The 288,358-nt window shown below is 43.7% G+C and overlaps 1 protein-coding gene across 2 annotated transcripts; it reads left to right on the top strand.

Moving 5' to 3' along the window:
• Window positions 1–82,313: 82,313 nt before the first annotated feature.
• Window positions 82,314–234,549, top strand: F13A1 (coagulation factor XIII A chain). 2 transcript variants are annotated; one of them, XM_079934613.1, is made up of 16 exons: window positions 82,314–82,361; window positions 98,032–98,108; window positions 100,011–100,158; window positions 108,662–108,850; window positions 137,149–137,400; window positions 155,087–155,205; window positions 157,619–157,726; window positions 172,105–172,279; window positions 175,047–175,185; window positions 191,760–191,863; window positions 193,240–193,328; window positions 200,506–200,659; window positions 207,667–207,954; window positions 213,756–213,916; window positions 226,827–226,963; window positions 232,855–234,549. In XM_079934613.1, exons 3-16 carry the CDS (start codon window positions 100,029–100,031, stop codon window positions 233,006–233,008), a joined length of 2,199 nt encoding a protein of 732 aa, XP_079790739.1. In that variant the 5' UTR covers window positions 82,314–82,361; window positions 98,032–98,108; window positions 100,011–100,028; the 3' UTR covers window positions 233,009–234,549. The 2 variants fall into 2 exon arrangements, with proteins under 2 accessions (XP_079790739.1, XP_079790738.1); XM_079934612.1 differs by lacking the exons at window positions 82,314–82,361; window positions 98,032–98,108 and having other exon boundaries at window positions 99,891–100,158.
• The last annotated feature ends 53,809 nt before the right edge of the window (window positions 234,550–288,358 follow it).

Raw genomic sequence — 288,358 nt, 5'->3', positions numbered from 1 at the left:
ACACCTCAACCCACCCATTGCTCATCTTAGAAAGACTGGAGTCATTTTTAACACCTCCCTTTCCTTCACTCCCTACAGCAATCAGTCACCAAGTCCTCTTGATTCTCTATCCTAAATATATCTCAAATTCATTTTTTTCTTTTTGTCTGACACTGTCTTAGTCTAAATTCACCAACATCTTTAACCTAAATTATTGTAATGGTTTCCCACTCGGTCTCCTTATATCCCCAAATTTTCCCACTGAAATTCTTCATACAACAGCCAAAGTGAACTTTCAAAGCACAAGGCAATTATGTCATAAGCTTTTATGATCTTCCCTGTGCTTGTAGGAGAGACTAACACATCCTTAACAATACACTAATTAAGATTGTGTTTGACCATGAAGAACAGAAAGCGTAAAATAACGGTGGATTAACAGGATAGAAATTTCTTCCCTATCGTGTAAGAAAAATAAAAGGTAGGCAGATTAGGGCTGTTTTGATTTAACATAGCATCCAAGACACACCTTCTATCTTGTTCTGGCATTTGCAATACTCAGCTTTCACTCATGGTCAAGTTGGCCGCCTAATCTCCAGTCATGATATCTACCTTCCAGGTAACTGGAAGGAGGACGTGATGAAGAAAAATTCACTCTGTCCTGTCAGAGCCCATCAGCTTACCTTGTGTTGTCCACAGGTTTATCACACAGCCACATCTATCTGTAAAGGAGGTAGGATATAGTTTTTTATCCAAGTGGACAATATGCAGTTAACAAGTGGATATTAATAATTGAGTATTCACAATAAAGGTTTTGGAAATAAGTGTTGGGGAGCCACTACCAGTCTCTACCATGACACTCTTGAAGGTCCTGCAAGATTCTGCCCTGCCATGTCTCCTTGCTCATAAACTCCACCCACACTGGGTGTCCCCCTTCAGTGAGCAAGCGTCCTCCTATCTCTGGATCTTTGCACATGTTGCTGCCTTTCTGAAATACTTTCCTGCCTGTTTCCTTGGAAAGAGCTTCTTTGACCTAAGAAACAAGGCAATAATTACTCTTAACTCCTTAAATATTTCATTCACAGCATTTTTAATGCAGTTACATATTTACATAAGCATTTGATTAATATTGTTATACAGTATTCAAAAGAGCCCAACATGAATAGTGAGGCATGTGTGTGTAAACAGGTTAAACCTAAAACCTAAAACCTACCTTTTAGAGCTGGACAGTAATCTTATAAAGTGAGCAAGTTTGAACTAATCTGTATCAACAGTGTAGAGTTGCCTTACTACACAAGGAATGTAGAAGTAATGAAATTTGGCATATTCAGGATATATGATTGGTTGGCAAACCCATTACCCTTGTATGGGTAAGATTTAAAAAATCGGTGAACCCGTTAGTCTATTCCATTGGTACTTATGGTCCAGAGCCCAACCAAGATATGGCACAAAGTAGGCATTCATTTGTTGAGTAAATAAGCAAAGTAATTAACTTAGTATTCGCTGTCTGGTTAGCTAATATGTAGAATAAAACTAAAAACCTAATTCAGAGATAAAAATCAACACTTTATTTTTTGCTGTATGTTTGAAATACTTTGCTGTTAAGTAGAGTGAGGTGAGCATCTGTAGTTTGTTTCAGATTATTAATACCTTTATTAATATGTAACCCACTAACAAAATTATTCCATTTAAAGTATATAATTCAGCAGATTTTAGTATATTCACAAGAGTTGTGCAACCGTCACCACGATATAATTTAGAACGATTTAATCATCCCCAAATGAAACCCCAAACATGTTAGTGGTCACTTCCCATCCTCCTAGTAATTTACTTGTGCTCCTATAGATTTGCTCATTCTGTATACTTTATATAAATAACTGACTTCTTCCCCTAAGCATAATGTTTTGGAAGGTTGTTCACATTGTAGCTTGTATCAGTACTTTCTTCTGTTTTGTTGCAAATATCATTCCATTGTTTGGAAACACCACATTTTGTTTATCCAACTTATCCGTTGACGGACATTTGGGTTTTCACTTTTTGGTTGTTGTGAGTAATGCTGTGAGAACATTTCTGTATGAGCTCTTGTGTGGACATATGTTTTTATTTCTCTTGTATTAATTTCTGAATACAAATTATTTTTTTAATTTCTCTTGTATTAATTTCCTATAGCGACTGTAACAAATTATCACACACTAAGTGCCTAAAAACAACATGCATTTATTATCTTACAGGTCTGGCAGTCTTAATTCTAAATCAGTTTCACTGGCTAAAATGAAGGTGTTGGCAGGGCTGTTATCCTTCTGAAGGCTCTTGGGGAGCCTTTTCCAGCTTTCAGAGGTCACCTGCATTCCGTGGCTCCTGCCAGCCACGGCATCATTCCCATTTCTGTTTCCATCATCTTGTCTCCTTTTCTCTTCCTTCCATTGTCACATCTCTAACTCACTCTGCTTTCATTGTCACATAGCTTTCTCTGACTCTGACCATCCTGCCTTTGTCTTTTAAGGACCCTTGTGATTGTATTGGATACACAGATCATCTAGGACAGTCTCCCCGTCTCAAGACACTTAGTTTAATCACAGGTGCAAAGTTTCAGGTTTCAGGGACGAGGACATGGATATCTCTGGGAAGTGTGAGTCCTGCAACTTTTTCTTTTTCAAATTTTATTGGCTATTCTAGGTTCCTTGAACTCATAAAATTTTAGGACCATCTTGTCAATTTCTTCCCAAAAGCCAGCTGGAATCTGATAGAGATTGTGATGAATCTGTAGATTGATTTAGGGAACGTTGCCATTTTTACAATATTAAGTCTTTGGATCCATGAACCTGGGATGTCTTTCCATGTATTTAGATATTCTTTAATTTCCTTCAAAGATATTTTGTAGTTTTCAATATACAAATCTCACATTTCTTTTGTTAAATTTACACCTAAGTATTTTATTCTTTTTGATGCTATTGTAAATGGAATTTTTTCCTTAATTTTACTTTTGGATAGTTCTTTGCAAGTATATACGGATACAACTGATTTTTTATTAATCTTTTATCCTGTTACCTTTCTGAACTCATTTGCTGATTCTAAAATTTTTTTAGTGGATTCCTTAGGATTTTCTATATTAAATATAATGTCATCTGCAATTAGAAATTTTTTACTTCTTTTCCAATCTGTAGGCCTTTTATTTATTTTTCTTGCATAATTGCTATGGTTAGAATGTCTGGTACAATATTGAATAGATGTGGCAAGAGTGGATATTGTTGTTTCTGATCTTAGGGAGAAAACATTCTGTCTTTCACCATTAACTATGACAGCAGCTGTCGATTTTTTTTTTAATGGATCCTTTTTATCACGTTAAGGAAGTTTTCTTTTATCCCTAGTTTGTTGATTGTTTTTTTTTATCAAGAAGACGTGTTAGGTTTTGTCAAATGTCTTTTCTGTGTCTGTTGAGATAACCATGTAGTTTTTATTCTTTATTCTATTAATATAGTATATTACTTTGATTAGCTTTCAGTTGTTAAACCAACTTTAATTCTTTTAGGCATAATTTTCTTTGGTTCTTAGAATATATTTATAATAGTTGATTTAAAATAGTTCTTTAGGAAATTCAACATTTGGGCCCCCTTAGGAACTTCTTTCTACCGCTTTTATTCCTTTGTATGGTTTTTACCTTTCTGTTTCTCTGCGTATCTCTTTATTTTTTTATACCAAATTGGGCATTTTAGATAATATAATGTGGCAACTCTGAATATCAGATTTCACTCCACTCCCCAGTTTGTTACTCTTGTTCTTTTGTTGTTCCTGCTGTTTTTTTGTTTACCAACTTTTCTTAGCTAATTCTGTAAAGTCTGCATTCCCTGTATTGTTAAGTCACCGAAGTTTTTGTTTAGTTAGCGGTGGTCAGAGGTCATCTAATGATTGGTCAGAGGTTTCCTTACATGTCTTCAGCCAATGATTTTTTCCGCGCTTTGCCGAAGGGGGTCTGTGTGTGTTGGGAAGTGCTTTCAATGCTCAGGTAGCTTACAACTCTATGTTAGCTTTCACGTACTCTTGTACAGGACCTAAAAGTCAGTCGGAGATGGGAGACTGGGGTCCTTTCAGATGTTTTTGGGAAGGCACACAGCCCTGCACCTGTGCATGGCCTTCTTTATCCCTAAGAATATGTCCCAGCTTTTCAAAGCCCCTGGTGAGCATCTCATTCTGTAGATCTTCCTTTTAAGTTTTTGGCACGCTCTTACTTCGCCCAGTTGGTATGGCAGCCTCAGGCTACTATGATGCTAAACAGTTGCCATTGATTGTTTTCAACAAATGCCCTCGGAATAGGGCTTTTCTGGCAGAGCGATCTCCAAGTCAGGTCAAATAATGACTGTAAACATGGCTTTTCCAGGAAGCTGCGAGTCAGGTCAGATAGTGACATTGATCTGGAGATGGGAGTTTTGGGGAAGTTCAAAATCAAGTCTGTCCCCTCTAGTGGCTGCAAAGCTGCTGGTTTTCAAGGCTCTTATGGAACTTGGGAGAGGACAGTGGCAGTAGGACAAGTTAAGAGGTCACAAAACCCTGGTTCTTACTGAGGTTCAACAGTTTTTCTTAAATAAATGCCCCTCAGTCACTGCAAGACTTTCAGTAATTTTGAGTTCTTGAAAAACTGATTTTGATGATTTTCACCCTTGTTTTGTTGCTTTTATGGCAACACAGATTTACATCAGTCTCATGCTGATGTAAATGCTACCCCCTCCACAAAAATCTCACATCAGTCTCATGCTGATGTAAATGCTACCCCCTCCACAAAAATCTCACATCAGTCTCATGCTGATGTAAATGCTACCCCCTCCACAAAAATCTCACATCAGTCTCATGCTGATGTAAATGCTACCCCCTCCACAAAAATCTCACATCAGTCTCATGCTGATGTAAATGCTACCCCCTCCACAAAAATCTCACTGATTTATTAATATTTGCATATCTTCACTGATTAGAAATAGAAATTATGAAACTAAAATCAGAGAAACAAACGATTCAATTCTGGTTAAAATTAAAATAGACTGTAAGTCACAGTGGTGTATAATAAGCTTTAAGAAAGAATCAGATTGGTTCTCAAGTATTTTGAATTTTAAAGTATTCTTCCTGTAAAATAAGAATGTTTATAATACAGAACTCAGAGAGTAGCTCAAAGAAGAAAGAACATATAGACAAAAGGGGGAAAATATTAGTTTTATTTATACCAGTCCTGATAATTACCCAAGCTCTTCAATAGGACTAGAAAATTCATCTACTTCTTGGATCAATATTAAGCACAAAATTCTCATTTAATTTTCCTGATGCATAACCTCCAACTGAGAAGCATGTAAAACATTCTAGTCTTTATTTTGTCAATATATTATATTGGTTGTAAGATATGGACTTTGTTCATTAAGTTTGTAAGTGAATGTACCAGTATTGTGTTAATCACTACAAAATTTATATAAGCTCTTCTGGGAATAAGGAAAACCACAGATCTTGGGATCCAATGTTTTCCTCCCATACTGCATTAAATAAAATGTGAACTGAGAGATTTGAATTCAAACGCAAGAAGAAGCCTGGAGTTTTTGACAGAGAGTAGGTTGCTACTGAACATTATCTCCATCCAGTGTGTGTGATACACACAGTTGAGTGTATTGATACAGACATGGTTAAATTTATATAGGTTACTACCCGTTCTTCCAGCACTAGGGATAAAAGGGGACCGTTAATGTTTTAGACAATGCTATAGGGTACAGGAAAACAATTTATAAAATACTATAAGCTCTTTTTAATAACTGAGGGTACTTTTATGTTTTCACTTCTCATAGTAGATGTTTTGGATTGGTACTGATGACATCTTTTTAAAAAAACTTCCGTTGATTCATTATGGCAAAAGGAGCACCTGGTGATTTGACATTTTCTAAATTGTGCCTTTTCCTGCAAACACTTGTTTCTGTACAAAGCCTTTGGGAAGAACCCAGGAGTGAAGAAGATAAGTCCAGTTGCCACACTCTGGGCAGTTAAGTGGTGGGAGTTAAGTGCTATTCCGTTCTGACCCCAAGCACCCCCTTCTTGAACTGGGTCAAGTGGACTCAAAGGTGACCCATGACTGCTCTGGAGCAAGAAGCAGTTATTGATGAGTCAGCTGTAGAAACGTGTCTTTCTTGCAGAGAGCTGAGTCAGAGCAAACTTAAGGCAAATATTCTGACAGCTTTTGAAGAAGAATTTGCAAGTTGTTCCCTCCAGTGTGGCACAAGCCCAGATAACTGAACAGCATTTAAGAGTTTTTTTTTCAGTTGTGTCTGGTGTTTTTCTTTCTTTAAAAAAAATGACTCAGAAGTTTCCACTTGAGTTCCAATCAATGTGCTGTAGACGGGCCAAATCGTCCTGGCAGAGGGAAGAACGGAGATTGTATTCCTGAGGACGGTGCCAGGAGGTAGGGTTCTCCAAGGGAGGGAAGGGGTAAGTGCAGAAGCTCCAGAGACGTGGTGGCAGCAGAGCTAGATGGACGCGCACAGCCAGCCTTGAGGCTGTGGGCTGCTCACTGGTGAATATTGGCAGGCACTCGGCTGCTTCACCACTTTGTGACTTAAGCATTGACTACATCATCACCTCCTTTCTCCAGCCCCTGAAAGTGAGAGATGTTGTGGTGAAGGATGGTGTACCTTTTCTGAAAAAATATGTGCTTGTATAGCTGAATATCCTTTTAGTAAATTAAAACGTATTCTTTCACTGACATACTATTTTTGAGATTTGTTCTTCTCCTCCCTGATTGATATTTAGTTGGCAGTGATACTGACATACTAGCTTCAGATGTCTCTGTTCTCAGCTTCTTTGACAAGGAGTTAATGACTTTTAATGGAGAATTTAAGAAAAAGCTCTCCGCTTGGTGATCTTTGTATAGATCTCCAAATATTAAATATACAGTAGTAAATACTTCCTCAAGAACAGGACAGCTATCCCCACAGCCACGGTGGGGCTGACAGATGGGGACTGGTGGCCAGTTCATGCCTCGCACTCTCTTACCTAGGAATGGCAGCCTTCATCCAGAACTACCCTAGTTGTCGTAAGTTCCAGTCAGGTTCCAGAGTTCTGAAATAGTTGATTCCAAATGGTTTTTCCAGTTCAATGGCTGCTTTGTTAGAGGGAGAAACTCCTAGATCTTCCTACCATTTTGCTTCATGTCACTTGTATGAATGTATTTTGAAATTCATGTAAATGGTATCTATCTATTATCTATCTAAATTTTCATTTCTTACTTTTCATCAGTCATTTTCTTAAATTGTAGTGAAATACACACAACATGAAATTTACCATCTTAATCATTTTTAAGCGTACAATTCAATGGCATTAAGTATATTCAGCCTGTCGAACTAATATCATCACCGTCCATTCCCAGAACTCTCTTCATCTTGCAAAAACTGAAACTCTGTACCCACTAAGTAACAACTCCCCATCCACCCTCCCCCACAGACCCTGGCAACAACCATTCTACTTTTTTGTCTCTGTGAATTTGACTGCTCTAGGGACCTCATTAAGTGGACCTACTGTTTATCCCTTTGTGACTGACTCATTTCACTTAGCATAATAGCCTCCAGGTACATCCATGAGTCAGAATTTCCCTCTTTGAAGGCTGAATAATATTTCATTGTATGAATAGATCACATATTGTTTATCCATTCATCCACTGATGGACATTTGGGTTGCTTTTGGCTGTTGTGAATAATGCTGCTATGAACAGGGATGTAAAAATATCTGTTTAAAGTCCCTGCTTTCAATTCTTTTGAGTATATACCGGGAAGTAGAATTGCCAGATCATATGGTAATTGTGTTTAATTTTTGAGCAATCACCACACTGTTTTCCACAGCAGCTGTATCATTTTACATTGCTGCCAACTGTAAGGAATTCCAGTTTCTCCACATCCTCACTAATGCTTGCTATTTTCAGGTCTTTTTTTTTTTTTTTTAATAGTAGCCACTGTAATAGGTGTGACGTTTTCCAGAGCCATACATCTTTCTTCCAACGGCCACATTATACTCCACTAATGTGGCTACACATCATTTAATATTCTCTCCCAGGGTAGACACCCAGGTTGTGTGCATCTCCTCACTGTCTCAATAAAGCTGTAGTAACATATTTGCTCGTGTCCATTTGTGAATCTGTGTAAAACCAGTTTGGGCATATATGCCCAGGAATGGAATTGCTGGATCTCAATGCATTAGGATTTGTGTATTCTTTTTTTTTTTTTTTTTTTTTTTGCGGTGCGCGGGCCTCTCACTGTCGTGGCCCCTCCCGTTGCGGAGCACAGGCCCCGGACGCGCAGGCTCAGCGGCCATGGCTCACGGGCCCAGCCGCTCCGCGGCATGTGGGATCTTCCGGGACCGGGGCACGAACCCATGTCCCCTGTATCGGCAGGCGGACTCTCAACCACTGCGCCACCGGGGAAGCCCAGGATTTGTGTATTCTCAATTTGACTAAGGAGTCTAAGTAAAGCCAGACTGCTGTCTGTGATGGCTACACTCGTTTATCTTCCTACCAACAATGTATGAGGATTCTATAGCTCAACAATCTTTTACCCAAACTTAGCATTATACAAACTTCCTATCGTAGGCAGTCTTATACGCCTGAACTTAATTTGTATTTGTCTAACTTCTAATTCTTTTGAGCATTTCTTCCTATGATTATTAATTTTTTGAGCTTTCTATATTAAAACTTCCTTATTCATACCTTTGACTCATTTAAAATTTTGAGTTGCTGTACGTTTTTGTATTTGTTATTGTTTGTTTTTGTTATTGTTTTGTTTTTTTGACTGGAAGATTAGCTTTGGTATTCTGGAATTAGTCACTGTTTTTAGACATTGTTTATTCTTCTACTCTGTCATGTGTTTATTAATTTGTCCAAGGTGTGTTTCATTAAATAGAAATTCTTAATTTTTATATACTCGAATTCAACAATTTTTTAACCTATGCATTACATTATTTTATTCTAATTAGTCTTTCCCTGCCCTTAGTTCACAAAGATACTTCTACGTTTTATTCTATGAACTTCATTGTTTTACCTTTCCTATTTAAGTTTTCATCTACCTTTCTATGTAGTGTTATTAGGAAGAGATTGTTTGATTTTTCTCCATATAATGAGATTTTTTTTTCCATATATTTTCTTCACATAATTTTCCCTACACTATCTCGAATCAAGTTGTCTTTTCTCCATCAATTTGCAATGCCCTCCTCATCAAATATTTTGTTCCTGGATATACACAGGTCTGTTTCTGCACTTTCCATCCCATTTCAATGCTCTATTTACCTGTTTGTTTCTTCACCAAGGACACAGTATTTTTTAATCATAATGATTTTTGTACTTTAAATGATATAAAATTGCTAATATTTATCATTTTGATTTACAAAAAAGGTAATTTCATATGGTTGCACTTAACAGTATGTCTTAATATCTGATGGGGCAAGTTCTCCAAGTTCTCTCTCTTTGTTCTTTTTTTTTATATATATAAAGTTGATTTGTCTCTTTACACACATTTGTTCTGCTTTATAAATTCCAGATTAAATTTAATGAATTTCTTATAAATATCTGACTACTATTTTGATTGAGTTTCATTGAATTTTAGATCAATATAGGGACAATCAATACTTTTAAAATATCAAGCCAGCTCATTTAACAGCATGGCATATCTTCATTTATTCAAATAAACTTTTTTATGCTCTTTATTAAAGTTTTAAATTTTGCCCCACAGAATTCTCATGCATTCCTGATTTAGTTAATTCCTAGATCTTTTATAATATTTGTTATTTTGAAAAATATCATTTTTAATTTTATTCTGAGTCCATCTCTACTGGAATGGAGAAATACTATTGATTTTTTTTGATCTTCTATCCATATAACTTGCAGAATTCTCTTTTTAATTTTAATCATTTTCTATTAGAAGTTTGTTGATTTGATTTCTTTTTCTAGATAGATGGCAATATTATTTGTAAACAAGGGCAGTTTTATCTTTCTTTCCGATCTTTAAAACTATTTCCTCTCCTTTCCCAATAAAGTTAAGCAATACTATATGGAAACACTGGTGGTAATAGGGAATGCTTACTTGTTCTCAGTCTTAAAGAGAAATTTTAGTTTCTCCATGCTTGAAACTTTTAACATTTGGAATTCTCTTTGTACATCTTCCCCCTTGAAATGACCTCAGAACATTCAACCAGCTGCGTAGCTCGGATCTCTTGTCTTCAGGCTTTAAGGATCCCAGGTAGTTATTGTCTCAGCCATAAACAGGGAAGAGCGTGATTGGTTTTTGCACTGTGTATTTCCCTGGTCCCTGTGACAGTCAAAGTCGCAACTCTTTTTGTATTTATATGGAAAACTACTCAAATCCTTTTTTTCTCTAACCTTTGACACCCAAAATGTAAAACAAATATCAAAGGATCCATACTGGTATAAATAAATGATTGAATAAATCAATAAATGGAGGAGAATAGATCCATCTCCCATGCAGAGTAATTCCAAGTATTGTAATTTAAGCAGATATTCTGCCCTCTGGGAGGTGGAGCAGAACTTCCCACTCTTGAAGTGTGGGATGCAGAGAGAAATTTCCTCCCAAGGGGCACAGTGTGGATGGGGAAAGAGAGTCACTTTTCAGTGGACAAACCTGACAGACGTGACTTCAGCCAGGTGACCAGGGTCAACATCAATGTTGATGTCATATTGACAGAATTTGCCCCGGATAAGATGTGATGACAATAGCACTTTGTCTCTGTGGTCTTCCTCCCCAACCCTGCAATCCCAGTCTCATCATGAGATGAACAACCAGTGAGCCTCAGCTGAAGGACATTACACAAAATACCTGACGAGTACTCCTTGAAAATGTCAAGATCATCAAAAACAAGGAATGTCAGAGAAATAGTCACAACCAAGAGAAGCCTAAAAAGACATGATGACTAAATGTCATGTGATCTCCTAGATGGAATCCTGGGACAGAAAAAAGACATTAGGTGAAAACTGAGGGAACCACAGTAGAGTATGGATTTTAGTTAATAATAATCTATCAACATTGGTTTGTTAATTGTGACAAGTATATCATATTAATGGAAGATGTTGGTAATAGAGGGAAACTGGGCATGTAGGGGGTGGGTAGGGGAACACCGTACTATCTTTGCAATTTTTTGTAAATCTAAAACTATTCCAAAATAAAATGCTTTATTTAAAAATCCCCCTGGAGCCTTCACTGAGAGTTTTGAGTGAAGTGTAGCATCCTGGGTGGGTAGAGGTGGTGTCAGGAGTTCCCTGGGGCATCTCCAGGCAGTTAAGTGGTTGTAAAAGAAAGGGATAGATTGGGAGTTTGGGATTGACATACACACTGCTATATTTAAAATAGATAACCAACAAGGAGCTACTGTACAGCACAGGGAACTCAGCTCAATATTCTGTAATAAAGTAAATGGGAAAAGAACTTGAAAAAGAATAGATACATGTATGTGTATAACTGAATCACTTTGCTGTACACCTGAAACTAAGACAATATTGTTAATCAACTACACTCCAACATAAAATAAAAATTAAAAAAAAAACCTAAAAAAAAAAGAAAGGGGCTGAGAATGAAGGTTGCCTTTGCTTGGGACTTCCCTGGTGGTCCAGTGGTAAAGAATCTGCCTTGCAATGCAGAGGACGCCGGTTCAATCCCTGGTGGGGGAATTAAGATCCCACAGGCCGCGGGGCAACTAAGCCCGTGCGCCGCAAATACTGAGCTCGCGCGCCTCAACTAGAGAGCCTGCATGCCGCAAACTACAGAGCCCACGTGCTCTGGAGCCTGCAATTCACAACTAGAGGGAGAACCTGCACACCACAACTAGAGAGAAGCCTGTGCACTGCAACGAAGAGCCCGCGTGCCACAACTAAGACCCGACGCAGCCAAAAATAAAGAAAGAAAAAATAAATCTTTTTTTTTTTTTTAAAAAAAAGGTTGCCTTTACTCAACACTTTTAAGGATGTAAACATCCAGAGGGAGGCATGTGCTTCTCCCCGTGTGTACACAGGTGCACTGGGCTCTGTGTGGCTAGTAACGGCTGCTACGCAGCGGAATGGGCAGTTGAATTAAAGCCGGAGTATTTTCCTGCCTCACAAAGTAAAGGAGAATCTATGCAGTGCACACACGGGCACACAAACACACACTATCAGAAATGACTTGGGACAGATGTCCTGCTGCCCTGGAGTCAGAGTTTCTTGAAGATGAGTCCAGAAATCCTGGGATGAGGTTCCCAGAAGGACCAAGACACATCCCTGTGTCTCTAGAGCTTTTCTTTTCAACTGCCGCACCAGAGGGCTCTGCACCCCACGCACATTCACCATCACAGATGCGTGATCACACTAGTTTTGTTTTTTTCTCTACCAGAAAGCGACTTTCCCTCCACGCCCCCTCCAGTCTGCTTTGTTCTTATTTTCACGGCCTCCTGGCATTACCTTAAGATAAACTAAGATCTCTTCAAATTGGATTCCTGAATAATTCCAGAGGGGAGACTTTCTTTGTGAATTCTATTTGCTTGTGGACTCTGTACAGTGTTTGCAAATTCCACAGTGTTGGGAAGACTCCAGACCTATTTAAATCCCTTTTCCAATTACCCAGCACCATCAAAGATGTCACCGACTTGAAGGGAAAATCCAGAAAGATTCTTTGCTTCAGGGTGTGTGTGAGAAAGTCCAGAATTTTGAAGAAGCACGTTGCTTGCAGCATCCGTCAGCTGGACACCAGCATGCAGAGCTTCTGATAATTATCCTGTCCTGTTGGCTACCGAAGCTTGAGGCAGTTGGGCCCTGCCTCTGGCAAGTGGCCAAGCTTCCCAGCACGGGGAAGATTGGGAAAGAACATTTTAGAGCCGTGCCTCTCACATTCAGCTTGGGGGTCTCAGCTGAGCCATCGCTGCAAGGAGGTTGTAAGACTGGTCCCCTCCTCACTTTCCGAAAGATTCCTAAATGTAGGAGGTCTACAGTCTGATTATCCTGTGACCAGGCTTTTTTTCATTTTGGGGGAAGAGCAAGGTGACACATTGCTACATATTAGGTCTGGGAGTCTTTGTGAGCTGATTTCATAGCCCTGGGCCTTTGGGGGTTCTAACTTGGGAGTGAAAGGCATGCGCTATAGCTGCTCATAGCTCAAGGGCCTTTAGTTGCCAATTGGAGCTGTCACACTTGAAAGGGGATGAAGCCCTAGAACATCTCTCCCTAGGATATCTCACTGTCCCCGTTGGCAGAAATGATGATCCTATGGCCTAAAATGAAGTCTTATTAAGAAAGAAATCCAGGGCTTCCCTGGTGGCGCAGTGGTTGAGAGTCCGCCTGCTGATGCAGGGGACACGGGTTCGTGCCCCGGTCCGGGAAGATCCCACATGCCGCGGAGCGGCTGGGCCCGTGAGCCATGGCCGCTGAGCCTGCGCATCCGGAGCCTGTGCTCCGCAACGGGAGGGGCCACAACAGTGAGAGGCCCGCGTACCGCCAAAAAAAAGAAGTCCAGCCATAGCATGTGATCATGTGATCAGCAGGGTCCCCCAGGGTGAAAGGTGCTCATTAGGGACAGTCTTAGTCTGTTCAGACAGCTATAAAAATAACTTAGGTGAGGTGGCTGGTAAACAACGACACACGTCTCACAGTTCTGGAGGCTTGTCCAACGTCAAGGTACCAGCATGGCTGAGTGCTAGTGAGACGCTGCTTCCTGGCTCACTGATGGCCGTCTTCTCACCGTGTCCTCACGTGGCAGAAGCGGCGAGGAAGGTGTCTGGGGTCTCATTCAGAAGGGCCCCACCCTTATGACCTAATCATCCCCAAAGGCCCCCGTCACCCCGGAGATTACGATTTCAGCGTATGAATTTTGGGAGGTCACGCATTCAGTCCGTAGCAGGGACTGTCCATACCCTCCTGAGCCCTACTGTGTAGGCATTTCCCTTCTGAAGCAGTGGCATTGTCAGCTGGCTGGGAGCCCGGGGTGTAACACAGTAACAAGGTTCTCTGCTGAGTCGCCAATGGTGGTTTTTAGGTACCTCGGATCCAGGGACTTGGGCCCTCTTCCTGTTACTTTCTCATCCATTTCCTGATTGGGAATTGTCTGCAGAAAGTGTTCCATGATCATGAGCTGAAGCTGCAGAATCCTTCTGAAGCAGCTGGAGGAAGCGTCTAGTCCAGGGGCCTCGTTCTTTTGGAGGACACTTGCACAACTCAGGTGTCTCTCCGCCCTCTCACCCTTGCCCTGACACCACGCCGTATCGTTTGGCTTCTTGGGTGCCTTCTGTCCACCCACCAAGGATCAGTCCTCATTCCTTTGGGGCTTTACTCTGCCCTGGTCTTCTTTGGCTGGCGACTTACCTGGTTTGACAGAGACTACCTTGGTTTTAAGACTGAAAACCCCGTATCCCAGGAACCCCTTCAATCCCAGGTAAACCAAGACGGTTGGTGACTCTGTCTGTAGCTTACTGACCTCCACTCAGGTGGGTGGCCCAAAGCTGCACCCACCCCAGCCTCGGTAGCTGGCTCAATTTCCTAAATAAGATGTGTCAAGAGTCTGATCAACTGTGTTCCCCAGCGTCCAGGAGTTTCCAAAGCATCTATTTGGTTTCATGGCTGAATCCCTTTTGGTTGTGGGAGGAGGCAGATAAATTAACAGGGACCCTGACAACACTCACAGGTCCCAGTTCCCTGGGCCCTTTATCATTGAGGCTGCGTTTCCTTACGTGTCTTCGTGTGCTGAGACAATGGGCTGCACTCAGCTCTGCTAGGTGTAAGGCTTCAGAGGAGGCTGCCTTCAGCACCTGGATCAGCTCCCCAGCGACGGGGCCAAGAGTTTCCTAAAATGTAGCCGTATTTTATGATAATTTTATTTATTTATGTTTAAATTTTGTACTTTATATTGGACTATAGTTAATTTCCAATGTGTTAATTTCAGGTGTACAGCTTAAACTGAGTATACTCTATAATCATTTTGAATCACTCTGTTGTACAGCTGAAAGTAATGTAATATTGGAAATCAACTCAACCTCAATAAAAATAAATACAATAAAATAAAAATTCAAAACCCAACCAAAACAAAACAAAATGTAGTTAAGCCTACCTGGTCTTGCCACCTGGGCTCTAGGAAACAGAACAACATCACCAAGTGCTCACTGGAGCAGTGCGCTCACTAGTTGTGTCTTGCTGCCACCGTTCTGTTGAGTCTACGAGTCAGATGAGCACTGGGGTTTCTGAGAAGGCAGGGATCTAGTTTGCGAGACCCAGGAAGGCTTCTGGAGAGCAAGTCACTGCACTCTGTTTTGAAGGGTGAGATTTGAAGAAGAATGGGAAAGGGCTCCTGGGGTCACGTTCTAAAGGACAGAGCCACACCTTCAGTTCACGGTACAGGTGCACTCACACACCTGGCTGACTTGCGCTTATACTTGTAGCCATTTTGGCTTTGGGGACAGAAGAGCATCTCAAGTGGCCTTTGACCTTGACCCTTCTCCCAATGCTTATATCTCTCCCTAAACCACCCAAGTATTTAGTTGACTGTTAAGCCTTCCAAGAAGAGGAACATCATCAGGGACTTAGTAAACCTTTTAGTGATAAAACATCTTTCCAGCCAGTGTATTTTTTTCCCTTATTTTCCCTGATTCACTTTGTTATAAAGCAGAAACTAACACACCATTGTAAGCAATTATACTCCAATAAAGATGTTAAAAAAAAAAAAGCCTGTGCTCAAAATATTTATTCACACTAAGGTGTAAATAATAGGTGGCAGGTCAAATGAGAATCATTTTTAAATTCTTTTCTCTTTTAATTAGGTAATAGGAACATGGTAGCTAAATCGTGGAATATCAATTATAGGCTGATTGGTTGGGAAGGATTTTTAAGCCTTTGGGGATCCTGCAGAATACAAACTATGGCATATCTGAATCCACCTAAAGATTAGGCCAACCTTGATGGAGACAGATTTAATCAAAAGTGAAAAAAAAGTGAAAATTAAGGTAAACATTTATACTTCAATATAATAGCTCAGGAAACTGGAACACTGATGTTCCTGAATTAGATTAATATTCCCTCCGTTTTCTGTTTTCTGCTCAAGTACAATTCTTTAAAATTCAGAATCATTTCCTAAAACTTTAATGGATTTGGACTCAGCCAGCAGATTATCTATTATCTCTTTCCAATAAATCAATCCGGTAATGTTCCTTGACGGTCTATGCACAAAAAGCACCTCGCCACTTCCTTTGGAGGATACAAAATGAACACAGGAATACCTTCCTTAATTGTGTTCTGTTAGTTTCAGGACTGGAATTTTTGAAAGGACTTTAATGTCTTAGAGGATTCTTTCAATAATTAAAGGTAATCTATGTAAAGGGCTTAGAATTTAGTGCAAAACAAACACTCAACAGGTGGTTGCAATTGTGTTGCTTTATCGTTATTCTAGCTGGACCACTCTCTGCCTGCTTGACTTTGAACAAGTTAGTAAACGTCCCTGTGCTTCAGTTTCCCCTTCAGGAGAAGGAAGGTAACATGTGTAGCTCCTGTTTCACAAGTCTGTTATGAGTCTTATTAAGATAACATTTGTAGAGTTGCTTTGAAAACTATGAAACACTAAACAAACATAAGGAAGTCTCAGTCGCCTGTTAGATTAGTCCCAAATGAGTGGAAGAAATCACGTCCTCCTGTTACGTCTCCTATTACCTGGAACAGGCTTGGGAGAGGCCTTGAGCCATCTCTGCTGGACAGTCCACTGCCAGAGATAAAAATTTAGTTTTTTGTTTGATGGGGTATATGGAATATTAGAAGGCAAGGTTGAGATTGGTCCATATTCTCATCTCTGCTCATTCATTCATTCAACCTTAATTTCCTGGTAGATGAGAGAGACAGAGAGACAGAGAGAAAGACTATTCTCCTGAACTTCTGATTCTTCTGAGACTCAAACCAAGAGAACCTCCTCTTCAATTCCTATTGCAGAGCAACGTGGGAGAAACCATGTACCTAGGAGATGTCTGGGTTACATAAGCTCTGATCTCAGACCCTAGTTGCTGCCTTTGAGGGACTGTGGGGGCTAGGCTGCTGGAGACATCACAGGTAATGTGATGTTTGGAAGGGCTAACGGTTTGTTAGCCCTTCTCAAGGTTGGTTGGAAGGGCTAATGGTTTGTCGAGTTCCTGAATCTGAGAGTGGTTATGGAGTGCTGTATAGAAAGTGTTGCATAATGAACTTTTGGTTCACTCATAGGCACATGCTTTTATAATCTGTCTAAGGGAATTGAACTCCCTTATTAAAACAAAATGTACACTCTGCAGAATTCTAGTCCTCCTGTCCAAGTAAGACAAGGTATTTGGGCCAAGTGCATCTACCGCTATTTTTCTTAAATTTTATCTACCCCATAGGGTGTAGAGAATTACTCTCTTTAATTACTGTGGCCACCATTGCATTGGCTTCTTTTCTAAAACTCTGTCCCAGGAGTAAACAAAAATCACTTTTTTTAAGTTCATGCATTCTTTTAATAATATATATATATATATTTTTTAATTGGAGTATAATTGCTTTACCATGTTGTGTTAGTTTCAGGACTGGAATTTTTGAAAGGACTTTGCTTAATGTCTTAGAGGATAAAGAGCGAGTAGAGAAGGAAAATGTAAAATAGAGAGCACAGGCTTCTGACGGGCAAAGCTGTCATCAGCTCCTACCCGTTCTCCTCCAAGGGGAGCAGAGAGGAATATAGTCTTACTCTCAAGGATGGATCAACATTGTGCCCAAGCTCCCGGCTTCCCAGCCCCTCACGTTTCCTCCCATATTCCTATATTTTCCCGTTCCTGAAGGTCATGTCTGAGACACTTTGTACATTTTCAGTCCAAGCCAAAGTCAATAAAGAGACAGCCTTAGAAGACCCCATACTTAGTTCTTATTTCTGGTCCGAGGTGTGGACCCTTCCCCAGGTGACTGGCAGGTCCGTGATGATGTTCACAACGAATGAATCGTCTCATATTTCTCACACTTCTACATGCAGCGACCGTATCTCCCTCACAGCCCCTTCTATTAAAAAGAAGAAGCGGGCTTCCCTGGTGGTGCAGTCGTTGAGAATCTGCCTGCTAATGCAGGGGACACGGGTTCGAACCCTTGTCTGGGAGGATCCCACATGCTGTGGAGCAACTAGGCCCGTGAGCCACAACTACTGAGCCTGTGCGTCTGGAGCCTGTGCTCTGCAGCAAGAGAGGCTGCAATAGTGAGAGGCCCACGCACCGCGATGAAGAGTGGCCCCCGCTCGCTGCAACTAGAGAAAGCCCTCGCACAGAAATGAAGACCCAACACAGCAAAAATAAATAAATAAATTATTAATAATAATAATAAAAGAATAATGTCTTTGAATGCAGAGAATGTGCTTTAAAGAAAAAAGGAGCAGCAAATTCAGTGGCAGCCCATCCATGTGAGAATGGCAATGACCAGCGTGGTGGCCAGAAAAGTGCTCCAGTCAGATCAGCGGCGGGCGTGCCTGTGACCCACAGCCCAGCCACGGCCCTCTGGATCCGTCACGCTCACTTGAGGCCATGCTCCCTGTGGGCTGCTGTCTGCCTGACTGAACACTGTGAGGCTGCCATGCAGGTCCTCTCTGGTGAGACACAGCTTCCCAGGGTGAATGGACTAGAGGCCTCACCCTCAGCCTGGCTGACCCTGACCTGGGCCTGTACCACAGTCCAGCACTCTTCCTGCCCAAGTCTCCTCCCTCCCTTCTCTCCTCCCACGTTTGCCAGACCTGCAGCATGGTCTGAAGATGCTGCCTGACTCCTCTGGAGGCCTCGCTCAATAAATCTCTTGGACCTCAAATCCTATCCTGGCATTTGCTTCTCAGTGGACACAAGTTAACATAACCAGTAACCAAGGAGATGTTTGGTTACAGATCCAAGCTGTATTTACTGGTATAACCTGTGTGCATTTGGAGGTTCGTATGTTTCATTCCCCTGCACATCGGCTAGCCTCTGGGCTGCCCTGGAAGCTCAGAGCACCGGCTGAGCTGGTGAAGTCGAGCAGAGTGAGATTTGGTTTCTTCTCACTGGGTTTTCCCGCCTCTATGTTCTAGGGCAGCTGAAATCACAGAAGGAGACATTAGCACGTAGCTGCTTCTAGACTGGGAGTTCAGCCCTTCAGGAGTTCAGCGAAGGTGCCTGTCCAGGTTTTATTAGCCAAGCCAGTTGGTTACTGTTCGGTAACCTAAGCGGTCAGGAGCTTCTGAAAGTAGCAAAAAAATGAAAAACAACAACGGAAAAACCCACCTTGTTTGGGAAACCTTGAAAAATGTAAGACTGTGGTTATTGGTCCAGGAAAGAATATGCTGCTTGTTTGAGAAAGCAAAATAAAATTCCGTCTGTGTCCACAGCTGTGCTGGACACTCGGTACACAGACGCCGCACAAGCTTAGGGAACCGTCAGTGCAGGGGCAGCAAATAATTGCGAAGAGTTCCATTTCCATAAACCTATTCAGAATTTTGCACTCAAAGGTATTTTTTAAAGCCTTTCAATTTGGTGTATGTGTATTTATTTTTGTTTTATAATTTAGCACAGTCTTAATTTTGTAATTATTTATGAAAAGAAACTTTGTAACATTTTCCATACGCAGGATCCCTAAAGGTCTCCATCTAGTCCACGGGCGTGGCCCCCGGACAGCCAGTCTCCACCCACCCTCATGATCATTTACCCATCAGTGGTGTGTTGGTAAATGTTTCATAACTGGATCTCTGGGGAAAAGGGTAAAGCCCAGGTTACCTTGGAATTTCTGTAAATAATATGCTCTACTTGTAATATAAAACATTTACGGTCGTCAGAAGAAAAGTATTACAGTACCGACAGGGACTATAAAGGCAGGAGTAATGCCTGTCTCCTCCTCAGAATTCCAGCCTTGCTCCTCTGCCACGAGGAATCTGTCTCACTGTCGGCAGGTGGCAACGCCTAAAGCATTTTGGCCAATCCTGCTTAGAGACGAGCTCCGTGGTTAAGTCATTAGCCCAATAATAAGGTTCTTTTTAGAGCCATGACCAGCTTTAAGGATCGAATGGATGCTGTCGTCCTTGCTACAGAAATGTACCAGCTCTGAAAAGGATGCCCCCAGCTTCCTGGAGATCACGCATCCTCTCCTCTCCCATTCTAGTTCATTCATAAACCCTGAATTAAGAACATGTACTTTTGCGGGCCTCTCACTGCTGTGGCCCCTCCCGTTGCGGAGCACAGGCTCTGGACGCACTGGGCTCACGGGCCCAGCCGCTCTGCGGCATGTGGGATCCTCCCGGACCGGGGCACGAACCCGCGTCCCCTGCATCGGCAGGCGGACCCTCAACCACTGTGCCACCAGGGAAGCTCAAGAACATCTACTTTAAAGTGACTCTCCAGTAACTCTTTTCTCTATACCTAAAAGGTCCTAAATCTAAACCAGTGGATCCCAAGAGAATGTTGTATAAGAAATGCAGTTGCCCTGGATGTGAAAACATTCTTTACAAGATTTACTCAGACCAAGCATGTCAGATCTCAAAGAGTTTTTCTTTTTTCTAAAAAATCCTAACATTAGACTCTGAAGAGGCACTTGCATGCACAGAGGACTCCGACCTCCCTTGGGATTCTGTGGAAACGTCCAAGTAATTAACATGAACTGGGGTAACAGTATTTTGGAGCTGCTTCTTCCACAAGGGTTTCAGCTGATTAATGAGCTGAGGTACACAGAAGTGACAGGAGTGGGAAAAGACAGGGAGAGACATTTGTGTGGGGCTGGGAGATGAGGTCCTTCGGTGCGAAGGGCTAGAAAGTATAAAGTATAAAGTAGTCTCATTAAAAATGCATGTTGTTGAGCAGGAAACCGTTCCATGGCCTCATTTTGTGCTCCCTCCCTAGAGATTCCTAACCCAGGGGCCTCTGACGAGCCTATTAGGTCACTGTCCTTTTCTCTACTGAGCGCCCCTTCCAGGTCTTTTCAGTCCTGCTGAAATCATCCTCAACCCTGGGCCATGTGGGGCTACCTGCGCCATCCTTTTAATAGAAACAAACTTCCCAATCTATAACTTAGGCCTCAGAAGCAAGAGAATTAGTTTTAGAAGCTGCTTCAATTTCCCCCAGCTTTCTTTAGCACTGTGGGACAAATCCCATCACCTCTGGGGATTCGTGTTTTTCATTGGTCATGGCTGGTACTTGATTTTACAGAGATTTTAATTGTTTTGGATTCTTCAATTTGTGGCCAGAGGACTCTGATCTCTTCAATACTTATAAGACATTCCCAAAGTGCCTGACATTCCGGAAGACTGGTCCCTGTTGATTTCATCGAGATTTAGGGTCCTCTATACATGAGGCAGGAAGCTTGTTGCCAGGGATAGAGTACTGAGTGAAAACAAACATGGTTCCCGCCGTCAGGATTGTAGTGGAGACACCTATTAATAGGAGAATCACACAAATAAGTGTAGCATCACACCTGAGGTACCCAGAGCAAAGGAAAAGTGCTAGGAGCCCTGAGAACTTATAACGTAGGACCTGACCAAGTGAAAACGGACAAAGGATGCTTCCTAAAGAAAGTGATGATGTCGTTCAGACCTGAAAGGAATCAGGGGTACCTGGAGGAGGGGCAGCTAGGCAGAGAAGAGAGTTTGTGCTAAAGCAAACAGCACATTCCAAGTCCCTGGTGGTGGAGGGAGACCATAAAATGTTCAGGGATCCGAGAAAAGGCTAGCTGTGAAAGAATAGGAGTAACAAAATAATGGGAATCATAAACGTAAAATCTGGGATTGAGGTTATGGCTGGTGTGCCAGGAATGAGGGAGGGAGATGCAATGTAGGAGGAGGCCACTGGGGGCTTCAACTATAATACAATACTGCTTTTTGTTTAAAGGTGGGCAGTGAGTACATGAGTTCGTTATTAACACTATATATGTATTGTACATCTAAAATATTTAATATTAGTTTTTAAAAAAGAAAGACCAGCGAACCTGTGAGAAAAGAGAAAAGGAGAGAGGGTGGCAGAGAGAGGAAGCTGAGGGTTAGAAAAGATATCAGAGTATATGTCTTTCAGCTTAATTAAAACAGTATGATGGCTGTTGTCACAGTATACTTTGAAAGGCACGATCCTGAACTTCTAATTTTTGTAGTCACTACTTTAGGGCGACCGGAACTAATTCTTAGGTCATGGTACCAGCAAAGGGCTGTTAACATACAACGCTTCCACCGTGGATGAGGCGAGGCATTCGGCCACCCAAATATCAAGAACTCTCTCCCTACTGGTTATAAATATATAGGAAAATTATTTTAAATAGCGAAACTAATGTTTATTAAGTACACTGTGATTTAAAACATTAGAAACATCGAGAACTAAAGAATTTTATATTTTATAAAAACCTTATCATGAGTGGTGTGAACAGCGGTCGTCTTCTTCTTGTTGTCATATGACTTACTCCGTGGAGGCAGCATCCTCCCTAGGCCTTGCGAGATTGTCCTACTCCCTACTAAGTTTGGGTCAGCTTCCAGTATTTTATCCTTTGTCTTAAAAAATCTCTGAGAGTTCCTTTAATACGATTTTTTTTGCTGCTGCTGGCATTTCCTCTGGGACATCTTCACCATTTGCATCATAACCATTTTCCGAATTTGTGTGTGTGAGTTCACCTTCCTTAAGTTCCCCTGGCTGCATGGCTAGAGTCTCTCCACTGGAGGCAGTGTCCAGGTTTCCACAGTCAGCTATTTCTTCAGTAATTCCGTTTACTTTCATTGTGAATTTCACTGTCAGACTTTTTGTTTCTTTGCTACACTTTCATGTTTGGTGGCTTGTTGTCTCTTTTGATTCTCCGCTTTTGTAAAATGTCATGTAAATTATTTATCACTGGGAGACAAGGAGGCCCCACGGCCACACACTTTGCTGTCTGTGCACGAACTGATAACAGATGCAGCATGACCAGTCACACACAACTTCTAGAAGAAGTGACACGATTGGTTTCTATCAGGATGTACATCTGTTATTTACGTAGTGATCTTTGGACTGAAGAGTAAGTAGCAGAGTTTGTACTTGATGCAATTAATTACACTGAACACACCACAGTAACTGAAATTCATATACAGTGGAACTGTGCAAAGTGAGGACTTCTTGTATTTACACATGAATCAGAAAGAGTCTTTCATTTTGGAGGGAGTGGAGCAGAACAGAGCAAGGCTCTGAGGAAATGAAACACAGGACAATTTAGGTGGGAAGGAGGGAAAAAATTTGGAATTTGAGCTTCCCAATAATAAAATGCAACATTGGAAACAGTACCAGGAACCTGGTTAGAGAAGGTAGCAAGTGGGGACGGGCAGCGGCTGAAGGAAGAAAACTCCCAAGGGAATACCAGAGGATGACCAAGGCTAACTACTCGTAGGCTGGTCAAGTGACCATCGAAGGTTACATGGAGACTACCTGATTGATTATGTGTTTCTCTCCTTCTATGCTCTCTACATGATGAGTGTCTTTTCTTATTTTGCAAAAGAAAAAGTATTATAAGAGGATTAGTATCATTAAGCAAGCTTGCCTGAGTGCCCACTGCTAGCTGTTTGCACATATTTTCACGTGACTTTACATGTAAAACCTTCCCATTTTGCAATGCAAGTGTGCCCGACACAGTCCTATATTGCTGCCAAAGGCTTGGGATTTGCTGAAGGAGAGTGATGGAAAATACCCGAACGAGAGTCAGGGAACAGATTTGGAAGATGTTAAACAGAAATGAGACTACAATGAAATACTTTACTCTGCCAATGAAAAGAACTCTAAAATAATTATTCACTTGAAAATGATGGAGAACTTTGGTTTTGTCATCATTCTCTCTTTTTTTTTTGACATTGCAGATGAGTTAAGATCTCTTAGAAGCTCCTCTGGGTTTGGAAAGAGTTTTGCTTGGAGGTCTCTTGGTCTCTAACTGTTCACAACAAATGATGAAAGAACATTTGAGCAACAGAGTGAAAACAGTATCCTGAGAAATCAGAATGAATCCAAAACCACCAACCTGTATTAAAACAGGTGTTTTGATACAGGTGAAAGATGCTAGGTTTGGGACCATGCTATATATTTCTTGGAAATCACTTAGATAAAAAAATCACCATAATATTTTAGCATGGGGAAAGTCCCCATTGGTCTCAGGTTAACGTCCCCTGTGGGGTAGCTGATAAATTTGGAGAAGTTCCGTCTACTTTGGGGTCGGCCCAAAGCATGATTTGTCTTTTTGTTTATTTTGTCTCCCCCAATCTGCAGCCTTAGTGTGTAATAAACTCAAAAAAACTGGGCATTTTTTTTTAGTTGAAATTAAACAGATCCTTCCTAGACAGACTTTAGGGATAAACGGAACGATTTTCAGAGTTTTTAGAGCTGAGCTTATTTTCACGGACCTGCTAGCTTTGGGAGTAATTTAAAGATTTTAGGACATTTCTGCTGCTCTGGAATTCTGCTGGACTTGTTTTTATTTTTAAGGAAGTTAAAATTCAAAGTAAATGAAGTTTAGGCCACCTCATAACAGAATGAAAAATTACTCCTTTCGTGTAGCGAGTGTATATTTCCATTATCACCTGGAGGTCCTTTCATTCATTATGGTAGTAAAATTGAGCTCTTTTGTTAAGAAAACATTTTTCATGATTTGAGAAGTGTGAAACAGAACAAATCCTTAAGTAAACAGAAAAGGAGAACTTGCACATATTATTTGTGGTTTTTGTTGGAGGCTTCATAGTGCTTTCAACTGAGGGTCTGTTTCTGCAAAACAGCTTAAATGCTACTATGGTGAAAGAAATGACAATAACGTATCTTTTACAGAGAAATGTGTAGTTAATCTTTATTCTGCTTAATATTTAAAGAAAAGAGTAGGTTGATATTATTGTTGTGGTTGTTACCATTTTACTGATGAAATAAATACAGAAATTTGGGACCTGACACATTTTTCACTCGGGATCTCCTGCTTCCAGTAACGGTAAGACAACTTGAACAAACACTCCTGCTGAAAACAAGTAAAACAGATGAAATAGAGGGAAAAAATCTTTAAAACGTTTGCTGTGAGAGCATCCCTGCTACAGAGAAAGCAGGTGAAAAAACTAAACTGAGGTTTTAGCAGAATCCCAGGGCAAGGTGAACAAAAGGCAAAATCTGGAGCCCATCCAAAGTCTGATGCATCCCCACCTGTATTTAAAGGTAGGACCCCAAAGACCTTCAGCCTCAGGGTGAGAATGAACCAGATGTAAACCGGCATTCATGCTGACTCCCAGCCCATGTTCTCTTCCTCTGTCTAGTCTGGAGAACCTCAAGACTTGAACTTGAACTGAGGTGGGCTTGCACCCCTACTCGCCACCCTCTGCTGCACACACACACACACAAACAGCTGTAGGAAAGGATAAACGTTCTCTCTGCGGGTTTCCCATCCACGGATTCAACGAAATTTCTATCTGTGTTTGGTAGAATCCGCGATGGGAAACCCGCCAATACAGAGGGCCACCTCTATTCATTGTTCCACACCTATGTATATATAGGACTTGAGCATGCATGGTGTCTAGTCTGCAGACATCGAGGGATCATGGTTAATTGTAAGCAGAAACAACAGAAAACGTAAAGAGTCCACAGTGGCTTTAGATATTAGAATTATCAGACAGATCGTAGAATGACTATGCTTAATATGTTTGAAGAAGTAAAAGAGGAACTTAAAATATATAAGCATAAAAGGAAACTTTTAAAAATGGCATAGCTGATACAAACAATAGAAAAATTAGAAATTATAGACTTTGGGGTAATAAATTTAGACTCTAAAACAATGCACCCGAGAACTGAAGGATACAGACTCTTTTCAGCCATGCGTGGACCATTTACAAAATTTGTTCGTATATATTGGACCATAAAGCAAGGTCTCGACACACTTTACAACTACAGGGAGTCTATTCTAGCACTCAGGCTAGAAACCAGTTTTAAAGAAAGGACGGCTAGAAAATCTCTAAATGTTTTGAAATAAATACTTTTCTACATAACCAGCTTTTCTTTAACCAAATTAAAGAAGAAATCATAATGGAGATTTGAAAATATTTTAAACTAAATTATTATGAAAATACATGTTTACACTCATGGGTTGCAGTTAAGGCATGATTAGAGGAAAACTTATATCCTCAAGATGAATATATAAGGTAAAAGAAAGACATAAACAATGAGTTGGGCATCAGTCTAGGAAACTAGAAGAAGAACAATAATAAACTCAAACTAAATGCATCACCCCTGCTAAATCCCTGACCCAGGCCACCATCATTCCCGGATTACTGCAATAATTTACAATCAGCCTCCCATCGACGAATTTTCCACAAAGAAGTCATTATTTTACTCTAAAAGCGTAAAGCTTAATGCAATATCCTTACTTATAAAGGTTTTGGGGGGATGCTATTTAAAAATGTATTAACATGCTTTTTTTTTTCTTTTATTACTAAGGAAATGGCTTTGCCTCGATTTGCTCAGTGAGGAGATATTAGGATTTCTGTAGTAACAGAAGGAACCGCTGGGGCTGAAGTAGTGAGACAAAGAAGGGAAGGGACGCAGTATGGGGTACATGAGTCAGCATGAAGAGCTCGGCCCCGCTGGAGGGTCTCTGGGAAATTCTGTGTAATCTGCTTCAGAGTTGGCCTACCTGAGGGTGAGGGGGATTTGTTATTTATCCACTAACTCTCAACTGACATTAGTCGAGGTCTCCTTTTGAGGAAATTAACTTCCTGGCACTCCAGGCCAGTCCTGCACATAAATCAAACATGCTTCTGTGGTTAGGGACCGCCCCCAGGAAGAGGGTCACAGGAGCTCACAGCACAAGGCCGCCTCTGTATAAGGGAACAGTGAATGTCCAGAGGATTCCTTGGGTGAAGCGTCAACACTGGCACTGCTGTGATCAACTTCTATCCCATCTTAAGGGAAGATTAACGGGACAAGTCCCAGTCTCTGCCGCTGCAGTTTATCCTAAAGGCATAATAGATATGTCCTCTACGACCCACTCTGGATTCTCCTTTAACCTTGCTCAACACGTCTGCTAGCTTAGTTTGCTAGAATAATCCATAACCCAGACATTCACCCCTGAGAGTTCTGAGTCACTGGTTACCGCACTGTGGTTGCTGTGACTTCCCCATCCGTGGTTAGCACTGGACACAGAAGCACAAAAAGCCATGCCTGCGTGCTTGATACCCTCCTCCGACCCCCTTTATCTATAGCAGCAGTCAGAGATCCTGAGGATAATCAGGGTTGGTTTCGTCCACCAGTGTGACGATCCCTTTCTTTGCTTTTGCATGTGCATTGACACTAGGAGCCCCAGATGACCAGGGGCTCCTTTGTATTTAAAGGGTTTAATGGAGCACCTGCGGTTAAGTCTGGGTTCCCTTCCCTGGAAATCAGAACTTATAACCAAGAAGAATCTAAAATTATAGGGTTAGGAAACACAGATTTCCCCAAGTCAGTCACTGAAAGTGGTTATGGAAGAAGCCCCTCCTTCCTATAACCCTTGGTTCCTGGACTCGTTAGTCTAGTTCTCACAGATAATGTGTCCTATAATGGCCATGTAATGGTTCCAAGAATATGCTGTATCCCAAATGACATGCTCCCTGCTAATTCTGTGGAGTGTCTCTGCTGAGCCAAGCTCCTGCCTCTGCTGTGCCTTTAAGAGGCCATCCAACACTCTATCAGCCTGGTAGTTTCTGGGGGATGCGACATAGGGTAGAAACGTTGCATCCTACAGTGATGTGCCCATCATCACACCTGCTTTGCTGCTGGCATTGACCCAAAGACTCATACATATTGTGCCCATTCCCACAGGTCCTTCGAATATGTTCTCCTCCAGACCTCCTTGTCTCTGATATTTCTAACTCGTGCACCTAGACCGCTGACCTAGACAAGCCATTAACCGATGTCCAAGGAGCCAGGTATAGCCTTACCTAGGTACCGCTTCTCTTTCCATGCAAATGTGATGCCAGGGGTACTGCATGCGGCTGTGTCCACAGGGAGAATTTCTCCTCTTCACTCTGTATCAGGGAGAGGAGAACCATGGTGCCGTCACAGGGTTCTCCTCTCCCTGAGTAGGGCTGTGGTTGGTAAGTAATCTACTCTTCAGCTCACATAGCTGTGAACTGAGGGAAAGGCATTCGTGCAGTGGATGTATGTAGCAGTGGTGTCTGGATTTCCTGTTCGTGTGACCTCCCTGTGCTTTCCAGACCTGCTGGGGCCCAGTCCCACGTGTACAGTTTTCACTGAATGATGGATTGCTGCCGAGCCTGACCAGTCCTATAATTTACTGGCTGTGATAAATCCCTATTCCTGATGGCAGCTCTAGTCACATAACCCCTTGATGTTCCACAGTCAGACACTCAGTCTCCACGATGGCCCAGCAGCAGGCCAGGAGCTGCTTTTTGAATAGTCAATAGTTCTCTGATGCAGATTGCATTCCCTCGTTCCAGAACCCTTGGGCTCTTCACTGTGTCTCCAATACCGAGGTTTACCTGAGATTCCACACAATGTCCTTTTCTACTATAGGTATTTCTAGCACCATTAGATCTGCTGGATCTTATGACCCAAGTAGCAGAGTTGCTCATACTGCAGCTTGAACCTGCTGCAGAGCTATTTCTTGCTCTGGACCCACTTGCAGCTGTCTTATCCAATAATGGGTTAGAGCCGGATTTCCCAAGGTAATATATAATATTTCCAAATTTCAAAGATGCTACCAAACATGGTGTCTCTTTCTCAGTGGTAGGAAGGGCAAAGTGTAATAGGTCATCCTTTATCTTGAGGGGGAGTCCTGGAGTGCTCCAGATAGCACAGCTCCTAGAAACTTGACTAAATCTCTGCAGGGTTTTTTGCCTGCCTTTTGGTGTGCACATGTCTTACCAGAGGATAAGGAACACTTGCCATTTCCAGCTTCCCAAGTCGATTAATATGATCTTATCAATGTCGTGGACCAGCACGATTTGTCATGCAGTGTCCAGATGATCAAAGTCCTTCTAGACTAAATGGAACAATGATCAGAACAGGTGAAGATGGTATGTAGAGTTATCTGTCCCAGGTTATCGTGAACTGGCTTTGATCCTTTTCTTGATAGACAGAGAAAAGAATGCATTTGCCAAATCAGTATCCACATATAAAATGCAAGAGGCTGTGCTGACCTAGCTCTACGTCTAATAGAACTATCACATCCAGCGCAACTGTCATCGGGACTGTATCACCTGATTAAGTTTGTGATATCACCCATCCGCTACCATGAGCCATCTGGTTTTTGCAAGGGTCATGTAGTTGAATTAAATAGGGATATAGTGGGACCCACCACCTTGGCATGCTTTAAATCTTTGAGGGTGGCACTGATCTCAGACGTTCTCCTTGGGATGCAGTGTCACTTCTGCTTTATTACCTTAGTTGATGAAAGGGGAACATTTTCAGGGATTCCCACCTTGCCTTGCCTACTCATGGCTCTTACTCTGCAGGTTAGGAAACCGATATGAAGGTTCTGCCAGATGCTGTGTATATCCATCTTTATTATGCAACCAGGGGCCAAGGAAGTGACCTCAGCTGGGTCCATAGATCAGCTGGACTCACTGTAAGATGAACTTTGGCCAGGACCCCATTTATCTCTCGACGCCCACGAATCCCAACTTTAACAAGGCGCCCTGGTGGTGTCTGCGGTTTCATGGCACCTACGTCAGCTCAGACCCTCTCCAGCAGCTGTCAGAAGATCGGGGCATTCCTCTTTCTCCAACTTATATTTGTTCTGCTAAGCAGCCTTTGGGGAAGGATTAGAACAACAGTTACTGTGATTCTTGCTGTTACATTGCGAGGTCTTTCCTCAGGGAGACCCCCCTCCAGTCAGTGGGCCCTGGTCCAGCACCCTCCATATGTACTCCCGGGTTTACAGTCTTCTGGTTTCTGCTGTTACATATTTGCCAGAACCTAGAGTTCTTGTGGTGAATAATATCTTTCTTCCCAGAAAATGGTCAATACTTCCCACTTGTGCCTTACAGAAACGACCCTGGTTATTGGTCTAGAGGCAATGAGGGGAGGTGGGACCACATCTTGAGAAGGATAAATGTCATCTTGCAAGACTTTCACCTCAAGTGAGGCATTTGTATGGTCTCCAGATAATGAGACCGCTCTCTTCTAACAAAGGGGAAGTAGACCCATGCGATTATTCAAGTTAATCTGAGAGATTTAAGGTTCTCAAGTGTATCTACCCAAAGTTCCCCATCCCAATGTGCCACTCGTTCTGGAACAGAACCCTGACTTTTGTGTAGGTGGCTTCTATCTCCACCACAGTTACAATCAAATATTGTGCCTGATTATTCAACACAGTCTGTCTTCAGGCTACAGGAGATGAGCATCCCTCCAAACATTGCCATATAGACGTCTGGCTTTCATACCAGACCTCGGAGTTGATAGCTGTCGTTTTCTTCTTTCGGGGCTTCTGGGATCATTAGCAACAGGCAAGCGGTTCCGCAATCCTCATTACCATTGCCTACATAAATGTCAAGTGCTAGAGCTGTTGCAGAAGCCAGTGTATTTCTTTTCGCCTCTACCCCATCCCAGTGCAAGAAAGGTGAGGGTTTTAGTACTTGGGAAGCCGCATGCCAGGGGTTATCACCTCCACATTTACCACCAGAGGTGGGGTACTTGCAGACCTCTGGTTAGCAAGTGAGCCAATTCCAGAATCTCACCCTGAGATTCTTCCTAAGACCACTTCTGATACCAGCTGTTTTAGGCAGGTGGAACAGCTAGCTTCTGCTGCGTTATAAGTAACCCCAAAACTCAGTGGCCTAAAAAGCTAACATTTCTTTAGCGTATGATTATGTAGGATGGTGGTTTAGGCTGGGCATAGCTGGGTGGTTCTTATGCTTGAGGGCTGGGCTACTTTATGCGTCCGTGGTTAATTGCAGATTGCTTTGCTGATCTTGGCTAAGCTGTCTCACATATGGGAGCTTAAATGACTTGCTCTGGCTCACATGTGAACTCATTATTCCGCAGGCTAGCCTGGGCTTTTTAACATAGCAGCGGTGGGATCCCAAGAGAGCAAGCAGAAGCACGTAGTGGTCGATTAGGCCTATGCTTGGAACTGGCCCCCTGTCACTTCTGTTGCATGCCATTGGGTAAAACAGCTCACCAGGTCAGCCCACTTTCAGGGAGTGAGGAAATAGTCTTCATGTTTTGATGGGAGAAGCTGCAGAGTCACATTGTAAAGGAGATAGGATGAGGGGTAAATTGAAGCTATTTTTGCCACCAATCTACCAGAGTTGGATCCCCCCACCCCATCCCCAGAAGCAGATCTTGGGACAAGGAATGAACTGTAAGCAATTCATTTGAGAGGTGATTCTAAGGGGCACCAGGAAAGGATTAGGGGAGTGAGACAGGGAAGGCAGAAAAGCCTCTGCAGGGTATACTCACAAGAAGGTTCTCACTTTGGGAAATGGGGCTCGATCCCACTGGAGGCTTCTGGGAAGCTGTACAGACCTGGTCAGAGTCACCCCATTGGAGGCATCTGTACACTTGCCCCATCTGTCACTGGCTGATGGCTGCTCCTGGAAGCATTGACACCCCAAGGACTTCTAGCTTCCTCCAGGTGGCCAGGTGGTTACAGGAGAGAGCTCTGTGTGTAAGGGAATGGACAGTGCCGGGCACCAATGGGGAAGTGAGACTGGGGAAGTGACCATAGGATTGGGCCATCTGATGGTCAGCGGGGATCTTGACAAGAGCAGTTTCAGTGGATTTGAAGCAGGTCCAGTAGAGAAGGAGAGGAGATGGGGAGGTAACTCCCACAGGGAAGGACAGCAGAGCAATGAAATGGGGTAGAAGCTGGAGGGAGTGATAAGGCTGAGAAAGGGTTTTTTTTATTGGGAGGTATATTGCAGGCCAATGGTATGCAGACGGGAATGATTCAGTATAGATGGAAAATATGATGCTACATGAGCGAGAATGAACAACTGTGAGAGTGCTGTCACTGGGGACGGGGGCAGCTTTGGGTAGGGCACACAGAAGTTCTTCATGTCATTCAAGCATCACCTCCTTGAAGAGGCCTTCCCCGACATGCAGGGTCAGATAGCTCCCCTTCACATTACGCTGTCCTAGGTTGCGTTCATTTATTTGCGTTTTATTTATTGGCTCACTATAAGCCCCACAAGAGCGAGAATCAGGTCTGTCTTACTCAAATGCTTAAGCACATTCCCAGTGCTTAGAACTAGGCCAGACACCGAGGAGGGAATAAATATTTGTTGAATGAGTGAATGAATGAAAAGAGCTTCATAATGTCTTTTCCATGGGATAGGAAAGGTCTTCTGTAGCAGGTTCAATTCTATGAGGCTTGGTCCCTGCCTAAGTTAGGAGGGCCACCCTGGATGCCTGACTGATGGTGAATCAAATTTATATGCACCCTGCAGGGTCAACGGCTTCTTGTAAGCAGGAAATTTAACTTTTCAAGTTGGGATCTTGGCAAAAGCAATTTCAGTGGGGTGGTGGCGCCAGAAGCCTGTCTGAAGTGGGAGAAAGGAAATGACCAGAGGGGTTTTGCCACGTACTACAGCAGGTCACTCCATTAACCCCATCCAGTATTGCCTTCCATCTCTAATTGCACCTGTTTCTTGTTCCAATTCCTGACTCTCCGCACCGTGAGCTCAACAAACTGTTCAAACTCTGACATAATCGAAAATGAATTCAGTAATCTGGTCGATCGATCAATGGATTGCCTCTGGTTCTTTTTCCTGGTTACCATGTTTATTAGATTTCCTTAGCAGCAGTTGGAGTGCCTGTCTCTTGAGGGTAGTGGTACAAAAGGGAGAAGCAGCCTTTCCTCCAGCTAGCTTGCCTGTGAACTCTCTGTGGGCGTGTGATGTTACAAAAATAAACGGGGAAGAGCCGCACTCTCAGTTACTTGGGGCTGCAACAGAGTGAAACGTGAAGTTTGCTTTTGCAGCAGTTCTTTGCAAAAATGGCTCCCAGTGAATAATGAGAGTTTTTGCTTTCTACACTTTTGTTGTTTTCAATCCGTATTGGTTTCCAAATGACAAGGTCAGTTGTGTTGGCTTGGGTGAACTTGGCTGCCATGTTGGCCGGTCCTTAGCGTGAGAGCAGCAGCCCCGTCCTTCTTCTATCGAATGCCTGGTCAGTTAATTCTAGGGGCTAAAATGAAAAGAATGTTGGAATGGTTGACATTTAGTTCTAGACATCGTTATGATTTTCAGGTCCAGGATTTTCTAATTTAATTCATGTTTGAAATGGTTCACTGGTGGTTCCTTGGAATTTAGCTTCTGATTCTGGTGCAGTAACCAGTATTTGCTATCAGTTCAAGACTCAGCAAAGTGTTGCTTTTTAATCTGATTCAGGGTCCGTAGTTCAAATCTACATATTGGTATTGAAATTGGTTTGCTTATTTATGTGATAGCTAAAAAGCTTGGTATAGCAATAATTGCATCCTGGAGATTAATGCTGTTAATTCTTGACTGTCTAGATGTGTATTATAAATGTGATCTAATCTTCCCTTTTCAGATTCTGGGCATAAACTGTATTAGGAAAACAAGGTTCACATACTTTGAGTTCCTGAATATGCATAAAGTGTTCTGGCCCAGTATACATATTTTAGGACATTTATTATGGCTCACAAGTAGCTTCAACGCTGCTTGACCTCATCAAAGCATAAAGGCGGTAGCTTGGTATAGGCAGAGAGCACAACCTTGGATTCAAGTCCCAGATCCCACACTGACCAGCTGTGTGCTCCTGGACAAGTAATTGTCCACTCTGAGCAAGTTTCAGTTTGCTCATCATTACATGGGGGATAATCCAGTTATATACCCTTTATACTTTTCAGGATTATTATGAAGTGAGGGCAGGAACTGTTTCTATTCAACCTGTAGCCACATCATGTAGTTGTTTAATTGAGTATTAAATGAACAAGACGATAACTTGCAATTTGTAAAACAATATACACATAAATGGAATTGCATAAAATTTTTAAGGGTCTAAGTCCTTCTTTTTTTTTTTGTTTTGTTTTGTTCTTTTGTTTCTTTTTTTTGTGGTACGTGGGCCTCTCACTGTTGTGGCCTCTCCCGTTATGGAGCACAGGCTCCTGACGCGCAGGCTCAGCGGCCATGGCTCACGGGCCCAGCCGCTCCACGGCACGTGGGATCTTCCCGGACCGGGGCACGAACCCGTGTCCCCTGCATGGGCAGGCGGACTCTCAACCACTGCGCCACCAGGGAAGCCCGTTAAGTGTCTAAGTCCTTCTTTTTCCTCTTCCTCATCCTCCTTCTTCATGTTATAATAGAGAACAAAAGAGTGTTTTTCCAGAAAAGCCTGAGGGTTTCTTCCCTGACGTCTAGCACTAGTGCAACTCATGGTTAATACAATTCTCTCAGCTGGCTTTCTTAGTTGTTTATTCATGCACTCTTTCATTAACTCGCCGTTCGTTCCTGGGCACCTCCAGGGTATAGAGTTGGCTCTACGGCTGTGGTAATGCAGCTGCCGAATCTCAAGACAAAGGGAAATAGGCATTTCTTTCCCTGACCCACACATCCTGCAGTAGTAGGAAGTCAGGAAAAGGGGGTAAATTCTCCTGTTTCCATGGAAACCAACCTGATCAGAAAAGCAAGAGATATGCATAGCAACTACCTAGATGGTGGAATATGGTTCTCCTGCAGGGTACATGTTGCTATGGAGGTCAGGGGGCACCAGTCAGGTGGCTGCACACCAGGGAGAGGAAAAGAATAAACGTTTGGAATCCTTTTGTTCTTAAGACACTGAGATGTGATTGAATATTTGTAGAAACACTTGGTTTGATGAGGGGTGAAGAATTTTGATATTTTTTGCAACTCTCTCCATCTACAAACAGACACAAATCCATAACTCTGTCAGAGGAACTGAAATTCTTGTGGAGCATGCTGTCTTTGAGATCTTTAGACAGAGTGAAGTAAGTCAGAAAGAGAAAAACAAATACTGTATGCTAACGCATATATAGAGAATTTTAAAAAGCGGTACTGATGAACCTAGTAGCAGGGCAGTAGTAAAGACGCAGACATAGGGAACAGACTTGAGGGCATGGGGGGCGGGGAAGGGGAAGATGGGATGAAGTGAGAGAGTGGCATGGACATATATACACTACCAAATGTAAAATAGATAGCTAGTGGGAAGCAGCCGCATAGCACAGGGAGATCAGCTCGGTGCTTTGTATCCACCTAGAGGGGTGGGACAGGGAGGGTGGGAGGGAGACGCAAGAGGGAGGGGATATGGGGATATACATATGCATAGAGCTGATTCACTTTGTTGTGCAGCAGAAACTAACACACCATTGTAAAGCATTTATACTCCAATAAGAATGTGGGGAAAAAAAAAAAGATCTTTAGACCTGGGAGAGATGGGCGGGGAATGCCAACAAGAGGAAGAAGGGGTGACTTCCTAGTGATAAGTATAACAACAACAGCAACGCAAGGACTGGCAGACGGGGGCGTTGCCTAGGTGCCCAGGACTGTGCTAATCGCTGTATGTGCATTACCTCCTTTAACCCTCAGAACAAATATGTGAGGAGCAAAAGCTTATAAAGCTGAGGAAAATGAGGCCCAGGAAGTTTCAGAAAATCACTTACAATCACATCGTTAATGAGAAACAGGGCTGAGATTTTAGCCCAGGTCTATTGGACACCAAAGTCGAGGCATTTAATCATTACATTATATTACATCCGGTGAGGTCGTGACACTCCAGCCATTCCAGAATGGGCTCTTTAGGGTAACGTGACACCTATTTATTTGTGAGTTTTGTTTACGCAGTCCATTTGCCTGCATCTCTGAACACAGACTCCAAGCGTGTAATAAAGGCATTTCCTTTATTAGTAATGCAGCTGCCGAATCTCAAGACAAAGGGAAATAGGCATTATTGTAATAAGCAGTGTTGTAATGCAGGAATATTGCAGTAAAGGAGTACGTGAGGGAAACCACTGATGCCTGGGATTCCTTCTCTGCATCTTATTGTACCACACCATCATCAGGCCAACACCTAGCCTCAAAGTGCGCAATTCCATTGGGGGAACAGAACTATTACGGTCACATTGTGTTGACAGGTTGTTCAGAGAAAGCAGAAAATGTGCATGTTAGAGGTGAGTCCACAATTCCCTTTGTTCAAGAAATATTTACTGAGGACCTACTGTGTACTGAAGATCTAGAACTGAAAGATGTGGCCTCCACCATCAAGGGATTCGTAGAGGGGAAGGGACTGGAAAGTCAGGGTCACATGGGGGCTTTAACAGGGGCTGTGCTTTGGGTGCCATGAGGAGCACGGAATTCAGCCTCGAATCTTGGAAAAGGGGGAGGGAAATACCAGGCTGTGCTTCCAATAGGTTAGAGCTTCAGTGGAGTCTTAAGGAACAAACTGGAGTAAGCCAGAAAGATTCAAGGGGTATCTGTGGGACGTCCCGTTTGAGATGTTTAATAGGCAAGAGGGGTTTTCCAGTTTTGAAATCTCTCAGTCATTTGATGAACAGAATTGAAACAGGACCACTGCTCAGTTGTGGAGCTTCTGTCCACTCAGGTCCTCCTAAGGGCCACGGTGGGACCCTTACCTCTGGGTAAGATTATTCCTGCTTACAGAACGTTTTCACACAATCATCTCATTTTGTCCCTTTTGAGACAGACATTATTGTCCTCATTTTCTAGGTGAAGATGATGTATGAGTTGCCCGAGTTCCCCCAGCTCTGATAGGTGGGCCCATGATTCAACTCTCATCCCCCGACTCCAGGGCCCTTTCTCTGTACCACGCGGCCTCCCTCCAACTGGAGTGTGAGCTCGCCAAGAAGCTCCAGGCTTCTGAAACGCACCCAGAGGGAAAAAGATGCTAAACCGGGATTGCGTGCCTCCTGGGCGGAGGGAGCTGGGACAGATGGTGGAGGACAAGCCAGGAGGGCCTGGTGAGGAGGCCAGCAGTGGCCGGAGAAGGAAGGCAGGGATGGAGCCAGTGTCTGAGAGGTCGGAGGGGCAACCAAAAGGCGGTAGGGCAGGGTTGTGTAGCTTTAAATCCAATGCTCAAAGTGTGGGTTCATTGCTCCCGTTGGCTCACAGGTCAGCTGCCCGCTCCCCACCAGCTAGGCTGAGTCTCTTCTGGCCAATCAGAAGGAACCTCAGCTCTAAAGGACCAGGCTGGCTTTGATGGTGCTGAGGCACTGGCTGCCTTTTGCACACACCACCCCAACATGACACGCAACACGCGGGTTTATGATTGCCTGTTACTTGCCTTCACTCCTCAAGCTCTCCAATGCCAACGGTTGGCATGTTGTGGGCAAGTAAATATTAAATTAGTTACTAAAAGACACACAGGCCATGCTGAATTCTACCCCTGGCTAACATAGGAACAGGGAAGCCTGGGTTCATATATTGATTCTGCTTAATTTAGCAAACATGTATCAGCAGATCCTTGGTGTTGAGGACGCAGAGAAGTAGGCACATGGTCCCTGACTTCACAGAGCATCTGATTAGATCATCTATACCAATTGAACAGGTTTGCAAACAACTGGTCGTTGGGAGTTGCAATTTTCCTTAAGTGATTGGAAAATAAGGAAATACGATCTTTGATGGAAACAGAACACACCAGGAGTAGATAACTGTCCTCAACGTGCAGCCCAACACAAATGCAGTACTGCCAAGCTGAGCACCAGCTATAACTCGTAAGAAAGAGACACACTGGGCTTCCCTGGTGGCGCAGGGGTTGAGAGTCCGCCTGCCGATGCAGGGGACGCGGATTCGTGCCCCGGTCCGGGAAGATCCCACATGCCGCGGAGCGGCTGCGCCCGTGAGCCATGGCCGCTGAGCCTGCGCGTCCGGAACCTGTGCTCCGCAACGGGAGAGGCCACAGCAGTGAGAGGCCCGCGTACCGCAAAAAAAAAAAAAGAGAGACACACTAATAATGAAGGAGTTCACTGACTGATACTGGTGTACAGTCTGATCCCTTTAAGGGATATTTTCTTTAAAGATCCTTCAAAAAATTGAAGAAAATAAAATCTTTAGGAGCCGAAGAATGAAGCCATGGCCGTGTAATTCTAGGCTGTGTGTTTGACATTTTAGGTGGGGAATATCCTTTGAAGTCATTATCCTTTGAAGTCATTCTGCCAAAGAGGCTGCTCAGGTAATGCTGCCAGGGACCCCCTCCAAGGAAAACGTTACAACAACATGCTTATTTCCCCTCTTTGAAGCCATGGGTGCATCTCTTTTCTTTGACTAACAGCGCATTCTCTCTGCAGTGAAGTGGGAGTTGCCGTCCCAGGAGCCCCTCCTGGGGACTCCCTTGTGCAGGAGGTGGTATAGACGTGTCCCAAAGCAGGGTACAGCATCTGCCTCCCCTGGAGCCTCGTGAGCTGCCTCCCCCTCAGACTGGCTCCAACTAGATATTTTATGACTTTGCTGGGAAGGGAATGTTTTACAAAACTCTCAGAAGTGCCAAGGAGCTGAAAAAAGCTGGTAGAGAAACTAAGGGGAGATCCAAGGGCTGCCTGCAGGGATTTGGAGGTCTGTCGTGTAGAAGGGGGAACAGGGAAGGAATTGAGGATTCCTAGACTTTTAGATAAGGAGAGGGGCTAAGGAGCATCTCGTCCAACTGCCTCACTGGACCGATGAAGTTACTGGGGTGGAGGCCTTGCCTAAGAGTGATGGTTGAAAATGATAGGCAAACTAATTTAGGCTTAATATCCTTTTTCAATAGGCTGCTACCCTCCAATGAAATGTGTACCCCATGGGACAAAGAATTCCTCTTCATCACCGAAATGTGGACAGGGGCTAAAGGTCACCCACAGAAGGCGTGATGGTTCATTTTATGTCAAGTTGACTGGGCCGTGGTGCCCAGGTATTTGGTCAAACACTGTCCTGGGTGCGTCTGTGAGGGTGTCTCCGGATGAGATTAACATTTGATTCAGTGGACTGAGTAGAGCAGATTGCCCTCCCCAATGTGGGTGGGCCTCATCCAATCTGTTGAAGACCTGAATATAACAAAAAGATCGACCTTCCCTGAGTAAGAGCGAGTTCCTCCTGCCTGACTGCCTTCAAGCTGAGACCTTGATCTCTTCCTGCCCTGGAACTGGAGCTCATGCCATCTGCTCTCTTGGTCCTCAGGCATTTGGACTCAGACTGCAACTAACCATTGACTTTTCTAGGTTTCCAGTTCACTGGTTACAGATGCTGGGACTTCTCAGCCTCCATAATAACATAAGCCAATTCCTTATAATGAAAATACCTCTATATCTCTACCTATACCTATATCTACATCTATGTCTATGTCTGTGTCTATGTCTGTGTCTAGTCTATATCTATACGTACCCCAATTGGTTCTGTTTCTCTGGAGAACCCTGACTAATGCTGAAGGTCCGCAGCAGCATTGTCCAAGAGAAATATAGTGTGAGCTATGCATATAATTTTAAAATTTCTGGAAGCCACATTAAAAATAAAAGAAACAGGTGATATTTTTAACAATGTATGTGATTAATTCAATACACCCAAAATAGTATCATTTCAACATGTAATCTGTACTCAATATAAAAACCATTAATGAAATGTGTTGCGTTCTATGACTATAAAATCCAATGAGTCTTTTATACTTAGAGCACATCTCAGTTCAGACTAGCCGTATTTCAAGCACTTAATAGCCACAGCCCTATACCAGAAGAAAAGTGGGGCTAGATGACAATTAATGTTATTTCACTCTCCCTGAAAATAAATTTATTTCCGTTTATTCAACGTGTATTTATTAAGCATCTACTCCATTTAGGCGCCAGACTAAGGTCTTCAACAACAATGGCTAAGCTGGGATTGAAGGATGTCTTAAAAGGTTGGGGGCAGGGAGTAAAAACCCACATTGAATGGAGACAGCTGGCATTCCTTCATCTCGTTTCTTTGTTATTGATGAGACGGTGATAGTCATGAATTTAGTCATTACGTGGACATAGAAATCTGCATTTGACCCGAATTAGCTTCGCCCTCACCTGTGTGGCACATACACCAGGCCATGTTTTGAGTCTCTATAGCCTCCCTGACCAGCTGGGATTGCCTCCATTTGGGCTGATCACAATCTACACTGTACGTCTCACGTTCAGAACGCCAGGTGCCAGCTTATGCATTGTCATCGAGAAGACGGGCAACTGAAGGAATGGTGGTGGCAGCACTGAAACAGGGACATTGGATGGAAGGCTGATCTGGGGGGTAAGATGAGGGGCTTGGGCTTAGCAATTTTGCAATTGAAGAGACACTGAAATTTCCAGTTAGAAATCCCCAGCGTGGAATTGGGAATATGGACCTGGCATGAAGCGTCAGACCTGGAGGGACCTTCCCCGTAGAGAACTGAAGGCTGAAACCACACGAGCGAATGAGGTATCAGGAGGAGAGAACAGTGAGAGAGAAGCTTAAATGGACCAGGGCTTAACCACAGGAACACACACATTTATGGGGAGAAATAACCTTCAGTTCAACTCAACACACCGTTAAATGAGCGCTTACTATATGCCAGGTGCTGTTAGATGTGGGGTTCAGGGGTATAAAAGACAGTTACAGCCTCTGCTCTCATGGAACTTACGGTCTATACTCATCGGAAACATCACAGATCAGGAAATGGCAGGGGTAGAAGACAGTCCAAAGGCAGCTCATTTTCAACCTTGATCTGCCAGCTCAGGGGTAGCACAGCTCCAGCCTGACCCCTCCAGCAGTCCTTCTCATTCTGGGGACGCACTAAATCAGAAAGTGCTTTGAAAGCCTTGGAGATATGAGGACAGACAGCTCGCCCCGCTGAGTTACAGGCTATGGGTTTCCATATCCTCACTCTCTGGCTATTTCCCTCTGAGAGCTCCTCAAGTCAATGTCCATCGTAAAGTGCACATGCCCAGGAAGGGTTCACAAAGCTCTGGCCCTGGTCTGGCCAGGGAGGAAAGGGAAATGAGCGCCTGGCATCGAGTGTATGCGTCAGGCACGCACTCCCCTGGGTGCTTTACAGCCGCTAAGTCAATCATTATGTCAATCAACGAGAAAAGTTAGACTCTTTTGTTCTGTATCCCAAACTTCTCTTAGCATGCCCCCAGATTCACTTACATAATTTTCCTTATTAAACTTCCAACCGTCTTACATTTTACCCACTTCTCTTCTTCCCGTCCTCAATCTGAACGTTGTTTTGGAGGCATGGAAGATGAAGGTTTTGCAGCTGGTCCATTGTTCCCATCTGTTGATTTCTCATTGTGTTTATTGTGTAAGCCATCACTTTAGGTAGCTTTCTTAGCTCTACAGCATCCAAAAATGTGAATAGCATGCTATCAACATACTATATCTGAGATAATATTAAATTTTAATAAAAGAGCATCCCTGTGTAACCCAATCTAGAGAGTTTTAAAGGCCAGGAGCAGAAACAATGCTGTGAATGTCGAAGATAAGTTTTTTTTGTTTGTTTGTTTTTTTGCGGTACGCGGGCCTCTCACTGTTGTGGCCTCTCCCGTTGTGGAGCACAGGCTCTGGGCGCGCAGGCTCAGCGGCCATGGCTCACGGGCCCAGCCTCTCCGTGGCATGTGGGATCTTCCCGGACCGGGGCACGAACCCATGCCCCCTGCATCGGCAGGCGGACTCTCAACCACTGCACCACCAGGGAAGCCCCGAAGATAAATTTTTAAAGTTGGTTAGCAATGGCAAAGGAAGCAGAGAAGTCAAACTGTAATATTCCTGGGAAGGTTCAAAGAGTAATTTCATCAAGATGGGTGGAGCTAGAAGCCCCACTGCAGGGCGTAAAGCCCAGAACAGGTGGAGAAGTAGTGCAGGTCACCTGAATGCACTAGAGTTCCTTAAATCTGTCCACACATGAGGATAGGCTTTAGAAAGAAGCTAGTGCTTCAAGTGCTTGGAATTCTTTGAAAGAGTTTCTACTAAATCCAAAGCACTTCAGATAATAAAGGTGGTGTATTTTTCATCACCACTTTTATTCTTGTTAAAGGAAAGCCATTTTAAAAAGAAGGGAATGAGACAGAGAGGGAGCAAGGCAAACTCAATTCCTTTTATCCCGGATGGGTGCTCTGAAACAGGCTGTGTTCTTCTGTAGAAGATTAGCAAGCATTTTCAGAATCTAATTTCTTATTTGCTTGCTTTTGTCACTCTTCAGCTTCCTCATGGAAGAAAAGCAGTGAAACAAAGAACAGGAAATTTCACCACTTGGCAGAACTGTCAAAATGGTTGTCCAAGCAAGAAACTGCATATTCACACAACCCACAACCCTAGTCTTGCCTCTCCATTTCCTTTGTAGAACGATTGGCCAGAAAAGAAAAGACAACACTGAGAATAAAGGCATGCAGGATTCTTTCCTATTTGGGGGCCCTAAATACCACCCCTTAATAACGATAATGAAAGTAAATAGGTTGATTACTAAAATAACACTGATGACTACTTAGGGTATGATAACCTCTGTGTTAAGAACTGCACATGGTTTAGCTCATTTAATTTTCATAATCCCATGAGTTCCATATTATTATTATTATTTTACAAATGAGGAAATGAGAGATAGAGATGGAAAGTGACAGAGCCAGACAGAGGACACTGGAGCCCCAGATCTTCATCATCACGTTCTTTTGTCTGAAATTCACACATCACACTCTCTGAGCATGGAGAATACACCCTCTGTAAGTATCTGGTGAATGAATGAAGAATAAATGGATGAATGTCAAGAACAGGGAAGCAGCTGGAAATAGAATAAAGCTTAGAAATAAGTTCTATTAACCACACAAGCAAATTATATTGGTGAAATAATAAAGAAATCAGTCAAAAGCCCAGCAGGTACATTATTCTGCGAATCAACATGCTAACAGCAACTAAGACACTAATACAAATGAAACATACCCTGTAACCAGTGATTTTTCATTATTAGACCAATCCTATGTGTGTGGCAGGAGGGCCACGGGAAAAGAAGTAGTTACGTTTCACAATCAAAGGGCAGAAATGGAATAGTTGAAACAGTGATTATTTAAGAACTAATTTGGTAGAATTTTCTATGAAGTTGGAAACGTTCTGTGTGTGCTTGTTCAACGTGGTAACCACTAACCACATGTGGCTGAAATGTGGCTTGTGTGACTGAGGAACTGAATTTTCATTTTACCAATTTTAATTAATTTGAATTTAAATGATCACATGAGGCTAATTGCTATTGTATTGGGCTGTGCAGAGACTGAGAATGCAATTATCGTTTTCCAGAATTATGTTGTCCATTTAACAACAACAACAAATACAAACGTGGTGAATTAATTGAGCACCAGATCTGAGCCTTGATAGCCTTGGGATTTTCTCATTCTGGCTGGAAGAGGTAGGGCTGTCTGTCCATGACTGCTCAACTCAGACCTGAGTGGAAAGGGGGAAAGCAACAATTGCAAGCTATTCAAACATCATCTGAAATCTGAAAAGGGGGGAATTAATATCCTGAGCTGGCTTGTTAGGGAGCGGGTCCTGGGAGCCAAGTGGAGACAACCGCCTGGAATTCAGCGGGTGTTGGTATCATTTCACCGCAAAGGATCCGCAGCTTGAAAAGAAGTGAACTTGCAAATTCAGATCTTCCCCAGCAGGTCAGACTGTAGAATGAGAAAAGACGCTGTCACTCCCACTGGCTTTGGGGTGAAGACTGTCAGAAATGTAGTTTGCAAGAGGAAAACAGAGGGAGCCTTCATGCTACGACGTCTCCTCCTTAATAATCCTTGGTGGTTGAGTCTGGGTTGCCCTGTGCACCTGGGAAGTACGTACACACTGTCTTGTCCTCCTGGGGCTGAAGGCGGCTGGGGCTGGGAGGCCACTTACAATTACCTGTGAGGCCGTCTCCTCTAGCTCTGGTCTCACGTGTCTCCTCTTTGCTCTCTCTGTCTAAGGAATAGAAGTGCTTCTCTCTGGCCAGGCTCCGAGCCGTGTCCCGGACAAGGCGGATCTCAGGCAAGCTCATTTCTTGGGGGACCCAGCAGGGCAGTAGAGTTGACTGTGTCTTCCGTGTGTCAAAACCGCTGCACAAGGCAGGGCGCCGATAAAGAGAGAACTGAGGAGGCTGAAGGGCGCTGTCACTGCTTCAATGGCAGATCCAGGAGTTGGGAGGGCAGCCCTGGGGCTGGTCTGTGTGACACTTGCTACTCACAGGACATAGAGGCCCAGAGAAGGGCCTGGGAGAGAGAGAATCAGCATTGGGGTGGAAGGTATCCATTTCTTCAGCAGAGTACAGGACTTGGCAGGCCTGAAATGGAAGGGCATGTTTCTTCATGGTGGTTTAGGGCAACCGAAAATTTGACAGACATTGGCCCACAGCTGATCCTAACGAGAATCCTAGAGAATTCTTCAGTGGCAAACAGAAAGATAATTCAGACGTTAAACGATGCTGGAGGGATGGTAGCATCAATGATCTTCTCCAAGACTAAGGCCCATTTGGCGTCTACAACTTCAGGAAAGTGAACTTTCCAAGCATTGTACAAACCCATTTCGCAGATGCAGATCCAAGATGTGCGACTCTCGATTTTCAAATACAAATTTTAGGGCTTAAGGCATTTTGTCAGAAGCAGCCAAAAGTAGGTGGTCAAAGCATGATTTCTGTGCTCAGAGCCCTTTGAGACACCCGAGAGGGATTGTGTGATTTTGGGAGCGCTGAGCCTGCATCTTTAGTCAAAATCCTTCCTAGGGCTTCCCTGGTGGCGCAGTGGTTGAGAGTCCGCCTGCCGATTCAGGGGACACGGGTTCGTGCCCCGGTCCGGGAAGATCCCACATGCCGCGGAGCACCTGGGCCCGTGAGCCATGGCCGCTGAGCCTGCGTGTCCGGAGCCTGTGCTCTGCAGCAGGAGAGGCCACAACAGTGAGAGGCCCGCGTACCGCAAAAAAAAAAAAAAAAAAAAAAATTCCTTCCCAGGCAGGGGCTGCAATTCGTCTCTTCACCTTGATACTGCCTGAAACGCTACCAGGTGTGAAATCTTAGGACAGACTAGCATTCCCTTGGGAGATGACTAGCAATGTCTTCCTTCAACGTGACTCAGAACCCACAGAGCCAACTGAGTGTATGGGCGCCTGAGTCTGGGAGGAAGAGGAGAGGCAGTTTGGGAATATGTGGGCCCAGGACCTGGGGGTTAGAGAGATGACCTGGCAGGAGGTGGAAGGCCCCAGGGACAAACTTTCCTGTCCAAAAGTTTGCCCTTCGTCAGCCCTGCTGTTTAAATAGGACCTTTGCTGATGCCCAAGGTCTGGACTGATGTTTCAGCTGCTCTTTTTTTTTTTTTTTGCGGTACGCGGGCCTCTCACTGCTGTGGCCTCTCCCGCTGCAGAGCACAGGCTCCAGACACGCAGGCTCAGCGGCCACGGCTCACGGGACCAGCCGCTCCGCGGCATGTGGGATCTTCCCGGACCGGGGCACGAACCCGTGTCCCCTGAATCGGCAGGCGGACTCTCAACCACTGCGCCACCAGGGAAGCCCTCAGCTGCTCTTTTATCAACTCCATTCTGATGTCACACACGCATTTCAACATCACTGAATGTCCTGTAGTGGAACTGACTCGCCTCCACATCACCCCATCTGCTCCCCCTTCTCTATTCCCATCTCAGCAAATGCTCCCCCTACCCACTCCATCGTCCGGCCTCAGAAACCTCAGGATTGCCCTCAACTCCTCCCTCATCCTCACCCCTACATCACATCAGTCACCAAATCCTGGTTACTCTACCCCCATAGTGTCTCCTGAGTTTATCCCCTCCTCCATTTTCTCCTGTTTGCATAGCTATTGCTACTGTCCTAATGCAGATCGTCATCACTTCTTGCCTTCACTAAAGCAACATTCACCTTTGGGTTTCCCTGCTGCCGATTCACCCTACACAATGTCAACAGAGGGCTAGCTTGCTGAAAAATAATAACTCTGGGGGGCTTCCCTGGTAGCACAGTGGTTAAGAATCTGCCTGCCAATGCAGGGGACACGGGTTCGAGCCCTGGTCTGGGAAGATCCCACATGCCGCGGAGCAACGAAGCCCATGCCCCACAACTGCTGAGCCCTCGTGCCTAGAGTCCATGTTACACAAGGGAAGCCACCGCAATGACAAGCCCACGCACCGCAATGAAGAGTAGCCCCTGCTCGCCGCAACTAGAGAAAGCCCGCACGCAGCAACAAAGACCCAACGCAGCCAAAAATAAATTAAAAAAAAAAAAGCCTTTAAATTAAAAAAAAAAGAAATGGAAGGGAATTCTGTTATTGGCAGCAACATGGGTGAACCCGGAAAGTATTGTGCTAAATGAAATAAGCCAGAGAAAGACAAATACTGTCTGATAGCACTTATATGGGGAATCTAATACAAAGTTTAATATTAATAGAAAGTGACAGAGCAGGATGCTGGTGCCAGGAGGTAGGGGGTGGGACAATAAGGAGCGGTTGCTGAAAGGACACCAACTTTCCATTACAGGATGAGTAAGTTCTGAGGATCCAATGTATAAATGGAGACTATAGCTGATAATACTGTATTGTATAATTGAAATGTGCTAAGAGAGTGGAACTTAAGTGTTTTCAGACACACACAAAAAGTTATATATGTGAGGTGATTTATGTGTCAATTAACTCAATGGTGAGAATCCTTACATAGTGTATACATATATCACATCATCAAATTGTACACTTTAAATATATTACAATTTTATTTGTGCATTATAACTCAATAAAGCTGAAAAAAGGAATCGACATTGCACATCATAACAGCCAACTTAAATATAAAAAGAGTTAACAACCGGAATAAAAAGTGAATGAAGGAAGGAAGAAAGAGGAAAATAAATTTGTGGCTGTTCCTTTCTGAACTTGGTTTAAACCACAGAAAACATACTCCTTTTTCAAGGGGTGGCCCCTGCAGTGAAATAGCTGTGTGGATGGCGTTTACACCTGCAATTCCTGTTTTCTAAGGGAAATAAATTTGCCTGTTATGTGAGAAACAGTGGGAAATGAGCAGTTTTTACTGCATGCCAAGATCTCACCTCGAAGCCACGAAGGATAATGGCTAATAAGGCTCTGGAGTGGGAGAGACTAAATCAGCAGCCTGCCCTCTCCCGATGCACTGGGCTGGGAAATACCCGAGTGCCATGGAACGTCACGGTTCCTGTGACGGCTCACTAAGCATGAGGTCACGAGACATGGGTTAACTTCAATGATGAAACACAAGTGAACTTGTCTGGGTCCTATGGCTCATGTGAAGAGGACGTTACATATATAATGTGGCTCTTTTTGGCCATTTGGGGAAGGGGGAAGTGAGACCAACAACATTTACACATGCCTCCCTGCTTCTGCCTTGAAGAAAGCCATAATCTCAGATTTATGACTGCCCCAAAGCCATCAGATTGTTTCTTAAAAGTCAGATTTTTGGGCTTCCCTGGTGGCGCAGTGGTTGAGAGTCCACCTGCCGATGCAGGGGACGCGGGTTCGTGCCCCGGTCCGGGAGGATCCCATATGCCGCGGAGCGGCTGGGCCCGTGAGCCATGGCCGCTGAGCCTGCGCGTCCGGAGCCTGTGCTCCGCAACAGGAGGGGCCACAGCAGTGAGAGGCCCGCGTACCGAAAAAAAAAAAAAAAAAGTCAGATTTTTCAAAATCCGTTTTCCAAAATCCATTTGTTCACACCACTTATATTTGACTGAATGAAAGTAACCGAGTATAACAAAAATAAATACTGTGACATTTTTCTCTAAGAATCCTAAAACACATATTGCATACTGACTGAGTTTACATGTGGATTTTCAATATTTTAAGATTCAAACCCAAAATATCTCATTTTTAATGATTATAAGTGGAAATAGCCTTGTGTGTGAAAGTCTCATTTTTCTGATTTTACATGAGAAAATGTCTTAGAACTAAATTGGGAGAGTGAGAGGGTGATATTGCATATTTCTTAATTAAGTCATTTCTTCATTCATTCACACGGAAAAGTGTATTAGGAGCAGCACTATTTACAATAGTCAAGACATGGAAACAACCCAAGTGCCCGTCAGCAGAGGACCGGCTTAATAAGATGTGATGCGCGAACGCATGCGCGCACACACACACACTGGATTATTACGCAGCCATAAAAAGGAACGAAATATTGTCATTTGCAGCAACATGGACAAACCTAGAGAATATTATGCTTAGGGAAATAAGTTAGACAGAGAGAGACAACTACTACAGGATATCACTTATATGTGGAATCTAAAACATAATACAAATGAATGTATATACAAAATAGAAACAGACTCACAGATATAGAAAACAAACTTATGGTTACCAAAGGGAAGTGGGGGACAAATTAGAGTATAGGATTAACAGATACAAACTACTATACATAAAGTAGATAAGCAACAAAGATTTACTGTAGAGCACAGGGAATTATACCCAATATCTTATAATAACCTATAATGGAATGTAATTGCAAAAAAATCACTATGCTATACACCTGAAACTAACACAATATTGTAAATCAGTGATACTTAAAAAGAAAAAAAGCTGGTAGGTAGTATTGTGTTAGAGGAAAGGTGACCAACTGTTTCTGTTTCCCAAGGACTGAGGAATTTCCAGGGACCTGAGACCTCTCAGTGCTAAAACTGGGATGAGTTGATTGACCTGGCTAGAGCTGGTATGTCAGTGACAAATAAGTATGATCCAGTGGCCATGTGCCTTAGGGGAGTACTGTTTCTCTTTGTCTGTAGGAACACAAAAGAGGCTATTAACTGAACAATCCCAGGTGGTTTTTGACTTCCATTTCAAACACCCTTGAGTTCGGGGGTTTTCTTTAAAGTTGTATTCCAGAACCATTTGGATGGGACTGCACGTTGAAGTACTCATTTTTAAAACACAACGAATCTAACAGTTTAGGTATGGTTGGGAACCCCCCCCCCAAAAAAAAGAGCAAGAAAAAAAAAAAAACTGGTCTGCCAAGCTTTGGGGACAGAATTTATGGGACTCAGCCTAGAATTTCACTGGTCTTAGGAGAATATTAGCACCTTCACTTAAGCCTCTGAAATCCAGAGTGTAAAAACCAGTTTGCCACATCTTCAGTTACTTAAATTGCACAGGGGTCCGGGTCGTACCTGTTTTATCTCGCACGTAGCCCTGGGATCTAGATCAGCTCCTGGCACATCATGGGGATTCAGTAAATGTTAAATAAATAAGTAAATAAATGAGAAAGAAGCCCGCGATTGATGTGTATTGCATATTAGGAGCCTCAAACTTAACTTCTACAGAATTTAGGATTTCTTGAAATAGCTACTTCTTACTTGCCCACATGTAGCAAATTATTTGTATTTATACACGTGTTACAAGGTTTCATCTGGCTTTCTTAGAAATATATTGGTTTGTTACTTCATCTGAGAGTTTATTTGAAAGTGGATGCAGTCTTCAGAAAAATTACGCTTATAGTTTCGATATGCTTTATATATTTGGGGCTGCAAAGGAGAACTGGTTTGCTTTCTCAGAGAGATAAATCTAGTTCAGGTGCCTACTTGTGCATAGAAACCACGGCTGTATGCATTGCAGATCCAGAGCCTGCTGAGGTGGTGTAGTACGTGAAGGTGTCCCCATACACAGATTCGGTTTGGGAACTGAAGGGGGACAGTTGTACCGGTCTGTGGATCACAGTTGTGACACGTGTCTTGCACCCCTTCTGTCGACTCAATCTACCCCACTTCCACCTTTCTCAACAATTCTTGCTGCTCAGTGCTTTCTTGCTTCCTGGCCCCTTCCCCTAAGACAATGTCCTTAAGATGTGTTTGGGACGGAGTGGTGCAGGGGGAGAGTTGGAAGGGCTGCAGAAAGAGTTTTGAAGGTGTTTTTTAAAAAAGTAGATTCCAGAGCCCAACCCAGACTTATAGTGCTGGTTGTTCTGTTTGCCTCTCCCAGACCTATCCCCCGCCTTCTCTGCTTGCTCTGTGCCCTGCCAGGCTGACCCTTGCTAACTGTGTCCCTGGCTCCTAGTCTGCTATCTGGCTCCTAACTGGGTTCAGTGGATGGGAGGTCCCAGTGGGAGATGAGAAACAGGAGGGGGGCGGGATGGGTCTGCTCCCTCAATTCCCTTCCTGCCCCATCCTCGCATCTCTGCAGTACCAGCATCTTCCTGGGCTGTTCCTGGCAGACAGCCCTCGTCTTCAACTGGGCCTCATCCTGGCTCCAGCTCATACCAGGCTAGGGTAACACAGTCTCCGTCCTCTGCCTTTTCAGCCCTTGGAGCAGTCATATCCTTCTGTCACTTGCCTCTGGGTGCCTCAACACCTCTGTCCACAGCTAAGTAAGCAGTCCCTCATCTTAGTCCCTTCACCTGAGCCATCCGGGTTGAATTCTGTCTCCTGGTGAAACTGTAGCAGATATGCCTTTGAAATCAGACTTTCTGACAGCAGGAATCTGTTGTTTTGTTTCCTTTTTATTTTTAATTGTGGTAAAATACACCCAACATAAAATCGAACACTTTAATCATTTTTAAGTGCATAGCTTGGTGGCGTTAAGTATCTTCATATTGTTGTGCAGCCATTACCACCATCCATTTCTGGAACTTTTTCATCTTCCCCAAATGAAACTCTGTCCCCATTCAACACGAAATCCCCTTCCTCCCTCCTGTAGCCCCTGGCAACCACCCTTCTACTTTCTGTCTCTGTGAATTTGACTGCTCTAGGGACCTCATATAAATGGAATCATATGATATTTGTGTGTGTGTGTGTGTGTGTGTGTGTGTGTGTGTGACTAGCTTATTTCCGTAGCATAACGTCCTCAAGGTTCATTCATGTTGTAGCATGTGTCAGAATTTCCTTTTTAAGGCTGAATAAGTCTCCATTGTGTGTATGTAACACATTTGGTTTAGCAGTTCATCTGTCAATGGACACCTGGGTTGCTTCCACCTTTTGGCTCTGGTGAATAATGCTGCCGTATATGTGCGTATAAATATCTGAACCTGCTTTTTAAATGGGCTGCCCAGGTAATTCTTATGCTCTTGGATTTTTAGGAATCATTGCCGTTAGGAAATTAGAAAAGATCTGACATCACTGTTTGTATCCTTTGGCCCCAAATTTATAAACATTAACACATTACTTCCCCCGAGGTGCTTTATTTCTAATTATGGAATGAAACATTCATTCTCCCAGTTAATTGTAGGTGCTACAGAACACAGGGGGAGATATTTGGGGACTTCAGGGGACTCTCTCCTTGTCCTGAAGCTATGTCGTCATGAAGCTTTGTCTGAGGGCAAACTCGTTTTAACCTGTCACTGATATTCAGAAAGTGCTAAGTCAGAAAGGGATCGTCTCCCTTCCCGAGCTTTCTAACATCCTCCGTTACTCAGACTTCTACTCGCAACCCTTTCCCATCATCTCTCTGCCTCGATCGTGCGTGTTTAAATTTTAATTAGATGCCATTTTCTTTAGGGGGGTTTCTTGGAGCCCATTTCCCAAGATAGGATTAAACAGCCTGCCCTGTGGGTTCTGCACACTCATTACCATGTCTTATTCACTTGTTCACCTGCCTTTGGTCCTCACTATACTGGGAGTCCTGTTTCCCAGGAGTCCAGCCCTTCTGCTGCAGCTGCCCAGACCTCTCAGCATAGAAGTGTGGGTGGGTGGCTGTGGACGAAGCAGTAGGATGTGTGCATAGGGGGCGGCCCAGGAAACCTCAGCAGGTGGTGTGGAAGGGGGCAAGGGAAACTGGATATATATTATGCAAATTGTGTGTGAGCACCTGTGTGCCACGCCAGATTTGGTGAGCATTTGTAGACCGTATCTGAAAGTCATCAGCGCTAACGCTGACTATAGAATTAGCTAAATCAGAAGAAAAAAATTAGCTATTTATTTGACAATACAATTAAAGCCATAGATTTATGAGAACTGACCATTCTGAAATTCTATGCAGTATTGCAATAATCATATAGATCAGCAGATTTTGTTTTATGTTGTTGTAAAAGCAGGATACCCTATACACGTCCATAATTCTTATTTGCTCCTGGAGCATATTCGTCTATGTGCAACTCAGAAAAACTATGGTAAGGGCAATAGATGTGTCCCCATGATGCCATAGGGCCCTAGATTGAGGCCATCTAACTCCAACTGGGCGGGTAGAGGGTTGGAGAAGATTCCTGGAGATACCTACACTGCATTTTAGAGGAGAAGGGGGTAGAGCTTGATGAATAAAAGTGGGAAGGGAATTTCAAGCCCAAGGGACAGTATTTGAAATCTTTAGTTACCGCAGAGTAATGAGAGCTGGTTCTATGAGTCGTAAGTGAAAATCCATTGCATTACATTTGCATATTACTTCAAACATCTTTTTTTTTTTTTTTTGGCTGTACCATGCGGCATGAAGAACTTCCCCGACCAGGGATCTAACCCGTACCCTCTTGCAGTGGAAGCACAGAGCCTTAACCACTGGACCATCAGGGAAGTCCCGCAAACATCCTTCTTGCTCTCTGTCTCTGTCAGAACATTACCTGTTGATGCTTGGGCAAGGCCAAAAACTTGGTGGATGTAGTTAAAGAAGAAACTAATTTTCAGTTAAAGTGTTTAAGATCACTTCAGATTTGGAAGTCATGGATCTTCTCACATTAGGGCCACTTTAGGGTTTTTTGGTTGAAGGTGGGTGAGACTTTGGTGACTGGGAGGGGATAGGCTATTCTAAGGCTGGAGAAAGAAAGTTCCAGTGAGCTGAGGAAGGAAGCCGTAGTGGTGGAGACTGACTGACTTCATTCATCACCCTACAACCGTGTGTTTGGGTTGCCTAATGGGGTGATGTTAGAAAGCTGGAGTGTATCCAACTTTGTAGGACGCTCTATGACTATAGGTCCTGGGAATAATGCTATCTCTCCAGGCACAGAAGGGAACAGAAGGATGGGAGAGGGGAGCGAAATTGACCAAGGGTTGTTTTGCCTAAATCAGCATGACCTCAGAGGAACTTGGATTAGAGTTATAATAATGTAATGGCCTAAACTAATGCCTGTAGATCTGGAACGTGTCCTTCTAGGTTTAATGGACTCCCTTTAAAGGAAATTCATTTTTTCTTTCCTAATATGACCAAGTAGATAAGAATATAATTCTTTCACCACTCCCAAGAGCTAGATAAGGTAACCGGGGAGTAGTCACAATACCTGATCCTTAATACTAGCTGTGCCGCTTACCTCTGTGTTACCTGAAGCAAGTCACCAACTTTCTCTAGCATCAGTTTCTTCATCTATGAAAAGGATGATTGCATAAATGATCACTCAGCCCTCTAGACCTTATAACTCAAACATTCTGTAGTTCAGTTACTATCTGTCTTCTAAGGCAATGATTCTCAACTAGGGGTGACTTTACTCCCAGGGAACAGTTGACAAGGTCTGGAGATGTTTTTGGCCGTTAAAGGGTTGCTATGGAATCTAGTGGGTAGAGGTCAGGGATGCTAATAAAAGCCATCAGTGAGGAGGACAGCCCCCACTCCAAGTGTCAACAGGCCAAGGTGGAGAAACCCTGCTCAAGGGGGAGAAACTCAATAAAGGAAATGACACTAGCTTTTTCTCTGTACAAGTCTGGCGGGGGAAGTTATGTCAGGTCCCATGCCATGCTCTACGGAGAAGTAACATAGCATGTTAGGAATAGCATGCCGAGATGCTTCCCCCCCCCCCCCCCATGTAGAGTGTACACTATTAAAATGAACTATTTTTTCTCAATAGATTTCATTGAAGATGCTGAGATAAACTCTAATTGAATGTACCATCTGGAAACATGGAACCACAAAGAGAGAGCAGTGGGATCAATTTACATCCTCCTCTGCACACCCACTGGGCAAGTCTGAGTGTGAAATGCCTATTTACTCAATAGTTATCAGGCTGAGCATTTCAAAACACCTCTCTTTAAAGAAGCTCAGAGTGCTACATAGTGAAGTAACACCACTCCCCTGCTTAGCTTAGCGTTGTACGTTGCACTTTAAGGGAAACTGAAGTATAGATGGTATTGCTGAGGCCACATCTCAAGGGCAGTGGTAGACTTGGGATCATGAATTGGCTCCGCTGCTTCTTGGCTCCAGGTGTAACCCGTTAGCACATGTTGTCCATTGCCAGGGTTTCTACCATAGGTACGCGTTCCATATAAGCTGTGCCTCTTCAAGATAAGCTTCTGCAAATCCTACTTGTGAGGTTTCAATGAGATCATGTATCAGAAATCACCTCATGTATAAGTAGATGCTCAGGAAATGTTTGTGCTCTTTGGAGGGAGCATGCTGACGCTGAGTGGCAGCAGTGGGGAGATCTTGAAATTAAATGTCACCTCCACGCTTCTCCCTCTCCTCAGCCTGTTTCCTGAATTGAAGCAGGTGGTCATTGAAAGTTAAGGGAGCTTGTTCTGTCTCAATTTGGATGTGTTTCATGTTTGGGTAACATGGGGGAGTAAGACAAGTGGCACCAAAACAGCCTTGTTTCAAAGTTCCAGTGGCCATGAGGACTAATTGCTATGTTAGCAAGAATGAGAATTTATTCAGACTTGCTGGATCAATGGACACATTCAGTTTTCTGCATGCACAGCTCAGTTCTGTTTCTGCCTCCGGATGTGCATTCCAAAGAGGTAGCAGTATAGGGAATCTCAGTTTGGGGTGCCCTTCTGCAAGAAAGAGCCCAAAGGCTGGTTTCAGCCACTGCCATCTTTTTCTATTCACCTCTAGTCTCTCTTCTGAATCCTTCTACCTACAGAGTTCTGTTTTTTCAAATGCAAAATAAGTTTACTTATTTTGAGTAATAAGAGGCCTCCTGAGAGGCTGTGAAAATCCAGTTCTATCCTTGCCTGATGACTGAAGGAAACAAGATCTTGAAGGGAGGTTAGAAAAAAAGAGAAGAGAAAGCAACTAGCGTGGAATTTGAAAACATTTCATTTTCCTTTGTAGAGATGGACTTCAGTTTGGTCCAGGATGGATGGTCCAGCTATTCTGCTGACAGCACTTTTCCAGGCAAGGCTTTTGTTGTTGGATTGATTTCAAGAATTACTCCCACCCCCACCATGTTTCATAGAGTAAAGCTGTTTCTAAAAAAGTACCTGTGGCATTGCCTGTCCTGAAGATCGACCTTTATGGGTTGCTCAAATACCAATACCAACTCATTGTCAATATATACTCTTACGTATAAAATCCACTACATGATCCTAGTCACCAGTTAAAAGGCTAGTCTAAGCAAATGTTCTTAAAGGAGTTGACCTGAACAGCCTTCCTGTGTGGCAGGGAGATCAGACTGAGCTTAATCTACCTCTACCCTGCACAAAGACATGTCTGGGTGTGTCTAGGAGATTAGTGGATTGTGGTCCACAAGGATCTACTTAAATAATGGAGGCATTGATCTGGATTATTTGGGGATTGTAAATTTGAGAAATCTAACTTAAGTATTTTAAAGGGGGTGAAACGAGAATGTGATCATGCTTCCAGTTAATGTAAGCTTTAGGCTTGACTGGATCCAGGTGCTCCAACAATGTTACCATCAGGAATTTCCACCTCTTGATGGAGGTTCTCTGTTGGTTTTATTTCTTGACCCCAAGTTAATGGCAAAGTATTTACCACTCATATTTGCAATTCTATCAGCTTCAAGCCCAGTGGAAAGAGAGGGGAAAAGAGCTCATTTTTCATCCAGTATTTGAGCAAAAGTTTTGGCTTTGAATTTCACTGGTATAGTTCTCATCTCTATCAATCTACTCTCTTGAAACTGTTCTGCTCAGTCACCAGACTAGGATGAATGTGCACCTCTATCTGCCTGAGATGGCCCTTGTTTATATTTGTTGTCTGGGCATAAATATTAATAACGTCCTCTTGTAGCCATTCCCTAGGATGGCTCCCAATTATCCCAGTTGTTCACACTCTTCTGTGGTCCCCTTCCAGACTGAGTAGGGCTGACCTACTGAAATGTGTGACCATTTCAGCCTTGCTCTCTTGGATCACCTGCTCTGGAGGAAGTCAGATTCCCTGTTGTCAGGACACTCAAGCTGCCTGTGGGGAGGCCCATGTGATGAAGTACAGAGGCTTCGGCCAACGATGAGCACTAACTTGCCATGTGAGTGAGCCACCTTGGAAGCAGATCTTACAGCCCCAGCCAAGCCTTCAGATGACTGTAGCCCTGGCCGATATCTGAATCCCATCTCATGAGAGGTCCTGAGGCAGAACTGTCCAGCAAAGCCACTTCCGAATTCTAGACCCACATACACTGTACAAGATAATAAATGTTTGTTATTACCTTAAGCCATTAAGTTCTGGGGATAATTTGTTACACAGCTATAGATTACTAATACACATCCTCTTTCATTCTCAAAGGTGTCCCAGTTTGGGAAATAAATGTTCATCCTACTAATGACTTCCATGTTGACAATCTTAGTCTTCAAGTCTCAGTCAGTTCTCAGACTCATTTTACTCAATGTGTCAATAGTATTTGATACAGTTGGTCACTCCCTACCCTTTGATCTGCTTTCTTCAGTGAGTCTTCGGGGTACCGCTCTCACTGGCTGCTCCTGCTCAGGCTCTTCTGCCGCACCCTCATTCGTTCCATAGTTCTGGAAGTTTTGGGGCCTCCAGAATCCTTCAGAAGAGGTTCTCAGACACTTTCTCTTACTTATCAATGCTTAGTACCTATTTGATCTCACTCAGTCCCATTGATTTGTATGATGAAGATGCCCAATTTTAAATCATCAGTTCAAATCTCTTCCTATATTCTAATCTTGTATATTCAGCTGCCTAATCAAAATCTCTACTGGATGCTTAATAGGCATCTTGAAATCAACACATCCGTAATCAGAGTTTTGATCTTATCCCACCAGCCTGCTTCTCTGTCAGACCTTCCAATCCCAAAGACATCTAATTCTATTTTTCAAGTTACTCAGGCTAAAAACTTTAATTCTTTTCCCTTCCACCTAACATCCAATATGGCAGCAAATTCTGAGTCCAACCATGTCCTCCAACCCCACTGCTGCTACCCTGATCCAAGTTACCATCATCTTTCACCTGTATTATTTCAATAGCCCCCAAGTGGTCTCCATACTTCCCCTCTTGGTTTTTCTCAGTCTGTTTGCTGCACTCCAGCCAGAGTGTGATAATTCTAAGACCTAAGTCAAATCATGTCACTCATCTGCTTAACCTCCCACAATGGCTCCTAATCTAACTCAGAAGAAAATATAAAGTCTCTCCCAAGGCTTGCAAGACTCTATGTGTGATCTGCCTAGGAGAACCGCCTAATCTTTGACCTCATTTCCTCCTCATTCTCTCTCCTCCAGCTACACTGGCTTCCTTGGGGTTGCCTGAAGATGTCAGGTGCAGTCCAACCCAGGGTCTTTGCACTTGTTGGTCCCTCTGTTTGGGATGTTTTTCCCCCAGATGTTCATACGCCACCTCCTTCACTTCATTCTGTCTCCGTTCAAAGATCACCTTGTCATAGTGGTCCTTGCTGACGACTGTATATAAAGGACTATCCCTACCATTACTCTCTGTCTGTTTACTTTCCTTTGTTTTTCCTCTTAACAATGGTCACAGTCACCTGACGGAGTTGTAAGATGTTGGCGACATTGGTGGAGGGAACTTCTGCCACGTTGGGAAATGGCGCCAGTAGCTTCAGCATCCTCAGCCGATGGAAGCCTGGACGTGGTCCTTCACAACTTTGACAGGTGTACCACCAGCCTTGGAGCAGTTCTATGGGCACCATCAGAGCACCATCTTCTGGGCACTGACAGCAGAGCTGGTTGGGTATGGCTAATCGTAGCACTCATCTCCAAGCAAATGGGACAGGGAGAGGAGAACAGTGGATATCCCTGGGAGCCAACAGAACTAGCACTCAGGCAAGTGAGACAAGCCCTAGGAGAAGCCAGACTCTTGCACTAGGTTGTCAGCTCCTTAGGGCAGGGTTCATGACTATCCTGCTCACAGCTGTATCTCCACACCACAACTGGTACATATTATTGTCTCAATGATACTTGTTGAATTAATCAATAGCTTTTCATGAAGAGTTTGAGTGTAGCCAGAAGTCTATTTGAGAATGGAGGGGTGGAGACCCAGGAATATTGTTTACAATATTACAAAAGGTTGTTTACATCTTATTTGTTCAGGGACATACAGGGACACTAGGAAGATAATTATAAAAAGTCCTTTCTATTTAAAATCTCTCGCCTTGTTGGGCTTCCCTGGTGGCACAGTGGTTAAGAATCTGCCTGCCAATGCAGGAGACAGGGGTTCGAGCCCTAGTCCAGGGAGATGCCACATGCTGTGAAGCAACTAAACCCATGCGCCACAACTACTGAGCCTGTGCTCTGGAGCCCGCAAGCCACAACTACTGAAGCCTGAGCACCTAGAGCCCCTGCTCCGCAACAAGAGAAGCCACCGCAATGAGAAGCCTGCGCGCAACAACGAAGACCCAATGCAGCCAAAAATAAATAAATAAATTCGTAAAAAAAAATCTCTCTCCTTGTGGACCCATGAGCTGTAAAATTCCAGACCTGGGTTTGTCTTCACAACTCAGAGGCTAGGGGCTCTGGCTCATTACACTGGTTACTCTTAGCCTTGAAATTGTGTTCTATTCCTTTTTGTGCTGTGGCCATCCCTGGGTTTTGCTGGCGGTTGAAATAGGACTGCCCCACTACCTTTCTTTAAACACTGCGAAATTTCTGGTGTTCCCTGGGCAAGTAATTGACTCCCGCTGCAGGAAATCTGAGAATGGAGGATATGAGCAAATAGCTAAGTCCCAAATCTCTCAAATAAACTCCTTCCCCTCTTTCCCTTATTTCTTAACTATTTATTGTCAACAATGTCCCAAGCAGTATGATACATTGGGATGATAGTGATAAAAGATATCTAATTTGTTTAAAAAAATTTCTTTTGCTAAATAAAAACAAAATGCGGAATCATGCACAGTGCTTGGAAAAAAAAATACAAATTGTCAGTTTAGGCTCAGAAATTTTCCCCTGGTTTTGGCTTGTGTGTCTAAGGCTAGATCTTGTGACGTGAGAAAGAGAAATGCATATATAGGGAATAAGACCCTTGAAGAGGTTGCCATTTAGATGTTAGATCAAAGAGATTATGATTCATTCAACTGGACTTTTGAAGGCCTATCCAAGTCTTGGTGACTTTGAGGTTTCCACGTTACCATTGAAAACTTGGTAAGCCAAAAATAAAAATAAAAGAAAACTTAGTATGGCTTATTCCATGTAATTATGCAACAATTTGAAAGTGAACACCAGATTGAAAGATGTACTAAAAGTGGCCGAGCTCCATCTTTGTGAGTAGAGGTTACCAGAAAGACCACACTGAATGAACCGCAGCCCACAGGCCAGACTGTATGTATGACTGGGCTAAATTCTGCTACTATTTCCAGAGCTGGTTGTTTTCAAGGCGCTCCTTGGGTGCAACCAGGCTGCCATACTTTCCTGATTTATTTCCTACAGGTGCTTCATGTTTTGTTCTTTTCTCCCTACTGGCTGTTGTTTGAGGTGGCATTTCTGTGCATCCCCATTAAAGTATTTTGTGTGCCCACATTTTCTACTCAAAATTCCAATACTCATGATGATGATCAGGTATCCTGTTGACAGCTTTCCAGATCTGTGTAATTGTGAGCCAGTTTTTACCATTTCGTGTTAGAAGTGACTGGAGTTGTTACCAGTCCAAGCTCGCTCTGCCCGCCTCACGACAGGCCAATAAATTGGAGACGAGGTGTTGAGGCAGGGAATAGGACTTTGTTCGGAAAGCAAACCGAGATGATGGCAGACGAAAGTCTCAAAATAACCATCTTATCGGGGGTTTGGATGCCAGTTTCTCTTATAGCACAGAGAGGGGGCGGAGGTGTGGAAATAAAGTAAAAAGGCCATAGTTTTGCAAATATCCCCTGCAATGGCCAGCCTGGGGGAGGGGATGTGTTAATTTCTTCTTTCTTGCAGCCATCCCCAGGTGGAACAGGGTCCAGATGTTTCCCTGAACAAAGGCACTTTGGTTTAACATTCAGGCAGAGGAGCAGTGTTCCCCGAGGCAGGCCATTATGTATAGACAGTATCCTTTTAGTGAACAAAAGAAGCGGAAAGCAAAGATTAAAGTAAAAGAAACAGATCCAACATGGAGTCCGAGTCGGCTCTTCCCTGTTACACAGTCACTATTTTCTAAACCAAAATTGGACTGAGCATCAGTAAGATATGCGACATATGTAAAGCCCTAGACTTATGCAAGAAGATACAGGGGGTATTACTGCTCTATGAGTCAGAGGCAAGGATGCCCAAGCTTCATAGACGTGGAGAGGGTAGCCTCCACCCTGGCCCCCAGAGGCTTCCTTTTCCGCTGAAAGCCTGCGACCCACAGCAGGTCTGCTCCATACATGGCAGGTGAAAACCCACCTTTTGTCAACTAGTGCTTTTCCAGATAACGTTTTACCCCTTAGGCTGAGTGTAGTTTTTGCCTTCAGCTCTTTTTTCTTTTTTTTTTGCGGTATGTGGGCCTCTCACTGTTGTGGCCTCTCCCGTTGCGGGGCACAGGCTCCGGACGCACAGGCCCAGCGGCCATGGCTCACGGGCCCAGCCGCTCCGCGGCATGTGGGATCCTCCCGGACTGGGGCACGAACCCGCGTCCCCTGCATCGGCAGGCGGACTCCCAACCACTGCGCCACCAGGGAAGCCCGCATTCAGCTCTTTGCATTCAACTCTTTACCTTCATTGGTGTGATGTAACTAAAATATTTCTAGAGGATCAAATTATTTGAGGATGGCTGTGATAAGCCCCTCTTTAAATGAGCCTTGACTAAGCAGGGACAAAGCTTCAGGAGACATTTCAGACTAACATTTTTTTCAAATGGGTTAATTAGAGTTGAAGAGCAATTATTTAAAGTTGAATAGTATAGGAAGCTTTTATATAATATTTGTGTGTTTTTCTATTCTATAATATTCAGTATGTGATAAAGAAATCAGAGAAAATATTAAAGAAATTAGAAACCATTCAATGAATGCAATCTATGTGTTTAGAGAATCATTTTATGTAACTTCTCTGCTTTCCTGGAGTCACCACAGACAGTTAATACAAAATGACTTCAATCCAATGTGTTTTCAATGAATTTCTGAACTTTCTGCTTGTAACATCCTCACTCTGCTTACAAATATTTTCTTAAATCTCTGATCTGTTTGCGGATGAATACACAATCCTATCCAAAGAACTAAGAGCGTTGAGAAATGGAATGTTGCCTGCCGTATCAGTAAACGAAGGATGTCCCAGCCATCAGTGATTGCAGCCACCTCCAAAGGTGAGCTGGTGAGCCCTGAGGGAACTCAGGAAGGGAACAAAGAATACCTGCTATCTAGCAGCCATCAGACTGCAGCCAGTCCCTAAGGTGAGCCCTGAGGAAACTCAGAATGTGAAAACAGGATCCTGGCCTGAGATAGCTGAGGTGCATATCAAAGGAATGATTTCAGTGAGCCACATTCTTGCATTTTCCCATACTTGGAAAAGCACTAAATTCCTTAACTTGAGATTCCTAGTTTTCTTTAATTAACAATAATCTTTTGACGTTCAGACTACCTGCCCTTTGTTACAAAGCTCCTGTATATCCTGTCTCCCCCTTCCCCTCCTCAGGGTAGTATTCTCAGGGTTGCTCGAGATGCTGACTCCTCGGCTTGAAGTCCTAAACACTTCTGCCAAATAAAATAGAACTCTCAACTTTTAGATTGTGAGGGTTTTTTTTTCTTTTTTTCAGTTGACAGCATCCTGAGTTTGGGATTCTCTTTCTTACGAAGCCCCTTCACTGCTACATTCAAAAGAGGTGTGAAAATATCTAGGTTAAGCCATATATGTTGACGTAAATCGGATTAAAAAAATACAAACTCTTCAGCAACCTGATTGTTTTTCACTCCAAACATAATGTGGACGTACAGAACTCCACTTTATATTTTTTAATGATTGCATAGCTCTCCACTGTATGTGTGTGCTGTAATTGATTTCAACAAGCCCCTATTAATTGACATTTCAGTTGTTTCCTCTTTTTTGTAACTTGTAAACAATGACATTTAACATCCTGGGAAATATATCTTTGCATACTTAGACAAATATTTCTATAGGATAAATTCCTATAAGTGGAATTTTTGGCTCAAAGGAAACATACATTAAAGCTATAATAGGTATTGCTAAAAAGTCATTCCTTTCCACATTCTTGCCAACTCTGGGTATTTGCATATTAAATCTTTGCCAATTTGATGTGTCAAAACCATACTGTTGTTTAAATTTGCATTTATTTGATTAGTAAAGAGGCTGAATATCTTTTCATATATTTACTAGTAAAAATATATTTTTACTTCTCCATTTGAACACTGCCTACTCGTGAGCTTTGCTCATGATGCCATTGGATTGCTCTTTTTTCATTAACTTTTTGAGCTCTTTATGTATTATAAACTCTACTTTGTCACATCGCTGTAACTATTTTCATATTGATCAATTATTGGTTACCGTGAAGTATTTTTCTATTCCACTTTATTATCAAAGGCACCCTTACTTGGCTTTCTGGGAAAGTCCTGTAAATTTTTGTGAGAAATTATAATAAAGACATTTATTTTAACATTATTATCAAAAAGGGAGTAAGAACCATTGTCTAAATATAGATTAAGTGAAGAAGTATAAATTTTTTTTTTTTTTATCAAGCATGCAAAGGTTGTGACAATGTCTGCGAGAATAAAAACTTACATTCTTCTAGAAGATTCTTGAAGCCTGGAAATTCTCTTAGGCCAAAAGTCTTGCACCTCTAAGGGGAACATTTCCGCCAATTACACTCCCTTCTCAACTCCAGCAGGAGTGGGTCATATCACAGAAATAATGGGGGTCATTCACACATGCTGGCTCATCATTAATCAGTCTTGTCACCTGGTGTCCCAGAACCACTCCCTCATCTGTAAAATGCACATAATGGTACCTGACTTATAGGGCTACTGTGATTATTAAATTAAGTACAATGTGCAGAGGAGATGCTCAGTAATATTTGTGTTTCCACCCAGTCCCAGGAGTTTTGTTTAAAAAAAAAATCTACCTGTAACTACTAAGCTGTGACAGAAACATTTGAAGTGTAAGATCATGAACAAGTCAAATGTAAATGTTCCACTTTTTCTTAAAACACTCAAATGCCAAAACTCCTCACACACAAGTATGAAGCTGAATCCGGCCTCTTGGACCACGACACCAAATTAATTCTCAGAAACAGAGCTTTGGGTGAAGTAGAAAAGAATAGCTTTATTGCTTTGCCAGACAAAGGGGTTCACAGCAAGCATCAAAACTGTGTGTCCCAACCTGGAGCAGGTAGTGAGGAGTTTTATAGTAATGGTGCAAAGGGGGCGTGATCAGCTCATGGACATTCTTCTGATTGGTTGGTGGGGAGGTAAGTGGGAGTCAGCATCGTCAACCTTCTGGTTCCACCTGGTTTGGGGTCTACCTGCTTGTGGGCAGCATGCAGTTAACCTCTCCCACCTGGTGGGGGTTTCAGTATCTGCAAAACAGCTCAAAGATATTGTTGTGTGTATCCCTTGAGGGAGAACCAGGACTCTGCCCCAAGGCTGCACTATTGTCTTCTGACTGCTCCTCCCTTGTCTCTGCATCCCCTCCCTTCCCTAATTAGTATCTGTTTGAACCTGCTCCTTGGAACTCAGGGAAGGTCCTGGAGGCTGAATGAAGCCCATTTCCTGTAATCAAGAAATGGGGGATACAGAAAGCCTCTTGTGCCCAGGAGCCCCGCAGAGTCCTGCTAGGTATCAAGTATATGAAGATTTATTTGATTCTTTAGAAAGGGGTTGAAACTATATTCTCTATATGATAGTTAATGACCTCTGTGCATCTTAAATATTTAACATTTTGGGCTTCCCTGGTGGCGCAGTGGTTGAGAGTCCGCCTGCCGATGCAGGGGACACGGGTTCGTGCCCTGGTCCGGGAGGATCCCACATGCCACGAAGCGGCTGGGCCTGTGAGCTATGGCCGCTGAGCCTGTGTGTCCGGAGCCTGTGCTCTGCAACGGGAAAGGCCACAACAGAGAGAGGCCCGCGTACCGCAAAAAAAAAAAAAAAAAAAAAAATTAACATTTATAATGAAAATGATGTTTACTAGGGAAAGAGCACGCTTCAAGATAAATATTAGTATCATAAACCACTGAAGTGAAAGAAGAGGCCAGTCATGGTCCAGGAGGTGGATAGGGGAGCCTGTAGAAATGATAGATCCCTTGTAGATTTACTTTTGCCGGCAGAGTCTCAAGTATTTTTAGGCAATAGTCTACTGGGGAGGAAAACAGTGTCTACGTGACAAGTCGTGTTGATGGTATGCACTGTTGACATCATATAGTGAAAGTGACATGACCTCCGTAGTCTTCCTCCCCAAAACCCATAACCCCTGTCTAATCACGAGAAAGTCATCAGACAAACCCCAATTGTACCAAATACCTGACAGTATTCCTCAAACTGTCAAGGTCATCAAAAAGAAGCAAAGTCTGAGAAATTGTCACAGCCCCGAGGAGCCTAAGGAGGCATGAGGACTAAATGTAATGTGAATCCTGGCACAGAAAAAGGACCCGAGGCAAAAACTAAGGAAGTTCACATAAAGTATAGATTTTAATTAACAATAATGTATCAATATGGATTCATTCATTGTAACACGTGTACTATACTAATGTAAGATGTTAATAATAGACTAAACTAGATATGAGGTATATGGGAATTCTCTGTACTTTCACACTTTTTCTATAAATCTAAAGTTCTAAAATATTAAGTTTATTATTTTTTTAAAGGCTCCTTAGATTGCCATCCATTTCACTCCTCCTAGCTACCCTTAGAAGCAAAAATAAAACTTCCCCAATATGCCTGGAAGAACAGTATGCTTTCGAGAAGGTTAAAATCCCAGCCCCACACATCACCATTTGATTTTCTCCAATTGTGTCTCAGGTACTTGTCTTCTCTTTCTGTCTGGGTTGCTCGCTGTTTTTGGAGCCCATGTAGATGCTCGTGGGACACCAGCGGATGCTCAATAAATGCTTACTAACTGATGGAGTGATATGATCATTTAGTCTTCATTAAGTGAATTCTGGTCATACCAGAGTGCCTGTTATAGAATAACTATTTTCCAAGAAGCTGCCCTAGAGACCAAGTCATGGGGGCAACACCCAGGGTCAGCCTGCACACGTGCACGCAGCCAGCTCTGCTCACATTCACGTTCACACAGGGCAGCAGATCAGTTCTGGATACAGAAGTGGAAGATTCAACAATTCAACAAGCTTGTCTTTTAACAGAGGATACGGCAGCAAAATTTGGTTGAGTATGACATCATCTTAAATATACCCAGTTCAGGCAGAAATCACTCATTCATTTAAAAACCAGCAAACAAGTAGCGAAAGCGCATCATCTCTCAGCTGGATGGTATATGCTAGGAATTTGCCAGCATTTTATTTGAATGAATGAACCAAATCATTTATCTGACTAATTGACTAATATAAATTTGCACATTCAAATGAATGCATATTCCAAGCCAGTTTGGCGTGTTATCCATCTATACACCCCGGAGTACTGTACTGTTTGCAGAGCATGTGGAATATAGAGGAATATCAAGTTCATGTCTCATGCATGTGTGTGTAAGCATGCTAGTGGATCTGTGTATGTGTTGCTGTGATGTTGATTACTAATAGAGTTGTGCCAGAGGTAGAAATGGGAAGAAATACCTTATATTTAGTGGTCTTTCCAAATCAATTGTAAATGAAATTGTTTCCTAGTATTTTCTTGTACGTTGGTAATAAAAATGGTGAGGGTCATGACTGAGTGCTGACTTTCCAGGCCCTGAAGATGGTAACAGAAGGCACTCAGCAGGCCTGCCCACTCCTGTTGTTAATTAAAGTGTTTTCACGTTCTCCAGGGTATAATGCACTCTGGGCACGGAGCCCCAGAGAGTCTGGCGTTGTCTAATGATCACACATTCAAATGAACACGGTGGGGGGCACCAGGGAACAGATCACTTCCCCCACTTCGTTAATGACTGCAATGCTCTGCAAATGTCTGAGGTGCACTGGCTCCGTTTCTCATGAATTATAAATATTAGTCAGGCTCCCAATTGCTCAGTGGTTCAAGGTAAGGAAGACCCCTACCTGCTCAGCGGAGACCTCCACAGGGTAGGGAGTGACACTTGCAGCTCAGAGCTGTCTTGATCGCATCCACTAGATGATTCTTGCCAACGCAGATTTTCTCTGACTTATGACACCTCTTGGTCTGAACTGCACTGTAATTCTCATTTGTCGGCACTATTAACAAATTGGTCTGCATGTGAAAGATGGAGAGCTTCCCAAAGCTGATGTGGAATTGTCAGAGGGTGAATCTGCACACGCCAAAATCATCTTGAGGCTCTCACAGCCTCAGAAAAAAAAGACCCATTTTAAATAGTCAACATCCTTCCAAACTGCTAAACTAAATTGCGTAAAAGTCTCCCCAATACTTTGAATTTTAGCTGAAAGAAAGCAGGGGTAATTTTATTTCAGAGAGGTATACAGTCAAAAAAATCTCTTTAGGAACTAGATGACAAAAAAAATATGCCATGATTTTGACACTTTGGGTGTTTTTATTTCAGTTAGGATATCACAAATGCAACTTTATTTACATTGTATATTATATTCCCCAAAGTGCTATATATGTCTGTAAACCTCATTTAATCCTCACAACAGGTAGAAGGTTATTAGTTTATTGTATAAATAACAAAATTGAGGCTCAGAGAGGTTGAAAGATAGACACCTGTCCTATATGTAAAGGCTTAACTTTCTTTGACATATATTTGGTTAGTTGTGAAGTAGCCCAGCTGCTCTAAGTTGAAAAGTTTGTTAGCAAACCATCAAATTTTGCTGAGTCATTCACTTACCCACAGCTTGAATTGAATTAATAATAGTTGAGATCGTCATAGTGATATTACTTTCCTTAATATATGAAAGACACTTCAGATGCTGAATATCAAGGAGACAGAGACCAGAGGAAGAGCCCCCTGCTCCCCCTCCTCCCTTTCCCCTCCCCAATTTGTATAGTTAGTTGGTGAATGTGATCATGATATCTTGTATTTGTGTGATATTTTTATGTAGTTTTTGTGTGCAAAAAGGGCTTTTATGGTTGGTGATATTTAAGCCTCACAAATCCCATAATCAGTAGGTAGATATTATCCCAATTTAAGGATTAAGCTGAACCGTGGTTTGCACATGACAAAAATCTTAGTCCCTTCTTCCTTCCTTACATGTTACCTGACCTGTCCAAGAGCACACACAGTGTCAGGAGTGGCTTGGATTCTGAGTTCCAGTCTCACCATTTTGTACTAACACTCTCTTCTCATTCACAGCTGAGCAGAGACTTCCCAAAATATACTCATACCCCGATAGCATAAAAACATTCATTTATAATGCTATTACCAAACAGAACTTGGGTCAGCTCTCCCAACATGCAGCAAAGCCAATCTACTGACACTGGGTTGTGATGAAGGAAAGTGCAGCATTTATTGCAGGGCACAAATCAAGGAGAACGGGCAACTCATGCTCAGAAGACACAGACTCCCCAGTGGCTTTTAGGCAAAGTCTTTTAAAGACGGTGTTAGGGGAGAGAGTCATAGGATGCCTGATCAGCTTGTGGACCTTCTTCTGATTGGCTGGTGGTGAGGTAATCAGGAGGTAACATCATCAGCCTTCTGGTTCCAACCAGTCTGGAGTCTAGGTGCTTGTGGTCAGCATCACGGTTTCCTCTTTTAGAAAGTAAGACTCAGATTAAATCTGAGAATTTTTTTTTTTTTTTTCTGCAGTACGCGGGCCTCTCGCTGCTGTGGCCTCTCCTGTTGCGGAGCACAGGCTCTGGATGCGCAGGCCCAGTGGCCATGGCCCACGGGCCCAGCCGCTCTGTGGCATGTGGGATCCTCCCGGACCGGGGCACGAACCCATGTCCCCTGCACCGGCAGGCGGACTCTCAACCACTGCGCCACCAGGGAAGCCCGAGAATATTTTTAAAAGGTCTTTTACACGATCATGTACTAGGAAACCAGTTTTGTACTAAACTGATTAAATAATACATTTATGATCTATACTGCACTTATAGCTCTTTTGTAAATATAAACTATAATTTATTCTCTATTTTATACCTGTTTTGCTGTAACATTTAAGGAAAGACCAGACTGTTTTGTTTTTTTTTAAAAGAGTTTATTTAGAAAGTATCATAGTGTAAACAAATTGTACCACTTTGATTTTCTTTTAAAACAAGACTCATGATGCAAAGATGAAGCTACTCAGGAGGACTGTGCTTCTCTAGAAAGCTGAGGTTTTTTGTTTTTTTTGTTTGTTTGTTTTTGCGGTACGCGGGCCCCTCACTGTCGCGGCCTCTCTCGTTGCGGAGCACAGGCTCCGGACGCGCAGCCTCAGCGGCCATGGCTCACGGGCCCAGCCACTCCGCGGCATGTGGGATCCTCCCGGACCGGGGCACGAACCCGTGTCCCCTGCATCGGCAGGCGGACTCTCAACCACTGCACCACCAGGGAAGCCCGACCATACATGATTAATAAAGATTTAGAAACTCTTAGTTTCTAAAGAACAGCTCAAAGATATGTGTCATTGTTATGTATATTCCTTCAGAAGGAACCAGGAGTCCTGTGACTCTCTTTTTCTAAGCATTAGTTGCTTGAACCTGCTCTGTGGACCTCAGGGGAGGCCTTGGAAGGTACTTTTTCCTACAAACAAGACATGGGGGACATTGTGGGGCTTTTGTACCCAGAAAGGTCCCGCGGGGTCCTGCTTGGTTTCAATTTCTCCCTTTTCTTTGATGCTCCTCGATCCTGAGGGGGACAGGGGCAGGATAAGAAAGGGAATAAAGTTTTGGATAGAGAGATTAATCATAAACTCAGCGGGGGAACTCAGTTGTAGGGGGACTCGGTTTCAGTTCTCATCTGGGCAAAGCAGATGCAGAGACTATTGGACTTGTCTGTCAGCAGGGTCGAGTGGCTTCCATGCATCTGCTCCTTCACTGCCTCCCAGCAGGGTTACCAAACGGAATATAGATAAAGTATAAATATGCTCCGTGCTAAGCATATCATGTTCCATGATATACTTACCCTAAACAATTGTTTGCTTTTCTTTCCTAAACTGGGCGACTCTCTTCTGCGGGGGTCTGGGCCCTGCCTGCCCCTAGGCTACTTTGGATGTGTCTGTTCTCATCACAGCTCTCAGGGAAATGGGGAGCATCAGAGGACACGGTCTCTCCTGGCGTCTATCACAGGCCCTGTGTGGACGAGGGGAATTACAATCTTTGAAAGCTTTCTAAGCTCCGTGGGCCACCTGCTTCCCACATTGGCATCTTTGCTTCCTGAGACTCCCTCCTCGGGGAAGGAAGGTGATGAGGGCCCTGGATCTGAACTCCCATCTCCAGTTTCAAATCTTATTCTTATCTCAGAATGTCCTTCAGACACTCCACAGTCCACAGCAACAGCTATTGCTGTGAAAAAAGACCTTAACCCCTGAATATCTTTGGTTACACCCTACATTCACACGATGACTACATTCAAACAATGTTACATAAGAAGTAGTTTCAATGTATAACTTAACACCTGAGTAAAATTGCCTAAGAATGAGAATAAAATAAAAGCAGATAAAAATAGCAGAAAATGTCAGTGACAGTCAGTAATAGCCAGTAAACAAGAGGAAGGCCTAGAATTTTCCCATAGGTAATAAGAAGACATTTACACTTATATTTTTTTGTCTTTTGCACCCTTTGGTAGCATTAAAAAAAAATGATTTAGAACATTTCTATTTTTACCTGAGGTAAATAAATGAATAGCTTACATGAACTCTGGTGAAAGTAGATTCCCTCTGGCTTTTCACACTCTTTACTATGAATTGCATCACAATTAACATTTGTTTGCAGTGTTAACAAATTCATCTTCTATAACTCTCTTTACACAAAGCCTAAGGCTTTGCCAAGCTGAATGTGAATGGTTAGAAGGTATAGATGCAGGTACCCCCAAACCATCTTAGAGAGTTTGTAGGAAAAATACCCGTGTAACTATCCTAATACTACCGAACTAAATGTGGTTGAATTCTCCCTCCCAGGTCCCTACTCAGCAGAAAAGCAAGCAGGTTGTGGGAATATATCACAAATGCCAAGATTATGGAGTCTGAGGCTCTGTTTGGATCCAGGTTTCATCACATACTGCTTCTGCGACCTTGCGTGTGTTGCCTCACCTGCCCAAGCTTCAGTTTCCCCATCTGTAAAGTCGGACAAGAGAAGCAATTGTAGCATTGGGGTTGTTTTGAAGATTAAACAAATTATCTTTTGTGATGGACTTAAAAGAGTGTCTTACAAATAGTAGCTGGTATGTATGTGTACATAGGAACTGGTATTTAATTGTTTGTTAATTAAATAAAAGATATATACATAGATGTATGTATATATAGTGTGGGGCTTCCCTGGTGGCGCAGTGGTTGAGAGTCCGCCTGCCGATGCAGGGGACATGGGTTCGTGCCCCGGTCCGGGAAGATCCCACATGACACGGAGCGGCTGGGCCTGTGAGCCATGGCCGCTGAGGCTGCGCGTCCGGAGCCTGTGCTCCGCAACGGGAGAGGCCACAACAGTGAGAGGCCCGCGTACCGCAAAAAAAAACAAAAACAAAAACAAAATAATATATAGTGTGTATATATACTATGTATACATAGATGTATGTGTATATAATATATAGTATGTGTATATAGTGTGTATAGTATGTTTATATACATATAAATATATGTTTATAAGTTTATATATATACATATATACAGTACATATGTGTGTGTCTATATATATGTATATATATACAATTTTATATATATTTTTATATATATACACTTTTATATATACTTTTATATATATATATATGCAGGCTCAGCGGCCATGGGTCACGGGCCCAGCCGCTCCACGGCATGTGGGATCTTCCCAGACCGGGGCACGAACCCGTGTCCCCTGCATCGGCAGGCGGACTCTCAACCACTGCGCCACCAGGGAAGCCCATATATATACACTTTTTTATATATATATATATATATATATATATATATATATATATATATATACATACATAAACTTTATTTCTAAATGAAGCCCAGTGTAACAAGAGAGATTCCTGCATCCCCATGGCATTTTGGCTCGTTGATCATCTTACAAAGAAGCACCACCAGCCACCTGGTAGACATAGCCAGAGCTAAGAGAAAATAACCAGAAGGGCAAAGCGCCTGCCTAGACATGTAGCCTAAATGCTTCAGACTCTGGTAGAACGTATGCATTTCCCACAAGCAGGGCACTGCCATCCCCCCCACAGCTCGGCACGTGCCTGGTAAGTCTCAGCGTACACCTCAAAGTGAGCGTCGGACTGAAGCTCTTTCCAGACAGATGAACAGGTTCTGCAGCTTCTGAAAAGGGATCTGCTCCCAAACCCAGAGGTCACAGCAGCCCCTTCGGTGCTGAGAAGCCCTGTGACTCTGACACCTATGGGCCTGCAAGAGCTTTCACCAGCTGTGGCTCAGACACCTTTCCAGGCGTGTAATTCATGCCGTCTCTTACGTGTGAGAAGGAAGTACTCAAGAGTATCCTGCGGAATTGAAAAGTGTGTGTGCCGTGTGGGTGTCTGGAGTGTGTGTGTATGTGTGTGGTGTGTATATGTGTGTGGTGTGTGTGGATATATGTGAAGTGTTGTGTGGGATGTAATGTGGCTGTGGTCTGGGGTGTGTGGTGTGTGTGTGTGGTGGATGCGTGGTGTGTGTGTTTGTGTTTCCTTTGCACTTATTTCTGTGCTTTTCTCATCTGTGGACAGTTGGCCTTGCCTAGCTGAGGTTTTAGTTTTCAGAGGCATCTCCCCAGTTCCTCTGAAACATCTGCTGGAATCGGGGGCAGGGGAGCTCTTGCTGCACTTTGGGACACCTCAACTGCATGGGTATCAGGCTTTGAATTATTCATCAGCAAGTCTGCTGTCGTCCTAATACTGGCTCTGAACAACGGCCAGGGCCTTGGCTAAAGAAACACTAGGGGTGATCTCAAGCAAACATGCCTCATAGACACAGTTTTGCAGGAGGAATATAAGCGATCAGTGCTCTGACTCTTGCAAAATCGAGTCTTTTGCAAGAAAACTCTATAAAAACTCTTGCAAAAAACTCTTGCTCCAAAACCAAGTCCTGCTTACACACCCGGAAGAATCAGCAGCCCGAGTTTATCCTAAATGTTAGGTAGATGGCTTTCTTTGCAACTTGGAGAAAAACCTCTTATTGATGATGGCAGAACGAGGCTAAAAGGATTTCCTCTCAAATTCTTGACTGACTTCTTTAAAGGGGGCTTATAAGGACAGTTTTGAATCCGTCACTGAACTAGACTGAGCGCTTACAGCATTTAAATGTCAACACGGTCCAGGTCGGGAGCTGCTCTCAGCTGGTAGACCAGTTAACCAATACTGACCAGTCCTCACAGGTAACCAGATACAGGTAGATTCTCACATGGCCAACTCTTTGCCCACTTTATATAACCCTCTCCCTCCTTCTCTCTCTTGCATGTGTGGACTTTGTAGACCCTCCCTTCTCTCACAGGCAGGTAGCCACCACCCCAGTCGTACCCCCGAAACTTCACCTGTTCCCATGTAAGTGCAACTTCAGAGATTTGCTGTGTAAGGTTTTCACTTTCCTGTCAGGGACTTGATCGTGCTCCTTTACCAGTGGAAATGCATGCTGACAGCACTTGGAAAAATCCCCTGGGTTACAGCCACCTCTGCCCCCATTTTCTTAGGACAGATGGTATTTTGTGACAGCTGCCAGATTTACCAAGACCTTCTGAGTCTAGAAAAAAGATTCAAAGAAAGGCAGAAAGCTTGCTAGGGAGGGGGAACCTCACAGGTTTCAGTTCTCTTTTAATTTCCCTGGAAATTGCCTGGACTAGCAGCCTGTTGCCCCTCCTATGCCCCACCCACTTCTATACATATGCTCTTGGGGAAAGGGCTTTGCAGAAAGGACAGTAATGGCTTTTTATAGGGAGTAATTTTGTTTCATCATCTTTACTGCACACTTCCACTTTGGCTACTTGGTTTGCTGTTTCCAAGATGAATCCTAGCAGTTTTTTAACTTCCTGGAAATGAACGGGCCACTTCTCCATTTTGGCATTTTCTTCCAAGTGAAAAGTATTCTGAAGTATTGTCCAGTTTGCAGCCTGTCTGAAGTACTATATTAGAGACGATGGTCCTTGCTAATCGTATTTATTATTCCATGAGAATCTCAGGATGTAACCCTATTTGAGGGTCCGGGAGACCAGGTGATCACCTCTTCCCTCTCAAGCCACATATGAATAGGACAACTGTCCTCAAGCACTGCTGTGCATATCGTGGTCAACTTAAGTCCTTTCACAAAAGTGTGAGTGGTGTTACCGAGTCCAAGCTCACTCTGCTTGCCACACAACAGGACAATAAATTGGGAGACAAGTGTTGAGGCAAGGAATAGCGACATTATTAGGAGAGTTGGGCATCCGAGGAGATGGTGGACTGGTGTCCTAGAGTACCATCTTATCGGGTCTGGACGCTAGTTTCTTTTATAGAACAGAGCTGGGGAGGAGGTGAGGAAGTAAAGTCAAAGGTCATAAGTCTTGCAAAATATCTCCTGGTTTTGGCCAGCCTTGGGGAGGGAATGTGTTCATTGCTTCTTTTCTGCAGCCATTCACATGTGGGCAGGGTCAGGGTGTTCCCCTGTGAGCTGAACAAAGGCACTTTAGTTTAATATTCAGGCAGAGGGGCAGGGTTCCCAGAGGCAGACCATTATGTATGCCTATAGCTATAGACAGAACAAAAGCAATGGAAAGCAAAGGTCAAAGTGAAAGAAACAGATCCAACATAGAGTCAGATTATTTTCTTCCCTGTTACAGTGGGACCAGTCAGGTGTGAACTGAGATGTGCAAGGGCAGTGGAAGGTAAAAGCTGGATCTGCCATAGAATATGGTCTTGGGGATTGGGAATGCCATTTGGAATCATATGTGGGGCCAGTAGGTATGGGAAACATGACCTTGACAGTTTTGAAGAGAGGGCCAGATATTTTGTAGAATGTCCTTCAATTTGAGTTTGTTTGCTATTGCCTCACAATGAGATGCAGGTTGTGCATTTTTGGCAGTAAGACCTCAAAAGTGATGTGTTCTCAGTGCATCATATTAGGGGGCATAGGGTGTTGATTTGTTCCATTGCTGCACTTACTTTGATCCCTTGATGAAGGGGGTGCCCACCAGATTCTCCACTGGAAAGTTACTATTTCTCCACTTTTATCCTTTTAGAGCTGCTGCTACCGGGGGCTTGTCTGTGCAGCTGTTCCTTGTTAGAGGACCAACAGGTAATAAAGAAAGGATCATGCAAGGATAGTTTGCTCTGTGAGGCTCTGTTAGATCATTTCAGTTAGCTGGTTGAGCAACTATTTAAATCCTTAAATCATTTAAGTCCTTGACTGCTTTATAAAATAGTCCATTTTAATGCTGTGCTGGCAGTAACGAATCAAGCAAAGGGCCAAGAGACCCCTCACTAAGCAGCTCTTTACTTTTGCAAAAACTACTCTCAAAATAAAAAAAAATTCAAAAAAACCCCCCAAAAACTACTCTCGGCTAACTGTATATTTAGTGAATGCAGCATTTGAAGTTGAATCTGGCCTCTGTACCCTAACACCAAATTAGTTCTCAGAGACAGAGTTTTGGGTGAAGTAGAAAAGAATAGCTTTATTGCTTTGCCAGGCAAAGGGTGCCACAGCGGGCGAAAGCCCTCAGAACTGTGTGTCCCAACCTGGAGCAGGTAGTGAGGAGTTTTATAGTAATGGTGCAAAGGGGGCGTGATCAGCTCATGGACATTCTTCTGATTGGTTGGTGGGGAGGTAAGTGGGAGTCAGCATCATCAACCTTCTGGTTCCAACCGGTCTGGGGTCTCCATGCTTGTGGGCAGCGCACAGTTAACTTCTCCCACCTGGTGGGGATTTCAGTATCTGCAAAACAGCTCAAAGATATTGTGATGTGTATCCCTTGAGGCGGAACCAGGACCCTGCCCCAAGGCTGCACTACTTTTTCTTTTGACTGCTCCTCCCTTGTTTCCACATCCCCTCCCTTCCCTAATTAGTATCTGTTTGAACCTTCTCCTTGGAACTCAGGGAAGGTCCTGGAGGCTGAATGAAGCCCATTTCCTGTCATCAAGAAATGGGGGACACAGAAAGGCTTTTGTGCCTAGGAGCCTCACATGGTCCTATTCTGTATCACATACATATGCAGAAATAGAAGAGAAACAATTATGAGCAGATGCTCCAATAATTCAAAAGGTCAAATTGCTAATATGGATTGTACTCACTTCCTTAGCTTTTTAGCCATCTTTCAACCATCAAGGAGGTACCAGATGGGAGTTTGTCTGGAGGTACAAGTGGGTGTAGAGACACTTAAGGATTAATACCATGTCCAGTAATAAATTATGCTTTTTAAATTCTGCCCCTGTCATCTCTGATCCTTTAAAGATGCAAACCTTGTGAGAGTGAAAGAACCCATATTAATCCAGCTCTAGATTCCTAAAAAATGGGTAACTGTTGTGATTATGATTGGCAGAGCTCATACAGAAAGCAATGCCCAGAAGGTATTCTTGTTTTTACAGTCTTCTTGTAAGGGTAGACATAGAAGCAAGTGAGAAATATTATTACTCCATTTATAGTACTGTGGTAGAGCAGGAGGTGAAATGATGAAATGTATCTGGAAAGTCTATTTAGCAGACCTCCGCAGCATTGCACTGCACAGAACGTTTAGTAGTCTGCAGCAATTTTTAGCCAAGCCAGTCATTTGAAGATGAGAAGTTAAAAGTTCAGTAAATATGAAATTCACAAATTTCATAAACCTAACTGATGGAAATGCAAAGAATACATTGTCAGAAACATAGAATTGTGTATTCCAAGTACAGCAATAACCAGACAAGAGCAGTGATTGTTTAAGTACACTTTGTGTTAGAATGAGGTAAATTTTGAGCCATTTTGAGAATGTATTTATCTACCACCATCCAAAATGTATTTCCCTGGAATAATCTTGCAAAATCAATATAGATTTTGATCAGTAAATATGAAAAGATATGCTAAGTTGCCCATTGTGTAGTTCATCTCTTTACAGTCTTTTCAACATCAGAACCATTTAAAACTTATTATATTCATTTCTTATAATTACTGAACACAAAATGCAGCCTAAAGATTAACTAGACAGATCCTCTCATACGCTGCTGGTCAAAGTAAGATTTGCTACAAACGCCTTTAATGACAGGTTAGTAATATGAAACAATAGTCTCTATAATTTTCATATCTATTGATGCTGTTTCTGCTACTTGAACTCTAGTCTAATAAGAAAAGACTAGAATAAAATTAACAAATTTTCAACATTTATGGCTACTCTTCAACATTATTCTGGAGGTTCTGAAAAATGCAATAAAACAAGAAGTAATATGGGTTTTAAATTTTGGAGAACAGAGAACTTTGAGGGTTTTCTGCAGATGGTAAGGCAGTATGTTTTCAAAATATAAGAAAATCAACTGAAAAATGATTTGAACTACTGAAAGAATTAGCTAAGTGAGCACTTACAAGAACAACGTCCAAAAATCAGTACTTTGTTTATAAATAATAATCAACTGACCATATAAAGAGAAAGAATAATTTATGATGAGAATAAAAATTATAAAACCCAAATAAACTTAATAATAAATACTCAGATTAAAAAGTATAAATTTTAATGAAGTACATAAAAAGAAAATCTGAGTAAATCAAAGAAATTGATCCTATTTATTTAAGGGAAGGCTCAGTGTTTAAAGACAGCTATTGTTTTAAAATCAATGTATAAACAATGCAATTTCAATTAACATAATACTAGGATATTTCATGGAAAGTGGTGAGCTGATTTGAAAATCATCTGGGAGGGTAAATGGGCAAGAATAGTTACAATAATTTTAAAAGAAAAGAACAAGGAGAACTGTGTGTGTCAAGCTAGGCTCTTTGAAAAAGAGATAGTTATTCTTATTGCCAGATGATGTTTTATTTGTGTAGCAGAAAAAAAAAAGCAAGGTATGAGTAGGCTTTCAAAATATGTGATTTGGAGCAACAAATAAAATTTAAACCAGACGTTAGTAAACAATTAGAAAAACCTAAAACCCAAAGCAGTAACAACAATCACAAGAAACTAGTACTATTGAATCATAATGCTCTTTAGGCTACATCCCAACTTACTAGCTTAAATTTCAAATGGTCCTCAGAAAACCACACTATGAGGGAATGAGGTCAATGGAGACAGTCTGGTTCTATAATACCAAAGTAGATTCAGAACTCAAGAGAAGAAAGGGACTTCCAAAGGTCATTGCAGTCAAAAAGCCAATGAGGATGTTGACGCCAATGAGGACGTTGACACCAGTGAGGGTTTTGGAGCCAAATACTCCAATTCTACTTCCAAGTTACATAGCCTTGGGCAAGTTAGTTAATCTCCTCTTATTTGGAAAACGGGTTTTCAAGAGCACCGTAGGAGAAATTACGGCAACTACCACAGTATTTGGCCCAATAGTCTACAAAGTTAGCACCTATTCCTAGTGATTTGACAAGGGCCACATAGCCATTTGGGTGAGGGTCCACTCCCACCTGGTCTTGGACTCTACCATTCAGTGTTCTTCCTCTCCACATTCCCCACTCTTAAAAGCTTCCTTTATTTCTCTGGCCTTGGGGTCTGGAAAAATACTGTATCCAGAGAACTCAAATCAGACACCATTTCTATTTTTTAGAATGCAGAAGTGGCTTCTTGAAGAAATTACTACCCAACCGGAGACTACATTCTAATTACAATATTCATCTAATAATGTTATTCATCATATCTCATGTAATTATCTGAAAAGATGGTTCTAAGATCAACAGGAGAGATTACATAGAAGTTACATTGAGGTATGGTGAAAAGAGAACTAAAAAACTTCTAGTGTCACCCCTTACTCTCTGTGTTACCCAGTCAGAACCCTTTACTTTTCTTAGCCTAGATTTTCTCATCTGAAAAAATGTGGGTATGAATACCTGTCCTATCTATCTTACAGAATTCTTGTCAAAGAAAAATGAAATAATGCATGTAAAAGGGGTTCTGTAGATGAAAGAGTGCTAGTTAAATGTGATTTCATGTTATTCATTTGTGGAAGTTCTTTGAAAAGTTAACAGCAGAAATGAAATAGTGATCATTATTGGAACTAAATGTGTTTGCAATGTGCTTCTTTCATGTGGGCACTCTCAGCATCTTGGGTTTATTTAATGATAAATCATAAATGTGGCACCAGATGTTCCTTGGTCCTGAGTTCTGGGAAGCATGTCAGAAAATGTCAGGGGTGACCATGGAGAGACATTCAGTGACCTAGTAAAGCTCTTGGTAACTAAGACTCACAGTGAAGAAGGAAGATGGTTTTAACTGTTTCGTGCTTAACTTATATAACAATTGATGTTTAACCCCGTGTACTTATTTGCAAAAGTCTCTCTTAAGATACAAAACTTTACAGATGAATATAAAAATCCTTAACTGATAAATATCTGAACTTACCTCTACAAAAATAATATGTGTTTTTTAATTCAGTTAAGATTTGTTATATATTGTCCTCTTTCTCTCTTGAAAAGTATGGTTGAATGTAGAACAAGCTAATTTCCTTATTTGTTCACAAAGTAAAGATGAGGGTCTGTACTACTGTACTTTCACAAGTGACCTAGTTTCCAAAGGAGAAGCAAAATAAAGGTTGAAGGAAGAACAGAGATGACATGGTTTCCATCATCACTGAAAAATTAAAAGAGATTTCTTTCAGTTTGTAAAAAAAAAAAAAACTTTTCTTGTGCAGAACCCCAAAGTGACTTATAACAGAAGGAGCTAAATTCGCTAAATTCCAAATTGACATTTAGTATCTCCCAAGCTTTATTTTGTTTTAAGTCATATGCTCTCTTCCTTTAGCCATCTCCAAATGAAACTCAAATCTTCCATCTTCCTTTACCGACCCACATAAATTAAGACATACCTTTACTTTTTTCTCCCATTAGGGGTGAAAAGTTTGCTATAAAGTTCCTGAATCTCAGGCTCAGTCCTCCCTGTATTTGTGAGATGGCTGGAAAAGGCACAGGTGCAGTCTGAAGCCATGGCATAGAATTTCGTGGTTATGCTATACCAGTTTGTTTATTAACTTGTCTTATTTTCATAAAATGTCATTAAATATGTATGCCTTCATAAACCCATGGGTGGAAGGAGAACAATATACAAACCACATAGTTGACTGCTCTCTCTGCACTGGGCATATGCAGATCAGGACGTGTCATCAGCCCATTTGGAGTCACAGACTCTCCAGAAAATTGCACAAATATATAACATCTTTATTCCATTTATGGATCTACCAGATGGCAGTTGACCTCAGAGTAAGAAACCCTAAAGAATGAGGAAGGTGTGTATATGTCCATCCCCACCTCCCAGTTTATCTCCCACGCTACTATATATAAAATAGGTAACTAATAAGGACCTGCTGTGTAGCACAGGGAACTCTACTCAGTACTCTGTAATGACCTATATGGGAAAAGAATCTAAAAAAGTGTTGGTATATGTATATGTATAACTGATTCACTTTGCTGTACAGCAGGAAGCAATACAACATTGTAAATCAACTATACTCCAATAAAAAATTTTTTAAAAAAAGAATGAAGAAGGTGATATCTTCACTTAATTTTCTTAAAGGGCCATTTTACGTTCTCTTCAATTTTGCATTAGCGTCTGACAGATGGGTGCTCGTCCAAGACCGCTGGATCCCAAATGCCACGCAAGGGGGAATGTCATTTTCATATTCTTCAACATGTTGAGGAAAGATGAGCACCATCAGGTGTATGTGTGCTAGGGTAGGATTTTTATTCCCTCACATTCCTTTCTTTCCTTCTTTTTCCTTAGGGGAAAGAACAGTGCTTTATTAACAAGATGACATGGAGGTTATTCCATAAGTGGCCAATGTTAGAAAATAGGGATGGTTTTGATGTGTTTTCTCTGGTTACTTGTTCTACAGATGCTGCACTCTGAGGAATCTGAAGGACCTCAGGCCTTTTCCCTCAAAGCACAGCAAGGACCTGCCTTCATGTGTCCTAGCCAGAGTCAGGACCAACGCTCAGAACTTGGGGCCCTGGTGGGCTCACCTAGGATGGAGCTGGGACCCTGGGAGTGAGTGAACCGAGGAGGGGAAACACTGAGGGGCGTGTGGGGAGATGGGGAGAGGAGTGAAGAGGAAGTGATATCAGAGAGAAGAGGAAGTCTTTATGGGCTGAATAGTAACTTGAAAGGAATAGCAAGAAAAACGTTTTGCACCGTTACATGAACTCTCTCTATATGGCATTACCATATAGTGAGAGATTTTGCTTTCAGGTAATGAACTGAACCAGCACATCATTGCAAACATTGCATTGTTGGTGAAAAGCTGGCAACTTTCTTGAGGAAGACTCGCCTTTAAGGTGATAGAACGTATGCTTCCTTCTTTGGGAAAGTCTTGCTATGAAAAAAAAATGTCAACTGAAATGAATAGTGCAAACAGTTTGCGGACTTGTAGCCAGTCCCTGGACTACATTTTGAGTATCACTGAACTAGAAAACCTCTAAAATAGTTGCACTTTAAATATTTATTTATTTACTTATTTATTTATTTGGAACTTTAAAATAGAGAACTTGGGCTCTGAAATTGGGCAAGGCTCAATGGAAAACCTGTGAGTACTCCTGGAAAAGTTACCTAATTTCTCACTTTATCTGATCAGTGGGAATAATCATGTTGGTATCTGATCTCAGCGGGCTGTGAACTTCTGAAAGGAATAACACCTATAGTGTGCCTTGGCAAGTAGTAATCACTCAATAAATGTGAGACACCGATATTTTTTTCTTATTTATTTATTTATTTTGTTATTACTTTTTTTTTTTGGCAGTACGCTGGCCTCTCACTGTTGTGGCCTCTCCCGTTGCGGAGCACAGGCTCCGGACGCGTAGGCTCAGCGGCCATGGCTCACGGGCCCAGCCGCTCCGCGGCATGTGGGATCCTCCCGGACCGGGGCACGAACCCGCGTCCCCTGCGTCGGCAGGCGGACTCCCAACCGCTGCGCCACCAGGGAAGCCCTATTGTTTCTTATTTATTTACTACACATTTATAAAGCAGCTACCCTCTAGCAGACCCTGTGCCAAGTACTAGGGAACAAAGATGAATGAAATGCAGCTTCTCTACGTAACAACCTCATAGCTTAGGGTCTTCACACTTCTGAGATTCTAGACCAAGCAGACACACTGCGGATGGATCAGTCTTAGTGCTTTCTCTGCGCCGAGTGAGTGAAGAGGGAAGATTCGCATGAACGAATACTTCACACACAACAAAATGGAGATTTCAGCGTCTTCGTCCGCAAGAACCAGGAAGCACCAGCGCCACTGGCTGAAGCAACAGGAAATGTGTCGGCTCACGTAACTAGAAGTCCAGAGTGGGGTCAGTTTCAATGCTGACTTAATCCTGAGGGTCTGGATCCATTTTTCCTGGTAGTCCTTTGACTCAGACTTTCTCAAATCATTGGCTTCACCTGTAGAGTGGTGGAGAGATAGTGATAACTTTTCAGATTTCGTATTCTGCATCCAACCAGGTCCAGAGAAAGAGAGCAGAAGTTTTCCCAGAAAAACAAGAATGAACTTGCCCAGAACCCTTGATTTCAGTGCCCCTGACTTGAGTCACATGCCCATTTCTGAACTAATCACCAGCAAAGAAGACTTTACTCTCAAGCCTGGGGGTCGCATAGGAGGGACACTGAAGGAGAAAACGGTACATAGTGTTCCCAATGGGTGTTATGGGATAATGACAGCAAAACCTCCCAGGAACTCCTAAAGGAGAGAATAGCTGCATAGAACTTTCTAAACCTCCGGTCTTGAAAAGCTTTTAGAGATAATCTATTCAAACTCCCCAGTCTATAGTAAAGAAACTCAAGACAAAAATAAGTGAATTTTTTTAACATCTTTATTGGGGTATAATTGCTTTACAATGGTGTGTTAGTTTCTGCTTTATAACAAAGTGAATCAGTTATACATATACATATGTTCCCATATCTCTTCCTTCTTGCATCTCCCTCCCTCCCACCCTCCCTATCCCACCCCTCCAGGCGGTCACAAAGCACCTAGCCGATATCCCCGTGCCATGCGGCTGCTTCCCACTAGCTATCTACCTTACATATGTTAGTGTGGATATGTCCATGCCTCTCTCTCGCCCTGTCACAGCTCACCCTTCCCTCTCCCCATAATTGCTCAAGGTTGCACCACCAAAGGTGGCGCAGCTGCGACTTTAACTTAAGCATTATTATTTCAGACCTATTGTGCTTTCAACATTAGCCTATTTTTTTCATCTTAACTAATAAAAACAAAAACAAGGCACACGATTCTGATTGTTTTTCCTTTGCTTAGGGATTCCAACAGCTGGCGGGTAACTGAGCTCAAACTGAGGAGAAAGGTAAGTGCAGTTTATGTTATATAATTGTCTACAATACCCTTTAGTTTCTTTTGAAGATATAGATTACCTTTCAGTACTCTGGTCTTGTGTAGTTATTTTGTCCCTTATCAATAAAATTTTAAAATGGCATCCAATGTTCTGAAAAAGAACTGTAGTACTTGGGGAGAAAAACTATTAATTTTCAATGACTATTGTTTTTATCATAACCTTCTGTATCTTACTAAACCGAGTTTTATTGTGGCTTCATTCTTTGGGTTTCATTGTTTAGTTGTGCAGAATTTTAAAATTATTTAGAAAGAAGTTTCTTACTTGGATCTTATGCTTAATGTATTATTTTATTTGGAGTGGATCCCAGGATAACTCTCATTCTAGTGACCAGCTTCACATATTGAAGCCTTATAATTAATTTCTCTAAATATAGCCACGTACAGTTTAGTGAATTTTTTCCCCAGTCTCTGAAACGGTTTTTTGGGAGGAAGAGATTCGTGAGGAGATTCTCACTGGTATTCTGTTTCAGTCCAGCAACCAAACCTTGATGTAAATCTTAAATGTCAAATCCTTAATGTAAAAAAAAAATCAGTCACTGGTCCAGCAGACCGAGCATATTTATCTGGCCTGTGACCCCTCAGCCTCTTCCATTCTGTAATACGTTTAACTGGGATTTTAGTGTTACTACATAAAGATGTATGTAAAACTGGTAATACCTTTGGGATACACAGTCTCATCAACTGTGTCTCAAATCCCACTAAAAGGTTCTTGTTTTCAGAGAAAAATAATTCTGATGTTTTAATAAAGGGTCTGGCCTGTGCATATTTAAACCATAGACCCTAAATATTCCTTTCTTATCCTCTCAGTTTTTTCCAGTGGGTACTGTACCATCTCTAAATATTTGATGAAGGCTATAAAGTGGATTAGTCCTCCACACTTCAGTGACTTGTGGATTTACTCCCAGCTGGAAGCATTTCTGTCCTAGGAATATCAAAATCAGTGACCTTTTGGAAGTCAGCTTGTTTCTCCATCTGTCTCACAATGTAGATGTGAGACATCAGACTGATGCCACGGAGCCATGCTTTCCTCCTTTTAGGTGTCAATATGCTGATTCCTATATATTGAGCTTTTTTGGCGATTTTTCATACAGGCTCTATCCCTTCACCTGGGTGAAGATAGATCACAGGTGAAGAGTACGTGTAAGGATAGAGCCTAGAATTTGTGGTTCTTTCTTCTTTTTAGTATATGGTTTCTCATAGTGTCTTCTAATACTCTATCCCGTTACTATCCCAAATGAAACTGTTTTTTTTTTTTCTAGCTAGGTAATGTTAATTCAGGTACAATACTGTGACTGGGAAAAAGAATAATGTTATAGGAAAATGTGTTTTAATTTTCTGAATTGTTGTCAGTTTTGTCACGTAGGGAGCTGGGTCCGTATGGCCTGTCTTAACAACAGTCTCTGCTGTTGTATACTGGTCAAAAGTTAAATTAGAGGTTGAAGGGAACAGATGTATTACTAATAATTTCCAAGATCACATCACCGATTTAAATTAAAGGGGACTTGGACCAAGTAGGTCATCAACATGAGGTTTTGTTATAAATCCTGATTTTATGTAATTATTTTGAGCCTTGTATTTTTGAGGAGGTAGACGGGAGGAATGATGATCAGCCTGTCCGTTCATATTGTCTACCTATTATCCTTCCTGAACTTAACCCTGATTTGGGTATATAACACACAAGACATCAATTTCATCTTGTTTCATTGAAAAAAAATAAATTCTGTTTCTCATTCAGGTGACTTCTTAGCCTATGCTGCAAAGACTGACGGCTTCTCGTCTTGCACACCTTCAACTTATGCAGTCATATCTCAGTAAAGCTGGAAAGGGAAAAAAAAATCCCTGATGGCTTATTGTTTGGGTTTGAAACCTTAGTTACATAAATTAGGCATCTCTTGGTTCCAGCCTGACTGTGCATGTGTTTCTTCTGTTTGTCTAGTACTTGGGGTTTGGGTTTTTGCTCTGGCCACTCCCTCAGCCTCCATATCTAAGGCCAAGCTCCAAGGTAACCTTCCCAAATTATAACTCCAGATCCCAGTGAGGCGCTTCAGGCTCTAAAAATCTTCATACAGACGGAAATTGTATCCATCTCGCTTTCTTCCCCTCGATTACTAACTCCTCAAAGCCTGAGGTTCTCTCTTGCCCCGAGAATGGAATCTACCCTAACCCGATGCAAACGCTGGTCGAAATTGACCAGGGCACACACGTGGCTCAGGCGTAGGACCAGCTCACAGACGTGTTTTATGCGTCCAGAAGCATATTTTAGAGACACTTGAGTGTCTTCAGGCAGAGCACGATTCCCAGGCTTTGAGTATGAGTTCCTGCCACTGCAGCAGTCTTAAATCACACCACGTTTACATTGCCTGCGTGTCCCTGAAGGGATTTGAGACTGAGATCGTGAAGCCTGACTTTTACCATCCGAGTATTTGGTTAACCCTCTTCTGGTTTTGTTGCTGTTGTTGTTGCTTGATCGCTTGTCTGTTTTAAAGAGAACCCATCCTTCCATCATCTCTAACGGGAGGCTTTCCTGGTGCTATGAGAGCATCACTGCTTACATATTTAATATGACGTTACTTTATTCTTGGTGACAACACAAAGGCAAATGCCTGTATTGTCCTGTGGGTGTGAGCAGCTCTAACACTCTAAAGCCTGTGACGATGATGACTTGCTTTTTGCACGTCCAGTGAATACGTTTCTGCCTTGATTTAGAGTGACACAGGGGAGAGCAGTCCTACATAGCATACGTGCTCCTCCCATCCTTCGAAGAGTGATGCAAATTCGTTCCTGGCTCTTTGATTATTTTGGTGTGTGTATTAGCTAGGATTAGGTTTGGTTGCAAGGGATTAAAATAACAAAAACAACCGTGTTTTAAACCGGACACCTGTTTATTTTGCTCTCACCTTAAGTGTCTAATTAGGCAGTCCAGGTCTGGAATAGGAGCCACAGGAGCTCAGGCTCTTTCTAATTTGCTGCTTCTTTCACCATCTTTAAGGCTTCCACATTGTGATTCACGAGGCTGCTTTCACTCCAGCCATCACGTTCACATTCCATCCAGCAAGAAGGAAACTAGAGCAAGAAAGGGCACATTCCACCTTTAAGGACTCACACAAAAAATTTCACACACATCTCCATTTATTTCTCGTGGTCCAGGGTTCAGTCTCCTGGCTGTAACCAGCTACTAGATAAGTTGGGAAATAGGATTCTTCAGATAAAAATTGGAGGTTCAATCACTGCAGAAGAAAGGGAAAATGGGCATTGAGAGATAGATAGGAATCTCTATTTCAATATATATAACAGAATCATTATTTCTATACCTTCACTTTTCACCTCTTGTGCAACAAACACAAAAATATTTTTTCCCAGGAAAAAATACGTATGTCCAAACATACTGAACACATCTGCAGTGAAAGCTGAAAAGTCCTAGTTTCCAGATGTATTATTTATTTTGATAATATCTGTGTTTATAGTAAATAATAAATCTTTGCTATGCATTTTCTAAACGCTAAGGTATTTTATATTGAGTGCCTAGGGCCATTTTTCTTTTACTGGACTAATCTAATATCCGACGGATTTACCTGCTGAAATTTTCCATGAAAATGAGTTTAAGTGCTGCAAATAAGCCATTGAGAGGGAAAAAAAAAAGAAAGGTGCACCAGCACACGAGCTTCACTTACAGAATTTAGTTAGGAGCTCGCAGCCCACTGGACACAGCCCTGAGCCACGTCAAGGGGCGTTTCCGAAAGCAAAGGGAAATGGGACAAATAAAGACGGTGGAGCTGCCTGCGGAAGCAGGGAGGTGGCTACAATGTTATGTACCGTCGTCAAAGAGCTAGTCAAGAAACCTGAAGGAAGGACATTTCTGCTGCAAGATACAAACTGGCAGCCCAAAGCATCTACTGACAGATGGTGAGAGCAGAGGGGCATTCGTGCAGTGTGATGCCTGGGGAGCACTGCTGCGGGTGCTGGGAAAACAGGTGACCTCGCTCTTGCTTGGGACCCGCAGGACTGTCGGATGTTGGCTTGGGCAACAGAGGACCCCACCTGCAGGCTTCCCCTTTGCCCCCAGCAGAGGTATCGGGGCCTGTGGCTGCAACCATCCAACAGGAATCTGCACTACTCCTCTCTGTCTGGAGACGTGGGAGCTTCTGTGGAGAGCATTCGACTGTCCTTTCCCATGAGGCCAAGGGGAGAACCGTGACCCTTAGTCCTTGACGCCACCCGAGCAGCCCTGGCATCTCTGCAGTGAGACAAGCCATAGCTTTCGCCCTATGAGTAGCAATGCAGCCCAAGAATTGGGCTTTACTCAGGGGCAATCAAACTGAGGGAGTATAGAGTAAACAGAACATAGAAGGGGCTCCTGAGAACTCAGAGCAAAAGGAAAGGGGCACCGGAAACCCACCAGCCAAGTGGATTGAGGATATAGGCCCACATTCGCCAAATAGGAACAGAAAACAGAATGAAGGGAAGGATGACATCAGGACAAAACCCTATAGTCTCTAAAACAGAAATGAGAGGCGGAATATACAGACCATGGCCAGACCATGCATAAAAATAGAGCCCTGACCCACAGCCAGCAGCAAGCAATAAGGAAACCAACCCTTATCTACAGTAACCAGCCCAGGAAGCCAGTGGCTGGGAGTCAGACGCTCAGGGAGCCTGACTGCTATCTTGGGTAGCAATCCGGAAAGCCAAGCAAGGACTTCTGTGACGATCAGCTCCAAATGCTCAAGACTCTAAGGCGGCTTCTCTCATTTTTGCCCCTCTTCCAGCTTAGGGCTAAACAGAGAAAACAAGCACGCATTCCTAACAAATCACCTAGGATGCTGTGCCTCTGGCTGACTGTCCGCAGCCCCCCATGCCAGCAGCCCCCATCAGGGCGCACCGGGAGCCTCCCTTTATTCCGCTCTACAGCTGTCTCACTCCGCTGTCTGCCTTTGAGTCTCTGCTGGAACACAAGTGACGGTGGCTGACTCCTTCGCTATGGCAAGCTCAGAGTAAATGGCCTTCTCCTGTTCTCGTTTGGTCGGTCTTCATTTATTTCCACAGAAACTATGAACCCTGCAAAACTAACCTCATCCGCTCTCCAAGCAAACTCCCCATACATCGTCACCTTTCTTATCATTCATTAGCACCTTTAGCTTCCTCTCCTGGAAAGCCTTCCCGTCTCTTCTCCACCCATCCATAACATGCCCTTTTCTCAAAACCCTGCCACCTCCAAGACGCTACCCCAGACTAGAGGCGACTTTGGTCCCACGTTAGGCTCATCAGCTTCTGAAAGCCCTGGGCATTCCCCATCTCCGGAGTGCACCTGGGGACTTGGATTATTTGGTTCTATACTATTGGTTGTCTTACTCTCTGATTTGAATGTGTTTGAATGTCCTTCCTACACATTCATTACAGGGTCTTTTACAGCAACGCTGCTCAAAGTAGGTCCACAGATAGCAGCAGAAGCCACTTGGAACTTTTGAGAAATGCAAACTGATTGGACCCTGCCCCACACCTGTCTAATCAGAGGCTCTCTGGGCAACTCCTGCACACTGCAGTTTGAGAGGCACTGCCCTGCACCTTCTGGCGCTGTTCTTAGGTCATCGGAAGTGTTCAATGAATACTTGCAGAACTGAATTGATTGCTTCCTTCTGAATGAGCCAAAGCTTCAGCTAGAAGCACTGCCTTTTGTCTTCAAGGACGGAACAAATGCGGCTGAACAATACCCCCTTGCCCTGAGAACACGCCGTAAAACACACATTCAGAGGCGTCTCCTCCCCACACATCCTGCCTTCACACACTTGAGAGACTTCAAGAAGCAGAGGCTTTTATGGTCTGTGATGAGTGAGTTAAATGCTAGCAAATTCGGACTTAACAGTAGTGCCCAGGCTGCCCAGCAGATGGGAGGTGCTTGCAGAAGAAAGGAGGCTAATGACCGTGGAGGGGGCGGGTCCTCACCAGAGGCTGGGTCAAAAGCCAGACACTCAAGGGAATGAAGACTCATAACCTTCGAGCTGTCACCACCAGAGAGGGGGGTTATCTCCCAGACAAACCCAAGGTCCACTCTCCCCAGGATGCTGTCGGGAAACTGGCATTAGTGCCATAAAGGCAAAACTGCCCAAAATGAAGTCTTTCTTGCCAAACACAGCCGCTTACGCAAAATCCGGACTCTGTAAGCAGTTGAAACCAATTGGAGAAGTCAAGGCTGTGAAATTCTCTTTCAGGACAACCTTGCAGGAGGGCTGCAAAGAGTATGCAGCCACAGTCACCGTTAGAAGAAAATTAGCTGCACAGGCAGATCCTTGTTATGCCTCTATTGGCTTCACTTTAAGGAAAGAAGGCCAGATGACCAAGGGTTTTTTTTGGGTTTTTTTTTCTTATTTTTCAGAAAGCATATGAAGTTGGTAAGGAAAAGGACATCCGAAATTAGAGAAAGAGATCGTAGCACTGGTCTTGCGTGTAGACCCTTGGCACTCAGCGACTCCTCAAACCCTTTCTTTTTTACATCACGGTGTTTTCTGAATGGTCCATGGGGTGCTTTGGTAATGGGGGCAGCAAAGAGGGTCCAGGGACAGGCTGTGAGAGCCACTAGCTGCATGAAAGGACCCAGACACCATCTGATGCAAAATCAGAGCTGCGCTCATGGAAGAGGTCCCTTGGGTCCAACAGACTTCAGGTCACACCTGCCCACACAAGCTTGCTTCCTTCCCAGAGCAGACGTCATGTGAAACACGCCATGCCTCTGCTGCACAGCTTTCGTGCTCTTCTTAAGAATCACACTGAAGTCATTGAACAGAATCTGACGTTTGTTATTGGCAATGTTCTGTACGTTATGCCACCGATGTGAAAAACTGATCTAAACAAGGCGACTGTATTAATAGCCCAATAATTCCTTCAGCTCCCCTCTGAAGGAAAAACATTAAAATTCCGCACAAAGATGTAAGGCGGCCTGCAGACGAGAAGGCTGGTAAATACATCAGAGCTGCCCGAAATGCGAGTCTTATCCTGGAACCATCTCAGCAATTAGCCACGCCAGTGCAGAATAAAGAGCTAAAAGCCAGTGATGGGTCCCCTGGGCCCTGGAGAGATTTCATAAAAAATTAATGCCGGGTAAAACAGAAACCATCGAAACTGCAGCTGGCGAACACGTGCGGTGCGCTTGGATCGCCAAGGCCCCGCAGCAAAGAGCATTTTCCACTATCATTTGTTAGACCGGAACATTCTTCTGTCATACTTCCTGCCTGTGCTGAAAGGCATTTTCAGGTTAGACACGAAGAGATGGGAAGTGAGGTTGGAATGAGGATAGGAGGTTGGCCGGCACACTCAGAATAACCGGTTGCTCTAACTTGCTCTGGGTAACCAGGGGGGTGCAGGGGATGAGCAGGAATAGCAAAATTCCATGAGGCCGAGCCATGGGAAGGAGCTCTCGGGGGTGGGAGGATCAGGGCTGAAGGGTCCAGGACTCGGGATAAACGTTGCTCTTCCCCTTCACTGGTGAGCTTAGGGGCTGACTGTGAGCCCTTGAGGGAAAAGACAATCTCTCTCTTGCTCCCCAAGGAATCCCCTGCAGCACCTAGCAGAATCCCTCGCCCATATGGAGGTCCAATAAGAAAAACACCGGCGGGCTTCCCTAGTGGCGCAGTGGTTGAGAGTCCGCCTGCCGATGCAGGGGACGCGGGTTTGTGCCCCGGTCCGGGAAGATCCCACGTGCCGCAGAGCGGCGGGGCCCGTGAGCCATGGCCGCTGAGCCTGCACGTCCGGAGCCTGTGCGGATGGCCTCCACCAGGTACGGTTTGGCCACATCCCTCACCGTCTCCTACTCAGTACGCTTAAAAAGCCCTGAGCAGGTGCCTGTTTGCCTGTCACCACTCGGAGGATGGATGGAGGCAACTGGCATCTTCCAGGAGCCCCACTCTAGAGGGACCTTAGAACATGTAGGGTTGAAGGGAAATTTTGAGTCAGGGAGAGATGATGGCTTGGTGAGAGTGTATTTTAGCTGAGACATTGAATTTGATTTCTGCAACAAACTTCAGTTCAAGTCTACAAACAATAAATGCTGGAGAGGGTGTGGAGAAGAAGGAACCCTCTTGCACTCTTGGTGGGAGTGTAAATTGATGCGGCCACTGTGTGAACCTCAGTTCAAGTCCCAGATGTGTAACTGACTGGCTGTATGAACAAGTCCCTTTGTGTCTTCAGGCCTCAGTTTCCTTATTTGTGAACAGAGATGCTGCAGAGGGCTGTTTAGAGCATTAAATGGCCATCATGAAAGAGCTTCACATGGTATAAGTTACCAGGCAGCCACGAGGTATTCATAGGTCACGATAGATCACAACTGGGTTTTCTATAATCAATCCCAATCTAAGGAGTAATAGAGGATACAGCTGCGTTTTTCAATGAAAGTATTTTGAAGCCAAATATTAAAAATCAAAATAAAATGCTTCTGATTTCTGTATCTTTCTAGGCTGTTCAGCCCTATGACACCCATTATACACATACATAAATACATATATATGCGTTATGTATACATGGCGTATACATTTTATATATTTGTAAATATACATACATATATACCACAGAATTCCTGCATAATAAATAATTGTATCCGTATGAAAATTAAAATAAATGTAGTGCTAATAAATTATTTATATAATTTATTATGTATAGAGAGAGAGAGAAAGAGAGAGAGAGAGAACTTAGCACTATGGGAAATTAAATTGGTACTCTCATGGGACTAGAGACTAAAAGAAGCCATGCCATGTTAGTCTCAAGATGATGTAATTAACTTGGTTGTGTTCATCTATGACATACTTAAGTTTTCTTTTCCTGTAGCCCTATCTCCCTCTCAAAAGGAAATCTTGCCTGAAGTTTCCAAGTGTATATGGTTGAAATCAGTGAAAGTGCAGAGAGAAGAGGTTGGTAGCAGTGACTCAGGCGCTGAATAGATTCACCAACGTTCATGGACACCAAGTGTTTCTGGTGGATCACGCCCATGTGGTACAGCTAGTATTTCAGAGGCTACTTGAACAATTCCTAGTTACCTTTGTGCTAAGAAAAATGCACCAAAAAGAAACACATTCACGGGAAGGACTCTGGCACAGTCGTCTGCAAACCTCACTGCAGAAACTGCAGAGTGAGCATCAAAGAAACGAGAACTTGTTCCATTCCTCAGTTGTATCTTGGTGCCCACACGTGCGATTATGCAACGGTCTTTGGCTCGCTTTAGAAATTCATAGAGCTTATCCAGAAGTTCTGCTGCTGTGATGACCCTGCAGAACATCAGGTCCTCTCCATTTCCGGCCTGACCCCACTGGAAGCTCTTCCTCCTGTTTCCAAGTTTAGTTTGTCTCTGCTCTGCTCCGCTTTAGAAGAGTCCTGCCGGCCTGGCTCTAGCGCTTCGGCTGGCCAGCAAGAAGATGTTGTGTGACATCGTCGACATCTACAACAGGCAGCAGCAGGGCCCTTGGACAAGTGAGTGCCGTAAACTGGGGCACCGCGTTGGAGCTGGCATCCTCAGGCCTCATTAGAGGAGTTTGGTGAGATGCCCAGGCAGGTCTGCCCTTTGACCTGCTCGGATGCGGGCTTCCAAAGGCAGCGGGCAACCACACAAAAGCTGGTCCATTCGCTTGTCATACTTCATCTAAAATCCTTCTCTGACCCACTCCCCTGGCAGCTTCCTTGTGTTGCCAGGGTTTTCATTTGCTTCTTTAGAAAGACACCCGTACGTATTCTCACATACACAACTGCAACCGGCCAGTTATAAATGGAATCCCCCGTTGACAAGAGTGAATTGCAGACGTAACTCCTGAAGACCTACTGGACTGAATAGTAAAAGCACTGCCACTGATTCCCCCACACACCAAAGCATCCTAAATTATTAGCAAGTTAACTGTTCTCTTCCCTGATAATGAGGAAGTAAAGGTAATATCAACTTTTAGAAAAAGTTAAAATGCGTGAGGTTGTTCAGTTCACACCTGCTGTTACCGGCAATATTCAATGTTAGCGCTGTGCTGGGGTTGCACACGGTGTTTTGGATGTATTTTCTTCTTTGATCTTCAGAACCTGTGAGGTAGACACGCTCACGATTGCCGCTCTACAGGTGAGGGAACTGAGGTGCAGAGACATCAAGTAACTGGCCCAAGGTCACACAGGTAGCAGGTGAGGAAGCCTAGATTCTAACGTCAGTTGTCATATTACCCTTAGGACCTGCAGAGTTCCTATTGGACTGGAGCCCACACCTGCACACACATGTGTGCACACACGCACACACACACAGCTGGCATTCTGGCAATTCTAACGAAGCAAGCCTTGTTTGCAGTGCGCCCCCGTTATCTGGTGCTAGATGTGGTTTTCAACTGCTGCTGTCCTTTCAATGAACACCTTTGTTATAAATTTGTGGAATTACTGTTAAGTTTAACTTCTGTTGATCATTATGTTCGTGTGCATTGCTATGTTACCATTTTATTTGCTGTGTTTTCACAATGCTTTATTATCACGGAATGCTTTTTAGCCCAAAAGGCAAGATACATGGGAAAGGTAGATGTGGGATCTCTTATTTGCTTCTGTGGTCATGGAGTCTGTGCACCACCAGAGTAAGGAATGGAATTGAACAAACCGAGCAGGCTTTGCCCTGTGTCAGTGCTGGTGGAGCTGCTTATAGCTTCCGAAGCCCTCTCCACTCTTGATATCTTTAAGTCATCAACGTTTGACTAGAAGATCTCCTGCCTTCAAACCTGGAAGACTTCATCTGTAAGAGATCCAGTTCTAGTTGACTTTTCTCATATTTTATATAGTCTTTTAAATTTAAGAAGTCTTGGAGTGTCTTTAAACCAGTCCAGTCAGAACTCTGGAGGCGCTAGGAAGCCAGTGCAAGGCTGAAGCATCTTCTGGGTGGTTCTGCAGTCCTCCCGTTGCCCCTGGACACACACTCACATCACACACTCACACAGACAGGCACACACATACAGGCACATTTTCACAAATACCCTTACGCGCGCACACACACACACACACTCAGATCAGTTGTTCGCCGGGTGTAGAGTTTCAGTTTTGCAAGATGAAGAAATTCTGTAGATTGGTTGCACAACAATGTGATATACTGGCCAGCACTGAATTGTACGCTGAAAAATAATTAAGATGGTAAATTTTACGTTACGTGTATTTTGCCACAATTACAAATAACAATAGTAATAAAGACAGAAATGTTCACGCGAGTGATAAGCACACAAGTGCATTAGTTCACTCTCACGCCTAAGGAGGAGACAGCTTTCCTCTGTGTGTCCTCCTGCAGGGCGCAGCCACGGGGAGACAGCCCTGCAATCCACTGCTCCCCGGGATGGTAGATTAAGGGTGACGCAAAGCGCTGGCCGGAGGGAACCATGCCCAGGAAAGCAGAAGCAGTAGAAGCTTCTGCCCTCTAGAGCTGTCACTGGCGCACTGGCGCGGATTCCATCTCTCCTAAAAGAAGACGGAAAGGAGCTCTGTCAGAGGAAGGGTCCTTTCTCAGAAGCCAAGCTCTGTTGTGGCAGCGGCTGGGATGGTGCTTTATAAATTCCCTCTTGGGGCTTCAAATACCGTGGTCAGACGTTGTGAAGGCTCCCCTGAGGCTCTGAGAAAGGTGTGAAGGGAGACAGAGGGCCACTCCCTCTCCAACTGTTCACAGCTGTGATTGTAAACTTTTCGCTCAGCCTGAATCTCATCCTCCCCCCAGCCCCACCTCCTTCCGGAGTGGATAATTTTCCCCCAACTCCTAAGGCTCAAGGGCACTGGAGGAAAAAGTCTCCCCCAAGACAGGGAGAGGTTGAGAGGTTTGGCATCTTTGAAGACTCATTGTTATTTATATCCACTCACCTCCCTCTGCCACTGCATCTATAACCAACAAAATCCAGATCCTGTTGCAGCTGGAAAAAACCAGTAGGGTCCAGACGTGACTGAGATTTTTGTTTGTTTGTTTGGGATGTGAAGTTTTGCATGTAAATCAAATAGAGTCTGCTGGAAAAGTCATCCCCTGAGCAAATAGTCCGCGTCCCGGGTATTGCCAAGTAGGAGAAAGATGGTAGTTTATTCGGAGAGAAGAGTGTCCATATCATATAAGTGAAAACTCAGAATCAAAGAGTCAAATTAAGGGAACTTGGAATCCCTCCACCCCGCACCTCCTGTTTACCTACAGCTCCCAAAGGCTGCTACATGTTTCTGACAGGAGCCAGGATCCCTAGGTGATGTGTTCAGGCCTTCCTGCCCTGCCCCTGGAGGAGACAACGAGGTATAAATTGGAGCTTTCTTCAAGGTTTATCAACAGGATGTTGGGATCGTGACCCCTTTGGTTGCAGAGAAATGGGAAGAGGTGTCAGGGCTTATGCACCGAGAGGATGCACGTCTCCCCAGAGGTCCCATCTCGAGCCCGTGAGGCCAGGGGACGTGGCGGGAAGAGCTCCATTTTCCCCGTGACTTTCCCACTGGAGTTTCCTCTCTCCAGGCCATGGTTGTGGCCCTACAGCAATGCTGGGAAGGGAGCGAGAGGCACTGGACGTACCGTGATGAAAGGTCCACGGCTTGATGTGCCAATCCTGGAACTGTCTGCTCTGAGGCCACCTTGTCTCTGCTCCGATCTGCCTGGGTGGGCGTGGGGAGGCTGTGAAGAAAGGCGTCCCCCCCGGAGCCCTGCCCACTCTCCTTAGAGAGGCCTGCTCGCGAGGGGGCCTCCGATTGCAGGAGACGTCCCACCACTCCTTGACCTAGAGGCATGGCTCGAGGTGCCTACGTTGTACAGTCGGGGTGGTTTATGTCGAGCGCCTGCTTCCTCCTGGGAGCCTGCAGACTCGTCCGTGCCAGGCAGAGGGGGCCTCTGTGAGCAGCTCCAATAAAACTCGTGGGCTCTGGGTCTCTGATGGTCTCCCTGGTGACGCCATTTCACACGTGTCGTCACAGTGTGTAGCTGGGAGCCAAGCGTGGGCTGTGCGACTCCCGCGGGTGAGGACCGTTGTGACTTCGTACCCGGCTTCCTTTGGCCTCTGCCCCATGTGCTTTTTCCCTTTGCTGATTTTGCTTTGTACCTTCTTGCTGTCCTAAATCATAGCGGTGAGGATGACAGGCTGGCGGGTCCACCTTGTGATTCATTGAACCTCGGGTGGTCTTGGGGCCCTTCCCCCCATCACAGGCGTGGTGATGCCATCTCTGCAGGTTGTGTTTCCCTGACCCCTTCGTTGACTGACTGTAACTGACTGTAGCAAATGGGAGACTGTGGAGGGAGTGAGGACGGAGAAGAAAGAAACGAGCTAGAGGGGTCCTTCCTCCTACGGGAGCCCAGACAGTGTTTCTGGGAAAGGGTGGAGCTCTGGCGGTTCCAGTCTCGGCCACACAACCCCAGCCCGCATGCCGTGTTGATGCCACGTCCTCCCTGCTCTTGCTGCCTCATCTGCCCCTACTTGTCACCTTGTCTTTTCCATCACCTGTGTAACCAATCTTCTGCGTTAAATTCCCTCTTTTAAAAATACCTCAAGTCATTTTTGTTTTCCTAGCTGAACACCAGCTGCTACATTCCTTAAATACATACCCTGTGCCACCTCCATGCCAAGCAAATGATGTTCAGAGACAAGACACCTTAGATCTGAGTCTATGCACCCAGCTGCCCCTGCAGAGGTCACATTTTCTCGCCCAGCAAAGGCTCACCGTATGGTCAGAAAACTCTGTGCTGATTTCTAAGACCCAGGACTGTGGGCAAAGGGTCTGTGATGTGGGTGGGCTTCAACCACCCATGCTACGGCGTGGTGCCCTCGGACACTCTCTTACTGACACTATTTGTTGGGCAAGAGAAAGCCATCGTGTGCTTGACTCTCCTCGGCTGGTGGTTTGGTAGAGTTAGAAAGTTAACCAGCACGTATGCATGTTCACACAATAATCAGTGAGTCTCAGGCCAGAAGTGTCACTGTGGTAGTGGTTTTGAGGGTAGCAAGCCTGTCCCAAAGGCACAACACAGCCAGGAATCCCAGGGGGACCTGGCAACTGTGTAACCTGATCTGGAGGGTGTAGGGCTGACCACGTGGGCAAGGGTAGCTAGGAATCCAGGACACTCCTGGTCCAGGATTTTAGGGAAGATTATATATCTCATCTTAGACATGATGAGCTGCAAGTTATTGTTGGGACATGCCAAGTGAAGATGGCTGGTAGGCAGTTAGAGAGGGGACTCTGAAGCTCTGGAAAGATTATGACTAAAGACCTAGATGTGGGAGAAGTCAGGATGGAAACTGAAATCATGGCGGTTGCTGAAATCATCAAGGGAGCCTGTGTAGCACATGGAGGAACTCCAGAGAGTGCATCTCTCAGAGGCCCGGGGGAAAGACCTTCAAGGCGAGGGTGGGCAACAGAGTTCAGCGCCTCCAAAGGTTAAGTAGATGGGAACTGGATCCTGTCCTTTGGATCTAGCAACGGCCATGGATGACCCTGAACTACAGTTTCCGTAGAATGATGGGGGCAGAAGCTGGCAACGAAGAGGGGAGAGAAGGAACGATAGCTGGGGGATGTGGGTTGAGCAAGGGTTTCTTAAAATACTAAAGAGACTTGAAGTTGAATACATGCTGATGGGAGGGAACTGCTAGAGACAGGGAGCCTGAAGGTACAGGAGGGAGAGTGGAGAAGCCGCACAGCAAGGCCCTGAAGAAGGTGACAGGGAACACAGGCAAAGGGGGGACACAGCGCACTTGGCCACGGACAAGGTGGGAACCTTTCTACTGTAGTAATAAGAAGAAACAGGGAAAAGATGTGTAAGTTTGCAGGCGAGTGCATAGATTTGGTAGCAAAAAACTGAGAGAATTCTTAAACAGTGGCATCGTTTTTTTCCCTAGTAAATTAGATCAAGTGACAGGGTCAGAAATACGGAGACAGTAAAGAAGGTTAGAGATAGCCACGACTGGAAATAGGAGTCTATAGAGATATAAAGACTCAGAGGAAAAGAAAGTATGGAAAATTTTAGAAGGAAATTTTTCTTTTCTTTTTCTTCTATTATTTGAAAAGAAACCAAAATGGTTTTCAGAAAAAAAAAAGTTATTTTCTAATTTTTGTAACACTCTGAAAGGTATTTACTCATCTTCCCTCCAGCTGGGCATCCCCCAACCCCCACCCCGGGCAGGAAATCTTGTGGTTAGATGGTGGCGAGGCTCTGTGGATGGTTCAGGAATGTAGCCCATGCCCCTCAGCTTTATTTACCCAACAAGGACACGTTCCTTGCTGTGCGTGGTCACAGCTGTCCGTTACTTGTCTGTAGGAGGGCAGACCCTCCCTCCTGCCAAGCCGCACCAGCCGCCCTCGGAATCCTGGAGGGCGAAAACGTTCCCTTGTGCAGGAAGACCCCTCCTTCCCAGCCTTCTGACCAAAGTGGGAGAGGGGAAGGGGGCGGAGTCTGCCGGGCACTGCAGGGCACTCTGCCCGGGGCTCCCAGCCACCAGGTTGGAAACTGGGAGAAAGGGGGGCCGGGGGGGGGGTCATGCCGGAATAACAGCAGCATGGCTGGGTGACCAGCAAGTCCCAGAGACGCTGCTGCTTCGCCAGCCTTCGAGAAGGGGGAGGAGAAAACGCTGCGGGATGGGGGGAGGAAGCGGGGGGGGGGGTCCTTAGGAAGTTATTTAAGAGCTAAGTTTCCTGTCGTTTAGCCTGTGTCCTTTGGAGGGAGTACTCCAGAGACGCCCAAAGCCAGCCTGCGCTGGGACACTTCGGGAGGGGACCGCAGGTAAGCAGCCGCCCCTTCTGCCGGGGCATCCCGCAGCCCTGCGTCCACCTCCTGCCCCTGGGTTTCCGGGCCGATCCGTCAGTTGGTGCCCGGAGTGCGGGGCAGCGGGTATCGGGAGCAGCCCCAGCGTCCAGTTCCGTTTCGCCCCTTACTCCGCATCTACGCAGCCCCACTTCCGAGCAGGCCTTCTCTCAGGCATCCCACGAAGCTTCCCTAAAGGCGCTGCTGCCTGAAAAGGGGCACCTGGGGTGCTCCCCCAAAGGACAGCCCCACCCCTTTCTTCAGGGGAGCGGACTATGGAGAGAGAATGCAGAAGGTTGCAGAGGGGGCAGGCAGGGCCAGGTAAGAACACCTGCTTGGCTGGCACTGCGAGTGGTCCAGCTCCGCTCTCCATCGCTGGCACCCCATCCCCCCAGCCGCAGGCAGCCGAACTGGAGCACCTGCCCCAGCCCAGACCTGACAAGAAGGGGGCGCTTCTGCCCACCTGCGCTCACCCAGCCTGGCCTGCACCCGGGCAGCACCTGGGGCGCCCCAGTCTCTGCTTTAATGGTTCTCTCTCCCAGCGGGCCACCGCACTGCTCTGTCCAAACATTCCCCTCCGCTAGCAGCCCTGCAGCCCACCCCAGCCACTCCCCACCAGAGGAAGGCTTTTTCCTGCCTTCTCTCTATCCGTAACCCTTCTCTCTCCCCTCCCCCCACCCCTTAACCCGCCAGAGCCTGTAAATCTGGCCGCAGGTATTTCTGGATACCCACCCAGACTTTACACTTCCAAACGCTACTGTCTGCTTCCAAGCCCCAGTGCCTTAGGAAGGGGCTCCAGCTGTGCTCCATTTTCGCTCCACACATTTCTGGGACAGTCTACTCCCCTCGCCTCTGTAAGGGCTACTTCTCATCTTCTGAGGGTGCGGAAAACAGCCGAAGAAACAGAGTCGTGACTGGGTAATCCAGGTGATCAAGGGGAAAGCTTCATTGGAGCCAGAAACAAGATCTCCCTTCATCTGGTCTGTTGGTCAACAAGACCCCGACGGGGAGGTGTGGTGATTAAACGGGTTGTTTGTCCACACAAACTCCAAAGGAAGGGGAAGCAGGCGTGGAGCAAGGGCAGTGTTAGCTGACCCAGTAAGTTTAGCGAGCGGGCTATTTACAGCCCTATTTAATATTGCAGTGGCCTCTGCCTCACCTACCCCAAATCTCCCCTCCCTTGTCCCGCCTCCTGTGGTCCTGACCCCAAGGCAGCGACCACCTTCTCACACCCTACCGAGCGAGTTCACTTAAGAATCTTGGTGGGCTCATCCGTACCCCGCCTAGACTGGAAGCTTTCAATTCAAGCATCCTCCTGTTTTGTTCTCAGATGTACCCCAAGTGCCCAGAATGCATGGGGGGGCTCGATAAATATTGGCTGAATTAACTTGCAGACGTGAATGCTTGAGAGGATGCCATGATCCTCTCTGGATCTGGCTCTGCAGGTAACTCTGCCACTGATCTGGACATGGGTGTATGAGTTTATTCTTATAGTGACGTAAGCCTCATAAGTCTATATAAAATGGGCAGAGGTACCTGCATAGGATAGCAAACGTTTCTTTCAAGAGATTGCCTTTAGGGGGAATGAGAAAAAGACCCTGCTTTCCAAAATCTTTTACGTTTTTCATTTCTTCAAATAAGCCCTCTTTCTTCTGCTTTCCATATGTTTTGACAAACACGAAATCTCCCTGAGATCCTTGGGGAACCGTACTCCATCATTAGACTCATCCTTCCTGCCACGTCTCAGGGTTCATTTATGCGAAACTCAAAATGTGTTGTTCTAGAGTCGTCACAGACAGACGTGTCTCCCTGTTTCTGAGTCCTTATCACAAATGCAACTGGCTTCACCTTCCTTTCCGTGCCTCCTTTTCTCCCCTCAAGGAGCCTGTGAGGCTGAGAATGTCGGAGTCCTCGGGGGCCACCTTTGGAGGCAGGAGAGCCATCCCCCCCAACACCTCCAACGCATCAGAGAATGATCCCCCCACCATGGAGCTTCATGGGCTGGTGCCCCGGGGCTTCAACCTGCAAGGTACAGTCACCTCCTGGGCCGCCACGGCCGGCCTTCCCTGCGGGTGCTGGCTCAGCACCCTCTGTCTCCACCGAGCTCCCACAAACACTGGTCCACGACCAGTCTCTGGCTTTAAAGAAAGGGCCTCCCAAACCCTCTTTTGAGTGGTAAAAGGCCAGGATCCTTGTCCCAGTTCTGCCACTTAATGGCTTTGTAATCTCAAGGAAGTCACCTCTGCAAAACAAGGGCATTAGCGGAGTCCTCTTCCAGCCCTACTGTTTTATTTTTAAGAATGTTCTCTAGCTGGAAGTTTCCACTTCCAAAACACTGTGGCTTTTGTGATTGTCTAGCTCACACCTCCTTCCTGCCCCGTCCCCGCATCCATCGCTGTGAGTCTCAGAGCTGGTGAGAGATGCTGGACCCTGACGGTAATGGGGATGGAAGCCCTCTGCTTCTCTCCAGAGCAGGCTGGGGGGCAGGTGAGGCAAGTTGCTTCCCCTGCTCTTGTCTCCGCCCATCCGGAGGGACCTGCTCTGGGAGCAGCCGCCAGCCGCTGACCTCCACTCAGCCCTGTCAGCTGTGACAGGGCCCAGTTACCAGCAGTGGCTTGGTGGCACAGACACCGCTCCCTTGGGCCATGGCAGGGACATTCAGACTTACGTCCCTGAACGGCATCCAGCGGGGAGCACATTTTGTCAGTTGCACACATGCACCCAAACCCACTTTTGCTCCTGAGGGGCTCTGTGTGCTTTCACTGGGGGGTAAACACCCACTTGTAGGGGTAGGTGCCCACGATCACCCTGTGTGTGTGGTTAATCTGCCTTGTCCGAAAGAGACCAGAGGTTGAAAGCAAAGGGAAAGGACAATGTGGATTACGAACAAACCCAGAAAGTCAGAGAACAGCCTGGGTCTGGTGGGCAAGTTTGATTGTGTTAGTATCATGTCTGGACGGTGTGATATCCAATTGCAAAGACAGAGAGATATCCAGTACCACCCGTGGGGTACCATCCAAACTGGGAGCAGGGGGCTCACGGAACTGAAGGGCATCTTCGGTTGAGTCGAGGGACCAAGACAAGGTGTGAACTTGGAGTTCCGAGCTCTGTCCCTACTAGCTGCTGCACTCTCTAAAACGCCACCATTAGAACCACAGAAATGAGTTTTAAAGGACTTGCTAGTCAACTCATCTAAATCCCCATGTTATAGGCTGGGAAATGGAAACCAATGTAAGCACTTGGTGTTCACTCCTTCACTTCTCAGTCTAGGAGTCTTCCTCCCTCCCTCCCTCCCTCCCTCCCTCCCTCCCTCCCTTCCTTCCTTCCTTCCTTCCTTCCTTCCTTCCTTCTTTTTAAATGCAAATAAAATTGAAAAGTGTACAGATGTCAAATTACCAAGCAAGTTATCTTGGTGTATTCAGTTTTCTAGCAAAATTCCCCTCTAGCAGAGAAGACTCTGGGACCCAGGAGAGGGGGGCAAAGTGCTGGAAGAATTGCGGGGGGAGCAGAAAGAGAAAGGGGCACAGGAGAAATGGGAGGCAGCACTGAGGCAGTGAGGTGTAGCAAAGTGTCCCCTGGTCCAGGACTCAAGAGACCCGGGGTCCTGTCCCACATCTGTCATTTGCTCACCCTGGGACCCCCAGAAAGTCATGTAAGTGTTCTGAGCCTCAGTTTCCCCATCAGCAAAATGGGAGCAATACCTACTCCACAGTTGCCGTGAGGATCGAATGACCAGTGGCTGTGAGAATACCCAATCAATGCGTGCTCATTGATCCAGAATGTGCAGCTTATCATACCTCTGCAAGGTCAGGAACCCACCCAAGGGAACCTTGATTCTAAGGGGGATATGTGCGAGCCTGCAGCCCTCATAGAATTAAAATGAACCAAAATGTTGCCAGTAAGAAAACTGCCAAAGAACTTGAGCAGGTAGGACACTTTTTAAAAATCTGGGATACTGGTTTTTTGGTTACTTATTTTTTGGAGGCAGAGGTGGGGAGTTAGTTTGAACTGAATTATTTTGAAAGATCAGTCATTATTTGCTTGGCAGTCATATGTGTCCACAATCCAAGTGACATTCTGGGGTACGTAATACAGGCCCTGGCATAGGAATGTGTGTCCAGTGAAAAATCAATCCCTTGAGAAATTAATGACTCATCAGCCCTAGAGTCATTGTAACCTTATTATTATTAACAGGTTCCAGGTTTCTTAAACACGCATCCTTTTCGTAGTTCTCATACAGATGAGCTAAGTGCTACATGCTCTGAAGATAGGACCTCTGAACCCAGGAAGTATAGCAGTAAGGCCCCGATGACTAGAACAGAAGAAAAAGAACACTGTCTTGATCAAGGAGGTCCGTTTCCCAGTTATCCTTCACATTTCAAATCTCTGTTTAATTGTACTAAAAGTGGGTGTCCTGGGACTAAGTCTTTCAAGTTGTCCCCAAGTCCCTGCTAAGACCTAATCACGTGGGTTTAAGTGCCGTCTTCTTGCAGTTTCCTCAGTGGCCACTAGTGGAGGGCTTGTACCTCGTGATCTTGCCTGAGGATGACTCCCTCCAGGATAACAAAGCCCTAAGACAAACTCTCCACATTTGTTACATGGAAGCTTTCCAAAGTGTCCCGTTAGCATGCGACTCTTGTGAAATTGACTGAGAAGGGCAGAGAGGCAAGAGAGGGAAAATGCTAGATTTTTCGCTTTGAACAGTCTTGTGGCAATTGATGTATATAATATATATTGAGCGTGTGTAATACCTTTAATTCACAACTTCAGTGACTATTTGGTTAAGAATTATTTTTGCCTGTATTTCAAAATGTACAAACGTACATAAGGTCCCTCCCATGTGGCAACATGAGATTTAAGAAACATTGAGATATTTGAGGTGACGGTGGAACCCCGGAGATGGGACCAGCCAGTCCATGGAGGTGTTTGATGTCCTCCTGTGTTTTTAGGGATCCTTAATGCCCCCTTTGAACTCAATTGTAGCCGAGAAAAATATCTGAAAATCCCCTCAGATTGTTTGGATTTGCATCCATCTCTAATGTTTTGCATGCTCATTTGGTGTTTCTGAAAATCTCTCTAGAGCCTTCCAGGTCTGGAAGGTTATTTTAGCAGGAGATGTTCCGGAAGATAACCTTATATTCTTGGGCTGGTTTGACTCTGTGTTATTAACAGTAGGTGATCAATTTGCAGTAGTAATTATAATACTCACTTGGCAGGTCTAATGCAATTTGAATTCAAACTGGAAAGCAAGCTAGATCTATAAAAAAAATCAAATGCAAGTGGGATCTAGTATTTTTCAGGGTAATGGGGTCTGTGCCTTTCTGATCGTCTCCTCCCTCCCACGACTCTGCGTCAGAACAAAATCAACTAACTGACTAGTTAGTCATCCATCTCGCCTTTGTGCAGAGTAAACCTCTCTGGATTCGAGGTTATTGAAAGAATAAAACAGGCCTTCAATGTATGATTAAGAAACGATGTTGTATAGAACCAGTTCACACTTTCCACTTGATTTGTGGGAAAATGTTTAATGATTGTGTCGGGAACGATCCCAGTCTTTCTCTGGGGACACAAAAATGAACAAGTCAATACCTGGCCTCAAGCAACTGTCCACCTAGTAGATGAAACAAACAAAGAAAAGGAATGACCAGTGGTGTCGGTGGAGTGGGAAAGAAGACGAGGAGGGTTTCGTAAATACAGGACACCTGAGTTAGGTCTTAGACGATAGGTAGGCGTGCCCCAGGCAGACAAGTGCCTGGAAGGGCATTTCTAGCAGAGAGCACAGTGTGTGTCAAGTAGTGAGGACAAGAGAGGGGAGATGAGCCTGAGAAAAGTAAGCAGGGATCACATCCTAACAGGCCTTGAAGACCTTACCTTTCCTCCTGCAGATACGGGGGACTTGCAAAGGATTCTAAATGGCAAATGACAGAATCAGAATTATGTTTATAAAAATAATAGGAGAAAATGGAGAGAAGGAGACACATTTGGAGGCTGTTGAGATACTTCCGGCTAGAGGAGAAATAGACCAATAGAGAAATAGAAATATAGAGGGATTTTAGTCCCTGGAGAAGGTGTTAGACTCATTTCTCTCTTTCTAGCTTCCACTGAGCATTTCTTATACAGAGTACAGGATATTTTAATAGCAACGGTTGAAAACAATAAGCTGTTTAAGAAAATGTTTTTAAGGATTCAAATTAATGAAAGTTTAAAATTCTGGATGTCCAAAAGGAATATGAGAAAGGAAACTTCACCCTGTTGTTTTCACAATAAACAGACCTACCTCCTCATGGACAATATTTACACCTATAGTTCGGTAATAATGTTACCAAAGATTGCATGGAGATCTCCGTTCACTAGGGAATTCCTAGGATATGAACCTAAACATTTAACTTATTTAAAGGTTCCATCTGTGACAGGTATAATCATTCTCTGAAGAATATCTTTACCAGCTAAGGTGAAAATAATCCACTTTTAATCCACTTTTTTCATATTAGGGGAAGGGTAGGAAGACAGGGAGGCAGCTGGCTCATGAGGAGAGATTTTTTCTTTAGCAGTCCATTTTCTGATGTTTTGGAATTAAGCTAAATTGCGTTAGGTAGACTTTTGAAAGCTGTCACTTTGAAAGAGCAGGCTGCCAAGTTTCCATCTACAATATCTCTCTCAAAACCAAAAAAAAAAAAAAAAAAAAGTAGCTTAGCAATGAGCTGCTCTGTTCTGTTCTGTTCTGTGAGGAACTGGGCTTGGACAGGGAGAAGCAAATTCCTTTCCTGTTTGTGGCGAATGGAGCCTAGGTGATGAGAAGGCTCTTTCAACCTAAACTACGTCTTGTTAAGGCAGTGCGCCAGGACCAGGGCATTCACTCCCTACAGGCAGACTGGACGCTCCCCACCCCTCACCTGGAATTCCAGCACTGCCACCGCCCAATCCGTTTTCCCCTCTGTCACTGGAAGAAGCAGTTTACGTTTGCACAGGCACAAATCTAACCATGTCCGTTTGCTCTTTCAGATTCTTCACTGGATCCCTAATGCAATTAGAGTCCACGTTCCTTAACACGGTCTGCAAGGCCTGCAGGAGCAGCTCCTGCCTTCCCTTCCACTGTGGTCCCACTGCTACGCTCTGGCCAGCCAATCACCTTTCAGCTTTTAAAGTAAACCATGCCCTCTCTCTCCTCAGTCTTCACTCATCCTCCCCTCTTCCCCACCTCTCTTTTTACCTGGAAAACTTGCTCAGCTTCCTGACCCCTGCTTATACCTCCCTTCCTCCAGAAAGCTTCCTTAATCACCCCCCCAATCTGGGTTAGGGGCTCCTAGCCAGAAACCCTCCCCTACTCAGACTCCTATACTTCCTTTGTCAGGGTGTTCATGACACTATATCATAATTACCTGTTCACTCTTCAGTATCCACCACTGTGCATTTACTTAAGTTGCATTTATTTGGTGGTGTCCTAATCAACATCTATATCCATGTCTCGAATGGCAACATAAAATAGCACACTTACGAAATTCCTGGAGGACAGGAAATTAGGGAGGATGTTAATATAGTGAATATATACTTAGGGTCTAAAGTTATCTTAAGAATTCAGAGCAATTAACCAAATACAACAGGACGAAATTTAATGTGAATACATGTAAGACCTTAAAACTGAGCTAAAAAGAAAAAAACAGTTGCATTGATAGAAATGGCTGAATAACAACATGAGAAAATGACTTATAGGGGTCTGGACTGAGTTTTAATCCACTACTGGTAGAAGTGACATCAGAATGTATTTTTTTAAGCATTTTGCTTCATCAGATGCTTAATGTAAATCAACAATAAGAGTATCCAGGGCTTCCCTGGTGGCGCAGTGGTTGAGAGTCCGCCTGCCGATGCAGGGGACACGGGTTCGTGCCCCGGTCCGGGAAGATCCCACATGCCGCGGAGCGGCTGGGCCCGTGAGCCATGGCCGCTGAGTCTGCGCGTCCAGAGCCTGTGCTCCGCAATGGGAGGGGCCACAACAGTGAGAGGCCCACGTACCGCAAAAAAAAAAAAAAAGAGTATTCAAAACACTAATGGTATCTTGGATTGAAATCATAGAAATATACTATTTATTTTGAAAGATTCAGTGGTCTCATTGGTTTTCATTGGAAAAACCATAACCAGAGTAATGTACTTAATTCTAGGAAAAACGCTACAAGAGAGAAATACGTAAGATGGAATATGTATATTTCAGAACTCAGTAATGGGTAGAAGGTCTGGAAATAATTTCTTAAAGGACAGTTGAAGATGTGGAGAATGTTTTACTCAGAGAAACCCTAACAATAGTCTTCATATACCAGAAGAGTGCCAGATGAAATGAATAGAACTTATTCTGTATTTACGCAGAAGTTGGAACCAGGATCTATGGTTAGAAAAATTACAGGGAAAAAGATGTCAGTTCATCTTATAAGGATTTTTCAAATAATTGGGTGGTTTAAAAATGGCCTGTTTGCTTTATAAGATAGTGGGTTCCCAGTTCAGATGGAGGCTAAAAGCCTAAGTATTAGGATTTTCATGGAGAGGTTTCATGCAATACATAGCAGGTCTACCAGATGGCCCAGAAAGTCCCTTTGCCCTCTGAGAGCCTGTGACAGTGCAGTATCAGTATATTCCTGCCATTGGTGCTGATGAATGGAGAGCTGATTAAACCCTTTTCTGAGGAGTTAGGTTTTTAGACATTTTTAAAAAATAAAACATTATTAAAAGTCATGGTGCTAAGAAAGAGGGCCAGATGAGTTGATTACTAAGGCTCTTCTCAGTTGGGACGTTTATGATTCTCCAGCTCTTTCTGAAGCTGGTTTAGCGCTGGGGAGTGTGACCTTAATAAGACCAGAGAACTTAGGAGGAAGGCAGCTTGGAAGAGAGAGCTATAGAAATAAACCTCTTCACATCACAGCATAATGGAAGGAAACTGCCCTTCAGGGGACCATGTACTACAGGGTTCTGAGATGAAGCAAAAATAAAATTGCATCTTGCACTTTCTGTTGGCTACAATGTTGCCGTCAGGATAGTCCACTGAGCACCATGTAAGAAGTGGCACCATGGCAGTTCATAGTCAGCAAGCTCGAAGGAAGCCTCTGGTCCCACTGTGCACCAGGCATAGAGCCAGACCCATTGCGCTGTTAGGTCATTGAATCTTTGTAGAAATTCTCAAGATATTAGTATCTTCATTTTAAAGGTGAGAAAACTCAGCTTCTGAGAGGCAACATCCTTTACCTAAGTAATTATGAGACCTGAGATTCAAACTCAGGATTACCTGGACTTTGAATTCATCAAGGGTGTTGCAGGGACTCCTAGACTTTAGACCTATAGAGTACCTTAATGAACCCAATTTCTCCATTTTGCCTATGAGAAAAAATGAGGCCAGAGAGCACCAGGGGTCCTGCACAGGATTCCTGTGTAAAAGCAGAGGAAATCACTGAGCCCTTTCAGGGTGAAGCCCCAGCTCTCTGTGTACACTGAGTTCACGGCCATGAGGACAAACCATGCAACCGTCAAGGTCAGGAAAAGGGAGGGAAGGCAAGAGGCCAGTGCACACCCGCCACCTCGCCCAGCATTCTCTCTCCAGTGCCCCTTTAGAACTCCAAATGCATACACAGAAATCTGTCTTTAGACTAGATCTTCTAAACTGTAGACAGGTAGTTAGAGTTACCTTCACATTCAGTGATCATTTGCAGAGGGAATGGGAAAAAAGCAAGAGGAGATCTAACTTTTATCAGTGCTGTCGTGTCTCAGGTAAATATATAACTGACACTTACACTCCCGATTCCAAAAATCAGAGGAAAAGCCTGTAGATTTCGGCGTCACATCAGGGTTTGCTTCCAGATTGGCTGTTTAGTAGCCAGGGAAATTGAGTCTTGTTTCAGCCTGGGCAAAGTGGAAACAATCGTACCTACCTCATAGGAATGCTGGTATCCTTCCTCCATGCCTGTTCCCTCTGTTTCCTGCCTTTGAAGGACAAGATCTATTTTTAGAATTAAAGAAGGGGGCTGTGGGTTGACTTTCCCTGAAGGAGGAGGAGAATTTTGGACTGATGATCAACTTTGTCCTTAGAACATCCCTTGCAGGCTTTGTCAGATTTGATTCCTCCCTTTTTAAAGCTAAGAAAATTGAAGTGGCATCCCCTGCTTATCCCAACGTGTGGAGGCTGTAGTCATCGTGGGAAGCACCTGACATAACGTAAACCAACGTGAGACTCGGAAGTGAAGCCTTGAACTCGGGTGCCAGTTCCTCTGTAGCTAGACCTATTGATAGGCATTATCAACACAGCTTTATTATCCCAAAGTGAGTGCCGTGTGGTCTGAGATGAGATCAGAAGGGGAAAATGCTTTTAAAAAAATCTCCTTTGAAAACAAGGCTGTCACAAGAGACTGGCTCCCAAATCTACCAGCCCCCTGTATAGCGTTTTATCTAATAAACCTTACTACCTTGCGTCTTCAGGAAAATAGTCTTGTTTTTCGAGTTTGTGTTTAAACCAAAGTTACTCAATGGTTTCTCTTGATTGTTTTCTTTGTGTATAGACTACCTTAATGTTACGGGTGTTCACCTGTTCAAGGAGAGATGGGACAGCAACAAAGTGGATCACCACACCGACAAATACAGCAACAACAAGCTGATTGTACGTAGAGGACAGTCTTTCTACATCCAGATCGACTTCAATCGTCCCTATAACCCTAGAAGGGACCTCTTCAGGGTGGAATATGTCATTGGTGAGTGCCATGTGCAAGCCCTTTTCATGACAGTCATGATACCATGGGTCATAATGGAGGAAGGGTAAGGTATAGTTGTGTTATTTCCTGGAATCATGCTTTAAAAGTTGGCTGGAGCTGGGATTACATCCAACCCCTGGACCACTCTATACTCTAAGATGGGTCTGATATAATGCCAAACATCAACATACTATTTGCCTAATCAGGAAAAATCTGGTATAAATAAAAGTGAATACAATTGGCATAAAATGTTAATGTGTACGTAGAGAAAAGCATACAGGGCTGATATATGTGTAATTTAATAAGGTTTTTAGAAAGCAATTTGGTATATCTGTTATATTAGAAATACATATGAGCTTTGACCTAGCAATTCCAGTCTTAAAAATCTATACCAATGATATCTAAAATCTTAAAATCCACTTTTAAAAAGTGGGTATTATTTACTGCAGCGTTGTGTATGGTGACAAATAAAACCCTAAAAGTAAAGAACTCTCATTAGTGGAATGGTTGAAAATACTGTGATATGGTCACATAATGGGTTGTGAATTTGACCCATGCCAGATGACTTTAAGAGAGGTAGTGAGTGAGAAAACAAAATGTAGAAGGGTGTACATAAGATCTTCTGTACATGTGTGTGTAAATGTACATGTGCGTAGATCAATACTGTGAGTTCAGAAAAGAATATGAAGCACACACACTGGTGTTGATACGGGTTCCATGTTGGAAATACTGCCAAAATAAAGGCAAGAGAAGCAAAAGGAAAGGGAACCAAGCAAGAAAGGGAGGAAAAAAAGTGACCATGATATGATTATATGGAGGCATCTATGTAAAATCATTGACCTGTGGGAATAAATATAAAGAAATTAAATGTAATAAAATTAAAACTAAAAATACCTCCTTGGGAAAAAAAATCTATGGCCACCGATCACTTGAGGAACATGGTTTGTGCTTACTTGAATTTACAATGCAAATTTGTATATAAATGTGGGAAAATTAGTTGAAGACAGAATAGAAGGGGGAGAGGAGAAAAGAGATCCCTGAGAGTCAGAATAAACAACATCAGTTAAGTGCTTGGGTTCTACACAGAATTGTTTGTTATCCCAGTTGTGCGAAAAGAAAAGGGAAAACGAAATTACTGTTCCTGTGTGTTAGGCAAAGTGAAATAACTCCAATTTAATTTAGGGAACAGACTCTTATTGTTAATATTTTTTAATAATGGGTACTTCAGGTGAGAAGAATCCACAGATAATTTTTTAAACAATATTTTAAACTATGATGGAAATTTATTTTTATTTCTTTCCCTAAGTTCATTTCTCTTTCTTTTGTATATACGTGTGTGCGTGTACATGCTTGTTTGGACTAGATATGATTAAAATGTCCTTGACACATTTTTAGTAAAAGGATCACTCCATGTGTTTCAGTAAATACCCGTAGTTTTGTTCCAACTTAATGGGAATTTTTACCTTCACCTTTATAGCCAAATATTTAGGGCAGTGAGAAGAGGACGGGGAAGCTTTGTCCCTGAACTGGACTTGGCTGAGGTCTCAGATCTTCTCCCACACCCATTCATAAAATAACTAGAATAATGAAAGTCTTAGGAAGAATAAGATGAATGTCTTAGATTGGGTTTCCAGGAAGCAAACTCTGAGAAGGAGATTTGTGTGGAATGAGTTTACTGGGGAGCACTCTCAGGGTCAACATCAGTGTGGGAGTGAAGGGATCAGTGTTGGGCAGAGAGTGGGGTTGAACGCCAATGAACAAATGTTTCAGTGGATCCCATGGTGAGCTCTAGAGCTGGATTGTATCTTTAGAGTTGTCCAGTCTTGGGGCAAGGGCATGGGTCATTTATACTCTAGCATTGATGGTCATTGGCTACAAGCTACCCCCAGGGAGGGAAAAATTGGTGTAGTTGGGTCTCCATGGCTGAGGGTAAACCCATGAGACCAGTTCAATGAGAGCTGTGAGCCACCAGCGTTCCCAGCATCGGGGCAAGGATGCCTGTGTCCTAAACACAAAAGGTCTAGGTGGCAGACCACAGAATCCACTACAGTAAGCATTTAAAGTCTTCTCTTTTTATAAAAAGACATTTTTATAAAATGTCTTTTGTTCCTTCAGCAAAAAGGTGGGGGAGGGAAAGCATAGCAAATTTGCCTTTGAGATAAAAAAATCTATGTATTTTAAAAAACAGCATATCTCATAAAACTCAATGTCACCCCCCCCCACAATCCAATCAAAAATGGCAGAAGACTTGAATAGCCATTTTTCCAAAGAAGATATACAGACTGCCAACAGGTACATGAAAAGATGCTCAACACCCCTAGTTATTAGAGATATGCAGATCAAAACCAAAATGAGGCATTATCTCACACTTGTCAGAACGGCTAACAGCAAAAATCTACAAATAACAAATGTTGAAGAGGATGTGGAGAAAAGGGGACCCTCCTACACTGTTGGTGAGAGTGTAAATTGGTATAGCCACTATGGAAAATAGTACGGAGTTTCCTTAAAAAAAAAAAAAACCTAAAAATAGAACTACCATGTGATCCAGCAATTCCACTCCTGAGTATATATCTTTAAAGAACCCCAAAGCACTAATTAGAAAAGATAAACACACCCTAGTGCTCATAGCAGGACTGTTTACAATAGCTAAGACATGGAAGCAACCCAAATGCCCATCAACAGATGATTGGATTAAGAAGATGTGGTATATACAAACAATGGAATATTAGCCATAAAACAATGAAATACTACCATTTGCAGCTACATGGGTGGACCTAGAGAATATTATGCTAATGAAATAAATCAGACAGAGAAAGACAAATACTATATGATATCATTTTATATGTAGAATCTAAAAAATAATACAAATGAATGTATATACAAAACAGAAACAGACTCACGGACATAGAAAAAAACTTGTGGTTACCAAAGGGGAGAAAGAAGGGGGAAGAGACAAACCAGGGGTGTGGGATTAACAGATACAAATTACTATATATAAAATAGATGAGCAAACAAGGTTCTACTGTATAGCAGAGGGAATTATACCCATTATCGTGTAATAACATTTAATGGAGTATAAGCTGCAAAAATACTGAATCACTCTGCTGTACACCTGAAACTAACACAACATTGTAGATCGACTCTACTTCCATCTTTAAAAGTGTAATTGCTCTGATGAGAAGAGGTAACTGTCGAGTGTGAACTGGAAATGAAATTCAGTGCAAATGTTTGGATATGTGGGTGTACCTCAGTTTCAAGAAAGCTAGAATGTGAAAAAGTGATTTAAAAAACAGAAAAGAGAATACTTCGTAAAAAAATAAAGGACACATAAAAGTCTCTTCAAATATTTATTTTAGGGTGTTTATAAGACGGTTAGGTTTATCAACAAAGACCAATTTACGCACTACTTTTAAAGAATGTAACTATTGAATAGAGAGACCTATCGTCGTATTGAAAATATGGAGAAAATAACCACACTTATTTGCTTGCAGTCTGCATTTCTTTGTTATTGTTCTTTTGTCTTTCCCTGTGACTTTATATAAGATGAGCTGGGATGTCTCAATACCCTGGAGTTTTCTTCTGTGGCTGTCCTCAGAACTTAGAGTCATGGGACTTATTTATATGTGATTCTGCCTTCAAATCAAGCTTCTTTCTTTTTAAATATTCAAGTAAATAGTCTCTCGGGTGGTCCCAGATTTAACCATTGTACACTGGGTTCTCGGAGCAGAGAATGTGAACAGGGAGCTACTGGCTTTCCTCTGCCAGGGCCTCACTAGCTTGTGCTGCAGACGCTCTCAGCGCTTTGATAACTGCGTTCATTAGTTGCTGGCCGTGCACCGCTATCTCTGTGAGTTATGTGGGAGGTGTTAATGAACTTGAGGAGGTGGGTGTGACTAGAAAATATGCCTGGTCATCTGTGGGGCCTTTTCTCTCTTTCCACCCCTGAGCCTGCAGCCATGACAAATCATGGAAGGCATGGGGCAGAGCGTTAATTACAGGTTTCCTTAACCCGTAGCTGGGGCTGTGAAAACCTAGAACAGCTTGTGGTGTTAATTTGCTGTTACTTTAGCATGGGCTCCCTACTTGTGTGATACTTCTTTGAGGCAGTCATTCCAAGGAAAGAATTTGCAGCTATCTTCCTTACCAGCTGTCCCCCCATCAAAACAACAGACTTCCCCTACCCAGTGAGCCGTCCAGAGTGGCTGCAGGGTTCTTGGGCAAGTTCCTTTCTCCCTGGAGTCCCATTACGGGAGCACAGGGATGTCGAGGCCAGCACCTCAGACATTCTCTTGATCTTTTTCCTCAGTCCCTCAATGGCTCCCACGGTGCCAGGTTCATATTTCCGGGTACCTCAGAAAGAAGAGGGGAAGGATGGTATCAGCAAAGCCTGCCCCTCTCATCAGAAGAGCAAAGTTTTCCCAGAAGCCCCAGCAAACTATTGATGTCTCATTTGTTACCCTTACCTGTAAGAGGAGCTGTGAAAGTAGTTCGTTTTTCCAGTCTCCTCAGAGAGGGACAAGGGGAGCTAAGCATGGATGCTGGTAGACACCCAGTGGTGTGTGCTGGAAGTCCCTTCCAGCTGTGCAAACCTGGGAGTCCAAAAGTACAGGCTTTTCTGAGCACAATGATGGAGGTCATTCATGGGTACAGTCATCACATGCCCAAGCATTAATAGGACCACAGCAACTGCCTATATTCTGCATTATTAACCCCATTAAGACACTGAAACGGCCTCAAGACTTCAATATTTCTATTTCACCTATTTCTTGAGTAGTGTCTATCTAGAGCCAGCTGGGGTGTCAGACTGCTGTGTATTCAGGATGGGAGTGACATGAACGATTCTTATTTAGAGGGTTTGAGACCGGAGAGAAGGTGCTCAAAGGAGAGAGGGTGAGAGCCTGGATTCAGGCAGTGGTTGTAGAGATGGAGAGGAGAGGTGGGATTTGAGAAACGTTTAGGAGGGAAAAATCTACTGGACGTGTGACTGGTAGTCTTCATGGAGTTACTGGGAGGAGAGTCAGCCACAGCCCCAGGTTGCTGGCTTGTGCGCTGCCAGCACTCCCAGATGAGATAAGGGATGGAGGGAATTCAGGAGAGAAAGACTGAGTGTGGGAAGTGATAATGACGCTAGTGGCTCCCATTGACAGCTCACCTGCTGGCACAGGGCACTGAGCAGAGGTGCCACATGCTTTCCATTTAACTCTTCACGCACCCCTCTGGGCATTGGACTGTAGTTATCTCCATCTTCGCAGTGATTAAGGAACTTACCCAAGGTCACGTCTGGAAAGTGCTAGGGCTGTAATTCGAGCCCAGGCATTCTCTCCTAATCACACCGCATAGGACCTCTGCCAATGAAACAGTAGTGATATAAATGAGGTTCTATTTGATCCTCTGTGTTTGAAGTACTTGAGGGACTTCCAGGTAAATATGTCCAATCGATGGTCCCATATATCAATCTGAAGCTTAGGGAAGAGGTTTGGGTTGGATATATGGAAATTTGAGTATCATACATACATAGATGGGCAAGATCATTCAGAAAACATAAATCAAGTGAGAAGTGGACGGAGGCTTTGAATCTTGGGGAAAATCAACTTTTAGGGAGTCAGTCCAGGAGCTGACACCCCTGGAGGAGACAAAGACCACGTGATCAGATGAGTAGAGGGGCCATCAGGGAAGGGCAGTACCACTAAATCCAAGAGAATTAGGTGTTTAAAGAGGAAATTGTTTAATCTTTTTGGAAGAGAAGAAAATTTAGATGATATCTGGAGAAGAATGTGAGTAAGAAGAGGGGTATTTTGTCTTGGGTGTCTGTTTTAGGACTGGAGGTACTTGAACTTGTATGTAGGCAGAAGGGAAGAAGGCAGTGGAGGAAGAATCCTGAAGATTCAGGAGAATGCTGGAAAAAATAGAAGCATAGCGTCAAGTGGCTTGGATGAGGGGAAGACACAGAAGAAGACTTTATCTTCTGAGGGTGTTGGAAAAGAGGTAGGGTGCGTGTTAGTATATTTGGTGGAGAGATCGGAAACTGATTATCATGCCTGATGACCTCAACTTTATCAAAGACCTAGGAGGTGAGCAGGTGCTACAGGAGCTTAGGGAGGAAAAGGACCATCTCTCATATCTGAGAGCATCACCCAAATCCTTAAAAACTAAGCACCCCGGTGGACTTATGTTTCAGAATCACCATCCCTGGCTGTCACAGACACAGCACAGTGTCTCTGCTGACAAATGTCTTGCCCCAAGTCATACAGCTCGAAAGATGTAGAGAAATTCCCTAGCCTGTGCTCTTCCCACTATTTTATGCAGGATTTTGATGAAAATGGGCTACCTGTTTCATGATTCTGAAGCAACACTGATACAGGATGTCACTTCAGATTTTTGCTGCTGTGTGTTTGTGCAGTGACGATCAGCGTGTTCATTCTTAAGTGCTTCTATGAAGTGACTGATAATGGCATCTAAGAATCTAGGACAGTGTTACCCAGAGTGTGCTCTCTATGAACACCCGTCATGTGTGATGTTCCTTGAAAAAAAAAAGTTCTGTGGTCAAATGTATTTGGGTCATGCTGTGTTTCCTGCCTCTCCTTGGAGAGCTCCAACACACATTAGTATATTAAAGGCTCTGAGGGGGTACAAAGTCAAAAAAGAATCTTCTTTAGCCTAACTGTCCCAAAATGGTTTGACTGCAAACACTACTCCACCCTGTTTTATTGTTATGATACCCTTTAGGAAAAGGCAGAACTCACTCTAGGAAATGCCAAACTACAGTTGCAAGTTACCTTTATTCTGCAGAACACTGAGAAGAGTGGATGATGGAATTTGCATGCGTTTGTAGTCAATGCGCTATGGTAACTTAGCATAATATCTGTTTTTTTCTTTTTGACACTTTTTGTGCCAACATTAAAATAACTCTATCAATTTGGCATTTATATTCAGTAACTTTTCAAAAATGATTACTTTCCTTTTTTATATTTATATATTTATTTTCCAGATTTTTATTTGGCTTCTTGTGCAAAGCACTGCATTGGTATTAAAGTAGTAAGATATGTTTATCCTTTGCCCTCGAAGAGTCTGGAGAGGATAGTCTGAACACTGGAGGTTGAGTTCAATGCCAGCCTCTTGGACAAAACACCTGGAAAGCACCTTGGAGAGAGAGATTGACCATGCGGCTAGTTGGTAGAGACCCCCGGCAAATGCTATTTGAGCTGGGTATCAAAGGATGAGTAGAGGTTGACCCAGTGGAATGGGAAAAAAATGGGAAATGTCAGTGGAGAAAGAAAACTTGGAAGCATATTGACAATCTTGTACACCTAGATAAGGAGTTTAGATGTTCTTCTATAAGTAGCCAGGAGCCTCTATGGAAGAGTTTTAAGCAGAGATTTAAAAGATCTAAGTTTTTAATTTTTAGATTACTGTGGCAGGGTAAGGAAGATAAACTGGAGGTCTGAGATTATTGTTGGGGACATAAGTAAGAGACTTGAAATCTTACTGATAGATGACAAGGTAAACGTGTAAGCATCATTATGAATGATTTTTCCTCTAGTAAAATTGGTGGTGTTTTTCTTTGCATAGTCAAACAAGACTCACCTATAGTAAAGTAATGCACTGTGGTCTGAGGAAGCACAGTATGCTGTAGTGGCTGGCTCTTTGGAGTCATTTCAGGGATGACAGCTCATTTGATAAAAGGGCTGGGGGGTAGTGCAGTGGAGGGGGGATGATTTGGAGTCAGGAAGACCCCAGTCAGCATCCTAGTTCCACCACTTAGAACAATGGTGGTCTCACTTAACCCCCTCAGTGACTGTTTTCTCACCTGAACCAAAAAGGGATTATAATACTTCCAACAGCTATTCATGGATTATAGGAGATAACATACATGATAGCACATTTTCATTCTCACAACAAAACTGGGAAGTGGGAGGTTGGAATAAACCTCATTGAAAATCTGGAAAACAAAATTCACAGGGAGTGAATGATTCACCCAGGATGGTGCAGTGAAGGGGAGGTCGCCTGTCCTTGCCTCCCCACAGACCATCAGAATCTTAGCCCAGTGGCCTGTCCACCTTGGCCCTTTAAAAGAGAACAAATACATTGTCAAGTAAAAGCATAGAATGAATCCTAGTTACATTGTTTGGTGGATTAATTCATTTGTTCTGCTCTGATCTTCCTCACTGTTCCCCCCGTAAATGAAGACATTTGCTGAGGTCCCAGCCTAGCCAGACTCTTCGAGCAGCTTTCTGTGGGATCAAGCTCTCCATGACTAATATGCCCTCTGTAACGCCCCACTCCATCCTGGGGCTGAAGGGAGGGCAATGGAAGAAGACTGCCATCTCTCCCCTTTAGGGTTATAGCCCCTAAGGACCTTAGCACCAGCGGGCTTGGGGGAGGCTCTCCAGGGAAGGACTATTACTAAATAAGAAAAGGCTGTCCAAAAGGCCAAGAGGAGACCACTGCTCTCTTGTCTTTTCTCTCCTGGCAGCAAGAAAAGATAACAACCACTGAACCTCCAAACAAAACTCTCCCGTGTCTGCAGTATCCATGCTGACAGCTCAATTAGTCAAATAGGAACCCTGGCAAACCACAGACCAAGTTCTGCCCAGAATTATTTGCCCGCAGTTCTAGCTGAAGTGACAGAGGCTGTTTAGTCTCAAAGTAGGAGGGATTGCCAGGCACATTCTAGTGCCAGAGACCTACAGGGAGCCCCCTTTCCCTGCCTCGTGACCCAATCCCATCCTACAGAGCTTGAGTTTCTCAGCAAAGCTCAGTATCCTGAGGGTACCGGAATTGTCAGTGTGTCTCATCACACGTAGTGTGCTCTGGGGAGCACAGATAAAGGACAATGGATGTTGGAATGAGAAAGCTCACAGATTCCTGACTTCCGCCCTCCTTTCTCCCTCTCTTTCTTATTCCCCGAGTTTGCCTTCACCCTAGCTCCTCTCTCTGTTCTATCTCCATACTTGTGTCTCACATTAACCTCTTTCACTTATTAGAATTCATAACCTTGGCTAACTAGCATCGCATAACTGAAACTGTACTCTCCCAGCACTCGTGATCTGAACTCAGGGATTATAGCGTGTGGGCATCCTCTGGCTTTTCCACATAAATTCTAAGTTCTTGCAGTTTGTGAAGTTGGGGGTGACAGAGGTGGGTGAAAAAAACATTTAATGAAAATGAATGTGTCCACTGTTATCCCTTGGTCTTAAGTCTCCAGTCCGTGAAAAGAGAGAGCAACTGATTGAAATTAAAACCCACTGAAGAAAGGATGAAAGTGGACAAATTATTCATAATCTGTGCCCTCTCGTTACTCCGCGAGCACGTTGTAAGAACCGACGAGGGAACAACTGGAAAGCTCTTGGAACTCCTTAGTGATAGCTGCTTGCTAATAAGATCACCCAGTTACCAGGCTTATTTGGAATATTGCAACTGTATAGGAAAGCTAAATGTTTATAGTGTTCCTTAAGGAAGTATAACTTTCATAAAACATTACTATAACAGCAGCTGGAACCAGACAGGTATTAGACGACCATAAGACAGGCTATAAATCGCTGTACCTCTCTTTTACTATCCTTTCCACCTTTTCTTTCTTCTCATTATCTCAGCCCTTCTGATCTTTTCTACCCTTTCTTATAATTTCTCTTACTTCCGTTTCTGTCTGTTTCTCTCCTGCTCTTGTTCTCTCTCATACATACACACGGTCCCATGGATGAACCTTTTGATATTTCTCATTTAGTTAGGAGAATAATGCAAATTACCGTCAGGAGGTAGGTACAGCAATCTTTGTATCTGCCTGTAGGTGTTTCCTCAGGCTTCAGGGAGCTGGGCTGGATGCTGTAAATGCTTTGTCGCATCTCCGGCTGAAGCCCAGCTTAGGCATTTAGAGGTTCCTTTGCTGTCCTGTTGGATGTGCTTCGGGGAGTCTTGCTGTGGCTTCTTCAGGCTCCTATCTACCTCCTTTCCACTTCTGTTACAGTGCCTTTATAACATCTCATCTCATCTCTGGTCCAGTGAATTTCTGATGCAGAAACCTCTGCTGTGTCTGGCACTATGTGAGATGGGGGATTTAAGACATTATTCATGTCTTTAAAGAGCTTACTATAGTTGGAGTGAGAAGAAGTCCACAAATAGTAAACGAATATCACTATACAGTATATAATCAAGGGCTGAACTGATACAATTACCTACTAGAAATGTGTACTAGAGGCAGGTAGTCACTATGCTGGGCAGTCAGGAGGGACCCAGGTTAGAGTTGAAAGCTAAGGTCTCGGGACAAGGCAAGTAGTCCTTGAGATGGATCCCGAGGAACTGGGAATTTCACAACAGGGATAGGAAATGTGCACCCTCCAGGCTGGGAGGAAGGCCTTCTTGGAAGTCCAAGAGCTTATTGTTCTGCCGATATTTCTAATGACAAAGGAATCCTTAACTGAATCAAATCTCACAGCTGCGTTTGGGGTTTGGGCACCACTCATTCTTGCAGTGGTGTGGGAGACCTCCTCTGGCCATCCCACAAAGGATGCGCCCACCTTTTATAGAACGCGTCTTCACTAACTAGGATTCAGAGCTCAGGTTCTCTGCATGTGTCGGGTGGCATCTGGATTCTCCACGCAGCAAGATCGTCACGCTTCCTAAACCATCCATTTCGTCATGTCAGATTAAAACACGAGCCCTGAAAAACTATCTTTTGTCAAAGATCAGAATCTCATTAACATGATCAAATGCAATTAAGTCACCATTAGTTTTCAAGAACAGTTTAAAGGGGGCTCGATAAATGGTGTAGGTCTCTGTGCTCGTGACAGATCAAGAGAGACTTGGATGATATCCACCCCCTTTATCTATTCATCAGAAATGCCTGTGGGGAGAGTGGAGAGAAGAGATCTATTATCTCTGCTTTCCTGCTAACCTGGAGATGAACAGATTCTCACACTTTGTGAAACCAAATATACTTAAAAAGCAAAGGCTTCAGGGCAGTAATGTGTAGACTGATAATAAGATGGGTTGTAATAAAAACAAATTTTTCATCTCATTCGTTCATTCACACATTATGTTCACCAGCCATATGTTGATGAACATCAGATCGTTGCCTGCCAAGTCTATAGCCAGGTAGAGAGGCAAGTGTCTCTATGATGAGACGTGAAAGGTATTCCAGCAACAGCGTGTTGAATTCCTCCATTGTAGTCACTTCTCTGAATTAACACATAACATCTGAAGCTCCCCTAACAGAATGAAAATGCTCCATGAGGGTAGATAATACTACCCAACTGACCCCCGTTTGTAAATTTGCACAGCTTGGCTTTGAAGAATAACTCTCCGACACTCTGCAGAGGGCGGTATCCTAAAGAGGTGAGATGCATAGTCCAAGAACAAGTTTTGAGAGAAAAGACGAAAACCCTGGGGAGTCAGACATAGAGAGATGCAGGAGAGGAGGGTACCATGAGTTGAATGAAGATGTCGAGGGTTGTGTTTATATTCAAGGCAAAAACTGAGAGCCAAAGAGGAGAAGTGCCCGGGAGTAACTGCCCAGCACCCAGTTAGGACTGGCTGCTCTGAAAAGCACGCCTCTCTAAATGTTTGTGCATTTAACAATGTGCATCTGCTCATTGTTAAAGGTGAAGCAATCCAAAGCTTGGTATATTTCACAGAATCACAGAACAGAAATGTTAGGGTGCTGGAAGGAATCTTAGCCATCACTCTGCCCACTCATTTTATAGATCTGGGAACTACCCATGCCCAACAGAGGGATCAAATATACTTTCGCCCAAGGCCAGACCAGGGTCTGATGGAGCTCCATGGCTAAGCCTATAGTTTGTCCTCCAAACCAGGACACTTTTGAGAGGGAAGGTGACTAACTAGATGGGATGCTAGGAAAAGAAGCATAAGCTGGGCAACCTTGGATAGGATTGTCAAATCAGAGCTGAGGTGAGAGGAAGCTACTAGACAGCTAGAGGAACATACAGGGGAACAGGGAGCAATCTCGTGATGCTAACAGTTGGGATCAGTGTCCAAACAGGGCACAGAAAATCCATTTCAAGAGAAGAAGAGTAACCAAGATCATTGGACTGAGTGGGGTGTAGTGTTGATCTAGCTTTGGAAGTGCAGACTGGGGACAGTGAGCTCATCCAGCATAGGTGAGGTCAAGCAGAAACAGCCATCCAAGATGAGGCAAGGCAAGGGAAGAAGAAGCCGGCACAGAGCTGGAAGCGGGCCCCAGCGAGCCATCAGGGGCACAGTATGGGCACCTCTGCATCTCCTCGCTGCAGGAGCAAAGAGATGCAAGCTACCCGAGGGGACTGAGTAAGAAGGTGACCACCTTTGCCCTCCAGCAGACTAGAGCTAAGCCTCTCTCCTGATCTCTGGTTTGGGGGCTGTGCAGGGTATTGCTACAGTACTCTAACCCTTCAGGGTTCTGGGTAGGGGTGGCAGCCTTGAATTAGCTGGATGTTCAATCAGATCACCTGGGAGAAGACTACGACTCGACAGGGTGGGCACTGAAAGCAACTTGGAACAAATAGGGGAATAAATAGGCCAGAGTCCCATCAGGGTGGCTTGACCAGCATGGAAACCAGGTGTGTGATCATTCTCAGTGTGAGCAGTTTAGACATAGAAGGTAGTCACAATTATAATCTACCTTATGCATATGGGGGAACTGAGGCAGCGTCTGCCAAATATATCAAGAATTTTGCATCACCCACTGAGTGGCTCAGAAACACTTATGCTGGGACTTCCTCTGGGCTTATGGCACCAAACATCTCCACACTGCACCCCGTAAAAAAGCCTTTGACAACTCATCCAGGGAACTGGTCTTAGCTAACAGCTAATGGCAAGTGTCTAACAAATCCACTCTTGCTTAAATTTTAATATCTGGTAAGACATTGTACTTCCTCTCACCTCTATATTTACTCACTATGAAAAGAATTCCCTAACATCTCAAATGAATAAATTACCATAGCTGAGTTCCATTCGTTGCATCAGCTTGGAGAGGGGGATGGGTTCCTGTCTTCAGTTCCCATTCAGTGGACCCTGTGTCCTTCCAAGACTTTTTAAGATCCCAGGTCCAGCACCAGGTCAGGAATATTAGGACCAGCCAGTAATCAGGATCTGAATTCCACTGATTCCTCCTTGAGGGAAGAGACCAGGTATGAGGGGATGGGTTAAGGTATAGTCTGGGCAGGACAACTGAAAGGCCTTTAGTAAGGGAGAGGGGATGGAGAAGAGGGATGAGACGTTGCTATGGATTGAATGTTTTGGTCCCCAAATTCACAAGTGTCGGTGTTTGGACGTGGCACCTTTGGGGAATAATTAGGTTTAGACGAGGTCATGAGGGTATGGCCCCATGATGGAATTTGTATACTTTTAAGAGGAGGAAGAGAGACCAGAGCTCTCTCTCTCCCCCACCACGTGAGAACACAGCAAGAAAACTTGATCTTGGATTTCCCAGCCTCCAGAACTGTGAGAAATGAACGTCTGTTATTTAAACCACCCAGTGAGTGGTATTTTACATAACAGCCCCCGCAGACTAAAACAGACATCATAGAATGAGTATCTTTGGGGCCTGAGATGTCCAGGAGTCCAGCAGCTAAATGAAGTGTGTGCAGTACTTCTCACTATGGTGTGACCTGGGGAGAAACACACGTGCTGGATTTTTTTGGAAAGCAGTCGTCAGCACAATGTTATCAACTCTTCCAATGAAGGTGTCATGCTTTCCATTTGGACTTGCAAGAACTAATGCTATTTCAAGTCCTGTTTCCTTGACTGGGAAAATAAAAAGACAAAATAGCTTTCCCTCTCAGCCCCATAACTGGCTCCCGAAGGGACAAGCCATGTTAAAGGTCCAACATCTCAAAGTCAGGTTGACGTATATGCTATTTTCACTGGAAAATTAGTGCACAGGGTAGACAAGAGCCCTTGGTATTCTGAAGCAATTAACTATACAAAGACAGTGTTTTTCTGACTAACATGATGGAAATGAAGCAGTGGAGACAGCCAGGGTGACATTTTCCATCAAACAACTTTTTTTTATTTGTGCAACATATTTTCCAAGTGATAGAAAATGACACACTGTCTCCATTACTTCCTTTCCATCGTCTCCATCTTTTCTAACTTGCATATTTGGGAAACAAATTGCTTTAAACATGTCAAAGACACTTGAGCGGATTTTTAGCCAAATTTTAAAAATAAAGATGATTCACAAAGACAGTACTTGTGTTTATAACCATCATGATAAAATTTCAAGGAAAAACTCACAGCTAATCTAGGGCACAAGTACAAGGTAATCATCTTCAGAGGTTAGAACGCACTCTCCTTTTGCTTTCTGCCTCATTTCCCCTAGATTCGCATGGCACAGTGAACCTCACCTTGTGGGAGCTCAGCCATCCCTGCTTCAATGCTATACTAAGTAGCGGCCCCCATATTGATTTCTTCAGCCTTGGATCCCGTTTCCATTACTATGCAAGGAGTTGAGCTCCTCCTTGACATTTTCCTCCTCATCCGTCCCATATTCTCTTAGAGCTGATGCTTCTTGAAGGATGAGCCTAGAGAGATAGGATGTTGCCTAGTGTGGGGCAACTCGGAGGCTTACTTCACCACGTATTCTTGAAGAGTCGATATAGGTGTTCCAAAGAGAAGAAGCTCAAAAAGTACTGCTCATCTTAAGAAACTTAAAGACCTACGTCACTGATGGATTTTTTTTAAAAAAAAGAAAAGAAAAAGGAGAAAACTGTGCTCCAATATAAAATTAAAAAAATTTTTAAAGCCAAAAAATAAAAACATTTTAAAAAGGAGAACATGGATATACAAGATAATTGTACAAACAATGGTTACCCATGTTGTTCTGTTGTTTGTTGTTTAAAACTTTAAAAAAAAAAATTGAAACAAACTCCACTTTACAGAAAATTTACGAGTGGTACAAAGAACTTCTGTTTTTCTTCCTGAACCACTAGAGAGCTGTCAACCCTATGTCCCATCATCACTGAATACTTTAAATACTTCAGTGTGTATTTCCTGTGAGCAAAGACATTCTCCTGTATAACCACCAAAATCAGGAAATTATAATTGATACATTATGATCGTCTAATCTTCAGACCCCATTTGAGTGGCACCAGTTGTCCCAATAATATCCTTTATAGCAAGGGGATCCAGTCCAAAATCACATGTTGCATTTTGTTGTCATGTCTCGTCTCTAGTTTTCTTCAATTTGGAACACTTTTGTCGTTTTTCTTTGACTTCCGTTACTTGACACGTTTGCAGATTATAAGGCAGTGATTTTGTACAATACCTCCCAGTTTGGGTTTTTCTGTCTGATGCTTCCTCGTGATTACAATCAGGTTATGTATCTTTGGAAGTAATATCACAGAAGTGGTGCTGGGTTCTTCTCGGTGAATCCTACCCGGTTGCACGTAACTTTTTTTAGATCCCCTTAATTAATTTTGATTACTTGATTAAGGCAGAGTTATAGGTCAATGTCTTAATCTGTTCTGGCTGCTAACAAATAACGTAGACTGGGTGCTTATAAATAAACATTTATTTCTCACAGTTCTGGAGGCTGGGAAGTCCAAACTCAAGGTGCTGACAGATTTAGTGTGTGGTGAGGACCTAATTACGGGTCCACAGATGGCTGTCTTCTCACTGTGTACTCACATGGCAGAAAGGGTGAGGGATCTCTCTGGGGTCTCCTTTATAGAGACACAATTCTCATTCATGAGGGCTCCACCCCACGGCCTAGACACCTCTCAAAGGCCCCACTGTCAGTTATGTGGAGCTTTTAGCGAACTGTTTAAAGGGCTGTAAAACTAGTGTTTCTATGAGCTACTCTGAAGCCTTATTTAGCAAATGTTCTAGTATATGTTTAAGTGAAGCCTTGGCATCTATGACATGAATTTTGGGGGTAATACGCATATTCAGTCTATAGAAGTTGGGTTCTCTAGGAAGTAGACTTTGAAATTAGCATACAAGAAGTTGATTACGGAATGCTCTTGGGATTAACCTCTGTGGAAGCAGAATTGGGCAGAAAGAGAAGTTGAGCTTCAAGTAGTACCTGCAAAGGCCACAGCTGACCCCACGAGGAACTATGGAGATGGGACGGCTCTTCAGAGCTCTCTTGTTATGGGGGCACCTGAACTCGACCTTTGTACACCCATGTTGATCACCCGTTGGATGTGAACTGCTCCTAAATGAGGTATAACCTTGGATGAGGCAGTTTTCTTCAGCTTTGGTAACTCCCAAAGAGGGCTGACCCACCAAGGACCATTTTATGCCATCAATCCCAGCAGCTATGGATAAATCTGTCCTTCCTGAAGGAGTCTCTGGGCAGCACATCACAGAATCCAACACAATGGTGTCTGTCGGGATCCTCCACTGCAAGTTACTCTTTGTTCCCATTGTAATTACTCAGTGCTTTACAAGCAAGTACTTTCAGACTATGAAATTATTCTATTTATCATCAAACTTTTACTGATTGAATGATTGCTATCAATATGAATTCATGATTTCCTCTTTTAATTAAATAGGTTACTTAAATCTGTTACTATCTTTAATTCATTTGAAGTTCAAATTGTCCTAAATTTTGCCCGTTGGAAACTTTTCCAAGTGGCCTCAGTGATGTGATGTGGCCTCATCTCTGGTGATGTGAACTCATTTAACAGTATTGCATTCACATATTTGCATTCCAAAGACAGAGAAATATTTTATTATAATTACCAATGATTTGTTCTTTTCCCCATTATTGTTGCCATTAAATTATTAACAAGCATTGACTGTCTTAGTGAAAATTTCATCAGAGGTCTGTTTTGCTTGGAAAACATTCAGCTAAACTTTTGATCTTATCTTTGTTAGCTAATGACACGTCTTAAATCTCATAAGACCCGCTAGCCTCGGGCTGCTTACATGATGGATACAAGACAAACAAATGGAATTTAACTCCACAGAATTGCCATTTGTTGAGGAGATTCAGTTCCTATAAGAGAGAATTCCTTATGGCATGCTTCCTGAAGCTGATTGAGAAACAGATAGGCACCAAAGCTGCTAGCTGCCATGCATCTGGTCAGTGATCCCTACTTTCAGTCCACAGTGTGTTTCCCACCCACTCCAAACCTTCCTTGGGCTTCCAGGGCCCAGCTTGTGGATGGCAGAATCCCGAGAAATGTGTAAACATCCTTCGTCATTTGAAATTGTTTCATAACAGTTGGAGTGAGGAGGGACAAAAGGCCAGTATGCAATTTGGTTCATAATCATGGACTCCATCAAAGTACAATAAACTAGACATTGTGAAACCAGCATCCTCTCTCCCCAATATCACTAGATCCTAGTGGATATAAACCTCGATGGGTTGTTAGAACAACAGAACCTCATTCAGACTCATGCCAGAGAAGGGCTACAGATTCCCCTAGAAAAAAACTGTGGTGTAGGTAAACTTTGTACTTCAAGTGGCCACATGTTTCACACCACCTCCCTACCTCAATGTCCAGGTCTCTCCCAGCTGTGAAAACCAGCTTTTAGGAAAGTTACGGTAATCAGGTTTCACATCACAGAGTAACACATTGAAGCAAATGGATTTCTTTCCAGGGATAGAAATCTTCTAGCTGTATCTCTAGTTTGTCCTCTATTGGAAGGATTTTCATGATCAAAAAAGCAATGTGGGCGTATCATGGGCAGTCAGGAGATCTTCATAGCAATCTCGATTACTCTCCCACAGTCTACGTGGCAACCAGAGTGACTTTTTAGAAGGACTTAAGGTAGACCATATCTGTTTTCTACTGATTTCTTTTCTCAAGAAGAATAAATTCCCAAATCCTGACAACAGCCTACAAGGCCCTGCTTGATCCTCCAGCTCTCTCACCCCATCTCCCACGGCTCTCTCCAGTGTTCTCTCTGCTCCAGGCACATCAGACTCCTGGCGCCTGCCGAGAACACCGTCCTCAGGACCTTTGCACGCACTTTCATGCTCCCCTCTCGGTGTCTGCACAGCTCATTTCCTCCCTGCTCTTCCACCTCTGCTCAATGTCACCTTACCAGAGTGTCCTGCTCTGGCCACTCTCTCCAAATCAGCACCCCCCACCCTATCAGCACCCACCCTATCATTCTCTGTCCCCTTTAGCTGCTTCGTTTATGTTTTTATAGCATTTATCTTCGTTTGATGTTGTATGTATTTATTTGTCTATTGTCTGTTTACCCCCACTAGACGGTATGCTCCATGAACCCGTGTAGACATCGCTATATTTTCAGTACTTAGAACAGTGCCTGGCACTTAAACGGTGCTCAGGAAATGCTGAGTAAATCCCTGCACCACGCCACATCGGCAGCCCCGTTTTAATTCATGCTCAGAAATAAAAATAAAATAGGTCTAAGGAGTTTTATTTGCTGTCGTAACCGTTAGACGCCATAAAAATAATAATTTGTTCAGTTCATGACATGTGCTTCACACATTATTATTTCAGTGCTCACCTTTTTTAATGTCTGGTTTACAGATGGAAAATAGACTAAGAGAGGTTGATTACCTTCCCCAGACATGAGTGCTGGACTGAACAAACAGACCTGGAAGTTCAAATCATTGTTCTGCAACTTGATAGCTGTGTAACCCAGAGCTAGTTACTTAAGTTCTCCGAGCCCCAGTTTCCCCAGATACTAAATGGACGTAACTCCTAAAGCCAATATAAAGTATTAGGACAAGATCTGACACATTGCAGGCTCAGGGCCCAGAGCATAAAGTGGACACTTCTCTAGGTTTTATAAGCAACAGAAGTTTAATCAAAGGAATTGATTACACTGGTGAGAGAACAGCTAAGAAGCCAAACGGATGGCACAGTGAGGCAACTCAGGAGTTAGTATCAGCAGAAAACTGTGGACCTGGGGCACGTGGAGGAGGGGGAGGTCTTACCAGAACCCAGCAGCCACTGCTGAGAGCTGGGAGCCATGGAGGAGACTCAGCCCCCCAAGAAGCAGAGAGAGACGGGGACACACAATGCAGCATCTCCCCATCTGCCTCCAGAGCCCCTCACTGGCCAAACCTACTCAGAGGGCAACCCAGAAGGCAATGCATCCTGGGAAGGGGGCTTCCTGGGAACCCAGAAGAGGGTCTTGGGAGGTGTGGGCCTTGGGTGTGAGAGCGGCCAGGCCGTCGACAGGCTCAGTAAATAAGCACAAACAGTAGTTATTACTCCCCAGTGGACAGCCTGGACCTCAACTCCACCTTCTCCGACTTCTATTTCTCCTGTTCCTTAGGAATTGGATCAACCGTATGAACCAATCTTCAGTGCAATGTTACGTTCTATAACCAACTTCATCTAAATCGTAGAGATTTTATCTTGATTATTTTTTCTTAAAGACTAAAAATATTCTGTCTTCTCTCCAGCGTCAACACACACACATGGGGTTAAGGGAATTCCCAGAGAACTAGCTTCCTTGAGTAAATCTGTGTAGCAGTGAATCACAGCAGGCCCTGCTTTTGGAGCAGATGCCTTAAAGAAGCAGGCTCCACTGGGCTTGCAGCCTGGTCGTGAGTCGCAGGGTTCGAGGAGATGGCTGTTTTTCTTGTGGCTGTGGCCCAATATCTACAGTGTCTAGCACCTAGTAGGCACTCAAAAACTCTTTGGTGAAGAATGAAAAAAACCTGGGGTCACCTTTGACTCCACCCTCCTCACTGAGAACGAGCATCTCATCCCTGACCAAGCCTGTATTTCTTCTGCGTCCCGGCACTCATCTTCCCTCCAGAGCCAGCCAGTATCACTCTAGGGATGACGTCATGCCACAGCCCAGTACTCCGGCAACCCTCGAACCTCCACCCCTGTCCCCTAGCAAACCATTCTCCTTCCTGCAGCCGGAGTGATCTTCCTGAAGAAGTAAAGCTTCTCCTGTCCCCTCTCCCATCCTCCCTAGGACACAGCCTAGATGCCTTTACAGTGTCAAAGGTCCCTCTGGTCCTCACCCTGCCCAGATCAGCTGCTTCTCGTACCACAGGCATCTCGTGGTTCCCTCACGATGCGTGCTTTCCTTCTTCCCTCCGCTAGGAAGGCTCCTTCCTGCCTTGTCCACATTTAAGATTATATCCCAAAGCCACCTTCTCAGAGGGATCCTCTCTCACTTTGTAGCACCTTTACCTGCTTCCTTCTCTGGGTTTCCACTGCACCAAGCAGCTGCGATGACTTGTGTTTCGGCATGCTGGAGGCATGTTCAAAGTGTGGTCCGTTTTGTTGAAGGAGCCGTGAGGTCTTATTTCGCCCAGGAAGAAATTATCTTATCTCCATGTTGTTGACATGTCCTCTGAATTTTATCCCATGTCCTTTTCTTCCTCTCTGTGCTGTTGGCAACACCCTGGGCCAGGCCCTTGTCTCCTCATGTCCAGATTATTACCGTGGTCGGTCATCGAAGGCATATGCACTTCACAATGCCGACCGTCCTCTGCAGGCATGGCCTTATGATCTTTCCTGAATCATTCAAAGAACCTTGCACAGTGCTGGCTTCATATATATTTCACAGAATTACACCTCACCCCAAAAAATATTTTAAGAGACTTAGGAAGTGTTGAAAGTGACATAAGGTAGACAAGACACCTTAAAGAATATAGCTGTCGGACTTCCCTGGTGGTGCAGTGATTGAGAGTCCGCCTGCCGATGCAGGGGACGCGGGTTCGTGCCCCGGTCCGGGAGGATCTCACATGCCGCGGAGCGGCTGGGCCCGTGAGCCATGGCCGCTGAGCCTGCGCGTCCGGAGCCTGTGCTCCACAACGGGAGAGGCCACAGCGGTGAGAGGCCCGCGTACTGCAAAAAAAAAAAATATATAGCTATCATCAAGCTACCAAATATTTATTGAGCCTACTATGTTCCAAGATGATGCAAGGCACCAGATGTACAAAGTTAAACAAAAGTCAGTCCCTGTCCTCAAGAAGCTTTCCCTTCCTTCTCTGGTTTGCTAGAATAAACATTTCCAGGAAGTTTTCTTCCTTTAGAAAACATCCAAATAAATAAATATAAATAAGTAAACTTTATATATACATCCCACTGGCAAGGTATTAGATAGAAGGCGTAGGTTCCTGAGTTCTGTAATGAAATGATTCGCTTTTGAACGTTTATGTTGCTTTCCTCTTAGTTGTTACCATCTAGGATTTTTGTGCCTTTTTTGATAGTTGCTTTTTTGGTGGTGCTGTTTTGTTTTCGTAGTTGGTAACCTGGTGTTCCTAAAAGTTATCCAGAGACTGAGTCCATCCCGGTCCCTGTGCACTCCCATTCCATTCTAAGACAGTTAGAACAAGGTTTGCCTCCCTTGACAAGGCTGCTGTAGTCACACTTCCAGTCCTGCCCCATGCATCATGCTGTCACTGTAATACTTCCAGGGCCCATCTGGAAACAGATTGATTATTTTGAACATGAAAGGTGTGTCTTGGGAAAAACCAATGAATCAAATGGAAAAATGAATTAACATCGTGAAATTTACCTTCCCAGCTGGAGACATGATATATTCATGGGTCCCTTAGAGACAATCCTCTTATAAGAATTCACTATTCAAGAAAGTCTGCAGTTAGGTGGAGTCAGAGCTCAGCTTGAAATGTATTTATATATGAATGAAAAGTACCCCTTGAAGGAAAAAGTTTAGAAGCAGAAATTTTTGTCTCTTGTGAAGGGTGCTTGGAATTGACAACTGGTTACCACAGGCTCTCATTCCAGGGCTTCTAAGGTCTGGGTGATGTTCTTAATGGGACTCGGCATCTGCAAAAGTCTCAGTTCAGTCCATTGACATTTATTGGCACCTACAAGGCATTGTGGTATCCTGTGGGGCTATAGAGCAAAAGAACAATATCTTCAGTTCCGTTAATAAGAAAAATAGATATCTAAGTTAATAAGGAGGAAAAGTTTTGTCTGGGGTTTCCTGGTGATTAATTAAGACTCTCATGACCGAAGGTATTATCATTAAGTATAGCGTAGGTGGAACACAGACTATGGCCGCTTGAGTTGTGGATGATTGCCCAAGAGATGAGAAGTAGGGGTGTCCTGAGGTTCACGCTTCCACATGTCGGAGCACCAGGGAAAAGTGACTGACAGGCGCGCCTTCTTCAATTACAGGAACGTCCTCCTCCATCCTATGTCCTCCCAGGTTCTAGGTATAAGCAAGGTGAAGTCAGAATGATTCTATTAGCAAACCCTGTTCAACTAAGCTGACCACATTGTAGGCTAATTAGTGGCCTTCCTGGACTACCTGGGACCCTAATCACCACATAGGACATTATGTTTTTAATGTAAAAACATTCCAAGCCATCCACTTACTAAAACATTAATTTTTTTAACGCAGTACCTTCCTCTGCGCGGTGCTACCTATGCAGGACTCAGCATGCAGTGGGTTCTCAGGTCTGTAAAATCAATGATTGAGAGCAAGTTTCCCCCAAGGTCACGTAGGGCTGAGTCTGAGCTGGAGGTGGATTTCTCTTGCCCACCACGTAAATGACACGAATATGAAGAAGCCGTGCAAAAAGCTCAGGCCCATGGAGCCAAGGTCAGTAAAGAATAAAACTGTAAAGGAATTAACTATTTTCATCCTCTTCCTCCCGGTTACACGCAGTGGGATGTTAAGGTAGGTGCCTCTCTCTGTATTCACACGTCTATATTATACATAAAGAGAGAGTCAGATAAAAGAAGGCATGGGTGCATTTGAATACAGGCGTACGGTCCAAGCGAATTTTCCCTTACAAGGAGGATTAGCGTGGCCTGAAAAACGCTTTACAGATGAAAACAAACATTTAAACTAAGAGCATATGTTAATTTCTAGATCACTTGGGAAAATGACACCCATTTTAGTTAAGTGTGAAAGAACGCAATTGGTAACTATATTTTTTCATGGTTAGTAAGTAGTCCAATTTCAAAGACTACATTATTAAAAACAAGATGAGAATCCTTTCTGGGATATTATATTTCCCGCTTCTATTCTTCTTGCTCAGAGTTTTTTTAACACGAAAGTTACACAATATTGGAAAAAAGCAAAACAAACGTCTGTGCAGCCATTATTCCCTTTCAGCGAACGTGCGCATGGTGGTCACCTCTGGAAGGCCGAAGTTCACATCCAGATTCGGCCAAGGGTAGCTGTTGGGCCATCCTGGATGTTGAGGGATGGGTGTTCCGGAGTGTAGGCTGATCGAGGGCTCTTAAACGTGCTGCCTCCTGAGGGGAGAGGGCTATTTAGTGAAATGAAATACTACTCTGTCACAACTTCCTCACTCACAGTTCGATCCTGGAAAATTCTTCCCCAGAGCTGTCATTGAAATCATTACATTCAGAATTAAACATGGTGTTACGGAGCAGCTGACAAGACCCTGAAGTACTATTGACACATCAGGTCTCACATTAATAATCAGCTTTTCCATACGGTGTATATGAAAAGGCCTGAGAATCTGGGTTCTTTTTTGGCCCTTTGGAATGTTCCTGATTTGCCTCCATAGGCTGGTCTTGTGCCACACAGCCTGACTGAATGAGTGGTGTCCTTCTCCTTCTCCCTTCTCCCTTTTGTCACTGACATCACCTTAAAAACCTTCCCAACTCATGTCCCTCGCAGCCCAGAGACCCTCTTTGTTCTCTCTCTTTTTTTTTTTTTTTTTTTGCGGTACGCGGGCCTCTCACTGTTGTGGCCTCTCCGTTGCGGAGCACAGGCTCCGGACGCGCAGGCTCAGCGGCCATGGCTCACGGGCTCAGCCGCTCCGCGGCATGTGGGATCTTCCCGGACCGCGGCACGAACCCGTGTCCCCTGCATCGGCAGGCGGACTCTCAACCACTGCGCCACCAGGGAAGCCCCAGAGACCCTCTTTGTAAGGCCCTGTCTGCCAGGTTTTCTTGCTCACCACCAGTGATTAAGCCCTGGGATTCACACTGCTGCCTCACACATGTCGTATCCACCACCGCGGTCCTAACTGTCCTTCTGCCTCCTATCCCGTCAAATCTTGCAGCTTTAGTCTTCTCTTGGCTTCCTCCTCTTTGTAATCCCTCCAGCATCCTCCCACCGTCCCCACAGAGGCAGCATGATGCAGGGAAAGGAGAACGGGCTTTCTAGCACAGAGGTTTCAGTCCATGCCCTGTGTCTGCCTCTGCCCACTTATACGGATGTCTTGCATGTGATAACCTCACAGAACCCCAGTTTCCCACCTGTAAACATTCCCTCACAGGGACCCGGGGAAATAAACCTCCATTCCTGTTGTGCTTTATTTCCATCTCTCTGTGAACTGCCTTGGCAACGCTAAACAACTTTTACAGTAATAAACTTGAACATTTTAGCAGTGTCTAGTAAAATCAGTAAAAAGTTACAACCCATTTCCTACGTCTTCAATACCCTCTGAGACTGTGAGGGATTTAACTAGGAGGTTTTAAGGAAACTAAATGTTGACCCCATAGCAGTGAAGATGTTTGTTATTAGTTTAGTAACATATTTCTCTTTGAAGAAAAAACTAGGTGATGGTATTTTCTTCTTAGGCTCAAGTCTTAGACACTGAGTGTCTGTAATCAATCACCCCTTAAAGAAATAAAATATAAAACTCTCTAAGGCAGAGGTTGGCCAACTTTTACTGTAAGGGCCAGATAGTGAATCTTGTAGGCATTGCAGACCATATCGCCTCTGTCACAGCTACTCAACTCTGCTATTGTAGCACAGTAATACACAAATGAATGAGTGTGTTCCAATAAAACTTTATTTACACAAACATGCAACAAGCTACATTTGGCCCATGGACCATAAAGTTTGCCTCCTACGTAAGTCATGAATGGAGATGACAGTGACCATAGTGATTCAGAAAACCAGATTTTTTTAGTGAAGGGCGGGTTTTAGATAATTCTGTGATAATTCTGGAATTATTAAGGTTTTTTGGTTAACACTGAATGCCATCACTTTGGTGGGGGGAGTGGATGGGGGGAGCAGAGGCTGTGCAAGTTTTCTAGATGGAAATATTAGTCAGCTCAGTATATTTGAATCTTGAATAAACTTGCCTTTGTAAGTAGATTTGGGTTCTTTAGGTTGGCTATTAGGGAACCCATCCTGTCTTCCCGCTCCTGGGACAGAGAAAGGACGAATTAGGGGAATCAGAAAGCCTGAGAAAAGGGGGAAATAACAATGACTACCATTTATTAAGCTGTCCTCCCCATCACAAACTATGACCATATTATCCCCATTTTACAGAATACGTGAAGTTTTAGTTGAGAGAGGATGAATACTTTGCCGGGATCACACAGTAAGTGTCAGAGCCAGCGGTATTGCTTTCTCCTTGGCCACGATACTTCCCTCAAGAAAAGTAACCTGCTTTCCCCGGGACGCCCACTTTCTTCAGGTTTAGAACCAGAGAAGGCAGTGGGGTGGGGGGAGATCACCCCTTCTTCCTTCTAGCTTTCCTTTCCAGTAACTGTTATGTTTAAAACACAAACAATAAACGTCTCGTGAGTCAACTTCTACTGCATGCCAGGCATAAAGCTTTCATTCTATTACAAAAGCTATTTTCTTCCCATTTCCAGGACTGCAAAGAGACAAGGAAATGGAACTTCAGACAATTAAGAAACGTGCCCTAGGTAGCACCAAGAGTTAATTGCAGAGTCAGAATTTCATCACGATTCTCACCAACACCAAAGCATTGTCTGCACACACAACTGCCGTAGAGCTTAGAAGTGAAACTCCCAGGCTCTTAAGCCAGACTGACTGGTTCAAATCTCAACCCACTGGTTACTAGTTGTATCACCCTGGACAAATTGCTTAATGATCTTGTGTGTTAGTTTCCTGATTTGTCAAATTAGGATGTTGATAATGATTTCCCTCTCGCAGTTTGTTATAAGGAATAAAATAATACATGCGTATCATAAATAGCACGGGCTTGGCTTTTTCCATAGACTATAAGCTCTATGAGCACAGGAGTCTGTTTTGTTTGCTGTTCTGTCTTTAGCACTTAGAATAATGCCCAGCACACAGTAGACAATATCGTTGCAGGAAGGAAAAAGTTTCAAACAAACTAGCCTTTAGATTAAGTTGTGACTGGGCTCAAAGCCAGCATGAAAAAAACATGGTTCTCCTTTTTCTTTACTTTTTTATGTATAACTTGAATTTGATACATAAAATTTAATATGTCTTTGAAATCATAACAGGAAGTGGAATAATGGAAACTAGCAATTGTCTTGGTTATTTCGATACTCCTGACAATAGCGGATGTTAGTACAAAGGTGAAGCGGAGTCTCATAGCACATAGCTTTGGATACACTCTCCTAATCCTTTGGTATTCCTAAAGGAACCTGCTTATGTAGTTCATTTTAAAATTCCTTTCATCCTTTTTCTCTAAATCTAATAAGTCTGTCATTATCACACATTTTATCTCCAAAAGTTTACTTTTACCAAACTTGTGTCGTATTTAATACTGTGGATTCTAAATGCGAGTCAGTATTTAGTGGCAACAGCTGCCAGGAGTCACTGTAATAAATGAACTATGGTCCCTTTAGCTGGCGAGATTGCTTTGATGTCTACACTTCAGCACTGATGGGGGCTCCGGAGCGCAACAATGCCTCCAGAGGAAAGGGTAAACTCATCCCCCAGTCTGAATGTGTACAAAAAGGAGCATATATACCGGAGGTATGGGGATGGCGGTGCCTTTGGAACAAACAATTCTTGCAGGTGGATTTATGTCCAGGCTCCGGGAAGCTGAGCCCCACGTATTCCCAAGAACACCACCTAGACACACTGTCATACCTTGGCAGAAAAACATTTTCAAGGCTTTATTGGATTTATGATAATATTCATTCTGAGTGTTGATAAACTGACACCCCTAACAATAGCAAAGCACTGGGGTTCTAATCTTTCTCCCTGGCTTGCGCTGTATACATTTATTTTCATTAAGAATAAGTATCTCACAGAATTGCACAGTGGCAGCTTATGGAACGACCTCCTTCGAATGCTCTATCTTCAACAATATGCCTACCAAGGAATCCTTTAAAGACCTCAGTCACTGGAGAGGCCAGAAAGAATCATTGTTTTTATTTGTTTTCATGCAGAATTCTCTACATGGTTTATGTTAAGCAATTGAAGTGAATAAGTTTTAAAGCTTCTTCTGCTTACAATCAAAATAATTTAGACGTATTAGTCTGATTTGTAATTTTCTTCAAGTCAAGAAGAACTGAATGTCTAATACATTTGGGAAACATTCGTAAATGAAAGATTTGCTCCAGTTTAAAATATCTATCTATTTGACTATTCTGTAAACCAAACTATAAATTGAACTGTAAGCCAAAGAGTTAAAGAATGCTGTGAGGTTTGACTTTCGCAGTGAAGACTTTGATTTTCCAGGAACCCAGTGGTAAACTTTAGTTTTGGGGTCAACCTCATGAAATAAGAATTTGGCCCAAAATGGCAGCAATAAAGAGAAATAAGATTTACCCTGAGATAGCTTATACATAAAGTATGATGAGCCTGAACATACGGTAGAATACCCTGCTGTTTAATTTCCTGTTGAAATAATAGCTAAAAATTTGTTATGCATGAGAAATTATGTGCAAAGCATCTTACATGTATTATTTTATTTCATCACTGTGCACTATTTTTTTTAACATCTTTACTGGAGTATAATTGCGTTACAATGGTGTGTTAGTTTCTGCTTTATAACAGTTGTGTAGTATTATTATTCTCATTTATTGATAGAGAAAAAGAGAGGAAAATAGAGATCTGTAAAGGTCAAGTAATTTGCCAGAGGTTACAAAGGTAAGGAAGTAAAGGAAGTAGCATAGCCAAGATTCAAACCTAGACAATCTGCCTCCGGAGCCTGAATTCTTGCCCATGACATAAGCCTAAATTACTAATGATGTTGGCAATAAATACGTTTCAGTTAAACACGAAAATAGTGACATATGGACAACGTATAAATGTAGCTCTATTATAGGTAGTATAACAAATAGTAAAATTGTATTCAGAATAAACAAAAACATTTGCCTTACACCCCTAAAAAAGCAATTCTACGTTTTTAGACGGCAGAATTTCAGGTACTGATGACTTCACATTACCCTATAAGCTCTGTTTTTGTTTCTGCATCCAAGGTTAGTATCTCCACATCTTATTTGAATTCATTGATCAACCAACAAAAAACTCTGTAAGCACTGTTATTCTTTTTTTAAAATCTAGACAGGACAATTCTGACCTTCAAAGAAGTTACAAAAATTGTCTACCATCAGGCAGCAAGTTGGTGGCCAAAGTGAAATTCCAACCCAAGTTTCAGGATTTCAAGTCTAATGAATTATTTCCCACCTTTCGCTATAAAGGTGACAGAGTGAGAACAAAAATGGCTTGTGAAGTCTCCTTAACACTATACTTCTTCTTTCTTCTCATAGGTCGCTACCCTCAGGAGAACAAGGGAACCTACATCCCAGTCTCTGTGGTCTCCGAGCTGCAGAGTGGCAAGTGGGGAGCCAAAGTTATCACGAGAGAGGACAGGTCTGTCCGGCTGTCCATCCAGTCTTCTCCAGACTGCATTGTGGGGAAGTTCCGCATGTATGTTGCTGTCTGGACCCCCTATGGTGTAATCCGCACCAGCCGAAACCCAGAAACAGACACGTACATTCTCTTCAATCCTTGGTGTGAAGGTAAGGGCCAGGGATTTATTTTCTTATTACAAAAATAGTTCCTATATTTCTAATGCGTCTCTTTTTGGATGATGGCAAAATTATTCTACAAGACGTCCCTTTCCTACATACACTTTCCATGTTTTAAAGATAGAAAAAGATACAAAATTTGTCCTCACTGTATATGAGGACATAACCTGAAGTTAATGCTGCTATAGATTTATTGCGGGAAACAATTGAAGATTGCCTAAAGCTGCACCATTAGTTAACTGTGGAGCTATATGTTGATGGTATCCCCTCTGTGTATGTTATTGCTCTGTAAACGAAAAGGGTTTCTTTAACTTGACTTTCAAAACTATTAGGATCCAGAAGATGTGGTGTATATATCTATATATCTAGTCTCAGCCATAACAAAGAACAAAATTTTGCCACTTGCAGCAATGTGGATGGACTTGGAAGGCATTATGCTAAGCGAAATGAGACAGAGAAAGACAAACACCGTATGATACCATTTATATGTGGAATCTAAAAAGTGCAAACTAGTGAATATGACAAAATGAAGCAGACTCCCAGAGAACAAACTAACGGTTCCCAGTGGGGAGAAGGAAGAGGGAGGGGCGATATAGCGGTAGGGAATTAAGAGGTACAAACAATGAGGTATAAAATAAGCGGCAAGGATATATTGTACAACAGGAGGAACATAGCCAGTATTTTATAATAACTATAAATGGAGTATAACCTTCAAAAATTGTGAATCACTGTATTATATATGTACAGCTGTAACTTATATCGTACAGCAACTATACTTCAATTTTTTTAAAAAAACTCTTAGAATCCGTAATCTGGCTTCAGAAAAATAGAATAAAGTTGACCCTGTCTGTAGTGGAACTAATTTCTCTGTCTCCTTAATTCAAGACGAGAAAGCCTGAATGTCTAACAGAGTCTACAAATTTGTTTATACGCATAGTGCGTGCACACTTCATAAACCGTAACTCTGGAGATGCAAACATGTAACTTTATTTTAATATAATACAACTTAATCTCTACTGCTATTTTGAGGCTTCCCTTCTGGCTGCTGCAGAAGTTAAATCTGGTTATAGTCAAATAAACTCAGTCAAGTCCAAGGATTTCTCTACCAATCCAATTTAAAAACTCAGTCACACACAGTACTTTTCCCTATCCGCATCTCTGCTCTTCCTTGTCTGCCCCCTGCTTCCATACTTGGCATGAGGCTGATTTTAAGTTCCAGAGGCAGATGCAATGTTGTAGCAAAATTGAGGGAAGAGAGTCCACGTTTAGATCTTAAGAAATAAGGTAATGAAACATATAAAAGCTGATGGGACCAAAGGCTTCTCACATCATCTTATTCCATATGCATTGCTCTCCAATATCTTCCAAAATGGGTCTATATTAGTGCTGACTTTGAACGTGAGAGTTGCACTTAAATCAGGCTTGATCCGAACTTACATACAGATAATAAGTGAACAACAATGTTTTCTACTCTGTATAACATAAACCTGGATCCTACTGACCTTTTCTTTGAACTGTCTATTCTAATAGATGTCACTGAGCTAATCCTATCCTCCCCACTCACCACCTCCATCATCCTATACCCAATAATCCTTATCTATGAGACAAGTGTTCAAAGTTGATGGTGACAGGAGCTGCTAACTGGGCCATGTGCAGTTCAAAGGTACAGGGATCTGTTTATAGTAACCTTGCCAACCAGATACAACTGCAAATGAGTGGATAATGGAGAAGACTGAGGGGAGTGAGGGGGTAGAGACAAACTAATGTTTTGAAAATGTTTACTTGGAGATAACTGTAGACACTCAACCAGAAATGACTGGAGATATCCTGATATGTAAGATGAGAATCAGAGATGTGAATTTGGGACTTATTGGCACCTTTGGAGAAAATAAAGATAAAGAAGGAAAGAGGATGTCCTATCAAGCCCTAAAGAACCCTAACATTTAGGGGTATAACAGAGTAGGAATCAGCAAGGGGGGCTGAGATGGTGGAATACGTAGGTGGTGGCCTAATATAAGAAAATTGTATTTTAAAAAGCCATACTTATAAAATAGGTAAACCAAGAATTTGTTACTGATTTTATTTGCATTAGAGAAAGAAAATCATACAACTTCATATAACTATCCAACACCCTAAGGTATTTAAAGAATGCTATGATCTGCCCAAACTTTGGTTTATTAACAGCTTTTCTGGATTACATCATCTGTGTAAGATGGGACACATGTCTACATGCATTTGCACTTATGTGGCCTCTCTTCTAGAGGTGAAAAGGGTTAGTCATGCTGCCTGACCTATTGACTTTACAGGAGGACCATTCAGGAGGTTGATGGTCTAATAACCTTCAACTACCTGATCATTGCCTTGGTGTTCCATTGTAGCCATGGTGAGCAGCTTCCAGGTACCTCTGCTCCGAAAGAGTGACATAGATCTAGAGATGACATGGTGGTACCACTAGATGCTGCGTTACAGAAAAGGAGCAGAGGGGCATTGCTGATCAGCGGAAGGTGAGAATAAAACCAGAGAGTTCTAGTAGGCACTTGAATAGGTGAGTCTAGAGCTCAGAGGAGATATAGCTGAGCTAGAGATATAAATATGACCGCCAGCAGGAGCCAGCGGCAAGTTTAAAGGAAGAACAGGATGGATTTAGTATAATCAACAATTCGAGTCAAACAAAGGACAGGGAGATTGACGAAGAGTAGCCAGTGGGGTAAGAGGGAATCAGAAGAACGTGGTGTCACAGAGTCAGAGCACCAACTGATTCAACGAGACAGGCTTTAGCTCTTTGGAATGCTGCTTATTAGTTGAGTAGGATAAGAAAAGAAAGTGGCCATACACTGTGAAAATACAGAAGTCATTGGGAAAATTAGAAAGATTGTTTTACTGGTGTGATGGGGACAGAAACCAGAGAGATGGGCACGGGCTACAATGTAATGGGAGGTGAGAAAGTGGAGGCACAGGTATTACCATCTCCTTCAAGAAGACCTTCTGTGAAACAGATGGTGATACGAAGGTCAAAGGAGAATTTTTAAAGACAGGACAGAGTGGACATAATTTTCTGGTGCTGGAGACCAACCAGGAGAAAGAGTTTACAGCCCAGAGGGAGGGTGGTGGTTCACAGCCTTCTCTGCCCCCTGGAATCACCTGGGGGCTTGGCCACTGACGCCGCGGTCTCCCCACCCAAACATTCTGCAGCTTGGGATCCAGGGCTTACAAAAAGCTCTGTAGATGATTCTTGAAGACACGGTTGAGAGTCACTGACTTAGAGAAATCCTTGAGTGGGTGGGATCTAGGGAACAGGTGAAAAGCCCTTGATAGGTGGGACTATCCATCCGCCACGGTGACAGGAGCAGAGTAGGATATGGGTGAAGGTGCAGGTTTTCTAGACTCAGTGGAAGGAGGACGAGGTTGTTCCCTTCTGTGATTCTGTGTTTCTCAGTAAAATGTAAAGCACAATCATCTGTTGAGAACAAGAGGCAAGGAGGGAGTATTGGAAGCTTGTTGGAGGAGACATAAGAGTTGCGAGGTGGGAAGCAGGCTTACTACATGAACATGGCAGGTGGGTCTGCCCCGGTCCCCAGAACCCAGAGAAAACTGCCACAACCCCTTAATTCCTTGGCCTGTGAAAGTCCAAACATTTCTGCAAATTTCTTGGGGATATTGTTGTGGCCATCTCTACGTGTAGGAATCCTATATCTCTCAGTGCTGACACCTGTGCTGTCTTAGAAACATCATGAACAGTTACCCAAAACATCTATGAATGTCTAGACATTAATTGCCACTCGGTGTGGGGCGGTGAGAGGAAGAAAGGTTTACAGTCGTCTCTCGGAATCCCTGGGGATTGGTTCGGGGACAGCCACAGATACCCCAGATCCACGGATGCTCAAGTCCTGTATTTGCCTTTCATATTCCTTGTGTGCCACGGATTCAACCAACAGCGATGGTAAACATAGTACACAATCTGCGGTTGGTTGAATCCGCAGATGAGGAACTCGCGGGTACACAGACCCCAACCGTGCTGTGGTTCTCCAACTCAGACCACATCAGAATCACCTGGAGGGCTTGTTAAAACACAGGTTTCTGTGCAGCATTCTCATATTGATGAGGTCTGGGTGGGGCCTGAGAACTTGTATTTCTAACCAGTTTCCAGGGGATGCTCGTGCTGCTGGTCAGGGACCACACTCACAGGACCACTGGTTTACATAATAATCACAAGATAATTATTACAAAACACAGGAGACTGTGTTCACTCTTCTTAAAATTCCACTGGCTCCCCCCTAACCCTAATTCCAGGCTCTCTTCAGCTTTTACTGCCTCCTCTCTCTCCCCTTTTGTTTTCCCTTGTCCTCCAAACTCTGCTCTCTCATCCTCTCTCAGGAGCAAATTCTCTTATTCTCTCACGCAGAACACGTCCGCAAGCCTTTTGATTTCGTTCTTTGGGCTTCTCCAACAGTCGACTACACTTTTGTGCTTCTACACACTTTTCCAAAGCTATTCCCTCCAGAAAAATTCTGGCACCAGCCTTTAAGTTAATACCTTTTTACATTTTCATGTTAATGCTCACTGAGCTCTCCCGGGGATGTGAATGGAATGGGGGAAAGAGGTCATCTCTTCATTTCTCTCCTGCTGTGGTTTTCCCGGCCTAGAAATCAAAGCATAATCCAACCAGGGGATCCGTATGATGAACCCCACACACAACCAAATACGCTGTAGCCTGACAATCAACGAGTTTTGCGCTTGCACGTGCTAATTCGTAACAATGGACTCCTAGAGATATGATCTGGCAACTAGAAAGTACATAAGAAGAGAGGCCATTGCCCAAGGAGAAAAGATAACAAAAGAGGAAATCAGAAGCTGTCAAAATAAAGCCAGGTGAGCAAAGATGCTGAAAACACCACACTCTTGACATGGAAGTGATGTCCAAGGTGTCTTAGGACACTGCGCTGAAATTACACAGGCAAGTACAGCACTGATTGATAAAGAATGATCAGCTCTGTTGCTGGGAGCCCTTCAGCTTGCTTTGTATTCATAGGCAATTTATCCTCCTTAATCACTCAATCATTAGTGGGGATCAATAGCTGTACCACGTTACTGAGGGCAGCAGTGGACGCCCGGAGAATTATTAGTTAGCTTTTTAATTTAATTGTGCTCACCGGGCTTCAGGTCCGTTCCAGGAAAGAGCCCTTCTCTGGGTGTTGGAGAGAAAACTGTACCCACAAAGGCCGCAGGAGTGAGCTGGGTGTTTATTGTGAAGTCATCTTATTTTTCTGACCACTTGGGAACTCTAAATGGTTGAATGTACTTCCCTATTTAAGTTCAAACTGTTCCAGATTGGTAGTCTAGCATTAGTGCCAGAGAGTGTGTTCTGAAAGATTTCAGTGTCCCGTCCTGTGCTCAGTACTCAGGTCAGTATTTGATGGCTCTGTTTCGTAGGGCACCAGTCATTTTCAAGGGGTTCGGCTTTTCTTAATCACTTGTTTCCCACCTCATTCCCCATCAGTGATTTTCCCTTAAATCCAGTCTTCATCCTAGCACCTAGCACAGTGCCTGGTACATACTTCATGTTTAATAAATGTTTGCTGCATTGATTTAATAATTCCAAGTAGATGCTTTTTAGGTTCACTGCACTTATCATCACAGACAAGTTGTGAATGTAATCTCACAACTTACCATCTTGGAAAAAGTCAAAGTCATACATGATGCATGGGGGACATGTGTTGTGGGTACGTGTGTAGATTTCTCTCTCTTTTAGCACCTGACACTAAATTAGCATGTGGTATTTCTAACTTTTCATTCAATGTGATTTTTGCATTTTCCTTTAAACAAAGAAATCTATTAAATTTAGTGTAAAGAAATCAATAACTTTCCAGTATCTGGATGCTTTTAATAGTAAAAACATATGACCAACTTGTATTTTATTATAACATTCGTTCTTATACTATGTGCTTTGTAATTATACATGGTCTTTTAGACCCTTCAGTACAGAATGGAGTAATGTACCAGGCCTGGTATTCCTGGGGTAACAATGAACAACACCCCTTTCTCTTGGAAACCCTTGAGCCCAGAACAGAATTTACACCCTCAGGCTAGAGCCATTCATCCATCAATCCACAAATATTAATAGTATATCTCCCCCAACGCTCATGACAACATAATTACCCATGGGTAGTACAGCGATGTTATTTATTCATTCACACATATTAAGGATCAATGCTGAAGTAGGCACTCGAATATGGTAGTGAGAAAGACGGTCTTTGCCCTCAAAGAGCCTCTGGCAAAGGTTTCACAAATGAGCTGCTAATAAACATGAATTATAGCAGTTGCAAAAGAAGTCATGACACAACAAGAACATGTAATAGTAGCAGAGCACTGGCCTCACTGGGGAGTAGGGAGAGACGGGTCAGCAGATTATCTTTGTACCCTCTCCAGCCCCTAGAATAATGCTTGCATACAACAGCAGTCAGATAGTTGGTTATCTGAATTTTTATGAAGTTTTAATAAAGCTTATGTGAAATTTTTAAGCCTTTATTTATTCTAACCTTCTGTTTAATGAAATAGCATATATCCTTCTTGCAAGTGTCTAACACATTAGAGTCTCATTCTTACTTCTTGTACCGAGTGAGCATTATTCAGTGTGACACTGCAATCAGAAGGAAGCCCAGAGAGCTCACAGTGAACGTTATTTTCAGTGACATATCGATGACCCCAGATTCAAGGTCCAAAGCTGTTTCTGGAAGGAGCAGGTTTGGAAAGTCTGTTCCAGAATTCATCTGCCGATTCATGTCGTTTATAATTCCTTAGGTGGGCGGGTTTCTTTTTTATATCTTCAAATGATGCTCAAAGCAGGTATCTTCCTGCATTCTGTGTTTCAGAAAGCAGGATCCTTTTCTCATTCAGCCTAACACGGTGCCAGGCCCAGAGTTAATACTCATGAATGTTTGCTGGATTGAGTTGATAACCAGCACTGCAAGAGGCAGGGAGAGGATTATTAACCTCATATTTCAAGAGTAAAAAACAGACCCTGTGGTATTACATAAAATTTTCAAGGTCACACAGAAAAATCAGGAAACAAGCTGGGGCTAAAACCTGGTTACCCTGACTTGGTCAGGGTAAGCTCTTTCATTTTCAGAACCAGAACCATGGGTACCCTGTATTGTGTCATGAGACAAACAAGGGGTAGATGCTTCTGTGATGTTCTAATGAACCCTGGGAAAGCCTGCCATTAAAAATAAATAAATAAATAAAAATAAAACCAGGTTGATAGCTAAAAGATCAAACAAGTTTCCTTTGCAAAAAAAAAAAAAAAGAGAGAGAGAGAAATTAAGCATCCCAGCAAGGGCACAGGCTCCCTTTGGGGAAATGTGCTAAGTAAAGAATATCAGATATTTTCTTTGTAGAATTGCTTCATGAATAATAGTCTGTCTTCTGAAGATATTTAAGTACACTGAAAATTCCTTACCCAGCAAAACTGGAAAAATAACACAAATCAAATAAACTTTCCAAGCTGGCCTGAGCTGTAATGTAATGCGGCGTGTTTGCCGGGAACACGCATAGACTCAACTGTTGAGGAATCGCTTGCCTGGGTTTCATGGGCTCGTTCCATTCCAGAGTTCACAGGTACAAAGGCAGGCCTCTAGAGAGGCTGACTTAACCCGTTTTAGGAAGACAGTGGCTCTGGACCCTTCCAGGAAAAAAGCGCAGACTCTGGAAATGCCAGTCCCTAATACACTGCGGTGTTTCCCGATTCCCACGGGTGGGACTCACGTGCCTATAGCGCACACAGCCTGCTGGGGTCACCGCCCCGTCGGATTTACTTTGAGATGGAAAAACATATCACGACGACTCTGATCTGGAGTCACACTTGCTCCCCAGATGAAGGCACCCCCTCGAAGACCGATTACACTCACCCAGCACGTCCTGCCTCTTTCTTTAGTGACACTCAGCTTTTATATAAAGGGGAGGCAAGTAAAGGTTATTCCTGATCCCTCGTTCAGAATTTCTCCCTTCACTAAAAACGTGAGACATTTTGCCTTCTTGAAGAGGCCAAGCCGTTATTTCTTCCAAAGGATCAGAAGCAGAACCAAACTCTGATTTAAGCTCTTCGGCAGTCTCTTCAGAGATCGAGTATACGATAGCATCCCTAGCTCTGCAACTGTCTTTGATCCCTTTGCCAGGCTTGAACTTAATGACCTTAGAAATGGGACTTGCTTTAACTTTAAAATAGCATGTACATAAGCAAAGGGAAATTTTCTACCCACGTGGTGATGAATAGCCCTCCTTCTCCCTAAGAGGTTGTACAGATACTAAAATCAATATGGTCAGCATTCATTTTTACAGGTTTGTTATAAATTCTTACTTTCTCTGAGGGGGAAGGCGGCAAATTGTAATTTCCAAGGGCGCCAGAAATCAGCCGTAGAAGTGAGTCCCGGCATTTCTCAGCCCCCAGTTTTCTTTTTTGGACTGCCCCACCAGAGGAATCGTAAAATAAATGAGGCCGTTCTTCTTTACTACTTGCCTCCTGTAAGTCACCCGGGAAGAGTGGTTATTCACAAGGCATGTTGAAGGTCTGTTCTGGTGGCAGAGGTGCTGGGTGAAGCAGATGGAGGTATTATTGCATAATCACCAATGGCGCCATGTTTTCTTGTGAGTTTTATTGTGGTGACGGTGGTTTGCCAGAGGTCTCATGGGATCAAGAGGATGTCGACGGGTCCGTGGTGCTGCCGTTCCAACTCTATGAGCTCTCTAGACCTAGCTTCTCCTATCAGCTCTCACGCAACTGAGAAGCGTAGTCCCCACCCTTACGTACGAGCACACACACACACACACCTCTGCTTTCTATCAATAACAGTTCAGATTGTTGGGCCACTAGAACAGTGACATGTCAGCTCATTTTTCCTTTTCATAGTATAATAGTACCCTCCGTGACCCCCAGATCTAGAAAAACCTCACCACACCTCTCTAACAAAAGAATTTTTAAAACAAACAAAAACAACACCAAAAAAACAACACCAAAAATCTCAAGAGGCAAATGATTAAGTTTTCCTGGTTTTTGTCAGCATATCAAACAAAGAGAGTTTTTTGGCGTTTCCATGGGGATGTAATTTTTTTTTTTTAACCCTAGCTTTGGACTATATTTTAAAGTGACAGATCTGAATAAAAACAGAGGAACGAAAGCTCTTCTTTCCGCCCTCAATCTTCTTTTAAAATCATAAATAAATTTAAAATTAAATTCAAGCCTCCCCATTTGTTTTCCTTGCCCTCTGCTGTGGATTCATGATTACGCCCGCCGAGTTTGAGGTAAGGTTTAATTCGGCCGCTGCAAGGAAAAGGATGGTCTGGGCTCGAGCTGCAGAACTCCTTCCTATTCATGGTTTGCCACCTAAATTTATGACTTCCCATCAATAATAACCCAAAGCCCAAAAATAAATCCTTCATTTTCTTGGACTTCTCTCTCACTCTCAAAGCTCAGACATCCATCCCCATCTCTCATTCTTGCGGTTGGCGTTTACTGTGCCACGTTCCCAGGCACAATGTGCTGGACGCTGGGGAGACCGTGCCCTGATCCCTTGGACTCAGAGTCATAGTCTACTTGGGGGACAGCTTAGTATTCAAATCCTGGCTTCACCTCTTACCTGCACTATGACCTTGGGATGGACACTTCTCTCTTCCTCAGTTTCCTCATCTCCAAAATGGGGAAAAATATTATGCCTTCCTCTTAGAGATGTTATGAGTTTTAAAGAGTTTGTTTTTGTACCACACTTAGAAAGTTTCTGGCATGGAGTAAATACTAAACACATACTTGTTCAAGAAATAATTAAATCACGGAACAATTTCCATATAGTGGAGTGAATGTCACTGCAGCATCCGTAGGACACTACAAAACAAGGCTTAATCCAACCTGTGCTGGGAAGAAAAGAGTACAGGGAGACTTAAAGAAGGGGGGAAGTTATCATTGTACAAAGATATTTAATAAAGACATTGATAATAAAAAAAGAACACACCATATTGTTCTTGAAGAAAAATTAATGCAACAAAGTTAAACTTGTTAACCTCTTCTTAAATAGGTGGTTTCGTGTAAACGCAACCACACTTTAAAAAATAACTTTTTTCTCATGATGAAAGTCTTATTGTAGAAATAAAAAATAATGAAAGCATAAAAAGAACGCAGAGATCTACAAATCACAATTACCATTTTGTTGTACTTCCATTCACTTAATGTATTTTTGAATGGTTTTAATTTTTAATTGACAATTAGTTGAATACATTGCCCTTTCAAATATGCACACATGTATGTATATAAATGGTAAAGAGTGGACTTTCCCTTACACCTACGCTCCAATCCTAGAGCATCTCCAGAGAAAACAAACTTCAACTGTGTATTTCATTCCAGATATTTTGCTATAATTTTACATATTAATGTCCATATGTACATCTATAGAGTTTGGATTCTATTAACCACAGGTGGGATTGTGTTATGCACGTTTCTCTATACTTTCTTGCACAATATACCTTGGAGAGTTTTCTATATCCGTACAAGCATATTCTTTTTAGTGACTGCTTGGTATGGTTGTACCATAATTGATTTGGTCTTTTATTTACAAATATTTAGATTTCCTCTCATTTTCACTGTAGTATACCGTGCTACAATGAATGTTTCACACACCTTCATACAAATGTATTTCTGTAGAATAGATACCTAGAAATACCTTTGCTTGGTCAAAGGAAATCCACATCTTAGATTTGCATAGATACAGCCAAAGTTTTTTAAAAGGATGCAGTAGTTTATAACACAGCCACAGCACACGAGCGTATCCATTTCTTTAAACTTTCATTGGCACCAGGTGTTACCATGTGTTTTACTATATGCCAATATGCTAGGCAAAATATGGTATTTTCAACACAATAGCAAAAAAAAAAAAAATTTTTTTTAAATGGGCAAAGAACCTGAATAGACATTTCTCCAAAGAAGACATATGAAAAGCCAACGGGTACATTAAAAGATGCTCAACCTCACTAGTCATTAGGGAAATGCAAATTAAAACCACAATGAGATATTACCTCACTGTTGTTAGAATGGCCATCATCAAAAAGACAAGGGGGAAGGGTAAGCTGGGACGAAGTGAGAGAGTGACATGGACATATATACACTACCAAATGTGAAATAGCTAGTGGGAAGCAGCCCCGTAGCACAGGGAGATCAGCTCGGTGCTTTGTGACCACCTAGCGGGGTGGGATAGGGAGGGTGGGAGGGAGACGCAAGAGGGAGGAGATATGAGGATATATGTATAAGTATAGCTGATTCACTTTGTTATAAAGCAGAAACTAACACACTACTGTAAAGCAATTATACTCCAATAAAGACGTTTAAAAAAAAAAAAAAGACGAGAGAACAAATGCTGGCATGGGTGTAGTGTTTCTCTAACCCCTGTATTTTCTGTTAAGCAGTTAGTTCTATCTAGAGACTCAATCAGATTCATCTATAAGTGAATTATTTTCTGTTTTCTTTGGAGGGGGGCAGAGAGGACACTTAAGAACTATATACTTCTTAAGTCGTATGCTGTGTGCTTTCTGGGGCATTCGTCCCGTCAGGAGACTCATAATGTCTGTTTGTCCCTCTTTGTGATGTTCAGATTTATCAGTAGGGTCAGGTTTTACCAGTCTCATCCATCCATTATGAAGTTCCCCATTAGCCTTTTAACAAATGATTTTAGCCTAGATCCATTATTTCATTAGGGACTGCAAAATGGTGCTGGTCTCATCTACCATTCTTTCTGCATTTATTAGCATCTATTATTTTGGTGCCTTGAGGTAGCAGTCATAGAATAAAGTCTAAATGCATGGCTCTTTTCCTATTTCTAAGTTTTTTAAATAAGGAGTTGATTCTCAGCACCCTATAAAGGTGACCAATGAATTTTTAAAATCACTATGAAACTACAAATATTGAAGTATTTCACATGTTCTAATACTTTGCAGTGACTATTATTTTTGCTATTTGAATTGTCCCATTCTTGGCCATTGGGAGCTCCTTCAAGTTGATTTATGATTCCTTCGTCATGAGTCCTAGAATCTTTAAAACCTCCTTGTTTTCTGGTAGGAAGAAGTATTTCAGGCTAGTCTCGTACATTTCCTGACCCAGACCTGCTTTTTCTTAAGGAGCCCAGGTACCTTTTAATGGGGGGTGGGTGGAGAGGAATGGTACTTAGAGATCACAATCTGGGCTCAAGGGTACTTGCTGTTGCCATTGCATTGGTTGTTTTTTCTAGTTCTTTTCAGTGGACAGAACTAAAAAATGTGATTTCTCTTTTTTTTTTTTTCTACTTTTCGCTGCGTTGGGTCTTTGTTGCTGTGTGCAGGCTTTCTTTAGTTGCAGCGAGCGGGGGCTACTCTTCATTGCGGTGTGCAGGCTTCTTTCTCATTGTGGTGGCTTCTCTTGTTGTGGAGCACAGGCTCTAGGCGTGCGTGCTTCAGTAGTTGTGGCACACAGGCTCTAGAGCACGGGTTTAGTAGTTGTGGCCCGCGGGCTTAGTTGCTCCGCGGCATGTGGGATCTTCCCACACCAGGTCTTGAACCCGTGTCCCCTGCACTGCTAGGTGGATTCTTAACCACTGCACCACCAGGGAAGCCCAAAAATGTGATTTCTAAAGAGAAAATGCATCATGAATTGTTATGATGCTTTCAACTTATTTTTTTTTGAAAAGCCTTTTATTCAATATTTTTTTATAATGGAATTAAGTTTTTGATTATTACAGTATGTTCTGATCGAAACACTACAAACTGTTGCAAGGACTAGTGGAAATAGGAAAATCTGTTAATAATAATATTTGTTGGTGAAAAATCATAGTGAATCCAAAAATCTATTTGTCGGTCATATGAGTGAAAGCACAACTTCTGGGAAGTATGTATGGGAAGAAGTAGCCAGCCTCGCCCTTCGTGTACATTCTTTCTTATTTTCTTGTTATATCTTCCCCAAACAGAGGAAGTCAACAGTAGTTAGAATGGCCGTCTCCCAACACATAAAATAATCGAATTCCCCAATGGGTGAACAAAATAATGAGTAGTAACCTGGAACTCAGCTGAGCAGGCCACTTCGGAGCCTTCAGTGGGGACGTCTTCCAATTTCAGAGTGATGTGTCCTCACCCTGCATCATCGTTTTAGTGCAAAAACAGAAATTAATTCTGGTGAAATGAGATTCACCTCCCAACAGGATTAATAGTCGCATTCACTGAAGTTCTTCATTTGTGAACTGTGAAGAAACCAGTAGTAGCTATAAGATCAATAGGATTTCTGCAGATGGAATGACAATATACAAGGACAAAATCACCTATTTTTTGACTTACAAAGCCAACGGTAGTTTTCAATTTGCAAGTTGATTACAGACCAGCTACACCACACATTTTCAAATGGCAAAAGTACAAAAAAAAGTTACGTGTTACAAAAATATTTCAGAAAAAGTGTAGTCTAACCAAATAAAAGCACTAAAAAGGTATCTTGCTCAAGGGATGTCAGCTTGGAAAAATTATCCCCAAAGCTAAACATTTTTATTTCACACAAACTATACTTGGAAATAGCTTTGAGACTGATTTCTGAGGCTGAAAGTATCAAAGGGTTTATTTGTCAAGAAACAAATACCTTAACTGACAAGGATGGATAGAATGAGTTCATACTCATTAAGATTTCTGCAGTGTTAGGGTACTAACAAACATCTCTTAATGGCAGAATGTGGTAATCATGGAATTATTGCTAAAGTAGTTTTCAAATGAAAAAAGGAAAAGAAAACAAAACAAATTAAACTTGACCAAACATGTCAATTTACAGTTTTAAGGTTATTTTACAAAATACCTCCATTTGCACAATAGACTTCACACAGCATTTTAAGATGGAAGTTCTTTTAATTTATCCTGGCACACTCTAAATGAATAAATTACACTGTTTAAAGAATTATTTAATATGTTTTATTTATTAAATTTATTTATTCGATAAGTTTTTCTTTCTCTTGACTCAGACAAAGAAAAGATCTCATATATAATAGATTAAGAGAGGAAGCTAAGCACACTAACTTACAGAAACAGGTGGGAACTGGGGAGGGTCAGCAATCATGTGAGTCTCACCCGATGTGATGCTCTTCAAAGATGAGTCAATCTTCTTAGAGCCATTTAATGAAGATTTTGAAGGAAAACTTCATTTTGTACTCTAGCCCTTTAACGCTTTCATTCTTTTTTTTTTTTTTTTGCGGTACACGGGCCTCTCACTGTTGTGGCCTCTCCCGTTGCGGAGCACAGGCTCCGGACGCGCAGGCTCAGCGGCCACGGCTCACAGGCCCAGCCGCTCCGCGGCATGTGGGATCTTCCCGGACCGGGGCATGAACCCGTGTCCCCTGCATCGGCACGCGGACTCAACTGAGCCACCAGGGAAGCCCAAAGCTTTCATTCTTACAGTCAGTTCAGCTGTTGGTCTGTAGTAGCAGGAGTTACAGTACCAAATGGAAGATAGATTCATTGCTCTGGATCAAAGATCATGAATATCTTGAAGGCTAATGATACAATTGCCAAGTTGCTTTTTAAAATATTGTAGCAATCACAGTCCCATCAGTAGATTGGCAATTCATCACACAGTAGCTGGTACTGAGTATTATAAAATAAAATACATAGACAAATGAATATATACATATAATTTCTTTTGAAGCCTTTGCAGTTCTTGAATTACTACTTAATTAAAGTTGTTTTAAATTATTTTCTGTTCACGTTTCCTCATCTGTGAACTGGTTTTCCCTTTACTGGCTTTCTTTTATACACTTCATGATTTTCTTATCAATTTATTGGAGTTCTTTACATGTAAGGAAAATTTACTAACATTTTCTATTGTTGCAAATATCTCTCTAGTTTGTTGTAGACTTTATATTTTATTATATCTGAAATTCAAGTTTTACATTTATATCAAATAAAATGCAGTGATCATTTCCTTTTTGATTTTTTTCTTTTATCTTTGTCTTGATAAAACTTTCTCACTTGGAGACCAAGTAACTATTCACAGTTATTTTACTCTGGAATTTTTTTATGCTTTGTATTTTTAAATTCAGATTCTAAATTAATGTTCAGTTTATTCTGGGGTACAAAAAATTTACTTTTCCCAAGCAGCCAATTTTCTCAGCTGAATTAATGGACACTCCAGTCATCCTCTTTGATTTATAACATTTCTTTTATCATAAATTTATTTCATAGAGACAGATGCATATTATAACATCTATTTCTAGGCTACCTATTTTGACCCATTAATCTAATTTTATACCAGTTGTTTAAATTACGGTAGCTTATAATACAGTCTAATATCTTATAGGGCAAGTCCATAAACATCTCATATTATAAGGAAAACATCTTGAAACATTCCTAAATGTCACTTCTAGACCTCAGTGGCCTTAAGAGGAGTTTTATCTCAATAACGGGCATTTGAAACGCACTTGGCTAAGATGTTTATTATTACAATACTTACAACAGTTAAACCACTACTATAGAGGAGTTTTTTAAAAGTAGCCTTTCTTTTTCAGGCCATTTTGATAGCATCATCTGGGGGCGGGCTGTAAAAGGGGTGCATGTAAACGGTCAATGTCCTTTTATACATATTCTGAGATGATTTTATTTTAAAATAAATGTATTCTTTTAGGATTTTACTCCGAACTATTGACCTCGCTATTTCTGTTGTCACTTCCTTATATGTTACCTCTGCTTTGTTCCACTTGGAAATGAAGCTGTCATTTCAGTTGAGGAGTCACATGACTGTATAGAGATTGCTGGCAAAACCACGGAACCCAGCAAGGCCAAAAGTCTGAAGCATCAAAGTTCACGTTGGCGAGGGCTGGGGGGAGGCTGCGGCACGTCTGTCCTGTAACTCTGATTCTTCTAGAAAGATAAAATGGCTTTAGGGTGAATAAGCTATTGACGCACACAGCGACATGAGTGAGTCTCAAGAGAAAGAGCCTGAGTGAAAGAAGCGAGACCCCCAAACGTGTGCACACTGTACAGTTCTTTTTATGTAAACTTGTAGAAAATGCAAATGAACTTACAGTGATAGAAAGCAGATGAATGGTTCCCTGGCCGGGCTGGGACATCAGGGAGAGGACTGGGAGGGAGGAATTACACGGCGGTACAAGGAAGCTTTTGGGGCGATGGACATGTTTATTATTTTGGTCGTGAAATTATACACTTTAAATGTGTGTACTTTATTGGACACTAGTAAATATGTAGATGTGTGTATGCGTGTCTGTATTTACTGTTGCATGAAACCAGGCTAATGGTAGGCAAGAGGCAAAGATTGGAAAGGAAGTTACAAGAAAGTACCGGAGAGCAGACAAGACCGCAGAATCGCCGAAGGGTTCTGTCAAAGCTGTAATACCGCCCAATGGGGGATCCAAGCCGGTTGGATGGGGCAGCACCTGGCAAACTTTAATGTACACACAAATCCCGGGGAACCTTGTTCATATGCAAATTCTGCTTCGGTAGGTCAGAACTGGGCCCTGAGATTCTGCATTTCTCACAAGGTCCCAGGTGGTGCTGTATGCGGCTGGTCTTTCCACCATTCTTTGAGCAGCAAGGGGCTAGAGCATCTGTTCTCAACTCCGGCTGCATATCAGAATCGCTGGGGAGCTTAACATTAATTAATTAGTTAATTAATTAATGTAAAGACCCTGATGCCTGGATCTCAGCCTTACTCCCAGAGATTCTGATGCCGTCGATCTAGAGTTCGGCTGGAATCGAGAGTTTGTAAATCTACCCGGATGATTCTAATGTGTAGCCAGGGTTGACAACCACTACTCCAGAGGGATGGTAAAAACCTTATCAGGGAATGAGGAGGAAAGATCCCTGAGAAGGTACTAGGACGGCAAGTAGGGCCAGAGAAATGTGATGAACGATGTCCCCGATCGGAACCAAAATCGAACATTTCCAAGCCTGCAAATTGACCTGAGTATAACTTAGAGCCTGTATGGTCCTGCCTGTGTTAAAGATGCTTTCGCTGCCTTCACACCTGGCCTGGGAATCAGTACCAGCTGATTACTGAGCGGGCAGATGGGCAGCGAGGTTTTCCTGAGATTATAGCCACAGGGAAGAAAAGTCCTTGCAATGGAGGAAGATGACCAGGGAGGCCGATTGGACACACGCTTACCAACACATGCACAAGGATTTTTCCTTGAAAGGAGACAAAGCCCAGCCTCTCTCCTCCCGTCCCTATGGGCCACTAACCAGGCATGACAGATGGTACTCCAGCCTCCTAATATGCCCCAGACTTGTTTTAAAATCATTTGGAATTCTATTAACATGAATACTTTGGAAATTACTTTTTGATCTGTGTTACAGACTTTTATCTGCATTATAAAATTCTGATTCTGAAACCACTGATGCAACAGAATCCTAAAATGTTTACTGGGACTTGTCAATTTAATTGTGCTACTTGGAACTTATGGAAGCATTTTGCTGACAAATGTCATCATTTACAGACTGATCTAGGCCACTAATTATGTTCACCGTTGCTAAAATTACACGTTGTGAAATGAGCTACCTTTAGTGAAACAAAAGACTTTTTTCCCATTTAGTTTTTTTCCCACTTAGCAACTTAGGACCAAAACAAACTTGCAAGTATATGAAAACCTTCTGGTTTGGTAATAGTCATTATGTTTACATTTCAATGCAGAGGATGCTGTATACCTGGATAATGAAAAAGAAAGAGAAGAGTATGTCCTGAATGACATCGGGGTTATTTTTTATGGAGACTTCAATGACATCAAGAGTAGAAGCTGGAGCTATGGTCAGGTGAGCCACTTAAAATTTGTCATTGTCAAGGACATTTTTACTTAATATTTTTAGCCCCATGTATCACTGCAGGGTGCTCTCTGTCGATATTAGACAAGCACAATTTCCTGCTTTTCAGGATCTGAGACTCCAAGATGGGCCTGGGAGTAGAGACTTAGAAAGGCACCTGCATAATTCATCAGCTGAAATCACATATTTTCGGTTATTACAATGTTACAGAGATGGGAGATTGTGTGGATGATATGACATTCCAGTGAGCAATGCTTTGCAAACTCAGTACAGTGAAATCTCACGAGCTTAGACTCTGCTCTCCAACCTGGAATGAACCCATGTTTTTCTTTTCTTCTAAGGAAAAGTGTTTTGATAATAATGCAAAGGGTGCAGGAAGGCAAGTGCCCAACTCAAAGAAATCCCTTTTTTTAAGGGTTAGGATTAGATATGCTAATTAGAAAAGAATGCTACCATTTAGTCAAAGGAGGGCCCACTGGGCTTTCACCTTGAGACATTTTATCAGCTGCAGCCTCAAAGTACTGTCCGGATATAAGGTAGCAAATGGTATTTCATCTGAGATATTCAGTGGTTCAAGCTATTTCAGCTTGGCATCTTTAATAATGGAGGAAATGAATATTTTTACCGTATTTCCATAAACAGACTCATGTCCTGTGATTCAGAAACGACTTTCCATTAGCAACGTGAGGGCAGGCGAATGTGTCATTTCTCAGAGTTTTGGCTGAAATGGTTGCAATTGTGCACCATCGTTCTGGGTATCCAGGGGCAGATTTCCCAGAACTTGGCCTCACCAGGTCACAGGATACTTTCTTGGCGTGAGATCCTTGTTTAAACTTCCATATGGGCTCTCCCTGCCGTGCTCAGCCCTGCTCGAGCCTGACCACTGGGCTGTCATCATTGGCTCTTGTCTTGTCCACCCAGCTTTATGCCTTTTGCTCCTTCTCAGTGTTCAGGTTTGCCCGCCTGCATTTCTGACGTCCTGCCGGGCTAATGATCTACACGCTCTTCCCCTGTTTTGGGGTCCCTGCCTGGCTCCCTGGTTCCAAGTCCTCCGCTTCCTGAGTGACATACGACCCGCGACCATTGCTTATTGTCTGGTGCTCTCGCCTTGGGTCCCTAATTCCTAACCTTTAGGCGTCATTCTATTTATGCCCCCAGTGTGGCAATAGAGAGAGAGCTAACAAGGGAAAATGTCATCTAGGTGGGTAGCAAGGACTGCGAAAGGGTTCCAAGCATGATCGTGGACTCCCCAGACAGCCTGCCTTTGGATAGATGCCTTGAGCACAGCCACTGCCTGTCTCTACTGTCATTTGGAGTCCATTAATTTGTGTACTTCAGTCCGAGCAACCAGCAAAGCCAGTAGTTTGTAGTGTAGTTCTCTATGTCTTTACCTTTCCAGCTCGTGGCTGTCATGCCCCACAGACGCAGCTGAAAGATACTGCCTAATAAGAACCAGAGTAATGAGTTCTTATTCACCTGGAGAGCTAGTGCAATTACCCATTTCTGCATCTATCACATCAGTTTAGGATACACGCAGAGCTGCTATTCTAACTGGATTTTAATGAGGAATTACATGGAAATTAGCCATTAAAATTGTGATTTCTGTCCTAAGCCCTTGGGTGGATAATATACAAGGCTTCTGTATTCAGGGAAATATTCTGTACAATGAGGTACAGTATAAGTGTAATCTTCCAATTTTGCCTTTATTTATTTATTTTTTACTATTTTGTCTTTGTTCCTTGTTTGGAAATTTTGGGCATTGTATGTGGCTAGGAGTTCTTTCTAAGGAAATTGAACTGACTACCTGATGGTTCCCTTGATAATATGATCTCCTTTCTCTAAGCCTTCCTGCCCTCTCTTTGACCCTGGAGTCCACCTTATCTCAGACGAGAGGAAACCTTAGACAGACACTCACTATGTGAGGTCTCCTACTGTTTCCAGTGCAGACCTGAAATGCCTTCCTGAGAAGTACCTGAGAGCCATTTACTGTCGATATGCACAAGGACTCATGTTACTTTTGAGGGCTTGAGACTTTGGCCTGACTTTGGTAAATGGTTCATTCCCTTGCCTTTTCGCTGGAGCCAATATGTTGGAGAGATCCTCTAAATTAACCCTACAATCTTCTGAAGAACTTCAGGTCAGTTCTTGACCCTTGAGTACATCAGCTCGCTAGTAGTTCTGTTTGTATTTCTAGCTAGTATTTAAGTTCTTAATTACTAAAAAAATAAAAGAGGGTGTCTCCTTCCTTCCACCTTGATATTTCATGCTAAAGATTATGAGTGATTACCATCTAGGAAATACACATTTCTAAACATGAGGTTGTGGTTTCATTTTATTTTTCAACAGAGAATATCTTGTTTTCAGAGGGGACATTAAATAGTTTCTAATTTTTTTCTCCAAATAGTTTGAGGATGGCATCCTCGACGCTTGCCTGTATGTGATGGACAGAGCGAATATGGACCTTTCTGGCAGAGGGAATCCCATCAAAGTCAGTCGTGTTGGATCTGCCATGGTAAGAACAACCACTGATTACTAAAATCGATTACGCATGTCATTTGCCTCAGTATAGATGTCAGCTCATTAAGTGCTGTTGAAATGGTGACTTGCACATAATAAACTTTTATTTGGAAGAGTCTGTAATTCCCTGAACTTGTCATGTGCCGTAAAACAAAATTCTTACATCAGTACTGTGTGTTGCTTTGGCTTCAGACAAATGCTGATAGATGACGTGGACGATATAGATCACTTATTCTTAAGAATCTTTGCCTAGGGGCTGAGAGCGACCATGACAAAGTGTCAGCAACTATAATCAATCAATCAACAAACAAACATCAAAGAGGGCTTCCCTGGTGGCGCAGTGGTTGAGAGTCCGCCTGCCGATGCAGGGGACACGGGTTCGTGCCCCGGTCCTGGAAGATCCCACATGCCGCGGGGCGGCTGGGCCCGTGAGCCATGGCCGCTGAGCCTGCGTGTCCAGAGCCTGTGCTCCACAACGGGAGAGGCCACAGCAGTGAGAGGCCCGCATACCGCAAAACAAACAAACAAACAAACAAAAAAAACATCAAAGAGCATCAAAAAAAAAAAACCCTGCAAGATGGAAATTTTCTACATTTTCACACCCATAGTAAGAGTAAAGAAATAAATGACTAATCCTAGCTTCTATTTCAATGATACCTCACCACAGGGCTTTATAGTTTATGAAATGGACCTTGATTCTTCACAGTACTCACATGAGATAAGTGGGGAGGGGGTGACATTACCCACGCCATTTTACAAGTTAGGAAACAGTGTGAGGACAGTTTGTCAGGGACAAAGCCTCAGCTAGAACCCAGGTCTGCTGACTCCAAAGCTAGACATTTTCTACCTTCCTTGCTGGTCTCTGCAGGACATCCTGAAACATCTCGGGGAATGCACAGACCCTGCAACGGAACGGCTTCCTGAGAGAGGAGATACAATTCTCATGAGTGGGAAGGTTAGGGGTCAGGTCTGGGCAGTGAATTAATTGTGTTGCCCAGGTCCTGGACTGTACTGTCGTGCGGACCGGGTCCTGTGCAGTCCTGGACCATACCAACGTGCCACACACACAGATCCTGCCCTTGGTGCATGGAAGCGAATCAAATCTGATTGACGAGCAGATTATTCCCGAAAAAAGCATCAAGCTAGATGCCATTTCACACCATCAAAGACTGAGCAACAAATACTCCTTTTTGTTACTGAGCAACAAATACTCCTTTTTGTTACCAGTTTCCTTAAGCTTTATTTAAAAAAACAATCCATCTGAAAGAATGCTGTCTTTGGGTTTGGTTTAAGTTAAATAAAATCAAAATCAAATATTGTTCATATAAAGATATTAGACTGAGAATGATATGAAATGTAATTTATGGTTAGCTCTTAAGAACAAAGATTGTTTTATTAGTAACTAGGCTATGTGTAAATTTACGAAGAGTGGAGCTTAAAAAGAGAAGGTAAAAACTAATATCTAAAGGCAGTTTTGTTTTCTGTTGTTAGTTTATGTATGCAACGTAAACTATGCAAGTGAAAAGACAATGGATTCTGAAGAATTTGGGAATTTCTTTATAATAGCTATTTATTACAACATGCAGTAGACCTGCAGTCAGTCACTGTTTTCCCTGTTTCATGACAAAATTCTCCCTTTTCTCCTGTAAAGTCATCATGACAGGTTTGCAGTGAGACGGGAAGCAGTTGTCGCAGTGGTTAGATAGAAATTAATTCCTTCTTAGGCACTCTGAAATGACATGCTCGTCAACCCGAGCTTACTCACATGTTGTGGGTATATTTATGAGTCTAGAAATCACTACCTAACACAAGCGAAAGCAAGAGGGACGCAAACAGGAAGCAGCTAACCCAACACTATGGTGGCATCTGGCCAGATGGAAGCTGTTAAGCCTTGAATTAAGCAGAGAATCCTAATGCAAATTGCCTTGAGATCGTATTAATCGTAAAATCCTATGAAGTTCTGATTTTGAAAATCTATAACTCACAAGATTTAGAACTGGACAGAATCAATTTCGGGGGTTCAGTTTGGTTTTATTTTTTGAGGGAGAGGCCTTGGGTGTTAGGGGAGAGGCCCACCCTGGGCAATATCTGTATTTCCACCAGTACCATCGTTTACATACACAAAATATACGTCTGAGAGTTTTCAAAATCTTTTTATATCTCTTATGTCTTTTAATCCTTAGAAGAGCTCTGTGAATCTTTCCAAAATCTATTCAGTTATAATGATTTTAGAAAATAAAATATGGAGCCTCCAAAAATCAATAAAAAATATGCAACTTTCCCAAAAAGTCAATTGTTTTCTGGTCACTCAGGGAGTTCCTCTCCTGTTCACAAATCCTGGAACTCTATCATGAAATTGCTGAGGGAAGTTAAGCAAAGACTGAAAGAAAAAAACAAAACAGAAACCCCTCACATTTCTCAATAAAGATTTGCTTTAAAATATGAGAAGATATATTTAGGGAGCCCAGAAAGAAAATGTTCTGAAGTTGCTTGAGTCTAGCCAGAGCCCTGGGTCCGAGCAGATAGGCCTGTGGGTGTTTTCTAGGGGGCACGGAGGGAGCTGCATGGTCATTTTCAAAGCTCTCCATCATCTCCCCAGCCTGGTCACTGAGGCAGGAAATTCCTTTCATAGGATACAAATACTGGAACAGGATACACCGCGACAGGCAAATTCTCCGGGAGGGGTAGCACACTGACTGCAGTTCATGCCAAGGTGACAGTGATGGAAGGCAGAGATTTCCGGGCTCAGTTACTGCCACGAAGGAGTGGGATGAGAAGCCTGGTCCTGGCTGGGCACCTGCAGCGGGTGGAGAGGGGACAGGAGGCAAGAGCAGGTGACTGGGGCCCCAAAGACACATTTGCTTCCTGTGGTCACGGCAAAGTCTGGCACTGAAGCCTGGCCAGGAATTTGCAGAAAGTAGCTGGGTGCTCGGTGCTGTATGAAGCACAGATAATAACTCAGGTTATTATCTGCCTCATCTAACTTTCTGATGAGGGTGATGACGATGATGATCTGAATCTGCCTTTACCGTCCCCAGATAAAAATCTTTGTCATCTAGTGTTTACAACCTTGGGCCGTTCTTTGCTATGGGGGTATCCTCCACACGACAGGATATTGAGCAGTATCCACGGCTTCTGCCCAAGAAATGCCAGGAGTTGCGACAACCAAGAATGTCTTTAGATATTTCCAAATGTCCCTCTGGGTCAAAATCCCCCCCAGTGAGGGCCACAGCACCAAACCCCTCGAAGGCTCAGCTTCCCTGCCTGTGCGATGAACGTAACCCTCTCTTCTTGCCTTTGTGGAGGATCTCTTTTCTTACCTTATTCAAAGCCTGCTGGCTTTCCTTCTTCTGCTGAAGAGAAAGTGCAGGCAGCATCCTGCGGGAAGGCCCGGGTCCAGGTCACATCAGACCTCTGGGTTCTGACTCTTCCGCGCATTTCCTGTGTGACGCAGGGCCAATCACTCAGCCTCTCGGGGCCTCCTTTATCTTTAAAATGAAATTTTGTCTCTGTACTCAAATCACACTTGTTATTCCCGGTGGCAGCAAGAATTCCCTTTTCTCCTTCAAAACAATGTTCTTCTTTCTTCTATTTTTTCCCTTTATAAATTCAATATTTAGTTCTTTTGAGTTGCTGTTACTTCACTTTGATGTGAAAATCAGGAAAGTTTATGACAATCTGGACAGCCTTGGGCTATTGGGTTTTCCCAGGGGAAAGAAAGTCTAAAGTACAGGAAAGTCTAAAACTCCTATAAAGCTCATTGCCTGGGGATTGGTTCTGAGATGCTATAACCTCACGTAAGCGAACTTTTAGTTAGGTTTTTCTAAATAGTGAGTGGTACATTTTACCGAAGCTACACTGCAGATGGATTTAAGAGAGAAAAAAATTTTTTGAGATTAGAAAAAAGAAAAACCTTGCCCAAAGCTATACGTCCTCCTTTTTTTTCATTTTTAAAATTTTATTTATTTATTTGATTTTTATTGGCGTGTAGTTGCTTTGTGACCAGTGACCTTGTGACCTTGAATAAATAATTTAACTTCCTGATACTTCAATAGACACAACAATGTTGTGTTAGTTTCTGCTGTCCTGCAAAGTGAATCAGTGATACGTATACATATGTCCCCTCTTTTTTGGATTTCCTTCCCATTTAGGTCACCACAGAGCATCGCGTAGAGTCCCCTGTGCTATACAGTAGGTTCTCAGGAGTTATCTATTTTATACATAGTATCAACAGTTATACATCCTCCTTTAAACTACTTGATTACTGTTTGCTTTCCACCTCGTACCTTATGTGACAGTCCTCACCAGGACAATTGCTAGGAAATGTGCCAGGAAAACGTTAGAAGGATGCTTTGTGCCATCTGAAAGCTTACCTTGCTCACAGGGCACTAATAAAGAATTCCATCACGGACCCGGAATTACAGTGAAGTAACCAGACATGGACTCTGAGCCCCGGTCACACGCTCAAGACAGGTGTGCTGTGCCACGTGACGGGAACAGCAGGGTCCTGGGGAAAGGAGAGACGGTGACAGTAGCCTGCCTTTACTGCTGGGTGGTAACTGGTCCCTACCTGCTTCTGCCTCGTGACTGATTGGGTGTGGCAGCAGCTCTGGGCAGAGAAGTTCTCCCATACTGGCCCTGCCGTGGCCGCTGGCCCTGTGGATGCTGCTCGTTTATTCACTGTGGAAGCCCTAGCACCCCACCTCGGTGCAGGTTCCCTCCTTTGGGTTGAGACTTACTAATAGGAGATCTGTGTCGAAATGCACACAGAACCAGGACATGAGATGTGGAAGACTCTCCAGGGGTCTTCTAGGTAAAGGGGTGGAGGCCCTTGGAAACGATGTCACTCAAGGTCACACACAAATAAGTGGTTGAGCTGGAACTAGATATTGTCCTTGCTCTCAGGTCATATTAGACCTTAGACGGCCACCACCAACACACAATCACCAATGACACAATTCGTACCTCATGTTAATCCGTCATTCACCAGGGATTTTCATTTCTGTTTATTGAAGAATTTTTAACAATTGACAAATAAATTGGAAGCCAGTAGGAAGATAGAATTTACCTAATGGAAGTTGTTTTCACAGCCAATTTTGAGAAACTATATCCATTTCATAAATAACCAATGTAAGGATGAAGAGACAGAAGGATCGGGAAGTTAAATGACTTATCCAAGGTCACTGGTCACTGGTAGCTAGCTCCTAGAAAAGAAGGACCCAAGAGAATGGGTTCCAGAACAGGTGAATTTTGAAATAGGGGAATAAGTGAAGAAAGGCATAAATCAGAGAATTCTAAATAGCCAGAGGCATTGGGTCCCTGGGGAAAGAGTTCCCAAGGAAGACTAAGTACCAAGTGTGGTTTGATGGTGGTATTGGTGACAGTGATGGTAGTAATTGCTGTAATGATGCTCATGGTAGTAAAACACTCAGTAGTAACTCATTCATTCAACAAGTATTTATGGAGAATCTCCAGTCTAGGTACAGTTGTAAAAACAAACAAACAAACATAGTTTCTGCCTTCACAGAGCTTATAGTCTAACAGAGAAGACAGACTTGTAAGTAGAACCTTTCAACACACTATGGCAAAGTCTCTGATGAAATAAGCATAGGGTTGTAGGAGAAAGCAAACCTCTCAAGCTTTCCTCAGAGGTTTCCCAGGACAAAGCAGTGACCTAACAAATGTTGGGATATTGGATGAAAAGGTGGCAGAATAACTGACAAGGGTCCAAAGCAATAATAAGCCATGCTACCATTCACGGAAACCCTTTTTCCTTGGTGGAAATTATACCCAAACAGCCATCACCAAAAGCACTGCAGGAACATGTAGTCAGGGGAAACTTGCCCCTCTGGGGACTTATTTGTTTCAACTACAATTTTCTTAAAAAGTGACATTTGGGGGGAAATTTCGGAAGGAGGGAGAGAAGAAAAATTATCAATATACTAGTGACATATTTTTAAATACCGGTCTTTACACCGCCGCCAGCCTGGGCTTTCCTGCTTCCCTTGAGGTGTACACATCTATTTTTAACCCTGGCCTTTTGCTAACATCGAAACACGATGCCATCATTAATCCCCATTAATACCCTATTCTAACTGTGCCTTTTGGGAACTAGCTCAAGATTGAACTTTTTTTTAACCAGTCATGTTCGGTGTACTCTTTAGTGTTATAAAAAGGAAATCTTGCACTCCAGCTAGTAAATCAAACTGACCACAAGTGGAAGTATAGGTCCTGGAGTTCCCTAGGGCCCAACACAAGACGAATGACTGTAGACCTTGCAGGCAGAGTGGACTTCAGAGCTTCTGATCCCCGAGCATACATGATCTCACAGATACACTGAAAATAAAGCTACTTTTCGCTTTGTCCATCTTTCTTCCCCTTCTTCTTGTCCCAGTATTTAGACTGTTTTTTTTTTTCTTCCATGCATGAAATCATGCATGACATCACTCCTTTGATATTTTGCTAAACAGCTTCACAGGAAGCTACTACAGAACGGCGTTTTTATTTTTCCCCAGTTGTTTACTTGGTCATCTCGTAGAAAGCTTCACGTTCAGCAACGAACTATTTCAACCATTCAGACTACACTTACACATTCACTTGGGTTAGAAATTCCACCCAGCTACCCCAAATGAACTTTAGAATCAGAAATAAATACATGAAGTCTAGTCCCTGATCTTACAGACCAGCCAAAGCATAGCTCCCTAAAACTTTTATTTAAAAAAAATAAATACAAATGTTAAAGCACTATATAACTGCTCCTTTGTTTTATAAGCAGCTAAAAACCCCCTTTCTTGGAGTGAATTGTCCTGGAGAAACCTGAGGACTCAGGTGCTTGAGAGCCATCGTCCCCAACCATTTCCCCACCGAGGAGCTTCTTCGCGTTTCCCCTTATGGATCTTGTTTTTGGAAAAATTTCCTCTATCGAAAAAGCATATTTATGTAATAATACTTTTGTTTCCCCATTCTTGCGTCAGAGATTTATCTAACGGCCAAACAGAACTTCTAATGGGAGTGGTACAAGCACTCAGTGTGACTCCATGCCCCCTCTGAAGGTAAAGATATGACTTCCATTGGTGTTTTGGAAAAGGGGCAAAATGACTCACACGCCTGCATAATTTTGCAGATGCCTAAGAGTTAAAATTTCCAGGCTGGCGACCATTTGCCAGATGTACGTTCCTTTGTGGATTTCAGCCCCCATCCAGAGATCCTGGAGCTCTGACCCTATCTGCTTTCTTATCTTAAATTGTTATTTTCTCTCTCCATGATTCATGCCCAGGAATGTCAAGAATGACATTCCTCACTCTGGTAGAGGAGAAAAAGCTAGAGGTCTCTGTTGCTCTTGATAACCTTTCCAGTCTCAATCAAGAGCTCCCACGGGTGGCAACTTTGGAGAATCTACCGGTTAGGATTAACGAAAAACGTTGATTGTAGTTCAACAGGGTAAAATACTAATTCTAATAAGTTTTTTTTAATCTTAAAGTTGGAGTCAAGGTACCCACAAGCACGGGAGACCTTCCTAAGGTTTAGGAATGGCTAAGGGAATCCAGTGATGAATGGGAGGTACAGAGTCAGGACGATCTCTAGTACCTTTCAAACTAAACATAATGCCATAAGGTCACCTCATTCACCAGGGATTTTCATTTCTGTTTATCGAAGAATTTTTAACAATCGACAAATATATTGGAAGCCAGTAGGAAAATAGAATTTACCTAACGGAAATTGTTTTCATAGCCAATTTTGAGAAACCGTATCCGTTTCATAAATAACCAATGTGCAGGTGAAGAGACGGAAGTATCAGGAAGTTAAATGACTTATCCAAGGTCACCGGTCAAACTGGAAATGGATCTCAGGTTGCCTGACCCCACCGTTCCACACACGATGTTACATGTCCCCTGTATTTGTCCTCTGCCTGTCCTCTCTCCATATCACATGACCTCCTAGGGTACAAAAGTAATGCCTTTTACAAGCCCTGTCTCATTCAATCCTTCTCTTTTAAGTTGGGGTGGAGGGGTTCAGGAGACAAATGAACTGTTCAGACATCATTTTCTTCTCTTGTGGTTAAAAACTAGCAATGTAATGAAGTTTCCATTTGTGGGCAAACAGCTTGGCTTCTCAATTATTAAGGTTACATTTCTTAGGCCTGTGCTCCCCATATATTGGGAGAAAAACAGACATTTATTACAAGGCATCTCTCGAATGTGATAATCACAGCCAATCTAAATGTCTGCTTTCCCTGAATTGCTTCCCGGAATGAGGTTTCAGGGCTACATCTGTTTTGTAATCACATTGGCTATTTCTGAAACACGGGGCTGCTTCTCAGCACTCCTTCCAAGCTGTGCAGTCAGGGCTGCTCTGGTCTCCTGGGTCAGACATCCCCAGGATGAATAAATAGAAGTGCAGCAAAGCCAGCACCGCCCTTTAGGATATGCGATCTCAGGGCACTTTGCCTCCCTTCTTGCCCTCTCTCCTTCCCCTCTCCTCTCCCTTGGCACCCTTTTCCTTTGCTCTCCTTGTTCTGCTCTTTCCCTTTTCCATTCATCTATTCATCCATCCAGTCGTTCATTCAGATATTTTTGGAGGTCCATTCTATACACCAGCCCTGCCCCACACGGCAGCGGAATAGCAATGAAAAACAGCAGACAGCGCTTGGAAAGCTTAAGATCTCAGTATCTCTCTCTCTCTCTCTCTCTCTCTCTCTCTCTCTCTCTCTCTCTCGGTCCACCTTTTGTTATTTCTTTCACAACTGTCAATTAGTAAAATATGTTTGGGCCAAATAAGAATCCTCAGTTACCAAGGGAGACGAGGTTAATAATCTCTAGTTGTAAAGATTTTCATAAGAAATGAAGCTAATTACCAACTCCTGTCAGAGCCTGTGTCAAGTCTGTACAGCAGAGCACGTTTGCAGACAGTGGTTATACGCTTTCCAGTATAGGTTAGGGTTAGTTCCTGTGGTTTTTATGTGTTTTTTGTGAAGTAAAATTTACGTACAGTGAAATGTATGGGTATTAAATGTAACATTCAATGAGTTTTGATTGGGGTAATCACTACCCCAATGTAACCAAAATATAAACATTACCATCAGCCCAGAAATTTCCCTCGTGCTCTCTTGTAATCATTCCACATCCCCAGAAGCAAGCAACCACTATTCTGCTTGCTTACAATAAATGTGACTTTTTTTTTTTTGGCTGCGTTGGGTCTTCGTTGCTGCGCGTGGGCTTTCTCTAGTTGCAGCGAGCGGGGACTACTCTTCATTGCGGTGCGCGGCCGTCTCATTGCAGTGGCTTCTCTTGTTGTGGAGCGTGGGCTCTAGGCACGCGGGCTTCAGTAGTTGTGGCACACGGGCTCAGTAGTTGTGGCGCACGGGCTTAGTTGCTCCGCGACATGTGGGATCTTCCCGGACCGGGGCACGAACCCGCGTCCCCTGCATTGGCAGGCGGATTCTTAATCACTGTGCCACGAGGGAAGCCTGATTTGCCTTTTCTTAAATCTCACATAACTGGATTCATACGGTATGTACTATTTGGGGCTGACTTCTTCTACTCAATCAATTCTTGCACGTGTCTTCAATGTGTTCCTTTGCACTGGCAAAAGCAGTATTTTATCGTATTCTATATCCCAGTTTGTCTACCTGTTCACCTGCTGATGGACATCTGAGATGTTTCCAGTTTGGGCCTCTTATGAATAAAGCTGTTAGGAACATTCTTGTACAAAGTAAAGTAATTATATGTTTTAAATTATGTTTTAGGTAGTGTTGGTTAACTAAGAGAGATGAACACATTAAAACAGCACTTCCATTCTTCCTTTCCTCTTTCCTCCCTCAGGTCTAATTTTTTCTTAGGATTATCATTGTTTTTACATTATCAAGTTTTAAAATTCATATTCATTCTGTTACTATGATTCCCAAAGATTTTTGCACGTATGTGGGTTTTTCTCACCCCTGGACCTTTACCACAGAGTCTCTGTTTCGGGGATCTGTGCTAGGTTCATCCCTTAATTATCTTGATATCACTTTTCAAGTGGTTGGATTGTGATGGGTCCTGTGTTCTCTGAGATCCTTCATGTTTGAAAATGTGTGCTGGTTGTCCTTATGCTCACAGAACAGCTTAGCTGTGCATAATATTCTTGGGTCCACCCTCCTCTCAGGACGATGCAAATGTGGATGATTTCAACTGGTTGTTCTGGAGAAGTCTAAAGACAGCCCCATTTCCCCCTTATTGTTAATTTGCATTTTCTGTCTGTAGGACTGAACAATGATTTCTTTAAGCTTAAGTTCAACTAGATTAATTAATTAAAGTTCCTAGGTAACGAGCGTTCTGCATTACCCTGGAGCTCAGATTGCTCTTCCAATGTATAGATTAAATTTTTCCTCAATTAGGTAAAATTTTCTTATGTTATGTCATGAATATATCTTCTGTTTTATTTGTTGGGTTCTCTATTTCAAGGATACTAATTATCCTTATGTTGTATCATCCTTGTCTTCCATAACTATTAGCTTCTCTCTAATAACTTCATCTCTTTATCTTTTTCATTAGCATTTTCTTCACCTCAAGCTTTTCCTCTATGTCATTAATTTTATTTTGAACATTATCTATTCTGTTTCTTAGAGTTTATAATTTATCTTTAGTTGCATGATGATGTGAGTTGGTGCCCAGTGTGTTCCTTTAGGTCTGTGATCTCCTAGGAGGTTGTGAGAAACTCCTTTATGTTCCTTAATTTTGTTTTCTTCTATGTATAGTTTTTCCATTCTCTCTCTTTCCTCTTTGCTTTTCTTTTTATTCATGCTCATACCTGCATAACTCTTCTCCAAGTGTCCTATTTGCTGTAATATACTGTAGATAAAATCTTGACTCTCCAATCCAAGATGAGTTTGATTTAACCTCTGAACTACAGTTTGAGGCCAATGTATTTCATTCTACTCTTGTACCCTGAGACAGACTGAAGCAGAGGAGGGAGTTTAGCTGACGAGATGGCGAACTCTGTTAAAATCCTTGGGCTCTGCTCTTTCTTTTAGGATTCTGTTAAATTTCTCATTCTAGAATCTACTCTACCTAATTGGAGGTAGATCTCCTTCCCACATGGAGATAACTCAACAGGCTTTGTATCATTTCTCCACTGTAGTCCCAGAATCTCTACCTTTTAAGGGATGCAGACCCTTTTTCACCCACTTCTCCATAGCAGTCATTTCCAAGATTCTGGTCAGAACAAGGAAAAGATCAGCATTTTAATCCAGTTTGTTTCTTTCCAGATTTGGAAATACCAATGAGCAACCTCAGGATTTTGGTGACTTGACAGTAGGCCTTCTGAAGCCCTGGTGGTCAGGGTTAGAGCTGAGCCAGGCTGCCCCTCTGCTGCACTCCAAAATCCTCCCCTTTTCTTGGACCAGGTTTTGAAGTTTATTGAATTACGTTATGCCACTGTGGTGGCTGACAGTGACTTTCAAAGGGGCTGGTTTTAAATTTTGTCCACTATTGTAGGTATTATGAGAGGACAGTTTAGTGAAACCTTAATGAAGTTGGATAATGCTCCCTGTCCAAAGTCCTGGGTTCATATTTTCTTGTTGACCACCAGTGATGCAAGACGGAGACATTTCATTCTCTCACTGGTTCAACTCAGAGTTCATGATAGGGTGCTCACAGTCAGCTGTGGACTGACAAGGGACCAGCATGCCCTTGAAGTGTCCCCCAAACATATCTTGTTGTCTAGGGAGGGGGCTATTACTTTAACCGTTTACATCTGTCACTAAAGACTTATCTCTTTCCGAATCTGGGCTCCCCAGAAATCAATATTCTAATTAGAAAACAGTAGCTAATCTGGCTAAATGCTAATAAATGAGAGTTGTGATTTATCTAGCAACAGGGGAACAGCTCAGCATTAAGAATTAAAAGGTCTGGAGAGGAGAGAGCTCTTTTTTTCCTTACTCTTCCCTTAGGCTGATTGGGTTCAGCTGTATGTTATAAATAACACTTTTAATTAATGGCTGTCTGTTTGAAAATCAGTCATCAGAACCATAACTTAGGAACGTTTACCTCTGAGATTCATTGCTCTACCCTATTTCTCAATGATAAGGATAAGAATCTGGTAATGTGAGTTAAAGCTGAACCTACCTACTCACAAATACCAAACCACATCATAGCCTACCAAGGCACTCTTCAGGCTTCACTATAATAGATGTAGATGTAAATAATCATTTCAACTGCAAGGAGAATTATTGATCATGAATAGAACCAAAATTGTTGTCTAAACCCTGCTGCACTCCAGTCATTTCATGGAGTTCCAGGAGAAAGTCAAAGTTAACCTCAAAGGAAGGAGTTTGCAATTAGTTGAATGGGGTCCTTCAGTAATCTCTAACGGATTCATTTTTTTCTACATTAAACAAATTAACTGGGTAGTTACCTTCCCTTTAACCTAACTGGACAGAGTCAAAGGGGAAAAATAGAAGTTGCTTGCACATCTTCAGTGTTTTCTTCTAGTAGTTTCTACTTCATCCAGTATTGCCTACTTACATGATACTTGCAGTAGGTCCCTGAAGTTGCCATATTTCTTCATGACACAAAGCAATTATTCAAATTCTCTCTACCATGTAGATAACCTTTTCTGGACCCCAGCCCCTCCAGACCTAGCTTTCATGTCATTTTCCCTATCCAGCCCACAACCGTCACCACACCCTCCACTCTAATAAAACTGATTACTCCTTCTGTTGGGACCCAACTCTCCCTGTACATCTTTCTGTATTAATATTGGTAACATTTACTCCTGCTTGATGAGTTTTAGACCATCTCTTTTCACAGAGAAGATCTTACTCTTACTCAGATGTGCAATGCCTGTATGCTTGTTGAATACACAACGGATTATTCAACAGCTATTGAGCACCTGCTCTTTGCCAATACTTGTTAGAAGTCAGAAAGGCATCGATTTTCATCTCTGTTCTCAATGTACTCACGACCCACTGGGGAGGATAGACTTTTTTAAAAACTAAACTCAGCAAGCCCAAGACAGGGGTCTGGGCAAGTGCTGGGGGTGGGCTGTTAATTAGCAAGGCCATGAACACATGGAAAAATCACCATATTTTAATATCTCTTCTATGGTTGTCATAATCCAAACACACCTGCTTCGATCATATGTTCTACCTTGCTTACTAATGTCTTTTCAGTGTAGTCTGAACCTATGCTTCTCAAACTAATGTGCACAAAAATCACCTGGGGATTTTGTTCAAAGGCGGCTCTGATTTAGTGGGTCTGGGGAGGCGCCTGAGATTCTGCATTTCCAGCCAGTTCCCGGGCATTCCACTGCCGCTGGTCCACAGACCACATGTTGAAGAGCAAGTCTATAACCATTGTCATGTCAACGTATAGACATTGTTAAAGTACCATCAGTTTTTGGAAGAACTCCCAATGCTCCCCACCTAGAAATTCTGACTGTAATTAAACATAATGAAAGCTACAACAAGAGAAGTAAGACTCAGCAGTGACCCCCAGGAAACTGACAGGATGCCTTGAAACTGTTTATTCCTGCCCCGTTTTACTGTCTAAACACGAAAGATTCCTGCACTTCAGGTCTGCTGCTACCAAATGACTGTGGTCTGAACGTGTAGCCAGGTTTTCCCAAATATTTGATTGCCATTCTTTGCTTAAGTCTCCCTTATATTTAAACTATAATACCCCAGGCCCTTTATGTATTATAATACCCCAGGCCCTTTATGTATTATAACAAAATTATGCAACTTTAATCACCTTAAGCAGTCATAAAGAAAATACTTCTGTAATGCAACTTCTTAAAAAACAGACTCTGCAAGGCACCCATGGGAATCTAATTTCTTATTAATTCTTAATGGTTCCTATGACAGCATCTGCTTACTTTTTCAATTTATTAGAGTCTGCCACTCATCCTCAAAGTCAAAACTCGTTAGACCATGAGACTCTGGGCCCCCACTCTAACATCTTCTGTCATTTGTCAGCTTTTAACTCTCCTTCTTTCGAGACAAGATCCCTACTTGAGCTGTCTTCTTTTGCAGGTCTTCTTCCTCTCTTCCTCACACATTCTCCAGCTCTATTCCAACCAGACCAAGGGTCCTGTGTGTATCTTCTCCCAAGCACGTGAGAAAACATGACAACTCTTCCTGCCTGCTTTTCAACACCACCTTACGACAATCATACGCTATGTAACAGGGAGTCTCGGTTATTTGGTTTCCCCTCACCCTCTCATCATCACATCACTTTCCCTGACAAATAACAGTGAACTGAACAGAAGTGGAACTGTTTTCATCATGCAGGAATACAGAAGGCACTGGAAACCTTAACTTGCCCAGTGTCAGAGTCTGGAGAGGACTCTTCTAAATGACCTTGACCCCTTCTCACCTCTCATGGTCTCATTTAGATTAACGCCAAGGATGATGAAGGCGTCATCGCTGGATGCTGGGACAACGTCTATGCCTATGGCATCCCCCCATCAGCCTGGACTGGAAGTGTTGACATCCTGTTGGAATACAGGAGTTCTGAGAATCCAGTCCGCTATGGTCAGTGCTGGGTTTTTGCTGGTGTCTTTAACACATGTAAGTATCCAGTTGAGTAATATATTTTTAATGCAAAGGAAATTTCACCTTAAGACATCTTATCTATAACCTGGCAAAGCAACCTAGCAAGCTCTGTTGCACCTATAGAATTTGTGGGTGGCTATTCTGGGACGCAGCCAATACATAATTAAATTGTACTTTGCCAAATATGGTCCTAGTTTCTCTTTGACTGCCGAAGCTTTATAGAAAGAATGATGGACTATTTCCTACAGAATCCATCGTTCGGTACCCAGAGAAATGGAGCGTCTCCGGGGCCACGTAAGGATGTGAGGGAAAGGCTATGCCGTTTTATTTCTTAGTAATCCCCACATTTTAAAAGGCTCAATTAGCAAAATTTAAAATAATAAATAATAAGCTATGTACCGCTTGTTATTGAGCAGTTTTGTAAATATGCTTATTTGCTTACTGTTTATCACTGAGAATTTTCTAAACATACCCACTTAGTTTTTACTCCAGCTATGGAAGGGACTGTGGCAGGTGGGTTCATCTTCATTCTTGTATGTGAGTCTCAATGCCCCTGAGCAATTAGATACCAGAACTTAATGAACAATCTGCACTCCCCAGCTTCCCCTTTTGCTTTTAATCCACCCAATATCCAATCCATAGAGGAAAACATATGGGAACGGAATTGTTCTCTTCAGCCTCATGCATCATTTTTCAATATGGCATTTGTCTGTCCCGGCCCAGACAATGTTATTGTTAATTCAGTGGGTATTTTTAAAAAACATTTATTTCATTATGTCTTCATCATTGGTAATGATTTTCATTAACACGCCATTTCTACAGCCCTGTAAAAAAAAAACAAAACATTAAGCGCAAGTCAAAGTGTCCTTCCTGCTGGCTCATTAATAAAGACTGTTTTACCCAGTTAGCATGTTTTTTAATCAGAAAAATCAAGGAGGATCTGGAGGCTGGAAGCCAGGATGAGACCATTTTTTAATAAATGATTATGAAGCCTGTCAGTTTCAGCTCAAAGTTCTGACCGTCTAAGAATTAGTCAGAGATCCAAGTGGAAAGAAATCATGAGTTTGGGTTGTGTGTTTTGTTTCTCCGTGGCGTCAAACTGGATAAGATTATTTTCTTAGCCGTTTGCGTATACCCAAGGGCTAAAGGAATATATATTTCCTGGGAGCAATGAACGGCATTGTAGCCAATGTGTCAGTGTCCTAGAAGGGCTGGTCTTTCAAGCTCCACATGGAAGCCTGAACTTCACGAAGGCCTACCAGTTGGAGGTAGGCCCCCCTCCCTCATGGTTCCCAAGTCAAGTCTAAGTACAGGTGCTCAGTAGAGGCAGCCTCTCTTATGAAATGATCCCAGGAAAAGAGAAAGGACTCCCCACGTCCTCCTGATGTCTGCAGTTTCACTCTCCCGGTGTAATTCCTTTAGGTTTAGAACCAGATAAAATAGTAAACACCTTCCATTCATGTATGCCTTTTGTATAAAAGCGTCCTCAAATCTCTTCCTGAACACCGGCTTTGGTGATAAGAAAAGGCAGAGGCCCAACGTGTGATGTCACCGTGAGGATAAACCTGAAAAGGACATTTGGAGGGAAGGAGGCACTGGTGTCCCCATGTCAGACTTCACCAATCTTAAAATTATGAGTTCGGCAGATCTGTAATCACATGAATTAGTGTTAAGCTAGAAATAGAACTAGAGCGCCAATCATTTCTTTGGTAAAACTGTAGCAAGTGTAGGGGCTGTAAATCATAGAGGAAGATGGAAGTGAGAGGCGGGTGGTGGCTGCCATCGGTGACGTTTGGGGTGTTAAGATTAAGTCATTGACATATACGCGCCACTATATATACAATAGATATCTAATACGGACCTGCTGTAGAGCACAGGGAACTCTGCTCAGTACTCTGTAATGACCTGTGTGGGAAAAGAATCTAGAAAAGAGTGGATACATGTATCTGTATAACTGATTCGCTTTGCTACACAGCAGAAACTAACACCTCATTGTAAACCAACTACACTCCAATAAAAATTAATTTAAAACAAGATTCAGTCATTTAATGAGGACCCTTGAGTCTCTACCAGATTCAAGTTTGGACTTCCAAGGGTGTTCTGTTGAAGGAGGTGGATGGTCTTTGGTTAAAAATGCTAAACAATTCTGAGAGGAAAAAAAAAAAAGGAAGGCAACTCATTAATCTTAAAAGTGTCAGCTGAATTATTTTCAATGAGCCCTGAGGTCTGGCGTCCTGGCAGCCAGGGAGGGCATTTGGATTAAGTTTAATTGATAGGTGCATATACGGCAAGAGATGCAACCAGGTAATTTATTATGTAATGATTAAAATGAATCTGTGCTGTCACCCTCCACCAAGTGTCACAAGAGCACGTTCCAGCCGGAAAGCAAACCGCACTGAGGGTCTGCTTGGTAAATTCCTAACTTCCTATTAGCTGAGGTTTTTAAATTTTATTTTCAGAAATTTTAGTCCATGAGCTGGACTAAAATAGTCCTACTTTGATGATCGTATGATTAGCAGCTAAACAACGGGAAGCCTGTTCCTGGGATCCCGTTCCCACTGGCTTCGGTTGGTGCCAACTGCAGTTTGTACGATCAGGCAGTGAGGCTTCTCTCTGCAGCCCTGATCCTTGACAACAGGCCCCCTTCCTCAGTGTGGGACGTTTGAGAACAACATGTCCATGTTGGTAAAGAGGAAGGTCCCTTCTGAGAGGGGATTGTTCACTCTGTATGTATCACATCTCGGTGATGTGCTTAGTTGTGGTCCATCTTTCTCTCCTGCAGTTTTGCGATGCCTCGGGATACCGGCGAGAGTCGTTACCAACTATTTCTCAGCCCATGATAACAATGCCAATTTGCAGTTGGACATCTTCCTGGAAGAAGATGGGAATGTGAACTCCAAACTCACCAAGGATTCAGTGTGGTGAGTTTGATTTACAAGGGCATTTGCTGATATCAAGTCGAAGTGACATACATTTACCAGGAGACAGAGTCGGTCTAATGTTTCTTTCTGTTCTATTTTAAGGAGTATTCGATACCATAGGCAGAAAAGTCTGATTGTCAGAGATTGTTTTTAGCTAATGAATGAGAAATGTTACTGAACAGGCAGTTTGGGCTTCGTATAATGGCGATCGATCATCCCATTACAACAGCAACCACTGGAAAAGGCCATGGTTTTAGTGGCCAGAACCTACACTAGTTCCTCTCTACCTTAGTGTATGACTATTATGGTGAATGGCAGAGACACCGGAGCCAAGCATTCTCTACTCTAAGAGTAAGATAGCCAACGTTTACTGAGCACTTACTGTGTACCAGTCTCTGCGTGAGCATGATCTTACCTAAGCTTTTTAAGTTTTATCAGGTGGGTGCTTATTAATATTCCATTTACAGATGAGGAAACTGAGGCACAGAGAGGTTAAAATAATTTTCTCAAGGTCATACATCTGGTAAGCTAAGAATAAAACCCAAGAGCATCTGACCCTAAACCACAACCCTTTTTTTTTTTTTTTGGCCTTTGCAATATAGGATTGCTCTTTGAAGGTAAAGATGTGGTTCCCCCGATCTGTGACCTCATCTTTCGTTCAGAGATAGAAGTGGAAATAAAACTGAAATTATTACCAAATACCAACCACACAGTTTTTTCACTGCCCTGAACAGCTATATCACGAGCTGGCTGCAGGGAGTTTAGGATTCCAAAGAAATTTCTTTTTTCCATTGGGACCCACTCAGTCCAAAACAATATTCTTGTTTTATTCTTGTCCAAAAGAGGGGGAAAAAAGTCCCGAGAATCCAAACGTAAAGGATATTTACAAAGGTCTATATGGGAGGGAAATTGCCAGGCATTGAGCTCAGTGGAATTTGGCTCAGTGGAACTAAAAATGTGTCTCCTAGAGTGGTTCTGTAGAAGCAGTAAAGCTAAAACACTGGCGGTGGTAAAAGCATCCAGATGGGGAGGGTAGGAAGGTATAAGCTCATTTAAAGAGAAATTAAAAGTTAGAAGTGTCTTAACTGCCCCATGTTGCAGGAATGGCGCACACTTGTAGGGGCAGAGTAGTAACTCAGCGGTGCCGGTGAACGCTCATTCGAGAATGGGGAGAGAAGGAAAGCGCTGAACTAGTAGCAAAGTGCTACTGTGAATAAAACACACTGCAGTCCATCTGAAGGGAAAGAGCTGAGCAATGACTAGCTAGCGGCTATAGCCAAGACAACGCCTCACCCCTGTAAACTGAAAGGCACATTGAAGCACCATTTAAGTTAAGCCCTTGGAATTACAGCACTGCAGCCCTGCATGTATGTGGAACGACAAAAACAGACGCAAATAGCCACCCCCTAAGCCTGCTGTGACAGCCCAGAAGGGCAAAATAAGGATTATTTGGCATCCTGCACTGCTCACCTCTTCTTTACACACCCCGCCGCCGCGCACACACACACACTCACACACTCACTCACTCAGTGCCCTTGAAGCCAGCTGCCGCTCAGAATTATTCCTCCCGATTCCTTGATCTGAAGGCCTCCCACCGTAAATCCCCACGGGCACCCCAGCAAATAACCTCGTGAGGCTGCCCCTCACCAAACTGCTACGGAAGTGTGCAGCTGACAAGACCTTGTTCTCGGTAACCCTTTCCTCCGTCAGCTCTCTGCTCCGAATTCCTTGCCCTGTTTCTATCACCCTTGTCCATTCGTTGTCTTCCCCACATATCCCATCACCCTGGGACCATGTTCCCTGGTCCGGGGCCCTGCTCCTCACAGCCAGACCACTGCCCCAGGCTCCTCGTCTTCCCTTTGCTTGGCTCACAGAGGGTGGCTGACGGTCTGACTAACTGAATGGGACACGCCAGACCGTGGAGCACAGGGATTAAAGGGCTCCGTCGGGTCTGGGGCATGCACCAAGCAGCTGTGTGACCTTGGGCAAGGCACAACCTCTCTGTGCCTCTCTTTCGTCCTCTAAAGTGGAGATGACAAAATTTCCGAGCATAACAGGTGCCTAATGACTGTTAGCTGCCCTTATTGTGTTCATTACTAGTCACACAGCTGGAATTTCTTGGAGGCAATATGTTGCCATCAACCTAAGCACCTTGAAGCAGTCGGAAGAAGAGGGGTGCCCGGTGTCCTAAGATGACTCTGCTATTTCTGTCACTTTGGGGCATTTTAAAAACAAAAGCAGAAACCTTGCCTCCTCAGTGCAAACACCAGTGAACCCTAGAAGTTACAGAGGTTCCAGAAAACCAAAAGTATTTCTAAGCCCCTCCCTGATTGAGGGGGCTGGTGGAGGCTGTCCCTGGACACGTCCACCAGTTTATGGTCACCACAGCCGCCCCTCACGTCAAGCTCTGGCTTGGGCAGTTGCTGGCTGTGTGACCTTGAGAAAACGGCTTTACCTCTCTGAGCTTCCTCATTAGTAGAATGAGGGTAAACTTAGTAGTTACCAATTAAATGGTAATGTAACGAGGCAATTTAAGGTGCTTCCCACAGTGCCAGGCCCAGAGGGAGTGCCCAGTTGGCCCCTGCTGATGAGATTAGTAATGACCACTGGTAAGAAATGGGGGCTACCTGAGCTGCAGGGTTGGCGAGCAGGGGTGGGGCTGGGGGCAGCAGAGGCTGAGGCGGGGCAGGGAGGGTTTGATCGGCATCAGCTGACCACCCAGAGGCCAGTGCAGCATGGCTGGCAACACGTGGCCCGACAAATTTCCCAGCGGGGGTCTCAGGAGCCTCACCCAAGCCCCCCAGCCTCACTTCCCTCCACAGGCTCCACTCAGACAAACTCTTGGTTGTACGTGGCCCCTGCCCCCCTCTTTCTAAAGGAAGCCACGAGAATGATTTCCTGGTTCTCTCTCCTGGGTCTCCACCATCTCTTTGACACTGAGGTCCTGATGGTACAGGATGTGGTAAATTAATTTGTCCAGTTGGGTCTTGGTGACCCACGGCATCCTCTTTTCCACGGCTCAGCTGGGTCCCGCGTCCCCAAAGCAGAAATAAGGCAGCACGAGGGTTCAGAGGGAGAGCTCAAGGATGCAGGCGAGGTGTGCTGTGCTCAGTGTGACCCAGAGCCGAGGGGGGTGAAGTCTGGATTTCACCCGGCGCTCTCACCCTTTCCCTTTACCACCGCAGACCATCCAGCGCCGACTGCTTACAGGCCTGCTTCCTGGTCCGCCACCTTAGGTCCCCGCATGTATTTCCTCTCCCAGAGAGCCTCACCTTGCCAGGGGCAGCAATTTTGCCCAGAGTGGACATGCTATTGACCCCGACAGAGGGAAGAGTGGGCTTCTTAGCGATTCAGGAGAGGGAGGGCCCGAGGAACCTTGGGAGGGCACAGCTGGGCAGCGGAATTGCACCTCGGGTTCCCACCTGAAATTCCAGGAGGGCCAACACAAGGTAACATACCCTGGAAGGAGCAACGTAAGCCTCCTGTCCCCAGCGTGCCGATGGGTTTGGAATTATGGGTAACCTCTGGGGGGTGGCATCCGTGAATCACGGTGGACAGTTTAATGAAGATGCCTGTGCAGTGTCCGGCTGCAGCCTAAACCGTGAACAGGGATATGGGGCTCACGATGGGCAGGAGTAAAGTGACCCTTCATCCACCTCCTGATAGAACTCAGCTTGGTCACCTCATCATACGACGGTCACACTGGAAATGGGAACAATTTTAGAAGAAAGGGATGGTGGTGCTTATTAGGGTCATGAAAGGTATTTCAGGAAAAGGCTCCTCTCCTTCTAAATGAAAGTGCTATCCTGTGTCCTACTGCTGGAGAGCATGTAGCCAGATCTGATGATTCTGGGTGGAAGATCTGTGTCCACCTCTTGACCTCCCTCCACCAGTATGCAACCCCCATGGGAGAAGCCTTGTCTGATGTATTTTACTTTTGTTTTGCCAACAGGGTGCAAGGCAAAGAGCAAGGACTTGATAAATGGAATTGGTTGGAAAAAATGTTAAATGCTTATTTAACAGATAATTATCATTTAATTCATTCAACAAACACTATTATACACTAATACTTCCAAATACCAGACACTAAGGATTCAGAAGGAAATTAAGTAGGTCTCTGCCCTTGAGGAGCTCCATCCAGTGTTCATGAGTGAAACAACCACACACGGTACACTCTATAAAAATATAAGGTGGGCTACAAGGTGAGCCAGGAGTCACGGAGACGAAGGGAAGGGGCTTCCGTCCTAAACCCAGGGGAGCAGGGGGAAGGCTGTTCACATGGTCAGCGGCCGTGGACTCAAAGCCGTTAACCCCCTGCAGTCTTCTGGCTGTGCTGTTCAAAGATGGAATGCCCAGGAAACGACCTTGGACCACAGATAAAACTCAGGGGTATAAGTCTACGGGGCTGAGATGAGACAACCAGAGGTCAGTCTGTTTCAAGGACCAGGCAGGAAGGAATGGAATTTCATGCAGAGTTATCCCATATTATTATGACTACAGTTGTTGAATATTGAAACTCACTCTCTCAAGATCCAGCCCCTAGTACTCCTTCTTGTACGACCTCAAGAACATCTAGCACTTTGTCCTCTTCCTGGAAGGGCTAGTGCCCCCCAAGGCTGTACATTCACAAGAGGCAGATGGAGTCAATACTCTTTGGGGATGGGGATGGGGGTGGGTCACTATTACCATCTATCACCACCTCTCCCGCTTCCCTACCCTCTGTCCGATCCCAGGTTCTGCCTCCTTTAAGACAACCCCCCCCCTCACTCTTAGTTTTAGAGGGTCTGACAGTCAACAATGTTCCAGAGTCCTTCTTGGCGCCAACAGCTTCCTAGACCCTGCCTCCTTCTGGTCCATCTTCTAGGCCTCTCCTTCGTGCGCCCCTTTCCATCCCGCTCACGTTCCCAGAGGAAGGTCTTCACCCCTGGACGATGGAGTTCCAAGTGGGGTGGGTGGGTAGAAACATGTGCTACTCGTGCCCTCAGGATGTGAAGAGAAGGGGCTGTGCACCTGTGTGCGCACCAAGGCCCATAAGCTGACCCTTCTGCTTCTCAGAGGCCAGCTGATTGGCCAGTCGGCAGATGTAGAAAATTGCCGAACTCAGAGTTTTAAGCATCTCATATGATATTAAAGATAATTGGAAAGATGATGAATGCTAAAACAATTAACAAGAGTCTTTCTTTCCTTTATTGCCTTTTCATTTCAAATGAAGTAAGTTTGATTAAACTGGCTTTCTCAATTTAATGTTTTAAAATAACTGTGAACTAGCAAATTTGTATTTATCAGTTTCAGCTCAAAGTTGGGACAATCTAAGAAATAGTCAGTGATCCAAGTGGAAAGAAATTACAGTTTTATTTTGTTTTTCCTTAGGATCTCACGGAAAAACACCAAATCAAGTCAAACTATTCTTACAATTTCTTTCCCTCCCTCTCTCTCCATGGCTCACGGCAATATGATCAGCTCTTCCACTGACGAGCTGAGTGACTTTGGGCAAGTTGCTTGATTTCTCTGAGCCTTAATTTTCTCATATGGCTTTGGATTTCATGAGGTATAGGGTCACCTTCAGCTCCAAAATTATTATTTTTTAAATAAATGTCACTGTTCTTCCAGCCAGGCCTTTCCTCCCACAGTTAGCGGGTTCTGTCATGTGCTCTGAGTGAAGATCTGCCTGCCTTCACAGGACCAGGCTGTGATCCACTCACCCACATGTAGGTGCTGCTTTGCAAACCGTCTTCATGTCAGCTCTCCAGGAAGAAAAGACAGAGATCAAACAAGCCACAGAAAGTTGCTGTAACTCTTTGGCTGGCCTCAATGCACCTGATTCTTAAAAAAAAAAAAATAAATCCCAACTTCCTTCAGTACTTTTCAGAAAGAGTACAGTTGTTATTGTTTTGTTGTGTTTTTCACTCCAAATGCAGAAAACTCTGCTGCAATGGGTAGCGTTGAATCTATAAACAAAGCTCTTTCAAAGCAACTTTTATAGCAGAAGTTAAGCAGCTTTCACGCCTGGGAGCCAGCCCTGGGTTTAAGCCAGTCCCACCAATCCTCATTCTAATTGCAGTCTGCACACTTGGCATGCTGGTTTGCACATCATAGGTGCATTTTTGAAATTCAGACTGATCCACTTTGTACATTGTACAAAGTACGTTCCAACTAGTTGGACTTTCATATTGTTATATTACCCTAACTTTTAATCATGGTGTATGAAAAGAAGAATTATCCAAAAATGAATTCCAAGTAAAAAAAAAAGAAGAAATATTCTGAATATAGGCCAAACTGTTTAAGATGCTTACGAGTTTGTAAACTTATCCTGTGATGTATCCAAATTACCAATTCTGAACAGCTACCATAGATATTTCTTTTCAAATAAATTATCTAGTTAACTACATTACTGTCAGCCAAATAGTTTTTGAGAAAATCACCTGGAGATAGACCACGAGAGCTGTCATTAGAGAACTAAGAATATATGCCGTGAATCCGCACCAGAGTCTTGAAGGAAGGATTGAAAAAGTTATTTGCCACCTCTAAGAATCAAAATAGCTCATGCTTATGGAATACTTTCTTTGTGCCAGGCCCTAAGCTAAGTGGGTGACATGTATTAATTCATTTAATCATTTTAACAGCCTGTTAAGGTACTACTATTATTGTCCTCACTTATAAGTGAAGAAACTGAGGCACAGTAACTTAACCATGGTCACCAGCCTTCTAGCTTCCATGGCTTCTGATAGGAAGTCATTTTTAATTCTATTGATAATCCCTTGTACATAACAAATCACTTTTTTTGTGTGCTGTCTTCAAGATTGTCCCTTTATCTTCAGCTTTGGCAGTTTGACTATGAGGATTTTAGGTGTATATCCCTTTGAGTTTATCCTCTTTGGGTCTTTTAACTTCTAGGATGTGTATATTAATATCTGTCATCAAATTTGGAAAGTTTTCAGCTATTATTTTTTCAAATATTCTTTCTGATTCTTTCTCTTTCCCTTCCTTCAGGGAGTTTCATTATGAGTATGGTCCACATGCCTTGGGGCTCTGTTCATTTTTCTTCATATTTTTCTTCTGTTATTCAGATTAGATCATTTCAGTTGACTTATTTCAAGTTCACTGATTCTTTATTCTTTCTACCTGATCAAATCTGCTTTTGAGACCCTCTAGTGATTTTTTTGAAATTTTTATTCCAGTTATTATACTTTTCAGCTCCAGAATTTCTGTTTGATTCCTTTCCATAATTTCTATCTCTTCATTGATATTCTCTATTTAGTTAGACGTTGCTGCCATGGTTCCCTTTAGTTCTTTGAATATGCTTATAATGGCTGAATTAAAATCTTTTTCTAGTAAGCCCAGTGTCTTGGCTTCCTTAGTGACAGTTTCCCTTGACTGGTTCTTTTTTTCACTGTGTATGGGCCATACTTCTCTGTTTCTTTGTGTCTTGTAATTTTTGTTAAAACCTGGACATTTTAAATAATATAATGTGTTAACTCTGCAAACAGGATATCCTGATCTCCAGAATTTGTTGTTGATGTTTTGTTGTTGTTGTTGCTCTTGTTTGTGTGTTTAGTGACTTTCCTGGACTAATTCTTTAAGGTCTGTATTCATCATGCATGGCCACTGAAGTCTCTGCTGGGTAAACTCAGTGGACAGCTAATTGTCTTCAGTGTTCCAGCAGGAAGTACACAATTCTGCTGTAGCCTTCACTTCCTGCTTGCTCAGAGTCTGAAGTTCAGCCAGAGGTGAGAGTTTAGGACCTTGTTGGGGCTTTCCTGGGCATGCTTACAGACCTGCACATCTGTGTGGCTGTCTAGACTCTCAGGAGTGTGTCAGAAGTCCCCTAAGGAAATTTCAGTCCCTCCTGTTAAATTTTTTGGGACAGCCTTTTATTATCCCCAGTTGGTATCACCTCTTCAGGTACCTATAATGTTAAACAGTTGCTTCTAATTGGTTTTGGAAACATCCTATAGGTAGGGCTATTTGCACATAGTAAGCTCTGAATCAGATCAAATAAAAATAAGCCCTGGGAACGGAACTTTTCAGAGGGCTGCCAGACAGGTTAATAGTGACAATTCTTTTATTGAATTTTAGGGAGTTCCAAGCCCATTTTCTCCTCTTTGTTGTTTGCTAGGCTGCAAGTTTTTATGGCTACCATAGTTGTAAGGCTGTTCATTTTCAAGACTACCATGGAGCTAGGGAGAGAGGGGTGGAAATAAGGCAAATTAAAATGTCACAAAGCTCACAGTTCTGAGATTCTTTTGTTCTTGTTGAATAAATCCTCCTTATCCTCCTTATATTTTTGCAAATCTTTGGTTCATTTCCAGAGTTCTGGAAAAGTCGGTTTTGATCGTGTTTGTTAGTATCCTCATTATTTTTATGAAGGAGCAGATTTTTGGAGGCCCTTACTCTGTCATTCTGGGAGTGTTTCTCCAGAACACACTTTTTTTTTTTTTTTTTGTGGTACGCGGGCCTCTCACTGCTGTGGCCTCTCCCGTTGCAGAGCACAGGCTCCGGACACGCAGGCTCAGCGGCCATGGCTCACGGGCCCGGCCGCTCCGCGGCATGTGGGATCCCCCCGGACCGGGGCACGAACCCGCGTCCCCCGCATCGGCAGGCGGACTGCCAACCACTGCGCCACCAGGGAAGCCCCAGAACACACTTTTAACCACCCTACAAGTGGTTCCAAATTGGGGGCCTACCACACCCCTTGAAGGGTTTACATTTTGTAGGAATAGTTTGGTATCTAATACCATCTTCCTAACATATATCTGAAATACATATTATTTTATGTATTTTTATTTCTTCATTTCTTCTATACATTATAGGGCATTATATTATCTTTTAGAAATTGTGTATAGAAATCTGTGGATTTCATTTCAGTATAATATAGAGGTGTTACAAAATATTTGTTTTAAAACTAGGAAGGGACATTAATTTTTGAAGGTTGAAAATCACTGCACTAGACTCTCTTCCCATTCCTTTCATATATCTACCCTAGTCCTGCGGCTACAATATCTCCAAAGAGTGCCTGCAGTTCCTATTCTACGCGAGTTCCACTTAAGGGTGAACGAAGAAGGAGTTTGGGAGGTAAATAAAATCAGAGGTCATTACAAATACCTCTCAGGAAATTAGAATGAAAAAGAAAGTGGGAGCCATCTAATAAACCACATAGAAAGTACTAAGGCATTTTTCATAACAAGAAAAGTGTCATGTTTTGGTTAATCATAAATTCTGCTTGAGAGTCATCATATATACTGATCAAAAGTTACCAGTTTTCAAATAATTAAAAGCTAATAAAATATGTACCACCTAAGCTATACTGAATGCAATTTAATTTCTTTTGATGATTAATAAGACCTCTAGAAAAATGTCATATAAATAAGAGTTTTTAGAATAGTATACTCATAAACAGCTTTATAATGCAAAGCAGTAATTTTGGTACCTACTAAGATAGTTGGCTCTATTTTTTAAAACTCCTTTCAATAATTATGGATAAGCTTGGCCAGAATTTATTATAGAAAGCTTTTTATAGCTTAGAGTCATTCTCAAAATCCAATCTTTTCTTAATTTTCAGCAGGAATATCAATTGATAATTTGCTATGCAAGAGGGAGAGGTAAAGGGGTTCAGGGTGCTATTTTCAAAGTAAATCCAGCAAGGGAAACTCAGCAGAATTACAGAAGGCCTTCCGCTAAGTAGTGGTGTCAAACGTGGCTCATGTGGATGGGTGTCATCTACTCCTGAACATTTTGAAGGTTCCATTTTGGTCTCTCACACGTGCTATCTTCAGCCCCTTAACTGGGTCTTTCGTGCTACATCAGACTGTGCTTAAACTGTGACTTCTTTTTTTTTTTAATAAATTTATTTATTTTATTTATTTATTTTTGGCTGCGTTGGCTCTTGGTTGCTGTGCGCAGGCTTTCTCTAGTTGCGGCGAGCGGGGGCTACTCTTCGTTGCGGCGCGCGGGCTTCTCATTGCAGTGGCTTCTCTTGTTGAGGAGCACAGGCTCTAGGCACACGGGCTTCAGTAGTTGTGGCACGCAGGGTCAGTAGTTGTGGCTTGCGGGTTCTAGAGCGCAGGCTCAGTAGTTGTTGTGCACGGGCTTAGTTGCTCCGCAGCATGTGGGATCTTCCTGGACAAGGGCTCGAACCTGTGTCCCCTGCATTGGCAGGCAGATTCTTAACCACTGCACCACCAGGGAAGCCCTAAACTGTGACTTCTTAATGAACATCATAGGATCCCTTCCCTGCATATTATAAGCAAAAACAAACACCTTCATTACTTTCTCTTTTTTCTTGATGGGTGACTGGTTCCTACAGGGGGCACTGGCTTGGTCTCCACCTGATTGGACTTTTGCCTTCAGTGGAGAAGACCCCAGAGGAACTCCAAATGCCCCTTCCTGGTTTCAGCACTCCAACAATGAACAGCTGCATTCTGCACTAGCGTGGTTCTCCCAGCCCCCAGCTCCATAAAAGATTCCTCCAGCATACTTCCCTTCCTCTGAATAATTCCTTTCCGTTGTCTTGCTTCATTACCTTTCCCAACTGGCAAGGTTTTTCTTGGTCCACGCTTTTATTTCCACTTTGGAATGCTTACTAGGCAAGCGTCAGAGTCCACCAACTTGGCTCTACTTCTTTCCCCCCCCACCCCCCTTCGTTACTGGAGTGACCAGAGTTTAACAAGTCCAGGGCGTGCTGTCGTTTTTGTCACCAGTATCATTGCCTGTGTCAGGAGTATAACAACAGGGCCAGAGAGGTAGGGCTGTGCCCATCTGCGACAAACACAAATAATTTGCAAGACAGACCAGGGTCTTTCTTCTACCCCCTGCCATTTGTAAAATAAAAGAATTCAAAGACTTGGTTTACACTTGAAGTTGGTCCAAGACACCTCTGCCCCCGCTTTCTCTCAGGCTTATTTGTGCTCTCCCTTGAGCCCTAATAACGCTGCAGAAACAAAATTACAGTCCCACGTCCCTTTCTTCCCTTTAGGGAAGAAAACCTTTCTGCACAGATTGCAGATGAGATGACCCTGTGGAATGTTTAAGCAGTTAGCCAAGTTAAAGGCAGTAAAGGACTCCTTGCTTAAATTATCCACTCTATTTTCTTTGAACTTACAGCACACAGAGCCCCGAAGCCCATCCTGGTCTCAGCTGTGTTTTCTGTCCACTCTGCACCCTCCCATGGGCACTTGTCACCCTGGATGTGACCTTAGCCAGTTGTTAGAACTGTGCTCTTCCTTCTTTAATAAAAAAGAGTCCTGCTAATGGTTGTTTCTTTTGGGGGGTGAGGGGGACTAGTATATATTTATTATAAAAAGTTCAAACATTACAGAAAAAAGTATAAAAATAAGAGTCATCCACTTTCCAGCTACTCAGAACATTTACAACATTTTGCTAAAGATTCTTTAATGGGTCCCTTTGCATATTGTATTCATTTTTTTATTGCTGCATAACAAATTTCCAAAACCTTGACAGCTTAAAACAACACAAAGTTATTATCCAACAGTCTCTGTAGGCGAAGGGTTTGGGCCCAGGTTAACTGGGTCCTCTGCTTAGGGTCTCAAATGATGGCAATCAAAGTGTTAGCCTGGACTGTGGTCCCCTCTGATGCTCAGGGCTCTCTTCCAAGCTCATTCAGGTTCTTGGAAAAGTTCAGTTCCTTGCAGCTGTAGAACTCATGGAAGCTTCCATCTTCTTCGAGGCCAGCAGGAGAATGTCTTTGCTGCTTCAAATCTCTAGCTTGCTATGTCCCAGACCTCCCAGATTTAAAGGCTCACGTGATTAGGTCAGGCCCACATGATAATCTCCTTTATAATTAACTCAAAATCAACAGCTTACTTACCTTAATTACGTCTGCAAAATCCTCTTTGCCATGTAAAAATGTAATCACAGGAGCGACATCCCATCCTATTCATAGACTTCACCCACATTCAAAGGGAGGGATTTATACAAGTGTGAGGATCGTTTCACGTTCTGCCTTCCACACATATATACATACACGATGAACACTGTACCTGGTGTTCTGCAGCGTGATTTTTAAAAATTGATATGCCATGGTTATTTTCCCTACCTAATACGTACAGATCTGATTTTTATGGCTGAATAGTATTTTATTTTGTGATTTAAAATAGTTAATCACATACTGGACAGTTTCTGATTTTCCTTCTTAAAAATTATGCAAGGATGAACATTTCACATTCTTATCTCTGCATGTATGTAATTCTAAGGAAAGGAGTTTACCAAATCAAAGGATAAACTAAACCAATGCTGCCACGTCCCTTCCAGGGTCCCCCAGCAGCGCATGGTGCTGCTTTGCTAGCGAGGCTCTGCTTTTGGTGAAGATTCTCTGCGTCTTTTGCTCCGATACTACCAAATTCCTACATCCTTGAAAGGAGTTCTAGAAATCACTAGCTGCCGCTGCAGGAAACATACAGGAAGTAACATAGTAAAGATGTGATGCTCACTTGTTACCTCCATCATCTCCCCAAAGAAGTTATTTTCAATTTGATTAAATAACTTTCGACGAGATGGGGGCTTTATTTTAATTTCTACCCTGCTTCTTTAGAAAGAGGCAACAAGGATACTAGATCACATTGAAGGTTGATAATCTTTTTAACTTTAAAAGGACACTGCGTATTTTGATGGTATGGTGGGAAGTCGGGCTTCAAATGAAGGCTCTGAGAAAATACAAAACCGTGAATCTTAGAAACAAACACACAAAGATTTAATTATGCCTGCCTGCCTTGCTGGGAGATATCCTTAACTTTCAAGCAATCAATACTTTGTGAGCACCTCCTATGGGCCAGTTCTAGTTCTGGGAATGCGATGGTAAACAGGCAGGCGGAGGTCACAAAATGAATCCACACACTTTGCAAGTGCATATGATGAAACAGCAAGATACATTTATCTAGATACAGATCTAGGCTAAAAAGCTTTAAAATAAAAAAAAAAACTTTCCAAGAAGCATATATATTTTCCCAGCCTGGATAGTAGGTAAACGGAATTCAGCAATGTCTGTAAATGTTAACCCCTTTCATAGGGGAACTTGAGATGCAAAAGGCAGGCATGTATACCCAGAAATACTGAACATCCAGCCAAAAGGGGATCCTCGTGGCATGGGTGGCCCAGGATGCATTTCCCCTGGCCATTCCTGAGCAGAGAGAATGGCATGATGGAAAAAGCCCCATTTCTTCAGAAGTTGCAACGTCTTCCTCTGCTCGTGGCAATCTGGGAGCCCAGCTACTGGCCTTCCACCCGTTGACTAAGGCCCAACCCCTCCAGAGCATAAGTTCTGTTCACTTCACCCACTGCTACAAGTTCCTGACCCTCTTATTAAACTCTTCCACCCCAAACACACAAATAAGGTTTCAGTCTTAGGTGAAAGTGGAAGAGACCGTGAGTACAGAGAGAAGAAACCTCTCCCCATCTCCTGGTCATTTGAAAGGAAATAAAATCCTCAAAGCAATGTCTTTACCTGAGATCTGAAATGCAAAGCTTATTTATCTTGTTCAAGGCTCACCTGGCCCAGGATACTTGAATTTAAATAAGGAGGTTCTGGGGCCTCTTACCCTAGTGCTGGTGGAAGCCAGGGTTGCTAAACATCGCAGGCTGTGTAGGAAGCGTGACTGTGGCCATGTGGGATTGCAAGTGTCTCACTGCTGTTCTTTCTGGATCTCTCTGCCTGATGGTGCAACGTTTACCGTTCTTAAGGGGGGCTAGCATTGCTTATTACCTGATCACCGTGACCTTCCTTCCAGCTTCAGAACAAAGATAGAGGCTCTCAGGTGGGAGCCAGCCTCATGCTTGTGCCCCGACACCTCACACCTTGACCCTGACCTACATCTGCACCCCCGTCCCCTGCAGACAATGCCTCGCTCCCCACACTTGTCCATGGCGCTGCTCTCCACCTCATCCTCCTGCATCCTTGGTATTTGAGCCTTTTTTTATTCCATCTCTCCCTTTATTCTATCTTTATCTCACTCCCACTCTACTGGTTCTTCCTCCATAGACATGACAATCTCTCCTAACGTAAAAATAATCAAAACAATCTTCCCGCATTGCATTATTTTCTAGCCACTGCCCTATCGTCTGTTCTTGCATTCACAACCTAGGTCACCCTTGGGGGAGAAATCCACTCCGCATTTCTCCCCTCCAGTTCCCTCTGCAGCTGGCGTTTGCCTCACCACTCTCCTCCATCAGCAATAAAGACGCCAGTGGCTTCCTACGTCAAATTCCGAGTGTCACGTGTGTACATAAAAATGCCTCTTGGGTTTCATCCTTTGAGTTTCTCACGGGCACTCGAGTTCCTCATGTCCCAAATGAACATGTCACCCACCCAACACCAGCCCCCAACACAAACCTTCTCTTCTTCATTCGGTCTTGGTGAATGGAACCATCACACTCCCTGGAAACTCAAAAGCTTCCTCAACACTCACAGTTCCCTTCTGACAGCTCCTCTCCTTCTCCACGGTGACGAGGGGAAGCTCAGCTCAGTCTCTGGTCCTCGCCCAGCTTCCACAAATACAGATCTGCAAATTTAACTGGCCCAAGGATAAAACCAAAATATTTAACTTGGGATAAAAGGATCTCACAATCTCATCCTCACCAACAACATAGCTCAGTGTTTAAAAGCATGGATCCTGGAGCTCTATCACTAACACACTGTGCAACGTCAGGCAAGATTCTTAACCTCTCTGTGCTTCCGTTTCCTCCCTTGTAAGTGGGGGATAATAATAACAATACCTTTCTCGTAGAGTGCTGGGAACATCATATGTATTCACGTACATGAAGGCTTTAGAACAGTGCCTGGCCTACAGTTGCACTATGCGTACCTGACCGTCTTGTGACGTACTGCCCATTTTCACCTGCCAATCCTCTTCTCCCACGCACACAAGTATGCAGACATGCTACTCACCCGCCACAACAGCATACAGGTCACCAAACACACCATGTTGGCTATTTCTTGTCTCCACTGCTTTGTTCTTAGTTCTTTTGTTAATCTGCTGAACTCCCTTTTATTTTGGGGGACTCAGCTCAACTACCACTTCTGCTGTGGTGCCTTCCCTCCTGCCCCAAGGGCTTCCCGACTGAGACCCGATTGTACCCCAAATGAATTTCCCCTGTAGCATGCATCACTTCAATCAATTATTTTTAAACGTCGGAGAGTTACCATGTTTGAGCTCTTGTCATATGCCAGACCCCGTTCTAAGTGCTGTACACGTATTAGCTTGTTTAAGCCTCACAGCAAACCTATGAAATGTTTTCACAATTGGTTTCTGTGTTCATCATTCCTCCTCAGTCGTGGGGCTCTTTATGGGCAAGAACCTATGACTTGATCATGACTGGGTGTCCAGCATGGTGCCTGGTGCATGATGGGCCCATAGATAAGTGAATACCTCTGAACTGAGCCAATCGAAGATGAGCTGAACTCAGAGAGAGATGGGCACATGCACGAATTACTGACAGTGAAGGACACTGAGGTATGGGTGGATGGTAGCTGGATCTGAAATTCACCAGTGCTATAAAGACTGCTGTAACTACCTCATGCCACCATTAGATTGTTATTACTATATGAATATTTTCTGTAATGCCGACAGGTTAATGTGCTCCCATTGTTTCTGTAACGTCACATAATTTCAGGTCTTTCCAAGGACGTAATAATACAATTCGTGATGATTTTTTTTTTTTTTTTGCGGTACGCGGGCCTCTCGCTGCTGTGGCCTCTCCCGTTGCGGAGCACAGGCTCCGGACACGCAGGCTCAGCGGCCATGGCTCACGGGCCCAGCCGCTCCGCGGCATGTGGGATCTTCCCGGACCGGGACACGAACCCGTATCCCCTGCATCGGCAGGCAGACTCTCAACTACTGCGCCACCAGGGAAGCCCTATGATATTTTTATCCCATGCTCTTGTTTCAAGGGTCACTTGCTAAGTCTGAAAAGTTTTGCCTGGCCTTCAGCTCATGGGTCACCCACCTTTGATAAAGTGTAAAGAGACACTTACCCTGACAACCTTTCCTTCTTGTTGGACACCAGATGGAAATTTGCCACAAATTACAGACAGCTACAGTCAGGAGTTAACATTACAGTTTCTATGGCAATAGTCTAAGCCCGTAAACAAAAGCATTGTTGTTTAATCGTTACAAAGGGATATGCTTTTTATAAATCTAATATACATATAAATATAAAAGGAATTCAAAGATAATATGTATCTCAGTTTTCATTACCTTTTCTTCCCTGCCATATCCCTTGAGCCCATAGTAAATTCTGTTTCATTAGGCAGTAGACAAGGGTTAAGATCAAAATTGTTTAAGGCATTGATTAGAATATCTCTGGGTGGCCTTGAAGCTGATATTAGTGGGGGAGAGAGCAATGTCCAGCCATATGAGTGCCGTCCCAGGGGTGCCAGTGGGAAAGGACGTGCACAGAAAACTTAAGTCTAGAGCCCCAGTATATCTCTGGGAAGCTTCCAGCTAGCTTAAGCCATTCTGATAATTTATAGGTAGCATAGTCACAGGATTTTTGGTCACTTTTTGATTTCCTGAAGCATTGAATGTGATGGGAAGTTTAATCTCGCTGGGGTGGTGTTTTTTAAGGAACTACCACTGCTGGAACGAAGCCTGGATGACGAGGCCTGATCTTCCCATTGGATTTGGAGGTTGGCAAGTCGTGGACAGCACCCCGCAGGAAAACAGCGACGGTAAAAACCGCATCCTCCCTCAGGGAAATGGATGTACTGCCCATCTTTATTTTGCTTTTATGATTGCATTTGATGTGTGGGAAACACTCCCTCCCAGTGGGAACAGCATCAGAAGTGTGCTTCCTGGGCGCATGTACAGGGTTGACTACCTGCCAGCCAGGTTTAACTGCATTTCATTGGTCGTCTTCACTCTGATTATTTTGTAACTTCTAGGGGGGAAAAGAGCATAAAACTTAACATATATAACCTCATCGATTCTTGCTTTGATAAGCAGTTTTGAAGACAAGAGAAAATGTATCTGGGTAAGCACTTTTGCTAGGCTATAAAACAGACTTCAGCCCTGCCTGATAAACAGTGATAAGATAGATGGCAGTGGTGAAAATAAAGAACTCAACAAATAATTACAGATCATCCTTTAACTTGTTGTTTCTCCAGACGCTGATTTCTTTTTAGGTTGTGTGATTTCTTTCAAAACTTGAGTATGTAGGTACGTATCTTCTAACATGTGTGCTAAGTAGTGGCAGCTATGACCCCCCTCTCCCACCGAATTTTTATAAAATCACACACATCGTGAGGCCCCATTTCTCTTTAGCATGATGATAAAAATCAGTGGTCTAGGACATGACTTTTCTCTCCCCAGGTGTTGATATAAGATATCGATGTGTGCATATATATATATACACAAAAACGTTCATTACATACTCATAAGGGAACGCCAGTACAATACTGGATTTTAAGAGAAAAATTTCAACACTTTCTGGTGTTCCGGATTATATATCATGACGAGATAGCTGGGTGACTAACGGCAGCTAATCTCTTATTAACAAGAGATAGCTGGTTAAAATTCAAAGGACTTTGTGACAGTCAGCGTGGGCCTACTGACTTCCTGAGTGCACCTGGTCCATGTGTGTGGCTAATGTCCAGATTCTCCAGTTAAACTTGACATGTGTCCATAACGTCCAAACACAAAAAACAAAAGTGAAAACAACAACACAAACACTGAGGACGGATCACTGTTTCCAACATTCCAGATACGAGTTATGAAAGGATAAGCCCTGTGTAAGCCAGCGGCTGGGCACCAACACACTTGAGTCTGTTTGTAGTTGGAAGAGTAGATGCAGAAATAGTTTTGCCCTATATTCTTTTCGTGGCTTCAAATTTTGGTTTGCAGAGTCATTTCCAACGATTCCCTCTCGATTACACACGTGAGTCCATGGCCCGCTCCGGCCATGGAAAGCACTGGGGCTACCTCGGTGATGAAGTAGAGGAACATTTGTCTCTACGGAGTCACCTCAGGGCTATGATCCAGATCAGCTCTGTATCTGGACAGAACTGAAGATGGCAAACTCATGCTGCCCCTCCTCTGTGTGATACAGGGATGTATCGGTGCGGCCCGGCCTCTGTTCAAGCCATTAAGCACGGCAATGTTTGCTTCCAGTTTGACGCACCCTTCGTTTTTGCAGAGGTAAGTGGGAAGCTGGGGAAAAGAGCTGCTTTCCTTCCCAACCTCTTAACACATCAAAAAATAAGGTACTGGGCTGTTACTTCTAAATTTCCCAGGTACATAGTGTGTGCTTCATGTTTACAAAGTGAACTAGACATCATTCCAACCCCCAGGCACTGCATGCTAAATGCAGTTCTTACTTAAACATTTTTCTCTCCTTGATGTTTTGAGATTTTTCTGCCGGAAAGCAATTGCTTTACTAACCTTAGCTTAGTTCTCTGGACCCCTGAAGTAGGTATCAACTGCTCCCAAGAAATTAAGTGACTAAATGAATCACTCAACAAAAAATTGGTGGAGACGGTCCATGAATTGAAACGGCAGAGTGTACTTCTTCACCCTGAGACTAGCCCAACAGTGCACACGGAACAACACCTGAACACACCCCAACTACGGTCTTAGTCTGGGAACTCCAGTCCATTTCCTGCCATTCCAGGCCATCCTCCAACAGTGGAGACAGAGAGTACAGCTGCTAGAATACGGAGGGGAGAAGAGGGTCTAGAACGCTGCACACTAAAGGGTGGATAGGGACGGTTTGGGAAAGGGTCTGAAATTCTGCAAGAACTGGATGGAGGTCGGAAGCAGAGAGGGCAGTTCAAGGGTGCTCCAAAGAGAGCTCAGAAAGTCAAATTAAATGTAAGAGACATCAGGTGAAGGAGAAGGCCAGGAGGCTGCTGAAGGTAGGGGTGAGGAACAGAGGTTTATGAGAGGCTGAGAGGCAGGACTGACCTAGAGTATAATTTCACGAATGAACGCAATGAAATAACGCCTACTGCTACGTAATCACTTTGCCTACCATCGGATGCTCTTAGCAACCCTTTAAAATGGATGTTATAATTCTTCCCATTTTACAGAAGAGAAACATGAGGCAAAGAGTGGTTAAATAACCTTCCCGCAATCATCTAACCAACAAAGAGTAGTGCTAAGATTTAAAGCCAGGGAGGCACCTGAGCTCATGCCAGTAAACACCCCTTTCTGCTACTATTCTAGAATGAGTACATGTCTATTCCCACTACGTGCCAGACACTGTGGGAATTCAGAAGCCTATGTCCTTAAGTAACTGGATTCTTGATGGAGATGGTGGTAGGTAAACACAGCAACGTTTAAATAACAATAACGCAAGGAATGCTGTGGAACTAAATGTCAGACAGCAATGTGGGTGATAAATGACTCGCGTTGAAGTTAATTGAGACATATGAGCTAGGAACTGAGGCAGGACAGCAAAGGCCACAAGCCCCTGTCTAGGGAGCGTGATCTGGGGACAGATACAAGGACAGCTACGTGATAGCCGCGGTACGATGAGTGGAGTATTACAGGAGCCCATGGAAGGAGGGCCAGAGATGCTACCTGGAGGGAGCAGAGCCTGAAGCATGTCTGGAGGGATGATTAGTGATTATTCAGGCGAAGAGGGTAAGAAAGAAGCCAGAGGAAGGAAAGAACTTTACACAGAGGAGAAAACTTGAGCCCCCGAATGGTACGTGCAGACAATGAAAAACTATACAGGCTCATGAAAAGTGATGTGTTGGGAGGCGTCAAATGACGACAGCTGAGGGAACTAGACAAGGGACCTTCTGTTCTGAGAAACGGGCACCTCGTCCTGTAAACGACAGGCTTCCCACGGGGAAGGGACGGGAACCTGTGCAGCACGGCCTTGAAGGGAAGGCCTCGGGGGTGCGGGGAACACGGGAAGGCTGGGATGTTACTCCACGCCCAAACCAGACAAACGGCGACAGGCGGGGAAGGAGGGGGCAGGAGGGGGCGGGCCTGGGAAATGTTTCAGAAATAAGCAAAAGCGAAAATGTGAATTACACGAGAGGAACAGTGTCTCTTCTACTGTTCCCACCATCACAGCTTCTAGAAGCCTTGGGAGAACAGGCAGACCGTATTTGGAATTTCACCCTCTCGACTTCATTTTGAGATTTAAAGATTTATCCAGTCCTCCCCAGCTGCCGTCTGATCATTTCTGATGCTATGAGCACTTCTTCATGGGAAATCACTCTAAAACTCGCCAAGCCTTGTTTTTGTATTTTCATTAAGCTTTGTTGCTGCGAAGGGGAGAGGAACAGCCTCCCTCCAAGAGCGAATTGCCCAAGAGCTGTTATTAAATATAGATCGCGGTGTTGTGAATGTCGGCGGGACTCTCGGGTTATAATTACTCCTCTCTCACCCACTGCAGACTGGTCTGACAGCGTGTAGGATTGCTGCTTTGGCACGCGCTGAGCTTCAGGGCTGAGCCATTTATAAGAGATGCTCCAACTGCTGAAAAGTGCGTGAGGACCCTTTTCTCAAGGGTTCTAAAGTAGGAGTCCATGGGGCGCGTCGGATTTCACTTTAATGAGAGTCTATGTGACTCAGGTTCTAGACAGCATCTTCCCTCCCTTTCTCGCCTCCCTGCTGCCTAAGCTTGCCTCTCCCTGACCCCAGCCACGTCAGCCGGAACGTGCCTTTTCTTGCCTCTCGGCAGACTGACTTTCTTGGTCACTCCTTACTCATTTCCGGGCCAGATCAAGCATCATGTTCATTGACTTCCTTTGGTTTTCCCAGGGCTTTGGTAGTGAAAGCACGACCCCAAATAAGAGAGGTATGCACGAAAAGCCTCCTACCTCTGCCCTTCTCCTCTTCTCCTCCGTTTTGGAAATCTACGCTTCCTTCCCATTTCTAGATTTCTTCCAGGGACCGAAGCTTACTTCTCTACCCGCCTCCTTTCTCATGCCCTCAGCCCTGCGGTGAGTTTCTTGGTTCCGGAGGCTGTTCGGCCCGTCCTCCCTGACTCCTGGGGACCTGCGGCTCCTAAAGAGAGCAGAACGGTTCTCAGTGTCGGGGCTACTTTCCCAATTCCCACGCAATTCCCACGTTCACTAAGCATTCAGGAGCTGCTGCTTCTCTTCTGTCTTAGCTTCCTCTAGGTGTGTCTGTTGACCCCCTCACGCCATCCCACTCAAACTCACACACAAACGCACATGCGCGCACCCATTTTCCCTCCCTGGCCCGGAGCTAATTTTCACGGCAGCAGTGACAGGCTCCTCGGGGCCGCAGTCACCACCCCATTGCTCCGGAGGCCACACCTTCCCTTGCTCCGGGCCAGCAGTTCCCTGTGTGCTAACTGTGCAACTGCTTCTCTGCAGATTCTTCGTTCTCAATTCAAGCTTGTTCATTTTGCTGCCACTTACGAGATGCAGCCCGTTTTTTGGCATCCCCTAGTCCGATCTAAAATAGTTCACCCATTTGTTCAAATAACCTATGAAAACTTGAAATCGTCTTGGCTTCTCTTCTTCACCTTCCTCAGGCATCTTAACGGAGATATAATACCTTCCAATAAGATCACAGATCCAACCACGCCAGTGATCTCTATCATTACCCTCTGAGCTCTGAACAGCACTGAGATCTGGGACGTCTGCCCCTAAATCATCTGCTTCCTCCTCGCTTGCCCCTTTCCTGTTTCTTCTCCACAAACCAGCCAGAAGTATCCTTCATAATGTAAATAGAAACGTGTCACTCCCCTGCCCCAAACCTTCTAACGGATTCCCATCACTTTTACGATACACTGAGGCATAAATCATTACAAGGTTCTGTGCGATATGGACCCTGGCTTCCCCTCCACCCCCATCCCTTTGCTCATTTCCTTCCAGCCACAATGACCTTGCTATTTTGTCAGAGTCTTTACACATACTGTTCCTTTGGCTATGACAGCTCCTCCCCCACTACGCATGTCCTGTTCCCTCCCTGCGTCCAGATCTCTGTTCAGCTCACCTCCTCGAAGAGACCTTCACTCACACCACCTCGCACCTGAAACGTCACCACCTGCCCTGTTGTTTCTGTCCTTCTACTCTGACTCAGTGTTATTATTTCTCTCCCTGCTAGAATGTAAGTTCCACGCAGCTGGGCTCTGTTGGCTTCTCATCGCTGAAAGCAGGGTCTGGTACACGGCAGCCACCAGTAAATATATGAATGAATAGAGCAAGCGAAAGCGTGTGCATGGTACACTGCTGAGAGCAGTATCCCAGAGAGACAGGGGTCACGTGGCACCCTCAAGTGCCGGCAGTCCTGGTGGGAGATGAGGCCCACGTACGCAGCAGCAGGGGGCGCACACGGGAGTGTGGCCGCGTAGCCAGCGTCCGCGGGCTGAAGGAGTGGCAAGCAAGGGCTCGACGTCTGGCAGTTGTGCCAGGAGGGCTCCAGGACCAGGTGGGCACCCACTGCGTTCCTTCAGAAGCCCTGGAAGGAGCACCCCCTTCTCAGCACAGCCTGCAGGGCAGTTACTTCCCCTTGGGAACAGATGAAGAGAGCAGACACTGTCCTGGGTCCTGAAAACCAGAGCTTCCATCCTGAGAGGTGAGAAGTGTAGCTTCTGCCGGCAGTGGACACACGTTCACATTCCTTGGGCAACAAGCAGAAGTTTGCAGAGAGGCCCCTCTCTAGCCTGAGGACCCAGCCCACCTTTGCTGAGCCCCAGGGGCCCTGAAACATCCAAACACGCTCTCGTATCAGAGTCTTTACACATCCTGTTCCTCCTGGTAGGAAAGCTCTCCTCCTACTGTCCACCCCACTTTGGAAGTGGCTGTGTCTCGCCAAGAAGCAAGGGGTGGTGGGGCTGAGAATAGCCGTATCTCACGTTGGGTTGCCCAGGTTCTGCGTGACCAGAGCCCTTTCAAACGTATGGGTAAGACCAGAGGGTCCCGGAGACTCCTTTCCACGCAAAAGAAATTAACACAGGACTTTCACAGGTGTTGCTTATCTACTTGCCAGCCTTGCAAGGGAGGTATAATCAAACCCAGGCTCAGAGATATTCAGTAACTTGCCCAAAGTCACGGAGCCTAGGTCCAATATTTCTTCCCCTTATGACTGTTCTACCGTAGAGATCCAGCTGGTCTGGCATACATTCTAAGCCCCTCGGTGATTCTAATGTGCAGTAGTCAGGACGGAGAACCGCCACACTAGCAGCTGCAACCGAAAAGAAAGCTTGCGGATGTCACTTGGAAAGGATCCTTTCCCTAAACCCTCACGCCCAACATACATATGCAAAAGCCATTTTATGTGTGTGTTTCTCCTTTCCTTTCCTCACAAGGGACAGTGTAGTGGGCTGGCCTGAGATTTTAGCCTACATAAATTTCCTAAGCTATGCTCAAGGGGAGACGAGGATTCATCCACTTTCATATTTAGCCTTGTCTCCCTGGAAAACTGAAAGCTGCTTTAAGAGTTGTTTATTAAGAGGACATTTATCATCATTGTGGCTATAGTTCGCAAGTGAGGAGGGAGCAGTCCATGCCTGCATGGTCTCCGCCAGAGGGACGGCTGAAATTCTCAGGAAGCTCATTTAAAGTTTCCTTGAACTTTTTTCTCCAAAATGAGAAATATCCTTGAGGTGTCTGCTCTGTCCTCTCTTGTCCTGATTCCTGGTTTCGCATTTCAGCCTTTCACAGCACGTGCCTTTCGCCACCGAGCCCTGGATACTCTGCTGAGGAACAGGGCCAACACCATCACCCCTCAGAAACCTGAGGCAGCATCGAACCACCCAGGCCCCGGGCCTGGAAGCGCCTCCCTACCACGTGGTGCCATGGCCCTGTGGGGTGACTCGGGAGAGGTAGTGAGCTGCGGAGCTCCCTGGCACACGCACGGGCCACCCTGGGTGAGGGCCAGGGCATGTGCTATGACCACCCAGGGTGGAGGTCAGGGCATGTGCTATGACCACCCACGGTGAGGGTCAGGGCATGTGCTATGACCACCCCGGGTGAGGGCCAGGGCATGTGCTATGACCACCCCGGGTGAGGGCCAGGGCATGTGCTATGACCACCCAGGGTGGAGGTCAGGGCATGTGCTATGACCACCCACGGTGAGGGTCAGGGCATGTGCTATGACCACCCCGGGTGAGGGCCAGGGCATGTGCTATGACCACCCAGGGTGGAGGTCAGGGCATGTGCTATGACCACCCACGGTGAGGGTCAGGGCATGTGCTATGACCACCCAGGGTGAGGGTCAGGGCATGTGCTATGGCCGCCCCCCCCCCCCCGTGAGGGCCAGGGCATGTGCTATGACCACCCACGGTGAGGGTCAGGGCATGTGCTATGACCACCCAGGGCGAAGGTCAGGGCATGTGCAATGGGCATGCCCCTGCCCACGTTTGTACTTCTCCACCACCTCCCAGCCATGTGACCACAAACACTCTGCTGACTCTCTGACTCTTGGTGCCTCGCCTATAAAAGAGGGATAATAGTACCTACCTCACAGGATTGTCGCTGTGGGGTTTAAATTAAATCATTTAAAAATGTCCCTGAAACATTATGGGTCAATAAATATTGACTACTTCCTTTCTCCTTAACAGAGATCAGACTTCACGTAAATTCAGAACATTTTGTGAGAAAGCAGAGAAAAGTTGCTCTCTTAAACCTCATCTTTAAGAGCTAGGGATCTATCATCAAGTTTTCCCATTACCTAGCAATGATCATTACATTTTTACTCAATTTTGATGTTTACAAACCTCTGTAAGAATCATGCTCACATAGATTCTATCTCGCTCAGTCCCAAGGTGTTCCTATGAAACTGGCAGAACAAGTGTAATTATTTTCATTTTATAGAAGCAGGAACGGAGGTTCAGAGAGGACAAGGTAACTTTCTAAAAGTACACACCCAAGATCAGAGCCCGTGTTCCCTGCAGCTAATCCAGTGCGTCTCTCAAATACCTTCCTCAGAACCTTTGAAGCGGCCAGTCCCTCTGCCTATCACAGCCTTTCTTCTCTCCATTTACTTGCTTTAATTATTTTAAGCTTTAATGGGGTAAAATTGATATTTAAAATGCATACATTTAATGTATACATCTTGATGGATTTGGACCTATGCATCTACCTGGAGAAAAATCTCCCAGGAGCCACCCAGCAGACTTTCTCTTCTTCCTGGAAGTAGGTCACGCCATCACTGTCAGCTTAAAGAAGTCTGAGGAGAGTAACAGGGTTACTTTCTGCTTTGCCTTAGGAGGTAGGATTTGCCAGCAGGAGAAAGGAAAGAAAGAAACGGTTGGCACGTAAATGACTTAGCACAATGAATAATGCTGTCTCCAGGGACCCTACATGGCTACACTATTGAGAGTTAGAGATTTTGGTGACAGGAACATTGGATGCTGGCTAATGGTCTCCTCTCCTGTTTTTAGGTCAACAGTGATCTTGTTTACATTACAGCTAAGAAAGATGGCACTCATGTGGTTGAAACCCTTGATACCACCCACATTGGGAAATTAATCGTGACCAAGCAAGTTGGAGGAGATGGCATAAAGGACATTACTGACACCTACAAATTCCAAGAAGGTAAGTTACTGCAATCGAATGAAGATTGCTCTGCCCAGGTCTGCTTGGCACTTTCGTAGTTACAGTCACTGTCACCATGAAGACGTGTTCCGGAGAAGGCATGGCCATTTGCAGCATTTGGAAGTTAGGAGAGAACTGGAGTGAATACACATCACACCTACAATTTCTCATGTCATTGTAGTTTTACTTGTTTGTTTGCTTTGAGCAGAATTCTGCTTCACATGGCTTTTGAAATAAATGCTTTAAAGTCACGTCTATTTTAACAGAATATAGAATGTGTTCTTGTTCATAAAAATATGAAAGCATCTTAATTGCAAATAATCCTATTAGAAAACATTACATAACTAATGTACTTTTAGTTCAATAATGAAATTTAAATACCTGTTCACATTTATTTAGTACCTTGAAAACTATTTTCACATGCATTGCTCCCTTGACATATAGTGGAAATCCCCTGAGGTAGATGATACAACATTAATAGGACACTGCAGTCTCACTAATTCAGGCCAATTAGAACGGAGGCCCGTTTCAATCATAAAATAATGTTAAGGTGGTTTTTGTTAACTCTTCGTGTGTGGAATGTTTGAAATGGAGCTGTTGAGTTCAGTCCCGTCTCCATCGTACTGAGCGCCTGCTCTATGCCTGGAGTTGTGTTTGGTGCTGGGAGCCCCACGGTGAGTAGAACCCAGTTTCTGGGCAAGTGATAGGTTCATTCTGCTGAGGGCTTTGAAAACAAAGAAGGGGGCAGTCAGTCCAACCAGGAGATTCAGGAAAACAAAGCCCGATAAGAGAAGTCCCAGACCACAGTTAAGGAAGCTGGACCAGGGTTTCCAGGAGAAGAGAATATGACAAGGCCATGGGGTGTGAGTCAGCCGGTGTGTTTAGGGTCCGGCAGACATTACTAAAGCCTTAAGCTCACTAAGCGCCCAGAGGCTGGAGTCAAGTCTCCCCAAGGTCAGTGGCGGACAGGAGGTGGAGGACCTTGGGTGTCTTCACGGGGACGTGGAATATATGTTACAAGTGATTCACCAACAGAGCTTCTTAGGAATGGCAAAGGCCATTTTAGTAAATGGATAAAAATGAAGGGTCATTTGCATATACCTAAATATTCATCAGTGTTCCTGAAATGCTGAGTGCAGAATTTGTTTTAAATATTTTAGATCCTCTGTCTCCCTGCTCTTATTTACGAAAGCAATTTGCACTATAAAGAGAAAGTTTGCTGAATTGAGAAATTCAGGATTTGTGCCATCTGAACCCGTGAATTTTTGCTGTATTCCTGAAATAGATAGCTCTTCTCTTCTGTTGGTTTTCATCCACTGCACAACCTCGATACAAAAGATTCTTTTTTCTTTTGGGCTTTTTTCTAAAAAGAGAGTTTTTAAAAACATAAGCGAGGGCTTCCCTGGTGGTGCAGTGGTTAAGAATCCGCCTGCCAATGCAGGGGACACGGGTTCGAGCCCTGGTCCGGGAGGATCCCACATGCCGTGGAGCAACTGGGCCCGTGCGCCACAGCTACTGAGCCTGTGCTCTAGAGCCTGTGTGCCACAACTACTGAAGCCCACACGCCTAGAGCCCGTGCTTCGCAATGGGAGAAGCCACCACAATGAGAAACCTGTGCACCGCAGCGAGGACCCAACGTAGACAAAAATAAAATAAATAAATAACTAAATTTATTTTTTTAAAAAAAGCACAATAAAACAAAACAAATGACCCATGCCCTCTTGTGATAGAGTGACAGGCAAAAAGATTTGGAAAGGAAAAAGGATTCCATATAGGAATGAAAGGAACCGGCTGTAACATCCACGTATTTATTCATTCATCCTTTCAACTACTTGCTGTTAACCACCCTCCAGACTCCAAACACTGTCGGGATGGAGACACACACAGCCCTGCTTTCCCATCTATAATAGCTAGAGAGACGGGCGGGAAGCTGTGTGTTGGATGCCTAGGACAGGGGTGGTTGGACAGATGCTCAGGGATCCTGGAGGACCTTAGCTGCGGGCTCCCTGAGTCTGAAGGACAAACAGGGAAACATGGGGATGACCCTTTCCCCAGGGAACGAGTTCTCCAGGAAAAGGCAGCAGGACAGGGATTGTGGATAAACTCTCCCAGTGTGGAGGAGTCCTGAGCAGACAGTGTCTAGAACAAGAGCTGAGCCGTCCTCTAGGAAGCCGTCCAAGTGACCAGCTATCTTGTTTAAACTGCTCAGCAAGATGTCCTGCGTGGTCAGCCACGGAGGTGGTGGTGAAGACCAAATCAGGGTCAGACGTCAGTCCATGAAAGAGGAGTCAGGAGCTTGGCCAAGGGAGAATCCCAGATTAAAACAAGTAAAATGTGCCAGCTCTGAACGGGGAAGACAGCTGAGGTCCAGACCTGCAAGGTCTGGCAAGAAGGCAAGGCTCAGAGGAGTGGAAAGTGGGGGGGGGGGGGCTTGTCCAAGCAGAAGAGCCCCTAAAGTCCGCATAGATAGTTACAGAGGCATCCCATCCTGCTCCTGGGCTGGTGTCTGATTCCAGGTGGATCGTTGGCTTCTTAATCAAGGATGGCATGTGGATTTCATATTCTAACATTGGGAATGATGGAGTGAGTGGCGTTTAAGAAGGGAGCTGACGCCGCTCCTGTGTATGCGGTGGGAAAGGGTGAGTGGTTACCCATGTACCCCAGGGGCATCTAGGAGAGACTGCCAGCATCTGGGCCTGTGCATTTGCCACCCTGGTCCTCATTATTGAATCTCTTATATAATTTCTCTACAAATGCTGAGTGTGGCCACTAACCTGTGGTGGCAGTGAAAACAGAGAAAAAAATATTACCAGCTTTAGGTACTTACTATTTTAATTAACTAGACTGTGGAAAGATCATTTTTCACTTCGATGAGCTAAAGCTTAATGTCAAGTTTATACCCTTCTTTAAAATATAAGATGAAGAAACTATAAAATTTGGAAAACTAGAATTCTTAGAACTTCTCCTGCGGCGAAGTCTTCTTCTGTGATGGTGTCTGGGTCCCGTTTCCTCTTCGTTCCAACAGTTATACCTTCTGTCACTTGTATTTTCATCTCTCCTTCTCTATTAGCTCCTTCCCATGACCATGTCACCTGTGTTAAGAAAATTTACAAAACTCTTTTTCAACAATAAAGTCCCCTGCAAACATGGTCCATCCTTTCTTCTCTTTGCCTGCGCGGCTGCCCGCACCCAACATCCTTTTCCTTTTCCTTTCATGTCTCATCCACTGTGCCCTGAGGTCTGCCACCTGCTCACCCTTGAAGCCCTTCTCCTCAAGGTTGCCAAGACATCTGATCGCCATGTAGAATAAACATTTTGCAGATTTCAGCTTGCCTAAAACCTCCTGCATTTTTTGATGCTATTTGCTCACTCACAATTCTTGAAATTCTCTCTTTTTTTAATTAAAATTGTTTTTTAATTTTTTTTAATTTATTTTTTATTCAAGTATAGCTGCTGTACAATATTATATAAGTTACAGGTGTACCATATAGTGATTCATAATTTTTCAAGGTTATACTCCATTGATAGTTGCTATAAAATATTGGCTATATTCCCCATGTTGTACAATATATCCTCGTAGTTTATTTTATCCCTAATAGTTTGTACACCTTCCCAATGGTAGGCACTAGTTTGCTCTGTATCTGTGAGTCTACTTCTTTTTTGTTCTATTCACTAGTTTTTTAGATTCCACATATGACTGATATCAGACAGTATTTGTCTTTCTCTGTCTGACATATTTGCCTTAGCGTAATGTCCTCCAAATCCATCCATGGTGCTGCAAATGACAACATGTTCATTCTTTTTCATGGCTGCGTAATATTCCATTGTGTGTACATACCACACCTTCCTTTTCCATTCATCTGTTGATTGGACACTTAGGTTGCTTTGATGTTCTCTCTTCTCTTTGTTCCTATGATACAGCTTTCTCCTGGTTCCATCCCAACCTACCTGACTCATTTTTCCATCATCTTCTGCAACTCAGAGCTCCCCTTTCTTTGCCCCCCTCAGAATGTTTCTTCCTTCTAGGCTTTGTTCCTACCCAGTAGCTGGTGTTAACATGCACACACATACTGATTCTCCCAAGTCTGTCTCCAGCCTAGACTTCACTTTTAAGCCCCACATTCACCTAAATGTCCCATAGGAACCCAAAACTGAACCTTCCCAAATGCCACCTTCTATCACTCCCTCCCTACCCCAGATCTATTTCTCCCGTGCTCCCTGCCCCAGGAAAGAAAACCATGATCCATCCAAACTTAGCACATTGAGAATAAGTCAAGCAGCAAATCCTCTAAAAGTCCCCTTCGGAATAGTTCCAAGTTATCTCCTCCCCTCCATCTCCACGGCCCCTCCCTGAGAATCAAATGGTGCTGGGTGTGGAAGCCCCTTAACATAGCCCCTGATATGTAGTAAATGGCCAATAAAAGTTAGTTTCCACTCTTGCTGGTAACTCTATTATTACTACCATGCTCCTACTATTGGCTTGGACTCTGATGATTTTTCTCCTGGATAACTGCTATAGTTTCCCAATGCCACCTTCCCCTCCTCACCCTCTTTCCCTCTGTTTAAGTGACATATTTAATGACATCAATCTCAACCTGTTGCCGCATTGCTTAAAAGCCCTCACTCGCTTCCGTTGCCTGCAGGGTATTCCAGCCAGAGCTCGCCAAGCCTCTGCTAGTTGCCTTTTGGGCCCCTCGCAGCTCTTCCTCGCCATACCCACAGGCGTGAAAATCAGCAGCTAGGTGAGCTGTGACAGTTCCTCCACCAAGCCAGGCTCCCACCTGCCTCCATGCCTTTGCTCTCGCTCTGGAGGGAAAAACCCTCTGAGAAGCCTCCCCTGCCCCCGGGTGGTGTCAAATCTCTGCCCCGTGTTCCCTGCACCACACACAAACGCTTGACCCAGCATCTGTGACGGATACGCGTGCGGTGATCCCTCTGCACTAGTGCCCTTAGACCCGGGTGGGAAGGGCTGCGCTTCTCATCTGAGCCTGGCACGGTGCCTGGACATCACAGGGGCACAACTAGCATGAGGTGATCGAAGGAATGGTAGCTCAGGTGGCACTTGCACAGGTGAGCTTAACCGAACAGCAGATGTCCTAAACCGGACTATTTCATATCTATTATAAAGATGAAAGTTGTGTCCCTACATGAAGGCAAAGTGCTTCTCCAAACCCCAGCCCTCCAGAGCCTCTGTGCCAGGCTGGGTCCCAGGTCCTGGGGACACAGAGCTTACTTTCTCCTGAGGGAAGTGATGTCCCACAGCGACGAGTACTGGGAAAAGGAAAGAAAACCAGGTAAAGTGTTAGTGAGAGACGAGAGGACCAGAGTAACGGAAGTGGGGGGGACACTCTGAGAAGGTGACATTTGAGCTAAGACCTGAGCAATGAGAAGAGGCTTCATCAGACATAAAGGGGACTCTCATGACACCCAGTTAATGGAAGGGTGGTTTTGACCTTGGTCCTGGAGCCACAGAGGAGCCTCAGAAAATGCGATCTGGCTTTAGATCATTCTCTCGGCCCCAAATTCATGGCCCTGCGTTATGTGAGACATCAGAGCTCAGACCACAACTGCAGAGAGCGGGGATTCCGGCGAGCTGGCAATTCTGCCTCTTACCTGGGCCTGTGCTTCCTGGAAACCCTCGCCTGCCTCACTGACAGCTCCTGCTCAGAGGGACAGGCTGGTCCCCAGAAGGAAGCTAGAGGTTCCTCCACCTACGACCCGCTGTGAAGTCCCTCCTAGAGCCCAGAAGCTTCCACCGCCCCTCCTCCACTCGGCCAGCTCATCCTCTCCCCACGAGGCACCTCTCTGACCATGACCACGTTCCCACTGCTGGCGTTCACCTCCCACATTTCGCCTAAATGCATGTTTGGTGCCCGTCCAAAGCCATGATCATTAATGCTCTCTTCCTTGGGGACCTATTTGCCAGATGCTCTCCGCTAAAATATTTCACTGTGCTTTCCCTATCACAGCCACTCCTTCCCTTTAGTATTATCTCCCTCTTGTCGGCTGTGAAACATGTGCTCTAGCCAATGCTTGTCCTGGACCAGTTGTTTCTGGCACATTCTCGCAGTCTTGACAATCAGAGAAATTGTTAGTGCAGACGCGGAAATACACATTCATTTGTTTGCAACACGTGCTGGCATTTTCTCTGTCTTTGCAAAGTCCCAGTAGCTGCCAATTCTTACGCATGTCCTACCTGTAAACCACTTCCCAACCCTACCACGTATGCGTCCTTATGTTACACACAAGGAAACCGATGGTAGTAATGGTCCCTGCCTTGCAGAGTCCTTCTGAGGACTAGATGAGACAGAGCACAATTTGCGCTTCCCATGACACCCATCACATAGTTAGCTCTCAGTGATGCTTGTTAGCACTATTAACTAACCTCTTCATTTTCGTTGCAGTTTGCTATTAGTTAAGTGAGAGGCAACATCTTAAAAGTTAATGGAAATATAAAAACCAGCATTTTTATTTCAAAGTGATTCTTCTTTTGCTAGCCATCTGCATGACTAGCTTTCCCAAGCCAAGTGGGACAGGTCCGAGTGGAAAGAGACATGAGGAAGACAGGTCTTGCCGGGCAGACCCATGAATGGGAGAAAACTCACATTGTAGAAGGTGCAAGGCAAGATGCAACTCTTCCGGCTACGTGGCTAGGGCATTGGGAGGGAAGCCAAGTAATCCCGCAGTTTGAGAAGAGTTAGGTTTTGTCAGTTCTATCTGCTGAGCCCTGAAACAGTGACCCTGGAAAAACAACCCTTGGAGTATGCTCTGTAGTAACCCCTGTTCAGATAGGCCGAACCCGGCAGCCGGGCAGGTCCTAACTCTCTGGGAACTTGATTTTGCAGAATGTATAACATGGGATGATGATGACACCTGCCCCAGAGGGAAGCCTGTGGCTCACAGAGGCAGCCCGGCAAGCCCTGCAAGCAGCGCCCACAGCACACTGTTCATTAAGGTGACTTTCTCTCGGGTGGCTTACGTTGGCCTTATCTCTGCACCTTTCCTAGGTCAAGAAGAAGAGAGGTTGGCCCTAGAAACTGCCCTGATGTATGGGGCTAAAAAGCCCCTCAACACAGAGGGCGTCGTCAAATCGAGGTCTGATGTCCACATGAATTTTGAAGTGGAGAATGTCGTGCTGGGAAGAGACTTCAAGGTCACCATCACCTTCCGTAACAACGGCCCCGCCCACTACACCATCACAGCCTATCTCTCAGGCAACATCACCTTCTATACCGGGGTCGCCAAGGCAGAATTCAAGAACAAGACATTTGATGTGACGCTGGAGCCCTTGTCCTGTAAGTTAACGAGGGGGGCTGTTCTCTCCAGGATGTGTCACATGCTTCCTTGTCTGGCTCTCTGTTGATGTTCCCTAATAGCTTCCTGTCGGAGTTAAAGCCCTGGCCCAGAGCTCAGGAGCATATGGACCACAGGGCGGGACCCACTCTTCCTAGAAAGGCCCCCACTTTCATCTCCGTGACTTGTGCACAGAAGTGAGCACTGAAATCTTCAAAGCCTAGAGCCCCATGAGTCGTGAACAGTAAATGTCACTGAACCTCTTGCTACTTACTGGGTGGGCCAAGGATCTGAAGCATCAGCACCTACTGGGCGCTGGTCAGAAATGCAGACTCTCAGGCCCCACCCCAGACCCATGCATTCTAACAAGATCCCAGGGGGACGGGTGTGAACAGGAGAGTTGGTGACGCTTGTGTCTCAGAAAGCAGGCCCGCTGGCGGTACCTCTCTCCCAACTTAGGGACAGCTTTGGGGGGCCGCCCAGCAGGAATGGTGTGTTTGGCTTTACCATGTAGGGGGCAGGGAGATCTAAGCTCCGCAGGGTGGGCTGTCTGATGTACAGGGTCGGGAGAGCCCATCCTTGGGAGAGGAAACTCGAGCCTCAGGATGTGTTGTCCAGGAAGCTCTGGAGGCTCTGCTCTCCCGGCCATCTCCCGGGGGCCTCTCCCGCACCTCGATCCCTCACCTCCCTTGCATACATGGCCTTCCAAAGCGTCTTCTTCGCTATGAAAACTCCAGACTAGTTTAAGTAGGACTGGGATTGAGAAAGCCGCAGCTTGCGCTGGGGACTGCAATTTCGACCTGTCTCATTCCCTTGGGTACCAGTGTTTAGTGTGCACAACAGCTGGTCACTCAATTGGCCAAATGAGCCAACCAGAAGAACCTGGTCTCCAGGCAGAGCACACGGAGTTAGAAAACAGAACATGTTGAAAGGGTCAACATGGCAGGGCACCAGATCCATTGACCTGACAGGTGAGTCAGGAAAAGAAATGGAAAAAAAAGTATATGAATAATAATTTTTTAAACACAGAGGCAGGCAAGACTATGATCCCGCCTGGGGTGGCCAAACCACACGTCCCACTTGTTTTCAAGCTTCCTGGATTCGGTGTCTGTCCCGAGTCTCAGGAAGTACCTTTGGGAGGCTTCAGAAGGATATTCCCAGAAAAATGAGAAACTAGCCCTAAAAAATCCTACTTTCAAGAAACCTACTCCATGTTGAAGGAAGCAAATCCCCCTCGATTCAGCAGACTAGCCACCAATTCAGAAATCACCACGGAATTGGTTTTGGAACCTGGAAGGTCTAGCACTTGGAAGAAAGGTAATTCTTACAGAAACACGTAGTCAGTATAAAGGACTCAGGAGAAAAAACAGTCATCACAGCTGCTTAGGACAGACAGACTCAGTGGATTTAGAGGACCTGAACCTTGGAATTAGACAAATCTGGATTTTAGCTGTGACTGTGTCACCTACTAGCTGTGTGTCCCTAGGCAAGTTACTTAAGTAATCTGAGCTCATCTGCACGTGGGAACAATACTACCCACATCACTGGGTTGTTGGTTCACCCCCGCTACACACACACACCTTTATTTAATGCTTACAAGTCCAGGTATTATTTTGTGCTGGTGATACAGCAATGAGTTGCTTCTTGATGGTCTCCTGGGGGGAAGATGGGGACTCCACAATAAACAATCAAACAAGTGAATATATATGGTTCTGCGTAGAATAGGAAAACACAAAGCAAGACAAGGAAGACGGAGTGCCGGGGCTGGGGGGTGTGGTCAAGGAAAGCCCCTCTGATAGGGTGACATTTAACAGAAATCTGACAGAAGGGAAGGAGTGAGCTTTCCAGCCATGAAAAAAAATAGTAAGTGCAAAGGCCCTGAGGCCAGAGCTCATGTGATGTGTTCAGTGAGCAGCAAGGAGACCAGGGTCAGGAGCAAAGGCATCCAGGGGAGGCTAGTGGGTATAGACCAGGTAAAGACCTGGAGGCCCTTGTAAAGAGTTTGGCTGTGATTCCGAGTGAGCTGCAGAGCCGTAAGACGGTGTTGAGCAGAAGTGTGCCCTGGTCTAACTTGGGTTCTGAAAGATCACTCGGCTGCTGTGCTGAGAACAGACTATAGGCGGTGTGGAATTGAAGCTTAGAGACTAGTTAGGATGCTGTTGCAATAGTCCCGTGAGAGATGGTGGTGAAGGTGAGGGAGGTGGTGACAGCTACCAGATCCGGGTGTTTTCTGAAGGTAGAGCCCTCGGGATTGGTTGACAGGTTGGATGGGTGGCGTGAGAGAAGGGGGCTGTGGAGGAAACTAAATGAGATAATATATGCGGAAGGCTTCCCGCAAGTAGGCTCCTCATAAATGCTAACTTCCAACGTGTTTACACTTTGGGAAAATGAGACCAGAAAGGTGAGTTGACGTGTTCAAGGCCACACATAGTAATTAGAGGCAAAGCAGGTGCCAGAGGCCACATCCTATTCAGGCAGGTGTGGTGAGCCAGCTCCGTGCATTCTCGGGCCCTAAGTAGGCCCGCCCCTTACTTGTGCCCTGTTGCCTGGGGTCCAGCTGCCCCTCACTCCCCTGGACAAGGAACGATATGCCATCCTTTTCCCTCCGCACTAGAGTCCCATCTCGCAATCTCCTTCCCCTTCTCTCCAAGATCCAATAAGAGCATGAGCTTACGGGAGGTAGCGGGCTAGACGGCATGACACATGAGCCATCTCAGCCGTCGATCTAGGGATACCGAAGCCTGACTCAGTATCAACACAGCTCCCACGCACTCAGCCCACCCCAAGGCTTGTCCTCAATAACCTGAAGGGAGTTGAAGACTGTTTCTTGCTTTCCCCTGCATGTAGGTGGCACTAACGGCATGCGATAAATTGCATATTGCAACCTAAAATCAATTGCAATATATGGCAAAAAGCCACGGGATTCTAGACCTCGACCAAGCAGGTCAGGGTACAATCCTAGGAGAGTCCGTCGCAAAGAAAGTTTTCCAAGTAGAACGGGAAGCGTATTTTCCACATTGATGATGAAAGGGAATGTGTAGGCTAGAATCAGCTGGGAAGATCTGAATAACTTAAACCTCCCATACCTTCAAAGGTGCTATCGTTTCCACTTGGCTATATTTAGTTTTCTTTGCTCTTTGGAAAAGAGATGAAGCAGCTCCTGTCTGTGACCCACCCCCCCGGCTTTCCCCAGACACCGTAAATGGTGTTGGCAGGGTCCCAGCTCCACCACTCAGAGAATGAAAATCTCTTCTTCTTGCCACGTTTAATAAACTTTATCTAGAACAATTTCTTGTGTGGTGGCAAAACACAGCATTTACATAATGTGCTATTTCAGGAGCCCTGTTCCCTTGGGCTCAGAAACACAGCCCAGTTTCTTTAGTGCCAAGATTTAGAGGATGTTCTACCTCAGAGAATGAAGAGTCCCGAGGCTGATATCAAGGCAGCGAGAGCCTCTGTAACGATGTCAAGCACATCTCGCCAACCTAAACAGCCCAGTGGTCAAACACGGCCCTCTAGAAATAGCCAGAGGATGTCCTTTTTTTATTATTATTACCGGAGGCAGCTAGAGGCAAAATGCATGTTCTTCAAGGCCTGTCACTTTGCCGCTCCATCTGGCGAAGTGAAAACAGCCCCCACGGGCTCGTCTGAGGTTGTCTCCAACTGACGGACAGAGCCTTAATCTTCCGGACAATTCACTGCTCGGGGAGCCATGGAGGAGGCAAGGTCCAGGCTCAGTCCCAAAGGAGGCGACATGAGTAGGTCACCCAAAAGGCAGAATTCGAGGGTCAAGGTCAAGACAAGGTCTTCGATTCCGAAGGCCAGCTCTAAGTGGAATGGGACTGCCCTAGGCAGTAGGCTGAGTTGCTGACTGCTTGTCTAGGGCGGACCAGTACGTTCCAATAACTCTGCATAGCCCGTGGCCATCTCTCAGCCTGGGCACCACGAACGTTCAGACTGGACAGTTGTTACGGGGCCTGTCCCGTGTGTTGTGAGATGTTTAGCTGCATCCTTGGCCTCTACCCAATAGGTGCCAGTAACAACCTCCAGCTGTGACAACGAAAAGCATCTCCAGACGTTACTAAACACCCCTGGGGGGCAAAATTGCACCCCGTTGACAACCACTGGTCTAGGATGACCATCCTTTCCATTTTGCCAGGAATTGGGTGCATTCTGGGGTGCAAGACTTTCCGTTTCAAAACAGAGACCGTCCTAAGTTCACCCAATTCTACCCTAACACCACCCCATCTCCTGCTACAACCTCCTATCTCTGGGAGCCCCTCAAACTTGAATATGTACCATCTGAGCATCATATTCAAACACAGATCCTGATTCCCTAAGTGTGGGTGGGGTTAGAGAACCGGTGGCAGCTCTTACCGGGCTGATCTGGCGGCGGGAAGGGCGGGTCCCCCTAGTTGTTGAGCAGTACTTCTCAGCCCCGCTGCACGTAAGAGTCAGCTGCAGAATTTTAAAACAAAGCCTGGGCCCCAGCCACCGAGATTCTGATTGAATTGGCCTGGGGTGGGATCCAACAGGGCAGGTTTTTAAATGTCCCTAAGTGCTGGTGAGGTAGAGCCAAGACTGGGTGGTCACAGCACCTGCTCAGCCATGCAGAGACCTTGAGGCAGATGGTAGCCACGGCCTGATGCACCGTCGTCCGGGAGCCCAAAAGGCAGGAGGCCTCCCTGTGCCCTGGAGTTCACCCCATAGGGTCTTGCGTCCTGGGTCCTGGACGGCCGCTCGTGAGGGAGGGCTAAAACGAGCCACCCTCTGCACTTGAAACTATCAGCCTTGGGAATTGTTTCCTTCAATAACTTCCACCGGAGGGAGGAATCTTTGGCCAAAGGCAGACATTGAGCAGGGAAGCCATGGTGGAGACATTCGATTCCATGCAGGGGGATGGAGGCCCCTGGCTCTGCCCAGGCCCGGGCTCGGCCGGCAGGAGAACTGCCCTTTGCCCTTAAGAATCCTGGGCTCTGGGAAACGAGAGTGAGAGAAATTGGGCAGCACAGCCAAACAGAACCTCACGGCTGCGGTCAGAGCCGCAAGACAGGATTCCCGTCCTCAGCCCGGATGGTGAGCAGAGGGGGGCCAGGACCATGCCCCCCCTCCACCTGTCATCCTCACTGGCTCGTCCCCAGCACCTAAATGCTCCCCTTGTCGGTGCCTTGAGATCACAGAGGTCTTTTAAGTTGCAAATAGCAGAAGGGGTGGGAGAGAGTTGCATGCCTACGGTGAAAACTGGTTTCAACTGCTTCTTTCTCTTAAATAGAAAAATCAAGTCAGATTGGTACAGTACAAGCTGGAGAGAAAGTGTGGAGCAAAGGAATCAGGGAAAAGGTTTAGGCCGTTGACAGCTTTGCTCGAGCGTGGCCCGTGGCCTGCGTGAGATGTGTCTTATCACAGGAGGGCCCGTGACACGGTGGCCGTGGACATCACTGCCCCACACCTGTCACCTTGGGACTGTTTCGGCCTAAATCCAAGCAGCCGCAGCGAACACCCCTTGGTCCTTGATTTTAAACCTCTTTGTCACGTTGCATTTTACAACAGCAAAAGCACTGTTGGGAAATTTGACACGTTTTCTCTAGGAAGACTTTACTGAATGTGAAATTTCCAGCACATTCTTTACCCCAGAAGCCGGAGAGCTTCTTGTCCCTGATGGGCTCTGTGTTCCACTTGCCCTCACCCGTGTGTGTTCCTGGTGGAGACTGTGCTAGCGTGGCAAAGATGGGGCCCTCAGGGAAGAGTGAAGCAGCTCCTATCCCAGGTCCTGACACCACCATGTTTTTTTTCCTGCCGTCAGTCAAGAAAGAGGAGGTGCTCATTCAAGCGGGCGAGTACATGGGCGAGCTGCTGGAGCAGGCGTTCCTGCACTTCTTTGTCACAGCCCGTGTCAATGAGACCAAGGATGTTCTGGCTAAGCAGAAGTCCATTGTGCTGACCATCCCCAAGGTCATCATCAAGGTCAGTTTCAGCCTCTCAGATGAGGGAGAAAGGCAAGGTTGTTAGTGTTTATGAATATGTGTGTGTGTGTGTGTGTGTGAGAGAGAAAGTGTGTTCTGCTCCAAAAAAAAAAAGGAACTAGGATCCTCCTGTTCTTTGAAAGAAGTAAACCACCCTATACACTGACGTGCACATATCACACTCTTCTCTCCTCTCCAGATTTAAATATATAGACGTGGCCGCAGGTATAAATATAACCTGGGGGTATAAACACGCTTGTGGAGGAAGATAGAGATGTGTAAAGGATACAGATACTTGGAGCTCACTGTCTCCAGAATAAAGTAGGTCAGGCATGGCATCAGACAGAAGCCGCCCGGATCCCTCCCACCTGCGTTTAGGACTGTACCGTTTTCCATGAAGCGATCACTGTATACAGTAGAATGCACAAACCGAAACGTCAGTGTGATGATCATGACTTGTCATGTGTGTCTACACCTGGCAACCACCAGCCAGATGCAGACACAGAGGATGTGTAACATCCAACACCCCAGAAATCTCCCTCACGCCTTTTGCAGTCCATCACTCTCTCCTCCGTCACCGAGACAGCCATTGCTCTGACCTCTATCACCGGAGGGCCTTTTTTGTCCGTTTGGCTACTAGTAGTTTTAACGTTGTCTCTCCATTAGCCGCTCCCTCTGTCCAAATGTCTCAAAGGCACTTGGCAGTGGAGAGGTGAGCATGGGTGAAAGGGCAAGGCGAATATGGCAGCCTATTTGCGCCCACTTCTCAGGATCACTGGCAGCGTCCGTAGCCACATTCCCGAGACACCTCCTGCCCAGGGAGCAGAAACCCAGGCGTCCATCAGGGTTCTTGGGGTGTGACATCTCATGGCAGCCTTATGCAGGGCTTGGAGACCTTTCCAAGTGACTGAGTGATTAGCACAGAGCTGAAGGTGCGTCCCTCTAACGTGGTGGGTAAATCAAAATGTTAGAGCCTCTAGAGGTGGGCTGTTGGCAACGGGCGGGCAGGGAGCGGTAGGCCTTGTGTCTCTTCTGAATCGTTGGCTGAGAATCACTTGTAAAGCTAATAACGTTGTGTAGCATTCAAAATGGCAGCCTTCCCCCTGGGTCCAGCGCTGTGTGGACGGCCCTTGAGGGCTACTGAACGATGAGTCCCATGCAGGCCGACATGTAGGGCCCCGGAGGAAGGAACCCCAGGCCCTCCTTTTCTAGGAAGGCTTGAATCCTCGCGCCTCCTTGGTCACCCAGGTCACCTGCTACAGGCCCATCACAGTACCACCTACACAAGAGGCCTTAAGAGACAGCATAAAAGTGAGGGGTGCAGGTCTGCAGGCAGAACAGGGAAGAATGCAGAACAGAGAAGTGGTACTGGGGTTCCTGCAGAGGAGCTGCCTCTCCCCTGGGCATAAGGCGCTGGTGCTGTGACCGGGGCGGCCTGCCCACCCGCCACGTGGCGGCTGCCCTCGTGACGGGCTCTCCTGGGACATTTGCGGTGCCCCACGGGCCTCTCCCGGAGGCTGGGGGAGGCCTCCTTTCCCGCTGCTTCAGGAGCTCAGCCTCTGAACCTTTCCCACCAGAGGCGAGGCCCACACACTCACCTAATTATGAACTGACAGCTTGTCCCTGCGAAGGGCTCAGGAGAGAGCTCTCCCCAGCTGGGAAGTGATCCAACCTCAGCATAAAATAGAATTTAATTGCACCGCTGGTAATAAACTGGATGAATACAGGAAACTGATAACTTTCATCTTTTAGACCTCATTAACTGAAGGATTATTGACTAGTCATCTTCCGAGTTTACTCAGAGAGCAGTTTAACTCCCCACGGGCAGAACCCAAATCCCTTCTCCTGCAGCTCAAGTGACCTGGACGGGGAGGGTGTACTTTACTTTACAAAGAGTTGTGTGGGTTTTTTGCCTTGTTTTGTGTTGCTTTTCAATTTCCATAAGGGTGTCAAAAAGGCAGTTCTTAGAGGTAATGCATTTAGAGGGTAGGGTCATTTGACTGGGACTCCAGCAGGAGAGAGATGGAAATTGGTCCAGGAGTGCTCAGGAAAGCAGGCAGGTGCATGCTCACAGAAGCGGTCGCTTAACCGCTAACCTCATGAACTGTATTAGCCCCAAGGACAAACTAAATCCCAGCCGCGGAAGAGGTGTTCCTGGGTAAAGTCCCTCATACTCTGAAAGCCAGGTGTCCCTGAGCTGTGAGAGGTTCCAATTCCAGAAACTGGCTAATGGACTGGCAACCAGGATGCTAGTTAGTCTACTGGAGGCGTTGGGTACGGACCGCGGGTATCCAGACGGCAGGTATCCTGAAAGCGACTGCGGGGGTGGGGGGGGAGGAGAGGACACGGACAAAAGGAGGAGCGGGGAAGGGAGGAGAAAAGAAATAGACCTTGAAACAAATGTTACCCAGGAGACCTCAGGGCAGGAGTCAAATAAACTGCATAAACAGGAGTTGGAGAGGAAGCTAAATGCATTGAAAAGTACAAAAGCACGGTGGCTCAGAGGTCCAGACCACGAGGGACACATGTCCCCAGGTTCTAAGAAAGCGCTAGAACACTTGGTCCATCTCTCTGAGCCTGGGACTGGCCCACAGCTTACAGAACCTCCCAAGGTCACTATGATGAAGGTACAGCATGAGAAGGTGTGAGAGACAAGGGTCAGGAAGGAGGATCCCCCCACTCCGAGGTGGGAGGGGGGGGTGGTGAGACCGGCACACAGTGCTGACAATGACAGTAGCTACGAGTACTGAGGTCTATGCTATTATGCTTCTCCTGTACTATCTTATTTAATCCTCATTTCCACCCTACGAGGTGGGCAGTATTGTACCCATTTTACAGATGAGAAATCTGAGAGGCCCAGAGAAGGCAGTGCCCTGTAGCATGGTGGTCAAAACACAGGCTCTGGGACCAAACTATCTGAACTCAAAGCCTGTTTCCTCAACACACTAGCTGTGTAACCCTGGACGCATCACTTACTGTCTCTTAGCTCCTGTTCTCTCAGCTGTTTAACAGAGACGATGGCAAGTCTTACTTCATAGAGCTGTTGTGAGTGTAAAACGAAATAATGGGGACCTCATGCCTAGCTCACGGTCAACGCCGAGTGTGCGTTGGTTGTTGGTTTTGTCCTTGTTACTGTTCACAAGCCACTTGCCTGTGATCACCTGCCTGATAAGGGAGGGAAGGAAGCTTCTAACCCAGATCTTACTGATTTGGAAGCTAGTACAGGTAAAGACTGGCTATGTTGCTCTCACACTGGAACCTTCACCAGAATGGAAGATGGTGACTGCATTTACCAAACAGCCTGGTGTTTCCGGGGAGGAGAGATCACAGGAGTTGGAGTGGAGTGGAGTGTCAAGGATTAAGGCTGTAGAACCGTAGATGACCCTTGGTGAGTGGATAACATTCAGCCGGTAGAGATGGATGGAGAGACCACTCCAGATGCTAGGAAAACAAAAAACATAAGCAAGGGCAGTGTGGGGAGCAGCTGGAAGCCGCCACAGCGGGAGCACAGGCAGGAAGCAGGTGACTAGTGAAGAGAGACCAAGCAAGGCAGCCTGGGGCCACTTTGAAGGGAGGCTAAAAGGTTTGGATGAGAGCTTCCTAAGTGATCTGAGAACAGGGGGGCTTCCGTGGAGGTTCTAGAGCATGAATGTAGCATCATTGTCAACTCCGACCTCCCAAGAGTCGGTACCTCTTGCTTTCTCCCTTCTCTTCAAAGCCTTTGCCCAAAGCACTGGCTTCTGGGAGACCCAGCTCAGCCTGGGGGCTGGAGCTGCCTGAGAGCTAGTTTGCAGCTTTTCTTACCCAGCTCCCTTTCTAGAGCAAATAGACACCAACCTGGACCACGATGGGGCCCGCCTGTCTGGATCCACATGACTGTCCACCAAAGCAGTTAGGCCAGTGGACACGTCCTTACCTCCTAAGGACCCAGTCTTGCACTGCATTCGTCCCCGTGAGCACAGATATCGGAACTGGGTTAAACTGCGCTCCCGGTTGACTCATCCCGGCACCCACCACGCGTGAGTCACAGTGTGTGATCCTCATATGGAAAACGGCAGGGAGAGACAGTCATTAAACTTTAATGAGCACACATCTCTTTTCTCAGGCTATCAAAATATTTTGATGAGAAAAGCATATTTTATTAAAATCAGACATAGAATTTGTCTCTGCCTTCCCACGTGTTGATTGTTGTTAAGAGGCTTTAAGTCAAGAAAAGATTCTTCAGCATTTTGATGTTCAAGGAACGGCTATGTGGGGGAGGAGATGGGGGCAACAGAGGGACTTCAGCTGGTCTGCCGGCTAGAGGCTGGTTTGCAGGAGTCGTGGTGTGTGACATGGGGGCAGAGTGCCGGTGGGTTCCTCCCAGTCTCAGGGAGCAGTGAAGCTTTCACAGTTTTCACGTCCTCACCCAAGTCAACTAGAGCAGGAACGCCGGGGTGGGGGGAACCCTTACAGCCCCTTCTGTAGAGAAGCCCCCCAGCACAGGGGCTTGGATGGCTGGACCCGGACATCCCGGGTTCCTAATTCTACCTGGGCTGCTCTGGGCTAATTCGTCAACATCTCAGATGTAGAATGGGTCCAGGAATACTGCTGACCTTGTTGGGTTTCTGGGAGGGACAATAGAAATAATCCTTATGAAGAGCTTAACATGGTACCTTGATCACAGTAAGTACGTGATGAAGACCAGCTTCTGTCAGCTTCCGTCACGCGGCATAGCCACCACCAAGTCTCCAGACCTTTTCTCCCTTCCCTGCTTCCTCTCATCCTCCTTCTTTCTCCTCTCTCTCTCTCACACACACATCCTCTCTCTCTGAACTTCCCTGTCCCTTTTTGCAAAATAACACACTCATAATACTAGTCCCAATGTTAACTGCAATCATATAAAACCCAAAGTGGTTAAGGACTGAATCTGGGCCGCTTCTGCAATGCTTAGCCCCTGCCAGGACCGGCGGCTGCTGGTTGGTGTTTGCTCCCTGCCCGCCCAGTCCTCTCTGTGCCGGGGGTTCTGTAGTCAAGCCCCTGACACTTGCTCAGGGCAGGAGCCGCCCTCTGGCCAATGCTCACCTGGTGGCCTTGAAACCGAGCCCTGGGCATTGAGCACGTGCATTGTTCCCTGTGGGAGCCTCCTGAGAGGGGGCCGGTCCCGAAGAGCCTGGAGGAGACTTGGGGGACAGAGGAGAGGTGGTCACGTGTTCCCCCATGACCTCCTTTCAGTATCTGGGAAAACAACTCCCAGCGGCATTTAAAAGTGCTCGGGTCCCACCGCATCTTTAGTATGATCATGTAGGACAGTCCTGTAGCCTTTTCAGAACGTCATGAGACACCAATAGAACTCATTCTCTCCTATGAGTGAGGAACAATTTTGCTGGGAAAAAAATAAAACCACTTTCTATGTATGTGATTTTAAAAAGTTACAGCCATGAACAAACCATAAACCAACAGGTGCCCCTAGATTTTAAAAAAAAAAAAATCTTTTAAACATTTAAAATAAGAACAGTTGACCGTTTCCGAGATTTTTTTCACACGCGTTTTAACGCGCCTCCCTGCTTCCGCCACCCCCAGGTCGTGCACAGTCCGCACAAGTGCGGGAGCTGTCCTGGAGTGGCATTAACATGATTTCAACATGCGTTTGCTCATTACTTATCTGTTCTGTTGGCCAAAAGAATCTTTCGGTATTTCTCCATCCCGATGTTTAGTCACTCACTCATTTATTTAATCATTCAACAAAGAGTTATTCGGTGACCACTCTGTAAATAAATTGTAGCCAATGCTTTAAAGATTATCAGAGGATAACTCAATATTGAAAATATTTTTATTGACTTTTTCTTTGAAATGGGGAAAGGCTGCTAAGTTTGCTTTCAGCAGGGATCTCCCCCGGTCAGCTCCAAGGACACAGCTGCTCTATTCTCACATGTCGACCACCACAGCCTCACAGCTTGGGGCACTCCTCTTGTACCGGGCAGTGTAGCCAGGGCCTAGGAAAGGGGGTAATTCCTAGACATCAACCAACAGAATGTCCTCCCAGCGCTCAGGACCTGCAGCAGTGAGGAGAAGGCAGGTCACGTGGGGAAGGTCCCTGCTGCCCTCCCGGGTGGTGGCTTCCTCTGGGTGTCTCCACTCCAGACCGGATCCGACACTTGTGGGAGCTGTGCCCACACAGTGGATAATGAAGGGACCAAATCGAGCCCACTCGCCACTCACCAAGCCACGCAGCCTGGCAGGACGCTGCGTCCACTGGAAAAGGGGCTCCCTTCCCTAACTAGCACAGATGCACCGGCGCCGGCTCCACGCCCAGATCGCTTCGGAATCAAGACACTGTCTTGGCTTTTCTTAACCAGCACTGTGCTGCTGGGTTCTAACCGGAGCCCACCACTCACCTGAGGTCGACTGTAAAATCCTCTTCGTCCCTCTTCTGCCCGTGCCCATGGCAGCCCCAACTTTAACCAGAGAAGAGCAAAGCCGGCAGGGATGCTGTGGCGGATGCCTGGGCCCTGCTCCTCCAACATCCCAGTTCATGTGTTGTTTTACTTTTTAATCGGAGGACAGGTTAAAACTGGGGAACCACCTGAGGAAGAGCGAGTGTCCCCAAATGCTTGACAGCCACCAGGTACGTGGTGAGACTTAACTGCAGTTTCACTTCATCCTGTGAGAACCTAAGTATCTGCAGCTTTCCATCAAGGCAGAAAATGAACAAAACTCTGTGTTCTAATTATCCCGAACCCCAACCCCTAAACCGTTTCTCCTGCCATGTTTCCCACCGAGCATGTTTCTTCCTCCGGGCCTCCCGTGGGTTCTCCGTGACTCTGACACGTGTTCCAGTCACCAGGACGCACCCCTGCCGTGTCCACAGCCCTTCAGTGGGAGGCTGGAGCAGGGCACGGGGCGTGGGCTTCTCCACGTCTCTTTAGAAAGTGTCCGTGGAGGCCGCCAGCTCCTCTCCTCTGTGCTTCTCGGCTCTGGCGCCTGAGAACCCGAATCCACATCACTCCCCACGGGGAACTTGAGGCTGAGGAAGTCCTCCTGCTCACCCTGGCAGCACTGTCTCCCTCCAAACCTCCGTGGCATTTAGGGCCAATAATTGCGATGTTGCAGGTGCTCTGCCAGGTCACTTCACGTACGATGTCACATTGAATCTTCCCAAGAACCTCATAAGAAACCGAGGCCCAGAGAGTTCAAGTGATCGGCCCGAGGACACACAGCAGTGGTCCCTGGTCTTCAGACCCTGTGTCCAGCATGCTTTCCCCTCAGCGTCCCCCAACCATGGTCCCTGTCTTCATCCCGGCCACCACGGCGGTGCCCTCAGTGCTGCCGTAAGCCATCTGTGGAGAAAATCAAAGTCTGTCTGTGAGGTCCCACCATGAGGCTCTCTGAGCAGGTGAAGTCCACGGACCTGGGGAGGGTCCCAGGCAGGGTACCACCAGCCATGGCTTTACATGCTCGGATAGCTGACTCTCTCTCCATCCTCTGTTGGTCCTGGAGGATCAGGCAGTGGGTTACTCCATTGGCCAGGAGAGCACGTCCCAGACTCTCCGTGAGCGAGGCCTCCACTGGAAGGGGAGCATTTCCCCCTCCCTCTCAGCACAGCTGTAGAACAACCCGCATTTGAGAATGAAAACGAAAACCACTGGTAGCTGGGGTTCCTAAAACACGCTCCCCGTGCATCCCTGTTCACATGGAAGCAAAGTAAAACAACAAGAACAACAAATCTCATCTACCTCGTCATATGATCACAGTGTGCTTGAGCTCTTTTTTTTTAAATGATGTCTCTATCTTTACCCCAAATAGCACATCCTGTAATCATCAAGTAATACAGCGTATCAAGGCCTCAGGTCTACCTTGTCACATTTTACTCTGGGATAGAAATCTGCCTCTTTCCCCATAAAGTCAAAAAGAAGGAGTTGAGTAGTAATATATATGTTTTCAAATTTAGCTCAGAATCGAGTTGTAATCACTGTGCTCAACTGGTAGCTTAGTGATGGCGAAAGGTAATACTGCAAATGATTCTTCAGTGGGTTTCAGGAAATAAAGAAACTATTTTCGGCAGAAAAGGTTACTATTTTTGCCTCTCTGCTGTCAGAGATGACAGTGTATGTAGTGCTTAAAGATGAAGGCTTTGGAGTCAGAAAGACCTAGATTCATATCTGGGTCCTGCCAACTTACAGGCTCTGTAACCTGGGGATTTTGTTTGTCTTCTAAGTTTTAGTTTCACATCAATAGAATGGGGATAATGTTAATGTCCACTGCCGAGTCCATAGAGGATCAAACAAGATAATGTAAGTGAAAGGATGCCTAAGTTAACACTAAAAGTAATGTGAGTTGCTACTATTGTTATTACTTACCAGAGTCAGCGCAGCAGGTGGTTAAGCAGTGACTCTGGCGCCAGGCTGTCTGCATCCAAGTCCGCTTCCCCTACTTGCTGTGTGAACTTGAACAGGTCACTTCACTTCTTTGTGCCTCACTTTCCTCATCTGTAAAATGAATTCTCATAGCGTCTACCTCATAGGGTCGTGAGGATTAAATGAGTTAATATAAGTAAATCACTTAGCAGCATCTTCCAGTAGAACTTTCTGTAATGACGGGAATGCCCTAAAACTGCACCTTCCAATATGATAGCCACTAGACACACGTAGATGCTGAGTGCTTGAACTGTGGCTAGGACAACTAAGGAACTGAACTTTAATTTAATTTCATTTTAATTCAGTTAAATTTAAATAGCCCCTTGTGGCTGGTGGCTACCACATTGGACGGTGCAGACTTAGAACATTGCCTGACTGTCGTAAAACCTGACCGTCGTAAAAAAAAAAATTTGCATTATTTAGTTAAGGCTAACCTAAGTGGGCTAGTGAGAAGCAACTGTGGTGCCGGTGCTGGTGAAGTGGTTTGCAAACAAGCAACTGCTTGTTACCAGCAGTGACCGTAGGGTGGAGAGGAGGGGAAAAATCATTTTCCACTAATTCGTGGAATCCATGATTGACAGCACTTGAAGTAAGGGCTGTGACGTGAACTAATAAATCATGTGAATTACATTGACAACTAGGTTCATTCTTTCTCAAACTTTTTCCTTCATTTCAGTTTTGATTTTGAATACAGTTATTATGCATATTATAAAGCATATACTCCATGGAAGAGAGCTTGTGATTTCCTAAAAAGTAATTTCCTCCCAAAAGTGTGTGTGTGTGTGTGTGTGTGTGTGTGTGTGTGTGTGTGTGTGTGTGTGTTTTAGTAACTTTCTTGTTTATCAAAGAAACAGAATACTGATCATTATGAAACAGCATAAAATACAAGAACTCAGTATGTCGATATCGGTGAAGGGTGTTTAACTTGAAGATGCATCATATTTTATGTCGGTATAAAAAAAACAGAAATATTTTAAATGGGATATTGAAAAAAATCAAGGTGCAAAAGTATTTGCTGTCGCTGAGTATGACGTATGCTTCATCCTTTTCTCTGGTCCAGGTAATGGCTGGTCTTCTCTATAGTGAACACACACTGCGAATTGCACACCACTTAAATCAACACGTAATATGAAAATACTATGTATAACGCTCCATTTTCCTTGAAAGCGGGAGGAAATACCTCCACTTCAATTGCCTAAGAGAAGACAGTGGTGCTGAGTGTTGGGCAGGCTTTAGATCTGGTTTGGTTTGCGTTTCTAAGTTTCGTTATTATCTCAGCAGTCAGGTAAAGGACGTTTAAATCCGGGTGCAGGAGACCAGTGTCAGAAAAGGGACACGAGCCTTTGTTAATTGCAAAAGAAACACTCTACGACCCGAGAAGGGTCCCCTCCTTCAGGCTCCAGTATCAGGGAAGGCTGAGAAGTATTTATATACCCGTGCCAGCAGCTAATAACAGAGGTCATATCTGGAAGCAAACTGATTAGGCATGACATGTGAAATTATCTGAGGAGGCTTCATCTTCTAATCATATTCAGATCTAAAGCCTATCTCTGAAGGCCCAAGCCCTGGGCCAGCCTTTCAAATACTAAATTCCCCTTATTTCTGCCATCAGTCACCTGGAAGGGTCCACTTTGCTTTCCACAGCAGAAGAATCTTCCTGTAGAGGTAGCCTGCCAGTATGTAAAGGATCCTTAACTTGGAGCCCATCAGTCCCTTGAGGGCCATGGATAGATATCCTGGGTCTGTAGTGAACCCCCTAAAACTACCTGCAAAGTGTATGTATCTTGTATTTGTCACTGTGTGTTTGTCCATGGGAGGAAGGGTCAGTAGCTATTATCAGATTTTTAAGGGGTTGTCCCCGTAATCTCAGTAGCATACCACGAAGAAAGCAGATGACTCCAAAATATTTTTCCCCCAAAATCAAAGTGATCATAGCAAACAGTTTCACCAATAGTGTGTCTAAAGCAGTCCCACTTTCTCCAACTTAGACAGCTTTTGTAAATGTTATCTTTATCCTGTATTTTTAGAAACCAAAAAGTGTTCTGAAATTTTTTTCAACTTAGGAAAAATATGTTGGATGCACTTGAGAATTAAACCAAAGATTCTATGTAAAGTATTCTAATAATGCACTTTTATACAGTCATCCCTCGGTATCCATGGGGATTGGTTCCAGGACCCCTGCAGATACCAAAACCCATATCCACAGGTTGAGCATCAACAAATTCAACCAACCTTACATTCTGCTGTGCATGTAGGTTGAGGACCACTGAGACACATTGCTTGGCGTGCAATCCATGCTTTGTAGGTGACACCTGCGGTTGTCACCACCATAATCAGTGTCTGCTCCACCCCGACTCCTCTTCCCAGCCCTCCACCCATCCCACCTTAGCGGGTGGAGACTTGAATGTAATGACCATGGAGAATTGGTTGCAATTTTCATATAGATTTTTAAAATCCCATGGACATAAATTTAGTCATCAACATGTCTTAAAGAGTAAAGCCACTGTTTACAATGGCCAGGACATGGAAGCAACTTAAGTGCCCATCAACAGATGAATGGATAAAGAAGATGTGGCACATATATACAATGGAATATTACTCAGCAATAAAAGGAAAGGAAATTGAGTTATTTACAGTGAGATGGATGGACCTATAGACTGTCATACAGAGTGAAGTAAGTCAGGAAGAGAAAAACAAATACTGTACGCTAATGCATATATACAGAATCTAAAAAAAAAAAAAAAAAGGTTCTGAAGAACCTAGGGGCAGGACAGGAATAAAGACACAGACGTAGAGAATGGACTTGAGGACACGGGGAGGGGGCAGGGTAAGCTGGGACGAAGTGAAAGAGTGGCATGAACATATATATACTATCAAATGTAAAATAGATAGCTAGTGGGAAGCAGCCGCATAGCACAGGGAGATCAGCTCGGTGCTCTGTGACCACCTAGAGGGGTGGGATAGGGAGGGTGGGAAGGAGATGCAAGAGGGAGGAGATATGGGGATATATGTATACATATAGCTGATTCACTTTGTTATAAAGCAGAAACTAACACACCACTGTAAAGCAATTATTCTCCAATAAAGATGTTAAAAAAAAAAAGAAAGAGTAAAGCCATAAGGTTCTAATTCTTAATGCTAGAGCCAATGAGCGAGAATCTTCTTCTCTGGGCAATGGCCTTCCTCTTTCCCTCTATTCATGAGAAAGGCTCATTTCCACATGATTTTTCCTGTGTTATAGACCGCTTAAAAAATAAGGCAGTATAGTGCCTGGGTTGATGTATATTGGTCAACCAACCAATAAATTTCATTTGTAAGCAGTCAACCTAATATAACAAATATGTACTGGACACCAGCTAGATACTGGAGTTGAACGTGGGCTAGAATAAGGTGAATAAAGCACACTACCCCAAGTAGTGCTAATCCAAAAAGTATGAGCTATAATGTATTGAGCCCTTGTCAATGCGCCATGCATTGTGTTGGCTGCTTTGTACGTGTTAACTCAACCTACTCCTTTCCTGTGATGGAAGAACTACTGATATTATCTCGTTCCCAAGTTATTTAGAGCTTATACAGACCCATCCATTCGGCATACAAAGCCCCTAGATGAACAAACAAATACTATAGCCCCCTGGTCACTTTCCAGCACATCGTGTTGGTGTTGGGAAAGCATATAGTCCCAAGTGTGTGGTACATCGTGAACACAGCATAAGAACTAATAATAATAACAACAACAATAATAATAGCATTCTACATAGATTACCCCATAGGAATGCCGGTCCTGTTTCAGAGACAAGAAAACTGAGTCTCAGAAAGGTTGGAAAAGTCACCCAAGGCCCCACTGCTAGTAAGCGTCGGAGCTGTCCTTGAACTCTGGCCACTTGGCCAAATACCCAATACTTCTGACACTTGTGATGGATAAACTCACCACAAAAAGCCTTACAGCCTCCTGGACGCAGATGCTGTGACTGCAGAGGAAAAGTCCCTTTTGCCTATTTTAGTGTCCAGATTCCTCTCCTTCAAGTTCAACGGTGAGGCCTCCCTCCTCGGACATATTTCTTTCTAGAGTGCCTCCGAGTAAGAAGGCGCAGGCCCCATGGAGTGTTTTCTTCCTCTTGAACTCAGGGATGCCTCCTGTCCCGGCAGGAAACTTGAACCCCTTCCAGGAGCAGAGTTCGCCTGGCTGCCCTCACCACGGAAAGCGCTGCTACACCAGATGCACTTCCACCTCCTGCTGAAAGCCACAGCTGGGGGCCACGGCTGTTCACCTCAATTCTAATTAGGGTGGTTTTTATAATGGGGAAACGAGTGCGATTCTAATTAGCAATTGTCCCATCTTTTTCTCGATAGGTATCCCCCAGTCAAAGCGATAGCCTCATCGCACTGGTTCCCTTGCCAAAAAGTGGCCATGCTGTAAAACACAAGAAAAAGTAAAGAGGGTTAAAGATACAGGAGAGCATAAGAGGCCTTTATGTGCTGCTAAGGAGCTTCTCTCTCTCCCAATTCACTTCTTAGGTCCATGGCGCTCAGGTAGTCGGTTCTGACATGGTTGTGACCGTTGAGTTCACCAATCCTTTAAAAGAAACTCTGAAAAATATTTGGATTTACCTGGATGGTCCTGGAGTGACGAAACCCAAAAGGAAGATGTTCCAGTGAGTGCTGGGAAAGTGGGGAGGTGAGGTGGGGTTGTAGGAAGTTCTGTCTCTCTCCATGTTTTCCAAACTCACATCCAATCCCCAGCGAACATGTCTGAGAAGCTGCTACCTCCAAAAGCACAGTGTTGCTTTGACCAACACTTCCATCATTCAATCCTTAAAGCCACCTCAATGGGGTGAGCACTGTAATTAGCTCGCTTTGGTGGTGGAGGAATTTGAGGCTTTGGCAGGTTGACTGGTTTGTCCCAAGTTGTGCATTTTACAGAAGTAAGCCAACATCCAGACGTGGCTGGCTGACTGCAGAACCCGAAGTTCAAGAATTTTGCCATACTCCTTCCTCGTGTACTCATTCTTCTCGTATTTACGGAGGTATCACGCTGAAAGATGTCCCTTTTCTTGAGTCCTTTCTTTCCAACCCCACCTCCAAGATCTTACCAACCCACTCTCTAGAACTGTTGCTTTCAGTAAAACAAAGGTGAGCCTAGAGCGTTCTAGACTTGGTTCCCTATTCAAGGGACCAATGACCGCCCTGCGCTCCGTAGTAACACGAATGAAACTCTGCTTCTTCCACACTTCGCGCCATTAGATTGTGCCCTACAGTTCTCAGCTTCTGTGACTTCTACTGACAAAGAGTGTCACCCAACAAGACAGCCCATTCCGTGTTCAGGTACTTCTAGTCGTTAGAAAACAATTCCACCTTTCGATCCCACCGATGATCCAAACCCCGTCATCTGGACCTGTGTACAGAGTAAGGCACATTTGTCTTCCATCTACTGGCTTGCAAATGTTTGCAAACAGCTGTCCAGTCTTCCTTGCGTCTTCTCTGTTCCTACACTGACTTCATTCCCCTCATCCCTAACGTGGTTTCCCACATCCTCCAACTGGTCAGTACTCCTCTTAAAGTGTGACACCCAGAATGCATCCCGATCTTTGAGGTTTATTACTTTCATTTCTACCACAAAGAAGTCCCTGTCAGCATCAATCAATCTAGCATATTGCCTGTGGGGTGACCTTCTAAGGTATAAAAAAGGAGGTGCAGGGATTTGGAAACTGCCTTTTGACCCAGATATGTTAGGCATTTCCCCAATGCCCTTTATGGGAGCTACCCCGCTCGGAGTCTGTGAGACAAATGCGAGGCCTCTTTCACCCTTTCTGAAGCACCTTTAAAGACAATGTGTGCACTAGGGGCTCGCTGCATTTGTTTGAAACTACAGTGCTCACAGCTTCTGCATCCCATCATTTAAGAGGTACCTGATGCTGGAGGATGCAATAAACAACAGAGAAAATAATTTGAGTGCTTTTTTTAAAAATGCAAAAACAACAACATTCCTGTGCTAATAGGAAAGCTGCAAGAAAAAGAAAATTAAACTAGAAATCAACCCCAGCTAGAGGGAGAGGTCAGTAGAGCTAGCCCTGCTTTCATCAGAAACGACAGTCTCACTCACCCATTCTCACACCTTCCCACTCGAATCAGATGCAAGTATCGCTCAGGCAAAGTGAAACACATTTCTTCTTTAAAACAGCCCCCTGCTGTAGCCAAGTTTTCCTTCTCCAACAAGCCTCATCTGAGGGTACCACAACCTCCGGCCATTTTGACACCTTGGCTGTGCAAGAATTCCACCTTGATCCCAAACCAATGCAAGGAAGGAGATAATCTGTGTATTAGAAGAAAGATGAGTCCTAGCGCAGTGCAATGACCCACCATTTAGGAGACACAGGGCTCAAAGAGGGTTGACTGTCCAGGTGCATTTCTTACTGTTAATATCTGACATTGGGGTAGGACAAAATGGGGTGAACTGGGGAAAGGATGGAAGAGGCCAGTCCCTACACGGTAGACACAAAGCAAACGTCCCGCCCGCACTCCGCCGTTGGCTCTATCGGTAATCACCTTCAGCGCATAGGTCTATGGCAGATCAGTAACAGACGGAGAGCCAGGTCCTCAATGTCTTACGGGGATCCAGATCCAGAGGGTGGATCTCTCCAAAGCAAGGGAAGCTTTATTTCTCAGAGACTGTCAAAAATTGGAAATAACTTGACATAGAAAATACTTATGACCTAGGGTGGGCTTGCGACTTCGGAGAGACCACTGGTTTCTCTGTTTCCTCCTGATTCCTCCTCACACCTTCACAGCCCGGACCTGAGCCAGCCAGCACCCACAACCATCTTTTCGGATGGTTGAAACACTGCGGTGTACCCTATACCGCCAAGACCTGATCAAAGAGCGGCAGATCAATGTGACAACTTGGACCCTTAAGAAGTGCAATTCTGTAGAACCAGAACCCTTCACAAGACTGTATTCCTTTCTCAGATCCACGCCTTGAATAGTCAAGGGAGTCTCCACCCCACCTGCCCACCCGAGGGCCCTAGGCGTTAGGGGGTCTGGAGCTCCAAGCAGAGGGTCTGGAAGGCGGGAGCTAGCGAGCAGGGGATTGAAGGAGGAATAGGCAGTACCGCGTCCACTCCTCAGTCAGGACACAGTCAACTCCTCCCCAAAATGATTTACCTTCCTGCCCTCCTCCCCCCGACCTCCCCACGCCTTCTGCAGGTGCTCGGAGGTGCTACTCCCACAGACCAGCAGCTGTCCAGCTTCTGCACTTGATACTTCTGCAACATCAAACAATTCATCTTCCAGATTCCTTTTTCTCTTTAAAAAATGATGAGGCTCCGTAAGTTATTTTAAGAGAAAAGTTCTCCGACTTTGTGATTTTGTTTTAAAGTTTGAGTCTCTCAAGTAGGACAGAGGGCTAGACGCGTGGAGGACAAACCGTTGATAGTTGCAGTTTATTGCGGTAATAATCCCCGACGCCTGCCTGTGCGCAAGATGATAAATGGCCGGCGTATCCCGATTGCTCAGCGCATTACTGAGAAACATTTATCACAACGTCTATCCCTGGGAATATAGGATTATTCCAGTATTACTCCACTTTTTTTTTGAACTTTATTTATTTATTTTTTATACTTCCCTTAGCAAGATGGGGAAATGATTTTTTTCTTTTTTGTGCATGCATTTTTCTGTAGGTAAATGCATACTTAGGCATGCATGTGTCTCTTCATGAGTATCTGCAGTGATGCTCATGAGTGGGCATAGATACATGGATGGATATCATTACGGGGACGCGTTAATGAGTTAGACCAAACAATGAAGTAAAGCTCAGGGTTTACAGTTTCTGTTTGAGGGAGTTGCCTGCACTCTAGGCCGCAGGCCATATCCTTAAGTGGGACAACTCCTTTGCAAAATGTTCTGGATGGATCACTTGGGAAAACCGGGGAAGAAAGCATGAATGGATCAGGGTAAAAACAGCACAGCTACTGAGAAATAAATATCTAAAAACCTATATTCATACTGAAAAGATTATTTAAATTAAGAGAGAATTGTAGAGAATTGTTCCTCTGCATACAAGCCAGAAGAACTTTCCTAAATTACGTTGCAGGGAGTTCAGGCAGAAAATGATGACCACAAAGGTGATGGTGACAATAATAATAGCAAAGCAGCAGCAGCAGCATATGTCTAATACGTGGTATTTAACCACATCTTGCCGCGGTTCTAAGCGCAGCACAAATACTAACTCGCCCACCCTCTCCACACCCCTCTCAATATTTCATAGAGTCCTTTTACAGGTGAGGAAACCCGCCGTGAGCTCAGCGTTTTCCAAACCTTGAATCATAAAAGTAATTTACTGAGTTGGAAAAATACTCCCATATGTAGGCCCTGGGTGTGCGCTTGTCACATAATTTGGCTTTTCTATAACTGAATAAGATAATGTATATAGCCTCATTTCTAAAGAACAAAAATTAAGAGCTAATGACAAATTAATTGAGACGTTGAGACTCTCAGAACCAGTGCCTGGGGCAGCCCTAGAGAGAGGAGTCCCCTGGCCTTAGAGGCATGTCCCAATTCACTGGCCACAGATACAAGAGTAAAGGGATTTCTTATTTAGCGGCTAGATTTCTAAGATTTGGAGCCTTTCCCCTTTTCATCCCAGAGGATGTACACCTGCAGCCAGGTAAAATTCATGTTGCTTTAGTGATCTTTGAGGATATCATGGGACTCTAACTTCATGTACAGTAGGTCAAGCACAGGTGGATGGCCCCATATTTCTCCTTCGCTCTGGCTCTGTCTAACGTGATGCTGTATGGCCCTGACCTCCAAGGGCAAATGGGGGCTCTTGTAGCTGAGGCCTTTGAGCCACTCTAGACTCACCCACAGTCCCCGTCTGTGCCACCCTCCCACCACCGCTCCAGTTCAAAGCCACAGTGCTGCCGTCGGCTCCTTTGGTTCCCAGGCTACCCCGTGGAGCTCGTAGGAAGTGGCCTCCCATCCCCTGGGCCCTCGCTCAGGGGTCTAAGGATCTACCCACCAAATTCCTCTGCACAACACGTTCTTCATTTCTGAGCACCCTCTTTGTGTCCCGAGTGTGTGTCTTTGTTCTTCCAGGGTCTGGGCCATCAGGATCTGTGACTGTGGAAGATTCCACAGGCTCCTTAGGGCCTCAGAGTCCTCGTCTGTAAAATGGGACAGTCGCATGAAGTGATTTCTAAGTCCTTTCCAATTCTGACATGCTGTGCCCCAGTAACCCCATAAAAAGAGTCTGGTCCCTTTTCTCTCTTTTTTAAGACATGCATGGCGGTCTCCATTCAAATCCCTGATGCTCTCCCAGAAAAGTGCAGGCCAAGGGTTATACGCAAAGCTGCCCAGCGCATGCCTGGCCTGAGTCAGAGAGCGGAGACCAGGAATCCTCCAATAACAAGACCTGCAGGAAGCTCTCAATACTGAACAAAAGGGCATCTGTCTTGTTTGAGAAATCAGACATATGAAAAAGCAAGCAGAGCGGTCAGAAAAGGCATTTCATTGGAGGATACAGGATGAAATCTAGTAGAGAGAAGTAGAAGGAGCATGTGCTTTGGAAACAGATAAACTTGCGTCCAAATCTTGCCTTTGCCCATTAACACCTGTGTGACCATGGAAACGTTACCTCCCGTGTTTAATCCCTTCATTTTTCTTAACTAGAAAATTTGTCGCATAGTGTCCACCTCAGGGGACTATCATACGTATAAAACCTGCACGTAATCTCCTCCTGAGCTTATATCCCATCGGGAGCGGCGGGGGCGGGATATGTGAAATACTCCAGAAGCCTAAATGCCCCACCCTGATTGACTTCGTCATCTATTGGGCTGGGCTTGGCCATGACGCTTAGGAAGACCTCAGAGCATGGCCGCAGGGGATGAGGAAAAGCAGGACCACTGAAGGCCCCACCATCAGGATGGATTAGGGCATCAGCAACAAACGCGTAGCAGCAAGGTGTGTGGGCAAGGGACCGAAATCAATTGGCTGAAACAGGATTTTGAATTACAGAGCATGCTGGGTGACGTTCCAGATCCTGGGCCTGGGAACAGGCCTATCCCAGGGGGTTGACCAGAACCCATTAGAGCATCAGGACCTCAGTAAAGGCAGCTGGGGGTTCAGAGAGAAGTCTGATGCCAGGAGGGTACTTTAGCCCACAAATGAACCAAGGGAGATCGGTCATGTCCTCAAGGCTACTGTAGAAGCCTGGGGATAAGCTGAAGTTCAGCTGACTCATGGCTGGCCGGGCGCTCAGCTCAGCTCTACCACACACTGCATGGACCACGTCCACCAGAGGGCCAGCTGATGCATGCGTGTGGGAGGAACCAGGACCCACGGGGCTGTCTTTGCTCGAGCCTCATCTAGGGGCCTCATTCGGGCGGCCACTGGACATCAGCCACCCTGGCCCTTCCGTCTTCCAACCACCATCAACCAAAAGAAAGAAAGAGTGACTCAGGCAGGGGCCTCGCTGCTTCCTGGTCAAGGTGGGAAACTGGGGCTGCCTCTCTGGAGCATAAAACCTTTCCTGTCTCTTCCATCCTTTCAGGGAAATCCGGCCCAACTCCACCGTGAAATGGGAGGAGGTGTGTCGGCCTTGGGTTTCTGGCCCTCGCAAGCTGATGGCCAGCCTGACCAGTGACTCCTTGAGACACGTGTACGGCGAGCTGGACCTGCAGATCCAGAGACGACCGCCTATGTAGACGCGCAGGGGGCTGAGATGGGTCCGAGCACTTGGCCCCTTGTAGTCTTGGCTAAGGAAATTCTAATGCAAAAATAGTCAGCTCTTGCTTTAACTTAGCTGTGAGGACCCGGACAGGACTGGTCGAGCCCCAGAGTGGTGATGCCACGTATTTTGAAGACACGCTTTTCAGCGTGGCTGTTCAATGTGGAAGTTAGTTTTTAATCGCTCCATCTTCCAACGGATTCTGAGCATTAGCTTAAATTAAGCCCTCATTAAGCTCTCACAGGTCATAAGAGTAAAAGTGATCATTTCTCATCTCAGATGGCTGCAGCTCCAAGTGCTGGAGGACTTAGGAAGGGGATTGGCTCGATACCTGGCCTCACGTAAAACAGGGCTGCTCACGCGCCGCTCAGCCTTTTCAGGGTAATGTGCCCCCCAAACAGGAGGCCAGCACATGATTTGGGCCCTAGAATTCTAGTCCCCTTTCTTGGGATCAGTTTTATCCTCTGTGTCGGAATATTTTCCCCAGGAATTGAGCGCAGCATCGTTTTTCTTCTCGGCACAGCCAGGGAAAGGTCTTTCATCTTGCACCTGCAGCAAAGCTAGAGCCTGCCAAGTTTCACAGATTCACCTTGTGAGAAGATGTGGCCCCACATTAACAAATTGCATTTGTGGAAAACTTAATCACCCAAGAGGAGATAAGAAAGCAGGTGCAATACTCAGAACTATTAAATAATGTAGTTTGATAGTGCATTTTATAGGAGTTGTCACACTGTGGCCTGATCAGCAGGAAACATTAGCCCTAACTTTAACCGTTTGGGGGCTGTAGTACTAGAAAGTAACAAGGCCGACTTGGGACAGTAAGGGTGAGCAATTAGTCTCTTTAATTAGTAATTATACTTCACCTGTCTCTCTGGAAGCATCTCCTTTGTACAATGACACAGGTCCAGATACAGTCTCAGAGATGGAATAAACCCAACAAGTTAGAGAAGCTGGCAGATTTGGTGACCAGACACGTGGAAGGATGGGCAGCCACTAATTCTCTTGTCCGTCACATCACCCGTGTTGAGACCTCAGCTCGGCACACAGGTGCTACAAGGTAATATGGACTCCACCCTGCAAACTACCAGCGCTACCACACACCCAATGACAGAGGATGCTGACATCATTTGTATTAGGCTCCGAGGTTCCAACAGACAAGGCTATCTGATATTTATTTGCAAGGCTGATTTATTGTCAGAATCACCCATTGATATGCCTAGAATGGGATTTAGGTCAGTAGACTGTGATTCTTAGCAAAAAAAAAAAAGAAAAGAAAGATAGAAAAGAAAAGATGAACAATGAGAAGGAAGCTGGGGAAACGTCCCAATGAAATTCTCTGGTCTCTACAAGCACGTTTCTAAGCCTTTGAGACTGTTCCTTCAGCACCAGGAATCCATGAGGGTCCGCTGGTCCCCTCTATAGGTACATCATACCTAACCGTACTAAGTAATCTTCCAGCATTTGCCAAGCCTTCCAATACTCAATTCTAAACTGAAATGCATTTAGCTGGACTGTTAAACTGGCTTAATAGAGTATATTCTTATTAACTAGAATGTAATCAAAGCTTAAAATAAAGTTCTGATTGTATTTGCATCTGCACAGAAGTGAACACTTTTATTTTTCAAGACAACATGTTACTAACCACAGCTGCTCAAGAAACCACCCTTCTTTAGCAGTAGATAACCCACCCTGGAGAGTGAAACAAGCATCTCTCCTTTAGAGAAAAGGACTCGAAGGGGTAATGATGTTACAGTTAGCTTGCCTCACTGCTCTCTCTATATTTTATTAACCTCATGCACCAAAGGAGCAAGTGTGGTTCAAAAATCAGTTTCCAGAAACTGCAAAATCTCTGTCGATACTTTTTCATGAATAATCCCATGAATCATTATGGTGACTCAGTGGACAAGCCAGCAGGAATACCTATCATAACGGACACCTTTTGTGGTCTTAGAACAGAGATGGGAAATATATGACAGATATGTACCAGAGGTCCTATATTCGTGGCAGACGTCACTGAACAATCGCATCTTAGATAGGGCCTCAGGATCCTTCTGCACACAGTGCTCCAAGCAGCTATTACCAACTGATAAGGAGTGTTGGCACTCAGAATAAAACCTGTTCGCCATACCTACCTTAGAGCCAGCCCATCCCCTTTGACAACTGGGACTCTACACTGTGTAATAATGCTGTGTTTCTAAAAATCATATTTTAGCACTGGTAACAAGCAGTGTATCTCAGATGGCAGCAGAGACTCTAAATTCTAGTTTTTGCCTGTTATAGTCCTCATTCTTTTTTTTTTTTTTTTTTTTTTTTTTGCAGTACGCGGGCCTCTCACCATTGTGGCCTCTCCCGTTGCGGAGCACAGGCTCCGGACGCGCAGGCTCAGTGGCCATGGCTCACGGGCCCAGCCGCTCCGCGGCACGTGGGATCTTCCCAGACCGGGGCACGAACCCATGTCCCCTGCATTGGCAGGCGGACTCTCAACCACTGGGCCACCAGGGAAGCCCAGTCCTCTATTCTTTTAATGAATCCTTATTTGTGTTTATAACTTCGATGACTAAAGAGGGGTAACAATACTTTTATTTTCACAAGGTTCTTCTGGGAGTATATCAAGCAAGCCTTAACAACAACACATGCAAAACTGTAGATAGATAGATAGATAAAGAGAGATGTTTGAGTGAGAAAGAGAGAAATGAGAGAGATTGTATGAATATGGTTGTGTTTCAAATAATTTTACTGTATCAACCCTTTAAAAAAGTAAATATTATTATTTCCAACCTGTTGATGAGAAGCTAAAAGGCCTAGGAAGCCAGGCATGGAGGCAAACCAGGCTGGGGTGGGAGCAGGCAGTGAAATCAGCCTCTGCTTTACTGTACGCTCTTTAAATCTCATTTTATCTCCCGGAGTTTTAAGAATACTGAATTAAAACCAACTCAAAACTCTTTGAAGAGTTGCAGTATAATAACAAATAAAAAATGCACAAATTTGTAATAGGAACATGAGATGAAAAGGAGTTTGTGCTACCCTCACTGGCAATCAAAAGTCACAAAGTTCCAGGTGTAAAGTTATCATCGATGAACATCCTTCCAATGTTATTCTAAAATAGTGCACCCAGTCATCCGTTTATTCATCTTTGCTACCTCCAGCCATCCTCCCACCATCCAGCTTGCCAGCATTCCAACCACCTGTCCATCCTTTATTCCAACCATCCATTTAACCATCCATCACTCATTAACTATTGTACGCAAGCATGAATTCAACAAGTATTTATTGAACAGTAAGCATCATGCTAGAGATTCAGAGATAAAAAGCCCATGGTCCCTACCCAGAGAGAGTGCACAACGCCAGATGGGAAGCCAGAGAGAGAAATAGATGAAATATGTATAAAGTATATATTTATCAATCTGTAATTAGATGGGGATAGGTATGTTAATGGAGGTATATATCTAGAGTACCACGGGAATAAAGAGAAAAAGATGCCTGAGAAACATCCCCTAGTACCTCCAAGAATAACGGAGAAAAGATTTAAGTTGCCTCTTGAAAAATCGAAAGGAAAAGAGGTAAGTTGGAGAACATTACACGGAGAAGAGCTCAGGTAACAGCCTAGATGAGGGAAAGAGGACGACCCTTCCTGGGAACTGCAGTTACCTTGGTCTGGGGGGATGGCGAGTATCCAGCAAGGAGAGGCAGCACTCTTCGTATTCACATCCTAATGACTCATGGGGTCATTCATTAGAAGGTAGCTACAGAGATTTTAGCCACAGAAGTGCAGGTGTGAGTCAGAGTTGGAGCACTTCCAGGAACTAGACTTTGTTCCTTGTAGGCTGTGTTGTGGAGAAAGGCTAGAAGAAGTTGCTGATCAAAAACTGGATCCAGGGCTTCCCTGGTGGCGCAGTGGTTGAGAGTCCGCCTGCCGATGCAGGGGACACGGGTTCGTGCCCCGGTCCGGGAAGATCCCACATGATGCGGAGCGGCTGGGCCCGTGAGCCATGGCCACTGAGCCTGCGCGTCCGGAGCCTGTGCTCTGCGACGAGAGAGGCCACAACAGCAAGAGGCCCGCGTACCGCAAAAAAAAAAAAAAAAAAAAAGAAAGAAAGAAAAAGAAAAAACTGGATTCAGAGCTAAAAACTACAGTGGGTCCAGGAGGGACAAGCGAGTACGGGGTAGAATACCCATTCAGGTCAGGAAGGAGGGTAGACGACGGGGCGTGGCCACGTTTGGGTTCAGGGACGGGAAATGAGGTGTACTAGGGCCCAAGTGGATACAGTGGGAGAGGAAGTGTGTCAGGGGAGCCATGCATCTCACAAGTGGATCCAAGTGTGTGACAGGCAAGTTCCTAGACGCTAAAATTTGAGCATCCCCACTACCAGGGGCAGGGACTGCTAGAGGCCCAGGATCTTGCCCCCTAGGGCCGTGCTCACCTCTGTCCTAAGGCAAAGCTGTACCCACGAGAGCCCACTGCTTCCAGAGACGCTCCTTCCCCTCGGGACAAGCTTCCCTCTGCTCGCAGCACCTCAGCTCAGTTCGACTCACTTTTACCCCCATAAGCCTCTACGGAGGAATGGAAACAAGAAAACCACATCAACATCTTCTTGAATGTGTCTGTCAGAAATCACTCTATAAAAACAAACACATAAATAAATGAGAAGGGGGGAAAAAAGCACCTCAGTTGCAGCAAGAAAAGTTACTAGGAAATTTTGTTCACCTCAATTGCCAGGAGTTTAGGAACATCTTCTAGCTTCAGAGACAATGGACATTTTTAAAAGATGCTTGATAAGTTTGCTGCTAATACAATTCATGAACTCCCGTTAATTTTCACACTAATCATAGTTCTAGGACTTCAGTAATTATCTAAGCAATGTTTCACCACCCTGAAACTAATTCAAACATAACGGGTCCTAATGACTACTTCCTATTAGTAAAAGCAAGTACCTGTAACACAGAAGGGCGCTCTTTTCTCTTCTTTCTGGTTTGAGCAAGTTTAGGCGATGGGGAAGTATAGCACGAAGAAAATTACAATCAGAATTTGTTATTTTATGACGGTAGAATATAAATAACCATAAGATCATTGTCACTCCTTCCACTGAGAGATGGGATCCACCTCTGCTGCCCTCCCCTTGAACTAGGTTGACCCTCCTGTCACTTTGACCGATGGAATGTGGTAGAAACAACTCTGTCAGTTCTCAGACCCAGGGCAACGGGTGGCTTTCACTTCTTGTCTCTTGAAATCCTCTCCATGGAAGTCCTGAGCTTCTCTGTGAAAGTTCAGCTTCTTTGAGTCGGCCATACTGGAGAAGCCACATGGAGAGGCTCTGGTCAACCATCCTAGCTGGGCTCAGCTTTCCAGCTGCCTCTCCAAGGTGCCAGACATGGCAACAAAGCCATCATCGCTTAAAAGGAAGAATTAAAGGAACTGGCAATATTTAAGCTATTAGACTTGGGAGGACACATGTTAGAGCTCTTCACATGTGTGGAGATTAAAGTTAAGAACAAACTTTATATCTCTATATCTCTGTGTATTTTTTGGATAGGAAAGATAAAGTTCAAAACACTGAGCATCTCCTCCAAGCAGGAAGAACATTAATCAGTAAGTTGGTCTCCTTTCTGAGACCTCTGGGCTAAGTGCTCTGGTTATATCTTACTGCAATGCAAGTGACCTTGACTTTGAAGTTATGATTTTCAAGGCCTTTCCTCACCCACGTCTCCATCAATATTTGGTTAGATACCACTAGGGATAACTTGAAGATGAGAGAGAAGACACAACAGTGAAGGATGGCATTGCTCTTTCACAAAAACTTAGGAAATAGGACCATTCCTTCGAGAACCTCGAAGAGATGTCAGTTCCCCTAACACCCCACCAACCCAGCTTTCCAGTGAAGGACCAGGGGACAGTTCACGAGTCTGGTCACAAACCTACATGCCATTGTTTCTCCCTGAACGTCTTAAAATGCCTTGATTTACCCACAGGTCAGCTCTGATTTACCTCTAACTATGTGAAACAAAATGCAATAAAGTTAAGTTATTTTTATGTTAGCTGTACCTAAACCCAAATTTTATGGCCACCGCTACAGGTAAGCAGCCTAACAGCCTAATAAAGATTTGTTGGAAATTAGCCACGAACATAGGAAATGTCACTCTCCTGCCACAGTTGATGGCAGTGGCCCTAGACCAGTCTTGCCCTCTAGAAACGTGTCCTGAGTACTCACCAGGGGTCATAATGAGTTGCCCCATCCACGGAGCTGGGGATGATCCCTTGCAGTTCTGTACCTGTTGTCCTACGAGTCAGGAGTAGTGGGGGAACACAGGGTCAATAAACGATGTACTCCCTATACTCAGAAAAAAAAAGCACCATCCCAAACCCACAGAAGAGCCATATTCAAGCAAGTCCTCCACGTCCGTGGCAGGATGCACTGGACATCCTTGCCACACTCACCAGCCCAGACACCGCCACTTCCTCAGAAAGCCGAGGGCATCCGCTTTGCCAGTCTATACCTTCCCCCAGAAAAGTTTCCTCAACTTATAAGAACATGTCCTTATATTATGAACCATGGCATGTAATACGGATTTTGAATATTTTCCTCCCATAATGACATCTTTATTCTCCTACTCTGATTGACATTTTATCCTTTGCCTCTCCTTTACTGTTTCCGGGGCTAGTTTCCTATGGCTAACATTACCCATATTTCAGATTTGGACGTCTGTATCTTCCAGGGATTTTTAAGTGACAAGCTCACACTCCCACCAGGTGTTTCCGTACTCAAACCAGGCCTGCCCAGGCTCGAGGGCCCACGGTATTTGCCCGCTGCTGCCAATTGATTTTCTCTATGCTGCTTGTATTATGGACACAAGGCCGAGCTCATGAGTCTTATTCTTTCTCTTGGCTATAACCATGAATTCAAAAAATATGACTCTAATAAAGAAATCTGTTTTTCATGCAGATCATTAAAAGAAAAGCTAGGTATCTTCGATAATATCCCAACTAGCGTTACCGAGTATACGATGCTAAAAACTCATATAGATCAACGAAGCGTTGCTATGACATAAAATTGAAAACTAGGTGTAATACAAGAAAAACACTGTCTATGATGAAACACAATAGGCTTCAGTGATCTCCTCACCAGCAATGTTAAGCAGAAAAGGAAGCCGTTATCTGGGAAATCTAAGCTAAAAAACAAAGCCAGAGCTCACCTAAATAACCTCAATATTGAAAACATAATATAAAAGTGTTCCACTTCCACCATCTCTTTCCTTTAATCCTGGTTATCTCCTAAGAAATCTAACTTAAGGACAACCATGGTATCTACGTATTCTCAGTAGCGCTTACTATTTTGTCCTATTAGTGCTTGATACACATAAAGTAATAGTACATAATGAAGTCCTGTCTGTATATTGCTTTTTGAAAATTAAAACATCAGATAATTAGGTATGCAAAAGGTTACCTTTGCTGTTATTCTTCTTATTATTAGTATTGTTACCAATAAAATACGCCATTAAAATCCCACGGCCTACTTGGCCCCACGCTGAATTGAGAAGCGGCAGAGTCCTGCCGAAACAGTGAGATAAAAGCTTGGCCTTGGGCACTGCTGGCTAGAGTGTGAATTGGTACAACGCCTTTGGAAAGCTGTTTGCCAGTGTCTACTGAATCTGAATACATGCTGTGACCCAGTAATGCCACTCCCAGATATATATCCGACAGAAAGATGATGCATATATTCACCAAAAGATGAGTGTTCCAAAATGTTCATAGCATTCGAAATAACCAACAACTTCCGCAATCCAGGCATGGCTTAGCTGGTTGCTCTGGTTCAAGATGGGCTGTAGTCAAAGTGAGCCGGGGCTGAGGTCTCATCTGAAGGCTCAACTGAGAGGCTCTGCCTTCGAGCTCATCTGTGGGCTCCTCACAGCTGCTGGCCTGAGGGCCTCAGTTCCTCACTGGCTGTTGACTGAGGCCTCTCCTAGTTCCTTGTCCTGCCGGCCTCTCCATAGGGCAGCTCACAACCTGACATCTGGCTTCCACCATAATGAGAAAGCAAGAGAACAAGACAGAAACCAAGATCTTTTTGTAACCTAACCTCAGGAGTGACACCCCATCATTTTTGTCACATCCATGAAACGTGAGTCACTGGATCCAGCCCAAGGTCAAGGGGAAGGAATCACACAGAGATGAATATTAGGAGGCAGGGATCATTGGGGCTAATCTTAGTTATGCCTTAGTAAAATTTATGTAAAAAAAAACTATTCTTAGAACTGCCAAGTGAAGTCACAGTGTCTGGCTACACAAGATTTTTTAGTTTTGTGCTGTCCTTCTTTGGCCTAAGAAGCTGTCCATGAATACTTCTTGAGTTCTAATTCAGTTTCTTTGGGCTTTTTCCTGCTTAACAGAAGACATCAAGCTTCAGGATTTACTTCTTGACAGACCACCATTTGATCAGACCCAAATGAGCATCTTTTTTTTTTTTTTTTTTAGCATCTTTTTTTAAAATTTAATTTAAAAAATTTTTTGGCCACACCATGTGGCATGGGGGATCTTAGTTCCCCAACCAGGGATTGAACCCACACTCCCTGCAGTAGAAGCACAGAGTCTTAACCACTGGACCGCCAGGGAATTCCCCTAAATGAGCATCTTGGACCTGCTTGCTCATCTCCTTCTCCAGCTAAGAAGGCAAAACCTGGATGCCAGAGACAGGGGAATTGCTATTTTCACTTCAATATCACATTACAGACACAGCTTAGAAAAGAACCTGGAAAACCGACACCCTTCACAGTTAAAATTCGTACCACCTCAATTGGGGTTCACATCATCATACGCAAAAGCCAACAAATACAGTAGCGATTGTATGGCAAACCATATGTTAACACGTGGGGAATGAATAACCCTTAAGCTTAAAGTAGGTTGTCTCTTTCCATCTCTGTTGTGCCTTGGCATGGCTTCCCTGACAATTCCTACCAAATGTTGAAAGAAGTTGTAGTATCTGGCTGACCCATCACGACGATTTCCTTTGCCAAAAATGACTAACAGTTTCAAACGATTAAAATAGATCCCATTTAGGCAGCTCTCCACTTTTCCTCTTGTAAAAAGAGCCCTGTGGCTCTGGTGCATACATCACTGTGTACCTCGTGCTGAATAATCTGTCCATAGGCATTGCTGAATGAATGAATGATCACAGTGGCCACCCAATAGAGTAGGGAGGGAGGGTTACTCTCCCTGGCACTCACAATTCAGGCTGCCCTGTCATCTCGGTTACTCCCATTCAAGTATTTTTCATGCTACTAAAATCCTAAAGGGATGTTGTATCTCCAGTAGTTCATTTCCTTCTTAACCATTCCGCCTTCTAGCGTTGACCTCAGCTTTAAAGCCAAAATAATATCAAAGGGAACAGGGGTTAGAACTCGGCCGTTGAACACAGCTCGTTTGAACATAGCCCATTGTCTGTCTGCTCCTCCCTGGGAATGGAAGGTCCTGAAGCATTCTAACCTGAATTATCCTGACCAAGTTTTCCCAGAAATGTACCTCCCATTTTCCCATGCACAAGCACCCTCAAGACAATAATCAAAGAGTCAGAAATAGCCTTTTCCCTCCTCATCTTACTGCCAAAGTGGTTTTAAACAACTCTGCAGAAGACATCAGTCAGCCTAGAGCCCCTTCTGTTGCTGCGGTTCAGAATGAGGCTGGGTTGAGGGAATTTGGAGATTAAGGTTACAGAAGGGAGAAAAGCTGAGCTTTCATTTTCTATCTCAAAACTAGGCACTATGTGCTGACCTTCCCACAAATACAATTTCCCATCATGGACCAAACAACCACTCAGGGTAGTGAGTCCCCAACCTGGTCCCCAAGTGGAGGCTGGGCTGCCAGCCCATCTGCTGGGAATAGTTTCATGAGGTTCTAAACTAGACAAGAGAATGGATAAGATGATTTCTAAAGTCACTTCCAAGTCTAAATATTTATTATTATAAGATCCGTGTTTGGCAGAAAACCTACCATTTCCCCATCTACGCTCTGCAGTAGGAGCACAGAGTCTTAACCACTGGACCGCCAGGGGATTCCCCATCTACGCTCACTGTGTCATCCAGTCCTTTCTGTGGCCCAGGTGGTTATCATGGATTGTATGTGCAGTGTGTCCGTAGATGGAAATATCATTACCTCTCTCTTAACCCATAACTTGGGTCTCATCAATACACCCTTCTGGCCAACTCTTTTTATCAGATAAAGACAATACGCTCTTGGACTGCTAGTAATGAAAGATGGTAAAAGTAACAAAAAGACAGAGCCTTCCAACTTATTAGGTAGATTCCCAGGCTTTTCCCACAGCACCCGAGGCCCAGTTTTTAATGACAGTTGCCTTTCAATTAACAACCATGGGGTATTATAAAAGCAGGTAAAGGTCTGGAAGCAAGGATGTGTTAAGGGCTGGGCAGCTAATAATAAACCTGGCTCCAAAACTGACTGTTAATTATATTAGCAGGTCGGAAGAGGTCAAATGTTCAAGAAACACTGCGTATATATGGAGACACAAATTCATTGGAAAACTCATTGAGTCATTGCTAGCCAACCACCATCAAGAAGGTGGGTAAGCTGTGAGATGCCTAGGAGTGAGAAGACAGCTCCGGGAGGAAACGCTGTCAGGAACAAGAGAGCTGGAAAATGTGTGACAAGGTCGAGGCCCATCCCCCATCAGAGTTAGCTGGGAGAGGGACTCCTTTCACATGGGAAGGGCTAGGGACCCCTGGACAGGAAGGCTGGGCCAAAGTGGAAGGCCAGAGTGAACGCAACCATGAAGGACCTGGGCCCAACGGAGGACACCACAAAATAGGGAGCGTTTGAATAAGGGAGGGACCCAGTTAACCTCTAACCTCCCAGCTCCACATCCAGCCAATATCGTTCCGCCTCCCACCGGCCCCACCTCCACCCTGGGAAGAATTAACCAATTTGTTGGGTCTTCGGCCTTCGTCCTTGGGAACCGTGTATCTCTTCCTTCATCCACCAGGGGGCAGTAAAGAGTCTCCTATGGTGCGGAGCTGAGCTGGGTTCTTTGTCTGAAGTGGTTCGGTCCCCAGGGTCTATAACCTGACTAAAGGTCACAGAAAATTGGGATGGCCTGCTCTGTAAAGAACAAGGCACTAGGGCTAAGGATGCAATTACCCACTTTCTGGGTCCTTCAGCTCAACAGAGCACAGGAAACACACCAGCCCTGGAACAAAAAGAGCCATGTTCAAACTCCATTCTTGTGTCCGTCTCTTTGCCGCCCCTGAAGTAATTTTCTGGGAAAGAAAAAGCCTGTCATTCCAGGTATACAGCTGTCCCGTTTAGAATGAAATATAGATGTTGATTATTTCCAAATCCTGAGGGCTTTAAGTGTATGAGAACTACGCCCTCAGAGAAATATGAATTAAAAGAAATGACGCTATGAAAAAAGGAAATGTCTTATGTCTCAGAAGACCAGTTCTGATCTGCTGATAGTAAATGCATTGGCGATAAGTCCTAAGACAGCGGGGGGGGGGGGGGGGGGGGGCGGGGGGGGGGGCTGCGCGGCCCAGGAACTGATCCACCACAACTCAGGGCCCTCTTTGCACAGATTCCATCCCAGGGTCACAGCGGCTCTCTCCCCTCCCCTTTCCCTGGCCCTCGGGGGGAGGGGGTTCTCAGCATCTTTGCTTCCCCTGTGCATCCCCTCTCTCCTCTGGCTCATTTACGTGTGCATATGAAAAATATTAGAGTTTGAAATTCTAGGAAAGCGCGATGAAAGTAGATGCATGGCCTCGCTGGGGCGGACCCTTAAATGGAGCCAACTTCAACTGTGGGCAGTGCTGAGCACAAAACCAGTGTCAACTTCAGAGCTCACCAAAATGATTCTAGATTGGCGATTAAGATAAAGATGAAGGTAAAGACAGTAGTCTTTCTCTCTAAAGATGCAGTCACTCTCAGCAGGACCTAATTTCATTGACTTTTATGATAATTTCCCTTTGATTCTATTACATTTAATTCTGTCTCATATATGAAGAGAAAGAAAAGACATGAAAAAGGTGAGTGAAAAGCTATTTCAAAGTTAAATGGTAAAGATATACTTTTTTTGATTATCTCTTGGTGGTCTAGGTAGTCCACTCTATAAACCAAGAGTGATGATTTCATTACTAGTTAGTTATTGGAATGCAGAATCATTTTAGTCTTAAAAAGCTAATTCGTTATCTTCTCTTTGGTAAGTATTCATCTCAAGGAGATAGCCACTACACGCTAAGGCTTACTAGTGCAAAATTATACCTCCCGATTTTCAAAATAAATTATCTTTTTTACTGAGTCACCTAAGCCAGGTGTAATTAACCATTTTGTAAGGCCATCTAGGTAAGATTCGTTAATTCACATGATTTGTCTAACTTCTGTGTTGTCCACATCATCGTATAATGCATTCCACGTAGTAAGTTCTCAATTAAATGTCAGTTGAATTTAATTTCATCTTCACTTATTGGAGAGGTTCATAGTCCACACGAAAAAGACCATTTAAACTCTTTTTCTACACCAAACTAAAAAACTTTTTAGTTCTTAATTTTTCTCTGTATTCCTCCCAAATGCCTTGGACTTTCTGAGAATAAAAACTATTTAAGGTCAGATTCTCATAGCGTCACACAATGACAGGGCCCAGGAAATCCAAGGTGAAGGATGAAGCTACTCCAAGGTTCCAAATGTGTGCGCAGAGCAGAGACCCCTCTGCAAACTCCCCTGAGCAGATTAACCAGGAAGGTAACAAAGCTTGTGCTTCACGGACACTCATTTGCACAACAGCATTCCTAAACCCTGGAGGGGTCCTGGCACCATTTTCACATGGTCATAAATACTTGTAAAATTTGCAAAAGGAAGATATTTTAACCATCATCAGTTGAATTAGCAGGTTTCCCTTTGTCACACTTCCCTCTGAGTCAGGGGGCATTTGGATAGCCACTGGCATTTTGGGGATCCAAAATAAGGGAAGGGTGAATTGGGAATAAATCCACTTTGTATTCAGTTGGACACACTTACGTGGTTCATTGTGCCCTTGTGTGTAGTGAAGTCATTCCTACTTGTCTCAGTGTAAGAACAACCTCTAGGAATACTGCCATCTCTTACCCACAAAGGTGCAGGGAACAGAAATCTACCGTGGTGTGAATGTGACTTAGGGTACTCCTCCCTGCAAGTATGTGGGAGAAAGAAGGTTTAAGATGTAGAGAGCTGGAAGCTAGTTTGTGTAAATTGATTAACTAAGGATTCAGGTCTTATCAGTAGCAAATCAAAATGAAAGAACTCTTCTGTCAGCTATGCACTAAATAATACAGCATATATAATTTTAAACACTCTATGTCTATTTTTATGGGAATACTATAAAACAGGATTTTTTAAATTCTTGAGTTTATCACACACAAACAATTATGTCAGCTGTGGACTCACCTGTTTTATGCATCCCAAGTATCAGGTCACATCTTAGCAGACTTGAGTCACCTAATCCTAATAAATTCTGGTAGTTACAGATGAAATATTATGAAAATTCCCACTGATGCAATGAAGTAAGTTGAAGAAACAAGTATTCCAGTGACAAACTCTTACACATACACACCAATAAGTCAAAGATATGCCGTAATAGTGATTTGACTACACAGTTATGCAACTAGGTATAACATAGCAGTAATTTTAAAATGCATTCAAATCGCTCCTGTTCATGCATTACTACCAGAGAAATTTTGAGATATTTTCCAAATTCTAGATCATACTAAAATTCAAACATGACTGGAAGGAAGAATAGTAATAATATAGCAGTATTAATTTTCTGATATTTATGTTTCTGTTGTAGTTACGTAGATGAATGCCTTTGTTTGAAGGAATTGTACTCAGGGTTGTTCAGTCCAGTGATGGGATATCATGTCAACTAGTGACACTAAAATGGCTGGGGCGGGGTGAGGGGAACAGTTTTTGCATTGTACTTTCAACTTTTCTTTAAGTTGGAAATTATGCCAGAAGAAAAAAATGTCAAAAATCTCTCTTATGTTATTGTAATGGAAACCAAAACCTATGATAGTTAAGATCAGGAACAGAAGCAAAAGAATCAGGTTAGCCAATAAAATATAGATAATAAAAATAATGAGAAGAAATAAAAAATATTATGAGAACCAGTACACTCCCAGCCAGGAAACAAAAATTTTCAAATAAAGATAAATAAAAATCATAAAGTGGATGATAGTAATGGTTAATAATACACACAATTTTAGTCAGCAGAGCATGTATCAAAGTCAGTAGCAGCTTCATGTTATAAATTTGTTGATTTCAACTTGTACTGTGATCTTTCCAAATAACATGTGATAACTTAATTAGACTCTCTTTAGTAAAAGACGATTTGATTTTTAAGATCATGTATCCCAAAAATGTTAACAGAGAGTTTAAGAATAAACAAGGAATTTTTAAATGTTTTTCTCAAAAATATATTTTAGTAGTAAAAGTTAACATTTCAAACTATTCTGAGATCTGGAGTAGCCTATTACAAAACTAAAACTTTTGTTATGGTTTTGTCATTGTTTTATTCATTTTGTTGGTGAACTGTTTTCAGCAAAACAACAATTACTTAGATCAATAGCTGATTCACTTTGTTACAAAGCAGAAACTAACACACCATTGTAAAGCAATTATACTCCAATAAGGATGTTAAAAAAAAAATTACTTAGATCAGACTGATTTTCAGACTGGAAAACTATATTTAAATCTCTCAGAAGTCATAAAGATTCCACCAAGTACAAGGTTCTGTTTGTCTGGATTACATTTAAATTTCAATGTAAAGAATGAATATATTAAAGAAACAGAGAAGAAACAACATTATGTAGAAGTGCTATAAGAGTTTGTAGTTACTACACTTTTTTCCATAAAGAGGTTTACTTTTACACATGTCAAGGTGAAAAATAGCTTTCTTCAAATAGTAGAAATACAATTAGAATTGTCAAGGCAATTGCCAAATTTTACGCACTTTTCATGACCACTTGGAAAGATGTAAGTAAAAGAAAACAAAAGGACTAATTTATCCAAAATAGTTCACAAAGAATTAATTGAAATAATGGAGAAATGTGTACAAAATTAATTCGTAAAACTACCCTGTTATTGTAGAACCTACAGTAAATGTGGCAAATGCTGATTATCTGGGGATTATCCTGGATGCACGTTCTAATGTGAGATGCTGTGAATGATCTTTAACGTTTTGGCTGATGGCAAGCCGTCTGTCTGTGAATTTATTAAATAAACTGAAACAAGTTCTGGAGAATTATAATTTTCCACTGAACAACACATGTGATCTGTCAACAAGGAAGCTATTGTGAATGGTGAGATATAGGACTCCAGGTTCTTTTTTAAAGCAATAGTAAGACTTCAACTTCTGGCCACGGTGGAATAGTGGTACCAGGCTAGATTTTCCTCTGGACAAAATTTAATAAACAAGTGTTTCAAGATGTTGAATATTAGGAAGTGCAGAACTGTGATCCTTAGGAGAAGGGAAACAACAAAATGAGCCCTGTTATCTCTCCAGCTTTCTGCTTGGAAGTCCTTTTCAGATTTTAGTGCAAGAATGTTGAGACCAAATCAAACAGAACAGTCTTGCTGAGCTAAGGGTACAGAGATTAAATTCAAAGCTACTGAGGTGTGAAAACTTTGTGGAACAGGGTATCAGACTGAAGAAGTAAAAATGTCTTTATTCACAGATGACATGACTTCTATCTACAAAATCCCAAGGAATCTGCATAAAAACGACTAGATCTAATAAGTAAACTTAACAAGGTGATGAGATATAGTCTTCTACCTACTAGCAGCAAAAATGTGGAAAATTACCGATAAGATGGCATTAGAAGGTCCTTACCTATCAACAATTACTTTACGTTGGATTAAATTATCCAATCAAAAAGCATAGAGCAGCTGAATGCATTAAAACAACAACAGCAACAACGATCAAGACTCAACTATATTCTGCCTGCAAGACACTCACTTTAACATTAAGGACAAACATAGGCTCAAATGAGTGGGTGGAAAAAATATTTCACACAAGTGGAAGTCAAAAGAGAGCAGTGATAGCTATACTGATATCAGACAAAATAGACTTTAAGTCTAAAATGCTAACAAAAGACAAAGAAGGTTATTACATAATGATAAAATGATCAATTCATCAAGAGGATATAACAGATATAAATATACATGCACCCAACATCAGAGCACCTAAATACATTAAGCAGATACTAACAGATAACAGTAGGGGGACCCCACTTTCAACAATGGATAGATCATCCGGAAAATCAATAAAGAAGCATTGGATTTGAACTATGCTTTAGACCAAATGGACCTAACAGATCTATATAGAACATTTCATCCAAGAGAAGCAGAGTACACATTCTTCTCAAGTGCACACAGGTCATTCTCCAGGATAGATTATAGGTTAGCTCACAAAACAAGTCCTAGCAAATTTTGAAAGAATAAAATCATACCAAGTATTTTTTCTGGCCACAATAGTAGGAAATTAGAAATTAATAACAGGTGGAAAACTGGAAAATTCATAAATATGTGCAACTTAAACAACACACCCCTGAACAACCAGTGGATCGAATAAGAAACTTAATTTGACAGAAGTGAAAAAATATCTTGAAACAAATGAAAATACAACATACCAAAACTTATGAGATGGACCAGAAGCAGTTCTAATAGTAATAAATGCCTACATTAAGAAAAAAGAACGAATATAATATTGTAAACCAACTATACTTCAATTTAAAAGAAAAAGAAAAAGAAAGATTTCAAATAAACAACTTAACTTTACACCCCAAGGAACTAGAAAAAGAACAAACTAGGCCCAAAGTTAACAGGAAGAAGGAGATAACAAAGATCAGAGCAGAAATAAATAAAATAAAGATAGAAAAACAACAGAAAAGATAAACAAAACTAATAGTTGGATTTTTTAAAAGATAAATAAAATTGAGAAACCTTTAGCTAGGCTTACCAAGAAAAAAAAAAAGAGAGGGCTTACCTGGTGGCGCAGTGGTTGGGGGTCCGCCTGCCAATGCGCGGGACACGGGTTCGTGCCCTGGTCTGCGAGGATCCCACGTGCTGCGGAGCGGCTGGGCCCGTGAGCCACGGCTGCTGGGCCTGCGCGTCCGGAGCCTGTGCTCTGCAATGGGAGAGGCCGCAGCAGTGACAGGCCCGCATACTGCAAAAAAAAAAAAAAAGAGAGAGAGGACTCAAATAAAATTATAAATGAAAGAAGAGACATTACAACCGATATCACAGAAATACAAAGGATCATAAAAAACCACTCTACACAATTACATGCCAACAAATTGGACAACCTAGAAGAAATGGATAAATTCCTAGAAACACACACTCTACAAGAGTGAATCAAGAAGTAATAGAAAATCTGAACAGACCAATAACCAGTAAGGAGATTGAACCAGTAATCAAAAACCTCCCAACAAAGAAAATTCCAGGACTAGATGGCTTCAATGGTTAATTCTACAAAACATTTAAGGAAAATTAACACCAATCCTCCCCAAACTCTTCCAAAAAATTGAAGAGGAGGAAGAACTCCTAAACTCATTTAACAAGGCTAGCATTAATCTGTTACCAACATCAAGTAAGGATACCACAAGAAAAAAAATTACAGGCCAATATCCCTGGTGAATATAGATGCAAAAATTCTCGACAGACTACTAGCAAACTGAATTCAACAGCACATGAAAAGGATTATACACCATAATTAAGTAGGTTTTATCCCTAGGATGCAAGGATAGTTCAATGTATGCAAATCAATAAATGTAATACATCACATTGATAGAATGAAAGATAAAAATCAAATGATCATCACAGATGCAGAAAAAGCATTTGACAAAATTCAACATCCTTTCATGTTAAAAACGCTCAACAAAGTGGATGTAGAAGGAACATACCTCAACAGATAAAGGTGATTTATAGCAAGCCCACAGCTAACATCATACTCAATGATGAAAGACTGAAAGCTTCCCTCTGATATCAGGAACAAGACGAAGGTGCCTACTATCACCACTCCTATTCAGTGTAATACGGGAAGACCTAGTCAGAGCAATTAGGCAAGAAAAAGAAACAAAAGGCATCCAAATTGGAAAGTAAGAACTAAATATTTTCTGTTTGCAGATGATATGATTTACATATAGAAAGTCTTAAAGACTCCCTCCCACACACGCACCAAAAAAAAACCTGTTAGAATAATAAATGAATTTAGTAAAGTTGTAGGACACGAAATCAACATACAAAATATAATTGTGTTTCTTTACACGATCAATGAGCCATCTGAAAAGAAATGAAGAAAACAACCCAGTTTTTAATATCATCAAGAACAGTAATGTTCTGGAGATCTAAGGTACAGCATGGGAACTGTAGTTAATAATACTGTATTGTACACTTCAAGTTTGCTAAGAGAGTAGATCGTAAATGTTCTCAGCACCACCACACAACAAAATGGTAATTACGTGAGGTGAAGAAGATGGTAACTAACCTTATTTTGGTAAACATTTGCAATATACACATGTATCAGATCATCACTGTTGTACACCTTAAACTTACACTGTGTTATATGTCAAGTATACCTCAATAAAGCTGGGGGAAACGCACACAGAAAGACATCCAAATGGCAGTGTATTTTAGCTGACGTTCTTGTTCTCTTATTTCCTGTGGTTTGATGAGCTGCTTTGGTATTACATCCGATTAGTGATGGTTAGTAAGATGCTTTGATTTTCTTTCTTACTCTGTGACCCTTTTTACTCTCATTGGTGACTTTCAACCTATTAATGACAAATCAGTTTTATCCACTAATTACCAAGGTCAACTTCCACAAATGCTGTAGTCAGAGCCACAAATCATTTGTCACAGCAGAGCACAGCTGAGGAAGCAATTCACTTATTTCTATCTCGCAGTTAGAAGTTCATTTATTTCTATCCCCCCGTTGGGTGATGTGATACAGCCCCTCATTCAGTGCATTGAATGAGCACCTTATACATGCCAGGCGCTGTTCTAGGTGCTGGGCACACAGCGGGAATCAAAACAGACAAATTCTCTGCCCTCACAAAGTGTACATTCAATTAAATTACAATTTAATTAAATAAGATAGACATTATGTTGGAGGTAAGTGCTAAGGAGAATGACAAAGCAGAGAACGGGGAGAGGGAGGGTCAGATCCCAATGGTGAGGTGGACGTTACAATTTTCAGTGGAATGACTAAGAAAGGCCCCAGTGAAGAGATGACATTGAACAAATACACGAAACCAAGAACGTCCCTTGGGTAAATTCCTTCCAACCAGAGGGAACATCAAGAACAAAACTTTGATGTGGGAGATTATCTGCACAAAGAACAGCAAGGGAATCAGGGGGCTGGAGCAGAGTTAGTGAGAGAGTCTGGAAGCTGAGGTCAAAATGTGACTCAGGACCTGATCACATAGGGCCTTAGAGCCATTCCAGGGACTTTGCTTTATCCTGAAGTAGAAAGCCTGTCTTAGCGCATTTGGGCTGCTGTAACAAAACACCATAGAACAGGTAGCTCATGAACAACAGAAGTTTATTGCTCATAGTTCTGGAGGCTGGAAGTCCATGATCAGGGTGTCAGCATGGTTGGGTGAGGGGCCTATTCCAGGTCTCAGACTTCTCATTGGGTCTTCACATGGTGTAAGGGGCAAGGGAGCTCTCCAGGGCCTTTATTGATGAGACACTAATACCATTCTTGAGGGCTTCACCCTTGTGACCTAATCACCTCCCAGATACCATCACATTGGGGGTTAGGATTTCATCGTATGAATTTGGGGGACCACAAACATTCAGTCTATAGTAAAGCCGTTGGACGGTTTTAAGTAGAGAAGTCACATGACCTGGCTTCATTTTTAAGACTCTTTCCTGCTGCTCTGTTGACAATGATTGAAAGTGGTCCAGGGAGACGCAGGAAGACCAAAGACATCTAATCAATTGCAATAAGACTGCCTGGTTTGACTGGAGATTTCATTGTTTCAGCCTCTGGCCCTTAAGTTTATACATGTAAGTTAAGAAATTGTCAGAGGAGGGAAACAACTAAAGAAAATCAAAGCAAGTCTATCTTGTTCCTCGGCAATGTCATACAAAAATGAGAATGATAAGCAGAGAAAGAAAATATGAAGAATTATTCTCTTACCTTTATTTTTCTCTCTTTTTAGCCAAACGCCACACATTCACCTAAACAACAGCACTTTTGTTTTTCGACACGACTGACATTGAGGTGAAAGAATGATTTGGTGACTTGGTGGGGCTCCTGCTGGCCTCCTACGGATCTAAGAATTCAGAAGGAAAGAAAAGTTTCCTAAAAAGGACCAAAGGGAGTCAGGAAGGTGAGTTATAAAATGGGGGAGATGTTCCCAGAAGGGTGTAGAAGGATGAAAGGAAATCCTACGACTTGATCCCATTAGGAAGCTGACCCTAGAAAAACTGGGCTTTGTGAGCAGCATTGATCCATTAGCTACAAGGAAAGGAAGACATAAAACTGCTGGAAGGTAGTCAAGATCAACATTATGCCTGTGAAAGCCTTTGTGTTTGGATGGCGTCTTGAAGTTTGGGAAATTAACGCACGGCAGATACCCTTGTCGGTCCATCACTGATTTTACACCAAATGAACAAGGAGAAACGTGGACAGAAGTCTCCAGGAGAGAAACCGTTCATTTATCATAGGTTACTTTACCCACAGTGGAGAAATGTCTTTAGGGCTGTAAGATCGTCACAATGTTTCCTGCAACTAGTGTGGAGACTGCTCATTAGAAGAGGTTCTAAAAAGATAGTCGCAATAACCTTGCTTTTATTACCCACAGAGTCCACGTCTGTCACTGCACGTGCTTGAGGCAGGGCACCCACACCAAGGGCAGCTCAAAAATCGATTGTAACTGGATTATAGGGATTGGCCAGAAAAATAAAGTAGCATGAAGTGTGTTAGATACTGGACTGGGGCCGTGGAGAAGATGCAGAAAACGCTTTCGTCCTGCTTCACGGTTTCACGTGGCACAATCAGGGTTTGAGGGGGAAAATGCTGAAATTGGAAGTTGCTTGTTTCCTGGATGGATAGCAATCATTTTGAGCAACCACCAAGGGCTGAACCTTACAGAGTTGGTGTCCACCATGCAAGCTCCTCACGCCCAGGGGGGCGGTCATTCGTGCTATGAACCTTACATACTGTTGGGGATTGTTTTAGGCATCTTTCCCCGCTAGAACAAAAGTCCTTTGACTCACAAAATGGCTCCAAGTGTTGTGATCAGGCTCTTCAAATATCCCCAGTACTTCAAACCCAGGATCTTTAATATTAATTTTGCAAGTTCAACATTTATTACAATCTCTGCAACACTCTAGGTTTGCAAGTTTGGAAGAAACCGTTATTTCATGACAAAAGAAAATTTTGAGGCTCTTTGCCTCCATGTGTCAACCTCTCCTCATTTCTTCTTTCAAAGTATTCGCTGGAGTGCTGGAGGGCGAGGAGGGACTTGTATGCCCCAATGCAGCAAGGGCTGCCGTTCTACCTTGTCATGACCTCTTAAGTCTCTATTCCTCCCCCTTGCCTTTCTCTTGCCAAGAAAGTGTGTTCAGGAATTAAGCCTTGATTTTACTCTGATTTTACTCCTATTCTCTCCCCTTCCAGACACTGTAGGTTGACTTTTCACGTGTTTGCTAAAAGCAAAGGCAACCATCCTAATCATCGAAACATAAAATTTATTGTTTGTAACCAAAAACACGGTTGTTACAGAAAGCAAAGTTGTCACCCAAGGGTTTGGCCTGTGATGGTCTTGGTGGGTTTACAGATCAGGTCCACACTACTGTCCTGCAGGAGTTGCACAGTTGTTGAGAATTGTATTCCGACACTGAAGAGGTATACTAACCCATGTTTACTTCTCTAAAAAACTCTAATAATTTATTTGATTGGGCCGGTTTCATAGTCTCTGTAAACTTGGAAAGCTGTCACTCAGAAGTGCCTCTGACCATTTATTCATTGGACAGTCCAGGCATGAGACACAATTTCTCCTTTCACCAACAAGCTAGAAGGGGCAAGAGTATAAACTCTTCAGTCCGTCCAGAAATCCTCCTAGAAGTCACTGTTCTTCCCATGGTGACTAGTGTCATACTGAAGGTAGACAGAAGAAGTCATACTACCTTACCATCCAAAGGTTGAGAGAGTCTGGAGCAGTACCATCCAATAGAAATGTAACGCAAGCCACATGTGTGATTGTAAATTTTCTAGTAGCCACATTAAATACTAGTAAAAAGAAACAGGTAAAAATAATTTTACTGATATTTCTTATTCAACCCAATCCAAAACATTACTAGTATTTCAGTATGTAAGTCACAACTTTCCTAATGCAGCTATAAAAAATTACCACAAACTTAGTGGATTAAAACAAGACAGATTGGCTGTCTGGAAATCAGAAGTCCAAAATGGGTCTCAGTGGACTAAAAGCAAGATGTTAGCCAGACTGCATTTCTTCTGGAGGCTCTAGGGGAAACACATTTCCTTCCCTTTCCCAACCTTCTAGAGGTTGCCCCCTTCCTCCATCTTCAAAGCCAGCGATGGCTGGTTGAGCTTCTCACATCAAATCACCCTGAGGTGGACTCTTCTGCCTTCTGTTCCACAACTAAGGACGTTTGAGATTGCATCAGGTCCACCCAGATAATCCAGGATAATCTCCTTATTTAACAGTCAGTTCACATGCAACCTTAATCCCTTTGCCGCGCAACGTAACATCTTCACAGGTTCTGGGGACTAAGACATGGACATTTTGCCAGGAAGCATTATTCTGCCTGCCTCCACCAATGTGAAAATTATTAACGAGACATGATTTTACAGTCTTGTTTTCATACTGTCTTCAAAATCTTCAAAATTTGGTGTGTATTTTACACTTAGAACACATCTCAGTTCCAACCAGTCACATATCAAGTGTTCCATAGTCACGTGTCTAGCTACCAAACTGGACGGCAGGGTTCTAAAGCAATGTTTCTCAATTAGGGCTACACATTGGAGTCCGCTAGGGGGCTTTTAAAATCCTGAGTCTCAGCCCATACCCCATTCCAAAGACATCAGAACCTAGGCATCAGCACTTTAAAGGCTCCTGGGATGATTCCAACGTGTAGCCAAGATGAAGAACCTCTGGTGTGGACAACAGTAAGCCTCATTCCTTTCTATGCTCTTGAGACATGTCCCCAACCTCTCTCTCTCTCAAGAACCAGAGCCATGTCCCTTGTCTCAATGGCTTGTGGTTGTGTCATCCTAGGCATACAAAATGGCAGACAGCAAATGAGCGCGAGTGTGTGTGTGTGTGTGTGGATCTGTGCATACAAATGTGTGTGTACTTATCTTTCAACATTTGAAAACACAACACTCAGAGTAACTTCTGAATCCTCTGATCGACTCTGAGCCCCATTCACACATGTTTAGTTGTTCACCAGATATTGCCAAACACCTACCAGGTTCCAGGAAGTACGCCAGCACATTCTGGCACCGTCTACCTGTGCTTGGTGGAAGAAACTGCTATGGAAGAACCAGAAGGTCAAAATTTCCACCCCACAGTGCCTGTTGGCCCTTCTGGAGACACAGAAGGCACACGTACACACACACACACACACACGCATGCATGCACAGCATTGCTGGAGTTAGATCTGGTCAAATCCATTCTATTCCTGAGAAAACAGCCCAGGATGAACTCATCTTCAAAGAGGAACTACGAAACCTTAACAGGGACTCTGCACCAAGTCCAGAAGATGAAACTGTCCCTGACTCTGAAACACAAAACTTCCTTAAAGCCTCCTAAAAAACTTCACTCTCCAGCATGTCTGCCTCCTTTTCTGCTGCTCCTTTCTCTCTACTTCTGAGTATTTTGGGTCTCCCCTCTTTCTTAGGGAGCTGGTCTTACACATTCTAGCCTTCCTATCTTCTACTCCCCTGCTTCCTTAAATAAATAGGCTATGTCTGTTACACACAATTTCCAATTCCTCTTAAATTGTCTCTTCCTTCCTTTTGATACAAATCTCACCATATACTACCAGAATGCTCTTCCCAAGTAGAAATATGTGCCCTCTTTCTTTTTTACATGCTTACTACATACAGAATAAAATCTAAATTCCTTAACCTTCTCTACAATTTGCCTCAGTTACACTTGCATCTTCATCTCCCACCGACCCCCTTCACGTTGGGTCCTCCAGGCACCTAGACTCTGCCATTCCCGGAAGAGAGTCTGCACTTTGCTTAGGTTGAGCTCTCTACTGCAGATCCCCTTCCCGGTCACATCATGTGTGGACCTTATACCTATACCTCAGGGCCCTTCTCAACAAGTCCCATATAACTTTCCTTACACTATACACCCAATGATGCAATCTACTTGGTGTCTTTGTGCAAATCTCTGTATTAGAGTTCTCCAGAGAAACAGAACCAATAGGAGATAAATACATTTCTTTCTTTTTTAAAGAATTGGCTCACATGGTTATGGGTGTTAGAAAGTCCAGAATCTGCAGGGTAGGCCAGTAGATCAGCGTTTGGTTCTAGTCAGGCGTTCAACTGATTGGATGAGGCCCACCCACATTGAGGAGGGCAATCTGCTTTACTCAAAGTCCCCCAAGTTCAATGTTAATCTCATCCAAAAAACACCTTCACGGAAACATCAGGAATAATGTCTGGCCACACATGCAGGCACCATGGCCCAGCCAGGCTGACACATAAATGTAACCATCAATAACTTCTTTGAGCAACGAGAGGGCAAAGATTATGACTTTTTAATGATTGCGTTTCCATTTTGCTGCCCCACCCAGGGCGCGTCATGACGGCTTACCCTTGGCAGATCTTCGGTAAAAATAGGCTGAATTGAGTTCTACCAAAGCACACATACAGGCCCTAACTGTGTCCAGTGTTGTGTCAGGACCTGGAAAGCAAAGGTCCTGTCACCCGGTCTAGATTTGTGAGGCACTGTTCTTCTGAAGAACTTCTCTTGGCTTTGATGCTTTCTCCTCTCTCCTCACTGCCCTTGTCTGTAAGTAGTAAACGATGAGGGGGGAAAACCCTCAAATAAAAGTCATTACCTACGTTCAAAATCTCCTTGATACTAATGAAAAGGTCAAAACCACAACTTGGGAGCATTGGAATGACCAAACACACCCTTGGCTAAGTAAGCCCAAAATGCTACATAAAGAGCCCAGGAACGCTAGCCACGAAAACAAGGTCTGCTGTGCTAACCTGGGAATTTCTCCAGGGCTGTGCAGCCCTCTTTCCAGTGCAATAAGCTAAGGGCCCTGTGTGCAAATGTACACACAGACTCACAGGCTGGAGGTCTCATTAGCAAAGAGGGAGTAAGAACATAGGGGACCCTCTCCCCCACCACATTCTAACGTTCCTGGTGTGCAGGGCAGGGCTGGATAAGCAGTTGGCCTGCCGGCTAGAAAACTGTGGGGGACCTGCAGCCAGTGAGAGGCGGAAAAGCAAACGGTGCCGACCTCCCCATCCACGGAGCGCCTTACTGGAAGAGCTGGAGCTCTGAGAGGTTCATTTCCTTTCTTTCTCTTCCACTAAGACCCGTATGGTTTTATAATGGCATTTCAAGCTAGCTGTTAATGTGGGTAATGTAGTTTGGGAAAAAGCAAAAAGGCCCAATTATAAGAATCAATATATTGTGTGAAGGGAGAACAAAAGCCTCTATTAAATATGAAGCAGGGCTTTGATTCCAACCAGAACTAGGCCAAGCAAGGAAACCGAAACCATCGCGTGAGACTGATGTGAGTGGGAGAGGATGTTTCTGAGCTGAGGTTGCTCGTTCCTCCTGCCTGGTGGGAAGGCTGCAGCTTCATCGAACAAGTTAGGTAACTAGATGGTCCCAGGCCCAATGGGCACCTGCACAGAGCACACGACAGGCCATCAGTAAATACTTGCTGAGTTAATTTATGAACCAATGAATGGCTAAGCTCATTGACAAAGAGCCCCGCCTTCCCTGATCTATTTCCTTTAGTACTTTCAAAGTGTGGTCCCCTGACCAGCGGTGTCAGCCTCACCTGGGAACATGTCCATTAGAAAAGGCTCCTTCCCCCAGATCTCAACAAACCAACAGAATCAGCAGCTCTGGGTGTGGAGCCCAGCAAGCTGTGTTCTGCTGAGCCCTGCAGACAATTCTGATGCGCCCTCTACAAGCTTTAGGCAAAGCCCCGGCTTTCAACAAGGAGATCTACCGCTCAAGAACTATCCATTCTTAGCAGCGCAAGGATAAAAAGGAGTCTCTGACATATTCCCTGCCCTCGAGGAGTCTGTTGCAATCACGTCTTTGAACTAGTGGCACTTTTATAGGGTCCAAGCAGAAAACTTTCTTCTTCCCTCTTACCGTGTCTTTAAAGGCAGCTCAAATTTAACTGCGGGCTCGTGTGTTCCTGGCCCCTGGATGAAACATCCTGCAGGACTCATCCTCTCTCCAGGCCCTCTCAGATAACAAAAAGACTTGGGTCCATGTTACTTATAGGAACAGTCTCATTTCAGCAATTCTAGTATCTAGGTCAAAGTCAAAATCCCGTAACACTGTACTCTACCTTCCGCTTCCCTCCAGCTCTGTCGTACTTCAAAGGTGAAGCAGGTAAGGAAGGGTGGGCATGTCACCTGCCTCTTTATTTGCCAGCCAGGTTTTTCTGTCCCTCCTCCCCTAGGCACCAAACTGTTCCGTGGCAGGGAGTGGGAAGGGATGGGGAGGGAGGAGAGGCGAGGAGTTAGAGAGGTCTTAGCCCACTGGGATAGACGTGATGGGGCACCCGCCACAGGCATCCTCCAAATTTAACCTCCTTCATATGAGCGCTACCTGGAAACTTGTGATTTTTCACCCGGCCTCTGGTATCTGCCAGTACCCTCCTCTTTTGCAGGCAATTCTCTTGGATGGGACCCCTGTGCTACCCCTAGACCGACACCATCCACTATTAGTCCCCAGGCAAAGCATGCATCTTTGGTCCACCATCTCTGGGAGTGATGTTCACGTCCAAGCTAGTCTTCTTTCCTCATTCCCTTGCTAGGCAAGTGGAGACCAGCATGCCTTTCACCTTCACAGGTAGGACTAGTCATCAGTCTGCATCCTACATACTCCAGGGGACAAAAGTCAGCTTCTCCTGGCTCCTGCGGAAGCTCCTCTCAAGTAGCTTCAGGGAAGGGAGATGCCACAGCCTTCCAGCAACTCTGAAGGACGCTGCTTGCTAATCTCTCACCTCTTTCCTTAAATCCTTAGCTCCCAGTCCTGCAGCCTGGAAGGTGAGTGGCGGTGACAGGATGGACTTCTCAGCCCTCACTTGGAAACGTGGGCTTGGTTGGCCTCTAGGCCTGTGGGATCTCAGAAACTGAGACTGCTCTACGTCGACATCCTTTTATGCTACACACACAAATAACTAACATTTATACGGTGCTTCCCAGTGGATGAAGTACCCCTTTAGGTGATAAAATACGTGACAGCTTTCATGGAAACCCCTAAGATCCATGTGAAACAGAGAGACAGGACTAGAATTTAGAATTTTAAAAGAAAGATCACGTTGACGTGAGAGGATCAGGTGGCCATCAGCTGTTCACATGATCTGTTCAAATTCATCTGGAAAGGCTCACTTCACAAAACTGCAACAAATAAGCCTTCAAGACAGCTCACTCACTCAGATCACTGCTGTCACACAACCTGCCAGCCCCGCCCCTCGCCTCTCCCCACTTCTCTGACAGCCCTGACCCCACCAGCTCACCTCCCTTTAACACTTCTTAGAATTTACCCTGGGCCGTCTGAGGCCCTCTGACAAGACAGACACCAACTGACAACCCATCCGTCTGGGGGATCTGCACTGACCATGAAGCGGTGGTCTCTTCTGACCACATTTTAATGAGGCCGTGGACTGAATTTTTACTGCAGAGGATGCAGCAACTTGTAGGTAATGAAGTCACATCATGGTCCCCAACTGGGAGATGAGCACTCCTGGCCCGAGGACTCTCTGCCGCATCCTGCCCCTCACGCCCCAGCGGAACCCCAGACCCAGACACACCCTACACTCCTGTGGCACAGAAAACCCCTGGGGGAGTTAGATCTGTTCCAAAGACCTCACCCCCTTTCTGGCCCATCCCAGAGAGCACAGCTAATGGCCTAATATCAAGTTCAAATGCAATTTCTGACTCAAGCAGAATTTCAGGAGAACTAGTTTCTTGACCCGGTTCTGTGGATCCTGAAGAAGTTCACCTGTCCGTCTGCATGTCCAGGGTCTCCCCTGTAAACCAGTCTCGAAAGAGTCATGATTGTGACCTACAGTCACGCAGACATCAGCAGAAACTCATGCAGAACTTCTATACTTAACCAGAGATTTCAAATATTGATAGAGGTTGCCCCCTCACTGCCCAGGCCCCGGCCAGAAAACATTAAATATTCAGGAAAATGCATAAAGCTAATTGCTGAACAGCACTCCAGAGCCGGGCTCTCCATAAGGGGCCTGCAATTGTGCAGCGTGTACTCTACAATGCTTATGAAAGAGTTGACCACACCTCCTGTCTTCCTTCATTACCACCCACTCGCTCCTCCCCTGTAACTGTCTTGAATGGCTGGGATGGCCAACTCTGACCTCTTTAGAAATTTTGATATTTTCCCGGGGCTCATGACCTTGTCCCACACTTACTCACCACACTCTACTCCACGGAAGCTCAGCCGAAACACAGGGCATCCTGCAGTGCCCAGGCTCAGAGGCAGTGCCGGGGGGACCTCAAGATTTGGGACATTGTTTCAGGGTGAGTAGCCTAAGCCTGGTTCTTCAGATTCTCCTGAAGACTCTGCAAACTCACTCTGAAAATTTCTTTTGCCACTTAAGCCGGAGTTGATTTGGGTTGCTTCCAAGAACCCTAACTGATGCCGTTTCTTATCCATCACCTTGAATTCATCTTGTCTAAAATTGAATTCTGGTTTTTTTTCCCCTAACACCTGTTATTTATTGTAATTTTTCTTTTCTTTCCAAGGACATCATTCCCTCAATCGCCCAAGCTAAAACTTCAGAGTTAACTTTAATTTTGCCCACTTTCCTCCCTGGTGGTCCAGCGGTTAGGACTCCTCGTTCTCACTGCCAAGGGCCCGGGTTCAATCCCTGGTCAAGGAACTAAGATCCCACAAGCAGCAAAAACTTTGCCCACTCTCTTTCCCCAAACATGCACTCCATCACCAGGTGCCATTGATTTGTCTATGATTATGCCTTCCTCATCCACGTCTTCTTGCTTTTTTTATGGCCACAACCCTATGCTTCTGAGTTAGTCTAACTTTACCTAGAGTCATACTGAGGCAGTACACAGTGTTCTAACTGCTCTCTCTGCCTCCAAGTTTTCCACCTTTTATTTCCTGGGCATATCGCCTGAAATGCCCATAACCCTGTTTTCGTTGTATTAGCCTCTGCACAGAAACTTATGGAAGGCTCCCTAGTCACAGAGCAATCTCCAAACAATTTAGTATGACCCAGAGGCCATTTTGTCCTTTACCCCTGGGTTCTTTCTTCCACACATGCTGTCTCTATGTTTGCTCCACATCAAACTAGATGAAGAGTTTAGCCCTTCTTTGGGGTTTCCCCAAATAAACCAAACATTCCAAAGTGTTAGTGAACAATTCAGACCCCGAAGGTTTCAGAGGAGACGTGGAACTGGAGTTTACACTGCACACCCCTGAACAAATATGTTAGAAATCTATATTAGAATTCTGTTTCCCAAGTCCTTTATTGGCCATGGACAAGAAGACACAACTTATGTATCTCTCGGTGTTCTGTTTACCTCTCTGCATCTCTTTGCTCACCTGTAAGACGAGAGTGATCACAGAACCCATCTCACTAGGGTTGTTGTGAGGCTTAAATGGGTGGATGGAAGTGAAGCCCTCATACCAGTGCCTGGCCCTGCACGGGTTGACTGTTATCACCCCTGGACTCCCCAGTTCTGTGAGCCAAACTTACTACCTTTGCTGCAGCAAATTCGAGTTGGGTTCTTGTCCCCTCTCCATAAAGGACCTGACCATAAAGATCATAAAAGACAGACACAAACCTGTGAAGTAGGTTCTATTTTGCTTGTTTTTATTGGGAGTTAGTGAAGCCAGTAATATTCTTTAGCAGTCCAGAATACTCAGTCTTAGCCTTCAGTTCCATGTAAACCATGGGAAATTGGAAGATGCCTATTTTATGATCATCATAAATATTTTGCACCTTAGATTTCCTGAACCGCCTCCCCAGTAATATAATTCTCCAAACACCTGGTTCACTTACTTTTTTACTTACTCCCCCCTCCCTTATGTTACTGTCCATTTTAATTATTATAGTCATATAGCGTCTTTATCTGTCTCGTGCCTCCCTTCTCCTTTTTCAGCTTCTATTGCTTCTGCTTTTGTACTTTTACCACTGATGTCACTGCTTTTCCAAAAAAACTTTTACTGTTTTTGACTCTTTGCTTTTCCACGTGACTTTTAGGAAAAGCGTACTGAGTTCCATGAATAATTTTATGAGAATTTTATTGTTGATGAGTGAGATTTTTAATGGAATTGCATTGAATTGATAAATTGTTTGGGAAGAATTAAAACCCCTGCAACACTATCTTCTCATCCAGGAAGGTGGTATGTTTCGACATTTATTTACATCTTCCTTTATGTCTTACAGTAAATGTTTTTAATTTTCTCCATGAAGGCGTCATATTTTTTGTAGCTGTATTCCTGATATAGTCTTACAATTTGGGATAATATTGTAAATGTTGTCTTTCTTACAATCACATTGTCAATCACTGGTGCTACTGTTGAAGAATGCTATTGATTTCTGTATGTAGATCAATATCTAACAACTTTACCAAGTGTTTTTATTAGTTCCCACAGTTTACCTGTAGAGTTTCTTGAATTTCCATAGAGACATTCACATCATATGCAATGATAGCAGACAGCCATATCCTGCCACCAAGTCGTGTTAGTATTGTTATTGTGGTGGAGATTGGTTATTTTTAACCCTATGTTTCCCGTTTGCTTATCTTTGCTCTTGCACACCACCCCCAACTATCGAATTCAACTTTTTTTCCCCTGAATTAGAACTTTTGAAGGGTTGCATCCTCAGTTAAAGGGTGAATTAGAACAGGAAGATAAAGTTCGTTTGCACCTAATGGGTTCTGAGTGGAAAAAATAGGTCTCTTCTGAGATTTCTAAAACCCAACCTTGAACATCATACAAGTTTGAGATTCCAATTTCGCCGCTCTTATAGTCAGAACCTCAGGCAAAACCAAGAAATAATAAAATGAAATTCATCTTGGGTTGCTGATACCCCTAGGGTTGTGTCAGAGCCAAACCCAAATCACTCTGGAAGGGTGTATCCATACCCCAGACCACAAGGTACTCCACAGGGGAAAAGTCCAAACAAAATGCATCTGCATAAAAATCACAAAACTGTTGAGGAGATAATTCACCATGGGCAAGAGTCAGTAGAAATAGACAGTAGGTTTAGAATTCTCAAGAATGTAAGATAATAGATGACCAAAGAAAGAATACAAATTAAGTATGTTCAAAATAATAAAAGACATGAAACAGCTGAGAAATAAACAAGTAGATTTGCAAAGGTACCAATTCAACTTCTAGAATTTAAGGATTTAGCCATTTAATAAACAACTCTTTGTATATGTTAAATAATAATTATGACCATTATGAAGAGAAAGTTAATGAAAGGGATAACTTTTTTTAATTATTCAGAAAGCAACAAAAGGAGATAAAAAGATGGAAGGCATGATGGCAAAGTTAATAGACATGGAGAATAAAACAAGAAGATATGGTGTGTCTAACAGAAATTCTAGAAGAAAAGAATAAATAAAATGGGACATACAATGTAAAAATGTTAGAACTTTACCAGAATTGAAGAATGATAAGCTTCAGATAGAAGAAATTCTGAGTCTCACGCAGGATAAATAAACATCAACTCGCATATAGAAACATTCTAGTGAAATTGCGTAGGACTGAAATCAAAGAGGAAAATTTTAAAGCAACCAGAGAAAGTTACCTACAAAGAAACAACAGACTGTCAACAGACTTTTCAACTGGAAAAATAGAAGCCTGAAGTTAATGAAATAATAAGTTCAAAGGACCAAGGGAAAATTCTACACCCAGAGAAACAACCACTAAAGTGTGTGAATAAAATGAAGACATTAAAAAACTACATTCTCCCTTATTTAAAAATTGATGCATTCACAATGCATTGAAAATATTAATAAAGAAGAAATCACTTATAATCCAACAACCCAGGGATACTTGCTATGAATGTTTGGGTTTCTGTCTTTCCAGATATATGTCCTATCCCTTATGTTTAAATAAAAATCCTGTGAAACTGTTAAAAAACACAAACTTATAAACAAGTAAACACAAAATTATAAACAAGTAAACACAGAACAGAGGGATAGAAGAGAGTTTAAAAGTATAATAGAGCACAATGTATAACTTTTGCTTAAAAAAATTAAAATCGCAACAAGGTAGACCACTTTATGCAAAACTGAAAGCTGCCATAATGACTGAAGAAGAAGTTGAAGCCAGCACAGATTATAACTTTGGAAATATCTGGGAAAATGAAGTATCTCCTCAAAACACTCCAGGTTTAGAATGGTTTACAATTACATTTCTCAAACATTTAAGAAATTAAATTCCCAAACTATATAAGCTGTTTCAGAGCCTAGAAAAGGAAGAAGGGGAAAATCCAAATGGTTTGAAAAGCAAGAGACTCGAGAAGCTGTAAAAGTAAACTTTGAATATGGACTGCATCATTAGTATATCCTGATGTATGTGTCAGTATTATTCTACACAAATTACTCATAAAAAATGTCACAGATTTTATTATCTTATCATCCTATTTTATGTTAGGTTGAGAGTTTCTTAACTCTTTCTAATAGCGTGGCTCTCACTCTTGAGAACTGAGTACTATGCAGATAAAAGCTTTGCTTTCAGGAAGATTCTACACATTGCAAGTTAATAGTGTGTCTCATGACACAGTGAAGAAGCAGATTGTTAAAGTACAGCTTTCACTGAAGGACAAATTGGTTCAAATTTATATTCATTCCAAAAGTGTTACAGCTTCTCCCCCATGGTAGTAGAAATCCAGTGGGCTTTTTAAAAATTATTATCAAAAGTTCTAGGTGTCTGGTTAAAATATGTAGTTTCATCTATTCAAGGATGATTAATCAAGATTACTGCATCTTTTTCCATTTCTTTCTTTTTTGAATCAAACTGCTTCATAAAGTTTCCTATGTACTTTGTGATGACTGGCTTTAGTTATACGACAATTGCCTAGAGAACAGAGGTTGTTTGTCTCCTTCCACAGTGTCATTTATCTAACTAAAATATCATTTCCTCCTAGTAGGTAAAATACGGTATCAGTACTTCACTATATTAATAATCTTAAAATGTCTAGCAGAAGAAATAATTCTATTCTAGTCACTTAAAAGTTACCCATAGTGCTCGGCAAAATTAAAGTCCTTTGTAAAAGATATATGGTCTCTGGGTATTATAAAGGAAAATATTGTAGTGGATGAAATTATCTACCCGTCAAAAAATTCTAAAAGATTTGATTGTTTTTGCTTCAAAAAGCCCTTTATAATGTCAATATTCTATATTGAAAATTTTAAATTATCTTATCTTTTATGCGTATAATAAATGTTTAGTCTGTTAATGCTTCAATGGTATGATAATATATGCTCTTTGAAATCTAGAGATGAAAGGCATTCAGCAGAGCAAATTATTATTTTTTATTATTTTTTGGCATATAATGTTGCTACTACTGCTTCTATTATGAATGTTTTGAGACATCAAAAATAAAATTTGAAAATTAGAAGGTACTTTGAAGAGTTAAGGAGTTCTTTTTTCTTTGCTTTTTCCCATCTATCTATAAATCTTGGAGATCATCCTAAGCAGTTCTACTCATTCTTTTTAATGATTGCTTAGCATTACTCCATAGCATGGAGTAGTCATTAATGAACACTTTATTTTTCACTGTTTCAAATAATGCTGCAGTGAACAAAAAGATATGCATATATTTTTATACATGTGAGTACTTTGCCAAAGAAGTTTCTGGAAGTAGAATTGCTAGTTCAAAGGACATATGAACTTCTATTTTGATAGACACTGCCAAATGGTTTATAATAAGGCTATGTAAAGGTAAATAATATGAGACCTCAGTAAAATATAAAAGATATTAAATTCATGCTGCACTAGCCAAAAAAAAGGGAAGAAAGAAAGAAAGAAAAAGAAAACAAACAAAAACCAAAAAAAAGCAAAGAATTTACAAAGGAAAAAAGTCAGCATGAAAAAAGTCAGCATGAAAGCGAAAAGTTTAGATTAAAAGGCATCCAAACTGGCTTTTCCCTGAGGTTGACTTTCAAACTCTAGTGATCTTGGGCCTCCACAGTGAGAGCCACATGGATCATGGGAAACAGGCAATAAAATTTAGGGTTCAACCAAAGTAGGAATCAAATAGAAAATACCTACATAAAGCTGAGACCTCCAGAAGTGTAGAGCTTTTCCGTAAGGGTGAAGAGGAAATAAACCTTTAGTTGGAAACGTTCCTCACTTAACTCTTGTACTAAATAAGAGGCAAATAACTTGCCTTAAGAATTTGTAACAACAAGTTGATTCTTACACAAATTTGGAGACCAAGTTCACACCACGTGCAAACAAAAAAAGCCTCAAATGCATAATTTAATTTACTGTAATCTAAGATAATTAGTGCTTCAGGAAACTAGCAGAAATAATGCAAACCCTCTGTGAAGAAACGGAACTTCAATGTGAGTCTCAAAGCATTTCCAAAGATAAAAGTTGAAGGAAATGAATTCATAGCTCAAAGTCTTCCTCAAAAGTACACATGGAGATAAGTACTATGAGTGAGAGCCAGCAGGAAAAAAAGGAACAACAAAGTCAGAACCACTAATACTTCTGAATATAAAATTAATATGTAACAAAAAATAAAACTGAGATTCAAAAATATAAGTAAAGAAAATACAACCTTAAAACAACCAAAAAACTTGAATCTAGGAATAAATTTAACCAAGGAAGTGTACTCTGAAAATGATAAGACACTGAGGAAAGAAATTGAAGATGACACAAATAAATGGAAAGATATACCATGCTCATGAATTGGAAGGATCAATAGCATTAAAATGTCCATACTGCAAAGCAATCTACAGATTCAATGCAATCCTTATCAAAATACCAGTGGCATTTTTCACAGAACTAGAAAAAAAAATTCTAAAATTTGTATGGAATTACAAAAGACCTTGACTGGCCAAAGCAATCTTGAAAAAGAAGAGTAAAGCTGGAGGTATCATGCTCCCAGACTTGAAAGTAAACTACAAAGCTATAGTAATCAAAAGAGTATGGTACAGCACAAAAACAAACACTTAGATCAATGAAACAGAACAGAGAATATAATGCTTATATAGTCAATTAATTTATGGCAAAGGAAGCATGAATATACAATGGGGAAAAGGCAGTCTCTTCAATAAATGGTGTTGGGAATACTGCACAGCTACGTGCAAAAGGATGAAACTGGACCACTTTCTTACACCATATCCAAAATAAAAATAGATTGATGGGTTAAATGTAAGACCTGAAACCATAAAATTCCTGGAAGGAAGCATAAGCAGTAACCTCTCTGACATTAGTCTTAGTGATTTTGGGGGGTGTGTCATCAGGCAAGGGCAACAAAAGCAAAAATAAACAAACGGGACCTCATCAAACTAAAGAGCTTTCACACAGTGAAGGACACCATCAACAAAATGAAAGGCAGACTACTGAATGGGAGAAGATATTTGTAAATGATATATCTGACAAGGGGTGGATATTCAAAACATATAAAGAATTCACACAACTCAATATCCAAAAAACAACCCAACTATAAAATGGGCAGAGGACCTGAAGAGACAGTTTTCCATAAAAGACACACAGGTGGCCAACAAGCACATGAAAATTTAGTTCAGTATCACTGATCATCAGGGAAACACAGATCAAGACCACAATGAAATAACACCTCACACCAGTCCACACGGTTACTATCAAAAAGACAAGAAACAAGTGTCAGCGAGGATGTGGAGAAAAAGGAATCCTCATGCGCTGCTGGTTGGAATGAAAATTAGTACAGCCACTGTGGAAAACAGTATGGAGGGTCTTCAAAAACCTAAATTTAGAACTACCATATTATCCAGCAATTCCAGTTCTGAGTATTTATCCACTAATTTGAAAAAATATGTGTAAGCCCCTATGTTCATAGCAGCACTATTGACAGTAGTCAAGCTATGGAAGCAATCTAAGTGTCCACTGATAGATGAATGGATAAAGAAGAAGTGGTATATATACACAATTGAATATTACTCAGCCATAAAAAAGAATGAAATCTTGCCATCTGCAGCAACATGAATGGACCTGAAGGGTATTATGCTAAGTGAAATGTCAGACAGAGAAAAACAAATACTGTATGATTTCACTTACATGTGGAATCTAAAAACAAAAACAAAACAAAATAGAAACAGGCTTGTAAATACAGATAACGCACTAGTGGTTGCTTGGGGTAGGGGTAGGGCAGACAAAATAGGTGAAGGGGATTAAGAGATACAAACTCATAGCTATAAAATAAATAAGTCATGAGGATACAATGTACACATAAAGAATATGGTCAATAATCTTGTAACAACTTTGTGTGGTGACAGATCTAGAATAATTCAATGATATCAAGCAAGATACATAAAAAGGAACGAACACCTAAGTACATTGTCATGAGGATACAAAACACCAAAGACAAAGAGGAGATCTTAGAAGCAGCCAGAGAGAAAGAGAGTTTACTTAGAAGGAAAGATAGTTATACTAATGGATGACAGAACAGCGTGGAATAATACCTTGAGTGAGCCAACCTAAAATTCAGAGTATAAACCTGGAGGTATACACCCAGTGAAACTCTCTTTCAAGAATGAGAGTGTATAAAGACATTTTTCAAATAAAAAAACTGGGAGAGTTTACCACCAAGAGACCCTCACCAAAGGAAATCATAATCTTTTTAAGAAAAACTCTGTATCTTTAAAAAAAGAACTTACTAAGCTACTGTGTAAAACTAGTGTTTTAAATTACTAGATAGAATGGATTGTTTCTAGATGAGCACAAGACAATCTTACAAGTGATTTAAGAATACTCAGACTTTAATCCACAAACTAAAATATTTCAGAAATGTTTTTTGTGATTTGGTTCATTTAAAGCTATAGAGCAGAACCTCAACTTTAAATTTACATTTGTACTTTAGTCAAACTTTTCTCAGTGCAGAAGAAATTTTATTTGAGTGTGTATGATCTACATTAAGTTTATGCATGATTTTCAACCTTTTATAAATATTGACTGCCCCACTTACAATGGAGGGAAAAGTCTAACCTTTATAAAGATGTGTAATGCCTAAGAAGCCTTTTGTTGCTACTTGCCAAAATACGTCTTTATCCTGATAGTCTTATAAACTTGGTATTAAAATCCCTGTCTCAAGGGAGAATTCTGAAGCTTAAATCCTTCCTCAGTATCCCTGTATCATTAGACACATAGACAAATTAGACACGTAGATATATCTTCTGTTGCTATTTTTTTTCCTATGCATAAGTGTTGTCTCCTCATCTAGACTTAAAGCCCACTGAAGACAAGGAACATTCTTGATTGCTTTTTATATCCCAACTTAGCATTTATTAAATGTTTTTTGCAATTGATGATCACAAAGACAATAATTTTAAACTCTTCCTAAACCTGTTCAACATTCAAAATAATCCCCGCTTTATCCATATCAATGTCCACATTTTTATAGGGGGGTCTATAAAAATATCCTATATCCTGCTTCCACGGGTCTCAACTGCCCCAGACTCTGCCATGTCAAACTCACTGGCCTTGCCAGTCTCACATATAAAGAGCTTGAAACTAACACAACATTGTAAGTCAACTATACTTTAATTTAAAAAAATTAAAATTTAATAAATAAATTAAATATTAAAAAAGAAGAAAGTGAAGTGAAACAAAAAAGAAAAACCCATCAACATAGACTTATGTATCTTGTGAAACTATCCTTCAAAAGTGAAGGAAAAATAAAGACTTTCCAGGACAGACAAGCCCCACCCCTGGCCTCACCCGCTTCCTTGGCCCCGCCCTCTCTGAGCTCTGCCCGCCGCCACTTGTGAGTGCCCCACATCAGTCATTGCCAGACTTCCTCCACTGACTGTCTAGGTCTTACTGGTGCCACACCTCCAGAGTCTCCTGTGAAACAGCTGGAAAACGTTCTGTTTTCCAGTGGCTTCACTCTCCTCCCCTTCAATCTCTCTTCCATTACCCTACACCTGTCTTGCTTAGCTGAGAAGCCTGTATATATCTGAACCGCGAATGAAAATACTCTTAATACTGCCATCCCCTAACAGCCAAAGGCGATGGATGGACCTTGTTTGGATCCTGACCTCTCGCTCCCAAATAATTTTTTTCTTGGTTATGAGCTGAGTATCGAATGGCACCAAGAAAATATTAATTTTGTTAGGGACGATGGTAGCATTAGGAATATAAGAAAGTTAATATTTTTGAGAGGTGCACGCTGAAGTGCATAGGGATGAAATGGCGTGCTACATGGGATTTGCTTGAAGATATTTCAGCAAAGAAAATCAAGGAATAGGCACAAATGTTGCAACATTTGGATAGTCGTTAAATCTGGGCGATAGGTATACGGAAGTTTACGCTATTAATTACTCTACTTCTGTGTGTGTTTGAAATTTTTCATAATGATTTTCTTTAATTCCATCTGCACTGCTCCTTCAGACAACGTCTCAGTTTCCGTTTCATCAGATGCTAAATAGATGTCAGGACAGGGCTTGCCTACCTAGTTCAAGCTCCATTCGTTTCCTAGTCTAGATGTAACCCAGCCAAGACCCATTATAAAATTAATATTTCAATTAATTCACTGGCCCAAAAATCTTTGCCCATGCTTCTTGGTACAACTAATCTATTGAAGGGAAATTCCTGGCTCATACTGACTGTTTGTCAGAAAGGTAAAACCAGTTACATCCTATCCAGTAGTAGACAGGCTGCCCTTTTCACCACACACACCCTTGCCAAAACTAGATTGTTGTTTTTTTAAAATAACCTCTTATAAGTATGGGGTGGAAAGATTAAACTTGGCACAGACAAGGGGAGAGGTCGTTCAACGCAGCAGAAACAGCCTCAGCAAAGCCACAGCGGTGGAAAACGATCTGATTTCTTTAGTCCTGCGTTACCAGAGTCCACTCGTTTAGCAAATACCTATTTGCCGAGAACCTCTGTATTTAACTGGATATTAATGGCATTAGCTGCTAAAACTATACCAGTAGCTTACAAAATAAATGAGTCACAGGATGAAATGTACAGCTTGGAGAAAACAGTCACTAATAATGTAACATCTTTGTACGGTGACAGATGGTAACTAGATTTGTCATGGTGATCATTTTGTAATGTATAGAAATAGCAAGTCACTATGTTGTACACCAGGAACTAACATAGTGCTATAGGTTTAATCAATTAAACTTCAAAAAAAACCCAAACAAGCAAACTCATAGAAAAAGAGATCAGATTTGTGGTTACTGGAGGGTGGGGGAAGGGTGAATTGGATGAAGGTGGTCAAAAGGCACAAACTTCCAGTTATAAGATAAATAATTACTAGGGATGTGATGTACAACGCGATTAATACAATTAACACTGCTGGATGTTAGATACGAAAGTTGTTAAGACTAAATCCTAAGAGTTCTCATCACAAGAAAAAAATTGTTTTTCTTTTATTTTCTATCTACATAAGATGATTGTTCACTAAACACATCACAGTAATTACTTCATGATGTTTGTAAGTCAAATCATTATGCTGTGCACCTTAAACTTATAGAGAGCTGTATGTCAATTACATCTCAATAAAACTGGAAGAAAAAATGTATTAGTAACTAATTGAAACTTTATTCCTTATCAAGTAAGAAGAAATGAGGGAGAATGTGTCTTTAAAAAGTTAGCAGTTTTCCAGGAAGGAAATTAGACTTCTGCAGACTTTCTGGAATATCTAGAACCTCGTGGAGTCCAGCCTACATCTCTCCTCTTTCTTCCAGGCCTTCCCCAGTGCACTCTGGTCACTAAAACTTTAGAAACAAAATATTTCTAAATATATTATCAAGACCGCTGACATCCAACATTTTCCTGTATGTTGTTACACTTTAGGAAAGTGTCACAACTTATATAGCCCTCTTTGCAGCAGTAGATTCTCTAACAGGAATTTGTGAATTCTTGCAGAACAATTAAAGGGCAAGCTCTCCTTTAATAAAGACAGAGGAAGACACATTCGTTTTCCAGTGGGGCTGAAATTCAGAAGACTTCAACAATCAAATCCTATTCCCTAGAAACCCTAACGTTTACCATGAGGCGAGCAATGTGGGTTGCAGGTTAATTGGAGAGAAAGGATCTTTCCCTTCCGTCGTCGCTGCAGCTAAATGAGCCCTGCATTGCAAAGCTTCGTTGCTCTGCGTTTAAAAGCCCGAGTTCTCAACTCTAAGAAACTGCTTGGCTGTGTTTAATACTCTTGTTGCTTCAAATTGCTTGGCAGCCGGCGCGTTTGAACGTAAATGATTGGAAAGGAGGAAGTGGGAGCAGGGGCGGGAAGTGTTCTCACCGCAGCTTCTCCCTGTGATGTTTTTCGGGGCTTAACCAGCACCTGCTCCAGCACCTGCACCGCACCACGCAAAGGGCCCGGGTAGCGCTGCAGCCACGGACCTCCGCGCCCTTTGCCTAAGCTGACGGTCCTGGCTGACACCAGGTCGGTGCTCTACGGTCAGGCACAAGCCAAAAGTAAACCTTAAAATCAGTATTTATTCTGGCGTTTTAGCTGTAAAGTCGTTTTCAAGAAATTAACCTAAAAATGCAGTCATACCTTATCTTAAAAGCCAAAAGTGATGCTAAAAAGAAAAGAAAAAGAAAAATCCCTACTTTTCTTACTCCAGAAATGCGTTAATATGGATGGGTGAATATACAGCAATGCAGTACCTGCTTTTCATTTCAATGCTTTACCATGTACGTTTCATTTACAAGCTATGTTTTCGTACATAAGAAACCTCTCAGCCTTTGGGGAAATATAAGTTCTTAAAGGAATGTTAAGTATGCATATATACTCTATGTAAGACAGTAGTCTTACACTGCTGTAATATAGGGCATATTTCATAGTATATAATAGTCATTTAAATGTATATGCATAAGGACAGAGATGCAGTGCCCTCTGCTGGAGCGAATTCAACTTGACTAACCTCTCCGTTGAGATAGTTAATTTACCTTTCCTTTAAGTGACGGTCAACACCAGAATATAAACCCTAATGGTAGTGATTCGTCGTGTCTGGTGATTCCTCCCTGGCTTATACTAGCGACAAGCAAAACACCCTTACACGTGCTGTTTGTCTCAATGATGCTTCCTTACTATGCCTTGTGTTCGATCCCTCATGTTCAAAAAGGCTATTCAAGTTTACTCTTAAGGTGCACTTGTGTTACCATGGAGGACAGTGCGCAGCACAAAGTAAGGGGAAATCTGACTGATTAATTTATTTGAGCCATCTAAGCAAATTATCCCGACTCTCTAAGTCCCAAACCAAATACAGACTTTCTTTAGTATGTGCTATTTGAACTAATCAGATGTAATTTTAAGAACCAGAGAGATGTGGGTTCAATCACAATATCCGTGTTAAAAATGCTGGACAATTCAAGGCATTAGGCAAATTGAGAAGTACTGGTTTAAAAACAACATTTAACAGACAACTTAAATAATACAGAAATCATCATTTTGAATAATGTGTTCTTGAGTAGTGCAGAGACCACATGGAAAGACACATCTGCTTTCTTACATGGATTCAAACCTCTTATATGGATTTTTGAAAATTGGGAATAATAATGAATTTAGGAGATTGTGGGCAATGATTAAAAATAATAGAAAAGATTATTTTAAAATAAGAATAGTTTCAACAACTCCACACACTACAATTTAACATGTATGCAACATAGACCGACAGCTGGAAAGCAGAGGGATTCTTAAAATATTGGGTCTACCATTGTGCTGTAAGAGTCTTCGCCGTGGCAATGTTTCCTTCTCCAGAGGAAACCCATGTCCTGACCTGAATCTCATCTCCTGGCTACTGAGTGCAAAGGTCCACGTAGTTAACCCTCCACAGATTTTCAGAAGCTGGACAGAGCTTGTTATGGAAGTTCACAACCTAGCCAAAATAAGTTAGCTGAAAAATCTGATGCCTGTTTCCTTGGTGAAGGAAATTTAAAAAGAAGATATCGGGCCAATAGCTTTCAACCTCTGCTGCAAAGAAACATGGGAGAGGAATTTTCTAGAGCCTCTTAGCCAGTCCTAGTAGTAACATGGAGAAGGACTTCGTGGACTGGTCCCAAAAGAAGAACCATGGCTTACCCCACCCCCACCCCCGCCCAGGTTTCCCAGGGAGTCTCATGGGCTATTTTAGCTCCACTTCAACCATCACATGAAAGTGTTTATTCCTCTAAGAAGCTCACTTCTGTCCAAGGTCAAAATGGTGAGGAGAGGCCATGAACTGCTCCCTTCATGTGCTTCTCAACCTACCATAAATACAGGGATCTCCTCGTGGACCTGTGGAAATTTTGTATCCACAGCTGCCCCCGGAAACGCTAGTTCTGTGAGTTTGGAGAAAGGCCCAAGAATCTGCATTTTAGCAAGCAGCCCAGGTGACTCTGGTACAGGTGGTCCTTGGAACACGTGTTAGAAACACTGCTTGAGGAAGTGAAGAAACATATATTTTGCCAAATGCACTGACATCTTAAGACCTTCTTTTTATGAGCGTCCATCTTTTAATGAGATCCTCATGTAATAAGAACTCCCTTGTATTCATTTTTGTCCTTACATAAATAGTATTGTAATAAATGTAGCGATTACTTTGAGATTCAACCTTATAACTAGACACCTGAGACCCTTCTTAGTTCCAGACTAGCCCCCTGCTGTGCTTTGTATTTTATGCACCAGCTTCAGGAACCGGGTTTTCTGCTCCCTTCTTAAAACTGTCTCCACCTATTCTTTCTGGCCAGAGTCCTCTTCCTGCAGCATTGCAGTAGAAGCAATCTCATTGCCTCTCTCCACCTATTCTGTCTCTTAAAAAGTGCACGAGACATTTCAGGTTTTCCTTGGAGGTTTATAGCAACCAACAATGAGGGAAAGACAAGGGGAAAATAAATATGGGCATAGAACTAGAGAGAAATCTCACAGTCTCATATAAAAGTTACCCCCAAAATTCAGCTTTTGTTTTTAGCAGCTATTGACTCTACAATGTCAATACCTATTTTTTTATTTTAACATCTTTATTGGAGTATAATTGCTTTACAATGTTGTGTTACTTTCTGCTGTATAACAAAGTGAATCAGCTATACATATACATATATCCCCATATCTCCTCCCTCTTGCGTCTCCCTCCCACCCTCCCTATCCCACCCCTCTAGGTGGTCACAAAGCACCTAGCTGATCTCCCTGTGCTATGTGGCTGCTTCCCACTAGCTATCTATTTTACATTTGGTAGTGTATATAAGTCCATGCCACTCTCTCACTTTGTCCCAGCTTCCCCTCTCCCCTCCCCGTGTCCTCAATACCTGTTTAATTCCTTCCTTCCTCCCTTCTGTCCTTCCTTCCTTCCTTCTTTCTTTCCTTCTTCCTCCCTCCTTCCCTCTCTCCCTTGCACAAACTTGTATTGATTGGCACTCTGGGCTTGAGGACACATTCCATACATACTCCACAAGTGCACCAAAGTACTGGGAAAGCACCAAAGAATGGAGGTTTCTAAGTGAGCCTTCACTGAGAGTTAACATGAGAAGAGCCTGGAAGAAAGCGGAATTGACCGAGCAGATTGTGGGGAAAATAAATTCCCTTCAGCAGAGAGAAGAGCCCCACACAAGGCCGCAGAGGATAAAACATGTCATATTCTGAGAAGCGAGTAGTTCCGGGAAATTGGAATGGTAGGCGGGACCAACTCATGAAGGACCACATAGGTCGTAATAGTGACCATCTTATAAACCATGTATAAATGACCACACAGAACTTTTATAACCTATGAAATTTTATAAATCTAAAATCTAAGGTCCAAACCAAGCTGGGTGAAAGGAAGAGACGGGCCTAGTAATTATTACTTCGGGATAGCAGACATAAACTGGGCTGTCCGGGACAACCCAGACGGATGGCCGCTCTAACCATAGGGTGTCCTGGCTCGGGTGATAAAGTCCCTTGACTCGTGTCTTCCTCCTCTTGGGGAGAAAGTCTTCATCTTAAGAGCTTCACCCCCTTTAGGATCTAAACACCACGAGTCCAGCTACTTGGAGACAAAACCCAGATGCACTAAGTTCTTTTCTTCACAAAGAAAAGCTCTCCTAGGTATTTCCTCAATTTAAAAAACAGTAGCCTCTTGAAAGGCAGGATGGAATCTTTCAAGGTACTGTTGATGACGTTGACCACAATGTGACTTATTTGATCAACCGGTTTTTTTTCCTTCTTCAATGATAAATGACAAGACGGATTTAGTTAGTACATCATCTTAAAGCTACAAGGTGTGTGATTTCTTAAGTACAAAGAATTCCTTATATGTTTATGAAAAGGTTCTGCGTTTCACATTAGATCAGAGTTTCTACAATATACAGTCTTGGGGCTCTAATAATACTCACCTAACATTATCAATATCATCAAGGGAGCCAATGGGAAAGTCAGTTCCTATTTCTTCTAGCTAGGAAACAGGGGCTGTGAGTCATTCTTGGGCTGGAATAGTACATAGGACCTTCCAGCTGCCACATGGGCCCATTCATTTTTCTGCTCATGAACAAAAAAATCACAAATGAAAACAAGTGTTTGGCTTTGCTCCGGGATTTAAAATGAAATATCTTTATCCAAGGACTAAAGAGTCTCCGTAGCAGACGTATTGTGATGTTGTTTCCCCTTTGAAGCTCTTAATCCTTTTTGCCAGTGAGACCAGATGTGGCCTAAACGAACCACATTAGTCAGATCCCACTCAGGGCCATGTCAAGGGGGAGTTCAGCTCTGGTAATGAGAAATTACAACTGTCTCTGCATCTCTCTACAAAGGTCACTTGGTCCTGTTCTGACAAAGAATATTTGTGCAGCCAATTATAAGAGGTGCTCTAGAAACCAGGGGATCTTGTTAATTTGCATACACGAGGTCTGGAGTGGGACCTGAGAGTCTATATTTCCAACAATCTTCTAGGTGATGCCTATGCTTCAGGTCCACAGACCGCACCTGGAGGACCAGAGGTTTAGAACATATTCAGAAACTAAAACAGCAGTGTTTCTGAGCTGTTTCAGTGGTGACAGAGACATCAAGCCAGAAAAATTAAGATGTTGAATCATTCCGGAATATCCGAGAGGTGCGGCGATCTCTTTTGCACCCCACGTCCCTTAGAACCACGTGTGGGTCACGAATCATCACAATTCCTTACACAATTTTTCAGGAGAGTCTCATTTTGGATTCTCACCAAGGCTACTCATAAGCAAACTGATAACAGCACAGTTTACCTGCAGCATTGGACTTGCCCATATTCAGTACCCTTTTCCCATTTCATGGTGCCCAACCCCTTCCTCTTCACCATCCCTTCCTCCCAGCCCTAACCTCCCACCTTCATCTGAATTGAGGACTTCTCCATCCTGACCCCTAATCCCCCTCCCCACAAAAGCATCTTTCAGGAGGAAAATCTAACTCATTCATGTGTAAGTCATGACAGCGTCATGAGGTATTAGCTAAGCTAAGAGGATGACTCTCTAGAGGTAGAATCCCAGACACCTTCCAGAGGGAAGAAAGCAACAGCTGGGAGCATAAAGCCCTTTCCAACAGTAGAGTCTAGGGCTGCCCTGAATGTGCATCCCCGAATCTCCTTCTAGACCTTCCTGTGGCCTAGAATCCCTCACACCTACCCCAGAAGAAGCCTCTTCTCCAGAGTGGTCCTAGAACTTGGCCTTGGGCCACCATGGTCCAAGCAGACCCCAGGCCAACATCTCAGGATTCGTTTTGTGAGGGCATCTGATGCCCTGTTGGATATTATATTCCTGTTACTGACCCCAAATATCTAAATGGGAATTTCCAGTCTCAGATTTATTTACTTATGTTTACCAAGTTGCCTGGGTGGAGTTAGAAAACCCCTCTAAGTGAAATCTTCTAACCCTAGAACGTCAGATTTTGCTGTGACTGAAAGAAGGAGGGCCCTCTATTCATTCTTCATCTTTAGGTGCATTACTTTTGTCACATGTCTGCAAACTGGGGGAAGCAGGAACAAACAGCTGACCTCTGCTTCCTCGTCTCCCTTCTCTCTTCGTGTCCTACAGAGCACTCCTCTGTCTTAGCTCAATGGAAAAGTACAGTGATGCTTGTATCACATGGGCTGATTTCTTGAGTTAAATTGCTAGGGCTGAGTCACGGGACCAAACTAAAAATGTTTCTTACCATAGGTTGCCCAATCTGTCCACCATGTCATTTACGAAGTAAAGAAAATATTGAATTAGGATACACAAGGACTAGGAATCCAGATGTCCAGCTGGTAGAAAGATCGTAATGAGAAAACAGAGCTGACCTCTTTCAGCGAAGCTAGGAAATGGCAGGGGATGTGAGAAGCAGCTGCTCACTGTTGGCAGCTGCAGCGAAGGGCAATGTTACGGAATGTCAAAAAACGGCATATTTCATCGCCGCTCCTCTACTGCCCTTTAATGATTCAGGAGCAGAGCCATCTTTAACGACACTTGGCTTGCTGTCTCGTTTAAGGGTGAATAAAATGTCCTCATTTCATCAGCCTTTCCAGAGAAAGAGATAATGGTCAAAATGTGTCCTTCCCGTGTGTCACTTGAAAATCCTTTTATCTAGAGGGAACACAGGAACGTCCCCCTCCTCCATCTTTGCCTATGAGATAATTCCTACTTTGCTTTGAGGACATCTACTAAGATATTTTTAGATCCCATTTCTACCATGGCATCTAAATAACGTGGATCATAGTTCTAGGCTATAATACCAAGTTAAAGCTGAGAGAATTTTCACTGCCAATAGCCCTCACTCGGGCTTTCCTAATTCAATAGTGAGTAAACTTCATTATCATGAATTGTAACATATTCATTTAAAATGAGCTCTGTCCTTGAAAGTGTCCTCACCACAAAAGTCATAAAGATATTTCCTCACAGTTCAGCTTTGTATGCATAGCGTGAATAAAGAGGACTTAGTGATTAATCATATCTGATCAAACTCAAGGTAAACCAACTAATGAGTTGTTAAATAAATCGCTTATAAGGTATACCTCTTATAACTTTTACCTAATGTTGACTAGACCCAGGTTCAATGGAAGAATCTCACAGGTTCTTTAACTGATGGCATTTATGTCAGTATGACGCAACATATAAAGTGTGTTATGGGAAGTGCATTGTGTGTATGAAATCATTTATTTTCATGCAAGATGCTATGATTTTGAGACCCCTGGCTTGTCAATTCTGAAGTGCATCACAGACAATTTGTCACATTTAATTATTAAAGTACTTGGATTTTTAAGTAATTTGCCTTTTACATTGGCCACATTTATAAATTACCATTTGTATGTGCATGTGTGTGTGTGTGTGTGTGTGTGTGTGTGTGTGTAACCCTAATGCCATTACTCCCATTCATATTCCCTCTGAATTGTTCGAGAGAGAGAGAGAAGGGTGATGTTGGAGAAATAACTATTAAGTCAAAACTGAGTATCACCAATGGTAAGCAACCACTGTAAATGGCACCAATAATACTTCCAAGTGAGGTCCTCTAATTACCTATCTCATCCATCAGGGCATCTCCCACCAGCCTGTTCCTTGCTGGTACATCCCAAAGGAAATAGCTCTGGAGCTGCTCTCACAGCCCCACATCTGAGGGAGACTCAGACCGTGGCCTCCGAAAGCTGCCTGCCACTGCTGGGCACATGGAAGGGAAAGAAGCCCATCAGGAAGCCAGACAGTCGTCCACATAGCTACTGATAGAGACTACACCACCTCCCAAAACTTACCAACCTAGATGATAATCTTAAAAGTACAAACATAAAATATCTGAGTCATCAAAACAATTTGCTCCCACCAAAACCGAATTAAAGCAGTAATGGACAGAACTTCTAAAATATTCCAGATTGAACCCTCAGTGAGATTTGAGAAGTTTGGGAAGACAAAAGAAAATCAGCAGAGGAAAAGTATGAGAACAAGAACAAACTCTTGGGAATAAAAAGCAGATGGTATGATTTTCCACCTAAAAAAATCAGAAGGGCTGACTAGAAAAACTTTTTAAAGCCATACTTTTTGGTAAGTTGTTGAGTTGAGGTAATTATAGAGCTTTTTTAATCTCCCTGAATACCCCCTCCCATCATAAAAAAGAGAAACTAGAATCATATAACCAATAAGGCACAGATAACATCGACAACAAAAGTAGACGATATGATATTCCCAACAACCTCAAACAGGAGGAGCGAGGGGGGGGACAAATAGGGCCACAAGATCCATGCGGTATCAGCCACTGTGCAGAAGGACACAGAGGGAGATAACAGGGTGTCTGTCAGTCTCAGAACAGAAGAACCTCACAATTGCCAAGAATTTCACATCAATCAAACTGACATTCAAACATGAAGTCTGCAGAGAAGCTGTTGTGGACATTCAAGAACTCAGGAACGTGTTCCCATGATCCTTTCCTGGAAATCCACAGGAGAATGAGCCACAACCAACCAAAGTGAGTTGAGAGGCCTTGATGAGGGGACTGGAAGGAATACAGGCACCACGGGATCCACACAGAAAAATTTGTCAGCAACTACCACAAACAAAGAGGTGGGGTGAACCTGTAGATTAAAAGACGTATGTGACATATCAGATAATTACAACGTGTTGGAATATGTTATAGCCTGATTCCAATAAACTTTAAAAATAAAGACAATGGGGGGCTTCCCTGGTGGTGCAGTGGTTGGGAATCCACCTGCCAATGCAGGGGACATGGGTTCAAGCCCTGGTCTGGGAAGATCCCACATGCTGCAGAGCAACTAAGCCCACGCGCCACAACTACTGAGCCCGCGTGCCACAACTACTGAAGACTGCGCGCCTAGAGCCCACGCTCCACAACAAGAGAAGCCACGACAATGAGAGAAGCCTGTGCACCACAACGAAGAGTAGCCCCTGCTCGCCACAACTAGAGAAAGCCCGTGCGCAGCAACAAAGATCCAACACAGCCATAAATAAATAAATACATTTATTTTCTAAATAAATAAAATAAAGACAATGGGGAAATGTAAACACTGGACATTTAATGATATTAAGAGACTGTTGTTAATATTATTTAGGCATGCTAATGGTATTGTAGTTATACTCTTTTTTTAGAAAGGAGACTGTATCCTTTAGAAATGTATAATGAAATGAGATATCTGGTAATTGCTTCAAAATAACCTGAAGTTGCTGGGGACTGTGCACGTGATACAGATGGAATGCGATTGGCTGTGGGATGATGCCTCTTGGGACTGGGTGATAGCAACACAAAGATTTATTGCATGTTGCCTTTAGTTCTGTGTATGTTTGGAATTTTCTATATTAAAGGCTATAATAAAAATAAATAAATTTATAAAACTCAGAGACAAATAATCAGTTGGGTAATATTATGAGAAAGGGAGTCAGCCATCTTAATAGCAACAAAGAATATATAAAGTAACTAGAAATTAACTTAAGAAGTAGAAAAGACCTATAAAGGAAAAACATAGAAGGCTCAATCAATAAAGAGACATTTTATTCTCCAAATGGAAAGTCAGCATTTAAAGATTTTTCTACAAATTTACCTATAAATTTAATACAACTCCAATCAATATTTAACAAGATTTTTTGAACTGGACTGATTAGTTATAAAGTTCACCTATAAAAGAAAAGAAAAGGAAAGAATGAGAAAATTTTAGAAAAGAATTAAGACGGGAGGATATTTGCCTTACCAGTTAACAAAATACATTGCAGTATTGGAGAAATTAGAGCAGTGCAGTGCTGTTCTGGCCCGGACAAATCAATCAGTGAAATAGAATAGAGATTTTGGAAACAGACACAGTCATTTATAAGAATTTATCGTAGGGTAAAGATGGCATTTCAAATCAGTGGGAAAAGGATGGATTATTCAATAAGCAGTGTTGGGACAATTGGATCTCCTTTTGAGAAAGAAAGAATGTTAAATTCAATCCTCATGATAATAATTTCCAGATGTTAAATATATAAATGTAAAAATTAAAACTATCAAAATATAAGAAATATGAGAAATTATGTTTATAATTTTAAAAGATGGAAAGCTCTTCTTATCAAGACACTCTAAGCTTTAAGGTCTCTATGTACTGATATGGAAAGAACTCCAAAATGTACTATTAATTTTTTTTAAAAAAGGTACAGAATGATGTGTATCATTTTATACCTTCTGTGTATAAAAGAAGGAAAAGTCGACATCTATATTATCTATATATGTATTTGTTTCTATACACAAAAATAAACTCTGGAAAAATACATAAGTCACTAATAATAGTAGTATCTGTCACAGTTGGGCAGTAAAGTCACTGAATGGGGGTGCACAGGGGTGGGAAAAAGATTTTTCACTGCACAACTTTGTTTTATTTATTTTTAATTTTTGAATTATGTGAATGTACTTCTCATTTCAAAAGTTAGAGAAATAAATACAATGAAAAAAATTTTCATAACAGATATTATAAACAAATTGAATAGACAAATGACAGAGGAGAAAATGTCGTCTAGATGACAAAGAGTTAAACTCCTTAATAAATATAACGCTCTGTAAACTAAAGAAGGGAAAAAATAAACACCAGAATAGAAAAAACAAAACAAGCAAAATGTATAAACAATTTACTTTCCAAAAAAATAATCCAAACAATGCTTGAAGCCTTCGAGAAATTCGAAGTCAAATGACAGGTATTTTTGCCTTTCAAATCAGCAGATTGGTAACACTGGGTCTAAGGCACCATCATCCCCGTTGTGGAAACAACCGGAGCCCTGTTCATTCCCTAAATTTGTTCTCATCCTCTGTCCACCCATTCTTCACACTGCAGCCACCATGGGCTTTGATCTTGTGTCTCTTACTAAATTCCTCCAATGGCTCTCATTGCTCTTAGAATAAAATCCAGATGTACTACCAGGCCCTGCGCTAGCTGGCCCCTGCCTGCCTCGGTGGCCTCCTCTCCAACTACTCCACTTAACTGGTGATGAAAAGAATGTGGTAGCTCTGTATATATATATATATATATTTTTTTTTTTTTTTTTTTTTTTTTTTTTTTGCGGTACGCGGGCCTCTCACTGTTGTGGCCTCTCCCGTTGTGGAGCACAGGCTCCGGACGTGCAGGCTCAGCGGCCATGGCTCACGGGCCCAGCCGTTCCGCGGCATGTGGGATCCTCCCGGACCGGAGCACGAACCCATGTCCCCTGCATTGGCAGGCGGACTCTCAACCACTGCGCCACCAGGGAAGCCTGCTCTGTATGTATTGACATGGAGATATCCATGCTGTGTTGCTAAGTTTTAAAAGCAGGTTACAGTATGATCCCATTGAAAAAAAAGAAGATTTAGACATGATAGATAGATAGAGAGATAGATAGATAGGTAGATAGATGATAGATCAATAGATCGATTGATAGATAGATAGATAGATAGAGTTAAAGTATATATATCTCCTAACTGTTCATCGTGTTTTATTTGTAGGCTGTGCTTATGTAGGGGCGAAGTCATCTTTCTTCATTATATACTTTGTCTTTAGATTATGCAATAAACATGTACTGTGTTTTATAATAAAAACAACAAAACATTTAATTCCAATATAAAAATATATTTAGGGATTATGCATTTTTGTAGTGCTTCTGAGTTGCAATTTTATAGTTGATTGTGTTTGATTTTTCTGTTGACCTAAAGAGGAGTGTGACTGTTGGTCAAGAAATATAGGTACGTCTGTACCTTCAGGGCGCATGAGTGAGAAGGATGCTATGAACATGCTGGTCAGTCACGTGCCAACTGTTACTTCACGATCAAAGGTAGACAAATAAATAATATTATAATAAGAGTATTTTGAAAATTAATAAATCCTCCTGTAATTTTTGCATGAAATAACTTTTTTTTGTTCTTATTCTTTAATAGCACATACTTTCTAGTTTGTTAAAATTACTTATGGAGTGACACTCTGGAAACATGAAGCCTCTTTTCAGAAATTCAATCATTTTTTTTTCAAAATTAGATGAGCAGGGCTTCCCTGGTGTCGCAGTGGTTGAGAGTCCGCCTGCCGACGCAGGGGACACAGGTTCGTGCCCCGGTCCGGGAGGATCCCACATGCTGCAGAGCGGCTGGGCCCGTGAGCCATGGCCGCTGAGCCTGCGCGTCCGGAGCCTGTGCTCCGCAACGGGAGAGACCACAACAGTGAGAGGCCCGCATACCGCAAAAAAAAAAAAAAAAAATTAGATGAGCAATATTTTCTTTGTAAAAGGACAAGTTTTGAGATCTCGAAAAGGCTGATTCATTATTTACATGCTTATACTATATATTTTATGAATGCCATAAAAATGTAATGTTATTTGCCTTACTTCTCTGCAACATTCTGTAGGGATTCATCAAAATCCAGAAATATGCATGGCAATGTGTGATACCACCATCGTGGGTACACAAGTAAGAGAGGAAGAGGGATTTAGAACTGCTGCTCGTCTAGCAAACAGAGGTCAGCTATACATTTGGCACCTTGACCTTAGTACCTGTTTCAGTGATGGAACGCCAAAATTCTACAGCTCCTTTCCCTCCGTCAAAATACGGTCATAATGCCAACATGCTGCATCTAAGCATCTACTTCAAAGATCCTCAGAAAGAATACACGTTGGGTCATTACTCAGAGAGACAGGAGGGTCGTGCCCAGAGAGGGGCCCTTGATCTGACCTTAGTAATGGACCTGGTGATGGAGCAGCTCCCTGTAGACACATGGAAAAGGCACCGTTGACGTGTCATGCTCCAGATTCTGATACCACCTTCCACCTGTCCAAATACCTACAGTGTTGACAGTGACTGTCCTGATTGCCAATAACCATAAGTCTTAAGTAACATGACTTCAGAGCTTAGGAAGGGCACAGAGTCATTTAAAAAATATCTCTGCCTGCTAGTATTAAAAATAACTTTATGAAAGAAACATAGGACTTCACGCATTGTGTTTTCTCACAGCTGTCTGTATCATTTCTCAACTAATATTCCATTCCTCCTGAAACTGTCATGGGCGATTGTTTTGTTACTAATGCAATCTATTTTCCACCTCCTTCAGCTGCTTATAACTCCTGAGAGACAATGGCACAGGGATAGTATATTTTGTTTTTGGGCTTTTGTGTTTGTTGTTTTTTTTTTTTTTTTTTTTTTTTTTGCGGTACGCGGGCCTCTCACTGTTGTGGCCTCTCCCGTTGCGGAGCACAGGCTCCGGACGCGCAGGCTCAGCGGCCATGGCTCACGGGCCCAGCCCCTCCGCGGCATGTGGGATCCTCCCGGACCGGGGCACGAACCCGTGTCCCCTGCATCGGCAGGCGGACTCTCAACCACTGCGCCACCAGGGAAGCCCCTGTGTTTGTTGTTTTTAAAAATGAGGCCATCTCCAGCGGTGACGGTGAGGGGTTTTGTTTGTTTCTTTGTTTGCTTGGAGGTTATTTATTTATTGGTTACTCTTTGCCCTTCCTTTTACCTCCCTTTTGACACATGTGTTGCTTGTCTGAACAGCCCTCTGCAGTATCTCAAATCTCCTGATAGATGGACTTCGATCCGCTGCTCTCCGATAGCAAAGGCAAACAAGGGAACCCCCAATTTAGGATTCAGTCTGCACACAGAATCGCAATGGCCTTCATTCGTAACTTCCTCCGTCTTCAGCCTGACTCAGCTCGTTGAACGATCTCCGAGTGCTCTGAACGCTCCAGCATCAGTTGTCATTGGTGTGGGCCGCGCGTGATCCGCTCCGAGCAGCACCTGCTGGCCCATGACTTGGTGCAGCGACGCTCCAGCACCCGTGCTGTGCTCAGGGTCCACCCACAGGGTCCCGTGAATCCCACCCGGCTTTTGTCCCCACATCTTCAAGTCTTCAGTCTGTTTGGATGTCCATTTGGGTCCACTCAAGATATCCAGTCTTCTTGCACATGGACCCTTAAAGACCCAAATGCTGGACCTCCCCCACATTTCCTTACCTCTGAAACATGATGGGCTCCCCTGAGACTGAAAGGAGGGGAAAATGTAACATCCACACACCCTCCCAGAGGTGTTTGTGCCCCAATACCCAAATCTCTCCCTCTACTCCAGGTTACTCTCAGCCGGGTATGGGCCTTGTGGACCCCGTCAGCCACAGGGGATGCTAGAATATCCTGAACCAGCCCAGGGTACAGGGGTGCAGGTGGAGGTACCTCACTACTAGCAGATTAAATCACAATTCCCTTCCCCTCTCACCTCTTTGGCCACAACGATACAAGGACAAGTGTTTCCTTAAACCGCAGAGGGTGGGAGAAAACATGCCCTTCGCAGCCCTCCTACACTGCTGTCGACCCTGGCTCGTTCTTAGCCTGACCAGTGCAGGACGACACAGCAAGAGCTGCTGCAGCCTTTCCAGCTTGAGAGCACGGTGAAAGGAGCTCTTACGTGTTTTTTTTTACATGTATCCAGTTGACCTTTGAACCATAATGAGGTTAGAAGCACCGACTCCCATGCAGTCAAAAAATCTGCGTAAACCTTATAGGAGGCCCTGGTGTCCACAGCTCAGCATCCACAGAGTCTACCAACAGTGGACCATGTGGTACCACAGTATTTACTACTTTAAAAATCTGTGTGTAAGTTGACCTGCACCCTCGCTGTTCAAACCCCGTTAATCAAGGGTAAACTGCAGTTTTGGCCACTCCATTGCCCAGTCCTCAGTTTCCTTTTTTTTTTTTAAATAAATTTATTTATTTGTTTATGGCTGCACTGGCTCTTCGTTGCTGAGCGCGGGCTTCTCACTGCGGTGGCCTATCTTGTTGCAGAGCACAGGCTCTAGGCGTGCAGGCTTCAGTAGTTGTGGCACGTGGGCTCAGTAGTTGTGGCTCGTGGGCTCTAGAGCGCAGGCTCAGTAGTTGTGGCACACGGGCTTAGTTGCTCCGCGGTGTGTGGGATCTTCCCGGACCAGGGCTCGAACCCGTGTCCCCTGCATTGGCAGGCAGATTCTTAACCACTGCACCACCAGGGAATTCCATTCCTCAGTTTCTTCATCTCCAAAAT

This window comes from Stenella coeruleoalba, assembly GCF_951394435.1.
Source record: "Stenella coeruleoalba genome assembly, chromosome: 10".
Classification (NCBI taxonomy): Eukaryota; Metazoa; Chordata; class Mammalia; order Artiodactyla; family Delphinidae; genus Stenella; species Stenella coeruleoalba.
The sequence above is the reverse complement of the archived record's forward strand: the minus strand, read 5'-3'. Positions and strand labels throughout refer to the sequence as shown.

Bases quoted from the DNA above. Each gene is read 5' to 3' on its own strand.
- F13A1 (XM_079934612.1), top strand. From the start codon at position 99,900: ATGTGTTGTTCTAGAGTCGTCACAGACAGACGTGTCTCCCTGTTTCTG. The intron at 175,186-191,759 runs GTGAGTTTGATT...GTGTTTTTTAAG, and splicing joins CTCACCAAGGATTCAGTGTG to GAACTACCACTGCTGGAACG. The intron at 213,917-226,826 runs GTCAGTTTCAGC...TTCACTTCTTAG, and splicing joins TCCCCAAGGTCATCATCAAG to GTCCATGGCGCTCAGGTAGT.